This window comes from Budorcas taxicolor, chromosome 5, assembly GCF_023091745.1.
Source record: "Budorcas taxicolor isolate Tak-1 chromosome 5, Takin1.1, whole genome shotgun sequence".
NCBI lineage: Eukaryota > Metazoa > Chordata > Mammalia > Artiodactyla > Bovidae > Budorcas > Budorcas taxicolor.
Window position 1 is genome coordinate 153,753,418 of NC_068914.1, and position 282,976 is coordinate 154,036,393.

The following is a 282,976-nucleotide window of genomic DNA, read 5'->3' on the forward strand; positions in this document are numbered from 1 at the left end:
AGCCCTGGGATTTCTTTGGAGGGAATGATGCTGAACCTGAAACTCCAGTACTTTGGCCACCTCATGCGAAGAGTTGACTCATTGGAAAAGACTGATGCTGGGAGGGATTAGGGGCAGGAGGAGAAGGGGACAACCGAGGATGAGATGGCTGGATGGCATCACTGACTCGATGGACCTGAGTCTGAGTAAACTCCGGGAGTTGGTGCTGGACAGGGAGGCCTGGTGTGCTGCAATTCATGGGGTCGCAAAGAGTCGGACATGACTGTGCGACTGAACTGAACATATTACTTAACTGCTTTCCACAGATGAACATATCCACGTCATACAGAGATAGCATGAGATAGGAACTATTGTTATCTCTATTTACAGATGATGGAACTGAGGTATCACAAGGTTAAGTAACGTGCCCAAGGCTTACCATCTGGCTCCTGTGTTCAGGCTCTCAGCCAATATGCTAAATGAGTATATGGCCGACTTGTATTTTGATATATGTGATTCTATTTTCCATTTAGAGAAGTATGATATAAGCACAGATAGGCATGGCAACTAAGCCCAAATTATAGTCCAGTCCAATCATCTACAAGTTATCTGGTATTGGGGAAAATTTATTTAAACATCTTTGTGCTTTATTTTCCTCATCTGAAAACCAAAAATAGTATTAGTCTTGAGTTGGTATGAGAATTAGTGGGTTAATATATTGAAGTACTTGGGCTGCTATGTGGAAAATGGAGTTAGGAGAGAGGGCAAAGAGAATACTTCAGAGAATACTGTAAAAGTCCAAGCCAGGGGTAATGGTGGTTTCAACCAAGAAAGTCCTGTTTGAAATTGGGGAAATTTTTACTTCATTCACATTTACTTCATGAGAGAAGGCAAAATAACCTGTAAAAATACATTTAAAAGTACAAGTCCCCAGCAATGCCTTTACTGTTTTTAAGTAAAATGTTACAGCCCCATCACTCAGCTTCAACAATTTTCAACATATGACCAGTCTTGTTTCACTTATACTTCCATCCACTTCCTCCCTTTCATATGGTTTTTAAGGAAATTCTATATGTCATATAATTTCATCTGAAAATTAAAAGCATATCCATAACACCATTATCACACCACCAAAATAATAATTTTTAATATCAAATATCCAGACAGCATTCAAATAACCAATTGTCAAAACAGAGACACAGATGTAGAGAATGGACGTTTGGATACCAGGAGGGGAAGGGGATGGGTGGGATGAACTGGGAGATTGGGATTGGCATATATACACTACTATGTATAAAAGAGATAACTAATGAGAACCTAACTAATGGGAAAAAATGGAAACACTGGCAGATTTTATTTTCTTGGACTTCAAAATCACTATGGACAGTGACTGCAACCATGAAATTAAAAAGATGCTTGCCCCTTGGAAGAAAAGGTATGACAAACCTAGCGTGCATGCATGAGAAGTCACTTCAGTCGTGTCTGACTCTTTGCGATCCCATGGACTGTAGCCCGCCAGGCTCCTCTGTCCATGGGATTCTCCAGGCAAGAATACTGGAGTGGGTTGTCATGCTCTTCCCCAGGGGATCTTCCTGACCCAGGAATCGAACCTATGTCTCTTATGTTTCCTGCATTGGCAAGCGGGTTCTTTACCACTAGCACCACCTGGAAATCCCTAACAAACCTAGACAGCATATTAAAAGCAGAGACATCACTTTGCTGACAAAGATCGGTATAGTCAAAGCTATGGTTTTTCCAGTAGTCATGTATCGATGTGAGAGTTGGACTACAATGAAGGCAGAGTGCCAAAGAATTGATGCTTTCAAACTGTGGTGCTGGAGAAGACTCTTGAGAGTTCCTTGGACAGCAAAGATTCAAACCAGTCAATCCTAAAGGAAATTAACCCTGAAATTCGTTGGAAGGACTGATGCTGAAGCTGACATTCCAATACTTTGGCCACCTGATGTGCAGAACTGACTCATTGGAAAAGCCCCTGATGCTGGAAAAGATTGAAGGCAGGAGAAGGGGACGACAGAGGATGAGATGGTTGGATGGCATCACCGACTCGGTGGACATGAGTCTGAGCAATCTCCGGGAGTTGGTGATGGACAAGGAGCCTTGGCGTGCTGCAGTCCTTGGGGTCGCAAAGAGTCTGACAGGACAGAGCGACTGAACTGAAACTGACAGTTCACATGGGAATGGCATGATACATACTGATTTGTTTCCTTTATTTGCTAGTTTTCAAAATAACAAATTGGTCCCCTAGCATCTTTCAATGGTGACCAATTAATTTTTTTTAAGTAATGATATGAATATGTGGGTGAAAACATGTTTGACATGCTTCAGTCCATGACTATTACTATTATACTTAGATTGTCCCATCTTTAGCCAATGGGATTCTAAGTTGGCTATCGAGGCTTTCTAACAGGACTCTCATCTTTGGTAGCTTCCTTGCTATCTAGTATGGCGATGTTCTAAGTTCATTTCATGATTTTCCTGCCCTAGACCTGGAACCAGACAATTCTTCAAGGATCCCTGTATCCTTTTAGTGCAAATAGTATTTCAAAACCACAGTCTAGTTCATTACTACTGGGTTAGTTTTCATTTCCAAGTCATTTCAATGGACAGAGTTAGTTTTGGTTTTTTTTTTTTTTTACGCTTTAAGGAGATATAAATGATATACAAGAAACTGAACATATTTAAAGTCTGTGAATCCCTCAGCACAATGAAGACAGTGAACATAACCACCATCCCCAAAAGTTGTCTTGGGCCCCTTTGTAATTTCTTCCTCCTCTACCCTCTTTAGCCACTTCTACACTCATTCCTTAGGCAACTATTCATTCGTTTTTAAAGACAGGGCTTCCCTGGTGATTCAGGTGGTAAAGAATTTGCCTACAATGCAGGATACCCAGGTTCCATCCCTGGATCAGGAAGATTCCCTGAAGAAGGGGATGGCTACCCACTCCCAATATTCTTGCCTGGAGAATCCCATGGACAGAGGGATCTGGTAGGTTACAGTCCATCAGGTCACAGAGTTGGGCTGAGCAACTAACAGTAACTAAAGATAAAATATATTCTCAATTCATAATCAATTCAAACTCAAGACCATATGGGGGTATTACACAATTACTCATTTGCTTTATTCCATATTATAGCTAGTGCTTCTTAAATGTTCCCTTTGGCACTTTATCCCCTCCCCCCTTTATAAAGGGTGTGAAGAATTCTTCACCACAATTTTCCCTTCTAATATTTACAAAGAGTAGAGACAGATCTTTTCATCTTGAACTGCCAAGAGGCCTATGGTTATGAGTCCTCGGTAACTTCTGGAAGGGGTCCAAGCAGGCATGATCTGGGAACCAAGCTGTGCAAAGGATTATCCTGAAAGACATGTCCTGGCTTCCATGTTCAACATGTCTTGGTTTCAGGAGAAGAGCATACCTTTTAACAGTAATGATAATAACAAACAACAATAGCTGGTAGCAATTATCAAGTGAAATATGCTAAGCCAGGAACTTTGCATAAATTATCTCATTTAACCAACCCAACACTACCTTCCTAGGCAGACACTCCCTTTCTGCATTCAAGAAAACAAATTTTAAAAAGTCAAATCTCAAAAGCCACTAGGCCTAAGGTCATAAATCTACTATGACGCAGAACAGGGATCCAAAGTTCTGAATTTTCTGGGTCCAAAGCTTGAGCTCTTCCCTTTTACCCTTCTTCCATTCCTTTACCTGGGTAATATTCTCCAAGGGGGTCACCTAGAATCACACTCAAGTTCAAGTGAAGATGTTATCTAAGGGAGACACCATCTGTTCCAAGAATGTACTTAATTGCTTCTTGGTTCAGGCAGTCATTTGCTTGATTTTTTCCCCCTCTTGGCTGGGTTGGGCAGACTGTTCTAACACAGACCAGGTTATTTCCTTGTGCCCTGAGACCCATATGATACAGGTCGAACCCCTCAGCCCCAACTGCAGGTCCTTCTACACATTGGCCCCTGTACTTCTGAGCTACGGTGAAGTCTCTCTGGGCTTGGTTTTTCTTGGATTCCACACAGATCTCTAGCACAACTTTAATGCATTTATTGGTTTATACATCTTCCCCCTTCTTGTAGGTCAGGTACTATGTCTTTATTCATCTCTGTATTAACAGGACCCGGTGTGTGCAAACATGGCATAAGATAGACACCTAGTGAACGCTTCCTCAACATCTTTTCAAGCCCCAGTGTCCTCCTCAGAGAAATGGAGGTACCAACACCCACCTAGGGGCAAAGAGGGGAAAGGGGTTAAATCTGAGATAATGTCTGAAAAGGACTTACTCAGGACTTAGTAAGTACTTAAGAAATGATGTCTCTATGATTACTATTATATGATACATGTAATACATACCTATATATACTCCATAGTGTTGTTATTAATAAACAAGTGAATGAGAGAATTAGTAAGCAAATACATGAATGAATGAGGTCACTTTATGCCAATTTAAATTCTAACTTTGGTTCAGGTAGGAGTGGACTTTAATATTCTTTGTCCTATGGAGAGGAATGACTAAATTTATTATTGTATTATTTTTTGTTTTCTTCTATTTTAGAGTAAATCCAACAGCACGTGAAAACTTCATCCAAAAAGTTCTTTTGATTCTTAGACAAGGATTCATGCAGGTGAGATGGAAGGTGATAAGATAAAGACTATTTCATTTTTCTGCATTGGATTTGACTTCTTGATCACCTTTCTGTGGGTGAACCATAAAGACAGAAAGAGAAGTAGGTTAAAAAACCAATGTGATCAAGAGAATGAAGAAAGGAATTCCCAACAGTATCTAAACAGCCTGGAAATGAACCACCTAGAGTGAAGTAGATCAGAAGGCTGGGAAATGGAGGTGAAACTGATAGATTATGTAAAGTGACTGAATGCACTGGGAGAATTTGGAGATAGACTGTGATAAGTATATTAAAAAAGGAAAAAAAGAAAACAAGTAGATTGAAAAAGAGACTTAGTTCCAGTGACAGCAAAGAGTTTTGCAAGAAACAAAAACAGTGAAAGTATATTCTGTAGTTCATGGTAATGGTGTTGATGGTATAATACTACTGATTAAGGAACCAGCCAAAATCACAACAGAAACACACCGGCAGGATGGGAGAGGGGAAGTGTGTGCATGTGTGAGTCTAGTCCTCACCTTTTTGTGAGAATTCAATAGATAATGCCAAACACTGGAAAATCAAGAGCACCAGGGAATTAAACATATGGAGGAAAACAAATAACAAAACAGTTAAGAAAGTGGAAAGTGTTGCTGTGAATAGGCAAGGGGGTCTGGAAGAGTGCAATTTTTGTAACAAGCTGTTAGCTGAGTTCTCATAAATGTTTTATTAAGAGAGATATAAGATCAAGAAAGCTTGGAGCTGCTGCTGCTGCTAAGTTGCTTCAGTCGTGTCCGACTCTGTGCAACCCCATAGACAGCAGCCCACCAGGCTCCCCCGTCCCTGGGATTCTCCAGGCAAGAGTACTGGAGTGGGTTGCCACTGCCTTCTCCAAAAGCTTGGAGACTACTGATTAAACAGATAGCCAGGATTTCACGTAGAGACAGATGTTTGTGGAAGACTTTGCAAATCCCCTGAAGTACATACATAATTCCATCATGTAGCCCACCATCTGCCACCACGACTTAAAAAGTCCAAATATGGCCATGTGGTTCCCTGTTTAATATGGTTCATGGATTCCCACCACTTAGATACTAAAGTGGTTTTGCTTAGAAAATTCCTTCATGGTTTGTCCAGGAATCTTCTCCAGGTTCATCTCTCCTAGAGCCCCTCACATACTTCCTTGACCTCCTGCCATGTTACTTGCTGCGTCTGAGTCTTTGCCTCTGCTGCTCCCGACCGGGTCGGGAAGATCCCCTGGAGAAGGGAATGGCAACCCCCTCCAGTATCTTGCCTGGAAAATCCTATGGACAGCAGAGCCTGGAGGACTGCAGTTCATGGGGTCACAAAGAATTAGGACATGACTTAGCAACTGAACACGCACGTACATGTTTGTATTGTGTTGAGCTTAATGCTTGGCACAGAGTAAACACTAAATTGGTAGCCATTATTATTATAAAGAAAGTGAAAGTGTTAGTCGCTCAGTTGTCTCTGCGACCCCATGAACTGTAGCCCTCGAGGCTCCTCTGTCCATGGAATTCTCTGGGCAAGAATACCAGAGTGGTTTGCCATTCCTTTCTCCAAGGGATCTTCCTGACCCAGGGATAGAACCCAGGTCTCCCGCATTGCAGGTGGATTCTTTACCGTCTGAGCCACCACTTAACATTGTTAGCTATATAAGTAAAATAATGGGTAAAAGAGTAAATGCATGAGTAAATGTAGTGACCTAAGGAAAAATCTCCCCACTCCTGCTTTTCACTCAACCTAGGAAAAACTATAGTGGAACCTTTCCCCTATCCTGGGAATATTTATTTCTATTTCTCAGTCTTTGGCCACAAGTTTCTTTTTCTCCTGTTTTTGTTCCCCTACCAGCAGGAACGTCAGAAATGTTGTAGGAGCTTCCAAGTTCCTACAGGGAAAAGACTTCATCAGTGCTTGATGGTGAGAAGGAAGAGTCAGTCGAATTCTGTTTCCATTCTCCATCCCTCTCTTCCTTTTCCTTCCTGTGGGGGAAACAAAAAAGACATTTACAAAAATTGGCTCAAAACTTCACTGTGATCTCTTCAAAGGTTTCCCTAGAATCTCGATAAGTATTGAAAGAAAAAGTTTACAAATCAGCCAAAACACTGGCAATAGCAAATAACTGAAGCAGAGTGCTGAACACATGGCAATGACTCCCTCATTCATCTTCTAAGTACTGACTGAGGATCTGTTGGGTGCTAAGCCCTGGAGGGAAAAAAATGGTCATCTAGGGCAGTATTCCTGACCTCAAGGACAAATCTCAATTTATGGACAAGCAAATCTGTGACTAGAATATGCTATGTTCTGTGGTATGTGATCAGGAAAGCACAGGACAATACCCTGAGTGGGTAAATCAGGGAAGACTTCCTGGAGGTGATGTCTGAGCTGGGTTTTAAGGGTTACTGAGGGGTTAGCTAGATTAAGAAGTAGGGTGAAAAGCTGTAAACTGAAAGGGTGGGGGAGGGATAGAATAGGAATTTGGGATTAGCAGATATAAACTATTCTACATAAAATGAATAAATGACAAAGTCTTACTGTACAGCACAGGGGACTATATTCAATATCCTGAGACAAACTGTAGTGGAAAGAATATTAAAAAGAATTTATTTTTATGTATAACTGAATCACTTTTCTGTACAGCAGAAATTAACACAACATTGTAAATCAACTATACTTCAATAAAAAAAAGAAGTAATTGAAAGATAGTCATGTCTGAGGGAATAATAATAATATTGGTGAATTAGATTAGTTGGCTTTTTGTATTTCTGAGAATCTAATCTGGATATCAGAAAGACTGCTAATGAGTCACCATTGAATTTACAGGATTCTGTGGCTCAAACAGGTGGGCCTCAAGCTAAACTATTATTTTTAAAATGTGAAGGAAGGAAGGAAAATTTCCTTCCCAGTTTGAAGTAAAATTTCACCTAGAAGGTTGAAAGTTTTCCTTCATTAAATTTCTCAAATCATTATGCTTTGGTTTCTTTACCTCTGAAATGGAGAGTATAACACCATCTATCTGTGGTAGAGATGGTTATTTAACAACTCATCCACTCTTACATTAAGATGGTAATGTACCCAGATTTAAAAAACAAACAACTAATTTCCCAGTCTCCTTTGAAGCTAACATCACCGTGTGACTAATAACTGGCCCTTGAAATAAATTGGTAATGTAATATGATATTTCCAAGGAGGTTATTAAAAAGGGAGAAGTTAAAAGAAATTGACTACACATGGGCATGAGGGATCTTTCTAGGGTGATGAAAAAGTTCTAAAGCTAAATTGCAGTAATTGTTGCAAATCTCTGTAAATTTACTAAAATCACTGAATTGCACTGGCAAAGTGGGCAAATGTTACGGTAAGTTGTACCTCATTAATATTATAAAATCATAATCATTTTTAACAAAAGAACACTTTAAATATTTTAAAACAATATTTATTAAAAAGAAAGAAATTGCTGTAGCCATGCATTCACGTTCTAGCAATGAGATGTAAGTGGAAATGTTGTTTGGGACTTCTGGAAATGCTCCTTAAAAGAGAATGTGGCTATAGATTAAAAGTAAATGAATGAAGAAAAATACACCATGCTAATACTGATCAAAAGAGAGCAAGGGTAACTATACTAATTTCAGACAGAGCAGATTCAAAAGCAAAAAAAGTTATCAGGGATAAAGAAGGACATTATATAATGATAAAGTGGTCAGTTCTCCAAGAAGACATAACAATTCTTACTGTATATGCTCCTAACAAAGCAGCATCAAGCTACACAAGGGAAAAACTGCTTGAAAACAAGGACAAATAGGTGACTCCACTATCATAGTCAGAAACTTCCACACTCCTCTAATGGGAAGTGGACAGATCCAGCAGGCAGGTAATTGGTAAGGAAATACTTGAGCTCAACAATACCATAATCAACTGGATGTAATTGACATCTGTAGACTGCATCACCCCAAACAGCAGATTACACAGTCTCTGAAAGCTAACACGTAACATTCACCAAGACAGACCAAATTCTGGGCCAAAAAAATATACCTAAACAAATCTGAAAAAAGATAGGCAATCACATTATGCCTACTCTCAGACCAAGATGGAATCAAACTGGAAATCAATAGCAGAGAGAGAGAGCTGGAAAATCCCCAAATACTTGGAGATTAAACAACATACTTCTAAACAACACATAAGTCAAAGAAAACTCAAGAGAAATTGCTATAAAACTCATCAAATCCTCCTGGGTTTGGACACACAGTTTCGAGGGCAGGCACCTACTGTGTCCCCACTTCACCTGGCAAACGATAAGTCTCTTCTTTTCTACTTCATCCAAAACTCTGTCTCTGGGGTTCGATTTGGCACTGGTGTTCAGAAGCTGAGCTTTCGGCATCACGATCAGAGACTTTTATGAGGCTTAGTTTATGGAGGCTGGGAAAGGGTGTCTCTCTTTCTTTCAGGTCATACACTATAAGGACATAGGCTTGGGGCTGTTCTTGATGCTCTTTCTTTCAAGGGCAGTTCAGTTCAGTTGCTCAGTTGTGTCTGACTCTTTGTGACCCCATGAACCGCAGCATGCTAGGCCTCCCTGTCCATCACCAACTCCCAGAGTTTACCCAAACTCATGTCCACTGAGTCGGTGATGCCATCCAACCATCTCATCCTCTGTCGTCCCCTTCTCCTCCTGCCCTCAATCTTTCCCAACATCAGGGTCTTTTCTTTCAAGGGCAGAAGTAGCTTGAAAAGCAAGCCAGCACACAGGAACAGAGGGTCATAAAAGAAAGGGAGACGACTTCCCTGGTGATCCAGTGGACAAGAATCTGCCTGCCAATATACGTGACTCCTGTTGGATCTCTGGTCCAGGAAGATCTCACATGCCTCAGGGCAACTAAGCCCGAGAGCCAAGAGCCACAACTATCACAAGTACTGAGCCGCCCCCTACCCCTGCGTTCTAGAGCCTGCAAGCACCTCAACTAATGAATCCCATGTGCCCTAGAGCCCAGGCTCTGCAACAAAAGAAGCCACCACAGTGAGAAGCCCTTGCCCTGCAATGAAGAGTAGCCCCTACTCACTGCAACTAGAGAAAGCCCATGTGCAGCAACAAAGACCCAGTAAAGCCTACCTAAATAAATTAAAATTTTTTTTAAAGAAACAAAGAAAAGGAAAGAATCTGTAAAAATCTTTGAGCCCTCAGGTCTATCATACCTGCAGCCAGTCTGTCTGTGGCCTTTCCAGTTACAAAAACCATGAGATTTTCCTTCCACTCAAGCTGGTTTGAGTTGGTTTTGTGGCACTTTCAAGCTAAGACCTCTGACTCAAACAGTTCATAAAGTACAAGTATTTGGCATAGAGGAAGTACAAGGTCATTGGTAGCCCTTACAGTTACCATTAATAATAATAAAAATAAAGTAAGAATTGAGTGATTAACACATAAAAGTGAGTGGACTTTTATAATATAAAAATATTATATATATATATATATATATATATATATATATATATCTTTCCATGTATTAAGAATTCCTTCAATGTTCACATTTCTACTTTTCCTATGGCCTTTGTTCAAACAAACCTCAAAATAAACTCAGTCTCCCTCTGATAAATTCTTCTGGATTTCTTTTCAGGAGTATCCTCAAAGAGGGTTGAAGCCTGGATGAATGTGTGGTTTGCCTTTTTTTTGTCTTTTGCTCTTTGATCAATATTCTTCACCTCCCTGTGGGAAAATCACAAAGATACATGGAAGAAGACTAAAGAGTCAGCATTATCTTTTTACTCTTTACTCTGTCTTCACATTAAAAAGTAACAGATATTTACAAATTTACTCATTACATCTGTCAAGAGCAACTGACTGAAGCAGAAAGTTGGCCACACAGCAGCAACTCAATCACCAAGCTCCTGCTCTGTGCTGGGAGTCATACAGCCCTGCGGGGTACAAAGAAATAAGACATTGTCCCTGCCTCAGCAGAATGTACTCAAATTAAGAAGACAGGTGAGGAAAACCAACCATCTGAGAGAAAGCTGAAGCATGAACTTGAGGCGAGCGGAATTCAGTTTGGGGTTCTGCCATTTGCTGTGTGTCCTTGAGCAAGTTATTTAACCTCTCCTTGCTAGTGTACTCATCTCAACATGGTAATAATAGAACCGAGTATAATGTTGAGGGTAAATTGAGTTACGTAGGTCAAGCGATTAGCACAGGGCCTGGTAGTAATACACAAGAAGTGCTCAGTAAATGTCAGTTTCTGCTGCTGCTATTATGATAGCAGAAGGTTTTCAGTGGAATTGGGAAGTATACCAGCTGACCTTTGAAAAGTGAGTAGACCTCTATTCAATGAAGAAACAAGTTATGGACATTCAAGGTAGTCAAAATAGCAATAAAAATATATTCAAGTGAATTAAGATGGTGTCATATACTTCTCTGCTGCTATGGAATAGATGTAAAAAGACTGATCGTAGGAAACTACTGTTGACCTTGGCCTGAACCGGTGGTTATTCCAACATCTTACCCCAAGTCAAAAGAAAAAAATCATGTTGACACAACATTCTCACTTTTGGCATCCTTTTTTCCTAACCTTCTGAAGCCACCTTCTGCTTGCAGTGGAGAGGGAAACAAGCAGCAAACCGCACTTGTCTTCGTTGTGATGACATTTTCTAACAGGAAAGCTTGGACATAAATCCTTGATAGTATTTTCTACCGGAGAAAGGAAAGGGCAACCCACTCCACTATTCTTGCCTGGAAGATTCCATGGACAGAGGAGCCTGGCGGGCTACAGTCCATGGGGTCACAAAGAATCACACATGACTGAACAACTGAGCAGTATTTCCTATATTGTCATTTCTTGGGATTTTGAAGCCTATACATCTCTGGTTGTTGAGTTGCTAAGTCATGTCCAACAATTTTGCGATCCCACGGACTGTAGCATGTCAGACTCCTCTGTCCATGGGATTTCCCAAGCAAGAATACTGGAGAGGGTTGCCATTTTCTTCTCCAATACCTGTCTTAGGCACCTATTTTCCACTAGTAAGAGCATCTTTAGCTTGTATGACAGGGTCATATGTCGAAACATTTCATAAAATTCTGCAAAGGGTGTTTTGAATTGCGGGTGCTTGGCCCCCATACAAGTTTAAAGGTCACGGCTCTGACTCACAAGGAAACGAAGTTCTGCAGCAGCGACTGATCCTGCTCTTTCATTGCAGCTCCAACTGCATGTGCTAACTAGGTTCCTCCTCCACCTAGAGCAGAGATCCCTGCAAGATAGCTCCTGGATTGCCTTTTCTTTCTTTGTATATTTATTTACTTTATTTTTATTTATTTGTTTGGCTGTCTTGGGTCCTAGCTGTCGCACGTGTGCTCAGTAGTTGCAGCACACAGGCTTAGTAGCTCTGAGGCATGTGGGATCTTAGTTCCCCGACCAGGGGTCAAATCTGCATCCCCTGCACAGCAAGGCAGATTTTAAACCACTGGACACCAGGGGAGTCCCTGGATTGCCTTTTCTAAGGAACACTGCTCTAGGCCTCCCCAGTAGCAAACTTTCCAACTCCAAGACCTGGTGCTGCTTTGGATCCTGCAGTTTTCGGGGAATGAGGTCACATGTATTACCTCTGCTGCTGCTGCTGCTGCTAAGTCACTTCAGTCATGTCCGACTCTGTGTGACCCCATAGACGGCAGCCCACCAGGCTCCCCTGTCCCTGGGATTCTCCAGGCAAGAACACTGGAGTGGGTTTGTATGACCTCTAAGAGCCGTCATTTGCTGAGCACTTCCTGTGAGCCAGGTACCAATCTAGACATCTCCTTTAACCCACACAACTACTCTGTTAGTAGTGACTTGGCTTTACAGAATGGGTATCCAAGACTCACATGAGCTAAATGATGGACCTCATTCATAGAGAGGGTGAGACAGAGCTGCGCCTGCAGCTTCAGCCTGTCCACCTTCAATCCCAGTGCTCCAAATGGATATGCCACATTACAGATGCTGTGCTCAGTCACGCAGTCATGTACGACTCTGCAACCCCGTGGACTGCAGCCCGCCAGGCTCCTCTGTCCTTGGGAATTCTCCAGGCGAGAATACTAGAGTGGGTTGCCACGCCCTCCCTCCAGGGGATCTTCCCAGGCCAGGGATCGAACGCAGGTCTCCCACAGTGCAGGTGGATTCTTTACTGCCTGAGCCACAAGGGAGGCACATTAGGGGAACAAGTGGTAATTGACATCCCCGAAGAGTCCTAGCCCACCTATAACTACTATTCCACACGGACATTTGTCATCTTCCATTATTGTTATGGAATAACAATAAAGACTGTTCAAAAATTTAAACATATATAAAAGTAAAGAAAGTTGTATAATTAACATCATTTACCCATTATCTTGCTTCAAAAGTTATCAATATGAAGTCAATCTTGATTCATCTATTTATCTCCTTTGTTTCCCTGTCCCCATGCCAAGTGGGTTAATTTAAGGCAAATCTTAGACACTGTCATTTCAGCCATAAATGATTCATGATATATCTAAGACACAACTCTTTAAAAAATAACTACAAAGTTATTGTAATATCTTTAAGAAAGGAACACTCTAATAAAAGAAATTTCTTAATATCACTTAAAACCAGGTCAGTGTTCAAATTTCCCCAGTTATCTCATAATTGAGATAATTATCTCAACTAGTTGACTTAAGTCCAGATCCAAACAATGTTTTGATTAATATATCTCTCCAGTGTCTTCTAAACAACAACAGCTCCTCCTCCCTCCTCTTCTATTTTCCTTGCTTTTTATGTGTTGAGGAAGCCGGTTTATCTAGTTTATTTGTCCTATAGAATTTCCTATTCTAGATTCACCAATTGCACCCCTGGAGATACAGATATATGTGCCCAGGAAAAAAGACTGGCTGGATTTATAGAAAAATATTGGCAATGTGAATGTGCACCTGTAGGTGTTTTTCCAGGTTCTTTGTTTTCATTGTGAATAAATGTTTTTGTAGTCAGGAAAAAAAATAACTTGTAAAAAAAAAAGACCTGGCCTCTGTTATTGTGGAATTTACATTCTGAACGCACAGGTTACAGGGCTGGACCCCAGTTACAAATTAGCGTGACATGCTGCAATAGACAAATGCTGAAACCACGCCTCTTTCCCTCAAAGGCCCCTTAAATACCTGAGGAAGTTGTCCTGCAGCTCCTTCAGGTACTCGTCAAAGTAATTCCACTCACTCAAGTGAAGCCAGTTCAGCTGGTGAAAGTTTTCCCTCCGCTTCTTCATGTTGCTCAGTGTCAGGTTGATGACCTCAGCATAGGTCAGGGTGGACTCAGTGGCTTTAATGTCAAGGAAAACCCCACACCGTCACTTGGTATTGACTCAGCTTTGTTGGTGGGATATGTCCAGGGCATGGGTAGGAGGGAGGTGAGATGCCCGAGTGGGGAAACTGACCTGCTTCTAGAAATCTGAGCAGGAAACCCTCCATGGCCTTGATCGTGGCCTGTTTGGGAAAGAAAAAGCCTAACCTCTCCATGGCTCGGCCACTCTCCCATCTTTAATAAAGTCCTTCTCCCCTCCTGCTGACGGAAGGGCTGTGTGCTATGCTCAGTCGGTAAGCTGTGTCTGATCCTTTGCAACCCCATGGACTGTAGCCCGCCAGGCTCCTCTGTCCATGGGATTTCCCAGGCAAGAATACTGGAGCAGGTTGCCATTTCCTTCTCCAGGGGATCTTCCTGACCCAGGGAATGAACCCACATCTCTTGCATCTCATGCATAAGGAGGCAGATTTATTTTTTACCACTGCATCACCTAGGAAGCTCCTGGAAGGCCTAGAGGCGCTTATTCTAGACTCCCATCTAAAATTCTTACTCTATTATCAAAGTGGTGAATAGAAAGGGATTCCAACTTTCCTTTCCTTTCCGGCCCAATTCTGATTCCCTATCTCATGTTTGTATTAATATGGTGAAAAGTTCTCTCTACCTTCCCCTCCCTTCCACCCCTTCTGAACTGGTCAGAATCTCAGTTACACTCATCACGAGCTGTGGGACATCAGACAATGTATGCCACCCTCTGTGCCTCCATTGCCATATCTATAAAATAGGGATAATAATACCTACCTCAGATGCTGTTAATGATAATAATGTGGTTACTACTTTTTTTAGTACCAGCTCTATGCCATTTAATCCTGGTCACAACACTATTGATTTGGTGTGACTATCCTCATTTTAGGAATGAGTTGATAAAGATACTGAGCTTAGAGTTGAAGGTGTGCACATGAGATCTTGAAGCCAGTGGGCTATTGAACTGGGACTCAAATCCAGGGGTGGGTATCCCCAACCTAGGCTCTTTCTACTACACTACACTGTCCTTACAGAGGACAGTGATGAGGTGATATAAGGGAAAGCATTTTACAAATAACAAAGTACTGTGCCGACAGGTAGCATTCACTCAATCACTTGTTACCTGCCAGGCGCTGTACCTATTCTCTACATTACAACCCTATGAGGCAGGTACTGTTATCCCCATTTTATAGGTGAAAAAATGAGGCTCAGAGAGAAGCTGGAACTTGTCTAAGATCACTCAGCTGGTAAGCAGTTGAGTTGGTTCCTGAATCCGGCTCTATTTGATCCCATGTTCTGACCCTCTATGGAAACTGCTAAGACTCAGACGCCAACACATATCACACCTGTTTTCTAAAGATACGGGTTTTGACCACATCTTTAGGATAAATGTCAATGGGGCCAGGAATTTGCTAATGGGTCTTGCGGAGGGGTGTGTGTGTGTGAGGAGGATGCTAAAAGAAACACACACCTAGACACCAAAATTCCTGATCAATATATACGGTGGGGTCAGTGGGCATCCGGGCAGCATTAGTAAATTGCAAAGTATGTTACAGTCCCTAAGTAGCCCATTCCTTATGGTAGATAGGAAGAGATTTTGCACACAGGGAAATCTGACTTGCCCAGGGTCCCACACAGCATGAGGCAGGTTTTGAATTAAAACGAGCAAGATTCTGACCCATAGGCATGTATCAATGGTCACCCTTGATAGGTCCCTATTATGTGTCAGGCGCTGTGCTGAGGGTTAGATGTGTCTTTCTTCACCCTTGCTTCGGGGAAGGGGAAGCAGGGATCTGGAGTGATGTGTGTCTAACCCACGGTGGAAAGGATATGGGATGGTCTTGGTTCTTTCTCTTCTGACCATCAACAGGTCTTGGCCATGCTGCTGCAGGGTGGAGTAGTTCAGGAGGAAGTACACAATCAGAGGGCTCTTCCCATATATGTTGAAGAGGTTTGGAGTCAGCGGAGGGCTTTTGCAGGCAGGGTAAGACTGAGTAAGAAAGAGAGAGGAGTAAAATAAAGGATATTGTCATTTTTACAGTATGTATTAAGAAATGTAAAAGTACCCATATCTTTTATCTAGGAACTCATTTTAGGACGCTACCCTAAGGAAAATTACCCACAAGCAAAAAAGATTTAGGCACTACGATGTTTACTGCAGTGATAATTACTACAGCAGAAGATTGGAATTATCTAAATGTTCAAGGAGATGTTGATATCTCTACCCAAAGGAATAGTATGCCACTACTAAAATGTTTACTAAGAGTTGGCACTAAAATACAGTTTCAGATGCAATAGTGATTTTAAAAATCAAGATACAAAATTAGGTAGATAATATTATATATATTGTATAAAATAAATATAATTAAATGAAATAAATCAACCAAAAAAAGATAGATGAGAGACTAGAAGCCTAGTTCCTAAAATGTCAGCAACTCACTCAGCAAATATATAATGGGTGACTACCATGTATACACACTGATCTAGACACTGGCATATCAGCTGATAATAGGACACATTCCAGCCCTAAAGGGCTTGTATTATAGTTGAGAGAAAAACAATAAACTAAACAACAAGTAAGAGAGTACATGATACTATGGAATAATAAGGGCTTCAGGTAAGAATCAAGCAGATCAAGGGGTGTGGGTGGTGGTATGGGAGACTGGGGAGGAGAGGAATCTTTTCCATGGAGTGGTCAGGGAGGGCTGCCTTGAGGAGGAGTGATCCTGGCAGACCCTGAACAATGGAAGGAAGATCTGTGCGATGTTCCAGGCAAGGGGGACAGCAAGTGCAAGAGAACCCCCAGACAGACAGGAGCTTGCTGTGGCTGAGGGATGGAAAACAGGCCTGCATGGCTCAAAAGAGAACAAATGATGACGCTGAAGAAGGAGTGGGGTCTCTGGGCCACGGAAAGGAGCTAGAATTTCCTAAGTGTGACTGAAGCCATCGGGAAGGTTTTGAGCTGGGTTACAACATGATCTGATTAATTTTTTTCTAAAGCTCCCTGTAACTGACGTGTGGAGAAATGACTGCAGTGGGTGAGCATGGAGACAAGAAGAGCCCTTAGGAGACCTCTACAGTGGTTTGGTTAGTGCTGGGGCTGGGGCTGGGTAGTTGGGAGGGAGGTGAGAAGTGATGGAATTTGTGATTATACTGTAAAAGCAGAATTGGCAGGATTTATTAACGGAATCAAAGTAGGTATGAGAAAGAGGGGAGTCAAGGATGACTCTAAAGGGTTAGGTGCCAGTTGCCCAGCTGGGAAAGTCTGGGGAAGAAAAGGTTGGCAGAGTAGAACAATCCAGAGGTTTGTTTGGGATGTTCTGCATTTGAGATGCTGAATAGATATCAGGAAAGAGAATTGGCAGGGGCTGACAGTGATTTGTTTTCTTCCCTTATATTCCTCTGCCTTTTCTCCAAAATGTCTGTAGTGATCGTGTACTACTTTTGTTATTTTTTTAAACAAGTTTTATTTTGAAGCAGTGGTTATAATTTAACCAGACAAAAATTCTGTCTCATGAATAAACGCTGTAGCAGCACCTAACCACATTATTCTCTAATTCTATTTACTTTGTTTTATTTTACTTTATTTTTTAATTAAAAAAACACATGTATTTATTTACTAAACATTTATTTGGCTGCACCAGGTCTTAGTTACGGCATGTTCTTTTAGTTTAGTTGCAGCATATGGGATCTTTTTTAGCTGTCACATGTGGGATCCTTAGCTGCAGCACGTGGAATCTAGTTCCCCAACCAGGGACCAGACCTGGGCCACCACCCTCCCCACCCCCGGCATTTGGAGGGTGAAGTCTTAGCCACTGGACCACCAGGGAAGTCCCTAATCCTATTCATTTTCATTGCTTAATGAGATTTCCTTTATCTATAACAGGCTCTGGAGAAGGCAATGGCACCGCACTCCAGTACTCTTGCCTGGAAAATCCCATGGACGGAGGAGCCTGGTAGGCTGCAGTCCATGGGGTCGCAAAGAGTCGGACACGACTGAGCGACTTCACTTTCACTTTTCACTTTCATGCATTGGAGAAGGAAATGGCAACCCACTCCAGTATTCTTGCCTGGAGAATCCCAGGGATGGGGGAGCCTGGTGGGCTGCCATCTATGGGGTCACACAGAGTCGGACATGACTGAATCGACTTAGCAGCATAGCAGGCTCTCTCCACCTTGGCACTTAGCCATTTGGGGCCAGATAATCCTTTGCAGTGGGAGACTGTCCCAGGCACTGTAGAAGGCTGAGCGGCATCCTTGGTCTCCACGGAATAGATACTAGTAGTACTTTGCCCCCGCACCCAGCTGTGACAACCAGAAATCCCTCCAGACATGGCCAAATGTCTCCTGGGGGGCAAAACTGCCCCCAGTTGGGAATCACTACTCTTTAGCAAGATCCTACTGGTATCACAGAAACTTGGAGTCAGAAGGGAACTCATAGATCATTTAGTCCCATAATTTCTAAAGCCCCATCTCCCAGTGAGGGCCAGTCTGTGCCATTATGAAATAGCAACCCAGTATTCCAGTAATCTTGCCTGGAGAATTCCATGGACAGAGGAGCCTGGTGGGCTACAGTCCATAGGGTCACAAGCAACTTCACACACATGCACACTTATTTGGCTGTGCTGGGTCTTTGTTTCAGCATGCGCTGACCATCAGTTTCCTCACTAATAAACTAAAGAATAGCAGGAGTAATTGTTTCAAAGGATTGTGACAGTAAAATAAAATACACTCTATGCATAGGTTTAGTATGGTGGTGCTGGTGGCTTAGTTGCTAAGTCATGTCTGACTCCTGCAATGCCACGGACAGTAGCTTGCCAGGCACCGCTGTCCATGAGATTCTGCAAGCAAGAATACTGGAGCGGGCTGCCATTTCCTTCTCCACAGGTTTAGTATAATGCCTGACATATGGTAAGTGCTTACTACATGTTATTTATCATCACTACCTGAGATAAACCTCATCAGACCACCAGGACCTAGTAATTATTGTCCACATTTTATAGAGTAGGAAACGGAGGCCCACGGTTCTCTTTCCATTACACCCAGGCTCCTGATTTTCAAGCAAATAATTTAAATCTGGAGAAATCCAGGCTAAATGCTCACTCAAACTTGTGCCCGCTTCAGTCAGTAATTATCTGCAGGAGATTTTCTTACTCTATTAACCGAGTCTACAATCAGAAACACCCCCGTTTTTACTCTGCCATTTTCACAGACCTAAATTTTCCAGCCAGAACTCCTAGCACCTTTTAAGCCATCTCTACTATGAAACTTGCAATCACGTGCTCACCTGCTTAGGAAGCATACTCTCAAGTTCTCTTGCGGCTGATATCCTCTTGACTTGTTTTGTGGGTCTCCTCAAAACCGGAGTCTGATAGGTATGCTCTGTCAGTACAATATTAGCCAAAAATGATCAATAGAATTGTCAGCTAGGATGAGAAAAGGAAACAAGAATTTAAATGACTGTGGATTTTTTTATCAGACCATTGAGACCAGAGGCTGTGGAACAACATTGGAAAGTACAGAAAGAAAAGAACTGTCAACCCAGAAGTCTATATCCAGAAAAAACATCCTTCAAAAATGAAGGTGAAATAAAGACATTATCAGAAGAAAGAAAACCAAGAGAACTAATTGCCAGCAGGCCTATTTTAAATGGAGGATTTTTTTTGGTGGAGGGAGGGGAGGTAAGAAGGAAAATGATTCCAGTGGGAAACCTGGAACTTCAGAAATGAAGGAAAAGCAACAGAAACTGTAAATACCTCGTTATCTATCGTAAGTACAATACATACAGTAATATAGAATATAAACAATAAATATATCATATATATTGTAAACCTATCTGGTTGTATATAGTAAATATAATACTGTATTTTTCTCCTCTTACACTCTTTAAAATACGTATGATGATCACTTTGGAATGCTGTATGGCAGTTCCTCAAAATGTTAAACATACGACCCAGCAATTCCACCCTTGGTGTACATATATCCAAGAGAAATGAAAACATATATCTACACAAAACATTTGCATATGAATGTTCACAGCAGCATTATTTATAATAGTTACAAAGTACAAATAACTCAAACAGAAAAAAATAAAATCACTATATCTAAAACAGTTGTGGAATGCTTCGTGTTCAGAAGAAACTCTATAACATTTTTCATATTAGAAAAAGGCGTTTCATTTCTACTCAGTTCAAAATATTTTCTAATTTCCTTTAATTCTTCCTCTTTGACACATAAGTCTACATTAATTGAATATATATGTAGATTTGGGGGACTTGCAAAGTCTCCCACAGATATTTACCTCTATTTGGAACCCCCTCTATACCTCTCAATGAGTGGTCCCCAAGTTTGAGGGTTTTTTAAATGGTTTTACTGAAATATAATTTACATACCTCTTTGCACCTCCCTTTCTCCATCAAGAAAAAAGATTGCTTAACTTTTCAAATACTGATGACGTGTGAAATAATCTAGGATGATACTTAAGAGTTATGTTCTAACACAGTTTTCTTAGGTTCTGTATTTGTCTATTTGGCATCCATTAATTACAGGGCCAAACCAATGACCAAAGTCGTCTACATCTCCTGCATGAACCAGAGGCCATATCTGACTCACAGTTCAGTTCAGTTCAGTCGCTCAGTCGTGTCCGACTTTTTGTGACCCCATGCATGCCAGGCTTCCCTGTCCATCACCAACTCCCAGAGCTTACTCAAATTCATGTCTGTCAAGTCAGTGATGCCATCCAACCATCTCATCCTCTGTCGTCCCCTTCTCTTCGTGCTTTCAATCTTACCCAGTATCAGGGTCTTTCCCAATGAGTCAGTTCTTCACTCAGATGGCCAAAGTATTGGAGTTTCAAGTTCAGCATCAATCCTTCCAGTGAATATTCAGGACTGATCTCCTTTAGAATGGACTGGTTGGATCTCCTTGCAGTCCAAGGGACTCTCAAGAGTCTCTTCCAATACCACAGTTTAAAAGTGTCAGTTCTTTGATGCTCAGCTTTCTTTATAGTCCAACTCTCACATCCATACATGACTACTGGAAAATCATAGCTTTGACGAGATGGACCTTTGTTGGCAAAGTAATGTCTCTGCTTTTTAATATGTTGTCTAGGTTGGTCATAGCTTTTCTTCCAAGGAGCAAGAATCTAACTCTCATACCAAGCCAATATTTCTCCTGACTTAAATCATCCCGGTCCAGGTGTCAGACAACTAGAGACAGCCTTTATGCCCTAAAGCCCACCAGAATTATTCAATATAGCCAATCCTATGCTGTTTACACTGTCATATCTGGCCTTTCCTAAGGAAATTCCAGTAAAGGCTGTGGCCTACACCTTCCCCTTACTCCCTTCTGCCTCCTGACAACACTGGAGCTTCCTCCTATAACCCTGATTGGCAAGCTATGCCTCCCATTTCTAGGACTGAGAACATGAAGTTTCTTTTAATGGCACTGACCTATGTAGTCACTTAGTCACCTTTGTGTTGGGCTGGCCAAAAGGTTCATTTAGGTTTTCCTACACTATCTTACAGAAAAACCCAAATGAACTTTTTGGCCCACTCAATAAATTAACACCCAGGCACAAACAGGTTTCTAACTCGATAAATTCTGTTTTCTGATGGGGGAGAGGAGCAGTAATCATCTCTTAGGTTTCTTTTTCCAGTGCTGTCAATCTCTCCTCCCCACAGATATCAACACTGTGCTGAACTCATTATCACAAAAGTGGAACTTAATTAGTGATAACCGAACTGAAAAGACAGTTATGTCTTCTCATAAGACGTTACCTACTTCCAAGACCCAAGGCTAGAACCATAAGTGTAAATGAGGACAGCAGATTAGGTTTTTAAAAAAACAACAAGAAACTAGGGTTTTGAAGATAATAACTAAATCAAAAGCCTACATTTCCCCTTTGGGTGGTTAATGTACCTTTTGGGCCATCCACTGAATTTTTCTGGGCAGAACGGGCTCTCTCATTGGTTGAATTCATATCAGCAGACTCCAGGAGAGAGAAAACACACACAAAAATCACAGAAAAACAAATTTAGTAAAACTGGTAGTGAGAGGAATACAAAAAGTATACATGCAATTTCTTAGGTATCTTTCCTTGTTCTCAGCAAAGGTATGTAAGGGAGACCTTTCAGGCAGAGCTTAACAACTCAGCCCTCCATCCTGGGAGCATGGGGGAAAGAGATGTAGAAAACATATGAGCTGGGGTTTGAGGCAAACTGGGGTTCTAGTCTCTGCCCTGTCACAGTGGCCTGTGATCTTGGGCAAGTCAATGAACGTCTTGATTGCCTGGTTTCCTCACGGGGTTCTTAAGGGGATTAAGTCAGCTAATGAACGCAGAGCGCAGTCGTCGCTCATGCTTGAAGTGCTCTCTGCAGACACTGCATGGTTGTTTATGCAATCACTCACCACACCTCCTTCAGAAGACATTTCATTGAGCAACTACTAATGTGTCTGGCATTGAGCCAAACCTGAAACCTAGTCCCTGCTGAGAGGAGCTATGAGTCTAGCCTTCATTGAGCAACTACTAATGTGTCTGGCATTGAGCCAAACCTGAAACCTAGTCCCTGCTGAGAGGAGCTATGAGTCTAGCCGGGACGATAATAGGAAACCACAGTTATGCTAAGGTAATTGGAAAGTACCACATATTTGTTACAGAAGTAATATAACTCTGGATTAGGTTTGCACATGAGTGACAGAGACTTGAAATGAATAGTGATTCTATTAGTAGCAATGTCTCTCCCATATAACAGTCTGAAGGTAGGCAATTCAGGGTTTATACATTATTTCTCCTGTGATAAATCTTAAGGACTCTGACTTCTTCTAGCTCTGTTCCACTTTTCCTAAGATACGACCTTCATTCTTAGGGTCCAAGATGGCAACTAGAGCTCCAGTCATCACATTCGCATTCCAAGCAGCAGAACAGAGAAAAAGACAAAGAGATGAAGGAATCTTCCTTTTTTTCTAGGAAGACTCCCAGAAGCTGCCACATGGCACATCTGTTTATATCTCATTTACTGGATCTTAGTCACATGGCTACACATGGATGGAAGGAAGGTAAGGAAATGTAACCTTTTCTTTACAGGTTCTCTTTTTTTTTTTTTCAAGTTCTCTCTTTTTAAAAAATTACGTTATGTGTGTTACGTATTTGACTGCACCTGTTCTTAGCTGCAGCATGCGGGATCTTTAGTTCCTGCATGTGGGATCTAGTTTCCTGATCAAGGATTGAAACCTGGCTCCCCTGCATTAGGAATGCAGAGTTTTAGCCACTGGACCACTTGGGAAGTCTCTCTCTTTTCTACAGGGGGAGGAAACAACAAATATTGGGAAATAGCTGATAATCTGTCACAAGCAATACCAGCAGAGTATTCTAGGACGCCCCAGTGGGAATGCTTGATTCTGTTTGGGGCAGAGCTGGAGGGCTTCCAAGGAGAGAAGACATTTTCATTCTGTCTTTAAAGATGAGTAGGAGTTTGGCAGTCTTAAACAGATGGCCCACCAAGTGGCAGACAAACAGCCCTCCAGCCTCAACAATCATCACTTTGCTTTTACATAAATATGATATTTGAATGGGAAGAAGAAAGCTAAAAGGACTTCCCATCCACCATGCAGCTGGTTGTCCAACAGCAGCTGCGTTTTACAGTGTCGAAGTGGTTACTTGGATTTGTTAGAGAAAAGACACTCGCAGAGCTCAGTGAAGCATCACACTCATTGATTACAGGCTTCAGAGAGCTCTGTCATGGAGCGGACAATAGTCACAAGGAGATGGACTTGGTTGAAGTCATTAGACCTTCGCATTTGTTGGAGAGGCAGTAGGATGATGCAGAAAGAGCTCAGATTAATAGCTTTCTATGTCAGCTGAAGTTAGTCATGTGGCCTGGGGCAAGTTTTCACCAGTTTCAGTCTATTTCTCCTTTTGTTAGATAAAGATAATAATGACCTACCATGCAGGGATGCTGTAAACGCTAGGACAGGATACACACAAAGAGAATCTGCACATGGTGGACTCTCCAAATTATCTTCCCACCCACTCTCATGTGTTCTGCTCAGCAACCCCCTCTCTGAGCATGTGAGGCACTGTTGTTGGGATGGGGGCGTAAATTAAGACCCCTCTGGGACCCCTTTCCCACCGCAGTACAGTGGAGATGGGACCGTTCCGCCCTGTCACCCTGCCACTCAGATTCTGCACACTGAAGGCTTAGCTGTGATGGAACAGAGCAGCAGGGAGACCAGCTTTTGAGCCACTGTTGACTCTCAATCCTGGGATGCCCAGAAACGTCTGCGAGAGACGTGGGCTTGGCAGATCTGGTATCAGCAGGTACAGGAATGAGCGTCAGGAATTTGGGTCATTATTGTTAAATGACCCTTATGTACCTCTGCTCTGGAACTTGAGGAAATTTTGGTTAAAATGAGAAAACATTCTGACAGGACATGGCTAGACAACAATTTATGGGATGGCACCTCTCCCTGGATTGAATCTTTAAGAATTAGTACCAATCATGGGCTTCCCCGGTGGTCCAGTGGTTAAGAATCTGCCTGCCAATACAAGGGACATGGGTTCGATTCCTGGTCCAGGAAGAACCCACATGCTGCAGAGCAACTACACCCGTACACCACAACTGTTAAACCTGTGCTCTAGAGCCTGGGATCCGCAGCTACTGAAGCCCTTGAGCCCGGAGCCTGTGCTCCACAACAAGAGGAGTCCCAGTTCGCAGCAATTAGAGAAAGCCTGTTAGCAACAAAAACCCAATGCAGCCAAAAATAAAATTAATTAATTTTAAAAATACCAGCCATGATGCCCATTTCATAAATAAGAACACAAAGGCTCAGATTTGCTCTAGAACTGATAAAGCTATCTACCTGATAGGTGGCCTCACCTAGACAAAAATTTAGCTCTTCTGAACCAAGCCTAGTATGTCTTCCCGCCTGGGCCTAGGGCTGCACAGTGGTCATGCACTCGTAGGTTCCATATTTTGTCACAAATATGTAAAACTTGGGAAGGAATTGTTTTTTTCTGTAACCCTGGCCTCTCCTTCAGTCTAGCCTAGGATGTTTCACTACCCATGTGACATCTCCACTTGCATCTCTCACAGGCGTCTTAAAGTTAACAAGTTCAAAACTGAATTCTTGATAGTCTCCTACCCCAGACCCTACACTTTCCATCTCACAAACTCCACACCCTGTTCAGCTGCATAAGCCACACACTGGAACACATCCTTGACTCCTCCCTTTCCTTCTTATCCACCCCACTCCCAAAGCCATCCATTAGCACGTCCTGAAAGATCAATATCCCCAAAACACACTCTAGGCCTCTCTGCTTCTTGCTTCCTGCTGTCACTGCCTCTTCCTTGAAAGTCGCTCAGTTGTGTCTGACTCTTTGCGACCCCACGGACTAGTCCATGGAATTCTCCAGGCCAGAATACTGGAGTGGGGAGCCTTTCCCATCTTCAGGGGATCTTCCCAATCCAGGGATCGAACCCAGGTCTCCCACATTGCAGGCGGATTCTTTACCACCAGAGCCACAAGGGAAGCCCTTAGACAACTACAAAAGCCTCCTAACTGGTGTCCTGTCTCCTCCCTTCATTATATTCTCCATCTTCAGAAAACAGTGTGATTTTTTAAAAATAGAAATCAGATGTCACTCCCCTATTTAAGCGCATTCCTGTAGCACTGAAATTGTATCCATACACCGTACTGTGGCCGAGCCAACATTGCAGAATATAACCCCTGCTGCTTTTCCAGGATCAATCCCTGCCCCTCTTTCATACTCACACTGGGCTACAGGATCACTGGCCTTCTCCCTGTTCCCTGAAAATATCAACTCCCCACTTTTGCTTCAGGGCCTTTGCACATGCTGTTCTCATTTCCTGGAAGGTTCTTTCATTCACTTTTCTAATGGCTGACTCCTTCTCGTCCTTTGGTTCTCAACTCATATGGCACATCCTGGAGGTGTCATTTGTCACACGTTCTCAATGTACTCCATGAGCTTCCCTGGTGGCTCAGACTGTAAAGAATATGCCTCAATGAGGGAGACCTGGGTTTGATCACTGGGTTGGATGATCTCCTGGAGAAGGGAATGCAACCCATTCCAGTATTCTTGCCTGAGAATTCCATGGACAGAGGAGCCTGGCGGGCTACTGTCCATGGGGTCACAAAGAGTTAACTGGACACAATGGAGTCACTAACACTTTCTTTTTTTTTCTCCATGTACATAAGACCCAGGCCCCAAAGTGACTGAAAGACTTCAGCTACTCTCCCAGCTTCTTCTGAGGCTGAGTGCAGACATTTTACCCAGGCTCTCGCCCTCAGATGCAATGCACCTGCCTGAGAATTTAAGATGGAAATGGGCAAGGTGAGGAAGTGAGGAGCCAAGCAGACTTCAGCTTCTGGAAAGACTGTAACAGGAGCAACTGGCTTTTCAAGGAAAGAAGAGTGGAGTTCTGAGCATTAGTCCCCTCTACTATAGGTCAGTGCACAACACTCTTGGTGGCACGGCCTCTGAAACTAATGCCCTGGCCCATCCTGGGGAACCACATACCACTAATACTCTTTATTATAGCACTAATACTAATTATGGGATTGGGGGTAGGAGGAGAAGGGGATGACAGAGGATGAGATGGCTGGATGGACATGAGTTTGGGTAAACTCCAGGAGTTGGTGATGGACAGGGAGGCCTGGTGTGCTGTGATTCATGGGGTCACAAAGAGTTGGATATGACTGAGCAACTGAACTGAATACTAATTATATTACTATTATTCCACTAATACTAGTACCACCAATACTCTTTATTATAATATATTCTTCCTGTTCAAAGCAGCTGGATTAGCTTCTGCGTTTACAAATAAGAACTATGATGATGACTCCTCCTTATAAAGGTCTTATTTGACTGTTCTCCCATATTTATTAAGTGAACTAGTGACTCAGTCTCTAATAGATAGGAGCCCTTACTTATAGCTGAGCCTCACAGGGGAAGCCAGATACATAGTTAGATGCTTTTTTATTCCCACTCTGCAAATTCGCAACATGAAGCTGGAATAGGGCATACCACAGGGTAAGACTTAAAACCTGCCACTCGTCTGTTCAACTGTGGACTCCCAGACAGATTGCTGCCACTGAAAAGCACATTTTGAACACAGCCAACTATCTCCCTGAGCAGATGGGAAAGCGTGTCTGCTAAAAACAAGAGAGAAGCTCTGTCCCCACTGTGGAATTCGATGACTCCCTCCATTCTGGTTTGCCCAGTAAAACTTCAGCTGCTTTTAAGGTTGGAAAGCTTTTGATTATTTCTATTTCTGGGGCAGAAAATGGACTCTCTTAGCTGGGTTTCTGAAATAACTGTCGGAAGATTTAATGTATTCCAGTACAAAGAAAATACATTTGCTTGACACAGTTGTGACAGGCAGTGCAAAAACACTGAATAATATTTTGTTCTCGGTCTGGGAGTGACAGCTGTCCCTCCACAGTGCCTGTTCTGCCTATACTTCTGGAGGCTGATATTTATACTCTGTGTGCACGCTCAGTTCCACTCTTTGTGACTTTTTGCAACCCCATGGACTGTAGCCTGCCGGGCTGCTCTGTCCATGGACTTTCCCAGGCTGGAATACTGGAGTGGGTTGCCATTTCCTACTCCAGGGGATCTTCCCAACTCAGGGACTGAACCTGAGTCCCCTGTGTCTCCTACATCGGCAGGCAAATTCTTTACCACTGAGCCACCTGGGAAGCCTCCTGACATTTATAGAGCAGTGGGACACCTGGTTTCAACCCCTGGGTTGGGAAGAGTCCCTGGAGGAGGGCATGGCAATCCACTCCAGTATTCTTGCCTGGAGAATCCCCATGGACAGAGAAGTCTAGCGGGCTACAGTCCATGGGGTCGCAAAGAGTCAGACACAACTGAATGACTAAGCACATTATATGCTAAGCAGAGGGTGAAGAGTTGACATGATGACCTCCTCTGTGAAGTCAAGAGACAATTGTTGAGTATCTTTGTGCTCAGCCTATTGCAGGAGCTTGAGATAGAAGAGGGATAAAGGAAAAGAGGTCCTGTTCTCATAGAGTTTATATTCTAATAGGGGGAGACAGATACTGAACAATATATAAATTCTGCAGGAAGAATAGCAGGGGGCTTCCCTGGCAGTCCAGTGGTTAAGACTCTGCATTTCCAATGCAGGAGGTGCGAGTTCGATCCCTACTGGGGAACTAGGAATCACACATGTCATGCAGACAAGAAAAAAAAATAGAATAGCAGGGAGCATGATATGTACTGTATGGGGAATCATAGGCAATATGATAACAGAGAGTGACTGGGGGGCCAGGGACACCGCTAAGTAATGACAGAAAGTTGGAATCTGAAGGGCAAGAAGGAGCCAGCCCTCTCCCTCAGGAACCCTGAGGGAAGCACGTTCCAGGTAAAGGTGACAGCTGATGACCCAACTGGACACAGGGCTGGAGTGTCCCAGAGGCAGAAGGAAGTGCAGCGAGGGAATGGAAGTGAGGAGGCAGGAGAGAGAGGTGGAGGTGGCTGAATTCTGCAGAGCAATTCAGGCTGGGTTCAGGGGACTGGGGGCACCGGAGAACTGGTGAGGTTTAAGCCAGGAACAACCTCAGCCAGTGTGTGTCTGAAAAAGGTCACTCTGTCATTGTGTGGAGAGCAGCTGGGGCTAAGAGTGAAAGAATAGAGCTCACGAAGAGGCTACGGCCATGGGCCAGGAGAGGAGTGTCGCGCGGGTTCGGAGTCAGGGCTCATCTCCCCACGCCCCTGCTTTGCTAAATTGAGGGCCTCCTGGGAAAGCCAACAGGGCAGTTGGACAAACCAGTTGAGTCCTGAGCGTGGCCAGGGTATAGACGGAGATTTGGGCGTTACTGGCATGCAGGAAACCAGCAGACCGTGCTCGCTTCGGCAGCATATACACTAAAGTTGGAACAATACAGAGAAGCTTAGCATGGGCCCTGTGCAAGGAGGACATGCAAATTCATGAAGCATTCCATATTTTTCAGACATAAAGAACAGACTTTTGGACTCAGTGGGAGAAGAAGAGAGTGGGTGGGATGATTTGAGAGAATAGATAGCATTGAAACATATACATCACCATATGTAAAATAGATTGCCAGTGGGAGTTTGATGTATGACGCAGGGCACCCAAAGCTGGTGCTCTGTGACAGCCTGAAGGGATGGGGTGGGGAGGAAGGTGGGAGGAGGGAGTTCGGGATGGAGGGGACACATGAATGCCTATGGCCACTTCATATTGATGTATGGCAAAACCCATCACAATACTGTAAAGTAATCATCGTCCAATTAAAATAAATAAATACATTTTAAAAAAAAAGAAAAGAAAGCCACTAGACCAGACGAAATCACCTGGAAAGGATATCTAGATAGACAGGGAAGGGGCCAGGACAGAACTGACTGATGAGATGGGGAGCTAGCAAGAAAGACAAGAGGAGGGGCAGCCAGCCAGAAAGGAAGACACTCAAAAAGTCTGATAACAAAGAAGCTAAGAGTTAAAAAAGGATTTCAAGGAGATGAGAGCAACCAGCCATATGAAACAGACCAGAAGAGGGAACAGACTGGGGGCCAGGCCAAGCTGGCCAGAGCAGGTGCAGACGAGCGCAGCAGGCAGGAGCCACAGGGCGGCTGAGGAAGAGACGCGGGGGCAGACGAGTCTTCCAGGAAATTCTGGGGGACAGGCAGCAAGAAACGAGGGTGCAGAGGCAAAGTGGGTTTTCTCTGTAAAGGCAACAGATGCTAGAGGACTGTTCAACGATGGGAGTGAACCAACAGACCGCAGCGAGACGGGTGAGGAGCTGAGGGGGGAGCGATGCTGCAAAAAAGACGGTGCCGAGTGCAGGAGTGGAAGCTGAGGGGTGAGGTCCAAGCACAGGGCGAGGGCCCGTCCTCCTAGACGGCAGACTGCGAGGGTACAGACGGGGGCAGGTGGTCTCGGGGCAGGCAGGCGAGGGCCTTCCTACTGACCGCTTCTTCTTCTTCGTCGTCTTCTTTCTTTCTGGTTAGGCCCTGTGGCAGGCATGCAAGATCTCGGTTCCCTGACCAGGGATCGAACCCCTGCCCCTTCTGAGGCCTGGAAGGCTGAGAGAGAGGGCCGTGTTTAGGGTCGATGGGGACAGGATAATGTAATTAGATTTGTGTTTTGAAAAACTTGAAGGGATATGAGAGCCTGAGGCAGACGGGAGCCTCCTGCAGTAGCGAAGGGAGCTCAAAGTGTGGTGTTGGAAGTGGAAGGCAGAGGGGTGGTGGTGCCCGGAGCTACACAGGAGGGAAGACGAACCAGGAGGAGAGGAGCAAGGAGGTGTCGGGAGGATGTCCAGGCTAAGGAATGAGATGAGGCTCACCGGGGAGGAGATGCAAAGATATGTGTGCTGCAGCCGACACTGGAAGATGGCTTCCTTTCCTCTCTCCTCCCAATCCCAGCATTTCCGGCTGCCCTTTAGTGCCCCCACTCATCCCTGAAGACCTGACGACCCAGATCCAGGGACCCTCCCTGAGATGACAGGGCAAGGAGTGCAGAGATGTGCAACCAACCAGAAGTCACTGAAGCTTAGGGGCCTCCAAAGGTCTGGGTGTGGGCCTCACACTTACATGATGGCAGCAGGTCCTCCTGTTTTGAGTGGCTTTCCAGACGGAGTACCTCCTAGCAGTGAGGAAAGACAAGTCTCTTCCTAGGGAAGAGGAAAGAAAGTAGTTCGTCAGTTCTTTCTTGTCTTGAGGGTGACACCAGAGCAGTAACTCTGAGACAGCCCCTCCCAGGAGGCTATGAAAGTGAGACTCAGTCAGGTCCGACTCCTGTGATGTCATGGACTGTAGCCCGCCAGGCTCCTCTGTCCATGGGATTCTCCAGGCAAGAATACTGGAGTGGGTAGCCATTCCCTTCTCCAGGGATCTTCCCCACCCAGGGAGCGAATCCTGGTCTCCCTCATTGCAGGTAGATTCTTTCTGAGCCATCACGGAAGCCCTGGAGGCTACAACAACAGCAAGAGGCCTGGCATCAGGCAACCCAGAGCCTGTCATTCTACCTGCTGAGTGACCGCGGGCAAATCACCTAACATGTTTGATCCCGTGAAAGGGTGTGAATACTAACTACTTCAAAGGGCTGATGAGCCAATTAAAGGAAATAATGTCTGCAGAGGGTAAACCGGGCAAGCACTCAACTCACAAGAAGAAAACAAAAAGCATTGGCTTTAAAAGACAAACAAAAACTCAGAACCTTGGAAAACTGAAATGAGTAAGTCTTGAACTAAACACTTAAAAGAGTAACAACCTATCAAATTCTTACGATGTTAAATTTAATATTCACTGAAATGTCATTAATTGTGAAGACAATTTCCAGGTGAGATTTTTTTTTTTCTTTTTACTTTGAAATTCCTGGGTGTCCACGATGTCTGCTGGAGGCTAGTTTAGGGTACGTGAGAGCTAGCCTTGAGAGAGAACCAGGTCAGAGGATTTCAGTATTAAGGTCCCTCCCTACCCAGACTAGGGGCTTCCCAGGTGGCACTAGTGGTAAAGAACCTGCCTGCCAATGCAGGTTAGACGTAAGAGACAACAGTTTGATCCTTGGGTCAGGAAGATCCCTTGGAGAAGGGAATGGCAATCCGCTCCAGTAGTCTTGCCTGGAGAATCCCATGGACAGAGGAGCCTGGAGGGCCACAGTCCATAGGGTCACCCAGAGCTGGACCCGACTGAAGCGACTCACCACAGCACAGTAACTGCCTGGACTAGGTGGCAGCTGGATGTGGCAGTGGGCACTGGGGATGGTAGTCCCTAGCTGGCACCTTACCCTTCAGCAGTCTTCTTCTCTGCAACATTAATTCTTCTCTCCGGAACCTCTCTGGATCCAGTTTTGAGTAGTCCCAGCTGTTATAGCTGTGTGGGCAAGGATATATACCTGAGAAGGAGTTAAGAGCGGTCATGAAAACTGCTGCAAAAGAGGAAGGGAGGCAGGGAACAGAAGAGCGAGGCCCCTGAGATGCCCCTGCTGGTCCTGGGGGGCCTGGGCTTCCAGCATGAGCTCTCCCCCATGCTGGCCTTGTAGCCTGGCACGAGCCACTTCCTCTCCGTGAGACTGGTTTCTTCATTCGGAGAATGGAGATGTGAGGCCAACCCTGCCCTCCCGACGGCGTGAGGGTCAGATCACACCACAGACGTGTGAACCTGGCATGTGCTATGCAGGTGTGAAGGCACTGTCACTTGCTTTTCCTGTCTATCTCCTCTGCTCTTACTGGAACTCCTTGAAGGCAGGGGCTGGGTCTGGTTCATCTCTGCACCTCCAGGGCTTAGTATTGGATCTGGCACATGATAAACAGGCTCTTAGTAAAGCTTTGTTCAACATATTATTATACTTGGTTAGGTACCAGAAATGGCTTTGCCTGAAATGTCAAATGGTGATGCTTAGGGGGCTGACACCTTTCTTTTAAGGAAACCATGTGTTTCAGAATCTTGATTTCTTGGAGTCTGAATCCTCAGACAGTACAGAAATTCCACTATCTCCTTCACTTCTTTGATGTAGGAAGGAAAAGCCCAAAGACTACTTAAAAAAATTCAAGCCCTTATACTAAGCTCCTGTCTCCACTGGACAAAGTAAGCAGGCAGGAGGCTTATTACTGGGGGTCAACTGGGGTAGGAGGCACAGCCTTGGACAAAAAAGGGAAGAAAGAACAGAAAAGATAGAGTCAGAAGGGGAGGTGAGACGGTGTAGTGGTCAAAGACTTAGCTTCACAGTGGGGGCGCCTGGGTCTCAATGCCTGCTCTCAATGCTGCATGCATTAAAAGGACTGGGAATTATGTGAGGTGAAGGATGTGTTAACTAATCTGCTTGTGGTAAAAACTTCACAATACATACGTGTATCAAATCTTCACAATGTACACCTTAGACTTCCACAATGTCATATGTCAGTTATATCTCAATAAAGCTGGGGGAAATTTTCTTCCCTGACACGAATGACTCAGGGGGCCTAGACTGCTTATAAAACAACGTAGCTGATGCTAACCATCTGCTTCCCTGGAATTTTGGTACATGATAGACAGAGGTGCCTATATGAGCAGCCCCCAGTAAAAACTTTGGGTACTGTTTCTCTAATGGACGTCTGGGCAGAAACCATCACACACGTGTGGCTACATGTTCATTGCATCGGGATGAGGGGCTCTGCATCAATGGGAGGAGGAAGCCTGCACGTGAATTCCTTCAAACTCTGCCTGTCTGTCCCCTTAGGATCTGGTTATGTATCCTCACTCTATTGCAATAATAATTCTTAGCTATAAATACAACTGTATGCTGAGATCTGTGAGTTTGACCACATCTCCTGACGTGGAAGTGATCCTCAACATAGGAGGAAATGTAAAAAGTGCTTACTTAGCGCAGCGCTCAGTCCACAGGGGACTTCTCAGCTTTCAGTGACTTTAGAAGATATCTGGGTTGAGATAGGGCGAGTGAGGAAGGAGACTGAAAAATAGGTGAAAAGCAAACATCAGACTGGAACTGTGGTGTGCTGCTGGGAGAGAGAGACAACCCTGGGTCACGCGGGGTCACAGCGGGGGTGGAAGGTAGGACCACCTGGCCAGCACACGGCAGGGGGTCCTGGGTCCACCTACCTACAGCACATGGTTAACGGGCAGGACTGCTGAAACCTGCTCCCTGCAGATGCAGCCAGGGACAAAGGGGGACGAGGACTGTCTCAGACTGCTTGAGGAAGCAGGCTCACAGGTACTCCTTGGGATCTAACTGCACACTTTACTTTCCTGCTTGTCAAGGAGAGAAAAGGACAACTGCCTCAATGAGGAGGTATGATGGCAACCAGGAACCTACCTGGGCTCTGGTGGAAGACGTGTATCTGGAATGGCTTTCCCAGGAGGAAGCAGCCCCCTCTCACCTGAAATCCACAGGCTCATCGTGTTGCAGATGTCAGACTTGAACTCGTGCGTGTTGAACCAGGACTGAGGGAAACAGCAGCAGAAGCTGGTGTACAGGGCTTTGCTCAGAAGCAATGGCAACCTCTAGGGGGCAAAAGGAGCCCGGGCAACATTCTGGATGTTTCCACACCCAGCAAAGAGCCCCTGACTGCAGAAAGGACCTGTGATAAAACGCTCTACCTGGCACTGGGCTACCGTGCTGATCACATGCTTAGCGTTCGCGCTCAGTCGCTTCAGTCGTGTGACTCTCTGCGACCCCGTGGACTGTATCCTGCCAGGCTCCTCTGTCCATGGGATTCTCCAGGCAAGAATGCTGGAGTGGACTGCCTTCTCCTTCCAGGGGGCTTCCTGCCCCCGGGATCGAATCCACACCTCTTACGTCTTCTGCATTGGAAAGCGGGTTCTTTAACACTAGTGCTACCTGGGAAGTCCACGAGGCGAGCAATTTCCATCTGCAGCTGCCACATATCTAGGTGGACCCCTTATCCTACGTGGAGACCACACCTCAAACATCGTGCTGTGTTGGCCAACAACCTTCCCCTCCTCCAGTCCCTCTGCACATGGATGGTCTGTGGCTCAGCCCTTTCTACCACCTGGTCAAAGAGTAGCTCAAAGATGACAAGTACATTTGACATACTCATCTTGCTCCATCCCAGAGATAATATTAAGTCTTACTGAGTTTTTTTACACAGTGCACAAGTGGTACTGCTGTTTCTTTTCAGCTATGCTTAGGCTCAAATTATACATTTATATCTGGCTTTATTCATTTAACATCATAACATAAATACTTCCCCAGGTTATTATAAACTCTTTGGAATTTTTTTTCAAAAGTGACCTTCATAATATTGTGTGAGTGGCCATTTCAAAATTTACTTAAACATGATAAGATACTGTCATATTTTTAAGACTTTGCATTACAAATTATGCAGAGTAATTACATTTATTTATGAAGTTAGCTCAGTATCTGGAGCATATTAGGCAGTTAAAAATTTGTTGAATGCATGAATGAAAGCAGCTTTTACTATTTATTAGGTTACGACTTGCATTAGATGGTATAATAATAGTAATCATGGCAGCTATTATAGACTGGGGGCCCATCAAGTGCTGGGTGATGTCAGATGTCTTACAAACACAATCTCATTTAATCCTTAGGGCAACTTGGTGAGAGAGGCATTATTAATATTATCCCCATTTTATGGATGATGAAACTGAGACACAGACAGCCTAAGTGACTTGTTAAGCAGACGCTTTATCAGTATAAGTGCCTTTCAGCACATCTGTATCAATTCACTTTCCACTCAGAATCTCCAAGGGAAATCCCTATATCCTTCATAATCCTGGGAGTGACACTTTTTAATCTATGCAATCTAGCAGGTAAAAAGGAGAATTGAATGATTATTGCTTTAATTTATATTTTTGATTGTTGTCAAAGATGAACTTTTTCCCCATTTGTATTTCTTCCCTAGTGAATTTCTGGCTTATGTACTTTGTCCATTGGTCCATTTTCCCTAATGATTTGTAAGACTTCTTTATGTTGTGCGGCATATATGCTAACAGTATTTTTGCATAATGTCTCATTTGCCTCTTTGCAGTAATTTAAACAATTTATATATTAATAATTAAATCAGTCTTTTACGGTTATTCCCTTGGGGTCATATTTAGAAAGTCCTTCCCCATCCTCAAATCCTCAAGTCATACAAATGTTCACTCATATTTTCTTCTAGCAACCCTTTTAGGGTATATAAATAGACATACACACATATATATACATGCTGTTGTTCAGTCACTAAGTCGTGTTCAACTCTTTGTGGCCCCATGGACTGTAGTCTACCAGGCTCCTCGGTTGATGGGATTACCCAGGCAAGAATACTGGGGTGACTTGCCATTTCCTTCTCCAGGGGATCTTGCCGACCCAGGAGCTGAACCCGTGTCTTCTGCTTGGCAGGTGGATTCTTTAACACTGAGCCACCTGGAAAGCCCACATATATACATACACACATACATAAAAAGTATACATGTATATTCCTAATTTTGAAATCACATATTTAAACACTATAGAAATAAATAAAATAGAGAAGGAAGTTTCTTATAATCTCATTCCCTGAGTTTTCCTGGATCAGGACGATCCCCTGGAGAAGGGAATGGCAACCCACTCCAGTAGTCTTGCCTGGAGAATCCCATGGACTGAGGAGCCTGGTGGGCGACAGTCCAAGGGGTCAGAAACAGTCAGATAGGACTGAGCAACTAACACTTTCACTTTCATTCCCTAGAGATGAGCATTGCTATGAGTTCGGCAAATATTTTTCCAGACTTTTTTTCCCACTCATAGGCACACATACATATATATATATATATATGTATATGTACTTTTATAATATGGAGTTGTAGAAGTTGCTTTGTTTTTCACTTAAAATATATCACTATATCTTCCCAATCAATATATATAGAGCTACCTTATTTTTTGTAACTGCTGCATTCAGTTCAGTTCAGTCGCTGTCATGTCCGACTCTTTGCGACTCCATGAGCTGCAGCATGCCAGGCCTCCCTGTCCATCACCAACTCCCAGAGCCAACCCAAACTCATGTCCATTGAGTCAGTGATGCCATCCCACCATCTAATCCTCTGTCGTCCCCTTCTCCTGCCCTCAATCTTTCCCAGCATCAGGGTCTTTTCAAATGAGTCAGCTCTTCCCATCAGGTGGCCAAAGTATGGAGTTTCAGCTTCAACATCAGCCCTTCCAATGAACACCCAGGACTGATCTCCTTTAGGATGGACTGGTTTGATCTCCTCGCAGTCCAAGGGACTCTCAAGAGTCTTCTCCGACACACAGTTCAAAAGCATCAATTCTTCTGCACTCAGCTTTCTTTAAGGAGAAGGCAATGGCACCCACTCCAGTACTCTTGCCTGAAAAATCCCATGGACGGAGGAGCCTTGTAGGCTGCATTCCATGGGGTCGCTAAGAGTTGGACATGACTGAGCGACTTCACTTTCACTTTTCACTTTCATACATTGGAGAAGGAAATGGCAACCCACTCCAGTGTTCTTGCCTGGAGAATCCCAGGGACGGTGGAGCCTGGTGGGCTGCCGCCTATGGGGTCGCACAGAGTCAGACACGACTGAAGCAACTTAGCAGCAGCAGCAGCAGCTTTCTTTATAGTCCAACTCTCACATCCATACATGACTACTGGAAAAACCATAGCCTTCACTAGACTGACCTTTGTTGGCAAAGTAATGTCTCTGCTTTTGAATATGCTACCTAGGTTGGTCATAGCTTTCCTTCCAAGGAGTAAGCGTCTTTTAATTTCCTGGCTGCGATCACCATCTGCAGTAATTTTGGAGCCCAAGAAAATAAAATCTCTCACTGCTGCATTACAAGTCAGTATATGAAACTATCAGGCTTCCCAGGTGGCTCAGTGGGTAAAGAATCTGCCTGCAATGCAGGAGACGCAGGAGACGTGGGTTTAATCCCTGGGATGGGAAGATTCCCCTAGAGGAGGGCATGTCAATCCACTCCAGTATTCTTGCCTGGAGAATCCCAAGGACAGAGGAGCCTAGCAGACTACAGTCCATGGAGTTACAAAAAGCCAGACTCAACTGAAGCAACTTAGCATGCAGCATGCATGCATATGAAGGAAGATACCACAACTTACTACTAATTACTTTCTTATGGAAAGAATGTTAAGGGCATTAACATTAACTTGGAACGAGCAGTGAATAGCTGTCTAATATGATTTGTTTTTCCTCAATAGTGGTTGATGCTCACTTTTAAGAGAGCCTCTTCGTAATGGGTCCTGGATTCACAAAACAAAAGCAAAGCATAGTTCTGGGCTATCCGGTCGAACAGCTTGCTCTGGACCTCCTTCTTTGGCTACCAGGAATACAAATAGAGAAGGGATTACAAGAATTACTTGTTGAAACAGTCAAGGGCTGAGAACCTTAACTAAGTGTTTCTCTCATTTTTAGGAATCTTATTCGCAAGGTATTTAATCTTATATTATTTATGAAATGCTATACTAATTTGCTTTAGGACCTATAGAACATGTACAGAGAGGCAAGGTGTTGAGAAAAGCACCAGAAACTCTGAGCCAGGAGGTCCTGACTTTGCTCTCTGCCCTGCCCTTGACCAGCAACGTGACAGGGGCCAGTTCCTAAAGCTCAGGGGTGCTGCAGGCGTGGTGCGATGCTTCCAGCCCAAGGTGTCTGGAGAAGGCATGGGTGGCAAAGGATGAGGGCGCAGATGAGGTGCGGTCCATGGGTGGTCTGTGGAATCAGAGGGGCTGAGAACCCATGTTAAAGAAGCCGGGGTTTAAAAACAAAAAAAGAGGCTGGGGTTTGTCCCACAGAAAAATAAGCAAGGAAGAGAAGCAACCCGGTTTGCATTTACCTGGTACCTTTCATGAAAGATCCACCAGAAGCTATCCAGCCATATAGCTCTTACAGAAGGGGAAGAGAGAAACTTCTCTAATTCTCGACCTGAACAGAAAGACTGGAAGAGAAACACAATTCATGTTATTATTGCTTATTTATTTATTTATTCTATGAAATTTACCTGGAGCTACAGCCAGATTCATAATCATCTCCACTCAAACCCTTCCTTTCCACCCACATTCTATGGCTTGTTATTGTTATTAATCACACCACCTCCCAGCCAATCATCTTTGGAGTCAACATACTTTGGGGTCAACTTAGGAAAAAAAAAACAAACCTAGAGCCTGTTATACAGAGTGAAGTAAGTCAGAAAGAGAAAAACAAATATCATATATTAATGCGTATATATGGAATCTAGAAAAATGATCTTGATGAACCTATTTGCAGGGCAGGAACAGAGACACAGACGTAGAGCACAGACTTGTGACACAGAGGGGCAGGGAGAAGAGGGAACGCACTGAGAGAGCAGCACTGACGTATATACACTCCCACATGTAAAATAGGCAGTGGGGGGCTGCCCGGTAACACAGGGAGCTCAGGTCGGTGCTCTGTGACTGCCTGGAGGGGCGGGATGTGGGGAGGGGGGGAGGCTCAGGAAGGAGGGAACAGCTGCCATGTATCTCGCACTATTCACTCCTTATCTCACTGTTTCACCATCTGTCTCTGTGGTTGCTGGTGAAGGATGAAACTGTTATCCCCAATGTATGGAAGAGGGAAGTGAGGACTGAAAGGTTAGAATTCTTGCCTAAGCTTATACAGACGGGGAGCCTCCAAAGCAGGCAGCCTAGGACTTCCCTGGTGCTTCCAATACAGGGGGCGCGGGTTCAATCCCTGGTTGGGGAACTAAGAATCCCACACGCCACATATCGCGGCCAAAAAGAAAGCAAAAAGCAGGCAGTCTGGCCCCAGAGATGCTGCACGGGCTGCCTCTCCTGTCACCATGTGGAGGAGCAGAGCGTGTCCCGGACGCAAGGGGAAGGACTTCTCGGCAGTCCCTTCAAGCCCACAGAAGCTGCGGGCAGAGTGCATAGCAAGCCACCTTTGGTAGCAAAGAGCGCTCTGAGCCCTGCTCCCGGTTTAGTCCTCTCTGCCATTCCTCATGTCTCCTTGGAGAGGCAGGACAGTCAGAGGGGTGGAGGGCGCAGACTGACTCCGCGCTGCCTGGATTCTCGTCCAGCTCTTGCACTAATTGGCTGCAGGGCCCTGACCAATGTTACTGAATCTGTCTGCGCTCATCTGGGAAATGGAGATGGTGACGACAGTCCTGACCTCCAGAACGGCTGTGAGGGTTCAACGAGTGAACTCACGGTCTAGGGGTGGCCCCCAGGTTCTCTGAGCCAGAGGCAAAGCTGACTGCTGAGGGCGCTGAGGGAATAGGGAGGGGATGGAGGAGAAGATTTGAGGAGGCAAATAAATTTGGCATGGCCCCCAAGCAGGATGGAAGAGGGTCCTTTTAAAGGCAGGGCACAAATCTGTCTTGGGTTTCCTGGAAGCCAAAGAAAAGCAGGAGCCAGCGTCAGATGTAAGACTAAAAGCATTTCAGGAAATGAAGTTTTTCTTGGGATTAAGGTCTAAGGAAAACATTTCCCAGGGGACCTGAGAAACGGGACATTAGTTAGCACAGCAGTCACCATCCTGGGGGCACCCACACAGCACGTGGAACGAGAGCTCAGGTTCCAGAGAGGGTCAGTGGGCCTGTCAAGGGTACAGGATGGGGAGGAGGTGGCATAGAAACAGTGGATCCATGAAACACACCATCCATTTTCCATGTTTTTCTTCCTCTTTTAAATTTTAGAAAAAGGAAGAAGAAAAAACTACACTCTTGTATACCTGAAACTAACACAACATTGTAAATCAACTATATTGCAATAAAGAAAGAAAAAAACTATCATCTTATCACTCAGAGAATGCTGGTGATATCTCTGAATGGTTTCACCCCAGATATTCCTGTGTGCTGACGTAACAACATTGTACCGAGAGTTTCACATACTGATGTTTTTCATTTAACGTCATTTAATGTCATAGCACAGTATGTTAAAATACACTCTTTATAAATACTCATTAGAGTGGCAAAGTAGTCCATGATATATAAACCAAAAATGACTGTACTGATGTTCTATCATTAAACTTTTCCAGTAACATTGATAATAAAAATGATCATTTTTTGAGAAGTTATGCCTAAGTGCTGTGTTGTGTGCTTATGTACATTATTTAATTTTACAATAATACTTCAAGGTAGAGGCTACTGTATTGCTATTTACAGAAGAATAAATGAGAGCACAGACAGCTACTTAATCTCCAAGATGTACTGCCTTCCAGGTCCTTGTTATCACAAAAACCATGTAGTGAACATCTTTTTTACGATGCTTTGAGTGCCCGCTGCTCCTTCACCTCTCTGCTAAAGAAGGCAGGGGGTCCAGGACCTGATCCCAGGGTGCCCACTGCCTGCCCTGGGCACCAGCACCCGGTGAAAGGCAGCCATCCTCTTAGTGACCACAGTCCATGCTGGAGCCTGGCGCTGGAAACCCAGCAGACACCACTGTCATACTAGGCAGTGACTGGCCTAAACAGATCATTGCTCTTAGGAAGTCAGCTTGCAAGATGGAAGAGAGGTAGAGACACAGCCTGAAAGAGGGCAGCAGGGAGAAAATCATGAAGAGGAGGAGAAGGCAGAGAAAGGATAGGAGGAGAGGGGGGCGGGACAGAGCGAGATGCGGGTGTGGTTTGAAGCAGTGAGAAGTACAGACGGAAGAGACTGAAAAGCTGGGTGCCAGGAATGCGGGGGGAGCTAGTTAGGAGCTTGAGGGGTCAATGGTCGCAGCTGTTTTGGGGACCCTGGGGCTGTGCAGTTGTGAGGGGCATTGAGGCACAGCTGGAAGATGGCTGAGACAACTTTCTGGGCCTCCTCCCCTCTCAATCCCTGCTCACAACTATTTCCCAGCTCCTGAGGGGCCAGCATTGTCTAACATACACACAAGCTCTTCTGGGCCTTAGAATACTCCCTTTCCTCCTTCCCTGTGGCTCAGCTGAGAAAGAATCTGCCTGCAATGCAGGAGACCTGGGTTCAATCCCTGGGTTGGGAAGATCCCCTGGAGAAGGGAATGGCTACCCACTCCGGTATTCTGGCCTGGAGAATTCCATGGACTTTAGAGTCCGTGGGGTTGCAGAGTTGGACACGACTGAGTGACTTTCACTTTTACTTTTCTCCTTTCTAAGGAACCCAGCTCTCCAAGCTGGTGACTCACCCCAAGGGGTAACCGTGGGGCAAGTAAATATTCTAACTACTGTCTAATTAAGAAAAAAATTAAGGTTACACATATACAACCTAGTGACTGACAACAGGACGAACACATGCATCATTAACACGTATCACAAGGGCGCGACCTCAAAACGCTACACTAACAGGTCAAGCGATCAGCACGGTTAGGAGCCCAGAGCACTGGGAAAAAGGACGCCGGTTTCGCCAGCGGTCTAATCTCAGCTCAGTCACTTGCAAACTGTGTGGCCCTCAGCCAACTTCCCTGCCTGACTCAATTCCCTGGGGTGTAAGACTGGGACAGCGGTGTGTCCTGTGCAGGCGGGCGCTCCAGAGGGCTCTCTCTTCTTACCTTGCCGCTAAGGGGGTTTTTCTCAGCCAGGATCACGTTGCCCACCAAGTCACAGAAGTCCACCCCATTTGGAAGATTGTTTGGCTTAGAGTCGTCAAAGGATGGGTACTGGTACAGCTCTGCCAGGAGATTTTTATCTGCTGTTTTCTAAAGACAAAAACAGAATATGAAATGGGGTCCCTCATTTTGACAGTTTAAAACAACACAATATCTTCTCCTTTTTATCATGGAGATAATATTAACAATCTTTGAGAATGTTGAAGAGAATGAGAGTACGTGCATGATGCCAGCAGTTCTTATCCAACAGATGTTTACATTATTTCTATTTTCCTTTCAGGCTTTGAGCACATGTATACAAATACGTATGTGTTACTTCAATCATTTAACGATACATATATGCATACACACTTTTATGTCTTGCTTTATCCCCTTAGATTTTTCACATTGTCTCACTGACTTCAAATTTATCATATATAGTATATCTTGTCAAGATGTGCTACAATTTAATTAACTACTCACAGATGAGTTCAAATTAGTATTATTACTAACTGGGACCACATGGTTCACCTCTTTGACATTGTTTACTTGGCATCAATTTCTCAAAATGGGCATGAATTTCTCAAAATGGCACTATTAGGGTCAAAGGATATGACCACCCCAGCTCTACGGTTCTTAACATATATCATTAAATGGATTTTAGGATAAAAATATGACTACAAAAATGTAAAAATACAGAAAAGTAGGAAGAGGAGATCAATAACCATGACCCAAAGGCTCCTCCTGGAAACGTCCTGAGGGACTGAGTTCCTCTGTAAATGGGCGATGGCCTTGGCAATGGAGAACTGAGTGACCAACTGCACTGACTCCGCGTCAGATGTCAGCTCCCCCAGGTACTGGCTGTGCCGCTCTGGACAGGACATTTAGACCTGCTCGGCCACCATCACGGGTCGTATGACAGTTTCGATGTAGACCCACAACCATCGGACTCTATGCTGTGTGGGAATTTTCCACGCTATAAGGTGAAAAAGGGTAACATATTCTCTAGCATTTAAAGGCTTGAATACACATGAGCTGGGTAGTTTAAAGAGGGAGCTTAGGAGGATCTTGCCTCCCAGAGGGCGCTAGTGGTAGAGAACCGGCCTGCCAGTGCAGGAGTCAAGAGACAGGTTTGATCCTTGGGTCTGGAAGATCCCCTGAAGGAGGAAAAGACAACTGATTACAGTGTTCTTGCCTGGGAAATCCCAAGGACGGAGGAGCCTGGCAGGCTACAGGCTCACTGGGGTCGCAGAGAGTTGGACACAACTGAAGCAACAGCACTTAGGAGGATCTTAACTGGCGCAGCTATGAGATGCGGCCAGAGTGGTACTGGAGAGGCTGCTGAGAGGGCAAGACCCTCTCTGAGTGAGAGGCAGGGGGGCTCTGTCACCAGCAAGCTGCATGGCGCTGGACGGGTCCTCTGACTGCTCCTGACTGTCAGCTCCCTGGGGTGTCTGCAGTGACCCACAAAACCCCTGGGAGCTCTGCGGCATGGTGGCTCTGTGTGAACTGAGGCTGAACTCATTGTTTCTAAGGATAAACAGCTTCTAAGTTCTAAAAATAAACGGACAACTGACTTCTGGAATCCTCTTGATTCTACCTTTTTGAGGTGTTATGAGAAATTCTAAAGGTATTAAAATACATTGGTGTTGTTCAATCACCAAGTTGTATGTGACTCTCTGTGTGATCCCATGGACTGCAGCATGCCAGGCCTCCCTGTCCCTCACCATCTCCTAGAGTTTGCCCAAGTTCATGTCCATTGAATCGGACGTTAAAATTGGTTAAGATTTTCTAAAACAGGTACTCTGCCATTTTCCTACATAATTACCATCCAGGTGCCAAGGGGCCTTTCCCTGGGAATAAAATGTAGTTCAGGCCCAGCAGAAACCGATCCAGCAAGAGATCCCTTACCCTTTTGATAATGAAAGATTTGACATTCCTGAATTCTGAGCCCTTGCAAATATACTGTGATTTTCCTTCGCTCTTTTCTGCAGGAAAATGAAAGAAGAGAAATAGGATGTGAGTAACCACGGGGTCTGCCCACAGCTGTGTGGTAATCATACCTGTGATTTTTCATTCATCCTGAGCAGCCAGATGGCATATGCACTATTAGTTTGCCTGGGTTGCTGACTTGCTAAGATTCCTCTCCTTATTTGATCAGACTGCTTTTGAGCTCAGAGAAGCAGTCAGGATGAGCAGATAAAACATGGGTTTCGAAGTCAGTCTGGGGCGAATCTAAGACCTGCAGTGGACAAGCCTTATGGTTCTCGGAAAGTGGTTCCCTTGCCTTCTCTCAAGTATAAAACACGTTCGAAGGCAGCTGCCTCACAGGTAGGGGGTCTTAGGAAGCTTTAACAAGGGGATCCGTATGAAAACACCTGGTGCAAGGTGTCCGCCAGCAGGTCATCTTGAAATAGCATTGTCCCTCCTTCCTTGCCTGATGCCAAGAAGTGAGATTAAAGGCTCTCTCAGAAGAGGCCAGAGATACTCTCACCTGAAACTCTGGATTCCTACTCAATTACATTTCAGACACTAAAAAAAATCCAAACCCCACAAAAACACCATCAAGTCTACAGGAAAGGAGTTTTGCCTCTGTCTGCCAAGCCGCCGCGACTTCGCTCTCTTTTTAAAGCCTTCTTCTCCATCTCATATTTCTCAATTGCCTTCAAAAACCAAAAAAGAAAAGGGGTTTTAGTGCAAATCTGAGGGGAGGGCAGGGGTCAGGAACTAGGCCATTTCTCCTGCCGGTGCACAAAAGGCCTGGAGCAAAGTTTGTGGCAGAGCCTTGCTGTCTCCCTGCTAGGTGGTAGGGCCTTGGTGCCCACGTGTGTCACAGACCTCATCCCCCTGAGGGTCACCACCACTATGTCCCCCACCCCACCTTCTCCCACGCTGCCCTCCTCCTGACCACACTCCCGAGGAACACAGGATCTGGAGCAGGCTTCCAGTCATGGCTCCACGGGCGACAAGCTGCTGTTTAACCTCTGTACAGGGGGATAATAACACCTACCTCCCAGTGCTCTTATAAGGCTGAGATACTACTAACTATAAAGAATCTGATGCGTTTTAAAACACTAGCACTCTGTAGGCTTTCTGATAGGAGCTGCTTAATAAAGAGTAACTATTATTATTATTATTAATCATCACCATACCCTGACCTCTCAAGAGATTTCTCTTGATCTCTGATTCCTCCTCCCCACTCCCCCAGCCCTGATAAAAGGGAGGAAACAAAAACGAACGTCAGTGAGCCAGCAAAGTGCACTGACTGTCAACCAGCCCAGCACTAAGCTGGGATAAAGAAGTTAACTAAGTATGATTCTGTGTCTTTGTCCTCAAGGAATTTTCAGTCTATTCAGAGAACCAAATCAACATACAGGGGACAATTAAGACTTAAACATTTAGGATTCAAATGAGTGGGATCGGTATGGGCTGGAGCAGAGAGGACTGGCCAGAAAAGGTCGGTAGAGTGTTAGGGATAAGGGAGGAGGCAGCTTTCCTTAGCTTGATAAACCGTGAAATGCTCCTCCAGCCTCCCGCTACCTTCCTCCTGAACTGGCAGCTCTGGCCTGCGAGATGAGCTAAAGGTACTGGAACGTGTGCAGGTGTGTGGGCCTGCCGGGGAAGGGTCACACTGATAAGTCTTTGCACCAACACTGTTGCCCCAATCACGTGCATCAGAGAAGGCACGATGGATGAATGAATCGGATGGGTGAGTGTCAACGTGACAATACAGCCATGCCTCTGCCACCCACCAGGATGTCACCGTAGCTGACACTGGCAGGGCCCAGAAGGATGCACAAGATTTCCACAGAGAAAGAACAGAAAGGAACTTCGAATCCTGGAGGAAAAGTAAGTTTTAGGGCAAAAAATGATGAGACCTGAGTTTGCATTTGAGATGACAGAAGGACCTACAGGTAGGGCTGTTCCCTAGGAAGCAGCTCCCAAACCTGCCTGGTGACCAGCCTTGCTAGGGAATTATTCAGATATACGGATTTATTAGAGATGTTTATTCAGTCCTGAAAATTCACCGGAAGGACTGATGCTGAAGATGAAGCTCCAATACTATGGCCACCTGATGAGAACTGACTCATTAGAAAAGACCGTGATGCTGGGAAAGATTGAAGGCAGGAGAAGGGGACGACAGAGGATGAGATGGTTGGATGGCATCACTGACTCGATGGACATGAGTTTGAGCAGGCTCCGGGAGTTGGTGATGTACCGGGAAGCCTGGCGTGCTGCAGTCCATGGGGTCGTAAAGAGCTGGACACAACTAAGCGACCGAACCGAACTGATTCCTTATTAGAATAAATATCATTCCTTATTGGGTTTTGAACTGTTTATTTATTGTGGCTCTGACTTGTTCTCTATTTAAATTTTTAAAACCATAAATATTTTACATGGTACAAAATCAAACACAGTAAGAAGTCTCCTTTCTACTGCTCACTCAAGATTCCTAGTTTCTTGCATAGCTGTCTAGAGGTTTTCTAGAGGTATTCTGTACTGATTCAGATGAGAGATACACGGCACACAGGTCTGCACCTGGCTCTTTTCACTTTTAGTTTTTCAAAAAGCTCCCAGGGGAGTCTGATGATCAGTTAGGTTTAGGTATCACTGCTCTAGGTAACTAGGAATCTGAGACTGAAATACAGGTGAGAAGCTCAAATTTGCAAACATATCCTTCATTCCACAAATATTTCCTGAGCATCTACTAAAAGTCAGACACTGGGCCAGTGTTGAAGATGCATCAAAGCCCCTCTCTGTCCTCTGAGGGCTCAGAGACTAGCGGGGAGAAGCCAGTGACTGTGAGGTGACCAAGGTAATCAGTGCTATTGAGGGTGGGGGACAGGTGTCAGGAGTGCACCCTGAAGGGGCACCTACACTGGTCTCGGGGTGGAGGGTACAAGGAAGGCCTTTTCAGAGGCTGTGGCCTATAGGCAGAGGAAGGTATGCCCTACTCCCTACTGCGGGAGTGAATGGTGAAGCTGCAATGGTGCGTGTACAAGCTCCCGAGGGAAGGGGACTGGAAAGCAGAGCTAGGCAAGTTCACGGCCAGAGACTGGAGGAGAAACCCACACTCGGGGCGTGGGAGAAGGAACAGAAACAGGACATGGCTCGGGGTAAAGCAGGCAGGGGCGTCTGATCTCAGAAGGAGATGGCTCACCTACTACACATCTACTGAACACTTTTATGTGTCTGGTGCTGTGCCAGATGCCCTCTGGTTGGGCAGCGTGGAGCCAAGAGACACCAGTCTGGCTCAGATGCTGACGTGGGAGGAGCAGTCCCGTGGTCAAGGCTGATGTATAAAGGTCAGGGCACACTGCGGTCAACAGAGGTTGGGCAGGGTCGCCAGGGGAGGACTCTGGGGGCAGCAGGCAGTCAGCACCTGCCAGGTCTGATAGGCTGCCTGGACAGAGGAGCAGGAAGGACAAAGCCCCCCTTCCTCCAGGTCACATGAGGACCCACAGTTGCTCCTGCCAGCCCTGTCCTGGCTCTGACTGGCAGTAAAGAACGCTGAGAAGCTGTGCTGATGATGGACAGCCTTGAAAAGTCACCAGATCCTGCTACTGGAAGGATAATATTCATTTTCCTGGCTCTAAAATTATCAAAACAATCCCACAGAACTGACATATAAATATAGTCTTGTTGTAAAATACCCAAACATTACAGACAATACTTGGAGTAATAACTTTACTCATCTTCCATCACATTCCCTTTCCAGAACTGACTCCATTTGGCATGTATCCTTCCAGACTCTTTCCCTACACATTCACATATATAATGTCCTTCCTGAGAACCAGGCATCATCTAAGGGTTTTTGAGAGTCTTAACTCATCTATTAAGATGAGTCGGACCATAAAGAAAGCTGAGCGCCGAAGAATTGATGCTTTTGAACTCTGGTGTTGAAGAAGACTGACTCTTGTGAGTCCCTTGGACTGCAAGGAGATCCAGCCAGTCCATGCTAAAGGAGATCAGTCCTGAATATTCATTGGAAGGACTGATATTGAAGCTGAAACTCCAATACTTTGGCCACCTGATGCATTGGAAAAGACTCTGATGCTGGAGAAGATTGAAGGCAGGAGAAGGGGATGACAGAGGATGAGATGGTTGGATGGCATCACCAACACGATGGACATGAGTTTGAGTAAACTCTGGGAATTGGTGATGGACAGGGAAGCCAGGCGTGCTGCAGTCCATCGGGTCACAAAGAGCCACACACGACTGAGCAACTGAACTTACTCACTTAACTCATCTAACTCTTGCATATATAATAATACATCTATGAAGTTGATATAGTATCAATGTTATCATCATTTTACAAGACACTGAGACTCATAGAGGCTCAATAGTTTACCGAATGTCAGAATGTGAGAGAACAGTACAGCAGCAGGAATTCAAACTCTGACAGTCTTATTCTAAGCCTCTGGAGCTACATACAACCCTCATGCACATGTACAGAGCATACATACAGAGACAGAGTGCCTTTGAACTTAAACACAATTGTTCCAAATAGTGTGTGTATTTTGCTTTTATTCACAATTGAGTTCTAGGCTCTGCTCGACAGGGGGTAAGGGAGAACTAAAGCTCGTGGTCTCCTTCCAGCTTCAGTAAACAGTGGCTTAACCTCTGTGAAAGGCAACTTGACTGTATCCATCAAAATTTTAAATTTCACTTCCAGGGCTCTATCTGGCAGAAATACTTACAAATAAGTCCCAAGATACACGTACAAAAATATTCACATGTTTACTGTGATGAAAATGCCACTGAAATAAGGAATAGGGAAGAGTCAAATTGATTTTGCTGTAGCCAAATCCTATATTAAAAAAATAGGACTTTTATATAGACAAAAATAAAAGTTTATGAATTTAAAGAAACATGTCTTTAAGACTTCTTTGTGCAAATGTGCTTTCAAGTTAATAAAGGGGTCCCTAGAGTCCTTTCTTCCTGGAAGCCTTACCTTCGCACTCAAAACTCACCAGGCTGTGCACCAGCGGGTTGGGACTCAGATCTGCGTCAGCAATCATCTGGTTCACCTGCTGAATGGAGCCAACCAGGCACACTGGGAGGTGGGCCTGTTAAGGAAACTTTCTGGGTGATGATTACACACTGACACAATAGGCTGAGGGAGCCCGGCCGGGACAGCAGCTCACTGCCTTCCTGTGCCTTTTCCCCACTCCATTGTTTTCTCTGCAAACATTCACACTTCTTTTATCTTGCCTTAAATGAGCTGCTTTAAAAATTGTAAACAAAAATTAACCATATTCTAGACACCTTGAAAAGCAGAAAAAGAATCATCCATTATGCTACCAACCTAACAACTTACTAGGATCTGGGGAGACTTCCTTCTAGCACTATTACATACATACCTTTTTACATAATTATAATATCAGTGTGTGCCTGTGTTAGTTACTACTCTGACTTCTCTCCCACTCATTATTACGATCATTTTCCTAATCTTTGTAATATTTTAAATGGCAGTACACAAATTCATTTAGAGAATGCATCTTAATAGACTTAACTGTCCCTTGGGTATTGAATATTTAAGCTGTTTATATTTTTTGCAACTATAAATCACGCTGTGATGCACACAATCACACTGAGAGCTGTTTCCTTATTTGGGATTATTCCTTTAAGAGAGACTTTCAGGTGAAGGATGCCTGGGTCCAAGGGCATCTCGATCTTGTTTATCACTGTTGAAATCTCTGCTCAGTTTGACGGCCCCTCTTATTACCTTCTCTACGTCTGCATTTCTTTCTGTCATAGTCTCAAGTGGTCTAGGATACATCCTTTGTAAAAGCCCCATAATCCGTCACTCCTCACAGCCTTCACGTAAAGCCAGGCTCACTGTTACTTCCATTACCCTCAAGTGTTCTTACAAGTTGGAGGACACTTGACAAGTGAAGATGCCAAGGAGAGACATGACAAATCACAGGGAGTGAAATGGATTGCTTAGGTTGCGATGAGTGTGGGATTAAGAAGAGAGAGGGCACATTAGAAAAAGGCCCAGGAAAGTGAGACCTTGAAGCAGATCCTCATGGGATCATTTGTGCTCATCTTGAGAAGGGTTCCGGAGAGGCCCGAAAAGTGAGGTGATGCAGAGAGATACACGCAGCTTGGCTGGCAGGAGCATGACTCGAAAGCAAGTGAGCTCTATAGAAAACGGACAGACTTATTTATAACCTAAGACGGTCTCTATTTGCTGCATAAGTTTTATGGCCCCCCAGAGAGGGGATTCTGTGAGTCCCTGAGACACAAGGTTCAGGGTCAGAAGTGAGATCCGGATCAATGAGGCCAGAGTCAGAGAAGGAAGATTCTGGTAGCGTCTGGATGATGCCAGAAGGGGCAAAGTCTGGCCCAGGTAGAGGTGCTGGCAGGTTAGAAAGGTCAAATGGAGTTATTTTTTTTTAATTCTTTATTGAATGTGCTGCAATATCGCGTCTGTGTTCTGTTTTGGATTTTGGCCCTGAGGCATGTGGGATTTTAGCTCCTCGACCAGGGATCGAACCACACCCCCTGCACTGAAAGGTGAAGTCCCAACCACTAGACCACCAGGGAAGTCCCCCAAATGGAGTTTTAAAAAGAAAGAAAGGGGGAGAAAGAAAGAAAGGGGATTCCCTAGCAGTCCAATGGTTAGGACTTGGCCCATTCTCACTGCCGTGTGTGCCTGCTTTCAATCCCTAGCCAGGGAACTAAGATCCTGCAAGTCACATGGCACAGCCAAAAACAGACAAACAAATAACTTTTTTTAAAAAAGAAAAAAAAAAAGTTGAGTACTCAGCTAACTCTTCTGAGGCTTGGACTATACCTTAGTTTCTATCTCTAAGTTTAATTCTTTGGAAGGTAGAAGGGAAAGGAGACAGTGGGGGGAACAGAGCATTTTTTCCCCTCTGCTTCCCCATCTTTTCAACAAATATTTCCAGCATGTCTTCCTTTGGTGCTCTTTCTGCCCTATCTTAGTAAAACCAACTCAAGTCAAACACTCCTTTGCAGCCTCAAATTCTTTCAGAGGATAGGTGGGGCTTAAATCATTGAAGAAAATCAACAAACACATAAGAAACAAGTTAGTAAGTGGCGTATGATAGAGCCCACGTCACACCTCTGTGCAGGCACGTTGTCTCCATTGCAGACGGCACCACAGAAGGATACAGGGCACATTGTCCTTCAGATTCTTCCTCGCGGCATCCTTTAGTGCGTTCTGCGCAATCAGGGAAACACCCAGGTGCTCATCCAGTGGCACCACTGGCAAAGCAGTGAAGTTGATGACATGCAACCTCCTGAAGTGAGCCATTGTCCGCTTCCTTGTACACTGACCAACAGTTAAGTTTCCACTTTTAAGAGCCTCTCATTCCTCCCCTATGGTCTTGTTCTCTGTTCAGCCAGCCTCCTGGAAATCAGAAATAAGCACAGAACCAACTTAGAAACCTCAACCATGTTCATCTCACAAGCAGGGCTGATGGCGAGGCACATGCCGCATACAACATGGGGAATAAAGACTTGTTAGAGAAACCCATTCTTTTTTTTCCCTTTGCTTCTTTTGTTTTTATTGGAATAGAGTTGATTTACAATGTTGTGTTAGTTTCTGCCGTACGGCAAAGTGAATCGGTTTTATATCTGTTCTTTTTTAGATTCTTTTCTCATATAGGTCGTTACAGAGTATTAAGCAGAGTTCCCTGTGCTGCACAGTAGATCCCTATTATTAGTTCTCTATTTTACATACGCATATGTGCATGCTTCTCAAGAGATACACATAACCTTTGAGTTGCGCAGGAACTGAGGTGCCCACAACAGGTGCAGCATTGTAACCTCAGGCTGAACACAAGATGCCTGGAGTGTGCGTGCTAAGTCGCTTCAGTCACGTTTGACTCTTTGTGACCGCATGGACTAAGGCCTGCCAGGCTCCTCTGCCCATGGGATTTTCCAGGCAAGAATATTGGAGTGGGTTACCATTTCCTTTTCCAGGGGATCTTCCTGACCCAGGGATCGAACCTGAGTCTCCTGCATTTCCTGCCTTAGCGGGTAGATTCTCTACCACTGCGCCACCATATTTTTTATCTTAGGGGTGTCGTATATTCCACTGTATATATGTACCACGTTTCTAACTGAAAACTTCAAGGGATATACACTTTTGCTTTCTACCTGCCGATCCCCACCATCACCCTCTGATGAAAATTATCCTAATTTTAAAATAAAGGGACTAGGAAATTCCCTGGTGGTCCAGGGGTTAGGTCTCAATGCTCTCACTACCAGGGGCCCAAGTTCAACCCCTGGTTGGGGAACTAAGATCCTGAAAGCAACACAGCAAGGCCAAATAAATAAACAAAAGGAGACTGTTGTTGTTTAGTCACTAAGTCATGCCAGACTCTTTTGTGACCCCATGAATTGGAGCCTGCCAAGATCCTCTGTCCATGGGATTTCCCAGGCAAGAATACTGAAGTAGGTTGCCATTTTCTTCTCTAGGGGATCTTCCCAACCCAGGGGTCGAACCCTCGTCTCCTGGATTGGCAGGTGAATTCTTTACCACTGAGCTACCTGGGAAGCCCAAAGGAGACCAGAGTGCTGAAAAGACTGGGGCTCTAGACCATCCAGCAAGCCAGATTTCAAACTAGAAATGCAGTCAAATCTCTTTGCCTCTCTAAGCCTCGCCTATAAAGTCAGAGACGTGGATTAGGTTGCTAGGACCCTCTTCAGCTCTCAGATCCTGGGTTTCTATGACGCTGCAGTGGGTGGTCCATCCCCTCAGCATGAGGCTCCTGATAGACCTGAAGCTTTCTGCTCCCTCTCCAGTGGCCCCGTCACTGCTTCTCCTCCTGGATTTGGAATATGCTGGCCAGACTGCTCTCCGAGGTCCTTGCTTACTGGCCAGGAGGAATTTATCACTACCATCTGCGGGTCCTCCCTGTCCAGAGCCTGGGGTATAGGCCTGGTTATAATGAAGTAAAAGATTCAGATCTGCCCTCAAGAAGCTTACACATAATGGAAAGAGAGAGAAAAGGTATAGTTTGATGAAAAAAAATTAACCAGGTGCCCTTTCACCAGTCTCCTTGCCTCTCCTTTGGTTCCTGCCTTCTGCTCTGCTCTGTCCCCCAAGCCAGCCATCCTACACGCCTGCTGCACTCAGCTTCTTCCTGGTCCCTGCTATGCTGCGTGCTCTATGCCTTTGTACATGCTGTTGCCCCCATTCAATCAGCCCAGGTGATATATCCTTTAGAAAACTTTCTTGAATTACCCCAGGCCATTAGTACCACACCTTCTCCATGAAGGCCAGGATTCTGCTTGCAACTATTACAGCACTTACAATCCTGAACCAGAAGAATTTGCTTCCGCATCTTTCTTCATTAGGCAAATTACCCTCTAGGAAGTAGATTCAGTCAATATTTGATTCCTTTTTTTTTTTTTTTTACATTTACTTAGGTACACTGGGTCTTAGTTGTAGCATGCGGGAGGTTTTGGTCGTGACATGCAAACTCTTAGCTGCAGCATGTGGGATCTAGTTCTCCAACCAGAGATCGAACCCAGGCTCCCTCCATTGGGAGATCAGAGTTTTAGCCACTGGACCACCAGGGAAGTTCCCTTTCTAACTCATCACATTTCTTTTTGGGCCAATGAGGTTATCCATTTGGGTTGCCCCAAGTCAGCTGGATTGTAGGAAAAGTTGGCCCAGGCCAATACTCTGCTCCCAGCCTTTAGCCATACAGCGCTTCTGAGTTTTCTTCCACGCCCCTGCCTCAACATGAAGTGGAAAATTAAACACATTCTCTGAAAAGCCAGGCTTAGGGGGGCTCTGTTAAGAAGCCTCTTGCTTTTGTTTAACATTTCATTGGAAGGACTGATGTTGAAGCTGAAACTCTAATACTTTGGCCACCTGATGCGAAGAGCTGACTCATTTGAAAAGACCCTGATGCTGGGAAGGATTGAGGGCAGGAGGAGAAGGGAACGACAGAGGATGAGATGGTTGCATGGCATCACTGACTCAATGGACATGAGTTTGGGTAGTCTCAGGGAGTTGGTGATGGACAGGGAGGCTGACGTGCTGCGGTTCATGGGGTCACAGAGTCGGACACGACTGAGCAACTGAACTGACTGACTCATGTCTAATGGGAGAACTGAATATTATGCTTCTTAAGAGAAACATTTAAAAGTCTCTGTTCCTTTCTGAATCTTTCAGCATACTATTTTAGGATAAGTATTCTCTGAAGCATGATAAGTTTTTACTGTCACTACTTGGGGATAAAAAGAGGATGGGGAGAACACTAAGTTCACTGAATATCTACCCTGTGTCCAGGACTGTGCTGTACATTAGGGGCAGATGAGTGGAAGAATAAAAAACATTCTGCCCTCATAGAGCCCATATTCTTGCACATGAGATTTGAAAGTCCTTTCTTTAAAGATAAACGTTTTAACTTAAACATGTTAAGTTAAAACAATGCTGAGGTTGTAGTCAGGCAGACTTTTCTTCAGTTTAAACTTTTGTCATTAAATGACTACCTACTGACTGCCCAACAGAACCAGCAATTCATTCTTACTGGGGAACAGGATGGTGAACTAAACCAGACTTGATCCCTGCCCTAATGGAGCTTATGTCAACTAGAGGCGACAAGTGCTAATTAATTATGTGCTAGTGCTAAGCTGCTTTCAGTCGTGTCTGACTCTTTGTGACCCCATGGACTGTAGCCCACCAGGCTCCTCCGTCCATGGGATTCTCCAGGCAGGAATTCTGGAGTGCGTTGCCATTTCCTTCTCCAGGAGATCTTCCCGACCCAGGGATTGAACCCGCGTCTCTTTGGTCTCCTGCATTGGCAGGTGGGTTCTTTACCACTAGTGCCACCTGGGAAGCATGAATTATAACTGCTTCAAATGGCAACCCACTCCAGTATTCTTACCTGGAAAATCCCATGGGCACAGGGACCTGGTGGGCTATAGCCCATGGGGTCACAAAGGAGTCAGACACGACTTAGCGACTGAGCACAGGCGCGGTTTCAAAGGGAGGGACCCAGAGCTGTGAGAGACGACGTAATAGTGGAGACACCTAGTCAAGGTGTCACAACTTGAAGGAAGAGCAGGAGCTACTTAGATAAATGAGGAAGGGAAATACCATCCAAGCAGAGGGGCACAGAGTACAAGCACAGGAAAAGTCTAGACCTGTGCATCACAGTAGCCACTAGCCACCTGTAACAATTGAGCCCTTGGAATTTGGTTAGTGTGACCAAACTACTAAAATCTTTTAAAAATTTATTTTATCTGGCTGTGCCGGGTTTTAGTTGCAGCCCACGGGATCTTTGATCTTCCTTGTGGCATGTGGGACCTTTTAGCTGCACCATGAGAACTCTTTGCTTCAGCACATGGGATCTAATTCCCTGAACAGGGATCAAACCTGGGACCCCTGGATTGGGAGCGTGGAGTCTTAGCCACTAGACCACCAGGAAAGTCCTAACATCTTAATTTTAGTTAATTAAAATTTAAAACCTAAAGCAGAATAAATTAAAAATTATTGATTGTATGTTGAAATGATCATATTTGGGACATATGAGTGAAAATAAACATTATTCATAGTAATAGCACCTGATTTTCAAAAGAATTTTTTTTTAAATATGGCTCTGAGAAAATTCTAAATTATGTATGTGGCCCACATTATGTTTCCATTGGATGGTGCTGGGTCAGACCACGCAGTTTGGTTCCAGGATATGGAAATTTCCCCTTTTCAATGAAGTAAGGTATAGTTGGAAGAAAATTGCACTTGGACCCAGAGACCCATGGGTCCTGTCCCTCACTGGTTAGATGACCTGGTGCATTCACTAGGTACCCAGTAAATATCCCTTGAATGAGCCCGAGTTTCTTCGTTTATCAAATGGAATGTTTATCAAACACACACTATAAGGATTTTAGGAGATCTGGAGTCTTTTCTCGAGTAGTTCTCTGCACCCTGCTCACGGTGCGAGAAGCTGCCCCTGGCCTCAGTCTCCCCTACCCGTCAAAGCCGACGAGAGATGGGGCGTGGGAAGGCAGGGTCATGGTGTGTCTGTTCATCTTACCTGAAGACTGCTGGCGGAATCCGCGGAACTCGGCGGTGCCGATTCCGCCACGGGGCCCTCAGGGGACCCTGTGAAGTTCTGGATGGGACACCCGAGACCTGTTGGCCCCCACATCCACCAGGAAGGGGTACCCTTTGTTTTGTGATCTGGGAAGAGGAAGAGGAGGAGGGACGTCTGGGAGAGGCCCATTTTGCTGCTGTAAGTCCTGACGTTCTCCCGGCAACGCGGGCCACAGCCGGCACCTGCACCTCTTCTCACAACAATGCGGGGCATCGCGAGCACGCCGTTACCATGGCGACGGTCCCCGTAGGCGGGGGAGAGACCAGACCAAGGGGTGTGCGAGGAGAGTGAGTGTGGTTTCTCGACCTTGCCTATAGCCCAAGTGACTCCAGAAGACACTGCCTCTGTGGAGTCTATTAAGTATGTCAAGAGCCGTCCTCATGAGTTTCTGGCGCTTCGCATAGGGTCGCGGTGGGGACCGCCCGGCGCCGGGTACCCCCAAATCTCTCGGTGGTAGAATCCGGCGGGGCTGAGCCCGCGCATGCGCGCGGCGGCCGGGCGACACCCGCTCTTGATCTGGCCGCGGTTGACTCGGCTTCTGGTGGGTACCAGGCGGGAGGTCGGGGGTTTGCTTGGAACCCCCGACTTTAGGGCACGTCAGGTACGTCTCTGAGCCCGGCATCGCCCGAGGGTCCGAGAAAGGGTGGGACACCGGCGTTCCTCAGGGCCTCCCGGCAGCTGGAGCGACCGGAGGGCGCGGAGCAGGGGGCGGGGGCCGGGTTCTCCGCAGGCGGTGCACCGCAGTTGTCGTAGTGTGTTTCCTGGTTTGTAAATTGGGGTGGTAATTCCCCTCGTAGGTCAGCGATGAAGGTACTTAACGAGAGCGCGCGAATGGACGCTCTCTGCGGCTAGTTAACAGCCCTGCGAGGCGGCCATGTACCTGCGTGGCACGTCCTTGCTTGACTGAAGTCTTTGAGATTCCGGTGAAAGCTAGAGACTTCTTTCTCACTTTCTTGTTAGATTAAAAGAAAATACTGTATTTTATGGCCCATTGCAAACGATAAAGCATTGCATAGTGAAGAAGTGATTACTATCATCAGCGCAGAGGCGTAGACCTTATTTAAAGCCCAGTTTCACCGCCTTCCCACGGCGTGACTGGAGGCACATTACTTAACTTCTCTAAGCCTCAGTTTCCTGATCTGTAGATGGGAAGAAACAACTTGATCTTCTTCCGCCAGGCCGGAATACTGGAGTGGGTAGCCTATCCCTTCTCCAGTGGATCTTACAAACCCAGGAATCCAACCGGGGTCTCCTGCTTTGCAGGCAGATTCTTTACCAACTGAGCTAGCAGGGAAGCCCTGATTGTAAATAAAGAAGCCTGGAGCCCAGAGAAGTAAGTGCAGGGGCCCAGTGGGGGTGAACAGCAGAGCGACGGATTGAACCCAGATGCTCTCCATTCGCTTCCGTTGTGCTGAGCCCTCCCTCTCTGCAGGGAATTTCACTGGAAAGAGGGCTGCCTGGGGCCCGGGGGTAGAGCTGGTACCTCTTCTTTCACACTCATGTTCCAGAATCTCCGGGTCTCAGCCAGAGTTGTTTGTGGATGGGTGGATCTGACTTAAAAGTTAGTCCAGACCCTTCCTTTTCCTTGTTTGTAATATATTGATGATGGGCGTTGGGCTTAAGTGTTATGAGAATTATTGAGATCATGGGTGAAGTGCCCTTGTGAAGACCTTATTTACCAGAGAGGTTTTGTTTCTTGAATGTTATTGACCAGAGATGTATTCACTTACATAATAAATTGCCGGGCATTGGCATTAGATCCTGCAAAAGTCCACCCAGTCAGCAAAAAGTTAAAACCTGGAAGACTAAAGTAGCTCGGCCTAGGTTTAGCCGGCAACTGAGAGGCAGAACTGGGCCTAGAACTTGGCCTGTTGTGTCCAGGTACTATGCTCAGTCTTAGTGTTCTTAGCACCAGTGGGGGCTTTGCACAAACAACTTGGCTTATTTTTCCTTCTTCAGATGTCTCTAGGTGCTTGGAGGGGCAGGGACTGCTTCTTATCTGGTTTTTTGTACATTAGTTTGGTTTGTTTTCATAAGTTACATGTGACTATATTATCACTGTAATAATTCATTAAATCCACAAACATATTTCTTTACTATAACTTTATATTATAACATGAAATTGCCACTATTTGGCCATTTGGGGTGTTTTTTTAACCTTTAGAATGGCAAATTCAGGAATTAGGATGGCAGAACAGGGGTTAGGATTCCATGCTCTCACTGCCAGGGGCCCAGGTACCATCCCTGGTTGGGAAAGTAAGATCCTGACACAGCTAAAAAAAATTAAAATTAAAAAAATCTGTTTAAAAATGGCAAATTCAGTTAAGTCAGCCATCCTACTTCCTTTCCCAGATTTAACTGCTGTGTGCAGTTTAGTGTTTATCCTTCCAAATCTTTTTTATTTAGAGACCTATATTCTTGCTTTATTTTTCTTTTTGTCTTCTCATGTGGGATTATAATATATACATTGTTCTGTTGCTTGCTTGTTTTTTTGTGGTCATACCGTTGGCATATAGAATCTTTGTTCCCCGATCAGGGATCGAACTCATGCCCCCTGAATTGGAAGTGTGTAGTCTTAACCACTAGACCACCAGGGAAGTCCCTATCACTTGCTTTCTCTTTCTTTTTTTTTATAATTCTTTTTTTTTTTTTTTTTACTTTATTTTACTTTACAATACTGTATTAGTTTTGCCATACATTGACATGAATCCACCACGGGTGTACTTGCGTTCCCAAACATAAACCCCCCTCCCACCTCCCTCCCCATAACATCTCTCTGGGTCATCCCCGTGCACCAGCCCCAAGCATCCTGTATCCTGCATCGGACATAGACTGGCATCACTTGCTTTCTTAATGAGAGAGTGTGTTGGATGTCTTTTCAAGTAAGGACAGGGATGACTGTCTCTTTGTTTTTACTTACGATCTAGTGTTCCCTTATAATAATGTGCCATAATGTATTTGGCTGTACCAACCGTCGGCAGACCTTTTGCAGTGTTTCTTATTTTTGACTGCTACCAACAACGGAGAATATTTGTGTGAATATGTCCAGTTCTTTCTGGAGGATAAATTTTTACAAGTAGATTTGCTGGCCAAAAACTATGCACCTGAAAAACTTTACTAGGTTTTGCCTAATGGAAAAGATGATAGCATCTTATATTTCCACCAAGAGTATCTTTGTCTCCATACCTTCACCAACATGGTATTATTGATCTCTTAAATGTTGCCAACATGATGGTTGAAAATGCTTCTTTTCATGATGTACCCCACCAGTTGTGAATATAAGGATAATTTGGTATACGTGTTTAGCCAACTGACGATGGCTATGAACCTTGGGAAAACTGGATAACTTCTTCGAGCCCTAGTTTTCTCATTTCTGATGTGGACAGGAAAATTACCTTATGGGATTCCTGCAAGGAATAAAAGAAATATATGAACTGTCCCTAGCATTGGGTCCAACCTCTCATGGATACTCAAGAAGTGATATTAGTTAGTTAGTTTTTGTTATGACCTTTTCTTTTTGGGGTTAAAACCGTTCTCCCTGGATATTCCTATTTCATTCCTGTTCTGCCCTCTGTGGACATAAGAGAAACTGTCTTCCCTCTTCCATGCTTTTTCTTTCCTCTGCAGAAACAATGCCAGGGCCTTCCACGGTGTTCTGGATGACATAGTAGCACAGCTTCAAAGACCTTCAGCATCTCGGTCCCCACTGCTGTCCCACTCACCATCAAGATGGAAGCATTCTGGTTTGTCCAAGTCCTAAAGTGTTATGCCCCAGCCCAAATGCCATCTCTCAGGCTGTGGGTCTACCGCTGTTTTTTGGAGGACTATTGCTTTACAATGTTGTGTTGGTTTCTGCACAACACTGTGAATCAGCCATAAGTATACACATGTTCCCCTCTCTCTTGAACCTCCCTCCCACCCCCCACCCCATCTCAACCCTCTAGGTTGTCACAGAGCACTGGGTTGAGCTGTGTTATATAGCAACTTCCCACTAGTTATCTTTTTTATATATGGTGATGCGTATGTTTCATGCTACTCTCTCAGTTTGTCTCATCTCTTTCCTGCACTGTGTCCACAAGTCTGTTTTTCTGTCTGTGATTTTAATCACAAACACACACCAGTAAAACTCATGAGCACACACCCCTAAATGTCTTATGTATTTTATTTGTAAGTCATATGCACATATACTTCTATACATATATGTATATCTATATTGTAAAGCTTCTAAAGAAGCTTCTAAACTTAACAGGCTTCTCCGTCCATGGGATTTTCCAGGCAAGAATACTGGAGTGGGTTGCCGTTTCCTTCTCCGGGATATTGTAAAGCTTCTAAAGAAGCTTCTAAACTTTTGTCATTAATTTTACTGCTATTAATTTCTACATCACTGAAAACAGTACGAAGTTTTTTGTTTGTGTTCTTATTGAATATGTGTCTTGCTAATGGTGATGAAAACCTACTATGAGTTATTTTTTTAATAATAGTAGGTCTAAAGCCTCATTTCAAGTAGTCTTGAGAAGTTCCCTCTCTTTTTGGCCAGTTTCTTGCCAGATAGGATAAACTCATTACCGGTTTTATCTCATAATGTGGTGAAGGAAGAGTTTATCCCTGGGAGTAGGAAAGGTGAGAGCTCTGCTGCTTTCTTTTTGCTCATTTGTGCCTTTATTATTGTTATCGTCATTCTACGGTTTCTTAGAGGGAATCTTGAGCTATCTGTGTATTATACATTAAAATTGGGCTTCTCTGGTAACCCTTATGGTAAAGAGTCTGCCTGCAGTGCAGGAGACCAGGGTTCGATCCCTGGGTTGGGAAGATGCCCTGGAGAAGAGAATGGCAACCCACTCCAGTATTCTTGCCTGGAGAATTCCATGGGCAGAGGAGCCTGGTGGCATATAGTCTCTGGGGTTGCAAAGAGTCGGCCACCACTGAGCAAATCACACACACAGAATACAGGGAGAGAAGTGAAGCGTGGCCCTGCGTCTCACCACATACAAAAGTTAATTGCAGATGAGTAGCTGTCCTAAATGTGAAAGCTGAAAGAAGAAAACTTCCAAAAGTTAATGTGGGGAAATATCATGACCTTAGGGTAGGCAAAAATTTCTGAAATAAAAACCACTAATCATTAACAAAAATTTAATGAGTCAGATCCCATTAAAATTAAGAACTTCTTTAATCAAAAAGAAACCAATAAGAAAGCAAAAAGACAAGTTCTCAGTAAAAGGCTTTTATTTCCTTATAATGGAGTATGTGTAGACACTGCTGCCCCAGTTGTGAGTCTTACCAGTGTCCAGGAGTAAGGATCTCACGCCTTTTGTTGTTGTTCGGTCGCTCAGTTGTGTCCAACTCTTTGCGACCCCATGAACTATAGCACACCAGGCTTCTCTGTCCTTCACTGCCTCCCAGAGTCTGCTCAAACTCATGTCCATTGAGTTGATGATGCCATCCAACCATCTTATCCTCTGTCACCCGTTCTCTTCCTGCCCTCAATCTTTCCCAGCATCAGGGTCTTTTTCCAATGAGTCGACTCTTTGCATCAGGCGGCCAAAGTGTTGGAGTTTCATCGTCAGTCCTTCCAAGGAATATTTAGGGTTGATATCCTTTAGGATTGACTGGTTTGATCTCCTTGCTGTCCAAAGGACTCTCTTGAGAGTCCTTCTAGTGCCTTGGTCTAGACTATAAATCTAGTGATGCCAGTTTTTAACGAAACTTAAGACCAGCCAGTTAGGCACTTGCCTGTGGTTGACATAGACTAGTCACACAGACCTGTGTTCAAATATCAGTTCCCACTTAGGCCCTTAGTCGTTCTAAACCTCATCTGGCAGATAGGTATACTCAGAGGAGCTGAACCAAGGGCAATTGTAAGGACTGAGATGTTGCCAAGGTCTGGGCATGCTGCCTAGCACATCGTGAGCGCTCAGCACAGGGGAGCTGTCACCAGGATAGTTAGTGGTCACATGACAGAATGTGTGTTTTACATGATTGCAGGACAGGGGCACAAGGGCACTGATGCAACTCTTTGTACCCCTTGACTTTTTCTGACCCTGGGAGAAGGGAGCATTGACCTTTCCTTCATCAGGCTGAAGATGCCTCTCTTTGGAAGTACGTTTAGTCCAAAGAAGACGCCCCCTCGGAAGTCGGCCTCTCTCTCCAACCTGCATAATGTGAGTATCAACAGTGGTGTGCAGTGTGAACAGAGCCTCAAGCCTGACCTCTTATGGGAAGTGTGGTCCTCCAGAGGCATCCTCGTGGGAGGGTATCCTTTTAATTCGTATGATTGCTATTGCTGAAAACATGTCTTAACTCCTGTTTGAAAATTATTATCAGAGTTGTTCAGGAACCTTAAAAGACAGTCGTTCTCATTATGATTTTGGGGACCAAACGATCTTATCCAGTTTGACTTCAGTTGATTCCCAAGACTTGGCCAGGAATCAGTTTTTTAGTCATGTCTGAGAACAAATTCATTCTCAAAGGATGATGTTTTGCCAACATTAAAAACGTTCAAAAGGATTTGCCACAGCTCCAAAGGCAGTTTCTGAGCTCCTCCAGGGTAGAGGGTTTAAATTCATTTCTGTATATCCAGTACCAGCCCTGGCCCATGGTGGGCGCTCAGTGAGCTATAGAAACATCGAGAAACACATTAAAGAACAGCTGCTACCACTAATTGGGACTTAGCATTTTATGCCTTTTCCAGGACATATGTAGCTCCATAGGAACAAGTGATGGCTCAGGCTTACATTTAAAAAGGATTTTTCACTTGACGAAAAATTTATAGTGAGACTTCTTAAACTGCCAAGTGCCCTGTAGATATGAAATAATTCAGTTTGCAAATTTCAGCATATATAGATTTTCTGGAAAACACCTATTATATAAAGCAGTACTTTTCTTTTATAGTTTAAAAGTTTTTTGGTACCTTATTTAATTTTCTGACTTTATTTGAAAAAAAAATTATTAAACGTGCCGAGTTATGATTAGAGAAAAAGAAATGAGTTGTTTGGGGGTCACATAGTCGGGGATTCCCACGTGGCACAGGGGTAAAGAACCCACCTGCCAATTCAGGAGACCCAGGTTCTATCCCTGGGTCAGGAAGATCTCTGGAGGAAGAAATGGCAACCCACTCCAATATTTGCCAGGAAAATGCCAAGGACAGAGGAGCCTGGCAGGCTACAGTTGGTGGGGTTGCAAAGAGTCTGATGCAACTCAGCGCATGCAGGGGGTCTCACAGCTAGCAGAAGAGGCTCTGGGGCACGAGCCCGTGTACCCTGGCTGCCTGATGCCGGCATGAATGTCTCACCCACAGTTGGACCGGTCCACGCGGGAGGTGGAACTGGGCCTTGACTACGGAACCCCCACCATGAACCTGGCCGGGCAGAGCCTGAAGTTTGAAAATGGCCAGTGGATAGCAGGTGGGCTGCATTTCCTGCCATTTTGCCCCAGCAACATGGTGGAGGGCAGCCTGCACTTGGTGACCGCTGGTTGTGCCCTTCTGCCAGAGACGGGGATTAGTGGAGGTGTGGACCGGAGGGAGGCCCAGCGCCTGCGGAGACGGAACCAGCAGCTGGAAGAAGAGAACAACCTCTTGCGGCTGAAGGTGGACATCCTGCTGGACATGGTGAGGAGGGCAGCCAGGGGGCGATGCCTTGGCTTTCCCTGGGCAGCTTCATGACGAGTCATTTCAGCCAGCCCACACTCTCGAGTGCCAGCTTGCCCAGGCACATTGCTCTGAATCCAAAGATACGAAACCAAGGCAGACAAAGTCCCCACCTTCCAGGGCTCAGGGTCTAACTGAGAGAAGGACAGTAAACACGGTGACAGTCCTCAGGGTAAGGACAGAGATTAGAGTCTTGTCCAGGCCTGGCATCCGCAAAGGAGAGAGAGCTTCATTCTGTCCAGTCAGGAGCCCATCAAGGGAAGGGATATTTAAGGAAAGGTAAAGGGAGGAATGGCGGTTGGAAGGCACTCAGGAGTGAAGGACAGTCTGCTCCTGGCCAGGCAGGGACCTGCAGCAAGCAGCCATTAGCCAGAGCCTGACGAAGACCTGCGGAGAGCCACGCTGCCTCTTGGCATCGGTTTCTTGTGGCTTTTAAATCAGCCTGTTGAACCTAGAGGTGTATGTGAAGGTTCGCCGAGAGGCAGGAGAGCACCCTGTTGCGGTTAAGAGCATGTGTCTGTAGCTAAACTGCCCGGGTCCCTGACCCAGCTTCGCCCCTGGCTGTGTGACTTCAAACAAGTTACTTAACTACTCTGTGTGAAGAAGCTAAGTGTCTTTAGCAGTAAAATGGGCCAGAAAAGAGGATCCACCTCATTACTGAGTTAATACAAGTAAAGCTCTGAAAGTAGCATCTGGCTCGGGAAGTACAGCTCTTCGGTTTCACAGTCAGCTGACCTCTGGAGTCTAGGTCTCTCCATCCCTGTCTGCAGCGTCTTCCACCCTCTCCTCCAGAGACAATTGAGGGATCCTGATGAGGGGAGTGGCATTCTTTTTCAGCCATTTTTATGTGAGCCATGACTCAGAGGCAGCTTAGTCCTTTAGCCTTGAAATCACCAATATCTGCTCTTTTCATCCCCTGAAACCTGGTGTCCTTAACACAGTGAGTGCCACACAATCCTAGGTGATCAAAAGTGATGAGAGAATGGATGGTGAATGTTCCGCAAGCTCTTGAGGCCCTGGGTCATCAGGAGATTACTCTCTGCCCAGTTACAAAGGGGTTCCCGTCGTGGAGGCGCTGGCAACGTTAGAGAAATGCCAGGGGGCCTTGCCCAGCACACAGGGCTGACCTTGCCACCCTGAGTCATGGCCGTGAAACGTCCGTGTCACTTAACGCTTTGCTGCTCTTGTTCCAGCTCTCGGAGACCACTGCTGAATCCCACTTAATGGAGAAAGAGCTGGATGAACTGAAGAGCGTCAGCAGGCGGAGAAAATGAAGACCCCCAAAGACATCTGTTCAGAGAACAGGGGAAACCCATTCATCAGAAGAGGGGAATGTGGTTGAGGGTATTTTTAGCCAAACGGAGGGATCAGGTCCCGGTAGAGAGCATCATATAATGGGGCCAGAAGGCACCGCCCCCCTTGGGTTGGGGGTAGGCAGGTGACTGCAGTGGATTCCAGGCCAGTCCTGTGCTTTACGGCAGGGGAGACGTCCCCGGGGAGGTCTGGTTGTGACGGAAGCCTTTGGGTTTTCTCCAGTCACTTAACACCCAAATGCCCATGGCCCAGGCTCATCCTCCTGGGACGGAGATCATCCCATCATCCCCTCACGTCAGTGTTTGAGGTATGGCGCCCTCTTGTTGGGGGGGTCTCAGATGAGGGGCGGTCCTGTTTCTCTTCCCTCCAGCCCATCCTCTTGCTCCTTCAAAGAACACTAATTTCCCCCAGATCCACAACCTCCTCTGGCTTCAGCATCTCGGCAGCCAGCGCCAGCCTTTTATGGCAACACTATATTTTTGTGCTACTTTCCTCTCTACCCTACTTTTTAAAATTAAATGATGTTATCTAATCTGTGGCCAAAATGACTGAAAAAAAGAAGCCTCAGTTTTCGAGGAAGTGAGTTATGGAGGTTGGGTTCTAATCCTGGGGTGCGCCATCCGCTAGGTGTGGGGGGATGTCCCCATCTCAGGAGAAGCATTCCAGCTTCCTGGGCATCAGCAGAGGCTGAGCTAGAGCAGAAACGGTCATTCTGCCCAGATCCCCTGCCTCCTTTCCGGGTACTGGGACTCGCCTGGACCTGGCAGGGACTGAGTGGTTGGGATAGAGGGCTGGCTTCCCCAAGTGGGAGTTTGTACTCTTAGAGGGAGCCGGGCTTCTCTGGCTGGTGGAGGGAGCCAGCCAAAGTCGCAAGAGGGAGTCCAGCTTCCAAAGTCCAGGGCGAAGACCGTGGGGGCAGGACACGGAGCTCCAGGCTTTAGACGGGATGGCTGCTGAGATCAGCTGTTTCTGGACGCCCATTACCCGCCTGGGACAGGGCCCTGGATCTTGCTTAGACTCTCTTGCTCCTCAGCTCAGCCCTGCAGAGCAGGCCATATCAGTCTGCATGCCTGTTGGCAGATAAGGGACCAAACTCAAAAGCTGGTCTGGGATCAGAGCGGAAGTGTGGGAGCCTGTGATCCACAGCCCACAGTGAAAGAGGGGAGCCGGTGAGTGGCTGCCTCCTGTAGTCCATCCTCAGGGCCAGCTCCCTGTGGGGTAGATAGAGAAGCCCCAGCCCATAATCTTCCTTCCTGGTGCAGGAGAGACTAACTTAGAAGACACTGAGAAAGGATACTGGATGAAACTGCACGTTTTCACGTGCAAATATAGGCTCAGTGGAGAGTTTGCCTATTCCTCAACCACTGTCTTTAGCAACCATTTACTGTGCACCCTGGATGCTAGACACCTGTAGACAGTGGGTCAGTGGTCTTAGGATGGTTCAGCCTACAGTGTTTTGACTTTAGAATGGTGCAAAAGTCATACACATTTAGTATAAACTATATTTTGACTTATGATAGTTTTCCAGGCTAGCAAGATGGATATTCATTGGAAGAACTGAAAGTGAAGCTCCAATACTTTGGCTACCTAATGTGAAGAGCCAACTGAATGGAAAAGACCCTGATAACCAGGAAAGACTGAAAGCAAAAGGAGAAGGAAGTGGCAGAGGATGAGAAGGATGAGATAGGGTTATTGGGACATAAACCAAAGAAGGGTTATGTTTCTAATTCTCATGAAAAAATTTCAAGTTTGTTATCATCGTCCCCTGCTTTTAGATGAAGAAACAAGCCCAGCAAGATGACCCAGCTAGAAGGGAAGGATCCGGGACTGAAGGCTTTGGAATCAGGAGGGGCGTGTTTCATGGTCCCAATGATGTGGGTCCTGGTTTCCTCTGCACCACCACTGGCACCTGAGGGGGATTCAGCTGTGTGGGACAGCTCTGCAGTGAGGAAGCGCTTGTATTTAGGGTGAGGAGGGAAGTAAACCATTGGTGAGTTTCACCAGAGGAACGCCAGTTGACTTTAATTTGACCAAAAAAAAAAAAAAAAATCCCTCTGGCTTCCCTGTGTGTGACAACAGATGGGAGGGGGCAAGGCTGGGACCAGAGAGGTAGCAGTTTAGAAGAAGTGGTCAGACTCTAGGCTGGAATTGAAGGTGGAGCCACCAGTGTTTGCTGATGGATGTGTTGTGTGAGCTGAGTCTAAGGAGAAGTCAAGAAGATGAGGATTTAGCTCTTAGCCACTACCTTTTTCCATCTCCAGTTTTCCAGTATTGTAATGACTTCACTTTCACTTTTCACTGTCATGCATTGGAGAAGGAAATGGCAACCCACTCCAGTGTTCTTGCCTGGAGAATCCCAGGGATGGGGAGCCTGGTGGGCTGCCATCTATCGGGTCGCACAGAGTCGGACACGACTGAAGCGACTTAGCAGCAGCAACAGCAATGTCACACTTTGATTAAGCAGTATTCATTGTTCACATGATACATTCCTTAATACTGTTATAGATGAGATTTGGACTGTACTGTTTATTATCTTTGGGCACAAAGGATAAGTCAAGGATAATGAAAATCTGTAAGAAATGGGAAAAATAATCAGCATATCTCACTACCATAAATCTTTTTGCCCCCCCCCCCCCCGCCCCCACACACACACTGAAATGCTGTGGTTAGGGAGTTCCCTGGTGGTTCCATGGTTAGCACTCTGCATTCACTGCTGAGGGCCTGGGTTCAATCCCTGGTCAAGGAACTAAGATCTTCAAGCCATGCAGTGTGGCCAAAAAAAAAGAAAAAAAATGCTATATACCTTTAAGATCTTACTTTTTTGTCAGATACATCTATCAGATGCTGGCTAAAATGCTTCCTCCTCCAAGCTTTATTGACCAAATCTACTACTTGGGGAGGGGGGGCACCCAAGTAAATAGTGCTGTCTACTTAATGTTTGCTATCATTTGTAATCACTGCAACCATCTTGTAAATTTGTGAGTTGAGTGTCATTAGGGAAGAACTGTTATTGAAGAGCTGAGATAGAAAGTTCTGTGGGTGTGAGGGAGGGAGAGCAAAAAACCAGAGAAGGGGTTTCCCTGGTGGTCCAGTGGTTAAGAATCCACCTGCCATTGCCGGGGACACAGGTTTCATCCCTGCTCTGGGAGGATCCCATGTGTCTCATGGCAACTAAGCCAGCCTAGAGCCTGTGGTTCACACAAGAGAAGCTACCATGACGGGAAGCCCGCGCACCTCAACAGAGAGTAGCCCACTCACTACAACTAGAAAAAGCCTCCAAGCAGCAATGAAGACCCGGCACAGTCAAAAATAAAGAGATGCTTGAAAAAAAAAAAAAAAAATTTACAGCTTGAGGCCTAATAAGGGGATCCATATGCATAACTGTACAGATATAGGCTGATGTGTACGGTTTCCTGGGAGAGGGTACTTAGAACTTTTGTAAAATTCTCAAAGGGATCTATGTCCCACACTGACTGAACCAAACCAAATTAGGCACTACCGTATTGCCAGTTTCACATTCGGAAAGAGAGAGGAAAGGTGGGAGCTATCGGGATAAGAGGAGCTGGGGGCAGGGTTCTAGAACACCTCAGCTCCATCCACATGGCAGAGTCACCCTTGTACCCAGCATGGGGCATCACCCCTCACTTGATGGCACCCGCAACTTGTCCCTCAACAGAGGCTCTGGGCTGCCATCAGTCCTCGTGTGTCTCCTTTGCTGCCACGGAGCCATTTCTCCTTAAGATAATCAATGACGCTTTCCCTCCTTCCTCCCCAGCAGCTCCTCCTCGAATTCACTCTTGGGTTGGGGTAAGAAGATGCCCTTCCCTACCCCCGACACTTTTAGGGGGATTTTTGGAGGATAGTTCTGATTTTGTTTTGTTCTGACATTTCGGCTTTTAATTAAAAAGTTTTTATAGGTGGCAAAACACATAAAAATTACCATCTTTTTTAAAGCATACAGTTAAGTCATATTAATACATTCACCGTATTGTACAACCATCACCACCATCAGGGATTGAACCTGCGCCCTGCCCCCTCGCAGTGGAAGCACAGTCTTAACCACTGGACCACCTGGGAAGTCCCCTGTTACTGGGTTTTGTGGGGGTTTTTTGTTTATAGATTTTATTTTTATATATTTATTTATTTTGGCTGCATTGGGTCTTCATTGTGGTACTCCAACTCAGTATTTGCGGTATGTGAGGTCTTAGTTCTCAGACCAGGGATCAAACTTTGGCTTCCTGTATTGGGAACACAGAGTTGTATCCACTGGACCACTAAGGAAGTCCCATAAGGCCCAATTAGGGACAGTTTACACAATCCAGATCAATGGGTCATCATGGCATTTTACAAGATTAAGAAGGAAGGTTATCTAGACTTCCCTGGGGGTCCAGTGGTTAAGTCTTTGCTCTTCCACTGCAGAGGGTACAGGTTCGATCCCTGGTCTGGGAACTTAAGATCCCGCGTGGCTCAAGTCCAAAAATAAAACAATAGAAATTTTGTTAGAAAAGGAAGGCTATCTCCTAAAGAGTTGTGACCCTTGATGAGATTAAGAAGGAATATCTAGGAGGTCCCCAGGCAACCTATCTCCCAAGGAGGTCTCCCAAACCAGTCAGTCCTAAAGGAAATCAACTCTGAATATTCATTGCAAGGATTGATGCTGAAGCTGAAGCTCCAATATTTGGCCACCTGACTCGAAGAGCCAACTCTTTGGGAAAGACCCTGATGCTGGGAAAGATTGAGGGCAGGAGAAGAAGGGGACAACAGAGGATGACATGGTTGGATGGCATCACCGACTCAATTGACATGAATTTGAGCAAACTCTAGGAGGGTGGAGGACAGAGAAGCCTAGTGTGCTGCAGACCATGGGGTCGGACACACAGAGTCAGACAGGACTTAGCAACTAAGCAACAACAGCAACAAGGAGGTCTAGTTAAAACAGAGTCATAGTTCAGTCGCTCAGTCGTGTCCGACTCTTTGCGACCCCATGAATCGCAGCACCCCAGGCCTCCCTGTCCATCACCAACTCGTGGAGTTCATTCAGACTCACGTCCATCGAGTCCATGATGCCATCCAGCCATCTCATCCTCTGTCGTCCCCTTCTCCTCCTGCCCCCAATCCCTCCCAGCATCAAAGTCTTTTCCAATGAGTCAACTCTTCGCATGAGGTGGCCAAAGTACTGGAGTTTCAGCTTTAGCATCATTCCTTCCAAAGAACACCCAGGGCTGATCTCCTTCAGAATGGACTGGTTGGATCTCCTTGCAGTCCAAGGGACTCTCAAGAGTCTTCTCCAACACCACAGTTCAAAAGCATCAATTCTTCGGTGCTCAGCCTTCTTCACAGTCCAACTCTCACATCCATACATGACTACTGGAAAAACCATAGCCTTGACTAGGCGGACCTTAGTCGGCAAAGTAATGTCTCTTCTTTTGAATATGCTATCTAGGTTGGTCATAACTTTTCTTCCAAGGAGTAAGCGTCTTTTAATTTCATGGCTGCAATCACCATCTGCAGTGATTTTGGAGCCCAAAAAAGTAAAGTCTGACACTGTTTCCACTGTTTCCCCATCTATTTCCCATGAAGTGATGGGACCGGATGCCATGATCTTCGTCTTCTGAATGTTGAGCTTTAAGCCAACTTTTTCACTCTCCTCTTTCACTTTCATCAGGAGGCTTTTTAGTTCCTCTTCACTTTCTGTCATAAGGGTGGTGTCATCTGCATATCTGAGGTTATTGATATTTCTCTCGGCAATCTTGATTCCAGCTTGTGTTTCTTCTAGTCCAGCATTTCTCATGATGTACTCTGCATATAAGTTAAAAAAGTGAGGTGAAGTCACTCAGTCGTGTCCGACTCTATGCGACCCCGTGGACTGTAGCCCACCAGGCTCCTCCGTCCATGGGATTCTCCAGGCAAGAATACTGGAGTGGGTTGCCATTTCCTTCTCCAGGGGATCTTCCTGACCCAGGGACCGAACCCAGGTCTCCTGCATTGCAGGCAGATGCTTTAACCTCTAAGCCACCAGGGAAGCCAGGAAGTTAAATAAGCAGGGTGACAATATACAGCCTTGACATACTCCTTTTCGTATTTGGAACCAGTCTGTTGTTCCATGTCCAGTTCTAACTGTTGCTTCCTGACCTGCATACAGATTTCTCAAGAGGCAGGTCAGGTGGTCTGGTATTCCCATCTCTTTCAGAATTTTCCAGTTTATTGTGATCCACACAGTCAAAGGCTTTGGCATAGTCAATAAAGCAGAAATAGATGTTTTTCTGGAACTCTCTTGCTTTTTCCATGATCCAGCGGATGTTGGCAATTTGATCTCTGGTTCCTCTGCCTTTTCTAAAACCAGCTTGAACATCTGGTAGTTCACGGTTCACGTATTGCTGAAGCCTGGCTTGGAGAATTTTGAGCATTACTTTACTAGCCTGTGAGATGAGTGCAACTGTGCGGTAGTTTGACATTCTTTGGCATTGCCTTTCTTTGGGATTGGAATGAAAACTGACCTTTTCCAGTCCTGTGGCCACTGCTGACTTTTCCAAATTTGCTGGCATATTGACTGCAGCACTGTCACACCATCCTCTTTCAGGATTTGAAATAGCTCAACTGGAATTCCATCACCTCCACTAGCTTTGTTTGTAGTGATGCTTTCTAAGGCCCGCTTGACTTCACATTCCAGGATGTCTGGCTCTAGATGAATGATCACATCATCGTGATTATCCGGGTCGTGAAGATCTTTTTTGTACAGTTCTTCTGTGTATTCTTGCCACCTGTTAATATCTTCTGCTTCTGTTAGGTCCATACCATTTCTGTCCTTTATCAAGTCCATCTTTGCATGAAATGTTCCCTTGATATCTCTAATTTTCTTGAACAGGTCTCTAGTTTTTCCCATTCTGTTCTTTTCCTCTGTTTCTTTGCACTGATCGCTGAAGAAGGCTTTCTTATCTCTTCTTGCTATTCTTTGGAACTCTGCATTCAAATGCTTATATCTTTCCTTTTCTCCTTTGCTTTTCGCCTCTCTTCTTTTCACAGCTATTTGTAAGGCCTCCCCAGACAGCCATTTTGCTTTCTAGTGTTGGCCTAAGTGTGATATACCGACTCAATGGACATGAGTTTGAGTGAACTCCGGGAGTTGGTGATGGACAGGGAGGTCTGGCGAGCTGCAATTCATGGGGTTGCAAAGAGTCGGACACGACTGAGCGACTGAACTAAAGTGTGATATTTGGGAGGCTTGTTATTAATAAAATGCAGATTTCCGGGCTCACCCTAAGCCCACTGAACAGAATTACCGCGGGCACAGCCGACTCTCTGCCTTAACAAGTTTTCCAGTTGTGTCACGTTTCCGTCCGCCTTTTCAAGGCCGGTGAAGTCAATCCGCCAGATGGCGGCGCTCTTCCCCAGTCCGCCAAGCTCCGGCTCCCGGAAGAGCTGCTCTATCCGCCTTCGCCGCTGCACTCGCCTCTTCTCTTCCGTTTCCGGCGTCCCCCCACAGCCATGGCTGCCGCCGCCGCCGGGCCTGGGGCGCCTCTGTCCCCAGACGAATTGCTTCCGAAAGGCGATGCCGAGAAGCCTGAGGAGGAGCTGGAGGAGGAAGACGACGAGGAGGTACTGAGCGCCGCAGGGCAGAGAGGGGCTGGGAGGTGTGGGCAGGGAGTGGGGGTGTGGGATCCGCGTGCTGCGGAATCTGGACGAAGGCGCCTCGCGGAGCCCGGAGAGGTCCCAGCGGAGGCGTCTCCGGGAGGCGGGGTGAGGCCCTGCTGGGACCGGGTTGTCCCGGCGTCGGGGGGTGGTTGCCGCAGCTTCGGCCCATATCCACGCCTCTTCCACCACAGCTAGATGAAACCCTATCGGAGAGACTGTGGGGTCTGACGGAGATGTTCCCGGAGAGGGTCCGGTCCGCGGCTGGAGCCACTTTTGATCTCTCCCTCTTCGTGGCTCAAAAAATGTACAGGTAAGGGACAAGGGCCAAGACACTGGGATGTGCCTGGCGCGATCGAGGTGCCCTGAATGAAGACGGGCTTTGGAAGCAGCACAGCTGGGTCGGAGGCCACCTAGACCACTGAGTGACCTTGGCTTGGTGCCACCTTAACCTTCCTTGGTCTTGATTTTCTCTTCTGTAAAGTGAGGCTTCTTATCGGGTGGGGGTCATTGTGAGGATCAGATTATGTGAGATAATATGTAATAAAAACAGCATTGTGAGAACTCAGTTCAGACTCTTACTAAACGTACAGCCCCCAGAACTGCTCCTCCTGTTTGTGGCAGGAGTACGGTGCAGGGGTTGCGTAGAACACGTTTATCAAAAACGTAGGTGTATGCAGGGTGAGAGGTTTGGTTACTAGTTCGTGCCTGGGGAAGCTGTCTGTCTTTGTCTCGCCGTCACGCTCATGCTCCCTGTGCAGGTTTTCCAGGGCAGCCTTGTGGATTGGAACCACTTCCTTCATGATCCTGGTTCTTCCGGTCGTCTTTGAAACTGAGAAGTTGCAGATGGAGCAACAGCAGCAGCTGCAGCAACGGCAGGTGAGCCCAGACCCTGGGCTTTTTGCCAGTAGTGGCGACACAAGTTTGTTTATTCCTCCAGCACCTGGGTAGGGCAGTTAATGTGCCATGCAGGATTGGGATCTGGCCCAAGCCCTTTGGGTACCTGAGCATTGTTTTAGCAACATTGTTTTCATAGACTTTGTCTGCCCATACAGGTATGATGAAAATGAGACCCTTGGGTCTGTACAATGCCTTATACCCCTCCTTTTCTTTTCCAGATACTTCTAGGGCCTAATACAGGGCTGTCAGGAGGAATGCCCGGGGCTCTACCTTCACTTCCTGGAAAAATCTAGATTGCTACTGCTATATTTGACCTGTCTTGGTGGGAAGAAGTTTGAAAATTCAATAGTGTTCGAACTGCTGATTATTGGATTTTTTTTTTTTTTTAAACTTTGGCACATTGCTCTATAAACCTGGTGGCGGGAATTATCCCCACATTGGCTCGTGGAGACTCCTCACTTGCAGCTGTGCCCTCCACTGTCCTGACTTATTTCTCTCCTCAATGCTGATACCAGAGTGCAGCAACGCAGACGGTTACTCCAGCTCTGGCCACCCATCCCCCTCACTAAATTACTCCTGGTGGAAGATCTCACTATTCCGTTGCTGGGGTGGGAACTGATTGCTGTGGAGAAGGATGTGCTCCTGACCGTTAATGGAATGGAGATGTTGGGGAGGGATGTGCACACAAGATAAAATACAAAATGCATTAATTACAGCTCTGCTGCAAAGCAGCCACTGTGAATTTCTGTGTATGTTGGAAAGGATGGAGGGAGGGCTGGCAGCTTCAGCCACAAGATGGGGACTGGAGGACAGAGCAGGAGCTCATTTCCTCCAATATTTTGGCTGTTAGACTTGTGCGTATATGTGTCTAAAAAGGAAAAAAAAGTCAGTGCTCACATTTTGTATTTAAATATTAAAAAAAAAATGATTCCAACAAAAAAATGTCTTCCAAGTGCTTGTGATACATACCTGGAAGTTACTGGGACCATTTTAGCAGGACAAAGAAGCTGCCCCTCATGTTTTCTCTCACCTAAGCCAGCAGCACCATTTAATACTGACCCCGTAAGGCCAAAAAGGTAAAGAATTCCTCTTTGTCCAAGAACCTCTCTGAGTTCCAGCAATCACTTTCGGGTCTGCCAACAGAGGATAGGGTTCATGTACTTGCAGTCTACAATGACGTCATTTCAGTCACTACGTCGTGTTTGACTCTTTGCGACCCCATGAACTGTAGCCTGCCAGGCTCCTCTATCCATGGGATTTCCCAGGCAAGAATACTGGAGTGGGTTGCCAGGATCTTCCTGACCCAGGGATCGTAACTGCACTGACAGGCACATTCTTGACCACTGAGCCATCTGGCGAATTCTCTAGTGGTTCACCAGTTACGACTCTGCACCTGCACTGCAGGTTTGATCCCTGGTCAGGAAACCAAGATTCCACATGGCCATGCAGCAAGTCCAGAAAAAGAAATAGTTATAAAGGACTTGTAAAGAATGACATATTGATTTCTAGTCTGGGAATAGGAAGGTAGCAAGTACAGCTTGGGTTTGTTCTTTTTTAAAAAATACAACTGACCCTTGAAAAATAAAGGGTTGGGGGGACTAACCCTCCATGCAATCAAGTCTGCGCATTTCTTTTTTCAATGGCCCTGTGTGTGTCTGCAGTTCAACCACAGGTTGTGGTACTGTGGTAGTCATTGAAAAAATTTCATGTATAGAGTCGACCCACATAGTTCAAACCTGTGCTGTTTGAGGACCAACTGTAATTGTTGATGAGCTCTTAATAGTGAATCCAGCTGTAGCCCTGTCTTTGAAATCTGTAGCTTTTTCACTTAACATACATTTTTATTGGCATTGTGCTAGTAACAATACTAAGCCTTTCATGTGGGTTGCTGGAACCATATTATACAATTTAGGAGGTGGTAGTATTCTCATTTTGCAGAAGACAGTCCCAGAAAGGTTAAATGATCTGCTCCAGGCTGAAGAGAAAATGCCTGATCTGAATTCAAATCTAGACAGCCCCACTTAGAATCCTGCAATGTACTTGATGCTGGGGCCTCCCAGGCCCTCTTGAAATACATGATCTACTTGTTAATCAGGGAAAAATATATGACTTGTCAGTAAAGAAAACTTGTACTTAGATGAAGGTTAGGGTTCTTCATATTGTGGAGCCTAGTTTTTTAAGTTAAATTGAGAAATGTCTTAGATTTCTTTTGAATCAAGTCGTACTTGGTGAATCTTCTGTCTGGATTTTTGAAGTGAAAGGTTTGACCAAAGCACAGTATGTCTCTGAAAGAGGACTTAGAGCAGTTGTGAATGCCTTTTAAAACTAAAGTTCACGTTTTAAAATGTACATGGTTACAGGATTCAGACATATGAAATTTATGTATGGAGTTTTCCATTTTTAATATTTGGTTAAACAAAATACATCTTTTGTAAACAAACCCAGCACAAGGCCAACAAAAAGGAATAAAAGCAAGAAAAAACAAAAAGCCTAGGGTTGCCCCTTACTGGGCATCAGGGTCAGGCCTGCCCACTTCCTTAAAGGAAGTGGGGCTTTCTGCCCTTGGGCATCAGCATAGGTCCCTGTTCCTAAGCACCAGAATTGGATATGAACAGAGGAACCAGCCCTGAAATGGTTAAGCGTCTTTGCATATCCCATTGGCTTATGGTCTCCAAGTACACGAGGACTCCTTTGAAGTGCCGTCTGCAGGGGCCCAAGCAGACTGGTGGCGAGTTCTCTCCTCCTCCCAGGAAATGGCTTACATCACTGACAGTGCCCATGGACCCAAGTTCCTGCTTGTGACAGCAAGGTTGGCTGTAACTTCTGGCTGGTGGTGGTTGGAATGTCATTGTGCAGGGGTGACGAGCTCCCTGTGGTGCCAAGCAGGTCTGGTGTAGAAAATGGGGCAGAAGACACTGCGGCCACTTGCTGAGAGGGTGAAACGCTGTAGCTGCTTGGTGGCCTCTGTTACTCAGTGTTAAAAAACTGGCCTTGTGGGATTGAAGATACATGTGCAGAAAAAGTGCTGGTGTAAACATGCACTCCAGTCAGTGGGGAGAAAGCCTCAGCTTCGTCCCATTAAGCTTGCTCAGGCTGGACATGCAAGCCCCAGGCTGGCTCTGCTGCTGGAGAGGAGTCTGGCCAGTGGGGCAGCTCTCACCTGCCAAGACCACTGATCTGTGAAGGGCTGAACAGGCCACCTCTGCCTACCCCCTGCCTTGAGACCACCACGGCCCCTTTGGTGACAGGCGGTGTAGTCTAACACTTTTCCTTCTGTTTTCCAAAGTTACCAGGAGAAAAGTGGCCTATAGCTATTTAAAGAGGTTGGGGGTGGGGGGGGGAGGGTCAATTCTCAGTTGATCTGTAAAGGAACCTCCAGAGATGACAAACCCAGGTCCTAAGCAGAATGCACATATCTACCCAACGTGAGGGCTCTGCTTCTGGTCACCAGAGTGACTCCAAGCCTAAGACTTCTACTAATTTGAGCTGCTCCAAATCTCTGAGGGCTTAGCTTCACAATACTTCCCTTGCCCAACGCTGTCTCAAACTAGTAGAATTTGATGGTGAAGGCAGTCTTATTTGTTTCTGATTTTGCCGGGGCAGGTCAGCTGGGAAAACCGCCCTTTGGCCTGTCTTGTGTCCCCAAACCTAACCAGTGCAGTGAAGTGGCAGGGACGAAGCTGGAGTGAGGCAGACAGGCTGTCCATGCCTGTCCCCAGCCTGGCTTTGGCCACATCCTCTTAGGTATCTAGCTCACCCTGTCATGTTAGAATATTGCAGGATTCAACCACCCGGCATGGAATATTAGAGAACTTTTTCATTATCAGACTTCAAGGATGGCCATAAACCACTCTTAAAAACGGGGTCAGGGTGGCATTGAGGGCTGGAGATAGCATGCTGTGCGGCTGCTGCAGCTCTGGAGATGGTTTCCTGAGAGGCCTTTCTGCTCTGAGGCCTTCAAGCCAGTCCCATGGGCTTTGTCTGGACTGTGTTCAGACTCACCGGCTACCAGGGAAGGGGACGGGGAGGCAGCGTCCCCCGGGGGTCAGAGCAGCAGTGAACTCCAGCAGAGCCTCTGCCAAGCCCTCACGGAAACCGGGAGAGGCAGCTGAGACCCACCTTCCTTTCTCCTCTCTAAAATAAAACCAAGGTCTCCACAGCTCACCCTAAGCACACAGAGCTCCTGCTTTCCTTTTCCAGGAGCAAGTGACGCTGGTTGGTCCTTCTAACAGTCCACATGTCTGTCCTATTGCACTGTCAAATCAGAGGGGGAAAAAAACCCGATGAGATGTTTGGGGAAGTGGCAAGGGCAGACCCACGGTAGAGGCCGCAGCACAGCACGGAGGATTTCAGGAGGCTGAGGTGGCGGGAGGCTGGCTGGGGCTGCATCACACGTCAGCCCTCCAACTCTGATGGGCCTCCACCTCTTCTGGTACCACCAGCAGGAGTTCACAGTTCTTTCCTCGCAAATGATGTTTTAGAAATTTCCTACAGGAAAAAAAGGGTACATCAAAGAGAAAATGAAATGCTAGTAAAATTGCAAATGCCAGTCTTGGGGCCACATGTTCACTGTCAGGCAGTAACCTTGCTGTTTATACCCTGGCAGTCCTGAACACAGTCTAGTCCTCTTGTTCTTGGAGCACTCCACGTTTGGTTTCCTCTCAATCTTTCCAGTTAAATTTCCAATCTGAACTTTTGCTCATCCTCATATATTACTGCTAACAGTAGCCAGTTCTGTGAGGAAGAGAGCCCCAAGTATTCTTAAGAACTTCTAATTGTAAAAAAAAAGAAAAAAAAAGAAAAGGTTCCTTCTTTGGTCCTAGGAAAATTTAGCCCTCTGTGGCCCAAATGTCTGTCTTCCTTTCTCTGAATTGGCAGCTACACTGTCACAACTGTCTCAGTTGGAGAATGTTACAAGGGCAGTCCCACCAAACCGGAAAGCCAGCATCCAAGGTAATGGCACTTCTCTACCAGGGGACTTAACATCCTCTGGGGCCATGGAAGATTCAGGTCTTTTAAATCTAAGACCCTATGATTCTAAGTAACAACAGGGAGAGGATCCACAGAGCTAGGAATTTCACACTTGCCTTGTCAAATACCCAAAGGTTAAGTTCAACCTGCCACTACACCAGCCACACAGGTACCTGAGCTCACTCTTGCCTCCAATCCATTCGGGCATCTTCAGTTTGGAGTCGAGGTTGTAGTAGGCACCTCCCACCTCTCTAACACAGATCCAGTGCTGCCTTTTGAGTGGCAGCTTCAGGGGACCCCAGCACAGGCTGGAGGGCAGGTTCATAATGAAGCCCATAACGTTTGTGAGAGCAATGGCGCCAACATCCCTGCAGAACAGAAACAGAGTCAGGCTCCACGGTGTCAGCCAGCTCCCCAGGATTCCCTGGCTGTAACCCCACCACTGGCTTCCTTTCCAGCTGAGTGTCAGATCCCTTCAAGTCAAGCCTGGTTCGATTACCTGCGCTTGTCCCACCAAACAGCTTCATAGCCTTTGGTCTGAAGTGCTGCCATAATGACGTTCACATCGTAGTTCCCATTTCCCAGCATGCTCTTCTTGTGGGGGGTCACCATGGTGTTTGGCGATAGCCTGCAAATGCGACAGGAGGGAAGCTGAGATCGGCTGGCCAGCCCAAGCCCTCCTGGCCCCACACTGGCAGGAACAGAAGACACTTTACACCACTGCCCCTGGAAGCCTGTTGCCGTCCGCTCAAGTTAGTGTAACCAGTTTTTTACTAAAGTATTTTGTAGTCTGGGCTCCTGCTGTCTAGGGATTTATCTTTCTTTTGACGCAAAACAGTAATTCAGCAGTGGTGGCGCCTATCTGCCTGCCATTTAGAAAGTGCGTCTATAGTGAATTCAATGGATATAAAGAAAAATCTCTCATTTATGAAATCCCCAGACTTCCCTTTTCTGAAATCTTCTTTGCTGATCTCCCTGCTTTGATACAGCCTTTTTTTAACATTAGAAAATAGGATTTGATATTTTGATTTGCATGGGTAGTATCTGTCATTAGTTTTATTTTTTACAATTTAAATGCTTTCTATTTAAGGCCTGCATACTTGGTAATTATTAATTATTAAATACTCAAAGGCCTACACACAGGTAACATCAATGTATGAACTGGGGCCACAGGGAAAGCGATTAAAAACAGTATTAAACTGAAATGCATGAACCACCTAAAGGTATTCCAAATATACACGTGTGTGAAATACTGGAATTTGAAAGAAAATACACCAACTGAAAAATACTTTTGCCACCAGACAAGCAAAACTCAACTGCAGTCTGGTTCGCCTGCTGGCTTTAAGCCATCTTTGAGTCAGCCCTCTTTAGCCACTCCTCCATCTTCAGATAAGGTCAGTTCTGGAGGCATTTCCGACCTTATTAATTTGCTTTCGCCGGCTGCGCAGGCCAGGACGTGCAGAAAGGTGGGGCAGCACACATCTCACCCCAAGGAGACGTCGTGAGTCCCTCAGGAATACAGGTGGAGAATGGCTATCTAGGAGGCTGCTAACTGCCACCTCCAAAAGAGAATCAGATCTTGCAGTCAACTCTAAAAATTTAAGAGATCTTAGACTCTACACACAGCAACCATACTGGTATTTTTCCAACATACTCTTGCCGCTGCTTAAACCCTCCAAGGCTCCCAAAGCACTTAAATACGATCTAAATGACGTTGGCAGGTCTGTAAGACCCTTAGGATTCTGCTGACCTCATCACTACCTGCCAGCACAAAGACCTTCTGTCTACTACCTGGACACACAAGCTCTCTCTTTTGGGCCTCTGCACTCACTGTCTCCGATGTCTGGAATGCTCTTCCCCTACATCTCCACTCGGCCTGCTCCTCATCATGTGGGTCTCAAGTGTTACTGCCCTAGAGACCTTTTCTCACCGGCCAACCTTAACTTTCTCCCAGTCATTTCCTCTTACATCCACCTGCTCCAATTTAATTACAGCCTAGGTTACTACCGGACATGTTTTCTGACTTGCCTGTGGGCTAGTAAGAGGAAAGGCCAGCCAAGTCCCTTGGCTTGGGTCTAAAATGTAGCTTGATAGGATAAAGGCTCTCAGTGCATTCTTGGGCACTTAGATTAAATAAGAAAGCCTATGGAAGAAAGCCTATCTCAAGATATATCAAGCTGCTTTCTTTCACCAACTTTTCAACAGCATCTCGACCCCTTCAGTGAAGTCTCCAGCCAGCAGATGCATGAAGGTTCCAGTGGAGAAACTGCCAAGTCTTCCACCTCTTTTGCCACCTAACTCGCTACCAGGCTTGACCCTTAGTGCTGTCCCCTCAGTGTGTTCCCAAGGACCACAGAAGGTGCTCAGTACAGTAGCTGAATGAATCATGGAAACAGGTTACCCCTAAAATGCCAATATTTACCTTGAGTCTCCAGGAGACAGCGGTTGGGGGTGGGGATTGGGGAGGCGGGTTAGTAAAAGGTTTCAGTTTCCAAACATCCTTGACTGCAGTTTTTTGAAGTGCATCTTTGAGGACTAGAGTTTCCAAGGGCATCTTCCCCTTGTCCTACATCTTCTATCTCAGATTCAAACCCTTGCCTGTCTATTCCTACTCTCTCCCCCTAACTGGAGGCCCCTTATCTCACACCTGGATATTTTGAAACAGGTTCCTAAATTGACCTCCGTGCTTCCAAACACTCCTTCCACCTACTCAGCCTGTATGTTCCTGCCACATTCACCAAAGTGTCATTTCAGTTACTTACATAAGAGCTGCTGATGGAGCCAACTGCCTCGTTGGCCAACTCCGGCCCTCGCAGCCTACTTGATGTGCTGTCTCCCTTTCACTGGGCTTAGTGTACTTCAGGTACCATGACCGTGTGGCCTCTTTTCTTTAGCCTAGTCCTTGTTCCAAGCTAAATCCTAAAGCTTTTTCAAGTTCCACCTAACACCCAGCCTCTTCCATGAAACCCTTCTTGACTCCAATGTAGTAGGAAAAAAGAGAGCGATCTAAGGACCACACATATTTGAGTTCACATCCAAGCAGCATCAGTATCAATTTTGAGATTTAATCTCCACGCCTGTTAGCTTACCTGTAAACATGGGAACTATTCCTATCTTATAGGACCATTGAAGAATTCAGTTATTTCACACTTGTCCAATGAAACAGCAGATGGAGGAGTGGCTAAACAAATAAATGCCCAAAGTGAAGAGGTGACTGTACCTCTCATAGCTGGGCACTAGCAACTGAATAACCATGTGTTTGCCAAACCAATCAATATAGGAAAGGCCAAGAATGGTTTCCATCTCAATCCTAGAGGAGAGGTCATTTGACTAAGTGGAATCCAGGGACTTCCCTGGTGGTCCAGTGGTTCAGACTCTGTGCTTCCTGTGCAGGAGCATGGGTTCAACCCCTGGCTGGGAAACTAAGCTGCCACAGGCTGGGTGCAACCAACAAGAACAAAAAGATAAATTTTTTGAAGAAGTGGGCTCTATCCATTGTGCCCATTAAACCAGCACTTGTTTTTACTTTAACAATAATCAGGTGCACACTGTGTTAGCTACTTTTAAGAGATTTATCACGTAATCCTTCCAACAATCTTGAGATTAACCCCGCAGTGTAAACAAGGAAGCTGAGGTACAGAGGTCAGGGTGGCTTGAACAGTCATATACAGCTAGTAAGTAGCAGAGCTAGGAATTCACCTCTAAACCTAAAGCTACACTCAACAGTCTCCTGGATACCTCAATACAGCTCCCGCTGAATCCCACGGGAATCCTACTGTCTCAGTGGAATGTTTTCTTGAGATTCCGCAGCGATCTCCTGTTAAAGACTGTCTTAATAATTTCCATAGAGATTCTGCACTATACACTAGCCTCTCATTTTTGTCACCAAGGCAGACGTAAGAGCCCTGAGACGTGAAGTCATCCTCAAGTGAGAAGACAGGTTCCAGTTTTCCCCTGATGTCTGCATCCTCAGTTAAGGCTCTGGTTCTCTCCTGTGGTTACCACTGTGTTTGTCTAAGGTGATGTTTCAGGTTTCAATGAAAAGGAGATGTGGAAACATTTCATCAAGATTCCTTTTCTCTCAATTTTTTCCTTTTTATCAGTTCTGAACAGGTGTGACCTTAGAAAATACGGCTTGGGACCTCCTAACGTGTTTTTAAATTTTTAAATACATAAAAGCACAGATTACAGGGCCAGGCACACCGAAGGATTCTGTAGGTGGTGGCGATGAGGAGGAGTCTGCCTGGCCCTTGGATAAGAAAATTTAAATCTCTAGAGGTTAACACTCAACAACACGTTTTCTCAGTTTACAACCACCATACCTTTAATGTGGCTCCTCCCTTTAAATGTGTGCTCAGGGACTTTTTAATGGGGGGTAGAAGGGCTTCTCTGTGGTAGAGGATGTTCACCAGTATCTATAATCCCTTATAGTTTGATCTTTTCTCCAATTTCAGTTGTTCATCCTTTCCAACCTCTCTGCTATTACTACAGTCGTGACCACTACCTTCAAATCCTGGACTGAGCCTGTCACACCAGACTGTCTCTGCCCTGTTCCTGTGTTGCTGTCATTAGCTCAGTCCTTTCCAAATCCCTATTCATTTCCATTTCTACCATGAGTCATCTCATACCCACAACTGCACTGAAACTCCACCCTGCTTTTGTATTTCTTCTACCTGGCTAGAATTCAACTACAAGGATGAACTTCCTCTCAACAAATGGCATTAATCAAAAACTTTTCCCCATTTCTACCATTTATCAACATCTTCAAAACAGCACAGAACTTAGAATCTGGGAATTTAAAATTATCTAGTTAACATTACTGTCAACATTACTCTTTTCTGTTAAGATCCAAACAGATTATCTTTTTCCCTTTAAACTGCTCTAAATTCCAAAGTTCTAATTCACTTAAATCTATTCTCAAGCTGGGTCAATGTACAGTTCTGAGCTGTATTACTTCTCTGTGGCTAAGTCTTCTTCAGCTTGCTTTCTTTACAGCACTGAGTGGTGCCTGGCACACTGCAGGCAGCTAGTAAATGTTTGCTTAAAAAATTCCATCCTCTCTCCCTCACCTCTTCTCCCCCCTTTTTTTCCCCTCTGATTCCTTTCACACTTCTTTGTTTCTCTGTATTCACACAGAATCTTCCCATATTAAATACTCTGTACAGAATGCCACCTCTCGAGTGGTAGGGTACAAATATTCTCATATTTACATGGACATTTACATCATGCTGACAGGTAACTGGACAATGCAGTACAACTTGCTAAAGCTTCAAAAGCCAGGAACAGAACTTTGGTTCTATGTGAGTTTAGTAAATATTTAGCATTCTTTCAATAGGGGAAAACACAGCTGAAAGAGTCCTGATATTATCCATGAACAGCTTATAATCACAGTCCACATCTTCAGACCCAGGCCCAACTTCCTAGAAGGGTGAGCAGCTACTGACGATATAATTCCTCTGACACCCCTTCCCAATATTCAGGAAGGAGCAGGGCAGTTAGGAAAGCAGGTCCTCCATTCACAAAGCTTGGGTCCAAATCCTGCGATTAATAGGTCTCTGTTCCCTAATCTGAAAAAATCAGAAGTAACAGGATCTACCTTGTAAGATGGGTGTCAGGAGCGAGTTAACACAAGGAAAGCACTCAGAACAGTGCTCTGCACGGAGTGAGTGCTCATCTGCATTAGTGATTATCATCATGTTGACCTGGGCCAAATTTATCCAAGTGAAAAACTTCTGAATGGACACACAGAATCTTGTACTCGATTTTTGCTAGTTGAGTGAAACTGGATAAATTGCTTAAGGTGAATTCTGGTTTCCTAGGATCACTCCTAATCAGGTTGTAAGATTGTCAGAGTTCCAAGTACTAAGCACATCCGAGCACTCAGGGTCTTTTCCTTCTCCCTAGTCTTCAATTAGGAAATAATTTGCAAATATTCAGTCAGGAGTAAAGATGTATTAATGGCTGGCCAAATGGAAGCAGTCTAAAGGACTGGCCTCCAACAATCTGAGACAAATCATCTCATCTCCCAGGGCCCTATTTCCTGAAGAGAGTTCATTCTACTTGCCAGGTAATGGCTATGATGCAAAGGACACAATGCCTGCTAAGGCATTACTATGGTTATTATTGACCTTGGAAAATAATTACCCTCATTATAACTTTGTCAGCACAACAAGATTAACATTCTTTTAAAAGAGGGCCTATGGTTCTTTTAGGGTAAAAGGTCCATACCTATGCTTCAAAAATCACCCCAGATAGGTTGCTCTCAACTGTAATTCAGGCCCTCCTGGGACCATAATTTCATCTCTGAATGGAGTCAGAGAAGGATCTTCTGTAACTGCCAACATGCACCACTTGAAGAATTCCTGAGCTTTCTCTGCATTTGAGAACTGAGCAGGATAACTCTTTAGAAGCTGGAGTAGTCAGACAGGCTCACTGCCAAAGTTGCTATGGACTGCAGACATGCTGCTCATCCAGACACTGCCGAACCATTTCTCAAACTCTTTGAGAGAAAAATTTTAAAACATCAAAGCTGAGAGAAAAAAGCTGAACTTCTATCAACCTGTCTGGTAGCACTTTGCAAAGTAGATAAGCAAGGCCATCTGGAATGAAGTAGAAAGGGGAGGGGACCTACAGTCAGCTTCAAATTATAGCTTTGCTACTTCAAAGCTGTTTGGACATTACCTGACCTTTCCTTCTCTTTCTTTATCAGTAAAATAGAGACAGTAAATAGACTAAGAGAGCTAAACAAAACACCATATAAAAAGCACCAAGGCCAGCACATGGCTTCACAGAGAAGCTGAGTATTGTGCAAGAACTTTCTTATGGAACCCACAACATTTCAACTCTGATGACAGGTGATTGAGTGTGTACCTATCTGGTTCCCCTTCTAGGCTCTTAAAACTCCTGAGGGCAGGACTGGAGCAGCACTAATATCACAGTGGTCAACAGCACAGCAACAAACCTGGATTTAACCTTGGCTTGCTTCATTTCTTGTTATGTTACCTTGGGCAAACTACTGAACTTCTCTGAGCCCTGTCTTTATCCACAAAATGGAAATAATTACACATTCCAATGGACTGTAGAGGGGATCCCTTGAGATAACACCACTGAGGCTCTTGGCACTGACCCTAGCCCACTGGAGGTGCTCAGTAAATGGTCCTGATTCTCTTTCCCATTCCTGTGTCCCTTACACCTGCTAACAGCATCTAGCTAATAAGACCTGTTAGTTTGAAGGTTTATGCAGCAGAGAAGTTGCCCCATGCACAGTAATTCAGAAAGAGCAAAAACTATATATATAAAGACCCCAACGAGAAGGGGAGTTTCCTACCTCTGGAAAATCTCTTGCAGTGTTTCCCGGGTGAAGGCATTGCTGTCCTGGAAGACGTTATTGAGGGCGTGCAGAGCACAGAGCTCCCTGCGCTGTTTCTCATGGTAGATTTGTGGGGGTGCTGCCTGGGGCAGCTCCAATGATTCAGATTTGACCTTGTCTCCTTTCCATGGCACGCAACTCATGTTTTTCCTTTTAGGTTCCAGAGAGGGCTAAAAACACCCCACCCTTCCCTCCCGAGGAGGAATGTAAGCTTCTCAGTCTTTTGAGAATTCCTGAGGTCCACCTTACTTTCTGGTGTCCATGATTTATGCTTTGTCACGGGGAGAAGAAAAGGTTGGACTCAAAAGGAAAAATAATCCCCCTGTTCTCAACAAAAAGATAACTTTTGGATTAGCGTATTTCACCGCCACTGTCAAAGTGCAGAAGTTTTAAAAAACCAGGTAAAATCAAAGACCTTGTTTTCCTTCTTCCACCCCCTCCAAAAAAACCTAACGATTTTCTTGTTGTATTTTCTCTCCGCAAATGCCAACCAGGCCTCAAGGCAAGACGACCGAATGGAATCGGTCACATCGCTCCTTTTCTTCCATTTCTTGGGAACCACGAAGCCACTGGCTCGGGAGACAAGGCCTAAGCGGCGGATAAAACGCAAATTTCGAGCAACTAACGAGGGCTGGCTGGCGTGGGTTCGCGGGCCCTGCTGCGGCCTCGGGGGAGGCTCTCCATCCTCTCGGGTGCGGCGGGACCTCGAGAGGCCGAGGCGGACGCAGCTCCTTCGGAAAGCGCGAACTCTCACCCTCTAGACGCGGCCCTACGGAGAAGACAACTCCTGTCAGCTCCGGCGGTGGTGCGGGCCACCGCGGAGGACCGGGCTGCCCCGGGAAGCGGCGCGGCGGGTCCGGCCCCAGCCCCAGCTCCAGCGCCAAGGAAGGTCCTTCGCGGCGACGCGCAGGCCAGTCAGGGGTGGGGCCGGACAGCTCGCCTCGCTCTCGGGGGCCTGCGCCCACCCAGCTCGCAGCCCCCACCCCAACCTCCCCGCCCGTCACGTGAGTGCAAAAACCGAGCCGCCCTCCCGCCGCTCCCCTAACCCCGGTCCCCGCGCCGCCCGGACAGCCTGCCGCCGCGCTGCCGCTCGCCCTCTCACCGCTGCGGGCAGCCACCTGGAGCTGCGGGCCGCCACCTGGGCCGCGCTCCGGGCGGGCGGGCAGGCGAGCGCACGCACCTGAGGCCGACGTCAGCGGTCCCCGCCCGGCGCGTGCTCCGGAAACGCCCTCCTGCGCCGTTTCCCCGCTCCCGCCCGGCCGCGGCGTCACGTCTGACGTCAGCGTGACGTCAGCGGCGCCGGCTTCGGGGCGCGGCGGCCGTTCCGTTAACAGGGTGCGGGCTGCTTTGGGTCTCCTAGGGGAGCGGGTTTAGGAGTTCGGGGGCCGCGGCAGCAGCGGCGGCGGCGCCGCTAGCTCGCCGTAGGAAGAGCTAAGTACCGGATTCCTCAGCTCTGTTCCTTCCGGGGCTGAGCTGGCTGGGCTGGCCAGGCGGCCCGGCGAGTCCCACCCCGGTGCCTGTTCCGCCCTTCGCTTCCCCATCTCTCCCCTGGGCGTCGGCTCCGTTCCAGGGCGGCGACCCGGCCCGCGGCTGCACTTTAGCGGCTCTTCCCACCCGTCCGCTTTGTCTGACCGGACTTTTGGGACTGAGTGTTTGCGCGAACCCGGACTAGTCTTCCCTGCGCCGACCGTTTTATGTTTATCTAGCACGCCGTTTACCAGGTTATTTCATAGCACTTTACTGACGCGGTCGGGCGCAGATTTTCTTGGTTAATGGGCCCGACCGCCGTCCCTTTTCAGGAGCTCCTGCGTGCTAAGTTCCTTGCTGCGAGCCGAGTTTGAAATGGTGTACAGCCCTGTTTCAGTTGCTTGGTGCCGAATTTCGGCTTGCTACTCACAGACCACCGTCCTTTTGCCTTCAGGTTCCCGTCTGGTCCATGGTGGCGGCCATAGAGTTTTCCTCTGAATTTTCTCTAGGTCTATCTTGAGAGCAGTGTGTGTGTGTCAGGAAGATGAATTCAGTCTCACGTGAATCTCCGCCCCCCGCTTTTTTCTTTTCCTTTTGAATTTTTGTTCAGAGAGTTCGAAAAACAATAAAAAATAACGATTCGGTCATTTCTTTATCTGCTTCAACAGAACTCACTGTTAAAACACAAAGTTCAATTGAGTAAATTTGAAAATCTAATTGAGTTATTAAATAACTCGTGTATCTGGCAGCACCCCAGCTAATAAATAGAAAGGTGCTCCTGGAAGTTGTGCAAAATGGAAGGTTTTTAATAGAAGAAAGTGGATTGTATCGCTGGAAGGGCAAATCCCCTTATAGGAAGGCAAGGGTTTTATCAGGCAGATTAGCTCAGTAGTGATTAGTTAAAGATACTACTCCTGATAGAGGCTGAAACTGCAATTTAGTTAGGTGTTAAATCTTGGCTGGGCTTAACACAAGTAGTATCTTCCCAGATGGTTTGGTGGTAAAAAGTCTGCCTCCAGATTTTGGAGGCACTCCAAATTCGCACTCCAGAGCAAGAGAGGCAAGAGGTCTGGGTGTTGAGCTCTGGGCGGGGAAGATTCCCTGGAGTAAGAAATGGCAACCCACTCCAGTATTCTTGCCTGGAAATTTTCGTGGACAGGAGCCTGGTGGGCTACAGTTCATAGGGTCGCAAAGAGATGTGACTGAGCATGCACCAACAGGTGACTGTACAGACTAGCACTTAGCAGGTTGTGTGCCTGCCTATGTGGTTGGGAGTCCTCTGCCCTGACACAACTTTTGAATTTTTTATAATTTGTAAGCCACCTAAGGATTAAAGTTATAGTTGCAAAAGATTCGTTACTGAGGCTTGCATGCATTGTTCTAAGTGCTTTACTTACATTAGCTGATTTACTGTGAACTATCCTGTTAAGTTCATACTTCTTGTGCTGACAGCTGAAGCACAGATTAATTTGCTTGAGGTCACATAGCTAGTAAGTAGTGGACCTAGGATTTGAACCTAGGTTCTAACCTGTCTTCAGAAAAAGGATGTAAAAATGATAAGGAATTCCTTCTCTAAAATGTGATTTCAGATTCTTAAAGAAGTACCTTCTCGGACTTCCTTGGTGATCCAATGGTTAAGAATTTGGCTTGCAATGCAGGGGACACCAGTTCGATCCCTGGTCTGCAGATAAGTCCGTGAGTTGCAACTACTGCAGCTGGTGCTCCACATCAAGAGAAGCCAAGGCAATGGGAGGCCTGAGCACTGCAACTAGAGAAAGCCCGAGAGCAGCAATGAAGACACAGCACAGCCACAAATAAATCAACAAACAAAAAAAGATCAAAAAAAATTTTTAAGATTTCTTAAAAAAAAAAAAACAACAAGAAGTACCTTCTCTGATAATATATATATTTTTTCTGGGTAAAGCCCTGTAGTGAGAAGGGCATTTTTTTTAACACATACCATCAGGTGTAAGCACATTCTGAACTTGAACTCCTTCTGGAAGAGCCAGTTGGTAAGAGTCTAAATATCAATATTATTCTAGAATATAATGCCATAATTGGCTCTTCTGACAAACTGGGATTTTAATATTTTTATCTAATGGAGATATATGTAGGATAATGGTGAGCAATTTCTCCAGAAGAAAAAAACTGAACTATTATCAAAACCTTTGGAGTTGGATGACTTTTTGTTCCAGATTTCCAGCTGTATTTGTACAAATTTGGCTGCAAACAGGAACAAGAAGTTGTCGCTTAACTCAAGTAGATCCTTGGAACTGAAGGCTCTTTGGAACTCTGCCTCTTGCTCACTAAACTTTGTTTTCAGACCCCTAAACCTGGCTATGTTATCTTCTCAACTCAAATGGCTACTCTTGCTTGCTTGCTGCCTGGGACGAGTGGCCGCGGCCAGCATTGTTAGAGTTTGACTAATCCCTAACTTCAAGCTCTTCAGTCTTTTGGAAGAATTCAAGACAGTAGAACTGGTGTTGATAGTGTTTTGGGTTGGGGTTTTCCACAGCTGATGACACTGGAAGAATCTCCCATAGGAAGCTACCTTAGCAGAGACTAGAGTTTCGCCTTTCAGTTTACAAACGTGGTGAGGTACTTTTGGCTTCTGTTTGAGCTGGTTGCCTCATTTTGGTCGTGTAATTGCTTTCTCCGCAGAGACAATGAATGGAGAATTCTCCCTAAGGTCAGCGTTTAATTAATTGCCGCGCTCTGGCTGCTATAGTACTCCAGGCATCGATCCTATTAAAATTGCCTGGAGATTGCCAGCAACTGAAAATCCGTCTTCTGTGACAGCCAGGAGTCATTGAGTTGAGTGGGAGGTGCCTTGCGCAGTTTACAATCTCCGTGGGCGGTGGCCCGAGGCGCGGGACGTATCCGAAGACTGGATTGGGCCTTTCCCCTGTCTATCATCGGAAGGCTCCCCGCCCCCGACAATCTTGCTGCAGGATTTGGAAGCTGAGCACCGCCTCTGAAAACTAGGGGAGTGATGGGCGGTAAGGGTAAACTCGGTGTGTATTTCTCTTCTTATTGGTTGGCTGATGTGTCAGTCGTACTCCGCTCTGCTCCCATTGGCGGGAAGGCTCCAGGCCGGTAGCGTGGACACTGTACTGCCCACTTGAAAGCTACGATCGAGGCGCGTGACGTCCCAGACTTTTGTTGTTGGGCTTTGGGCCTCATTAATTATTCATTAGGTACTTGAACGAGCTGTAGCGATTGGTGGCCGAGAGGGCCGGTGGATTGTTTCTTAGCTAGAGATACATGTCACTCTCTACGCGGCGGGAGAAGTTTCGCATAAATTATTCTGATAAGGCTTGGGGGCGTGACCGCGCATAGATTAGGCAAATAAGCTGAGGAGGGAGGGGAGGCCGGCTACGAATTAGCCTAAGTTATTAAAGATGGCGGCGGAGCGGAGTCGCTCCCCGATGGAGTCGCCGGTCCCGGCCTCTATGTTCGCCCCCGAGCCCAGCTCTCCGGGGGCGGCCAGAGCTGCGGCGGCTGCCGCCCGGCTCCACGGCGGCTTCGACTCGGACTGCAGCGAGGACGGCGAGGCGCTCAACGGCGAACCGGAGCTGGACCTCACCAGCAAGGTAGGCCCCGGGCGCCGGCGGCTGAGGGGACCGGGCACTGAGGGGGAACCGGGCGGTGGGCCGAGCCGTCTCTGGGGCGACGGCCGGGGCGGGAGGGGCCGAGCCCGCCCACCTGTAAGTGCGGGACGCGCGGCGGGCTCGCGTTCGAGGGGCGGCTCCGGCTGCCCGCGGGCACCGCCGTCCTTCTCTGGTGGCGCCCACCCGGCCTCCCCGCCGTCGGGCTCCCGCCGAGATCACAACCCCTCGGCTCCGCCACGTGGAACGCGGGCGCCCGACGCCGGCAGCTGCCCGCGCAGTGGCGGTCCCCACGCGGTGCCGCCTCCCCGGGAGATCGAGAGGGACTCTCTCCGTGGACTGTCCACGGCAGCCGAGGGTCGAAGGTGGCTCTGGCAGGGCGAGCGCGGGAGGATCTGGTAGTCCGAGGGGGAGTCGGGAGGCAGCTGCGGCTCTTCCTGGTGTCGAGAAAGGCAATATTAAGTAGTCAGTCAATCTAGAATGTCTCCTTTAGAAATCCACCCAAAACAAAAGTGAAAGATGGGCATGACCCATAGTTTCGTCTTCTGGGAAAGAAACCTTATCTTGTATGACTGGAATAATGAAGGACGTTTTAGATCGTGTTTTCTTAGCGTTTGCAAAGGTGGGCAGGATTTTAAGGGCTCAACCTTCTGCCTGGCGTTGGTGGGGGCGGGGATAAATAATTAAGTATAATTTGGGACTGGCGTTTTGAAGGTTCCTAACGTTGCTAAAGGAAAGAATGCCAGCTTGGGAGTCGGACTGGGCTGGGTACCCTTTCCTGCCCTGCCAGTTAAAAAGGCTCTGTGACCTTGGGAAAATGTCTTAACCTCTCAGTGCTCCAGCTTCATCATCTTATTTAGTACAAATACGTAGTAAAAATGAGAAACGTATGTAAGAAATCTACTACGCTGTCGGTTACTTACTACTCAGTAAATGTCTGAAGGGGATTGAAGGAACTGATGATTCTCTGTGCAGATTAAAGAGCAGCTGATGCAAGACAGCACACCCATCCCACCTCCTACCTGTTGTTGGATACTTAAAATAGAGATGTTTAATTAGTTTTGAAAACATTTGTGATTTTTTTAGTCTGTGGTGACAAAACTGCACGAAACTTAATCTAAACTGGAGAGAACTTTCTTGAAACCAACAGCTCTCTCCCTCTAGTCTCCACTGAGCACTCCACCTTAGCACAGGGTCCTCTCTGGTGCCTCTAATGCCATAATGAGGCTGGCCAGGTTCAAAGAGAGGATGATCAGGGGAAGTGTATGAGGCAGTGGGACACAATGCAGAAGACCCAGCACCTAGGTTCAAAGTATAGGCTCTGATGAGTCAACTCAGGAAATTGTTAAGAGATGCACTTGACTCGGAAGCAGATGAACGAGATGTCAGTTCATGGCCAAGGTGCTGAAGAAGCCTAAAAACAGTGGGAAATGGCCAAGCAGAGTTGCAAACAGAATTATTTCCTGACCAACTTATTTATTGTCCCAGGGTAGGGAGGTGTGTCTTCGTCATGAAGCTGAGGAAGTCCTTCTCATTATTTTAAAGACGCTATATGTAAATTAATATTGATGATATTGAAAAAAACTGATGTGATGAGAGAGAAGAGATGGGTTAAATAGGCTGATTCCTGAGGGAAAGGTTAGAAGCTGTAAGTGTATATACTTGCTATAGTTAAATGTGGGGGTGGACATAAGACTCTGAGAGCTTCCAAAGAGAGAGAGAATTAGTGAATTGCGGTATCTAGTTTCATTTAGGAATGACTGGGTGGGGAAAACTGTAATTGCCACTTATTGAGCTGTGGAGTGGATGCTTTACATGTTATCTTATTTGGTCTTTACAGTGGCCTTAGGAGGTAGGTAATAGTATCTGCATTTTGTAGACTAAAAAAAAAGAGACTCAGAGGTTAAGTTCTTTGTCCAAGGTCACATATGACAGTTAGAGAATGGGATTTGACATGCCTGTTGGTAAACAGCCTCCCCAAATAAGTGGTTGATATTTTAATATTATTGGAAGAAATTCGCAAAATGACAGTGTTGATACCCATCTTAGAGGTAAGGGTGTTTTGTTGATAAAGATAAATCTTGCAGCAGTTTTTACTGCCGATTCCTAAATAATCAAGATAGCCAAGGCAAGATGGAACAGAATTCTTATGCTGTTTTGGGAACCATTGGCCTTGGATGGAGAGCATGGCAGTATATGAGATCCCTGTCCTATGAGTGGCAAGCTGCAGGTAGAAGACCTTGGCATGTAGGTGTAAAGCACTGCTCATTAATTTCTACCTACAATGCCACATTGTCAGTCCCTGTGGGTCCTGCCCCTCCCGTTAAGCAGCAGGAGGCAGGCTGCTCACACCCTCTTTCTGTGGGTTGGGGTTCGAACATACTCATAAGGCCTTGAGCCCAAAGGCTATTTGAGGAGAGGCAAAGAGGCCATGAGAGGGCAGTCAAGCTAGTTTAGGTCAGGGCGCAGTGGGGTTCAGTCAGGGTCTTTGGCTATTGATCTGCTTTGGCTGTGGTGCTCTTCTAGTTAAGTGTGGTCCTAAGGCTGTTGGTTTCTCTTCTAGCTGGTTCTAGTGAGCCCTACATCAGAGCAGTATGACAGCCTACTTCGGCAAATGTGGGAGAGGATGGACGAGGGATGCGGAGAGACCATATATGTCATTGGGCAGGGATCAGGTGAGCATAGTTTTCCTTTCACTTTATTTTTAAAAACATTATTTAGAGCACATTTTCCCTCTTTTATCAACTTTTCTTGTTCGTGTGTCTCAGTTGCAGTGATTCTTTAGTGTCTGCAGAACTGTTTGGGAGAATGTGAAAGTACAACGTGATAATGTTAATTCCCACCTTAGTGGTCCTAATGTGCTTAACTTTAAAGATTCACTTTCCAAGAGAATTTACAGAAGCTTCGTTTCTGCTTCCAGTACCCTGCATTTGCATAAGGTGTGATGAAGCACAGAGCAAGGAAACTTCTTGTCTGAGATAATAGAGTAAGTCACAATTAGGTCTAGAATTACGTCTTCCCTAGGTAGTTCTAGGTCTTCCCCTCCAAGTCTGATTTACCAATCCCGTTGCTACTTGTTGCGTGCTTAGCAGAGAACCTCTGTGATACTTCTTGTTATCAGCAAGAAAAGGACATCCAGAATTCTCTCTTCAGCAAGGCTGCCTTGCCCTGGTCCACACCGACCATTCAATGGGAATAGCTGTGAGATCCTATCACATATGTAGGCTTGTTGCCATTCTGGAAGGGACTTGTTATTGCCCTCCAACCCTCTTATTCCACTTTAGGGGCCCATTGTTTTAGAGTTGCATCCCCCTGACAGAATCCCAGATTATATCCTGGGCTTCCCACCCCCGGTCATTCCTAGTTTATACTCTCAATGCAAAGCCTGCTTACTCTTATCTTCATTTAGACATTATCTTTGCTAAAATGGCAGCTGGGCTTGTTTAACAGTTATCAATTTAGCCTGTACTAGATCTTGTCTGTCGTCTTTGCAAGTTTAAGTAGGCCTCCATGCATCATTAAAGGACTAGTTCTGTTTACTGAATGTAGCTTTTTATAAAAACAGGTAATAATTCTTTTACAGTGTGAGTCTAAGATGGTAGAAATCTCAAAATCAGTTTTGAACTGTTTGACAAATATCTATTAAGTATCCTTCTAAGGTCTTGATACTGTTGCAAAACACTGGATACTTAAAATCTGTCCTCTGTCCTGAGAAGGAAAGATGGTATATACATAATGAACTTCAGTAGAAAACAGCATTTAGAAATGCTGCAAAATTGACACAAGGAAGAAGGGTTTGATCTCCCAATACTGCTCTGCCTTCCTTTGAAATGTTTCTCTTGTTTATCCTTTCCTTTCTGTCTTTGCTGCCACCTCCCCAGTTTCAGGTGTTATCACTCTAAAGAAGGCATGGTGAGAGAGATAGGCAAAGCAGGAGGTTCATGTCGAGAGAGAGAGATGGTCAGCGTTGTCAAGTGTTACAGAGACAGCAGGGAGAGTTAGGTTCAGAAAAAGCCATTCCATTTGGTGACTAGGGGTTCATTGGTAGCCTTTTGAAAAGCCTTTGTGTCACATCTGGCCTGCTGTAATAGGATGAACCATTCAAAGTTCACTTCAAACTTATAAAATTGAAGAAAACCACATCTAGGTCAACTCTGACAAGTCTTCGGACTGTTTGTTGAAGATGCAGATTCTTAAAGCTCAGTTGAGTTCGACTCTGTGACCCATGGACGCTAGCCAGCCAGGCGCCTCTGTCCATCAAATTCTCCAGGCTAGAATACTGGAGTGGGTGGCCATTCCCTACTCCAGAGGATCTTCCCAACCCAGGGATTGAACCTGGGTCTCCTTCATTGCAGGCGGATTCTTTACAGTTGGAGCCACAGGGAAGCCCCGTAAAGCCCCCACTGCTCCCTTATTCTTTGATATGAACTCTTAGTGAACTTTACCAAACCTTGATGGCTCACAGTTAATTAACCCTCCCATGGCAAAGCATAAGAACAAACATTCAGTAACATGTATCTTACACACCCAAGCATTATCTTGGCATCTACCAATTGGATACTATTAGATTCATAGTGACTCCTTCGTGCTGGAATTCTTTAGAGGTAGAAAAAGATTGCAACTAGTTAAACAAGTTCAACTTCAAATGGAAGACTGAACTAGATGCAAAGCCCCCAGGGGTCAACTTCATCCTTGACTTCGTATGTATTTGGTGCTTCCCCTCTGTTCACTGCTTCCTTCATCTGTAAAATGGGGCTAATGGTATCACCACCCCCACCGCCACCCACCCCGCCGCCAGAGAAATTTGTATAGATAAATTAGGTTTTTAAAAAATTCTAAGCAGGGCAGAGGATTGTGCTCTTTAAATATACATTCTTAAGACTGATATTAAAAGGAGGCACTGTGATTAGTTAGTTCAAGTTCTGTAGTTAGGCCAGGTTCTAGAACCTGGCAGGTCTGAGTTTGCCTTATGGGTTCTTTCCCTTGCCTTAAAATGGAGATAATAATAGAATCTAGCCCCTGGTATCATGATGAGGATTAACACTTGGCATATAGTAAGCACTATATAAATGCTTAGCTAGTATTAGTAGTCATTTTTTAAAGGTTCCAGGTTATAATGGATTTACCATGAGATCTCTTTCAAACAGAACCTTGTTCATTCCTCAAATATTAAATCATGACTTTCTAAGAACTAGGTACTACATTAAAAGTTCAGGAAATGTGGGAGGAGTATTATAACTTTGTGGCAGGGTCAGAGAAGGCTTAAAGTCTTTCTAAAGGAGGAGCTGCCCGATGAGTGAATTCTAAAGGATGAGTAGGAGTTTCCTAGATGAGTGGAGGCAGTAGTTAGTGAGCCGAGAAAGCCACAAGCACAGAGGCATGGAGGCATTGTGATTGTGGAGTATTTGGTGGATCAGACATGATTCAGTAAAGTGGGAAGGAGGGTGAGATTGGGAGTGTCAGGAAGGGAGACTGGACAGGTAGTCAGGGCCCAGCTCTGAGAATCTTTGAATGCCATACCAAAGGGTTTAGACTTGTATCCTAAAGGTTTGGGGACCCCCTGCTGCATGTTGAGCAGGAGGGTGAGTCAGGAGGCAGGACTGAAATCTGACTAGCTTCCCACGTGGCTTAATATGTGGCCCTTAGTGACTGGACCTCTGACTTTTCTTCTTGGCTTTTTTTCCACTCCTACCAAGTGAGGACATGCTGGAGAAGGCTGATGTGACTGGGGGTATTTTCAGTCACAGAATACTGGGAGCCCTGGATGGATAGGTGACACTGTTGATTGCCCCCTGGTGTGAGATAGAACCTGAAAGCATTGCTTTTCAATGTAACAGAAGCAGAAAAGGCTGGATAGAGTTTGGGGATCTGGCCAGAATGGCAAGGCAGCCTCAGGAACAGTTCCAAGCCCTTCTCTAATCCAGAAGATTTCCAGAGCTCAGTTGGCCACGCATTTAGAAGCTCCTTGACCCAACTGCTCCCTCTTTGTTCATTTGTTTTAGCATTTTGCAGACATTTGCAGACTCAGTATAAGAAAGGCACCCCTCATGGAGTGTCCAGGGACATTTGAGATACGGTCCTTACCCTCGAGATGCTTGCATATAGTGGGTGAAGACACATCCCAAACACTATCCGTGGTAAATTTCACAAGGGAGCAGAGTGGGTAGGCTTTTGGCAAGTGGAGATGTGCCGATTGGCTTTCCAGGGTAGGAAATACATGAGCAAAGGTGTAGAGCTGGCAGAGTGCAGAGAACAGGGGGATGGTGACTGGGCCATCTGCACTGGAACAGAATTTAGGAGGGGAGGATGGGGGAGGGGTGGAGTAAATGGTGGACACCTCTAAGGAATTAGAACTGGATGCTGCTGGGCCTGGGGAGCCCTTCCAAGGTTTTGACTCGAAAGTGACAATGTCAGAGCTGTGCGTTGTTTAGGAACTCAAGCTTGTGCATCTATGCAGGATGGGCCGGAGGAAACAGATGGGATTTGTTAAGACCAGTTAGGGATCTTGTGATTCAGGTAAATAAGGGCCTGAATCAGGCTGGTGACATTGGACTGGCAGAGAAAGGAGGGTAGGAACAAGGAAAGCTAGACTTGGCAGGACCAGAGTGATGCGTATTAATCCTGGGTGACTGGAAGGATAGTGGTGTCATCAGAAACAGGCAAGGCAGGAGGAGGAACTGGTCTGGCATTAAGGGGAGCCGTTGCCAAAGGAAAGGGCTCTAGGTGTGGAATCAGAAGACCCGTGGCCCCTCTGCTCCCTCCCAGCTCTGAGACCTCTGGGTTCTGTGTACCCCAGTACTAAATGGGAGCAGTAGTATCTAACTCATAGGGCTACAGGGAGGACTGAAATGCTTTGTTAATGCTGTTAGTTTTTGTGCTGTTGTTTAAAAAGGGAGTGGACAGAGCTCTGGGAAGAGGGCTAGTTACGAATGTTTTCTGTAGTTTTCAAATGACAGTGGAAGCCATAGAATATTCAGATAGTTCAGGGGAATGTTCAAGGATAGAGAAGAGGGCCACTGACCAACTACTGAAAAAGGCTGGCATCTAGGGGCAGGAGCAGGAAGAACCAGGAGAGGAGACAGAAGGAGGAACCAGATGGGGGGAGGTGAAGCAGAAGAATCTGGGGGACTTCCCTGGTGATCTAGTGGTCAAGGCTTCGAGCTCCCAGTGCAGGGGGCACTGGTTCGATCCCTGGTTGGGAAACTAATCCCACATGTGGCAAGGCATGGCCAAAGGTAAATAAATAAAAAGAAAAACAGAGTTCAGGTTATAGGCAAGCAGAGTGGGAGTGAGATGCTTCAGTCAGCAGAGGGACGGTGGCCAGTGGCGTTGACTCTGCAGGGCTTGAGAAAAGGACTTTGGATGAGGGGGTAGAAGGCCTCTGATGACTTGAAAGCCAGTTTTTTTCCAGAGGCATCAGATCAGTGAGTAGGTGGTGAGGAAGTACAGTCACCAAGTGTCCTCTGGCGGAGATGGTAGCACAGTACATTTGCTGGGGCACAGGAAGAGAGGTTGGGTCTCCTTTAGTTTAGGAATGACTTGAACTTGTTTGTAAGGGGAGAAGTGGAAGCGGATGAGAGGAGCTGCAGGGTCTTGGGAGGCAGAAAAGAAAAGAGGTGGGGCACATGCTGGGGGTGAGCCCAGGGAAGGAGCAGGGGTGCTCTCGGGGAGACAGGCTGGAGGAAAGCGGAGGCAACTACTGTGGGAATTAAATGACTCCGTGCAGGAAGCACCTGACTAGGCTGTCAGACAGTAGGCACTCCATAAATTACTGGTTGATTGGTCCTTCCTCCCTCATCCTAAGCTCAGACTCAGTTTTTCCAGCTCCTTGCTGGACATTTCACCTGAGCCACCTCCGTGAAAAATCTGTCCCTAAAGCCATTCGTAAATTCTCTCCCCATTTTCCTTTGTCTCCTGTCCTTGTTATCTCTTGACTGTATTATTAGAATTCCTTCCTAAACTTGGCTCCCCGTTCCTGATCTCTCGCTTGCCAGCACACGCTTTATTTACACTGCTGCTCAAGAGGATCTTTCTGTCCCGCGGCGATCTGATCACGTTACTCCCCCGTGTAACCACTGAAGCTTCCCTCCGTGGTATATGTGTGTGTTCACCTGCCTAACCATTTCCACCTGTCACGTGGTCTCCCGCCACTTGACATCCTGCTCCCCAGCACACCAAGCTGCTTCTCGGTCCCTGAATGTGCCGTGATCTGCCAGGCTCCATGCTTTGCTCTGCTGCCTATCATGTCTTCCCTCCTTTCTCTGTAGGTCTGTTTTTCATGTTCAGAGTCCCAGCTTGGAGTCAGCACCCTGCAAAGCTGTGTTCAGCTTCCCTAGGCAATGCTAGTTGCTCATGCTTGACATTCTCTTTGTACCGTTCTGTAGTACAGTACTCAAGCTGTATGGCAATTAATTAATTTCCTGTCTCTCCCACTGGGCTGTGAACCCGCCAAGGGCACCTGTATTCCCAGTACCCAGCATGAGACTTGGCATGAAACCTGGGAGAGTCTCCGTGATTACCATTGAAGGGATTAATGACTGCCCTGCTTAATGGGGAAGCCCTGTTACTTAAGAACTCCACACGTGCCCGAGTGTTGGAAGTGTCAGGTAGAGAGAGAGCCATGTTCTGCAGTGCCCAGGGTGGAGCCCTGGTGAGGGGTGGTTAACTGGCTGACTTGGTGGCAGGCTGACGTGTGGACTCTTGTCACCAGATGGGACTGAGTACGGGCTGAGTGAAGCTGACATGGAGGCCTCCTACGCCACCGTGAAGAGCATGGCAGAGCAGATAGAGGCTGACGTCATCCTCCTGCGGGAGCGGCAAGAGGCCGGGGGCCGTGTGCGCGACTACCTGGTCCGAAAACGAGTAGGAGACAATGACTTCCTGGAAGTCAGGTGAGGGGACCCCTGAACGGCACCAGGTCCCCTGCAACATGGCCTTGGGGCCCCGGGCACCACAGAGAGTGGTGGTTGAGCCTTTGACACCGGGCACACCCACTTTGTCCTTCTGCTTCCCGAGGCCTGAAAAGAGGGTCCAGTGACATCAATGGCTCATTCTCTGTCTCCATACTTTGTCATCTTTAAAGCCTCCCATTTGGAAAGATGGGAGCGAGACCAACCCTGCCTCCTGGGGCCACTTTGTGGGGGCACTTGCTCTCCCCTCAGCCTGGGCGGCTAGAAACCAGGGTCCTGGAGGAGAGCGTCGTGGTCCCCTCTTGGCTTCAGGGCTCCTGTTGGGGAGCTCAGTTCCCCCTGAGTACTGTTCTAGTCTCTGGGTACAGCTCCAAGAGCACTCCCAGCATGCTCACCCATGACTCCAAGGAGCAGAGAGCTGGAGAGGCTTGGGGGTGAGCCCGTCCCTACAGGTCCAGTTGCTGGAGTTCACTCAACTACCGACTCTCACTCACCCACCAACTCTCACACAAATGTATGGGTTTGTGTACACGCAGGGTAGCGGTCGTGGGCAACGTGGATGCTGGCAAAAGCACGCTTCTGGGGGTCCTGACACACGGGGAGCTGGACAACGGGCGAGGTTTTGCCCGCCAGAAACTCTTCCGCCACAAACATGAGATTGAGTCGGGCCGCACCAGCAGCGTGGGCAACGACATTCTGGGCTTTGACAGTGAAGGAAACGTGGTAAACAAGCCAGACAGCCACGGCGGCAGCCTGGAGTGGACAAAGATCTGTGAGAAGTCCACTAAGGTGATCACCTTCATCGACTTGGCCGGCCATGAGAAGTACCTGAAGACCACTGTGTTTGGCATGACCGGCCACTTGCCTGACTTCTGCATGCTCATGGTAAGTGAGGTGCTGCTGAGAAGGACGGGGGGCTTTGGCTCAGCTCCTGGGATGTGGCAGTGTGCAAGTGTTTACGATTGTTCTGAGGCTTTGTTTGGTTTAGGGCTTTGAAACCGGATAAGGATGACAAGTGTTGCAAGGGTGCCTGGTCTTCTCAAGGGTGTACCTCGATCTTTCTCTTAGCTGAGGCCAGGAGGAGATCCTCGAAGAGAAACCAAGGTGCCATTTGCAGAGCGCTCTCGTTTTTCAGAGAGCTGTAGAGGAGGGTTCTCCTGGGGTGTTGCTTACTACCTCCTGAAAGGAAACACCTCTGAAAGGTGTTTCCTCCTGGGGTCGGTCTATTTTGAGGTGCTAATGGGCAGCACCCTCAGAGATGGGGCAGCCTGGGGACGAAGTGGAGGTGAGAGCATGGACAGCCACTGAGGGGCTAGGAGGTGGTCTCTTCTGAAGCCTGGGACTGGTGTCCGCCTCTCACAGCTACTTGTTGAGAGGCTTCTGTGTGCCTGGCACTGTGCCAGGCCTGAAAATAGAGCCGTGAACAGGCTGTCCTGCGCGCCCATGGTGCTCACAGTCTGGTGGGAATAGACTTTTCAGCACCTCACCACATGGATAAACTGAAGAGGGAAGGGAGCAGAGGCTTCTGGGCTGGATCACGTTGTGAATCCCACAGTTGGGTCTCTTGGATCTTCCTGGCCAGAGGGTAGGAGTCTGTGAGGCCCACAGCCTTGGTCATGACTTAACAGCTTTCACGGAGTGCAAACAAGCTGGTTTTCCTTTGGCAAATCCTTCTCAAAGCCCTTCCCCATTTCCCAGTCCCTCCAGCTGCCTGTATTAATAAGTGTAGTAAATGAAAGCATCTGTTCAGCACAAACTTGATCAAGTTGCCCAACGAACAGGTTCTCGTCCAAATTCTCTCCAGACTGGAGAGCAAAGAGGGGCAGAGCATATGTGTGAACACTCGCCAGCTCTCTGCCCAAGGATCTTAGGGTCTCAGTGTGGTTTCATCTCCTGTATCTTTGGACGTTGCAAAGGACCCTTACCAGCCTTCACTGGCCGAGGAAAGCTGCTCTTCCCGAAGGGGTTTTAGAGGAAGAGCGTAGAGTGTATTTGTGGCAGTTGTTGGATTAAAATTAAGAAGGGTATAGAAATCAGTTTAAAATGAGCGTTTTTCTAACTGAGGGGCAGTTAGTGTCAGTCACTTTGCGACCCTATGGGTTATAGCCCTCCAGGCTCCTCTGTCCGTGGGATTTTCTGGACAGGAATACTGGAGTGGGTTGCCATTTCCTTCTCCAGGAGATCTCCCCAACCCAGGAATCAAACCTGGTCTCCCACATGGCTACAGTGATTAATGGATGTGTTTTCACCCCAGATGAGATGTTATATATTATTTGACTTTTAGGTCAGGAGCTAAATACTAAAAATCTCTGTAGAAAACAATGAAATACTTGATTATTGTTTCATGGCAATCAATTTCAAAAAAAAAAAACCTTGAAAATATAGGGACAACAGAGAGAGAGCATTCTCTTATCCCTCTTGGAAGAAGAGAAGCAGGTCTGGGTAGGTTAGGAAAGGTGGTGGGAGGGATGGGAAAATTTAGGAGGAAGATGGTAGAGGGGTCGTGGTGCAGGCAGAGGGAACATGTGTGGGACTTCTGTGTTGGTGGGGTGATCGCTCCCCTGGGAACCGTGATGACCAGTGGGAGCATCACTTGAGAACACTCTGGAATGTATGAAGCCCTGTATAAGTACGTCATGGCAATTTTAACCTTATTTTGTTTTAGTCAGTAATACATGCATATCGTACAAAAATTAAAAGGTACCTAAGGACTTTAGAGACTTTCCACTTCAGAGTGAGAAGTCTCTCTCCTGCCTCTGTTCCGTTTTCTCCGGAGGCAACCAGTACTGCCAGTTTCTTATACATCCTCTAGAGATATTTTGTAATCATACCAGCAAGCGTGTGTATATTGAAAGTAGATTATATTATAGACATTGTGACTCTTCACCCGAAATGCCTCTCACAGGTCCTAAAATACTTCAGCGCACAGTCTGCTACTGTTTTTGCACCCGAGAAGATGAACAAGAGTTCACTAATATCATACAGTATCTAGTCTAAAAGTATTTACATTATCTCAGATGTTCCCCTGGATGTCTGACAGCTGCTTTTTTTCAAACAGTGATCTAATCGCCACTCTTCATGGTAGCATGCTGTATACCACCTGGCTTTTCTCCCCTTCAAACATATCTTAGAGAGCACCCCATATCAGTGGAGAAGAAGTTCCTCTTTCTTTTGCAGGCACACTTGTGCATGTGCATAAATTCATGTAACTGGCCTTTATGAGATTTGAAAATGTTTACTGTTACAGGAAGGAATGATAACAGTAGTAACAGCGGCTCTTGCTTGAAGACCTAATTCCTGCTGGTTCTGTGTGGACCTTTGACACATGCTTGGTTATTTAAACCTCAAGTGAACCCTTTAAAGTGAATATTATTATCCTCCCATTTTATAGATAGGGTAACTGGGGGCCAGGGATGTTAAACTGAATCCACTTTGAAGACTCTGGACAGTTCTTTTCCCAGACTGAGTTTGCCTTTTTTTTATTGCCTCCGAGTCTCCTCAAATTTTGATAGGCCGTCTTGTTGTACGGGAGGTTAAAGCTGTCTGTGCCCGGCCCAGCCCAGCTTTCAGCTACAGCTGTTTGGTTTCGTGCCCCCTGTGTTCTGTTCCTACAGCGGCCCCAAAGATGAGAATGCTCTCTTCACTCCGCCTTCTTTGAGCCCCTGTGCCCACCCAGCAGCACTGTCTGTGCCCCTTGTCCTGATGGTCCTTTCTGTGTTGAGGCAGGTGGGCAGCAATGCTGGCATCGTAGGGATGACCAAGGAGCACCTGGGCTTGGCGTTGGCCCTCAACGTGCCTGTGTTTGTGGTGGTCACCAAGATTGACATGTGTCCTGCCAACATCCTACAAGGTAAGTGCGGGCGGCAGCAGTCTGTGGCACAGTCACCCACGGTGGCTCCTTGGTGATCTGCCGCCAGGGCGGTAGCCTGGGGCCTTCTGCTTCCTTGGACTGTGCGTAAACCTTGGCCTGAGACTTCTGCTGCCTCCCTGTTTGGCTGTTGGTCTGAGTACAGCCTAGAGTTACCTCCTGCTCATTGTTCCTTCTGGTTACAAATGCAGGATCCGTGAAGGCCCTAATCTGGCATTTCTTTTCAGATGGTTCTAGGCAGAAGGGGTTGGGTTTTACCATCTAAGCTGGGCATATATGGAGACATTTGGGCAGAGAGTCTGGCCTTTTGCAACCAAAGGCTTCAGAACAGAGTTGTAAGACTAGGCTAGAGATGGTGGGAGAGAATTAGAGAAGGATCCTTCTGGAGGGCCTCCTAAGGGCTTCTGTAGGTGTCTAAACATCCTAGAGATCCTCTTGTCAGATGAATTTTTTCCCAGGAAACAGCATTCTGGGAACAACACTGTCCTTCTCATGGACCCCCAAGTCACTTGCATATAGAATGTGAGTCTTCTAGAGACTCTGGAGAAACCTGACAGGTCTCAGGCCTGTGGCCTGAGCATACCGCCCCCCATCAGTCCCCTCCTGCTCTGGCAAGCATTCGCCCAGTGTCGGCCCTCCTGCTGTTCTCCAGGCATTATGGCCTTTAGCACTGGGCGTCTCTCTGTCTCCTGCTGCGTCAGTAACAAGTGGACCTGTCTTGCCTTGGAAGCCTGGCCAAAGAGAATGCTGTGTGTCCCCCTAATTTTGTTCCATTTCACCCTTTAAGAAACCCTGAAGCTGTTGCAGCGCCTGCTGAAGTCACCAGGCTGCCGGAAGATCCCTGTGCTGGTACAGAGCAAAGATGATGTGATTGTTACAGCCTCCAACTTCAGCTCGGAGAGGTAATGGGTAGGGAGCAGTCACTTGGGCGCAGGCACAGAGATTGGTTGAAATAGATGATTCTGCTCTCAGCGATGTTGCTCAGGGGCTGTATGAGGTGACCCGGATTGTGAGGTGCTGGCCTCACTGAAGCTGGAGCTCAGTGTCCTTATCTGTGAAATGGGTATTATCGTCTTCACAGGGCTCTCGTACGTGTTGGCAATGATCTATGTAAAGCGCTTAGCACTATGCGTGGCTGCTGTTTGATAGATACACAGCCATTTTTATAACTGTTTCTATTGACTTGTAAAATGAATATATTTTATTTATTTGGCTGCACTGGGTCTTAGTTGCAGCATTCCGGATATAGTTCCCTGACCAGAGATCAAACCCAGGCCCCCTGTATTGGGAATGCAGAGTCTTAGCCACTGGACCACCAGGGAAGTCCCTAATTTTTTTTATACTGTTGTTTCTCCAAAGCTCTTTAATCACAGATGAGTTTTGGCATTTACTCATTAGCATGTCCTTTGATTCTATAAATATATATATATTTTTGGCCGTGCTGGATGACTTTTGGGCTCTTAGTTCCCTGACCACAATTGAACCCAGGCCAGGAGTGAAAGTGGTTGACTGCCAGGGAATTCCTTGATTCCATAAATATTCATTGGATGTTTGTTTTGTGCTGGGCTTTTCATCTAGGCATTGAGAACTCAGAGTTGACTTGGGCACAGTCCTCGTCTTCAGGGTGGTCGGCTCCTTGGTCAAAGATAATCTCTTGGTAGTAATGAATTTTGTTGACTCCCCTGCTTCTCCCGTAGTCTTGGGGCTGTTTGCTACAGGACCCGGAGCAGCCCGACTTTTGTCCTTTCTCTCTGCCCTAGCACTGTCTTTAGTACTACCAGTTGGCCAGCAGAGGGGGTATGTTTCAGTTGGCCCCATTTCAGTTCATTCATTTTGTTGAATGCCTGTTCTATACATTCCTTATTCAAGATGTAGCAAATGTGTAATTCCTGATCCTGAGAAGTTTGATTAACCATGGAGAGCAGATAGGCAGGAAACTATTATATATAGAATTGATAAATAGCAAGGTTCTACTGTGTAGCATATTCAGTATCCTATGACAAATCATAATGGAAAAGAATATATATATTGAATATATACGTATGTGTATAACTGAGTCACTTTACAGAAGAATTTAGCACTGTAAATAAACTGCTATACTTAAGTGTTTTTTAAAAGAAGTTTTCTGAAAACTCGGAGTCAAGGGTACCCATCTGGGAAGGATTCTCTGGAAGGAGGCGGCATTAGAGATGGGCTATTCATACTGAATACAGTTCCCTGATGAGAGGATTTAGTAGTTGGATAAGAGGGAAGGAGTCCAGGCAGGCAGATTAGAGTAAATAAGTTCATGGGAATGAAAAACGCTTTGAGGAGAAGGGAGGATTCACCAGTCCAGCTGGAATACAGGACTCTGGAAGAAATAAACTGGTAGGGGTGTCGGGAGGAGGGATTCCGGCTGGTATTTCGTCAGTGGAGAGTTGGTTAAGGGTTTAAGGATGTATACACTGTAAGAAGAAGGGGTACTCACAAGCGCCCGGAATAGGGCAGTGGCGCCAAGATAAGAGAGGAGGGGGCAGATTTCAGGGACCAAAGGGTGTAAGGAGAGGAGGCCTTAGGTATGGGATGGTGGGCTAGGCGGGGGCCTGGGAGGCCAGTGACGGGGTGGCGGGGGCACCCTCAGTCACAGCAGCCGTGCCGGAGGCCTCCTGCTGCTCCTCCCTGCTCAGGCAGGTGCTCACCACGGGCGCGCCTTTCTTCCTCTGTCTCCACACTGCCCCCCACCAGGATGTGCCCGATATTCCAAATCTCCAACGTCACAGGCGAGAACCTCGACCTGCTCAAGATGTTCCTCAACCTGCTCTCCCCTCGCACCAGCTACCGGGAGGAGGAGCCTGCCGAGTTTCAGATTGATGACACCTACTCCGTCCCGGTGCGTGCGTTTCAGTGGGCTGAACCAGGGTTGGGGCACTGAGTGGTGCTTCCTCCCGGGATGTTGGGGCCAGCCTGTGCTGCGGATGGACTCACTGGGCCGGGGTCTTCTCTGCAGGGTGTGGGGACCGTGGTGTCTGGGACAACACTGAGGGGCCTGATCAAGCTAAACGACACACTGCTGCTGGGCCCAGATCCCTTGGGTAACTTCCTGTCGATTGCTGTCAAATCCATCCATCGCAAGCGCATGCCTGTCAAGGAGGTGCGCGGGGGCCAGACTGCCTCCTTCGCCCTGAAGAAGGTGAGTGTGAGGAAAGCTACAAGCTCCCTCGGGCTCTGCGTCACGCTGGGCTCTGACTCATCTCCAGCTCTCAACAGTTGCTCTGCAAGGCAGGGAGTGCTGACCTCACTTTTACAGATGAGGAAACTGAAGCTCAGAGAGCCTGAGTGACTTGTCAGGCTCTTGGGGAGCATACCGGGACTTGAACCCAGGCCTGCGGCCTCCTGAGCTCCTCCTGAGCTCCTCTGTTCCTCCACACAGTGTCTGGCCATGGTACCCTGCACCCGGGGTGAGGTCAGCTGGGGGCCTGCCTGCTCTGCAGAGGGTCTTTCTACCCGGGGCTGTTGAGGTCTCTTGCAGATTCTCTTGCCATTCAGCTTTCAGTTCCTGGGGCAGGAGACTGGGGTGACTGCTGAGTCCTGCGTCACCCACTTTTCCCACCAAACAAATTAGCCAGCAACACCAAACTTTCTACTTTCCATCAGTTGTAGTGTGCTTACCCTATTTTTCCCACTTGAGTACTTGCCTGCCTTTGCCCTTTCGCCACTCACTTAATTCTAGCCTATCCACAAGGTCTGGCTGAAATGACACTTCTGACTGAAGTCTTTCCTGACCCCCCAGTAACTACCCCCTGACGGAGCCCTAAAGTCTGCCTGGGACAGTCTGCCCTAGAAAGCTGGTGGTGCAGCGCAATGAGAGGTCAAGGCCCCGTTGGTCCCGGTTCCCAGAGGGACTCCTGCCCCGCTACACCAGGGCATGAAGCCAGACGGCATTACTGTCCCTGAGGTCTGGGGTTCCGTCTTGTTTTCAGATTAAGCGCTCGTCCATCCGGAAGGGCATGGTAATGGTTTCTCCACGCCTGAATCCCCAAGCTTCCTGGGAGTTTGAGGCCGAGATCCTGGTCCTTCACCACCCCACCACAATCAGCCCGCGGTACCAGGCCATGGGTAGGTGTCAAAGGGCACTGCCAGCCGGAAGTGCCCGGCTCCAGCAGCCCTCACCCCAAAGTTTCAGCTGCAGCCAAGAGTCGGGTCTCTGTCCTGTTTAGTGACGCTATCCCCTCTGTTCCACCTACAACCTTCAGCCTGTGGTCTGTTCATTCTTGTAAACACTAACCGAGCACTGGCTCTGCGCCGGGCACTGGAAACTCAGACTTGCCCTCAGGGACCTCACTCTCAGTCCTTCAGCAGACGTCTGCCAAGCACTGCTGTGTGCCAGGCAGTGATGCTAAGGTGCTGGGGGACAAAGACAAGATGGGTGAGGGCACTGCCCTCAAGAAGCCCAAAGTCCAGAGAAGGCACGCATTCCACCAGAGTGCCTGTGTTCAAGAATTAGGACAGTGGGTCCAGGGACCAGCGGGGTCTGTAAACTGGAGGACAAAGTGGGAGAGTGTGAGGCAGGATCAATCTGAGAGCAGGCCTCCAGCTCATATACCCACACTCGGCCCCTCCAGGTTTAGCCTGCCACATAGCTCAAGCACGGTTCATGCTTTCACTCACTGCCTCCCCTGCCCTGAGGCCCCTGGGCGGTTCAGGCCTCTGCTGACCTCCTGGCTCCCTTGGCAGTGCACTGTGGGAGCATCAGGCAGACGGCCACCATCCTGAGCATGGATAAGGACTGTCTGCGCACTGGGGACAAGGCCACCGTTCATTTCCGCTTCATCAAGACCCCTGAGTACCTGCACATAGACCAGCGGCTAGTGTTCCGGGAAGGCCGCACCAAGGCCGTGGGCACCATCACTAAGGTATGGCCAGGCAGACCACCTTGCCTGCCTGCAGGAAGTACCAGGGGCTTCCAGTTCTAGCCTGTGAGCACAGCACGCTCTTCTTGAGAAGCCCTGTGAAATCTTACCAAGTGCCATCTGCTCTGCTGCCCTGAGAGGCATCCCTAGACCTCCCATCCTTCTGGGCTTTGGTGGAGACCACAGTGGAGAGAAGGTGGGGGTTGAGGCATGGCAGTCATTGGTAGGAGAGAATGGTGGGAGAATTTCCTGGCCTAGGCGGGGTCAGCTTCTGAGAAGCTGGGCACAGGCTCCAGTGGCCTGGCTGGGGCAGTGCCCTCACAGTAGTAGGTCCAGCTGGAGCGAGTGCTGGCCAGTAGTGGGCACAGGCTCGACGAGCTCTTTGTGTCCTGGAGCCTGCCTCACGCCCTCTGCAGACTTCATCCGTGACCTCGAGTAGGGGCCCTTGAGAGAGTGGTCTGACCCCTGCTCCATACATCCTGTCTGAGATCTTGGAATAAGGCTCAGGCTTGCTTTCTCTCCAGAATGGCCTTAGGCCCATCCGCGTGACCCTGGGCCTGCAGTGTGTGTGGAGGAGAGGGGAGGATCATGTCCGTGAAGGCCCCCTTGCTTCAGACTGGCTGAGGGTTTGGCTGAAGCTACTAGCACGTGCTCTAGTAGCCTTGGGGATGCAGCCGGGCCTGTTCCCTGCTTTGAGATTGAACTGGGATCATCAGGGAAGGCTCTGAGTCAGTCCTTCCTGGGTGGTAGCTCTTAAAAATTCTGATGGCAGCACTCCAAAGGCTTCCAGCTCCTGGGAGACTCACTTGGTCTCTTTGGGAAGCCTGAAATGAAAACTTGCCCCAGGCTCTTGTTCCATGGGCAGCAGGAGGTACGGTTGATGCTCGGGGCAGGCTGGACCCCCAGCCCGGGAGCTGAGCTGAGTAGCAGATGCTGGGGTTCACAGATTGTGGGAAGAGCAGCCGGGGTGGGGAACAGCCTGGAACCCTTCTGGGCTGGGCGGAGACCGGTGAGACACTGGCCCCGACCACGGCAGCCCGCGTGCACTGAGTGGAGAGGGCATCTCGCCACCCTCCGGTCCCCGCCTGCCTCGCCCAGGCCCAGCCAGGCCAGGGGTGGGAGGTCCCTGAGACCTCGGGCTGGGGCGGGGGCAGCTGAGCCCATGTCATGGCCGGCAACTCCAGTCTCATGCCCACCTCTTGGTTCTGGCAGCTCCTGCAGACCACCAACAACTCCCCAATGAACTCCAAGCCCCAGCAGATTAAAATGCAATCGACGAAAAAGGGTCCCCCGCCCAAAAGAGAAGAGGGGGCCCCCTCTGGAGGGCCCACAGTCGGGGCTCCCCCACCAGGAGATGAAGCTTGCTCCCTAGGGGCCACCCAGCTGGCTGCATCCAGCAGTCTCCAGCCACAGGTGAGTGCTTCCCCGGCCAGCTCAGGCGGGCGGGGGCGAGAGTGGGGGGAGGAGGTGACTCACAGAAGAGCCCAGGCAGACTTTGCCAGCCTGCTGTGTCCTTGCGTTCTTCGGTGGGTGTCTCCCACACTCCAGGCCTGTAAGTGTTCTCCAAGTGGGAGCTTTTGGTCTCTTAAAGCAGTGGTTTTCAAGCTTGAGATGTGGCGATGTGGCCTACGTAAAGTCAACCTAATGAGTCAGACCAGCATTTAGTTTTAATGAACTAGAATAAAAAAATGTCAGAGTTTCCCTGTCACAATAAGAGTGAGTGGTGTATGTGTAAGAATACAAGTGATGTGTGATGTGTGCACACTGCAGCCCCAGGTGTCCGAAAGATGCTGCCTTCAAGGGTCCTTCTGGGCCCCTTCCCCGATGTGATGTGAGGGGTGGGTGGCCTCGGGCCCCGGTCAGTGTGGCTTTCACTCAGAACCTCCGGGCAGCTTCGGGCCCTGGAGTCCTCTCCTGGCGCCCCCACAGTGCTCCTTTCCAGAGTCTTCCCTGACTCCTCTCTGGAGAGAGAGCTTCTGCCTAGACCCCTCCTGCTCTCCCCCCGCCCTCCCGTCGAGTCTCCCTCTGCCGCCTCTGCACGCCTTCCCTTTGCACCTGTCAGCAGTGGCACCTGTTCGCTCCCACCCCCTGTGTGCCCCCTGAACTGCTCCTCACACCCTGATCACTGGGACCCACTGCCTGCGAGGAAGGCAGGGTGGGCGCTGGCTCCATCCCAGACAGCCGCTCACTCATGGGCGGCCCCCGCTTCCCAAGGCCCCTCTGTGCCCTGTGCTGCCCCGGGCCCAGCAGGCCACTGCTTCTCAAGCTCTTCCTTCTCTCTTTCAGCCCAAGCCCAGCAGTGGGGGCCGGCGACGGGGGGGCCAGCGTCACAAGGTGAAGTCGCAGGGGGCCTGCATGACTCCTGCCAGCGGCTGCTGAGTCTCCCCAGCCCACCTCCGCCACCCGAGGGATCCTAGTGCTCTGGCCCCGGCTCTGCCAGAGGGACCAGAGCAGCCCTGGCGCCATTCGCCATCCCCCCGGCTGAACCCGGAGCCTCATCATTCCCCCCACCCCCATTTTCCAGGGGGGCTGTAATTTATAAGCTGAGGAAGGTGGCCAGACTTTCAGAGAGGACTGACCATCTCCCACCCTCCTCCCTGCCTTCTTCCTCACTCACACCTTTTTTGTACATCCGGGCCCTTAGTTTTTATTCTTTTTATTATATATCTATCTCTCTATCTAGTGTGTGTGTGGTTGTGTGTGGGGCTGTGTGTCTGAGGTGCAGGAGTGCGGCCAATCAGGGCTCTGGGCGTCTTTCTCCTTTTTCCTCTGTGGCTGGCCACCGGCCTCCAGGAGCTAGCTGGCTGCCTGTCTGTGCGTCCGTCTGTGTGTGTCTGTGCGAACCTTCTGGGGCTGTCGGACTGACACGACCCCCCCCAACCCCGTGTCCATTCTCTGCACCTGGAGCCGCCGGCTGCGGGCGTCCAGGTGGGAGTGTCTGCTGGTACTGGGGTCCTCCTTCCGGCACTTGGGGATCTTAGCAGAGCCGAGAGTGGTGGCTCCCTAGTCTCTTTGTCCCTCTTGTTCCCCTTGAACCCCCAAACAGTTAATGCCAAAAGCTCTTAAGCTGTAACCTGTAGATGTGTGGAGGGTATTGGCGATTGGATTGTAGGATCCTCCTTCCCCCATCTCTGACCCTCACCCTTGACCTAGAGACAGCTGATGGCTTTTCTTGCCCCTCTGAGACAATCTTCTGTTTGCCTAGCTGACTGGGGTGACCCCTCCTCGGCCAATTCTGTCACTGTGGAGGCTCTCGCCTCGCCCTTCCCAGGGCTGCCTCCTGCTTGGACTTGGATTCTAAGTCTTGTTGGGCCTCGGGTCACTGAGGACCAGGACTGGGGGGTGCCCGCTCAGGCTCACGCTCAGCAGCCCATCTTTTTGGTGGGGGTGCCGGCTGTTCCTCTGAGCGAGGCAGGGACAGAACCCCTCCTTGCCTACATCTCCCCAGCATGGCTGCTACAGGAGCACAAGAGTGAAGGGCCAGAGCCCTGATTGGGAAGCTCTAATTGGAGTACAGGGAGGGCAGGTGGGAGGTATTAACAAGATTCTTCCAGACCCATCTCAAAAGTATTAAGCCCTTAGGAAGAATCATTGCCTGGGTTGGGGGTGGTGTTGCCCAGGCCAGAGAGGGCAACATGGGCCCCAAACCAGCCTGGCCTGAGCTGTGGACTAAGCCCTCACTTCAGGGTGGACTGGTGGGCAGAGCTGTGTTCTTTCTCTAGCCTGGGACACCCACCTGCCTGGCTGGGTCCTTCCTCAGCCTCACCTCCCCTCTGTCCCCAACCCTTCACCACTCCTCCTGCGTCCAGACCCCTGGTCCCCTCGCCTCCCCTCCTTCTAACTATTTCTAGTTACCACTTACCTGTGGCCATGGACTGACCAGACCAGCACACAAAATAAAAGTTTGTTCCAAGTTGATGGTGTCGTGTTCCCTGCCCAGCCCCTCCAGGCGGAGGTGCTGCCACGGGGACCTCCATTGCTCTGCCCGCCCTGGAGCCCTGGCCGCAGGCGGGGCCCACAGAAGCCCAGCCTCTCCTGCCAGGCAGGCGTGGCTTCAAGAACCCAGGCTTCTCGGCCAGCGGTGACCCAGGGACCAGCTGGCATCTTCTGAACCTCAGCTTCCTCATCCACAGCAAGAGAGGTGAATGCCTGCATCAGGTTGTGAGGATTCAGCGAGAGGAGCATGAGGTCCTGATGTGCCCAGCATGTGGGGGGTACCCGCTGAGTGGTCACCACGTGGCTTCTCACCCACGGTGACTCCCAAGTCCACAGCAGAGGCCACAAGCTGGGGCACAGGCTCCAAAGGAGAAATGTGGCATGGACTCGGCTCTGCTGTGCAGCTGGGACTGTGCCAGGCATTTCCCTCGCTTCATGTTCTTCGACACTCGCAGCTACCATCTGTGAGGGAGGTGGCATCAGTGATGTCTTTCCAGTTAAGGAGCAGTGCCCCAGCCCCCAGCTGTTCCGGTCACTCGCTCCAGCACACCCTCCAGCCGGCCCTGCTTCCTTTGTCTGCTGGCTGTTTCCCCTTTGCTTTTTTGACTCTGGTTCTGCTTAGAGGGGCCGCTGCCCAGTGGTGCCTTCATAGTGGGAGTTCCGGGTGGAGTAGCAGCTCCTGCTCTCAGTTTCCATGGCAGGTGCTGTGGAATTTCATGTGGGACCTTGAAACAGGCAGAACCACATTTGGTTGGCAGTCTCTTGCCTCTGTGAACATAACCACTTCCTTACATTTAGAAGCTATGGCTTCCACCCTGGCCTCTGCCTTCAAACACTCAGGTCAGTCTTACTTCTGGTCACCAGGCCCCCCCTGCTAGCCAGGGGACTGACGGCAGCATTTTACTGTCATTGGCTGGGACTGCAAAGGTCCTGTATGAGTCTCAGCCTTACCCACTGTCTATTTGGAACAAACCACCAGCCCTTTCATAGTTGATGAAGAAAAGCTGTTAATCCAGTCATCTTAAATGGCAAACCCTGACCTGTAATGTCGTTAGCATGTATGGCCTTTTCGAATTCATCCAGGCCCGCTGTTCGGGCCTCCTGACTTCCCCAGCACCAGAATAAGGTAACAGGAACATGACGTGGTGCAGGGAAGAGCAGGTTTAACTGGGGTCATGAGACGGACCATGGAGAAGATGGCCAGGTGCCTTGGTCAGGATGAGGCCTATGTTGAGTCCAGATGGGGAACCACCCCTGGCAGGTTGTACCCTGAAGGACTCATCAGATTTGAATATGTACAGACAGGCCCCAGAGGGCATGAGCAGAGGCCCTGAGCTCTGATTGTATGTGGTCGGTTCCAGAGACCATTTACTGGTGCTGCTTAGGGATGTGGCCTTTGTTGAAAAATGGTGGTAAATACAGTGCCGGTGTTAAGTGAGATGGGAGGCAATGAAGCAAGCAGCTGCTGAGCAGTGTGCCCTGGGACTGGCTCTGTCCTGGTGTGGAGAGCTGAGGGCTTGAGCAACTGGCCCAAAGCCTTGGGCCTGGCTGTGGATCCCACCCAGCATCCTCTCCTATAGCATTTCCCAACCCCCCCTCCCCCAGCTCCTCCCTGCTGACTTGTTCCTGCCTTTATTTTCTCAGCTGTGATGGGGCTCAGCCCTGGGCCGGGTGCCATGGTCAGAATGAGGCGTATGTTGAGTCCAGATGGGGAATCACCCGTCACCTGGAGCTGCTCACTGGAGGCACTGAATCTGGGGAGATACATGCAGGGAAGGGCCAGGACCTGCTCCCTGGAGCTGGCAAGAGTTTGACTTTTCAGGGGACCCACCTCGTCCCATCCCAACACAGGGACAAGGGACAAGGGTCTAACTCCTGTGGAGGGGGATTGCAACACTGACGTAGACAAGCTGAGAGTCAGGTGGGTCACTCCTATTTCCTGCTCCACTGAGAGATGCAGGACAAGCCTCCTGCTTCCCAGTGGACATCAGTGGTGGCTAATAAAGCCACCTCCCTTTCTCCTGCCACTGTCAAACCCAGGAGTCACCAGAACAGGGCCAGCCTCAGGTCCCATCTCCCATCACAGCTGAGAAGCCTGGGTTTTTAAAGCTTAGGAGGTAAGCCTGTGTGGCATTGTTTAGGCTAAGAATCCTTTCCCTTTTTCCCAAGAGCAGAGTCCCATGCAATGGTCAGATAAAAACCACACCACACACTCTATTAACCCTGGGCATAATTTATTTTTTGCATAGGCATAAATTAGAATCTGGAGATAAAAAAAAATTAAGAACCAATAGTGCAGCATTTGTGACAGGAGAGCGCAAACAAAACCTGGCTGTCTGGAGGCAGGGGCCGGTGCTGGAACAGCACAGGGTGTCCGTGGGGCCTCACCTTTGTTCCAGCCCCATCTTCTAGGAACTCTTCCAAGGGCACCCACCTATGCAGTAGCCCTTCCTGCCCCCTCCCCACAGGCCACAATGAACCACAGAGTCAGAACCAGTGCCCCAGACCTCTCTTGGCAGCCAGGTTACAAGGAACTGCATTCACCCAAGGCCCCACAGAACGGGGCTAGAAATCAAGCCCTTAGCTTCTCAGTTAAAAAAACAAGACCTTGAAAAATATATACACAATAGAGCAGGGCCTGCCGGGTCCAAAAGCTCCCACCTCAGCCCCCCATCCTTAACCAACCCCCCCACCCCCACCCCTGACTGCTCCCCATAGAAAATGAGTCAGAATAGAAACAAGGAAGCAAGAGCTGAACGCGCCCCCAGGGATGGCTTAGGATCAGGGGCCTGATAGGGTGGGGCAGGACCAACAGTCTACACCCCCCACCCCAGCGACACCCTGAGTGTCCCTCTCATCGTGTCACTGGGCCACCACAAGAGCCCAGGGAGCTCCGCGAACACTGCCGGCTGCCCCCAAAGACAGGTCTGGACACCTGCACCCTGGGGGAACGTGGCAAGCTTGCTCTGGGGACCAGGTGGGCCTGAGCAGGAGAGGGGAGCAGAGCGGGCCCTATTCCCAGCATCAGGAGAGAGAAGACAACTGCTGTTCCCGGCAGAGGGGCTCCTATAGGCTCTCAGGAGCCAGACCCTCCAGGGTACAAGAAGCCCCTGGCCCACCCTGACCCAGGACACACACACTGTACAGAAGCCCTTCAGGAATGCTGTGGGCCTTGGCTGATGGCACTGGTGTCTGGAGGAGCCCAGCCGCCTTCTTCCAGGAGCTTCATGCCTGGGGACCAGTCCCGACCTGCACCCTGAGCACCCCTCTCACTGAGGGAGGGGGCACAGCCCAGCTGCCCCAGGCCCTAGCCTGTCTCCCCAACAGCTTTGGCACCTGCTTCCTCTGCGCAGCTCCCGAGGTGTCAGTCCCTCCACATGGGCCAGGGGCAGGCAGGTCTGGTCCACCTTTGCTGGACCACGGGCATCACCCGCTCTTCCCACCTCAGTCCCCATGACATGCTACATATATACACCCTCCCAGGAGGGAGAAGATGCCCAGTGCTTGGCACGCGGAGAGTAGAGAAGGAAGAGAGAGAATGGAGCCTGTTGACCGCTCGAGCCGCCCGTTGCACAGGAAAAGCCCGCGTGTTCTTTCATCTCCACTGCGCCAGGGCTCCTTTCTTGCTCCTGGAAGTCAGTGCGCTTCAAGCATGTGCGGGGAGTCGGGGGTGCTGCGCACCTAACCCCCAGAGAGGGGGCGTGGCCGGCAGCAGCACAGAGAAGGCCTAGTGGGCGGGCTCCCCGTGCACCCTGAAGCGGTAGATGCAGGTGTACTCGGGGTGGCCCCAGTTAGTCAGGATGCGCAGCTCTACCACCTGGTATGTGGCCATTTTAGGATCCTGCAGAGAGAGAAGGGAGGGCTAAGAATTCACAGATTGGAGAGGAGATGGCCACATCCAGGGCCAGACATCCCCTCTGTCAGGCCTCTGCAGAGAAACCAGACCAAAAATCCTGTCTTCAGGCCCTGGAACAGAGTTTCCAGCTGGTGGGCCAAGAAGCCCCAGAGGCTTCTGAGGTCCTGCAGGGGCCGGGAACGCACCATTAAGGCTGCGTGAGGCACCCACAGCCACAGAAATACGACCTGACAAGTGAACATGAGCACGATGCATCCGGAACTGGGAAAAATTGACAGGAGCTACTTCTGACCATGAGCAGGACTACCTTGTAGGAGAGTCTGATATATGCTGATGTTGAAAAAGAATTCCTTCACCATGAATTAAGCAGAGTTGCTTTTTTTTTTTGTCAAGTTCCCATCAAGCCTTGGTCCTGTATGCTCGTTTTCGGCTGCGAGCTGAAATTCTCTGGCCTGGCAGCCAGGCCTGCCTCTCCTGCCTCGGCCCCCGCCCCACCTCACCCAGTTTCCCACACTTGGACTCCTTTGGGGTGGCTCTCAGGTCACCTGGGCTGGAGACTGGGAAGCTATTTCTGACAAGGGCCTAGGAGACCGATGTCCACTCAGGTGGAGGCAAGAGGCCCCTGTCTGGGGCCCAGCCAGGCTGTGCTGCGTGACACCCTGCCAGGCCACAGCCTCACTCACGACACCTGCCCTCTCAGCTTCCCCAACATCCCCCACCTGGAAGGGCCCTGCCCCACACCGCTTGGACAGTTTTCTCTCTTTCCTATCTCAAGCTGTGGGTGGGCTGGGCTGTGGCTTCTCACTTGGGACTCCCAGTGCCTGGCACAGGATAAGTACTAAGAGAACACCTGGCGAATAGATGGGAAAGTAAGTATACCACCTCTGCAAGCAGACCCGAAGTTCCTTACCTGAAAATAAAACGTCTGAATGGGCTCCCCATCCTGGTCATAGGTGAACTGGCCAAGGAGCGTCCCTTCCTGCTGCAGGTCCTCATCGAAGCCCTGAGGATGGAGGGAGGACCCTGCCCTTAGCCACGGGCCCCCAGGGGGTAAGGCCTTCCCTCCTGGCTTCCCCTGGTCCTCTGCCATCTGGCAGGGCAGGGACTGGCCTCCTTGGGGACTGCAGGGGTCCTGGGCTCTGGACACAGGGTTGCTGTGTGATCTGTGACGAGTCACTTAACGTCTTAGGCCTCCCGTTTTTTTTCCTCTGCAGCCTGAGGCAGCCAACACGGAACTGCCGTTTCCCACCTTGGTACTGTCTTCCACATCTATGCCCTGCCCCCCAGCCAAAGAATGACCTCTGTCCTCGACAGAGACCCCCACCCCCCAGGAGGGATACTCACAAAGATGGCAAAGTCCTTGGGGGCACTGGAGATGGTGCTGTTGGGCGACAAGGATTTGGGCACATGCTCTAAGGTGACAGCAGTTGGGCGGATGCGGGCAGAAAGGCGAACCACAGCAAAGCCCTGGGGCCCCTGGAAGGCCCAGCAGTTGCCTGGGTGCACATCTGGCTGGAGGGGAAAAAGGCGGGTCAGCACATGGCAGGTGGCAAAGACAGCCTGCCCCAAGCGCAGCTCTTTATGACCCAGGGTAGGACAGCCACAGAGGCGACACGGGGCGCTCAGGGCCCCACCTGGAGAATGACTCGGGGAGACTGGGAGTGGTACCACAGGGGGATGCCGAAGAGGCTGAGGAGGGCCGTCTTGGTCTCGTAGGTCTCGGAGCATCGAGTACTGATGACACTGGCCCCTGAGACAGGAAAGAAAAGCAGGGTGGGCGCCTGGGGCTGGACACCAGCAGGGGAGGGAGACCCAGGCAATGGGCTTAGCTGCCAGCCAAGGGAGGCTGAAGAGGGACTGCTGTCCCTCGGGACGGGTCTTTACATCTGACCCAGACCACAGGGCGGAGTAAGCATCAGCCCCGCCTGGTGAAAGATGGCGCTCTATATCCTGCCTTCTCCCACAGTCACTCGCCTTTATGGTGAGTTCTGGGTTGGCTGATTTCTGCTGACCTCAAGCCCTGCTTGCTAAGCACACGGCTGCCCCAGCAGATGCCAGGGGCCCTGCCAGTGTGGGGCAAGGGGGCTCAGCAAAGGGAGGCGAGCTAGACACACCTCCCGACTCCAGAGCGTAGTCCACCATCCCGATGCGGTCCTCGCTGTAGCGCTTCAGAGCCTGGCTTACGATACGGTGCACCTGCTAAAACACAGGCACCAGAGCAGCTGTGATGGGGAAGCCGACTCATCCATCTCTGTGCCCCACTGTCAGGGGCCAGAGACCCGCAGACTGAGCCCCCTGATGCCTGTGCCACCCTGGTGTCCAGACACGTGTGGCACTTCCCCAGGCGCACCCTGCCCCCTCACACCAGCCCCAAAACAAACATCGGAGGCTTCTGCATGTTACTTAGGTCCTGGAACCTGCCAGGGAGCTGGCTGGGTGGGACTTTGCAGCTCTATGACTCCCAGGAGGAGAGCACTGTGTGTGGGGGGGGGGGGCGGGCAGGGGCCGGGGTCCAGGGACAGAGTCCTCACCTCCTCAGTCACCCCAATCACGCCTTCCCTCTGCAGTGTCAGCCCCAGACTGGCCACGGCCTCCCTTGCCGACTTGCCCTGCATCTCGGCCACGTGGGTGAGAATCTTGCTCTCCAGGTCCCGCAGCTGAGCTTCCATCTCCTCTCGCTGAAGGAGCCCAGTGCGGGTTCCCCCACCTCGAAGAAGGAACTGACTGACCCAGGCAGGGAACTGAGACTCCACCTAGGGACCAAAACAAGGTCTCACTCTGGGAGGCTCACCAGGAAGGTGGAAGCTGCCACTGCAGGGCCCTAGCCAGCCTGGAGTGGGGGGTTGGGGGCAGCGCTTGGCTTGCGTCGAGAGGCCAGGCAGTGAGTACAGGCCCCTCTGTAGTCACTCCAGCGAGGGGAGGGCCGGCACGTGCCTGCTCAGGCCATGGAGGGAAAGAGGAACAACCCTCCATATTATCAGTGAGAAAACGGGAAGAACTTCCATCAGAGAAAGCCAGCGTCTGTGCCCAGAGCAGGGGCAGGAGGCACTCTCCCTCGCAGACTCCCAAGACCAGCGCAGAGGAGGGGTATTCCCGGGGAACCCAGAGGGTTCCAACTCACGTCGTCCCGCACGGCCTGGAGCTGCTGGGGCAGCAGCCCCACCTGGTCCTCCACCGAGCTCTGCTTCAGGGTCAGGGCTGCCAGCTCCTGCCGCAGGCCTGCCAGCTGGCCCTCCAGCCGCCCCAGCTCCTTCATGGCGTTCTCCTGGAAGGACTCCTGGGTCATCCTACTCCCAAACAGAAGAGTAAGCTCTGGGTCTCCAGTGAGGGGTAAGGATATGCTGAGGCAAATGAGAGGATCCCCTAGTTGGCACCTGATATACATGAGTGCGAGGCCTGCTCTCAGGGGTTCTAAACTGAGGCTGTAGAACACAGCTCTGGTGCCTACGCTTGGCCTACATATCCCAAGGAGCTAGTTATTATCCTGCTTCCCTCCTAAGCCCAGATCCAGAATTCGCTGCCTCAGCTCTCAGATCCTCCACCAGTATGGGCGTCTGGGACACGGGGAGGCAGCCGGCATGAGGCTGCACAGAAAGGATGGCGCACCTATAAATGAACCCAGGAATCCCGATTATCCGGCAGTGCCCGCGATCCCCTACCCCGACCACCACTGCCCCTCGAGGACAGACTCTGAGCAGACGGTCCTGAGCCAGGTTTCCATCATCTCCTTCTCAGCCTGGGACACAGAACTCTGCTCTGGGTTTCTGCCCCCTAGTCCTGTCTGGAGGTGGGAATGGGGAGGCTGGAGATGAGCAAGCCTAGGACAGACGGCAGTGCCCATTACCTTTGCCACTCTGACTTCAGCTGCTGGAGCCGAGCCTCAGATTCCTATGAGCAGGAAAAAGGCACCAATTCAAGGACTGTCGGGCTCATGGCAATCAGTCTTCCAGAGCAGGATCTGCTCCTTTTGGGGTCTCTCTGCTTAACCACATCCCCTCCCCAGGGCCTCCTGGCTGTTCCAGCAAATGTCAAGCTGGCCTCCCAGTTGATGTCCTGATGCGAGTCTCACTCCATAACTATTGTGCTCAGGCGTTCAGGCGTTCACTCATTCATTCAGCCTGTTATACTCAGGCCACTTGAAAGTAGCCCTTCCTGTCCTCTGGCACACTCCCAGGGCGTCTTTGCAGAGTGTTCTAGCCCAGGGGGATTCAGTTTAAGCAGAAGTCAGGAGACTACACATCCTTCTCCCCATTCTATGTCTAAGCAGACCCTTTGGGGCCAAGGTGTCTCAGCCCAAGAAGTGATGATGAATTGGATCAAGCCCCAAGCTCACTAACCTGTGAGGCCTGGACAATCTTCTTGAAAAGGTCTTCTGAGTCTTGCTGATGCTCTGATCTCAGGGTGACCAGCTCTTCCTATCAGGTATAGGAGAGAGGCTGAGGATTCTATTGAGCCATGCTCAGAGGGCCACTTAAAACCAGTAAGTGGTGTAACTGGAATTCAAACCAGGCCTGTTTGATTGCAAACTTCAGCTCCTAGCCTTTCTGCTACAGTGCCTTTCTGGAAACATGCAAGACTCCTCGGTCTTAACTGCACACCTGCATGGAGTGTGACACCTCCACGGGCACTGTGCCAGATGCACTAAAACCTCTTGTTCTCAAGACCAGGGAAGGGGCAGACAGGAGAGCCTCCGTTGCAAAGAGGAGGAAAAGTAACGCTTAGAGAAGGTAACTGCCAAGTGGCAGAGCCGTCTGACCCTGAAATGACAACACACTGCGGTCTCTCTCATGTCAGGGAGTGTGGGGCCTCGCCCCCTCCACCCCACACACCCAGGGTGTCATCCACACAGAGGGTTGTAAGGCCCCTCAGCTCCTGTCCCCCACCTGGATCCGAGCAGCAGTGTCCCTGCGGAGGTCCTCCTTCAGGGCAGCCTCGTGGCGGCTCACCAGCCCCTCCAGGAGCGCCAGGGTGTCCTCGTGGCTCAGGCCACCGCCTCCACCTCCCTGCCTGCCAGCCCCCTGCTGCAGCTCCAGGCGCTCCAGCCGCATGGCCTCCTTTTGCCAGCTGGACGAGAACTCAGCAGCAAGAGCGTCCAGGCGCCGCTCCAGCGAGTGTACCCGGGACAGAATGCGCTGCTCGGCCTGGCGGGGCGGGGAGGGAAAAGCCACAGAGGTGAGGGACTCATGACAAGAGCTTCCTAAAGAGAAATGGAAGGGAGTCCCAGAAACACACAGCCTGTCGACTCGATTAAAAGGCAGGAGCCTACTGGGAACAGAGGTTGGGCTTTCAACTTTCAAAAATTCCATTTTTAAACTAGGCAGTATTTGCATGACTCAAGAAGCAAGCGGTAAAGTCAAGGTCCTAACCTCTGCCCCATCCACCCAGAGCCCTGACCACCAACCCTTCCTGGGCAACTATTTTTTAATGCAGATGAAAGTAAACACAAAGATAGGTTCATCCTTTACTTCCCCCATTTTATAGAAAAGCTGGTCCTGAAACTGAACTGTCTTTACTAGTGATTAAAAAAAAGTTAAAGATGCCACAACACATTATTTTGTGAAATAATAACATCACAGTCAGCGAAGTACTATCCACCAAAATAAATGGTTAAAAATGTGCTGCCAAGTTAAATTCAGCAGGATGCAAACAAAGTTCACATAACAGTAATTAGAGGACAAAGAGTTTTACATCTTCATCGCAGAGCCCAGAACCTGTACACACACACTGCTGCTGTCTGCACTCATCACCTCTCCCGCCCTGGACCGCAGGCCTCTTGAGGGCATGGCCTGGGCCTGGTCCATCTTTAGTCTCTGACAGGATGCAGAAAATGGCCACTGTCCTGCCCTCCCCGCACCTGCACCCTCTGCAGTACGGCTTCCCAGGTGTTCCCATGAGAGGTGGAGTCTCTTTCTCCCCTCCTTGAATCTGGCCAACAGCACGAGGCAGTAGCGAATGTAGTCCTTGAAGTCTGGCCTGACTCCACCCTCCTGGATCCCTGCCCGGTTGCTGTGAGAGCAAGCCCAGGCTAGCTGGCCAGACATCGAAGGTACAGCCTGGCCAGGCCTAGACCAGCCACCCCTGCAGACCCGCCAGTCCACCACGGATGCTCTAGTCGAGGGGGCCTAGCCAAGATCAGCTGCCCTTGCTCAGACCAGAACAGCTACCTAGAGGACCTGTGCATTCACAAGCTAGTCTAAATGCTGGCCCTTTTCTTTTTTGGCCACACTGTGCCACTTGCAGGCTCTTGATTCCCTGACCAGGGATCAACCCCGTGTCCCCTAAAGTGGAAGCGCAGAGTCTTAACCACTGGACTGCTACAGGTGACCCTCCAGTGCTGGTAATCTTAAGGCACTGATTTTGGTGGTAGTAGGTAACAGACCAGGATATTACCTGACTCCCAGAAGGTACTCAGTAAATATTTGTGATACTGTATTAAAAAGGAAGAAAGCGATTTGTCTGATTTCTTTTCCTTCTGCTTTCTGTGCTTCTTAGGATGGAAACTAACTTTAGGACAGGTCTGAGTCACATTTAAGTGCAGGCAAAACCTACCCCCCAGCCCCTGCACCACGAACAGTAGAGAAAGGAAAGTGTCCTAGGAGACAGGCAGCATCTCATCCACTGGGAGTGTGAGGAGTGAGGGCAAGGAATGTAACGGCAGGCCGACGGCGGTGGGGAGGGGGCGGGTGCTGCGACCCTAAGATGCTCACCTGGAAATGTGGGGATGAGTCTCTGGACTCCCACACCTCACGCTGCCCAATACTCCCCTTCGAGGCCCACCAGGAGACCACAGCGGGGTGGAGCGTCTGCAGCCCGAAGGGATAGAAGTACCAGGCTCCTGCACACAGAGGAGAGGATAGTTACTGGGGCCGGGGCCCAGGAGGCACACGCCAGGGAGCATGGCAGGTTCACAAGCAGCGCTCGTCCCTAGCCTGTCTCACTCATGGGAGCCTCGCTCCTGTCGAAGGCGGTGTGAGGGACAGAGGTTCCCCTACTGAGGCAGCAACCTCTACCCGATGATCACAGAATATAAGCATTCTCACATCCCCTCAGGAATCCTCATCTTTCCATAGATGGTAAGGCTTGCAGGAAATCGCTGGAAGCTGAGGACTGTCCAGGGATGGAACCCAGAGGCCCTGAAGGTGCTTCTCAGTTCAGACTGTACAGCAGAATCACTTAGGGAACTTCTCCAACAGCGTCTGGCCCCACCTGGCAGGGAGTGAGCTTGCTGGCCTGGGCGGATCCCCCTGCAATGAGTTTTAAAAGCTCCCCAGGTGACTCTAATGGTTGGCCATAGTTGAGCCGTCACTGGAACAGAATCTACCCGCTCAGAGAGGCTGCCTGTAGCCCCAGAACAGAGCACAAGGCTGCCACACAAAGACATACTGCTTTAGGGGGCCACCTGTTTTCACTCCTGAGCTACGCGTGTGTGTGTGTGTGTGTACAAGTATGCATGGTCGTGACAGCGCCTGGAGAAGTCATACTGGCTTTGGGGTCTCCAGCCTGGTAAGATGCCACGCTTGCCACACAATTGTTGGCCTCGAGCAGGTGCAACAGGAAGCACGTGACCACAAGGCTTCAAGTCAGACCCTCTGGACAGACCTTTGCTTACTGCCCTCCCTGAGCTGGTCACTCACTCCACCCCTCTGCCTTTCAGACCTCCTATGTGCATCTCCTCATGAGGCCATGATGACCTTGGCTCCGCCAACCCCATGAGGGGATGGCAAAACAAACTGAGATAACACACGGGAATGTGCTTCCTGAACATAATGCTGTATGATCATAAAGTCATTGTTACTGTTTACAGAGTGACACCCAGTTTCCACTGAATAGGAACAAGCTGTTCTTATAACAGCAAGGGAATCAACACTTGGAAAGATGTCCTACTTTGGTATAAATTAAAGAAATATAACTTCAGTAGATGCTAAAAAAACAACTCTAAAAAAAAAATAATAATAAAGCATGGTCTTTAGTTACAAATTGGTAACTTTGAGCCTGGGGGCCACAGGGGACGCTCATAGGAAAGTGTTATGATTATAACTGTAAAAAAAATGTGAAAGTTCAATGATAGCGATCAGGACAACATGGAGCATCTTGCAAACAAAATGTAGTTTAGTATCTTGGCGCAAAAAAGTGCTCTTACTTCTCTTTCCTACTCCATTGTTTTGATCTTAAAGACAGCTGAAGCCTTGATGGAGTAATAACTCACTAACCCACGTTACATCCTGATTTGGAATGGAGGGAAAGTGAGTGCTAATGACAGTGTCAGAGTCCCTGCCTTTTACCCCAGCACTCCTGTAATGGGGCATCTTCTGGCCCCATGGCTTCCAAGGATACTCTTGACATGCCAGGCAGTCCAACAGAGCCACCCAAACCAACGACAAGATCAGCGGGTTGGGGCACTGCCCCTTCCATCCGCTGATCACCAGAGGGCCCAGGAGAGCCAGACAGGATGTTGCCCAGGCTTGATCGGACCCCGCCTTGTCTTTCTGCTTACTGTAGCTTTTCAGTGTCCCTCCAGTTTTCACATTTCTGCTCAGCGCCACCCTCGGCGCATGCTCTGCCTGCCCCTCTGGCTCACCAGCGCTGTTTCCACGTGGAGAGTCCTCCCTTCCCAGTGACAGTGGGCGACTCACCATAGGTCAGGCCGGTCAGAAGCAGCAGCAGCAAGAGGAACCACAGGAAGGTCTTCAGGGATGAGAAGCGTCTGGACCACAGGAGGGGAGAGAGGGCGGGCGGAGGGGTCAAGAGGACTCCAGGGCCTCTGGGTGTCCTCAGGGAGTCCCTAGAGTGCTGAGCTACAGTTGGAGGGGACACCCTCAAGCCTCTCATCTTGCCAGGGCCAGACTGGATGCTGAGAGCTTTACCTGCAGAGCTTGGAGTGATGGGGTAGTTCTGACTCTGAATTGTAGTGATGTTATTAAAAATAAATCCCAGGGTCCTTGAATAACCTAAACCTGTTATACATAGAGGTCTTATAGGCAAGCAAATATAGAATTAAAAAAAAGTTAATTCCTTAAACAGACAATATTTCTTTTAGAAAAACGAGGAGCCTTTCTTGGTGACATGAATTCATCTTTGCTCATCTTTTCCGCATAGTTGGCTGCCCACTCCAACCAGGTTTAGGGCCAGAGGGACCCTAACCTCCTGGTTCAGTGTTCCTTCCTCTGCCCAAGGACCCGCTCCCCAAATCTGGCTCTGCTGGGTCAGGGACTTGGGGAACAGACCCACAGCATCCTCAGGCCGCACCCGTTCGTGGCTTCTGAACACAACACGGGAAACACTGGGGGCCGAGAGTACCACGCACTTGATGCTGGGAAACACCACCAGCCGGCTAGAGCCTAAAGCCTGGCCCGTGGGAGTAAGGCAGAGCTTGTCTGACACTCCGAAGTGGCTGGGCTGGTGTTTAGCAGAAGTACCCAAGAAGAAACAAGAACCCGTGTTCTGGAACACTCCCTGATGAGCTATCAATTCAAGGAGCAAAACCTGAGCCTGTGTCCCACCCTCTACCAGGCAGAGCCAAACTTTGGGCGTCCACTCCATGCTAATACAAGCAGCAAGTACTGGGGAAAAACCTTTCAGAGAAACGATCGCGTACAGGTTTAGATGCTTTACTGGCCATCCCCCTGCCCAGGGCCTTCTGATTCCTTGTCAGTTTCGCTCACCTGGTTAAAACAAAGACGTCAAGGAGGGAGGCGGCTGTGGTCAGGCGGTACCAGGTGGTGCCGATCCACCAGTAGAGGAGCCCGAAGAGCCGGCCTGGAAGAGGGCCCATGGAGCCCAAGTGCCACCCTGAACCGTCGGCTTGCAGGTCTCTCCCCGTGGCCCTCCCTGCCCCGACCCCAACCCTGACAGCCAGTGCACCTCTGTCCTCCCACGCCTCCCAGTTCCCATCATCCCACCCGCCCGCCCGTGCAGCCAACGCCCTCCATCCCGCTCCCAAGCACGGGTGCTCCTGCGGCTCACGGCTCCCAGCGATTATTCTGAAACAAGCTTCTCCCAGTGGCGCTACAGTCTCTGTAACGGAGTTGGATGCCCAACCGCAGAAAGACGGGCAAAAGTAACTGCCGGTGAAAACGGACATGATCACGCACAGAGCGGTCTGCACCCACCTGGAGAGGTGACCACCATCCAGAGCAGGCAGCCTGCCCGGGAGACAGCATTCTGTAGTCGCGATCCTGAACCCCGGTGGTCTGTCTCCGAGTAGCCTGTGGGGTGGCGGGGGAAGAGGGAACAGTTCAGTTGTCTTCATGCTTTCATTTTTTTTTTTTTTTTGGCTGCACCACATGGCATGTGGGATCCTAACTTCCCCGACCAGGGGTGGACCCCACACCCCCTTGCAGTGGAAGCAGAGAGTCCTAACCACTGTCCTGCTTAAGAGCCCTGGAATAGGGAAGACGGTGACTGTCTGCTCCTCTGGCTTGTGAGCTGAGACCGTGTGCCACTCTCCTTCATGTCCCCAGCTGACTCAGGCTGGCAGGCAGCAGGTCAGTAAACGCTGTTGGAGTGACGTGCTCGGCTCCCAACATTCTATTTCCCTCGAACTCCTGGCTACTTCCCTCTGCTTCCCAGCAGTCCCTCAAGCCACTCAGAACTGGACTAAGGAAACAAGCACCTCCTGTGTGTGAAGGCTCATGCTAAACACTTACTGGAAACATCAAAACAAGGGGACTGGCCACAGGCTGCTCAGGGCCTCGTGGAGCCTGGCCACCGCAGCCCAGCATATCCAGGACCACCCCCAGCCTGGCTCAGGTCCAACGGTGGCCCAGTAGCAGCGCCCAGCCAGACACAGGTGCTCTCCCAAGCTGTCAGGGCACCCTCTCCGGCTTCCCATAGGCCCGGGAACCTGGCGGAGCGTCTCCCCGGGCCTGGGGAAGGAGGACGTCGCCTACCTACGTAGTCATCCTCGGAGGAGTAGCCCGAGGAGGACCCGAGGAAGTCCTCGGAGAGCTTGTTCTCCGGGAGCCCATTGACCTTGCTGCTGTCGGTGCCGCCTGTGCCTCTCCTCCTCCTCACCCGCAGGTCCTCACCTGTGGAGGGAAGAACTTGGGGTTCTCCTGGGGCAGGTGCTCCAAGGGGGGAGGTGGTGTTCTTGGGGACACCCTGAGGAGCATCTCTGATGGGCAGATGGAATCTACTCTGAGCCCTTCCTGAGCTCCCTTGAGTCCAAGGAAGGGTGAACCAGGACCCACCCCTCTGGCTCCCAAGTCTGGAGCAGACACGTGGCTTCTTCATCATCTAAAAGGACCTGGGAGTTCAGACGTCTGGCTGCTCTCCCCAGGATTTCCAAAGGTGGGGCGCCCCTCTTCGGGCCCAGCAGTGGCTAGGAAACCCCCTGTGGGAGTGGGGGTGGATTTTGAACCATAAATTTCCAAAGGAAGACAAGGCCCTGGAGGAGGGTTGTGGATACTCACTCCAGTAGGGGTCGTCGAGGAGGGAGTTCCTGGTGAGGGAGGCAGCGATGGAGGCGGCCCGCGGGCTGCCGATGTAGGACTCCCTGACCACAGACTCACTGTAGTAGGAGGTGTGTGTGTCCGAGGAGGGGCCCAGCTGTGGCGCTGGGGAGAGGCGCTTCGAGTTGTTGGATTTCTTCTTCAAGGTCCTGTGGGAGGTCAGCCAGGAGGGGAGAGGCCGGAGCAGGCAGGTGAGCCGACCTGGAATGCTCTGCCCTCCTCCAGTGAGTGGCGTGGGGACGTGGGGGTCGGGTGGGTAGCTGTGTTACTAGGCAACTAACAACCCCCATCTGCTGACTGTCTGCCAAGCAAAGCAGGTACTTTCCATGCTCCCATTATCTCTAAATCTCACAAGCAGTTAGGTAAGATCAGTGAGGGAGTCAGGATTCAAATCCAGGTCTCGAACTTCAAAGCCCCAGCATTCTTTCATGCTTCCTGATGGATTAGTCGTTTCTGCCACCCACTGAAAACCCAGACAAAGCCGACCTGGCCTCCGAGAGGTACTCAAAGCCTCCTCAGGGGGCTGTCATCCGGGCCTTGCGCCTGCCAGGGGGCAGGATGCGAGCGGGGGGACGCCTGCCTTAGCTCACGTCCCAGGTGCCCTTGAACTTGTTCATGTCCTCAGCTGCTTCACTGGCCTTGCTGAGGCCCTACAGACGGATGGATGGGGAGGCAGGCGGCTATGGGTCTGGCACAGCCAGCCACAGCAGAAGGGGTTCCTGTGAGGCAAGCACTCGGTTTTGGGGTTTCCGGCCTAGCTTATGCTTGAAACTGCCTCTCTCCACTTCCTGTTCTCTGAATATGAGAGAGCCCAGCTTAGAGAGAAGAAACAGCGCCAGGCCCTGGCATCCTCGGAGATGTGGCTGTCCCCCTTGGTGTGGCTGACCGGACATGGGCAAGGTCTAGTCTCTGCCCACGGAAGTCACAATGGGAAGAGGCAGCATGGTGAAGGGTCCAAGGTGTCTGCTCGGTGGGTCGGGGGACCCACGCGGGCTGGGGGTGGAGGTGAGCCCCTACCTGAGAGGGCTGTCCTTAAACAGCGTGCTCTGACTCCCCATCACTGAGCTCCCTCCGCTGCTGCTGCTGCCGCCGTCATCGTCACCCTGGGAGGAGTAGCGCGTTAGGCGCTGGCTTCGCCGAGACATGATGAGGTGGGCGGGGGGGACCCTTCCCCTGAAGGGAGTCTGGGGAGAGATAGGCAGCCAGGTGAGGCTCAGGGCTGCTTTCAGCCCCTCCCTGGGGCCGGGGTGGCAAGGGCGGGAAGGAGAGACAAGACACAGCCTCCCAGAGAACACACACCCCTGTGCATTCAACCAAAGAGCTTGACATGTGGGCGAGAACCGGGGTTGATTAAGCATCCCCGCCCCACCCACCTGCAGCCCTCTGCACTCTGCCAGCCTCTTTCAAAGCAGGTTCACAGGATTTCCAAACTTTCAAATTATTGGATGCTGAGCTTCGAGATCCAGAATCGGGCCTTCTGCAACCTCTGACACAAGGCAGAGCCTGTGGCACCTGCTAGGTAGGCTACAGGTGCTAAATAAACGCCGCTCATCACTGCTGCCCTGTACAGACTCTCCAGTCCAGCCGTCTTACTGGGCTGCCCAGTCCCTAAAGCTGTGCCCATTCTTGTTCTAGCTTGTTTCCTTAAGTGGGACGTGCATTCCTTTCTTTGTAGCTGTATCCATTGATTCAGAGCCCCAGTCAAACTCTGACTCCAGAAAACCTTTCCACGGTAACCCCCGCCTACATTCTGCTGGAGCCTGCGTGCCTAGCCCATTAGTGATTACTGGCCTGCAACATCAGTGCCTCTTGATATGATGCTGATGGTGGTGATAAAACACTCGGTTAAATGCCTCCTGGGTACAGGGCTCCTGACATACTCATTTCTGATCCTTATGATCAAGGGAGGTATCACCGCTCCCACTGTACAGGGGGGAACCTGGGGGCACTGAGAGGATCAGTAACCTGCCCAAAGATCAGTAACCCAGGCTGTAAGTGACAGAGGCAGTGTGTGTGCTGTGCTGGGGCCTGGGTCTTTCCACTCCGCCAGGAAGTTTTCAAGTTGTTTCAGAAAGGTGTTGCTGTATCCCCACCGAGAGTCTTATATAGCCTCCATTATGTTCAGAGGGCTTCCCTGATAGCTCAGTTGGTAAAGAATCCGCCTGCAGTGCAGGAGACCCTGGTTCGATTCCTGGGTCAGGAAGATCTGCTGGCGAAGGGATAGGCTACCTACTCCAGTATTCTTGGGCTTCCCTGGTGGCTCAGCTGGTAAAGAATCTGCCTGCAATGCGGGAGACCTGGGTTCGACCCCTGGGTTGGGAAGATCCCCTGGAGAAGGGAAAGGCTACCCACTCCAGTGTTCTGGCCTGGAGAATTCCACGGACTGTATAGTTCATGTGGTTGCAAAGAGTCCGACACGACTGAGCGACTTTTAAAAAAAAATTATGTTCAGAACAGGCCGTGGACAGAGCTGTTACATTACAAATATTGGTTAACAAACTACCAAAACAGGCCGGCGGAGCAGCTGTGTGAGATTACTGTCAGCCTCTACCAGCCAGACCAGTCACACAGTGGGTGGAAACCAAGGCTCTGGGACGGGGCCAAGGTGAAAAGACCTGGCAAAAGGCGGCATTCTACAACACAGGGGGGATTAATAAACCTTTCAGCTCTAGAAACCCAAATTCAGAATCTCTGATAACCAGTGTGAGCACTCTAAACATGGTGCCTTTGTTGGCCTGTGTTACAAAGTCACTGCTACACTTTGGCCCTAGTAGTACTTGTGACTTGTTATCACTTCTAATATTCCTGGTTGATACTTTTTTTTAAGCTGTGCTCCATCTCTGTTGCTGCGCCGCGCGGGCTTCTCGTTGCAGTGGCTTCTCTTGTGGCCCTGGCTGGCTCAGTAATTGTGGCGCATGGGCTTAGCTGCTCTGCGGCATGTGGAATCTTCCTGGATCAGGGAGAGAACCCGTGTCTCCTGCCTTGGCAGGTGGATGCTTCACTCCTGAGCCACCATGGAAGCCCCTACTGGCTGATACTTAAATCACTACTCCTCTGGGTTGTGTAGGGGCCATAGGCTCTAACACTATGGAAACCAGGATCTAGTTGGTCTGGCTAGAGAATTCTACAAAGTTCTCTTCTGGAATATAAGCAGTCTCATGTCTTGGGACTTACTGGTGTCCTCACAGGTAGGATGCTCACCTGGCATCATCCCTGGTTTAAGCCACGGTTGGTAAAGGGACCGACTGGTAGTAGCCACAGCAGGAAGTTGGCCTGGGTACTTTTCTATTTTCAACTCCTTATAAGGTAGTTCCACCCCTACTACTACCCTCCCTACCTGAAGGCTCTGGAAGCCCACACAGGCACAGGCTCCTCCTCTTAACCCTGCCCTGATAAAGTTGATGAAGCTTTTGCCCTGGGGCAGGAACAAAACAAAAGTGTTTATACAGAACTCTGGCTGCTGTTGGCAAGAATATAAAGAAATATACAGATGGAGAGGGGTGTGTGTGTGTGTGTGTGTGTGTGTGTGTGTGTGTCGGGGCTGGGGGAGGGGTTGCTGAAAACCATCAGCAGTACACACCCTCCCAGAGGGGTGCCTTTTCGTCTTTCTCCTCGGGTTCTGCTATCACAAAACAGTTTGTGGTACCTGCTAACACAAAACTGAGCCTGGGTTTCACAAGATGAAAAAGGTCAAGGCTCTGTTCTTCAAAACAAAACAAGAGGTGAGCCTCTAGGAGCTCAAATTTTTTGCATATCAGAATAGACACCACCCCCCAGCAACACACACAGTTAAGATACCCTCAAATAAAACATCTCTCCCCACTTTTGGAGAAGGCAATGGCACCCCACTCCAGTACTTTTGCCTGGAAAATCCCATGGACAGAGGAGCCTGGAAGGTTGCAGTCCATGGGGTCGCTGAGGGTCGGACACGACCGAGCGACTTCACTTTCACTTTCATGCATTGGAGAAGGAAATGGCAACCCACTCCAGTGTTCTTGCCTGGAGAATCCCAGGGACGGGGGAGCCTAGTGGGCTGCCGTCTCTGGGATCGCACAGAGTCGGACACGACTGAAGCGACTTAGCAGCAGCAGCAGCAGCAGCAGCCCCACTTTTGAGCTGACCACATCCTTTTTTCAACTCCACCTTTCCCGCCCTCATCACAAACTTATATGGCAGTATCCAGCCACTCTTCCGACTTAACCTAGATCTTGGCATCTTCCGCCTGACGTTTTCACACCGCATTCCCTCGTGGGACGGGCAAACCGCTCCAGGTGCTAACTCTCTTCTTCCTTCATGCCCTACTGGCTGAACCTGCGGGAGATTTTTCTTTCTTTCTCTCTCTCTCTCTCTTGCTTTTATCAACCACTCGCCTGTCCCTGCCTCTCTGCTCTAAGTAACACTCCCGCCCCCCGTTTGTTTGCCTTTTTTTTTTTTTTTTTTTTAGAACGGAACAAAATGGGCCTCCTCCCTATTCCCAGAGTTCTGACAGGCGGCGGCAGAAGCAGAGAACTGCCAGTCCCTAGAAACTGCCGAACTGGCACGAAAACGCAGGCACCGGCCTGGGCCGGTTTGGACAGCCAGGTCTCCGCTGCCCTCCTCCCGGGGAGGTTCGGCCCGGGGAAGTCCCGCCCGGAGACATCCGCCCTTTGGACAGACCAGTGGGGCGGCCAGTCCCGGAGGCGGGGGCCCGGCGGCGGCGGCGATGAGTCAGGACGGCCTTGGCGCTTGGCCCTTCTCGACTGGCCCAGGGGCGTGCTCCGGGCGGGGCTGGAGCCTGGCCCAGCTTGGCTGGAGAGGAAGAACCAGGCCTGGGCAGCTCGGCTCTGGCCCGTGCGGCCTGACGATGACCCCGGGGTCAGGCCGGCCCGGGACCCGCGGGGAAGGGGGCGAGGCCGGCCCATCACCCTCGCCCGGCGCGTCCGCCCGCCAGAGGCCCGCGGCCGGCTGTTACCTGCCTTCGCCGCTGCTCAGTACAAGGCCGGGGGCTTCCGAGGCCCGCCGCGCCGCCCCTCCTTACCGCGTCGGAATCCGGGGAGCGGCGGTCGGCGCGGGGACCCGGGGTGCGCGGGGAGAGGAGGCAGGCGAGCTGGCAGGCGGACAATGCGGCCCGCGCTGAACTGCGCTGCGCGAGTGGGGCCGGACGGCGCGCGCGTGGCCGAGTGTGTATGTGTGCGCCTGTCAGTCAACGCTGACAGGCCGCAACCCATTGGCCAGACTCCGCCCGCGTCACCGCCCACTGCCACCGCCCATTGGGCGGTTTGAACACAAAGGCCCCCGGCTCGCCCCGCCCGCCGCGTGGGCCCAGCGGGCGGGGCAAGACCAGGCCAGAATCCGCGCGTGGGAGGCGCGGGTGAGGGGGGTGCGATCCCCCCCTGCTGGGGTACTCGGCTGAAGCCAGCCTGACTGCGCACTTGACTCTGGGTCTGGTGGCTGAAAACACCTGAGACCTCTCCTAGCGCGGCCTCACGAGCCTCACGCCACCCGCGATCTTCTGGGTCCCAGTGCTCCGCAAGCTGACTCGCTAGGGCCGGGGTGCCAGGACCTTAAAGGCATTGAGGAGGGCACACTGACGACCCCTGATGGCCTAGGGCCCACCTGGAGGGGTAGCACGTAGTTAGCCCTTAGGGGACCTCCCCCTCCCCTAAAAAAAATGATTGTTGGAGGCTTATGCGTAATTGTTCTCTTAGGTATCACACTTAAAAAAAAAAAAAAAGCACGTCTGGAAACAGGTTCGTAGAGTTTTTAAGTGATTTGCTTAAAGTCCCACAGCTTGAAAAAGGCAAAATTGAGATTAGAAAATTCTCTGAAATTTCACGGCAGAAGCCTTTTTTTTTTTTTTTTTCCATTTTACGGAGGACACTTGCCCCAGTTGGTGCTGAGAAGGCAAGACTGGCTATCTATTCCTATGCCTTACTCAGATCTGCTTGTGGAATAAGTGCTTGATACATACTGAGTGAATAATAAATATACTGCCAGACTCCAAGGGTCCAGGGCCCTGGTTCCCCACAAGACAGCTCTACAGGCACAGAAAGGGCCCCACTTGGGAGAAGCACTTCCTGTGCTAAGAGAAGGTGAAACAGTGTTATTTCACTTTTAAAGCGCCAAGAGGAAGAGACTCAAAGTGACGAAATCTGGACAGGAAGATGCTGGGGGCAGAGGACTGAGGAAATGGGAAGCCCTGTGCTCAGCCGGCTCCAGGCAAAGATGAGCACCCCCCTGCCCCCCCACCCATCCCTGGGTCTTCATTACACCACCTGGAAAAGTGTCACCTGCACTAACAGCCAATTGAAGACCACAGTGCTTACTTCTGGGGTTAAGACTTCGAGCTTCCTGAAGACAAGGGCTGGCTCCGGTCTGAGTATCTGGTGAACATGGGATGAGTTAAATGAGAATTCAAATCAGATTTATAGTCAGCATCCAAGTAGGGGAGGGGGCCCTCTCTTGACACCTTGTCCTCCCCAAGGTGCTTAACCCCTCCATTCTGTCCTAGCCAGTTCCAATGGAGTTTCCATATCCTGCCATCTCCGTTGCACACCCTGCTTCACTTCTCCCCTGGGATCCTGGCAGAAGGACTCCCTTCCCAGGATATGCTGGTTTGTAAAGCGAGAGGCTGTGTGCCTTCCACTGGCCACAAGAGAGGGCCATGCCCACAGGCTGGCTGGAGGCAGCCCTGACTAAATTATGTTGACTCTATGGTGAACCATGGGCGCCAAAGATATTAGGTTCTAATCCTTAGCTCCTGTGAATGTTACCGCACATGGATAGTGTTTGCAGATGCAATTAAATGGAAGGATTTTGAGATGGGGAGATTATCCTGGATTATCAAGGTGAATCCTAAATGCAATCACCAGTGTCCTTTGAAGAGAGAGGCAGAGGAGAAGAGGAGAGGGCGGTGCGGCCACAGAAGCAGAAATTGGAGTGTGTGGCTACAAGACAAGGAATGCTGGCAGATATCAGACGCTGGGAGAAGCCAGGGACGGAATCGCTCCTCGAGCCTCCAAAGGGAACAAGGCCCTACTGATCACGACTTTGGTCCAGTGATTTTTTTTTAATTAATTGATTTGGCTGAGCCAGGCCTTAGTTGCGGCACTCAAGACCTCGACCTTCACTGGGACACACGGATGTTTAGTTTCGGCATGAAAACTGTTGGTTGCGGCATATGCAATCTATTAATATTTCCCTGACCACGGAGCGAACCCAGGCCCCCTGCTTGGGGAACACGAAGTTTTAGCCACTGTGGTCCGGTAATCTTGATTTTGGACTTCTGGTTTTCTCAACTATGAGAGGACAAATCTCTATTGCTTTAAGTCACCGAACTTGTGGTCGTTTGTTACGGCAGGAACAGAAACGTAATAAAGGCCCCTGGAAAACCCCTGGGCTTGTCATTCAAGGCTCTCATGGTTGTGCCAGGCTCCTCCCTCGGTCCTGACCGTCCTCTCTGGTGGGATCTGTTCAGACTTGGGCAGTCACACACAGCCCTGTCTCCCTGTTTCTGCTGCCCCTGCCTCTCTGCTCTCTTCTCCTTCAGCAATGCTCTGCCCTTTCAGACTCCCCTCTCTGTCTGGCTGCCACTCATTTGTCCAGTCTTCTCCCAGCACCCTTCTCTCTTTTTCACGGCTCTCTTCTTGTTCCCCCTTTCTCCATCATCATTTCACAAACAGTGGCAGGGTGGAAGTGGCCGGCTTTGCCCCAGCTGGAACAGGTTCTTGGCGGCTGACAAATGTGGCTGCTACCATGGGGCCACGTGGTGGCTTTCTCCATTGCCAGCCACTTCTGCTTCAGTGGCCCCTTCCTTCATTAAAAAAAATTTTTATTTTACAACCACATGGGTAGAAAGATGACTGTAATCTAGACTTGATGCATTAGTAAGTATTCATTATTATTATACTCAATTTTTCTTCTGGTTTTCAAAGAAATGAAAACATTTCTGTGGGCCCCCGAAGGACCCTGTATCCTGAAGGACCCTGTATCCCGAAGGACCCTGTATCCTGAGCCTGCTCTTCTTCATGGGGAAGTTGGTTCTGTGCTGAGAAATAGCTCAGTGAGAGGGGCCCAGACCCCCCGCCTCTGCCTGACAGCGGATCCCCTTCTCCAGGGGAGCTTCCTGACCCAGGATTGAACCCTGGGCCTCCTGCATTGCAGGCGGATTCTTTACCCTCTGAGCTACCAGGGAAACTGCACTGGACTAGGCTCTGGCCAAAGGCAGCAGGTAGGCACGATCCACAGCCCTGGGTCTAGGCTGGGTGCACCGCTTGCCTGCTCTGTGTCTGCTCTCTGAGCCACTTCACCTCTTGTTCATAAAATGCAAATAACTGTCCTGTCTGGCTGTGTGACCCAGGACAAATCACCAAGGTTCCCTGGCCCCTGTTTCCTCAGGTGTGAGGTCAGGCAAGGAGAGGTGCTGCTTCAGCATAAAGGGCTTTTGCCATGATGGTCTTTGGGAGATGAACGGAGAAGGGTTGGTCCTGGACTCAGAGTCAAATTGGGCTTCCCTGGTGGCTCAGCGGTAAAGAATCCACTGCAATGCAGGAGATGCAGGAGACTCAGGTTTGATCCCTGGGTCAGGAAGATCCCCTGGAGGAAGAAATGGCAACCCACTCCAGTATTCTTGCCTGGAGAATCCCATGGACAGAGGGATGGCGTGGGCTTACAGCCCATAAGGTCGCAAAGAGTCAGACGCAACTGAGCTTGCTTGCTTGCAAAGTCAAATCAGGTAGCTTTCCTGTGCTTCCAGAAGCCTGGCTTCCCCCTTATACCCCCACATGATGGCTGGATGAGCCCTCTCCCTGTCTGCCTCCCACTGGACTCCTGACCCTTGTGCCAGGATGGGTCCTGGTAGGCGCTCATACGCTTGTGTCAGATTCACACACTTCAGCCACCTCCCTGCAGCCAGGGCTCCTCCATACCTTCCTCCCGGCCATCACACCCATCAGCTGCCAAGGTGGTGGCGTCTGTCATTTAAGCATCACAGGCAGAGTAGCCTCAGTAGGGGCGGGGGCCGGGCAGGGGACTTTAATGTCAGGCTTGCTGACTGTAGGAATACGTTTGACAACCATCAAGAGACGGTAACCTCAGAGGATCTTGGTGCCCCCTTAGCACCCCCAGGGGCTGTTTCTCTGCCTCCTGAGGATCTGATGTGGGCTCCCTACTCCGCTCCACCCAGTCTGACGACCGGGCTCTGTATTTACAGGATCTTTTATCCAGGGAGCTCAAAGAGCTCCGTCACCAGGTGGCAGGTGCAGTTAAGCCTGTTTTATGGAAGGAGAAGTCCAGTCAGAGAAGGGAAAGATGATGGATGCAGGTTATTGGAACCAGTGGGGCGCCAGAGACAGACTGTGGGTCCCCCGCTGAGAGGGACTCTCCCAGGCAGGTCTAGCGGGTCATCGCTGCTCCCCTATGCCTATTACAGTACTCTACTCCTCATGAATGCCCAATAAACGTGCACCAAGTACCTGCCTGACCGCACCTCCCCAATCTTCAGACAGCCCATCCCCTGCATGGCCTCCGAAGGCATCAGCTGGAGACCTCCTGTGGCCTGGCTTGCAGTCCGAGCTGAGCCTCCACAGCCTCGCCCCGGGGCCCCTTTGCTCAGGCTGTGCCTGGGCCTGGAATGTCCTTTCTCTGCCCGATGAAATTCTAATCTTTCACGGAGGGGCTCACCGGTCTCTTGTCTCACGAAGGCTTGCTTCTCTGCCTCCAAGTTCCAAGGCAGAAGCAATGGATCCCACCTCCCTCTGAGTACTTCTCAGGCTGGGTTCTGGAACGAGAATAAGAATCCCCTATGGCCCTCAGAGATGCCATGAAGATTGGATGGGCTGGTGCCTGACGTTCAGTGCCTGTGAGCTGCAGTCATCATTTATCGTCCCCCGGTTCCCCTGGCACAGCACCTGGTTATGGGCTGTGCGGTGTGGAGGAAGGTCAGGGCGGCACTGGGGCCTTCGAGAGCACTGGCCCGTGGGTCAGGACTCACAGGCTGACATCAGGGGCTTGCCTGATGTCTATGTGAGGTTGTCCCATCTGGAAACGATACATCCATCAGCTGCTCCGCCTCCCGTGGGGATGTGGCTGGGGCTGTGGTGCAGGCTCGACACTCGGGCTCCCCTGGTGAACAGCTCGGGCCAGTTCTGCAGCCTTTCTCAGCCTCCTCATCTGTAAAATGGGCATGATAGTAATGTGTCTGCCTCACAGGAGCTGAGCACAGTGTCTGGCACAGGGCAGTCAGTGTAAACCACTTTTCTGTTTACAGCTTGTCTTTATTCACCCAGTGCCTACTGCGAGCCTGCTCTGACAGTAAGACGTGACCCTTGCTGGAGGAGGCAATTGAGCGAGCATCCCCACAGTGAGGCCCTGGGAGGCACACAGGCCTCTAAGGGGCCCCCATGACCAGGGCCTCAGTATGACTTTCATGGGCACCTTCTTCCAAGAAAAAAAAAATGGGATAGAAGCCAGGATGGGTTATATCCATTCCTCCCACTTTTTTTTTTTTCTGAGTTCTTTTCCTTCCTTAACATTTTAGTCCCCTCTTCTAACTGATCAAAAGAATCAAAGCATTTCCGTGGCCCTGTAAGTGCAGCAGGCCCTGACATCATGCCTGCTGTGTGTCAGTGTCTGCCTGTGACTCCTCACCCAGATTTGGGGAGTCAGAGAGGCCGCCAGAGACAGTGACCGGAAGGCGGGAGGAGTAGCCGGGAGACAGAGAGGACAGCAGGGAGAGCACCCAGCTCGTGGGGACATCGCAGGATCGATTATGCCCACTGCACCGTCCCTGGATCCTCCACTCTTATGCCCTGGGCTAACCTGAGATGTCCTAAGCACAACCCCAGCCAACCCCCCATCACTTGCCCAGCCCCCTCCTCCGATCCCCAGCCTTAGCTTTCCCACCTGCGCTAAGGGAATGTCTTTGCCACCCTTCCCCACTCTCCAAGGCCTGGGCACAAGGAGCTGCACGAGGATTCACGAGGCGGCCAGGCTTTGCCTCCGTGTTATTGTTGGTGTGGTCGGCCTGCCTCTCCCACACAGGACCGACCTCAGAGGGGCCCTCGTCACTCCGCACCCGGCCATCAGCAATGCAGCCCGCCTGGGGAGGAATGCTCCATCGCACGGTGCTCAGTGTGGTCCCAGAGAGGGTGCGGACGGGTGGGCCTGGGTCATGGCTGAGGGCGTTTAAATCTGGGGGCCCCAGTTCATTCAGTCCTCCTCCTGTGCCCACCACCTCCCACACTGCCTGTTTCCTGAAAGCTCTGCTTTCTGAGAGCTCAAGCCCTCCATGTATGAGGAATCTTGGGTGACCAGCTTTGGTAGCACACAGGTGGGGCGAGACAGGGTTGCAGAGACTAAACGTGGTCGCCTGCCAGGCTCAGGCCTACTGTCTGGCAAGCTCTCCCCCAACACATTTGAAGGCCCCCAACCCATTCCCCTGGGCATCATACCAGCACGGCTGTACCTGCCAGCCCGGGGCCTCCAGATGCTCACAGACTCTCACGTGCCATCCCTCGGGTTGTAGGACCTGGTGGTCAGGAGCCGTGGGCTCAAGAAGATTGACAATCAAGATTGTCTTCTTGATGCTGAAGAATGAGGCGGGGAGGGGAGGACAGGATCAACGAGGGATGGCCTGGGTCTGCCCCTCCACCCCACTGGTCCAAGACCAGACTTGCCTGTAGCAGCTGGGGTGTGTGTGTGCCTATGTGCATGCCTCTGTGTGTGCAAACCATGGATGGTAGGTGTGGGCTACCACTTGGGAGAGAGGTGACCTCGGGCAAGCCTCAGTCTGCCCACCCAGGGGTTGAACGAACTGCCTCTGGGGTCCTTTCCAGAGCCCACCCAGGGCTCAGCCCTCCCACTGACCATGGCTGCCCGTCTTTGCTCTGATCACCCTCCCAGAACCTTCCCAGCCCTTAGGATGTGTGGGAGAGTGAGTTATCTGCCTCCACACTCAGCGCAGTGCCTGCGGCTCAGTCAGGGTATTTATTTATTTTAAATTTTTTGGCCACAAAGGGTCTTAGCTGCAGCACTTGGGAGCTTTGGCGTTGACCTCGGGCTCTGTAGTTGTGGCATGTGGGATCTTTAGTTGGGGCATGCAAGCGCTTACTTGTACCACGTGGGATCTAGTTCCCTGACCAGGGAACGAACCCTGGGAATCTTGCATTGGGAGCGTGGAGTCTTAAGCACTGGACCACCAGGGAAGTCCCCCTGTTCTGTTCTCTGTCTGAAGTGCTCCAAGCACGCATGTCCAGCCCCCTGCTTCTCTGTTACTCCATCTTCCTGTGTTTAATCCTCAACAGCTTCGCCCTAGGACCCAAGGAGGCTCAGGTTGTTTGTAATTCAGGCAATTTCTCAGCCTTCCTCTTCCGACCTGTCCCCAGCTCCCAGCGCAGATGCTCCAGAGCTGGGTCCCTGCCAACCCTGTGCCCTACCCCTAACGGCCAGTCTCCCTGCCAGGACAGGTTCCTTGGAACTTGAGCCACCTTCTGCCCCCCACTCCCCTACAACCCATTCTCACCCCAGCCTCTACAAAGCTTCCAGAAGGATCTTCCCTAAGCTCAGGCTGGGGCCCAGTGACCTGCCTCCAGCTTATCACCTATCAGTGGCTCCATCACCCCCACTATCAAGTCCAGCTTGGCCTCAAAGGCCCTCTGTGACGTGGCCTCCACTGCCCCCCACCCAGCCCCTATCTCCCTCCCCACCTCCACTCTAACCGTGCAGAAAACAAGGAGCACAGCAGGCCTGAGACAAAGGCCTGCTCGCAAGGCTGGACCTGGGCTGGGATCTGGACACTTGGATTTCAGGAAGTTCCCATCACTCCTTGATGAGAGACGCCACTGGGGGTAAACTGCTGGTGAAGCCAGCGTGGTTTATGCTGAACCCCTGCTTTCTTTCTGGGAGTCTGGATTTGGGTACATGCCAGGCAGAGGGTACCTCCATGACCAGCCCCCAGTGAAAACCTTGAGCCTTGGGTCTCTGACAAGCTTCCCCAGTTGACGACTCTTCACATGTGTGGTCATAGCTCGTTGCTGAAGACGTTAAGCACGGGTGACTCCACTGGAGGGGACTCTCCTGAGGCCTGAGCCTGGTGCCTCCAGTATGGCCCTTGTGCCCTTTCCCTTTGCTGATTTTTTTTTTTGGCCATGTGACATATGAGATCTTAGTTCCTGGACTAGGGATCAAACCTGCACCCCCTGCACTGGAAGCACAGTCTTAACCACTGGACCACCAGAGAAGTCCCTCCCTTTGCTGGTTAAGCTCCATATCCTTTTGTGAAATAGTCATGAGTATGACCCTGGGCTGTGCCCTGTGAGTCCTTCTAGCCAATCCTGGGATCTGGGGTGTCCTGGGGGCCCCCAGCTCACTGATCCTTTCTCAAATACTCCATGGGTGTTTGGCCTCCATGCCTTTGCTCCCGCTGCTCCTGCTTCGTAAGCTGATATCTCCATTTCACTGGGTGGGCCCGTGTGCACCTGCCTGTCCAGGACACAGGCGACCTCCTCCCAGGTCCCCCTGCCCTCCACTGTACGTTTGTGACCCGGTGCTCTGGGCACTGCCCGGCCTTGTGCTGGCTGATTCGAGGACCCCTAAGAAGTCAGGGGGTGGTTATTCCTTTCTCTAGAGCTTCTTGGCTTGACCAGGGGAGGTGAGGGAGGATCCCTCCTCTTCTCAAATGTTTTGTCACTAACAAGCCTCTTGCGTGCATTATCAATGAAAGACTGGTCATTTGCACATAGCTTTTGAGGGGACCTGCCAGGCTGTGAAGCGTGGTGAGACTGAGGGTCAGGCTTGTGACAGTTGGCAGGACACCTGACTTGATCCGTGTTTTGATAACAACACTCCTTGCAGGGCAGGGGCTCCGCTGCCCCCTCGCACTGTGGTCTGAAGTGGCTGGCAGAGATGCCTGGCTGGGGACTTCCCTGGCGGTTCCGGGGTTAAGACTCTGCACTTCCACTCACAGGAGGTGCGAGTTCAGTCCCCGGTTGGTTGGTCGGGGAACTAACGTCTTGCATGCTGCATGGTGCAGCCAAAAAAAAAAAAAGACACCCTGGGCAGCAGGGAAAGAGCTCGAGAAGGAGAATCAACCCCAGCTTTGGCTGTTAGAAATGCTCCACCCCCTTAGCTCTTGGGGCTCTGGGGCCCATCCTGAGGCCATCACAGTTGTCCCAACCATGAGGAGAGAGGTCAGGTCACCAAGGGCCACGAGGCTCTCTGAATGGAGCTACTCTGGCCTCAGGCCCAGGAGGGAACCAGGAGGGGACTGTCAACGCAGCATACTCAGCCACGGCCTCAGACGGGGTTGGGGGGCGGGGTGTGCGGGGGCAGGGCCACGATGAACCCACGATGAACCAGGAGCAGCTGTTAGTGGCAGCAGCCAGGAGCAGGGGCTGCGGAACCCTCGAAGCTGCCTCTCTGGGGAAAATGGTGCTTCATGGGGTTGTGGTGAGGGTTACATGAAATGGCCTTTATCTCAAATGAATTTCTTCAAAAAATTGTTTGAAATATTATGACTGAATGAATGAATCTGTGTTACACATTTCAGGATAAAGAGGATATCCTCTGGGTCTCTCCCTGGGCCTGAAACTCAGTGTCTGTGTCTGATCCTCACCTATGGTGGTTCATGGATGTCTTCAGAGCTTGCGTAGCATCACCCCCTCTCTGGGGCAGCCCTCCCTTGCTCTCTTAGCACTTACGAACATAGAGGGAAATTTGTGGTCACTTCCAAACACACACTAACACACACACAGACACACAAATACACAAAAACACATACAGACAACCCAGGAGGCACACACAGGCACACGTACATCAGGGACACAGATACACAGAGACATACTAAGACACACACACACACTCCCAAGGAGCCCCTGCTGGTCCTGCCTAACCTCCAGCTGTCTAGGTGTAGCAGGAAGTTGTCATTGCCGATATTTCGGCATCTCTCCTAACAGCAGTGGGGCAGGTTCCCTCGGGAGGGGGTAAGGCAGGGAGGGGAGAGAGAATCTGGCAAGGGCTCCTTCAGGGGCATTCCCAGGTAAAGGCAGGAGGGTCTGCGGGGTCACTGGGGTAACAGTGAGGGGGTTGCCCACTAAAGACTTACAGCGGGGACCTCCCCGGGGGTCTGGTGGCTAAGACTCTGTGCTCCCAATGCAGGGGTCCCCAGTTCAATCCCCGGTCAGGGAACTAGATCCCACATGCCACAGCTAAAGGTTTCACATGCTGAACTAAGACCTGATGCAGCTAACACCGGAGACACACAGAGGCACACAGAGGCACACAGAGACAGAGAGACACACACATCAGGCACACAGAGACACACAGAGGCACACAGAGGCACACACATCAGGCACACAGAGACACAGAGACACACAGAGGCACACAGAGGCACACACATCAGGCACACAGAGACACAGAGACACACAGAGGCACACAGAGACACACAGAGGCACACAGAGGCGCACACATCAGGCACACAGAGACACAGAGACACACAGAGGCACACAGAGACACACAGAGGCACACAGAGGCACACACATCAGGCACACAGAGACACAGAGACAAGAGGCACACAGAGGCACACACATCAGGCACACAGAGACACACAGAGGCACACAGAGGCACACACATCAGGCACACAGAGACACACAGAGGCACACAGAGGCACACACATCAGGCACACAGAGACACAGAGACACACAGAGGCACACACATCAGAGACACAGAGAGGCACACAGAGACACACAGAGACACACGGAGGCACACAGAGACACACAGAGGCACACAGAGACACACAGAGGCACACAGAGGCACACACATCAGGCACACAGAGACACAGAGACGAGACACACAGAGGCACACACACATCAGGCACACAGAGACACACAGAGGCACACAGAGACACACACACATCAGGCACACAGAGACACAGAGACACACAGAGGCACACAGAGACACGCAGAGGCACACAGAGGCACACACACATCAGGCACACAGAGACACAGAGACACACAGAGGCACACACATCAGAGACACAGAGAGGCACACAGAGGCACACAGAGACACACAGAGGCACACAGAGACACACAGAGGCACACAGAGACACACAGAGGCACACAGAGGCACACACATCAGGCACACAGAGACACAGAGACAAGAGACACACAGAGGCACACACACATCAGGCACACAGAGACACACAGAGACACACAGAGGCACACACATCAGGCACACAGAGACACAGACACACAGAGGCACACACACGCGCACACACACACTCCAAGGAGCGCCTGGGAGCCCCTGGATATATATATCTCAGATACTGACTGTGCGTATATATATATGACTGCAGCTATAAGTCATACATATGACATGTATATGTGACTGTATATGTGTGTATGTATGTATATGACTTACAGCTACTGTCACCCTAGAAATGCTCAGGTCGGGAGGGCCACCTAAAGCCGGTTGAGGGGAGCCAGAGGGGGCCGCAGGGAGGCCACTGGGACCCAGGCGTGGGGAGGCTGCAGACTTCAGGGCCCACCCAGCTCCAGAGGACAGGCCTGGTGGGAGCAGGCCCAAGCAGCCAGACGGACCAGCTGCTCGGAGCTCAGAGCTCTGAGGCCCACTGGCCCATGGTTGTGGGGGATGAGCAGGTGGCCAAGACAGCAGCTCACCCAGTGTTGCCTCAGATCTGAGGGGACTCAGGGGCTCCCGGAAGCCAGGCTTCCCCCATCCCTTCAGCCGGAGCCATTCTGTACTGTCTGTTCTCCACACGGGGGTTCCCTGGGCAAAGTAGTTTGCAAAAAGGATTCTGCTGCCAGAAAACAAACCAAGCAAACGAAAAGGACAACTGGCCTGGCTGACTTCCCAGAGCCCATGTCTCACTCAGGAGGAAGTCCAGGACGGCCAGGGAGCAGGTGGGAGGCCCTTGGACCCGGTATAGGAGTCCAGGTTCCCCTTCTGCCTGAGAGGCCCGGAAATGGGGTGCAGCTTGGCTCAGCAGCACTGGGCAGCCCACGCTGGGTTAAGGGAGGAGGGCAGTGGCCGAGACAGCACAGGGTGTCCTGTGAAGGGCCTGGGGGCTGCTGGCAGACGGGGCCCTAATACCACGTGTGCCCTTAGCTCAGGGAAGGAGCTTGGCTCAGATGCTATTCTGTTCCAGGCCTCGGTTTTCTCTGGTAAACGATGTGACCACTGATGAATTCATCTGACACGTGCCAGGCCTGTGGGTCCTGGTGAGCCAGACCATGATGCCTGTCCTCCAGGGGCCTGATTCCTGGTGGGGAGAAGAGCCAGTGCCTGGACCATGCCCGGGGCTGCACCCACGTGACTCTCAACCCCACCTCAACTTTGGCTCTGTGACTCCCCTGCAAGGAGCCCGTTCCTGCGATGACCGCTTGGCTCATTCTCCATCCTCCCAGTGAGGCCCTGTTCTCAAACCACCCCACTGAGAACTGTGACACCACCTCTTCCCTCCAGTCCCCCTTCCCTGCTTCATCGTCCCACGAGGTCACTGTTGAACACACCCTACATTTTACTTAGCTGTGGTTGTTATTTATTGCTAGTACTTCTCCACTTAAAAGCACTCTAAGGGCAGGGATTTGACCCATTTTGTTCACTGCCATACCCTCGGTCCCTAATCGAACATCAGGCACATAGTAGGTGTTCAGTAAATATTTGTAGAATGAATGAGTAACCATCCCCACTGTTGTCTCCATTTTACAGATAAGAAAACTGAGGCTCAGAGACGTGATTTATGCAAAGTCACACAGCCACTGCTTAACAAAGCCAGGGCCTTCTGATTCCTAAAGCACATTTCTCTTTCCCTTTGACCAGAGACTGCCTTAGACCTCAGAGGAGAAGCCGGGGAATGGTGCTAGGCAATGAGAAGGCCCATGGCCTTGACCAGAGCCGTTCTACAGCAGAGGTTTACCCTGACTCACTTGGCCTTCTTGCTCTTGCTGCGGGAGCATCCGTGGAGGCTGTACCAGCTGCGGCATGTGGCCAGGGTGGCTTTGGGCAGAAAGGGGACTTCAGGGCCCTCCAACACGTGGGGCCATCGCACAGTATGGGCTCCCTACAGCAGGAGGGGGCGTATACGCAGTTAGCTGTGGGAGGTGGGAGGCCGCACGCAGTGCCATATGGGGCACGTCTGGGGTCCCTCACCAGGCTCCTCCAGGCTCAGCCCAGGCAAGGCCCTGGCCCCTCCCCAAGCTGAGGGTGGGATGAGGGGACAGAAGGACCCCTACCCCATTCTGCCAGGAAGAGGTGACTCCCTTGGGCTCTGACTCTGCTTTGGTTGATGTGATCTCTGCTACTTTCCCCAGATCCCAGCAACACCTGTGCCTAGATTCTGACAACTGTGCCCTCTTGTAGCCAGCTTTGGGTAGGAGAGAGAGCGCGGGCCTGGGATCAGCAGGCTGATCCACCAGCCAGAGATGCTCGGCCAGGCACTCCACTTCTCCAAACTCGGTTCCCAGTCTGTTCCTTTCTTTCCTCAAATTCCAATAACAGGGGCTTCCCTGGTGGTCCAGTGGCTAAGACGCCACACTCCTAATGCAGGGAGCCTGGGTTTCATCCTTGGTCGGGAAACTGGATCCCACTTGTTGCAACTAAGACCTGGCGCAGCCAAATTAATATTTTAAAAATTCTAATAACAGCCTTGGCAATGCTTTCCTCACCTGTCAGGCTGTTCCCAGGCTCCACCCCTCTGTTGGTGCTGTGACCTCCACCTGGCAGCCCATCTCACCTTTCCTCTTTCCACTAACTCTCATCTAACTCACACGCACACACTGACACACACACACACACTCATAAATCTTTCAAACCTAGTGACAATAGCCTCTCCTCCAGGAAGTCTCCTTGGACCCCAGGGTGGTCTATGCACCCTTCACAGCACCCTATAAATCCTGTTGCCTTGGTCATTAGCACTGCCTTCCTGCCCCCTGCCAGACACAGGCCAACGTATGAGCTCCATCTCTGCGGCTGGCCAGGAGTGTATAGACTGAGTGGCTGGAGTCCAGAGGACCGCCTTAGCGTCTACGCTGGACGCAGGGTGCCCAGGGAGAATCACTAGGGTGTGGCCGGTGTGGGGAGACAATCTGGGGGCGGGGAAGGCCTCAGTGGGTGTCTTAGCGTGAGGAGGGCTCTCAATTCACTGCCTCCCCGGGCCTGGGACTCTGGAGAAGTGGGCCCTGTCATCGGGGGATGTGAGGAAGGTTTTGCAGGGCTCTCTTATCAGCAGTGACATCTCAGATCTCCTTGACACTATTCACCTTTCAGTTCATGACAGAGAGGACCCTCCTGAAATGCGGGATTCAGCCCCAGAATAAAGGGAAGGGGAGGAACCTGCCTGTACTTCGTGCCTGGTGGTCAGGCTCCCCTGGCTGCTCAGCTGGTAAAGAATCCCCCTGCAATGCAGGAGACCTGGGTTCGATCCCTGGGTCAGGAAGATCCCTTGGAGAAGGGCATGGCAACCCACTCCAATATTCTTGCCTGGAGAATCCCATGGGCAGAGGAACCTGGTGGGCTATAGCCCATGGGATTGCAAAGAGTCAGACATGACTGAGTGACTAACACTTTCTTTCCCTTTCAGTCAGGCCTCTGGCACTTCTTACCTCCTAGTAGTTCACCAAAATCTTTGAAAGGTGGGACGTAGGGTGATGGTCACCTTTACAGGAAGCTGGGCTTGGAGAAATTAGGGGGCTTGTCCAAGGTGAGCATCTGGTGGATGGTGAGGCCAGAGTGTCTGACACACAGTGACGCCCTCTCTCACCCCCAAGTGGCCCCCAGGATTGGGCCAAACATCAAGGGAAGAAATCTGTCCCTGGAGGGGGGAGGTGGGGCAGGGAACCCCAGGGCTGCGAGAAGCTGGAGGAGACCAGAAGACCTGTCTCTGCTCTCAAGGGGCCTAGGGCTACAGGGAACCTGACCAGCGGAGGTGCAAAGAGAAAGGCCGTGAGTTCTGAATTATGTTGCTCAAAGTCGGAAACTGGCAGGGGGCTCCTGGTCTTGGGTCAGCTTGACATTGGATGGAAAGGCCCCCTGACCACTCTCTGCCTGGCCCTCCACCCCTGAGCCCAGAGGTCGGACTCCTCACTGGAGGCCAGAGACCTCCCTGTCTTGGTGGAGGGGATGTCCCAGCTTCCTGCCCACAGTGTCAGGGACCAAGTCCAGCCCCTGTGAGAGAGCTGCGTGACTGTGGGAGTGGCCTTGCATCCCTGGGCCTTGGTTTCTGCATTTTGTCAAAAGTGGAATAGTGGGGCTTCCCTCGTGGTCCAGTGGTTAAGAGTCCGCCTTGCAATGCAGAGGACATGGGTTTGATCCCTGGTCCGGGAAGATCCCACTTGCCACTGGGCAACTAAGACTGTGCTCCACAACTACTGAGGCCGCGCTTGAGAGCTGGGGCTCTGCAACAAGAGAAGCCTCCACTCACAGTAGCCAGAGAAAGCTTGTACACAGCCAGGAAGACCTATCACAGCCAAAAATAAAATTAATTAATTAAGTTAAAAAAAAAAGTGGAATGGCACCATCTGTCTTGAGGGACCACAGTGAGGATGAAATGAGGACTGACATGGAGCCTCTCACTTAACTCACTGGCTCCCTGGCTTCCTTCCCAAACTGGTCCACAGGCAGGCAAGGCAGGTCTATCTGAAGTTGAGCCAGATGGTCCAGGAAAACAGGCCTAGGGTCTCTGAAGAGCCCTGAACTTGCAGTCTTCTCTGGATTCCGCCCTCTGCACAGTTCCTGTGGCTGTGTGGCTCTGGGCAGGGGTACTAAACCTCTCTGTGCTTCAGCGTCCTCACCAGGTAAATCACAGATGTATGAGTGGCTGGGTTTTTTCTTTTGTTTTTCCTTTTATAGGGTGAAATGTGGAGCATGGTAAGAGTCCCTCCCCAGGGTGACTGTAGTCTTGGAATGCGGGGCTCTGCGCCAGAGGTGACACACCCAGCCACAGAATGAAGTGCGAGGGTCTGCCTTCTTGCTTTCTGGGAGGGCTCCCTGGTGGCTGTGAGGGGCTGGCCCAGCCTGTGTTTTCCTCCAGGGCCTGGGGTGACAGCACCAAGGCCCACATGCTCTGGCCTGGCTTAGCCATCAGAGTGGGGAGGGGCTCAGTACCGCCTTGCTTGAAGTGAACCCACTGAACAGAAAATTCCAAGGGGTCCTGAAAGGCACATTTTAGAGTGCTCCCTCACTCTCCAAGAGGATCTTCATTGTTTTGAAAAGTTCCCCAGTCAGATTCCATTAACAGGACCCCTTCACTGGACGGTGAGGGTGGGGGGTAAGTCTTGCAAGGTGGGGACTGTGGAGCTGAGTTACAAGAGGAGTGTGGGGTTCAGAGTGTGAAGTGGAGGCGCTGGGTCCTGGCTGGACCATGACTTCAGTGACAGTGGGGACCCACCTGCTCTTAGGTGGCTGCCTCGGTACACACACCGGCAAGGCACACAGTAGGTGCTCAATAAATGTTTGTGAGTGAAGAGCCAAAGGAATTCAGGTCCAAATGACTCATGACTTTTCCCACTTGGGCTTGATGAACCTGAGGAGGTGGCTGTGGTCCCCCCGCTCCCCAGGCCTGGGAGGAGGGCAGGGTGTGGACAGAGCCGGGCGGGTCCCCCCAGCGCCGTCCTGCGGTCCCGGAGCGGGCAGTCGCCAGGGAGCCTTGTTATGCGCACATGTGGCCACGAGAGGCCGCCCCGCACCGTCAGCCGCCGTGAATCCAGCCTCCCAGAGGACCCCTAGCGGTGCAGAAAGGAACTCACCTTGCAGAAAGCAGGATGCATTGGAGAAAGACCATCTGGAGGGTCAGCTGAGGGACACTGTGAAAGGGACCCTTGGGGCACAGAGGAGGAAATGGGCCCAGAGAGGGATGGATGGTCCCGGGGACACACGGCTAGTCCTCGGTCACCCCCAGAGGACCCCTCCGAGGTCCTCATCACATGGATTTGAAGAGGGCCTCCTGTTGTTGGGGCTGCTTTGTCTGGGCTCCCCCAGACTTCTGGACTGCAAGGTGGAGATGGGGGTCAGGAAGGGCAGGGCTGGTGGGCGGGGAGGATGGGGGTGGGGCCACGGGGTGCACTTGGCTTACCTAAGGCCACCACCTTCTTGGTAGCCATCTCCTCCTGCCGGGAGGGCTCAACCAGTCACGCTGCGGGTACAACTCATCTCCATTGACGTGGAAGCATCACCAAATGAGGCAGGTGCCCCAGGGGCTCTGGCTTGGCCCTCACTAACCCTGGAACCCCATGCCTGAGGGGCAGGCCTGGCCCTGGGCACCCAGGGAGTTGGTCCTCCTGAGAGGCAGAGAGGCCAGGCCATGCTGCGCCTTGCAGGCCAGGTGAGGAGCTGGGTTTGTCCTGGGCCATTAGGGAATCTATCAGGTGGGGATTAAACCGGGGAGCACGTGGGCCTTCTAATTCAGTTCAGTAGCTCAGTCGTGTCCAACTCTTTGGGACCCCGTGGACTGCAGCTTCCATGGAGGCCAGGCTTCGCTGTCCAACACCAATTCCCAGAGCTTGCTCAAACTCATGTCCATTGAGTCGGTAATGCCATCCAAGCATCTCATCCTCTGTTGTCCCCTTCTCCTCCAGCCTTCAATCTTTCCCAGCGTCAGAGTCTTTTCCAACGCATCCAGTGGCCAAAATATTGGAGTTTCAGCTTCAGCATCAATCCTTCCAATGAATATTCAGGACTGATTTCTTTTAGGATGGACTGGTTGGATCTCCCTGAAGTCCAAGGGACTCTCAAGAGTCTTCTCCAACACCACAATTCAAAAGTATCAATTCTTTGGCCCTCAGCTTTGTTTATAGTTCAACTCTCACATCCATACATGACTACTGGAAAATCATAGCTTGGACTAGACGGACCTTTGTTGGCAAAGCAATGTCTCTGCTTTTTAATATGCTGTCTAGGTTGGTTTGGGTTAGGAAGATGTGGGTGGGGAGCTGGGTTAGGAGGCTGTGGTCACCTGCACCTACGACACAGCTCACAGCCCAGCTCACACTGACTTGCAGGGCAGGTGACTGGCCCTCTCTGGCTGTCTCCCTTCAGCCCTCCAAGCTGGGAGAGGAGGCCTTTCTCCTGGCTCTCTGGACACCCTCCCTGGCTCCCCATGGCTGGTCCAGTGGCAGGTGGACACCGCTGCCCACTCCCACCCACAGTGACCTCAGCCGCAGCGCTCTGACTCCCCCTCATCTCCCCGGGACCTGCAGAAATCCCTTCTGGGCCCCGTTCAAATATCACCTCCTCTGAGAGGACCTCCTGGCCAGTTTGGGCATTGAGGCCTCTCCCTGGCACCCCCATCCCTTGGGAGTTCCGCGCTCACCATGCGAGTAAGGTTGTTGGCCTAGGCCCAGGGGGTGGAGCTGCCTGAATGCAGGGACTGGCCCAGTGGCAGGCACATCATCCAGCGAGAGGGATGTGGGGAGAGAGGACAGAGGGGTCCAGGGAGGCTGAGCCCCACTCTTGAGCCCCTGAACTCGAGTTCGACACTCTCACTTGTTGGTCAGCGAACTAGATGTGACACAGAAGAGCTTGTCCTTCTGCCCCGGCGTTGACATGGCTGTGTACATGGGGTGGGCAGAGGACTCGCCCCGTTTGCCCTGGCCCGGCTGCCAGGTTGTGGCCCCAGGCTCTGTTGGGCAGCACCCCCTTCTCCAAGGATCCCTTGCCACCCTTGAAATCCTATGGCTCCTGAAGCCCCCATGGCTTCTGGCCAAGCTGTGGGCAGGGCAGGGATAAGGCATGGGCTGCCCTGGCTGTGACAAGGCCACCTAAAGGGGCCCAAGAGGAGGGGGAAGCCAAGAGTAGCAGCAGGGCCACCAAGAAGAGTCCCAGGAGCTGGAGGGGGCACCGTGGCCACTATTCAAGCAGCTGCAAGGCCAGGGAGCTGGACCGCACAGGCATTTTCTAAGGGGATGCTAATAATTTGAGGATCGTCAGAGGCGGCACCTCCTGGACTCAGCCATAGAGGGAGGGCATCTCCCGGAGGGCTGTCCAGAGATGGAGTCCAGAGAGTGCCCAAGGCCCTGGGGATGCCATAGAGGCAGCCAAGGGAGGGAGCCCTGGCCGGGTGGGGCAGGGTGGGGTTAGGGGCACTGACGAGAGAAGGGGCCGCAGGTCAAGGGGCCAAGGGGCCAAGGGGAAGGCAGGTTTGGGCTCTGGATTCCTCAGGAATGGAATGCTTACCCCACCCCACTCCTGGCCCTTGGCAAACCTCCGAAGATGCGGAGATGCGGGTCCATCATCAAGGTGCCGTTGCCCCTGCCAGCTCCTCAGGGGCTCTGAGCCGGGAGTGGGGGAAGTGCTTGGACCAACCAGCGCAAGAAAGGGCTGAGCGCAGCCGCAGCCCTGAGGCCCTCCACCCAGCCCTGTGTTCCCAGCGCTCAGCGGGCCACTGTGTACTCCCTGGATTCAGCACCCTCCCTCCATCCTGGTGCAGGCCTCGCCCTGAGACCCCAGCCTGCCCCTGCTAGGTGGACACTGTCGCCTCCTTCACTGCCCCCCACCTCATCTTTCTTGCCATGAAGGAGGCCTGCAAAGGCCTGGCCCTGCCCCTCTCTCGGGCCATTTCTTGGCTCGTCTTCCCCACCCCCAGCTCCACCCAATGGCCTTGTTTCTGAAACCTGTGTGCACACCCTGACTTCTGCCTCAACTCCTTCCCCGTGTGTTGAGCTCCACGTCCACTTCCGTCGTGTCCCTCCTCTGGTCTCAGCACCCCTGCTGGGCACATCCACCGCCACGGTCGCACGTTGCACACGGAGCTGTCCCGCTGGCCCCCGTGTCTGCCCAACTGCAAGTTCCTCCGGGGAGGGCCGGCCAGACTTGCCCCGCTGTCCTGTGTCCCTGGGCCCCAGCGCAAGCAGCATGAAGAATGAGCTGAAAGGTTTTGTAGATGAGGATGAGGACATTCACTTGATAAACATTCATTGAGCACCGGGTGTGTACACGGCCTTGCGCTCAGCCCTGTTAAGAGGCTACGTAATGCAAGGCCCTGTGGCTCTCAAAAGAGCTCTAGACTACACGATGTTCAAGGGGGAGACTTTACGCCTGCCCAGGGCAACTGGGGGCTTTGGTGGGGGGCTCTGCCTAGAACACTCCTGAACAACCCGCCGGCTTCCCTGCGCTTGGCCCGCACAGTGTTCTCCAGGAGCCCCTTTAGAGTTCATCTCCCCTAGACCATGCTCCCAAGGGCAGGGACCAGGGTGGGGACCTATTTCCTCTGCACAGGGCCTGGCATCTCCAGAGCTTATTAAATACTTGCGGAGTGATGGCTGGAAAGAGCATCAGGCCAGCAGGCAAAAGGCCAGCCTGGGTCACAGGGTCCTGGCTGATGGCTTGCTAGCCAATGACGATGCTCTGGCAGAGGCTTTAATAGCAGGGGTTCAGCCCTGACCCCTTTCCTGGAGCTGCTCCATTCACTTAATCCTCCCTGTGACCTCTGGGCTAGGAGGGCTCAAGGACTTCACTCCTTTTTAACCCTGAAGAGAACGGGGCTCAGGAGAAGGGACTTACTTAAGGCTACACAGCCAGCAAGTGGTGGAGCTGGTGTTGGAACTCAGGTCTGATGGCAACCCCGATGTTCTTGGTGCTCCTTAGCAAGCTCTTCCCACCTTAGGAATCAACTCACGCTGCTTCTGAGTCTTTGTATTTTCTTATTAATCAGCTCAAAGCGGGATGACTTTCTGAGTCCCAAATAAACTTGAGGTCTCCTTTGAGGGGCCTGGAGATTTGGCTGAGGGCATCAGAAATAAAGGGATGCCCCTGGTGCAGCCATCACTGGTGTGTTTGGCTCATGTGCCCTGTTGCTCTGAGCTTCCTGGAGAATTCTCTGCTAATTTATCACCCATTTATCCATCCATCCATCCATCCATCCATTGTTCATCCATCCAACCATCCCTCATCCATCCATCCATCTTCCATCCATCCATCCATCCAACCATTCTTCATCCATCCATCCAACTATCCATCATCCATCCATTCAACCATCCATAATCCATCCATCCATCCAACCATTCCTCATCCATTCATCCGTCTTCCATCTATCCAACTATTCATCATCCATACATCCAACCATCCATCATCCATCCATTCAACCATCCATAATCCATCCATCCATCTATTCATCCCTCTAACTAGCCTTATTCACTTGCTCACTAGTCACATTGCACCTCTGATACATAGCAGGTCCTATGCTAGAGAGAAAAGACATATCTCTGCCAAGTCAATAAAATGTAGCTGGTGTAGATATGAGGCACAGTGGGGACACAAAGTGACCTGGAGTGTTCAGGGACTGCAGTGGCAGGGAGGAGTCCTAGGGGAGTTGGCAGCACCCTTCCCACGTCCCTGAGGCTACTGGTATGTAGAGGAGAAACCTCTGCCCCAAGCCGGCCCCCATCCCAGCACATCCCAAGTTCTCTATGAGGCCATTTCCTCACTGTTGGGGCAGAGACCGTTATAGAATCTGCCTGGCTCGCTTCACTGGGCCATTCTGAGGCCCAAAGGACAGACGCAGCTTGGAGAGTGCTCGGCAACAGTGGAGTCCTCACAAGTATCTGCTATCAGGACAGTCCTTCCCAGCTCAGGATGGAAGGACAGCGTCTGGTCCCGGCTGTTTGGGATCCTCAGTCACTGGACGTGTGTGTGGTCACCCTGTGTCTCACGCAGTGACCCTGCAGAGCCCAGATGCCAACAGGGCCTTGGAGGCAACTACCTACCTGGCCCGCTGAGCCCAAGCTTCCAGATTCCCACGTCTCCCAGGGCTTGCGAGGGCTCCCCAGACTGGCCCTGACCCCAATTCCTGATCAGCACTTCCCACCTTCAGGCATTTCCACCTTCATGACCACTATCTCTTTGGTGCCCTACCAAGAAGAGGCAGGGCAGGAGCCGGGAGCCCTATTTTGCAGGTGAGAAAACAGATCCGAGAAGCTGAGTGGCTGTCCTGTGGCAGGCAGACCTCTGGAGAGCTGGGCTCTGGTGCCCTGTGGGCCTGCGGTGAATCCTGGTCGTGTGACCTGGAGCTTAACCTCTCTGGGCCTCGATGCCTCATCTGTAAAAGGGGCGCTGACAGTATCTCCTCACGGGGTGGATGTACGAACTACGTGAGACAGTTTGGAAAATGCTTCCCAGGTGGCGCGAGTGGTAAAGAACCTGTTTGCCGGTGCAGGAGACATAAGGGACACAGGTCTGATCCCTGGGTCGGGAAGATCCCCTGGAGGAGGAGTTGACAACGCACTCTGGTATTCTTGCTCAGATAATTCCATGGACAGAGGAGCCTGGCGGGTTACAGTCCATAGGGCTGCAAAGAGTTCGACAGGAGAGAAGCAACTTAGCACGCACACGACAGTGTCTCTTCACAGGGTGGATGTACCAACTAAATGAGACAGTTTAGAAAATGTTTAGGGTGGTGCCCGGCACACTTGGGACCCCCAATAGTTTGGAAATATTACGAGTACTAATTCAGGTCCTCTACCTCCTAAGCTTGCTCCCTTTCTACCCCGCCCCCGCCCCGCCTTCCTAAGGATTGAAGACAGCAGCTGGCAGTGGGAGGCGGTTACTTTAAATATGAGATGAGGAGAACAAAAGGAAAATAGAACAGGGTGGTGGCTTGTGGCTAAAATTGAACAATTCCCCTCCCAGACTTGGGGGAGGATCTGAAGGACATTATCGGTGTTTCCTGCTTCTTCTTCTCAAGGCACTAACAAGCCCTGCTTCACACCTCTGTCAGTCCGGCTGGAGGTGGGCAAGATGCTGGCCAGGGACCCCCACCACCCCAGGGGCCACCACCTGCCTGCCTCAAAGGCTCTGTTCTCGGGAGAAGCAGGAAGTAGGTTAAGCGGGACCCTGGAGCTTCTCCGCATCACTTCCGAGACAGCATTAAATATTCACCAGAAGATTTCTCCACGGGCCACCACCAGCTTCAAAGGCAGCCCTCTCGCCCCCTTGGCAGCGTGCCCACCGTCTTGGTTGCCATGGGGCCCTGCTACCCAGCCCCTGCCCTTCATCTTCTCACAGTGACAGCCTCGGTGCCCCTTGCCCCCTCCCACCCCCAATCCTGGGTAGGCCTGTGCTTCTGGGGTCTGTGCAGGTCCTGGTGGAGGGGACCAGAGTTCAGTTCTCTCATCCGGCCAGCACTCGCTGCTCTTCCAGGCAGAGGGCCGGGGCCCCGGGGGTGGGGGGCCTATGACTTGGCACCCCAACATGTCCAGAAAAGGCTGCCGACTTCCCCTCTGCTGAGCCGGCAGAGGGGACTGAGGTGTCTGGGCGACGGGCCTGTGAATGAACAGGGCTGGTGAGGCTGGCAGGCTGGGGGTCTGGGTCCCAGCTGGAGCCGCTTCCTAGCTGGACCCGGGCAAGATCTCTCACCCACCCAGCCTCATCTGTAAATAGGGACAGTGATGACCACCTTGGAGGTCTGTTGAGGATACAGGACATCACATCATAAGGAAGCGAGCCCAAGTGCCTGCCGAGTGGGGGACACTGAGCGGCTGGGGTCTCCTTGTCCTCAACCTCTTCCTCCTTCCGCCCTCTTGGGAACTCCACTCGCACATCCTCCACCACTCTCAACATCCATCTCGGCGGCTTCCTCAGGCACTGCTGTTCTGCGCATGCTGGCCCCCCTCACCTGAGGCTGCCCTCCCCAAGTATCTCTCCCCTCCCCATCTCATCCCTCCCCTGGGAAAGCCACAGCCTAGTTCAATGCCGCCTCCTCTGTGACACTTTCCCCAGCGCCCTGGGGGCAGTGACAGCGCCTTTTTCCCTGAACCCCACATTCCCCTGAGCCCCACCCTCCCTCTCCCTCTGGCAGATGCCTTATAAGTGCGTCCCGCTTTTCCATTCCTGGGTCTGCCTTCCTCAGTGGCCTACCGCCAAGGCTGGGGTGTCCTGGCGTGCCGCTCAGTGGTCACGACCCTCTCCTTTTCAGTCCCTGTCAGCAACTGCTTGTTGAATCTCTGGCCGTGAGCAGGGAGGGGCCTGGGAGGATGGTTAGGGTGACCACGGCTGGCATGGGTCCCAGCGGGGAGAGAGATGGAGAGCTACCAAGGTCAGCAGCGTTGTGCTGACTTTCTGCCCTGTCTTGCGGCAGCTGGGTGTCAGGCAGGTTCCCATCTCCAAGGTGGGGAGAAGGCAGCACCCCCAAGCACACAGTGTGCATGGTGGGGGCGCTGTCTGCTCCGGGGGCAGGCCTGAGGCTCTCAGCAACCTCAGGAGCTGGTGCATTTTATCCCCATTTTTACAGACAAATCCACTGAGGCTAGCGAGGTTAGGAAGAGCAGGGCTGGGCCTGAGTCGGGTCTGTGGACCTCAGAGCCCACACTCCCTGGCTACCACCCTACCACCTGGGATGCGGGCTGAGCCTGGCTTACTTTGCGGCACCTACATGTGGCAGATTAGAGGTGAGAACAGCTGCCAAGGCGGCAGTTAATAAACTGTAGCTATTCCAGTCCTCAGCGCCCACCTCCTTGTATTCCCATCTGCACGCCTCGCCAACCGCCCCCTGCAGCACCTGGTGTAGCCCAGGGCTCAGGTCAGCGAGGTCCAAGGTCAAGGAGTTGCCCTCCCCTCTGAACCCCCATCCTACAAGTCCCAGAGGGTCAGATGACCAGTTAGGTCTAGATGACCAGCCTCGGGGCAGTGACCCTGACCTCCTCCCCTTTTTCTCAGGACCCCACGCACAGCAGCAACTCAGCGAACACTTGTGAAATTCACCAGTGGTCCACCGCCCTCCCCTCCCTGCTCAGCTGCCTGGGTGTCTGAGAACTTAGAGGAGGGATGGGATGCCATATAGCAGAGCTGTCGACAGACCCCATGACAAGTGGACTCGAAGCCTTAGGAGGCCATGACCGGGCCAGGGCCCAGGGCTGCCAGGCTGGGATGTCCTGGTGAGCTGCCTCAGGAAGGGAAGGTGGGCTGGGGAGCAGGACAGGCTGGCCCAGGTCTGCCCAGACCCACCATTTCTAGGGGTGAGATGCAGATTGGGGGGAAGGGGGCTTCTCGGGCCTGCAGGACGGCCCTTCACGCCACGCATCTACTCCCAGCGTCACTTGGCCCAGAGCACCTCCTCCCTGGGGAAAATCCCTCTCTCCTTTGAGAGCTGGCTTTCAGGGCCCACCCCGCCAGGGGCTCCCCGACACTCCCTAGGCTGGGCATGGAGGCCTTCCATCCACCCCCACCATGCCCTGTCCTCTCTTTTTAAAAAAGTTAATTTACTTTTGGTCACTTCAGCTCTTCCTTGCTGTGCTCAGGCTTTCTCTAGCTGCAGTGACTGGGGTCTGCTCTCCAGCTGTGGAGGTGGCTCCCCTCCTTGCGGACCAACGGGCTCTACAGAGCGCAGGCCCGTAGCTGCGGTGCCCAGGCTTCCTTGCTCCATGGGATATGGGGTCTTCCTAGGCCAGGGATGGAACCCGTGTCCCCTGCACTGGCACGTGGATTCTTAACCGCTGGACCAGCAGGGAAGACCCTTCTTTTATTTCATCACTTTTCACGTCCAGTTGGAACAACTGGGTTCCTGTGCTCCTCCTCCATAGGCTGCGGACTCACTGAGGGCAGGGTCTGTGGCTCCTCCATCTTGGTGTCCCCACTCCCGGGGGACCTGGCCCTCAGCGCTGCTTGAAGAAACATCTCTGAACGGAACAACATGATGTGAGACTGAAAGTGTCTTTGCGGTGGCTCGGTATGGCCACTAGGGTGCTGAGTCAGTGTCCCCAGGGCCCGCACCACGACGGAACAGGGAGGCGCAGGGCCTGGGCGCTGAGACACCAGCAGCCTCACCGTGTTCCTGGGACCCCCGCACAGCCTGACAATACTGAGCCTGGCTCCCCCACCAAACCGTGCCCCCCCTCAAAGAGACTATAAGATCAAGGTCAGTTTTTGGTTACTTTAATTGTAAAAACCAAGACATTTATATATAAATAAGACCGCTGTGTAAAATAGGATTCACCCTTCTACTAAAACCCTTCTCCCCACACTCAAAAAGAATATAGAAAACCCAGCAGAGATAAGAAGTACAAATCGGCATGCGGTCCCTGATGAGAAGTAAGTGGCAGGCCAGGTTTCCCTGCTGAAACAGGCCTCGCGGCGAGGGCGCTCCTGGCCCAGGCGTCTCACCGGAGGTCAGTGACACTTCCAGAAACCGCGCAGGCGCGGTTCCCGCACCCTCGGCCCCTGGTTACCAACTGCACACGTGGAGGCAAGGTGGGGGGCAGGGCCGGGGATGGGGTGGGGGGCAGGCTGCTTGGTCCTCATGCCAAAGCCAGGGGCTTGTGGAGCTGTTGGCCCGACGAGACGCGGTGGCTTGTTCAGCCCGGGGCCAGGCGGGGAAAGGGGCTTCTGGGGGTGGGGTCACCGCTTCTCCAGAAGACGAGGAGAGAGGCCTTAGTGACCCCCTAAGAGGAGAGGCTCCCTCGAGGCCATCTGCACACAGGCCCCGTCAAGACAAACAAGAACGGGCGGACGCCTGCCCAGTGCTGGGTGTGGGAAGGCGTGGGGGCTTGGCAGGTCCCTGTGAGAAAAAAATGCCACCCCCCGCCCCTCCTTTGACCCTGTCACACAACCCCCCCCCCCCCAGCCCTCCCCTGCTGCCCCCTCACACCCGGGGACTCAGCGTGAGATGGCTGCGGATGCACACGCGCGGCGCGGCTCAGGACACGGTACACAGGACAGCGAAAAGACCCCAGCTTTCCTCTGGAAAGTCAGGACCTGCCCATGGCTGCTCCCCCCTCCCAGGGGAACAGCGTGGGGGGGAAAGGCCTGCGGGGGCGGGGCGGGGGCGCGGAAGGGCGGGGGGACAGTGTGTCAGGAGCACTTCCAGACACACACAGCCAGGGTCCCCCCGAAGTACAGGTAGAGGAGGTTCTTCACCTCGTGTGTGATCTCAAAGCCGAAGCCTTCGCCGATCACCACGTGCCAGGAGGAGCCGAACTTCTTGTCCATGGTCTCTTTGATCATCTTGGCAGCGCTCTGCAACGAGAGCAGGCCCGTCAGGGGCGGGCGGGTGGGGGGCAGCTTGCGGGAGAGAGTGGGCGTGAGTCAGCGCCCTCGCGGGGAAAGAAGTCTGGGCAAGAGAGAGGCCGTGACTGCAGTTCCGCTCAGAACCTTCGGACAGGGTTTCCGGCCCCTCCTACCAGGGGCGGCTACACAGCTACCTCAGCGGTCGTAAGACACCGGTGAGGCGGCAGGGCGGGGCCTCGGGCCTGAGACGGGCCCCCGGCTGGAGCTCGGAGGCTGCTCTCAGCCCTCAATGAGCCAGCGCCGCTGAGCGCACACTGCGCATGGAGCGATCGCCATCGTCCCAGCGAGGGCTCAGGGCTACCTTCAGGGAGCACAGAGGCCTTCCCTGGTGCGTCTGGTGGGCTCTGGGAGAGAAGCTGGCCCTGCCTCCCTCAGCTGCGACAGCGGCGCCCCTCGTCCTTCCCAAGCTCGCTCTTTCAAGAAGGCTCGGGAGGGGCGGAAGCAAGGCCTTTGCGGAGTGAAGCCCCCAGGCTCCGGCACTTGCTGTGCACTGGCCGCGCCCTCCGCCACGCCAGGCGCCTCACCCACATCATTTGAGGGCGTCTGTCCTTACGACCACCCAGCGAGGAGGCAGCATCCTCGACCCCTGGCACAGACCGGGAAACTGGGGCCCGGCGATGAGAACTGGCCTGTCCAAGGTTAAAGGGCCAGGAAGGGGCTGGAGACAGATCTGAGCTTGGGCCTGCCTGGCCGGTGCACAGTGGCCAGGACCTCCCTCCCCCACAGGCTGCCACCACGCTGGGTTCCTTCCTGTTCACCAGCAGACTGATGAGTGATTTTTCCTGTGTCCATGCCTACCTGTGGTGTCGCCAGCACCTAGGACCGTGCCTGGCACAGGGATGGTGTTTAACATCTTTGCAGAATGGATGAATGGATACATGAATGAATGCCTGGGCGGGCCTCTGTTCTCCACTGGGATGGAGCCAAGGGGCAAGGTAACCTATTTTGCAGCCCACCTGAGACGGGGCACGTGGACATGGGTGTCACAGAAAGTCCCCCGGCTCTTCTCCCTCTAGCACTGGGTCAGTGCCCGAGATAGCGCCAGCCCCTGCTCTCACTGGCCTTCCCCAGGCTCTGAAAGCTTCCCAGGAAGGGTCTAGCCTGGCCCCAGCGGCACTCTGTGTAGCTGGCTGTGGGGACTGGGGCCACAGGGGTCACCCAAGACACGAGGGGCCGCACTGATGGCAATACCTCGTTGTTGTTGGAGAATTTCTCACAGGCCGTGACACACAGCTCCATGGTCTCCACGCGCATCTCCTCTGGCATGTCCGAGTGCTGGAGGCAGGGCGGGGGACAAACAGAGACAGCCTTAGCCTGTGACCTGGCTTCTGGGCTGGCCTCTCGTCCCAAGCTTAAGGCATGGGCAGAGCCCAGAGAGATGACCCGTCTGCTGATGGAACCAAGCAAGGCCTCGTGGGCTCTTACGCCTGGGGCCCCTGTGCAACCAATGTGACCCAGCGACACACAGGGGAAGGCGGCTGGCCCAGGCAGGAGCACGCTGGCCATGGAGACGCTTTACCAGCAGCCTCAGGGCCCAGCTGACTGGCTCAGATCCTGAAGAGATGGTACAGCCGCTCTGAGGGCCCCCTGCTTTTTTTCCTGGCCCTCTCTGGGTGCCCTCCTCTCCTGGGCTCCATCTCTATCCTCGCCTCTTCAGCTCCTGCTCTCCAGGGATCCCGCCCTGCTCTGTGGATGCAGACATCTTCTAGGCGGGCAGGGTTCCCACATGCTCATCCTTACTTTAACCTCTTTTTGGGGCTCTGGATTCCTATGTCCAACTGCCTACTTGCTAGCCTCAGAAGTCTGAAAGAACGCTTGATGTTCCCCCACAAACCTCCGTCTTCCCCCTCTTGGTAACCGACACTGTTTTCTCTCCCACACTCAGGACAAAACAAACCCTGGCAGTCATCCTTGGCCTGCTTTCCCTCACACCCAGCGTCCAGTGTGCTGCTGAATTCTATTGCTCTCCCTTCAACTTCTGTCTAGAACCCTACCGTCTTGCCATCTCTGCTCCAGGACCTGGACCCAGCCACCCTCTCTCCCTGGGTCTCTGCAGTAGCATCCTGGTTGGTCTCCCCGCTTCCACTCGGGTTCCCTAAAATCCATTCTCCATCCAACAGCTGGAGGGCTCTTTCAGAAACATTAAACAGATCACCAGACTCCTACTCCTCTGCTGAAGGCTCTTCACTGTTTCCCTTTGAAGTCAGGGTGGGATCCCCGTTTCTCACTGTGGCCCCCAGGCCTGGGAGGCTGGCCCGGCTGTCATACTGACACTCACGTTCAGTGCCCCCTCACTTGGCACTCATTCCAGCCACACTGGCCTTCTTCCTGCACCTCCCAGATGCTGAGCTTGCTCAGGCTTTCCATGCCTGCTGCTTCCCCTGCCTAGAGAATGTTCTCCAGACTCTCACACGGCGTGCTCCCTAACTTTATTCAGGTCTCTGATCAGAGAGCCCTTTCCAAAAGCCAATCTTTCCTCTCCAGCTCCTTACTTCCACTTTATTCTTCTTCAGGGCACTTGTGACCTGAAATTATGTTCTTTAAATCTTTTTTTCACGGGGGCCAGGCTTCTGTCTTGTTCACTCCCATATCCACAGTGCCCAGAACAGCGCCCGATATGTAGTAGGCGGCCTAAATAATTGTTGAGTGAATGAATGGATGAATGAAAGAATGAATCACTGTGGGCGCCCCCTCCGTCTCTAGGCTGGCCAGCAGAGCCTGCCATAACCTCCTCCCAATGCTATCCTGCAGGGATAAGCTCCCCCTCGCCTCTCTCTCTCCAAGGCTCTTGGGCCCTGCTGGCCACCTGCCCCCCCCTCCCCCGGGCCTTACCCTGACCAGAGGGAAGGTCTGCAGTCGTTTATAATCAGCCTCATCTTTCTTCCCTTCTGTTTCTCCCATGATACTTCCACTGTGACCAGGAGGAGAGAGGGATGCTTTCACGAGGTGCTGGGGCTGGTAATTAAGACACACCCAGGAGATTCAGGAAGCAGGCCCTGCCAGCTTGGTGGAAGCAGAAAATGTCTTTCCCCAAGGGGTGCTGTAGAAAACAGGAAAAACCAGGAGAAACGAGTTGGCTTAAAAACTATACATCACAAATTAGAAATGTCTCAGTAACAATCTGACACCTCCCCGTCTCAACTCCTCCACATCCTTTTCCAAATGGCCAGCAAGTCTGGAGACGGGAGGATGAGTCAACACGAGATGCTGGGACCCAGTTAAGAACACGCTGGTACGATGCTGCAAGCCCACACTGTCATTATCCAGACAAATACTGACTGCGGGCCAGGCCGAGGGTGGAGCCTTCAGCTTGCAATTAACGAACTTGGCTTCTCTGCTAGGCTACTATGTACATCGTCCGTGCTTCCCGGCAGAGGTGGTCAGGAAGTGAAATGTCAGGTCGTGTTCAACAGTCCTGGGCTTATGGGCAAGCAAATGCCTCCTTCTGCAGGTCCTGGCTCTAGAGGAGAGATGTGATCAGTGGTGCCCTGCACCCTCCTTGGCGTGCCAGGCAGCCCGGCTCTTCTCGTCCACTCCCTCAGGCCACCCTGTCCTGTCCAGCTGGCCCAGGAGTTGGGAGGCTCAGGCCTTAGTTACTGGTCCTTCTGCTCACTAGTTATGTGGTTTTGGGCCTCAGATTCCTCATCAGTAACATAAAGGTGGTCACATCTACCTCATGGGACTGTTACAAGAATCAAATGAGATGGCATACGCCAGGCACATAGTAGGCACTCAGCAAACACCCAGCAAACTATTTTTCCTTCCCTCTGGCTCCCCGGAGATTCACACAAGGATATGATGGAAAAGTTATAAAGCCTAATACACATGCATAGATTTCTTTTTTTCTTTCCAAATCTTACGGAAAAACAGATGGGGCTTTTCCTTAAAAGATGGGCCTGGATCCTAAATGACTGGAAGCAGGGCTTGAAACTCAGTGTTTCTCTCTATCCTACACGTCAGTTTATCCTATAACTCAAAGAACTTTTAATCTCAGAAGTACAACTAATATAAATGAAAACGAGCCACCACATCATTAAGCCCCTTTTAACTGTCCGTATTGGACAAATGGGCGTCCCTGATGGCTCAGCAGTAGAGACTCTGCATGCAGTGCAGGAGCCGCAGGCTTGAGCCCTGACTTGAGATGATCCCCTGGAGGAGGAGATGGCAACCCACCCCAGTGTTCTTACCTGGAGAGTCCCACAGACAAGAGGAGCCTGGCGGGCTATAGTCCACGGGGTTGAAAAGAGCTGGATAGGACTGAGTCGGTATGCAAATGCAGCCAAATAATGTTATAATATTCCAGCATCGCTCACATTTCCAAATAAATTTAATTTTCATTGCACAGCCCCCGAACCCTGAAGATGCCCAGCGTAGTAACGAACAGGTAGGTAATGACGGGTGACATCAGCTGGGTTTCCTGCGGGCTAGACACTTCCAAGTACTCCACGTGCATTTACTTGGCCCTGAGCCACCAACCACCCCATGAGTTAGGTCCTGCATGTAAGGGAGGCATTGCTACCCTGAAGGCCACTCAGCTACTGGGCGGCAGAGCTGGAGCTGACCTGGGATGGTCTCCGACACAGGTGATCCTAACACCGTCCTCACGTCACAGGGCCTGCACACAGCAAGCACACGAGGTGGGCGCCCACACACCTCGCTCCCTGAGGCATGACCACGAGCACGGCTCCCATGGTCCCAGCAGTGAAAGGAACGTTAGAGCGTCCCTTTTGGTGTCTCCCCGTCCAGCGCTAACTTGATCCTTGTTTGGTCAAGCCTTGAGCTTTCTGGGCACATTTTTTCTGGGCAGTGCTCTCAAGTTTACCCCCTCTCTGGTGCTGCAGAAATCCTCAGCGCTACTCCATGTGGTCGGCCCCCTCAAGCGAAGCTGGAAGCCTGGCATCACCCTCTGCCCGGCAGAGGAGGAAGATCCCCCCCTCCCCCCACTGCCCGGGTATGCTCTGGTTTCCCAGCGGACAGACGGCTCCTCTTTTCTCACCATCCTGGGCATTTGTACCACCCAGATATTAGCAGTGTCTGTTTGTCTCTACATATAAGCTGGCAGACGACCAAGTACGATATCATTGTACTTTCCGCTTAAGTTTCTTTATTTCACAAAAGGCAGTGAATCATCTTGTCTTTTCTCGTTCCTATCAAGGCCCCATTCCCCCCGTCCTCCTTGCAGTTATTTGGTAAAGGCCACTTTGTTGCCTCCTCCCTGACATCATCAAGGGGTGACAGAAGGTGGGGGCTACACTGATGTAAAAGGATTACATCCTTTGTATGCTTTGCTGTCTCCCGAGACTTTCAAGTGGGAACAATTTATGATGCTGAAGCAGCTGCTTTAGGCCCCTTCCACCCGAATATTTCAATCCGATTCAATTCGGCCTCTGGGCTAACAAGTGCCAGCGTGGAGGGGAGCTCAGAGGCAACCGTGCGCACGTCTGCCCTCGGGGACCTCAGGGTCCGTGACCACTGCTTGGACTCTGCTTTAGCACGTGGAATCCTGGATGAAACCACACTTCGGAGGTGTTATCAAAGCCCATTCTTCAGGAACAAAGTGGGAAAGCCACTGGGACAGTTTTTTGGGGGGGTGGGGGGTGGGGGGGACATCACCTGATAGAGAAGAGAAGATTCAAAACTATGAGATGGGGCATTGAGGCTAGGGTACCAGCTCTAAAACCGGAAGCAGTTCTGCCCTCTTCCCTGCTTTGCAGCCTGAGGCAAGTAATTTAACCTCCTGAGCCTTGGTGTCGTCCTCCGCGAAATGGGACGGTCCCACCTTGTCCTTCTCAGGGAGCTGTCGTGAGCACCAAGTATCTATGCACGTGAGCGGGTGGAAACCGGAGGGCCCTCTGCACCCAGCACCACGCTGCTCCAACCGCCACCACATTATCAGCCGGGACTTCGGCCACATCATTCGGCCACATTTATTAAAGGTCATGACTGCAAGTGGCTTTTCCTAACCTCTACACACACTTCTGGGGATCCAAAAGGGATGAGACTCAGAATGAAAAGGAACAGTTATAGACAAGGTGTCTCCAAATGTAAAAAGGTAGAATTTTTTATGACACTGTATCATTATAGTACAGCTAGAGTCATTCAGCTCCGATTTTAAAACTCTGCTGAAAGAATGTTACCCAAAATAGCACAACTCAAGTTTTAATAACCTTATCAATCTTCCATGCAAATGAGTGTGTGCCTGACAGGTCCAGGCCAGGAAGCAATTGCGTCAGGTCTAAAAGAGAGCCCTTTAATATTTAAGTGTGCTCCTGGCCAGGGCACGTGAATCTGCAGGGTAGCAGAGCTCGACTCTCCCTGGGGCCCATCCGGGCACACAGAGCCAGCATCAGCCTTGCTCCCTCTCTGCCCTTTATTCTCCTTCTCACCCAAGGCCCCTTCTGGAGCCTTATGCAGCCTCGCCCATGTCTGACGCAAGGCCTCTCCTCGGCAATGAGCTGGGCTCCTCATTTCATCATCTTATCAAACCCTGTGTCCTTTGTTCTTTTGTGGGCACTGACCTCAGTCACTATTTACTCTTTTGCTTCTGAAATGTTTGGAAAGAATCCTTAAGTGGGTTAGGGGATGTGGGGAGGAAGGAAAAATGAACGAATTCTGGGAAATAAGGCCAAAAGGGTCTGCCAGCAGGCACCTCACCACCTGCTCCAGCTACTCAGCACCTGGAATAAGCTTGGTTCGTAGACCACGGCTTGCCGCCTTGACCTCTTTCCAGTATCAGAGAGATGGGAGGACATGTGTGGAGCATAGCTTTATGGTTGTGAGTACAGGCTCCACAGGAAGGTCTGGTTTCACACCTTGGACTGTCTCGGATAAGTGTTTACCTCTCCAGGCTTCAGTTTTCTCATCAGGAAACTGGGTCTAAAAACAGACTCTACTTCACAGTCAATGTCAGCTTTTGTTACTGGCGCGGAAGGAAGTGTCCTTCTTTGAATCCCAGCCAACTAAACAGCGAAACGCTCAGGCAAACAAACCAATACTCATCAAGCTCCCACTCTGTGCGGTTAGTACTAAGGCAGGGAATTCTGCGAACACAGTTGGGCTGGGGGAGCTCTGGTGGAGTGACTGATACATTGCTTTCACACCTGCTGTCTCATTTCATCCCAGAACAACCTGTGGGGGCAACACTTGCTCGCAGTTCTCAGACAAGGCGCCTCAGAGAGGTCTGGGGACTGGCCTGGGGGGACACAGCCAGGATCGGAATCCTTATCTACTCTTCTCTCTCTCCTGTGCTTTTCTCTCAAGCAGGAAGCAAGACAGTAACACAAACAGTGTCCATCCTTGGCAGCCAGCAGTCCAGACTCCTACCCACACAGACCTGCTGGTTCCGGCCGGAGTGAGGCCACACACGCCCTTGGCACCTCGGACATCCTCCTGCCCTCCCCTGACAAGTTTGCCCTCCACCTCCTGGCAAACAAAAGGCGAGGCTCGTAAGGTGAGGGGAAAGGAATCTGAGGACTTGAAGGCATTCACCTAAGATATCAGGGAAGTCAGGAAACAATACGGACCATCTAGGTTTCACCATCAGTTTGAAATGCATCATCTACTATAAAAGAAAATTTCAAGAGTAAGAAAGTGATGACTGCAGGATAAAGAATAATCCTCGAGAAGACAGTTCCCTTTCATGTACACAAAGGGTTTTGGTTTGTTTTTTCACATCCCCCTTATATTTTTTCATTTCACTGACGGCTGGTGAAAACTTCTGATGTGCCTTAAACCAGGGGGAGGGAGGGAAAGAAAGATGGAGAGATGGAGAGACAGAGATCAAGACACTTTCTTTATGTATAAGATGATGTAATAAACCATACTGACTCATATGGTTCTCCCTCATGGACATACCCAAGTTTGGATGCAATCCAAACACTTTAGTCAAGATACAAAGTACAACAAATAGCATTAGCTACCACAGTCATCACAGGGAACAGCTGCTTACTACAGAGAGTGGATTACTAAGTCTCTTACCCGCCCCTTCCCCACCCCCCCTTCACACCTACTCCCCCCTTTCCCACTCAAGAGAACAGATTTGAACGTAAGTGACTAAGAATGATGTTATCACAAAAATAAACTGGAATTAGCACGGAGTTACTTTTTCAAAAAAATCATTCATAATCACTAATTACTGGTGACGGCTCATAGCCAGTCACGACTCAGCAGTGCGTCGTGAGTCCAGACAATCTTCCGGGGATGGACTTGCTCTGCTCTCCTGTAGATGCCCCCAGAGCAGCGTCCAGCGTCTGGCACATGGGAGAAGCCCAACAAATATCTAAACTCTAATTAAACTGTATTTCATTTGCCCCCTGGGTAGGGGGGCCCTATCAAATCCCTTCAGTAATTGAGCACTGACCTTGAGCAAGGCAACAGGATGGGTGTTTTATGTAGAGGATCTCATTTACTCCCCCTAAGAACTCCATCAGACAAGCACTATTATCCCTACTTCCCTGATGATCATTCAGGCTGAGCAAAGCAAAGTGACTTCCCACCCAGCTAATAAATGGATGAGCCAGGATGCACTCAGCCATATATGACTTTCGGTTCAGTTCAGTCGCTCAGTCGTGTCCGACTCTTTGCGACCCCATGAATCGCAGCACGCCAGGCCTCCCTGTCCATCACCGACTCCCGGAGATATGACTTTAGGACTAAGCTTTTTCAACCGCTCTGCTATAAGCAAGAGAGAGTCTCTGCTTTCAAGGAGCATCCAATCTAATACGAGGGAACAACACACATACCCAAGGAAATAACTATGGTTCATGGCAAAGAACAGGAAGTGCCGCCAGCCAGACACAGAACTAGAGGGAAGAGGAGAATTCTGGAGGACAGGGGAGAGAATGGTGAGCGTTTGGTGGCAGGGGCAGCGTTTGAGTCAGACCTTAAAAGGTGAGTGGGAATCCTGCTGGTGGGCAAGGTAAGGAAGACATTCCAGACAGAGTGATAAGCAAACACAGTGATGTGGAAGCAGAAAGCTCAAAGGGCTTTATGGGAAAGTCCAACGGTCCAATTTGGCCAGAGGACAGAATCTGGCAAATGAGAAGAGAGGAGGCATGCCGGGAAAGAGGCTGGGATGGGGTTGTGGATGTGGAGAAGAGCCCTGAGACCCAGGCTTAAGAAGTATGGTTATTTTTAGTGGAGAAAGAGAAGTCCTTTGGAGGTCTCCTGGGGGCTGGTGACATGGCTGTGTTTTGACAATTACTCTGGTGGACTGGGTTAACAGGAGGAGAGACTGGGGGTAGGAACACCAGTTAGGAAGCTATAGCCTGGGTGACAGGCATTAAAAACTTGAATCAGGATGATGGCTTCAGTCATGGACAGACTGAGATCCTTGCAGAGGCAGAAACAAAGACGTGACAATGCCTAAGTGGGATGAGCACGGCAGAGGGGCAGATAATGGCCCAGGAGGATGGTGATCTAACTGAGACAGACAGGAGAATTCAGGTAGAACAGATGGACAGACAGAGACATGGGACGCTTTGATGTTTGAATTACTGAGTTTAATTTGTTGGTGAGATATGCAAATGGAGGTATCTCCTCAGGAGCAGGGGATCACAGAATCATGGATTCCCAGGGGGAGGAGGGGAGCCCTGGTCCCAAGTCCAATCACTACATCAATAAAGCAATCTCTATTCCAACCCCCAGCCCCCAAAGTCTCACTAATAATAGACGCCCAGGAGAAATATCTGAACTGGAGATGTGAATTGGAGGGTGAAACGGAGAAACAGGGTGATTCTCAGAGGGAGGGAAATGCGCAGAAATATGAGACAAAGGAAGGAAGTTCATATTGTTCTCAGAATCCCCCAAGGAGATGTGCTATAGTATCCTAATTCTGTATATACTCAGGCTGGACTCCAGGGAGATTAGAGAACTTGCTAGGGTCCTGTAGCTGGGAATCCAACTTAGGTTTGCCAAGTCCTTTTCTCCAGAACCCTGGTGTGCTGCAGTCCACGGGGTCGCAAAGAGTCGGAGGACACGACAGAGAGCTGAACAACAACAAAGTCCTTTTCACTACACTCCAGACTTCCCATGACGATCACGTCCTCGGGGAAGTCTACAGTTGGGTCCCACATCCTGGGACGTCAGAGTCAAAGAGACCTTAGGGATCATTCAACCTAACTTCTCATTTACAAATAGGGAAACTGAGGCCCAAAGAGGGAAATGACCAGCCTCGATTCCCAGACAGTCAACTGTCCAACTCAAGCGGTCTGGGAGGAGGCGATGGTGACCACCCGCCCAGCCGCGGGAGAAGGGAGTTACTCTGCGAATGACGGAGGTTCAAGGTGCAGGGGAAGTCGGGTAAGAGAGGACGGGGGAACGTGAAGCTGGAGGGGATCTCAGGAGGGCCTGCAGGGTAGCGACGGCGAAACTGTCTCGACAGAGCTCGCAGGTCCCCGAAGTGATGGGGTGGGGGGGAGGATGGGGGTTGGGAGGATCTGGAACTGGGAACCAACAGGCAGGAGGTTGAGGTGGGGCCTCGGCGGTGGGCGAGGCCCCGCCCGCCCCGCAATGCCTCCCAGCCCCGCTTCGGGCCGGCCCTCCCCGCCCGGTTGCCCACCGCACCCCGTGGCCTCACCTGCTCCCGAGGGGGCCGGAGCTAAGGCCTCAGCGAGCGCACCCCCGCCAGGGTTGTCAAGGAGCGAAACAAGAGTGTCTTAGCAACAGCGAGGAAGTCCTGCCCCCTCGCCGGACGTTACGGGACTCTTACTTCTTATTGGTGAACCAAGATGTCAATCAACACCGAAGGGCCCTACAACGTAAATTGTACGGAAAGAGGCGTGGCTTACAGATTGAGGAGGCGGGGCTTCACTTATAGTTGTCTTAAGTGGGCCTGAGGAGTTGGGCATAAACAGAAGTTCCCATTTCAGAGAAATTTGGAAGAGCGGTATTATCTGGAGAGTTTCTTTTAGTCATTTGAAACAGCAAATGCAACTTGTTGGTGTCCTGACACTAATAGGCCACACTTACGGCAGAAAGCGAAGAACTAAAGAGCCTCTTGATGAAAGTGAAAGAGGAGAGTGAAAAAGTTGGCTTAAAACTCAACATTCAGAAAACTAAGATCGTGGCATCCGGTCCCATCACTTCATGGCAAATAGATGGGAAAACAATAGAAACAGTGACAGACTTTATTTTCTTGGGCTCCAAAATCACTGCAGATGGTGACTGCAACCATGAAATTAAAAGACGCTTGCTCCTTGGAAGAAAAGCTATGACCAACCTGCCGCTGCTGCCAGGTCGCTTCAGTCGTGCCGACTCTGTGCGACCCCATAGATGGCAGCCCACCAGGCTCCCCCGTCCCTGGGATCCTCCAGGCAAGAATACTGGACTGAGTTGCCGTTTCCTTCTCCAATGCATAAAAGGGAAAAGGGAAAGTGAAGTCGCTTAGTCGTGTGCAACTCAGCCTAGATAGCATATTAAAAAGCAGAGATATTACTTTGCCAGCAAAGGTCCATCTAGTCAACACTATGTTTTTTCCAGTAGTCATGTGTGGATGTGAGAATTGGACTATAAAGAAAACTGAGCTCCAAAGAATTGATGCTTTTGAACTGTGGTGTTGGAGAAGACTCTTGGGAGTCCCTTGGACTGCAAGGAGATCCACGCAGTCCATCCTAAAGGAAATCAGTCCTGGATATTCATTGGAAGGACTGATGCTGAAGCTGAAACTCCAGTACTTTGGCCACCTGATACGAAGAACTGGCTCATTGGAAAAGAACCTGATGCTGGGAAAGATTGAAGGCAGGAGGAGAAGGGTATGACAGAGTATGAGATGGTTGGATGGCATCACTGACTGGGTGGACATGAGTTTGAGTAAGCTCCAGGAGCTGGTGATGGACAAGGAAGCCTGGTGTGCTGCAGTCCATGGGGTTTCAAAGAATTGGACACGACCGAGTGACTGAACTGAACTGAACAAAAGCCTAATATAAAGTAACATCATGTGGGGCTTATGCATGAGTATTGCACCTGATTCTCTCCACAGTTCTTTTAGGTAATAGTATTCATAACCACATCCATCTGAACTAAGGTTCAGAGAGGTTACATAGTTAGTAAAAGGAAAAAAAATCAAGGTTAAGTTCCTGGAGAAGGAACCCAGGGCTCTTGCACTGCGGCACACCCTCATAGAGCTGCCTCAACCTGGTCCGTAGGAGACTCTGGAGCATCTGACTTAAAGATATAGCTGTCCAGAGCCTGCCTTTTCTTTCCCTTAGGAGAAATTAATCTGAATGTATTAGTACAATTAGGAAAAAAGGAAAGGGGGTAAGGGAGAGAACTCCGCAGATTCAAGGTTTTGATTGGTGGATCAAAGGGTCAGTGAAGCACTTCATATTTTAAACATTTATCCTCTCATGATGGGTACTCTGGGTGGATCTCCACTTCACATTCTTTGGCACTTTCGGGGAACTCAGCCCTCACCAGGTGCTGATGATTCAGAGAGGAATAAGATGGGGACCTTGGTCCCAGAGCAAGCATCGCCCAATGTGGGGAAAGACATGTCAACAAATAGACACAGAGTAATTCATTCTACCTGAATTCTGATGGAGGAGTGGGCAAGGTCCTGGTTCTCTCCAAGGAGGGAGTAACTAACTCAAAGGAAGTGGTGTTTGAGTTGACTGAGTCTACGATGACTAGTTGGCTAATGAAGGTGGGAGAGCAGAGTTCACTGGGGACTTCTGGTGGCTCCAGGAGGCCTGGGTAGAGTATGAGGGGGTAGTGAAGATTGGAGGTGAAGATGCAGGGAAATAGGGTTTTTTTGTTTGTTTGTTTTTGGCTGCTCTGCACGACTTGTGAGATCTTTGTTCCTCGACTGGGGATTGAACTCAGACCACAGCAGCAAAAGTGCTGAGTCCAAACTACTGCACTGCCAGGGAACTCTGGAAAGTAGGGTTTTGAATGCCAGCTCAGGGAGGTGAGGTGAGAGTGGGGAAAGTAGCTGCTGGAGGGTTGTAGGTAGGGCAGAAACATGGGAAGACTTGAGTTATGGATGATTACTTGGATGGAGAAGATGGCAGACTGGATTTGGAATAGGTAGGTGAAGGCAGGCGCAGCAGGTTTAGTTTTGAGACTTGCAAGTGTAAGGTTCCTTAGGCCTTTGGTGACTCCCAGCTTGCCTCCCTGGTGTGTTCTGGGGTCCACGGAACATCTGATTCAGCCTCCAGATTCTCCCAATCCTCTTTGCCAAGTTCCTCCAGGAGATGGAAGGTGGCCTTTGAGGGGGATGAAGCTCTTGCTTCCGCCTCTCATCCAAACTTCTCCCCAAAGGGGTCCACGTTTTCTGTCTTCTCTTTCTCACCTCCCATTCATTCTGCAGCCCACTGCAATCTGGCTTCCACTCCCACGATTCCACCAAAATTCTTTCTTCCATGGTTACCAGTGACCTCCTGAAGAGCAGAATACAATAGACCCTTGTAGTCTTTATCTTACAGGACCCATCCACTCTGCTGGGGTAAAACTGTCGACTAAACTCATCTTCAAAGAAGGCTGCAGAGCCAGCAAACTGACAATGATTCCATTGTCAATGTCCCTGTAGATTCTGATGGCTCCTGTGCTTCTCTCTCCAGATTAGGCTTCTTCTTGGAGTTATAGGGCTAAATATCCAGCTGCCCCTTGACTGTCTCCACCAGAATGTCCCACAAACCCTCTATACTCAGTGTAAACTGAATCCATCATCTTCCTCCAAACTCCTCTCCCGCATCCCCATCTTGATCAATGGCATTAACCCCACTCCCAGTTGCCTCCATCAGGAATCAGGGAATCCGGGACTTCCCTGTTGGTCCAGTTGTCAAGAATTGTCCACCTACAAGTGCAGGGGATGCGGATTCAATCTCTGATGGGGGAACTAAGATCCTACGTGCTTTGTGAGGCAACCAAGCCTGCCAGCCACAATTACTGAACTCACATGCGCTGGAGCCCCTGAGCTGCAACTAAGACCTGACGTGGCCAAAAATAAATAAATATTTTAAAATAATAGAATAAAAAATAAATCAGGGAATCTTGTCCTTCTCCCTTCCCATGAGCATCACCCACCTGAAATCAATCACGAGCCTTCTGATTCTGACTCCTATGTTCTGCTTACAGCCCCTCTGATGGCACTCCTCATAGACACAGGACCACCATCCCACCTGTATTATTGCAACAACCTCCTACTAGGAATGCCTGACTGCAGTCTTGCCCTTCTCTGATCCACCCTCCATACCATACCATAGTCAGCGTGATACTGCTAACACCCAAATTTCAGCACTGCATTTCTCTCTCTCTCTCTCTCTCTCTCTCTTTTTAAATGTATTTCTTTATTTTGGCTGCACTAGGTCTTAGTTGCAGCATGTGGAATCTAGTTCCCTGACCAGGGCTCAAACCCAGGTCCCCTGCATTGGAAACTAGTCTTAGCCACTGGACCACCAGGGAAGTCCCTCCCTTCCTCTCTTTAACAACTGCTTCCCTCCCTCCACAGTTGCCCATTGCCTACCAAATGACATCCAAATGGCCTGGCATTTGAGGCTGGCCCCCACCATGGTGTGGCCTGTGGGCACCTCCATCTCCTCTGTGCTTTATGCCCAAGCCACCCCAGCTCTCGTGGTTCTCCATACACCCCATGCCGTTCCTCACCTCCCTGCATCCTCTCTGCCCACATTCTGCTTCTACCCATCCCTCCTTTTGACTCTAGTAGCCCATACATTTTTGGTCTTCTCTGGCACATGTTTGGATCCTGTCACTTGCAACCAGAAAAGTCCTCTGTACTCCCATCTCATCCAGGGCACGTGCCTGTTACTGCTCCTCTCCACTGTTTTCTACTTGATTTTAATTCTCCATCCTTCCCCGTGAGCTTCCTGAGAGCAAGGACTTTGTCTTGTTCATCTCCACATTGCTGTGTTTCACACAGGACCTAGCAGAGACTAGGTGCTTAGTAAACATTTCACAAATACATGAGGTAGATAGGATCCTACCCTGCTTCTTCAGACTCAGCTCACATCGATCCCTGAGATCCGGCCTATGTTCTGGCTGAACCCTTTCATGCGCTACCCCTGCTGTTTAGGAGGGTTAATGATGGACACCCTGGAATCAGCAATTGCATTGGCTGCAAGTCATAGATAATGGGAAAATCGTGATTTAAGATGACATACGTTTGTTATTCTTACAGTTCTGGAGTCAGAAGTCTGAAATGGGTCTCAGTAGGCTGAAATCAGGAGTCCCCAGAGTTGTGTTCCTTCCTGAGTCTCTGCAGAAGGCTATTTCTTTCCCTTTTCCAGTTTCTAGAGACTTCCTGCCTTCTTCTGACACGGACTCTTCAGCCTCTTTATTTCTGAGGACCCCTATAATTACCTTGCGCCCAACCAGATAATCCTCATTAATCTCTTTACCTCATGGTCATCTGATTAGCAGCATTAATTCTATCCACAAACTTATTTCCCTCTGCCACATGAGAACATAGTCACAGGTCCTGGAGGATCACGATGTGGACATCTTTTGGGGAGGGACACTATTTTACTCCCTATAGTCAGTATGGGTAAAATTTTCACACATAATTGGAAAGAATGTCTATTCTGTAGTTTCTCTGTTAGGTCAAGTCTGTTCACCGTTTTGTTCAGATGTTCTATTAGTTCAGTTCAGTCTCTCAACTGTGTCTGACTCTTTGCGACCCCATGGACTGCAGCATGACAGGCTTCCCTGCCCATCACCAATTCTCGGAGCTTGCTCAGACTCATGTCCATCGAGTCAATGATGCCATCCAGCCATCTCATCCTCTTTCGTCCCCTTCTCCTCCTTTCCCAGCATCAGGGTCTTTTCAATTGAGTCAGTTCTTCACATCAGGTGGCCAAAGTATTGGAGCTTCAGCTTCAGCATCAGGACTGATCTCCTTTAGGATGGACTGGTTTGATCTCCTTGCTGTCCAAGTGACTCTCAGGGGTCTTCTCCAACACCACAGTTCAAAAACACCAATTCTTCAGCGCTCAGCTTTCTTTGTAGTCCATTGGAAGGACTGATGTTGAAGCTGAAACTCCAATACTTTGGCCACCTGATGTGAAGAGCTGACTCATTTGAAAAGACTCTGATGCTGGGAAAGATTGAGGGCATGAGGAGAAGGGGACGACAGAGGATGAGATGGTTGGATGGGATCACCGACTCGATGGACGTGGGTTTAGGTGGACTCTAGGAGTTGGTGATGGACAGGGAGGCCTGGTGTGCTGCAGTTCATGGGGTCGCAAAGAGTTGGACACTACTGAGTGACTGAACTGAATGGAACTGAACTCACATCCATACACGACTATTGGAAAAACCATAGCTTTAACTAGACAGACCTTTGTTGGCAAAGTAATCTCTCTGCTTTTTAATATGCTGTATAGGTTGGTCATAGTGTTTCTTCCAAGGAGCAAGCGTCTTTTAATTTCATGACTGCGGTCACCATCTGCAGTGATTTAGGAGCCCAAGATAATAAAGTCTGTCACTGTTTTCATTGTTTCCCTGTCTATTTGCCATGAAGTGATGGGACCGGATGCCATGATCTTATTTTTCTGAATGTTGAGTTTTAAGCCAACTTTTTCACTCTCCTCTTTCACTTTCATCAAGAGGCTCTTTAGCCCTTCTTTGCTTTCTGCCATAAGGGTGGTGTCATCTGTGTATCTGAGGTTATTGATATTTTTCCTGGCAATCTTGATTCCAGCTTGGGCTTCATACTTATACTGAAATTTTTTTTCTGCTAGCCCTATAAATCACTTAGATAGGTATGTTAAAATATCTCACTACAATTATGGATTTGTCAACTTTTCCTTTTGTTTCTATCAATTTTTACTTTATATAACTATAAAGCTGTGTTGACACACACATGCAAATTTATAATTATCTCTTCCTAAGAGACTGACTCTTTATCATCATGAAATGGGCCTTCTATCTCTAGCTTCTTGGCTTTAAGTCTGCTTTGAGCTAAGTATAGCCACATCAATGTACTTTGTTCATTTACTTGTTTTTGGCTGAGCTCTGTGGCGTGTGGGACTGAAATTCCCTGACAAGGGCTGGAACCCAAACAGCCTGCATTGAAGCCCGGAGTCTTAACTACTGGACCTCCAGGAAAGTCCCTACACCAAATTTTCTTTGAATTAGTGTTTGCATGGTACATATTTTTCTATCCTTTTAATTTCAACCTTTCTATAGACTTATTTTATTTATTTTTATAGACTTATTTTAAAGTCCAGTTTGACAATATTAATATTTTCATTGGAATATTTATCTTTTCACATTTAATATAATTAGCCACTGATGTTAAATTTAGGTTTAAATCAATAACTTCACTATTTTCTACTTATCCCTCCCTGTGTTCCTTTTTCTTTTTTTCCTTTTCTGGCCTTCTTTGGATTTTTATTGTTCTATTTTTTTCTGCTATAGTTAACTTATTAGTTACGTTTTTTTTTTTTTTGCAATCCTTTTACTGATTACCCTAGGAGAATTCAATATTGATACTATGCTTGCTAAAGTCAAACATAAAATTAATAGTTTTATTATTTCCAGGACCGTGCAGACATTAGGATATTTTAGTTGCATTTACCCACTTTTTAATTAATTCTGTTGCTGCCATGAATTTTAAAGCTCACAAGACGTAATTTTTTCCCAATCAATATTAACTTAGATTTATCCACATATTCTCCCCCTCCTTTGTTCTTCATTGGAATTTCCATATTCCCTTTTCCTTTCCATTTTCCCCTTCTCCCTAAAGCAGTCTGTCCTTTAAGAGAAACTCTGTTGATAACAAAAAGCCTTGGTGATAAATATTCTGGTTTTTTTTTTTTTTTGGGCTGAAAACATCTTTTTGTCATCGTCCTTGTGGGATCTTAGTTCCCTGACCAGTGATTGAACCCAAGCCCCAGCAGTGACAGCGTGGAGTCCTAACCAGTGACTGCCGGGGAATTCCCAATGTCATCTTCATTTTTGAAGGGTCTTCAGTGAATGTGGAATTCTAGGGTGGCAATTACTCCCTTTCAGTATTTTATTGTCTTCCTTTTTCCATCCCTTCTCTTTAGAAGTTAGCTGTTGCTCTGGTCATTGCTCCTTGGAAGATCATGTATCTTTTTTCTCTGGGACCTTTTAAGAATTTGTCTTTGATTTACAGCTGTTTCACTATCAAAGTCCCAGTTACGGTCTTCTTTGTGTTTCTCATCCTTGACGTTCCCTGAGCTTCTCTTCGCTTATTTTGGCTTGCTGGGTCTTCACTGCTCTGTGAGGGCTTTCTCTGGCTACGGGAGTGGGAGGCCCTCTCCAGTGGCTGCGCAGGCTTGTCATTGCAGTGGCTTCTCTTGTTGCAGATCACCGGCTCTAGGGCGCGTGGCCTTGAGTAATTGTGGTGCAAAGGCTTAGCTGCCCCATCATGTGGAATGTTCCTGCACTAGGGATGGAAAGTGTGTACCCTTGGAAATTGTCTACTCAAATTTGATTTCTGCCCTATTTGCTCCCTCCCTTTCTAGAGCTCCTCATATTAGAGCTTTTCATTATGTTCCATATGAATCTTGTGCTTTTCCCCCCCTGTACTTTCTGTTCTTTCCCTTCAGTCTTCATTAAGGATTATTTCTTTTGAGATCTCTGATGGAGTGCACAATTCCTTCTTCAGCTGAGTTTGATCTGCTGTTAGACTTATTTATTAAGCTCATAAGTTCAGTTAATGTATCTTTCAGTTTTGGAATTTTCATTTGATTATTTTTTAGTTTACAATTCGCTTTCAAAATTCTATTTGTCATCTGAATTCTTAGATATATTAACCATGATTATTTTCAAAGCCTGGGTCTCATAACTCCACTATATGAATCTCCTATAGAGATTTGTTTAAAATAAGACTTTTAATTTTGAGACAATTATAGATTCACATTAAATTGTAAGAAATAATAAAGACAGCCTATGTTCCCTTTTTAGTTACCATCAGTGGTAACATCTTGCGAAGCTATAATACAGTTTTATTACAAAGATACATTGATACAATATTATTCCAGTTTCCGCGGCTTTCCTTGTACTCATGTGGATGTGTGTGGATGTGTGCATATGTGCCTGTCTTGAATATAGTGTATTTATTTACTTCCATGCAATTTTATCACATGTGTAGGGCTATTAGCTCTTAAAATTTTCTTTTTCACTCTTGATTTTCAGTCATTCAGTTTTGTCTCCAGATATGTCTGATCATTTCTTATGTACTGCCAAACCTCGTGTGGCAAAAATACGTGAGTTTGGATGATGCTATCTTCCTCCAGAGAGAATCTACTAGCTGGAAAGGAAGAAACGCCCCTTGGAGACCTCTGACCATGAATGTAAAATGAGAGTCAGCGCACATCAGAGCCCTGCGCTTTTCCACATCAGCGCTCAGACGTGCAGGTGCTGGCAGGAAGCAGGTGGGCAGCAGGATTTAACCACGGCTGGATGGTGCCAGCTGAGTGGGACAGAGGGAAAGAGGGTGTTGTAAGGAAACCGGTGGAAGAGAGGACCAACAAAGCAAATCTGCCTGCAGCTTCATTTTGCTCAGTGCTAAGTAACGAAAAGCAATGTTTTAAAACAAATCTGGATGCGTTTTGGAGTAGAATGCAGAAAGCACAGGAGTTTTTCAGATTACTCAGTGGACTTCAAACATGGTTTTCCTGTTTGAAGTGCTGCTTCCAGCTATACCCTTTGCTTCATGGGGGTGAATTCCTCTTGTTGGAAGTTTGGAAAACTTTGGAAAAGCCTGAGAAGGCTGTTCTGCTGGTGTGACTTCCTGTAACCCCAGACTGGCCCCCTGGCATTTCCCAGGGACCATCAGAGGACAAGGTTTAACTAGGAGCAGTGACAATATTGATGGGGCAGGAGGGTGGAGACTGTGCCCCTGAGGTGGTCTGCACGGAGAGGGCTGGGGACCAGGTCAAGACCTCTCAGGGATGGGTTGAGCCCTGGAGGGGTGGGCGGGGGTAGCAGACCCTGAGAGTCAGTCTAGTCTCTGACGTGAGTCACAGGGGCCCAGGTAGACCGTGAGGAGGGGACAGGTTGAAATACAACAGGGCTCCTCCCACTCCACCACCCCATCTCCCCAGGACCCCAAGGGATGCTCTGGGGACCCAGGCAAGTAATTCAGGCAGATTGGGTCTCAGGGAACAAGTCAGGAACCTGGGATCCTGTAACTGGGGCACGAGGTGGGGATTAGGTGTTAGGAATGAGGCCAAAGCCCAGTTATCAGAACTGGGACACTTTCCATGTGGGACCCGTGTTCTTTACATCCTTCCTGCAGAAATCCTGGAAACAGGGGTGTGTCTGTCCCTGGGACCTGGCAGAGCCTGTCAGGTTAGGGGGGCACAGGTGGGGTTGGGTGAGATTTTGGTATAGTGAGGTGGCACCCCCTCTGTCTTTACCTACTGCCCTGCTCCAAGTAGTAGCCACTTCACTCCTGCCCAGCACCTCCAGGGTAGCCCCACCTTTGCAAGAAGAGCCTCAGAGTAAACATCACGTTTATTTTGGACATTCAAATTTACAAAAACAAAAAGTAACAAAAACCATGACATAGCATACACGCACACGCGCGCACGCACACACACATACACACACATGTTGCATCTCATGTCACTTTATGTACAAAATCAGGCGGGGCGGGGGAGGTGGGTTGCCAGTAGGATGCACTAATTTCACAGAGTCTGACAGCTCGACATGCTCACTCGCTGCTCAGCCTGGGCCCACGTGAGCCCCTTCCCCACCCAGCAGGGTCAGGGGCCGGGGGAAGGGTTTGGAGTGGCAGGCAGTTGGGACAAAGACGGTCTCATCATTTGGGTGTGGGGGGGGGGCGGTGTCCCTTCCCCAGTTTGCTCAGAGCAAGGATGCTGGGAAACAGAGTAAAGAGGGGACCCGTTTGAGGGGGGCTAGGACCACCGCATCATGGAGCGAACACTGAATGCAGAGTCAGAAAGCTGAGTTCAGGTCTCCCAGTATCCGGGCTGGGTAACCCCAAAGACTGCTCATCCCCCCTGGGCCCTGGCATCTTCATCTGTAAAAAGAGGGCTTCGGAGCCCTTCCTGTCCATGCCTGTAGTCCCAGGTCTTGCACAGATGTGGCAAGGTGATCAGCCTCTTGGGATGTTGGTTAGGGGTGCCATGTGCCACAGGGTGGGAAAGTCTGGCAGATAAGAGCTGTGAAGGGCTGGGCCCAAAGCAGGGGGGCTCAGGGCTGGGCCCAAAGCAGGGGTTTGAGAAGGGTCAGCTCTCTCTCCTTTGCAGCCTGGGACTCTTGGAAGACACCCAACTTTCTCTCCCTTCAGCTCTCCTGGAAACTCCAACCAGTGAGAGAAGGGCTGGGCTGTGAGCACCCCTCACAGGGATGTGCTCCCTGAAGGGGCTGAGAACCCTCCCTTGGCCTCACCCAAGGGGACCCTGGCCCAGGGCCCAGTCCATCCCTCAGCTCTGTGTTCCTCTGGGTCGGGGTGAACAGGCTCAGGAGCAGTAGATAGCCAAATCCCATTCCACAGGCAATGGTAGCGCCTGGCCCCTCAGGCTGAAGGGTGGCCCTGGATGTCACCAGCTTTGAACTCTGGGTTCCATCACTTGTGGGCTGATTGACATGGGCAGGTTACTTAACCTCTCTGGGCTTCCATTTCTCTACTGTGCAATGGGACTAAGGACAGTCCTACTTAGAACTCTTGTAGGGTGAATGAGTTGATCCCTGTGAGGTACCCAGCATGGCAAGGTTACAAAGGTGTAACAGACATGGTTCCAGCCTCATTTTCAGCTGGGAGTAGCTCGAGGACGCAGCTGAGCACCTCTCCCTCCCCATCTTTTTGGCTGTGCCTGGGAGTAGCTGAAGGTCAAAGCTGGAGTCCAAACAACAGGCATTCAGCAAAGAAGGATAATCAGTAGACAGAGGAGTGGGGACTTGGGACATTCATCATTCTGGAGTGTAAATAGGGACTTAGGCCACTCACCGATGGCCCAAACTCAGAGCCTACATGGCAACATCTCTGGTTTTGTTCCTGTTCCCTCTGGAGGGCTGACCAGGATGATTCAGCACAGGTCAGAAGTCTCACGATCACCATGACAGCATAAAGGACTTGGGATGATGTTTCTGGGTGGGCTCGAGTGACCAAACAAGTTCTATCACCCCCTTCCTAAGATTCTTTCTTTCTCCCCAAGGCCTCCACAAAAGCTGCTCCCTCAAAGACAATAACATAAACCCAATAAAGCCCAGTGTTCCTGAAATCTAAGTTCCAAATTTCGCCATCACCCCAGCAACAGCGTATGTCATTATGAGATGCTTGACCCAGCACTGGGGCTGATGTCATTGGCTGTTACCAGGGCAACTAGATCTCGGCAGGTTCTGGCTAAAGCGCGCCATCCTTCCTTCTAGGGGGAGTTGGGCTGAAAGTGCTGAATGGTCTATTTGCCCTCTTGAAACAGAAACGAGGATCTGGGAGCTGGAAGCAACAAGTCTTGGAAAAGCCTCCGTGGCCCTGCACCCCACAGTCTGTAGCTCGGGCATCATGCCTCAGGCTAAGTGGATGCTGGGAGCAGATACAGGGAACCAAAGGAACAAAAAGCCACCAGTGCCCATCTGACTTAAGTAGCCAACAGCTGTCCAGACACCCGGTAGGTGATTGGGGAGGGACCCCCGTGTTATCAGCTCTCCATTCCTGCCAAAGTGCCGGGAGATCACACCTCTCCCACCCTACCTTCCAGGGATTGGGGGTGGGAATGCCAAGATGTCTGTATGTTTCATACAGGAAAGTGGTCCAGTGTTGAAAAGCATTATTGGAATGTCGGAAAGCATTCTGACCCCTCAAATGTCCATCCTCTTAGGTTTAGGCTGGACTCAAAAGCCTCTCACGGGCAAGAAGTATGGAGTGGGGGAAAGAGCACGGGGTTCTAGTCCTGGCTCGGCTCCACTAAGCTGTGTGATCCTGTGCAAGTCACTTGCCCTCTCTGAGCTCCTCCTCATATGAGCAACAAGAGGTCAGACTGGGTGGCTTTTCTCAGCTCTGATATTCTTCCATTGTCTTGGGAGAGCTGGTGGGGACTCAAGGGTAGGGCCCAGGTAAGCCACCAGCCCTTTGAAACACTCAGATGGGCAAGGGTGCCAGGCTGGGGGTGATCCAGAAGAGCTGACCTTAACAATCTGTGTATAAGGTTGGTCTGCTTTGACCCTTGCCCTTGACTCTCTGGAGCCAGCTGCTGACCCTGACCCGTGCCTAGCCAGATCCCATCTGTTGCCCAGTCCCAGGGCCTGCCCCTGCTATGCCCCTTGATACCTAAGTAGGTTCTCAGGCTTGTCCCACCCTATCCACCTGGAATCATAGACCATCCTACCTTTGATCTGGAGAGCTCTCAGAAATGACCTAAACTCACAAATGAGGACGGCCAGCCAGGAGAGAGCAGGGACTGTCAGCAGACTACACAGCAGGCTGGCAGCAGAGAAGACCAGGAACCAGGGGCTCCTTCTTCCCATCCAGAGCTCTGCATACCACTCCATGCCTCTCCCTGCCCTCTCTGCTTCTTTCCTTCCCCAAAGGCTGCAGGGCCATGCAGAGCAGGCCAGGATTGTGGCTCTGCTAGAGCCTGGGTCTTGCAGGGCACATGCCTCTGTCCCACGCTGTCCCCAGCCCAGGCTAAAGTGGTCCAGGGCCTGTTCTGGTCAGAGAAGGGGCAAGGTGACCATGCCAGTGGACGCAGCCATAGGTGGGCCTCCTGAGATCTTGGTCCCCAACTCTCCAAGCTGGAGCTGGGAAGGGAATGTCCTGGAAATTGAAGTGGGGCTGGGCCAGGCATGGAACCAACATTCAAAGCAACCATTCAGCACACAAAGAAACAAGGAAAGAGGAGGGAAGGGTGCAGGTGGGGGCGGGGGTGGGAGGGGGGAGAAGCTTCAACAAGATTCCCCTGCCCATGACTGGTAGCTGGTGGAAAGATGGAAGGGGGTGAGTCTGAGTCTCCAGTGTGGTTCTGTCATTCCCTATCAGCTGGGGGACAGCTCCACAGCCCATGATGGCCCTGAAGAGGAAGGGCGCATGCCTGCCTCACAGAGGAAAGGGGACAGATAGCCATCCCTGCCACTGAGACAGTGGGCCCTTCACCTGTACACAGTCCCAAGGAGGGTGCTGTGAGATCAGTGGGATCAGCTGTGGTTGATGGGTAAGGGGACATGGGGTGAGAGATGGCTCCACTCTAATGCCAGCAGTGGGGCAAGAGCCATGGGTGCTGCGATGTACCCCCTGGCAGGCCCTGGACTCACCCCAGGCTTGACCTCTTGACTCGAGCTGCTTGTGTCCATTCAAGTGGGATCAGGGGGACAGCCATCAAGGGCAGGGTGTTCTGGTGGTGTGGGTACAGGTGGGGGAAATGGGAGGCATGGCCAAAAGTGGGGCAAAAAAGGAGACCAGTGTGTGAGGGTAGGTTAAGGAGGGGATGAGCTCCTGCCCCGGAAGGTTCCCCAATTGGCAGGCAAGGGAGGGGCCCCTGGACAAGGTGGCCCCTCATGCCTTGGCCCTGCCCTTGCAGACATCAAAGGCAGTCTTCGTTGCACCCCCAAAGGCCTCCACTAGCTTGTCCTCCCATGGGAGGATGTTGCCCAGCAGTGGCCCCGTACAGTTGGCAATGCCCAGGACCTGGGCTGGTGTCAGGGCGTGGTCCCAGAGGTTAAACTGGGCAATGTCACCCACGAAGGCCTGGGTGGCATCAAAGCGGCCGCCTAGGGTATCCTGGACCAAAAGAGCAGAAAGAAACAAGAAAGACACGGAGTAAGGGAGCAGAAAAGATAGGCAGGTAGGTGCTCAGTGAGACAGAACTCTGTCTTGGCTGAAGCCCCGCCCCCTCTAGGTTCTAGCCCCGCCCCAAGTCCTAGTCCCGCCCCAAGTCCTAGTCCCGCCCCAAGGTTCTGGTCCCGCCCCAAGGTTCTAGTCCCTTGGGCCAGTCTCGCTCAGTCTGCCCATCTGCAGAATGGCTGGGTCAGACTGAGTGCTCACTTCTGCGCTCTCAGGGACCCTCCGCCTACCCCTCCTCCTGAGGCGCCTGGAGTGAGTGGGATATCTATTTGCATCCCACCCTGACCCTTACCTGCTCCTGGCCCAGGATAAGGATCCCATGAGGCTTGATGGGGTGCCAGGCGGCCAGGTTCTCACCAGAGCCCCGCAGCTCCCCATCCTGGTAGGCAGACCACAGGCCATCCCTTGTGGTCCAGGCGATGCAGATGTGGTGCCAGCCATTGTCCTTCAGGCTCAGGGGCAGCTGGGCCACCTGGAAACAGGTCCCCCAGCCCCGGGTCAGAGGCGCCACAAGCCCCAAGGCTGGAGCAGTGGGATGGGGATGGGGAGACCAGTGTCCCTCCTTCCAGGGGCTGACCCAAGGTCTGACCCTGCCTGTCCTCCCCGCCCAGTGTCTTTCCAGCCACTCTTTCCTCTTTCCCCACAATGTAGCAATATCATCAGGCACTTCACTCAGGTCACAGGGGACTACTCAGTGTTGGTTCTTGGTGGTTTCTAGGTAGGTTATTCACTCTCTGACAGGCCTGTAAGGTGGGAGTTGTATCTCACAAGCCTCCCTTCCCTGAATATCTCACATAGTGCCCGACACACAGCTGGGCTCAAGAAGTGCTGGGAATGACGGAACAAGCCTTGTACTCGGAGGCTGAGCACTGCCAACCACAACGCCCTGTGGGACCCTGGGGAGGTTGCTCTTTCCTCCCTGGGCCTCTGTCTCCTCATCCATAAAGTCAGGGGCTTGGGCAAAGGGTGGCAAATATGCAGCCGCTTCTGCCTCCTACTCTACCCAAGGCAGACATGGCTAATCAATCATGAGCCTAGACTCACCCTCGGAATCTTTCTCATCGCAGTGCTCTTGGAAGGCACTGCTGATTGATTGGAGTTGGCCTGGGAGATGAAAGGTACTTGCTGCTTGTGGATTTGGGGCTCCCAAAGGGCTCTTTCATCTCCTAGGTTCTCTGAGATCACAAATTATTACAATATTCTCTGAGGCCTACTTGATGCCAGGCCTTGTTCTGGACACCGGGGGATATGGATCCGGTCCTAAAATGAGCTGAGTCTGCACAGGAGGGGAGGACTTCAGGGACAATATCACAAAACAGAGTAACATAGGGGCCATGTGGGAGTCACAGAAGCCGTGAAGGCCCAGAGGCAGAGAGGAGTGTGGGAACAGAAGATGTGAAATCTAAACACATCTGGAAGTATAATGAGCTCTAGAAATTCCACTGTAAGGCAAACCAAGGTTGGGGGTGGAAGTCGGTTTGCACAGCAGGGGCAAGGGATTAGAGGCTGGAATAAAATGAGAACTGTGAGTAGTTTGTGAGGCTGGTACTCAAAAGGCACCAGAATGTCAGGAAATTGGGTTGCCTTGTGCCCTGTCCAGGGTGCTGAATTCCTTCTATTATACTAGAACTGACTGCTACCATGGGCAGAGCCAAGGATGGCAGTCAGGGGGGTTATGAAGGGGAACTGGGTGGCACGATCTAGATGTCATCCAGCTACCCTCTGATGGACTTAGAGGGTAAGTGTGTACTGGGCCACAAGGGAAATTCACTATCCCCTGGGCCTATCTCTTTCCTCCTCCTCCAGGACACCATGAAAGGCACCTCCTGCTGAGCAGGGTTTTGCTGGGTGTCAGCCACTCCCAGCAGCTCTGTGTGGCTGTGGGCTGGTCACAAGTGGGTGCAGTATATGTTCTCTGCATTTCCCAGGGCCAGCATGCCATCAAGACCCAAAGCAATATGTCAGGCTGGGGAAGATATCTGCAGGGAATGGCGTGATAAGATGCTCACCTTGCTTCCCCCTTAATCACCATGCCCCTGCTACATCACTCCCCTGTCTCCCCAGCTTGTCCTGCCCTGTCCACTCCTGGGAGAGTGGTGACGGGGTGGGAGTCCTGGGCATGGGGAAGATTGGTGACCCAAGGGCAGAACAGTGGAGCCCAAGACCCCCAAGTCACATCATCACCCCTTCACCAGCTTTGTGGCCAGGGTGCGTTATTTGCCTTCACTGAACCTCAGCTTTTCCATCTGCAAAATGGGGATAATAGGGTGTCTACTTCCTGGGGCTGTTGGGTCAAGGATGACAATATGGGTAAAATACTAGCACGGGACTTGGAATGATAAAAATGGGGCACATTTATCAACGTTTGTTAAATGCCAGGTTCTGCTCAAAGCCATTTACATGTATTTAAGCCATTTCATTCTCACCACAACCATGTACAGTTGAGGTTATTATTATTCCTGCTTTACAGATGAGGAAACTGAGGCACAGGGAGGGTAAGTGACTAGTCGAAGGTCACAGAGTGGGTTAGCGGCAGAACTAGGATTCAAATCCAGCATTCAGGCCAGGGCTTGACTGTGGCACCAGCCTACTCGCCACGTGAGGGGAGGGGCATGGGGCTGACTGCCAGGGGGAGGGGGACATGGAATCCACCAGCTCTTCTGCCCTCGCTCCCCGCCTCCCTCCCCAGAGAGGTCCTAGGACCTCATTTGCTTCTCTCTTTGCTCAGGAGAATGAGCAGGGCCCTGGGGGCCCTGGAGGTGCCCTGCTGTAGGAAGCACTTCCAGTCCTGCTCCCACAGCCGGGTTGCTGGGGAAGTCTCTTAATCTCTGTGATCCTCACATGCTCCTCTGTAAATGGCACACCACCACTGACAGCCTCTCTTGGACAGGAGCTCTTATCCTATCAGCCCCAGGTCTGGCTTATCTTGAATTCCCAGAACCCAGCCTGGCATGAGTTCGTCCATCTTGGAGGCATTTCATGCGTGCTGATTCTGCTGAGCAGGAGAGGCCCCACCCATCTGGGACCAGTGCAGTGCAAATGATCCTGGAAGGGTCCCCCTGCCTCACCCCCATCCCTCCGGCTTGCCCAGCCCCCACTCACCTTGTCATTGATCAGTAGCTCCATGGGGTCGTGGCCCGCCTCCAGCAGCACAATCTCGTTGGCCTGTCCGGGAACTGAGTAGGAGAAGGGGGTGCCCTGGCTAGTGCCGCCGGACCTGGAGCGCAGCCACATGCAGACGGTGAAGGCGTAGAGCTCGGGCAGCGCCTTCCGCACGCGGGCATACATGTAGTTGTTGCGGATGGGAATGCTGATCTTGAAGGCATCTGGGGGGCTGTAGGCTGAGGACCCTGAGGGGGGTGAGCAAGGCGAACACGGTGGGGGTCAGCAGACACGGATGGGGGCGGTAGGCAGGGCACACTCCAGAATGAGGGCTACTAGCCCCCTGGTAACCTCAACTTGTCTATAAGCCTCAAGGGTGGTCCTCACCAAGTTTAAAAGATGAAAGCTCCCTGAGAGTTCATGAGTCCTAAACTCCTATTTTTCAGATGAGGAAAATGAGGCCTGGGGAGAGGAAGTGAACTTTCAAAGTCACGGAGCAAGCTGGCGACAGCTGTGGACCGAGGAGCCAGGTTTCCTCATGCTCACACCTGTACAATGCCCAACATGCCATGATTTCATGACCCTTGTGGTGCCGGGCCCAGGTGTTAAACAAAGGACAAAATTCTGATGGCAAGGCACTTTTGCGGGGGGTGATAAGTGCAGGGACTTTAGAGTCAGACCTGATTGAAGGTCTAGATCCACCAATTACTGGCTGTGTGACCTTGGGCAAGTCACTTGACCTCTCTGAGCCTTATTTTCCTTATTTATTATTTATAAATATTTGTTTATACTCTTTTTAATAAATATAATATTTAATAATTATAATAAATATTATAAATTTTATTTATTTATAGCCTTATTTATTATTAGGGGATAATAAACAGAGCCACCCCTGTATGGTCTGTGAAGATTAAACCAGCTGGCGTATCAAGTACTTAGCCCACTCCCGGAATACAGTGGGTGAAAATGTGCCAGAAAATGCTAAATGGTAATGGTAACAAAACACCCCAATCATTCTCTCTGTCTCACAGCCTCTTCCCCACCAACCTATCTAGCTTTAACCTCTGGGAAACATTTTCTGAGTGAATCTGCCACCCTGAGGACCATCCAAGGACCAAGGATGCCCTCGCCCACCATGCCCTCTGTGGGGCCCAGGACCCACCGTGCTCCAGTTCGGCTACACGGTCCTGCAGGGCGTCCAGCTCCTTCTCCACCTCCTGCCGCTGCTGCTGGTTGCTGTGACCAAGGGCTACACGTTCCTTCTCCAGCGCCAGCACCTTGGCCAGCAACTGCCCCTCCAGCTCATCCATCTTGGAGTGCAGGGCAGTGGGCACCACAGGCGCAGGGGCTGGGGCGGCTGAGAAGTTCACTCGGGCTGGAAGCTCCTGCTGCTCACAGACAGAGAAGGGGACATTCGAAGTCAGTCAGAGGGAGGATGGAAAGAGACAGTCCCAGAGATGTGCACTAGTCCTGCTTGAGTGACCCCTGTTGAGCCTCAGCTTCCCCATACGTATAATGGGATGGCAATGCCTGCTTCAGGCAGTGAGAGTGCACTGCGTGTGCAGCAGCAGGCTATCTCCAGTGCTGGTGTGTGATGCGAGTGGACAGCAGGCTGGCTCCTGTCCTCAGGACGTCTCAGCCTATGGGGGCCAGCAGTGGAGAGCTGCAAAAGTCCCCCAGAGGGTCCGATGTGCAGTTGGGGTTGAAAGCCACTGCCGAGCCCTTCATCACTGGAAGGCCGCACCTTGATGGGTCCTTGAAGACGTGGGCTGTCCTGATCACCACTTACTCACATGCCAAACTTTTCCAAGATGGTTCAAGACTCTGTGTGGGTGCCGGGCAGACCCAGGGGCACAAACCAGGGGGCTTCTGGAATAGGGCTCCAGTGCTGCTGTGATGGGTGGTTAAGATCACAGACTCCAGAGGCAGGCATCCCAGGGCTCAAATCCCGCTCAAGAACCAACCTGCCATGCAGCCTGAGGCAAATGCCTCCATCTCTCTGAACCCTTGCTTCCTCTCAGGCAAAATGGCACAACTAAGTATTTAGAAGGGATGTGGGGATGATTAGGTGGTAAATGCCTGTGAGCAGAGCCTGTTTACTCTGCTGTTTAGAGCAGAGTGTTCGAGGGTGGTCTCAGACACCCCCATCCCACCCAGGATGAGGACAGTGTCTTAGAGTCCTCCTTTGCCCTGCCTTAAGACCGCCGCGGGAAGGAGAATTGGGACAGAAGCCAGGGGGTCTTTCCTTTCCCCTCCCCTGCTGGAGGAAACCCCTTCTGGGGTGGAGGAAGGCAGCCGAGGCCACAAATCCTGACGCTGGGAGGGGACAGTCTCTGGTAGACACGTCATGGGAAGACGAGTAGGAAATGAATAATTCATTGAGCTTCTAGGAGCCAAATGAGACAAGCTTTGTCTGCTCTCCCCTCCTCCATGCTCCCTACTGACAGCCTGATGCTTCCTCACTGTCCAAGGGCCCTGCTGGTTCCCACTTCACCTGCCCTGGGCCCCAACCACAGGCTTGGTCCCAGACCTGAGCTCACTGAATTCTCATGATTCCTTCACCGAGCAGATATTCCCTGAGCACCCTGTGCCTACAGGGACGGCCCCACAGCTCAGGGGCCAGCACAAGAGACCCTGCTCAGCTCCACTGGCCCAGCCCTGACCTTGTCACTCATTTGCTGTGTGACACTGGGCAAGGCCCTTAACCTCGCTGAGCTCTTTTTTTTTTTTCCTACCCCTGTGATGAGAGGATAAATGTGTCCCCTGCTTCAAAGCGCTGGGGGTGGGGAGGGCAGTGCAGACAAAGCGTCACTGCCACACTCAGCACCAGAGAGAAGGGAGCTGCCACCACAGACAGTGACGGGATCACGCACTTGGTTCCGCCACTCCACCCCGAGGGTGGGGGGGCAGGTGGGTTAATCTCTCTGGGGTCATTTTTCCTCCTCTATAAAGAAAGCGGGGACTTGGAATGTTGGACTGGCAGGCCTGTGGTCAGGATTAAAAGATGGTGCATAGTAGGAGCTCCAGCTTGACCCAGTGTGGCCACCTGTATCCCCCACAGTGTCCCACGTGGGAGGGCACAGCCATCCACCTATGCAGACGCCTGCTTGGCCCACCAGGTGGGGAGCCCGGGTGAGGGGGGCAGGGCACAGATGGATGAACTGCTCAGTACACACGGCCCCACTTTACTACACAACTCTTCACTGTCCACTATCTGGAGGGCTCCTTGGCACTCCCCAGGTGCCCACGAATCCTGACTCTGGTGCTGACTAAACACAAAACCTCAGTTTCCCCTTCTGTAAAACAGGAACAACCGGCCCCACTCTGCCCATCAGCAAGACAGATGTAAGGATGAAACAGTGGAAGTAACAGATCCTTGTGGGGTGTAAAAGCAGAATGCATGCAGTCCAGTGGATTAAGACCCCATGCTTCCATTTCAGGGGCCTTGGGTTCGATCCCTGGTCAGGGAATGAAGAGCTTGCATGCTGTGCGGTGTGGCCAAAGAAGACACAATGCAAACTGTGAGGCTTGAATACATCAGCTGACGGGGAGCTTGCTACCTCCAGAATCTTTCCTTGACCACAGACAGCTCATGGAGTGACAGGGCCAGCCACCCACTACATCTGAGGCAGTGGGACTTCTGGGAAACCTTAGGCTGAGGCAATTAGCTCATGAAGTGCCGTCTACATCAGCACTGGAAGGGCCGGGGCCAGGTCTCCTGGAATGGGCCCCCTTCTAGCCTCTCTGTCCCTCCACCCACTGGGCCTACCTGGGCGTGAGGGACACACCTCTGAAGGAGGTCCCCCCTGGGCACTTTCCAGGTATTTATTCATGAATCCTCACAGCCACTCATTTTGGTTGGCACTCTTAGTGTCCCCATTTCACAGATGGGGAAACCGAGGAAGAAGTCCTTTGGAAGGGCTGAGCAAAGCTGACCCCTCTGGAGCCAAAGCCTTCTCTCTCTCCTGCAAAGAGTCCTCCTCCTTCAGAGGGAGAAAGACCTGCCAGGAAGGAACAGGACGTCAAGTGGTATTTACACAGATGCCGTTGCGAGGAGACATGGCACAGGCCGAGGGAGGTGGGCACACAAGCTGTTCTTTTGTCAGAGCCGCCAGCTCTGCCGCCGGCAGGAAGGCCAGGGAGGAGGTGGGCTCACTGGATCCTGTGTGGCCCCCTCCCCACCCTGATGTCTGCATCAGAAGAACATGACTCCCCCCACTTACCCATCTGTTGCAGGCAGAGGCTGTGACGCGTGGGCTCCGGGCCTGATGCCAAGTGGGCCCCCAGCCCAAGATGGTGAGGAGACGACGCCATCACCCCACGCGGGTCCTGGTGGGGGCTCGGAACCCACACTTTTCGTGCTGGGAGTCCGGGGTGGGGTTTGGTGGAAGTACGTGGGGCCTGGAGCCAGAGCCCAGGGTTCCGGTCCAACTCAGCTAACGTGCTGGGCTCATTAGCACTCAGTAACAAGATGCTAACGGAGGCAGCTGTCCTCACTCCCGCGTGCTGCGTGCCAAGTCCTGCACTCCGGAAGCACCGTGCAAACATTCCACAAGCCCTCTCAACTATTTGGGGAATTAAGGAGGGCTGCTTTTCAGATGAGAGAGCAGAGGCTCAGAGAGGTAAAGTCATCTACCTGAGGTCACATACTGCCAAGTCACAGAACCAGGACCTCAGTTCAGTCCCTTCTGACTCCAGAACCTCTTCTCCTTCTTTGGTCCTGCCCTGACAGTCTGGGTCTCAGTTTGTCAGTCTGCCAAATGGGTACAGTGCTGGCTGTCCTGCCTGCCTCAAGGGCCAGCAGAAGAGGTTTCAGTGGCCTTGAGAAGGCTGGGACAATCTGGCAGGTGGTGTCAGACCCTGGTGTGGGGCAGCTTTGCAGAGGGGCTTGGATGGAGGGACCTGCCTAAGTGGGGGAGGTCTGGTGCTGGGAGGGTGTGGGGAAGACCCTGCCACCTTGTCCCCAGGTGGGGTCTGCTCCTTTCCTATGAGGGGCAGAGGGAAGGTGCTGGTTTTCATGGTCAAGGTTCCACCCTCTGCACAGTTCCCATCTGCGCAGACAGCACAGGGCCCAGCTCCAGGGGTAGGAGGGCAGAGAGCAGGCTTGGTGGCTGTGGTGTGGGTCAGGCCACCTATCTCCCATATGGGCTCATTCCCTAAGTCCTGTGTGAGTCTGCCCCAGCTCACACCCAGGCTCCAGCAGCCCACTGACCTTGTTACGGAAAGCCTCCCTGCCTCAGTTTCCTCATCAGCAAAAAGGGTACAAAAATAATAGCTCATAGCACTGCAGTGAGAAATTTTAACAGATATAATGCCCTTAGAGTTAGCAAACGATGGGCTATGTGTCAGCTATTATTATGATTATTACTAACACTTCTTAAACATCTCTTCAAGGAGCCCATCCTCCTCCACCTTCAACCATAGATGTTTTTGTTTAATCATTATATTGAGAAAAAAAGCAAGCTACAGAAGAACAGTTGGATATCATTCATACAAAGGTACAAAGATTCAAAGCCAGCTCATGTGTTTATAAAAGCATAAATAAATGCATGGAGTGATAAACACAAATTCAGGACAGCAGCGACCCTCTCTTGGGGCTGGGACAGGGGAGGCCCTCAGGGGCATCAGCTGGTGGCAACTGTCCGGGTCTCGAGCGTCAGTGGGGACTTGGATGGTAGTCTCTACACTTCAGTGTCTGTCTTGTTTTAAAAAGTTGTTTTGGCTGTGCTGGGTATGGTGTGGTTGTACCTTAATTCCCCGACCAGGGATTGAACCCACACCCCCTGCCTTGGAAGGCAATTCTCAACCACTGGGCTGCCAGAGAAGTCCCCAATAATTTTCTTTTAAAAAATGGGGGGAAAGATCCAAAAGCAGAGTCTTGAGGGTAAAATCTTAACCACAGCCTCACTCGGCTCCCTTTGTCCTCCCCCACAATCCCAGTCCAGGCCACCGTCTCCAGGCTCCTACTCTGGCCTTTCTCCACACAGCAGCCAGAGAGGCAGGCAGCTCAATGCAAATCCAAGCACGCTGCTTACACCCTTCAGTAGCCCTCCTCTCCCACCATCAATACCCTGCCCCTCTACTCTTAGCCCTTACTACACACCCCTAGAGGCTACCCTTCATTCCCACTGAAAGGCCCAGCTGTCCCTAACTCCCTCTCACCCCTGGGCCTCCGCACATGCTGTTCCTTCTGCCAAGAACACTCTTCCCGCCCCCATTCCACCTCCTCTGGCCAGTGCCTCCTCGCCCTCAGCAGATGGCAGCTTCCCTGACGCCTCAGCCAAGATGCTCCAGAGGGAGAGGGAACGAGGCTGTCTCTGGAGGGACTGCAAGGCCTCACTCTGTTCATCCATCCATTCATTCGTCACCATGCACTGTGGCAACACGATGACAGGCACCAGCATGACTCTCAGGCCAGACAAGGCTTGAGTCACTCCCAGGCTCCCCACTTACTAGACATGTGGCCCTGGGCAAGCTCTTCAACTCCTCGGAGCCTCAGTCTCCTCAACTGCAAAATGGGAATAATAATATCTACCTCTTAGGATATATGTAATAACAAAAATGACAAAATAGGTAAAGCCTGGTATATAAAAATGGCTGATAGAGAGTCATAACCATTATTTCTACTTCCTATTATTGAGAGGCAGGAGAGCGTGAAAGTGAAAAAAGCGTTAGTCGTTCAGTCATGTCCGACTCTATGTGATCACATGGACCGAGGCTGGCCGGGCTCCTCTGTCCATGGAATTTTCCAGGCAAGAATACTAAAGTGGATTGCCACTTCCTTCTCCAAGGGATCTTCCCAACCCAGGGATCGAACCCGAGTCTCCCACATTGCAGGCAGATTCTTTACCATCTGAGCCACTAAGAAGAGCATAGTGAGCAGTAACTGAGTGGGATGTGGGCCAGGGAGCCAGACTGCTTAGGACTGAAATCCCAGCTGAGTGACCTGGCCAAGGTTCTTAACCTCTATGAGCCTTGGTTTCCTCATCTGTGAAATGGGGAGAGTAAGAGTCCCCTGGTTCTTGTGGGACTAAATTGTAAGGCTCTCAGAACAGGCTGGCAGAGAGGGTGGGGTGAGTCGAGGGAAGGTCTTTCAAAGGGGGCGTCCTGCTCCCACTTCCTCCCCAGGAGCCCGCCTGGCAGGCTTCTCTGTCTCCCTCTCACCCTGGCAGGGGAGGGGCAGGAGAGCAGGTGGCAGAGGCCAGACCGACCTTTGACCTGGTCCCCACTGCCACTTTGCAGTTGGAATGGAAAACAGATAAATGGACCTCTGTACACCGAGGGTGCCAAGTCACGGCAGTCAGCACACAGCAGGGGAGGTCGGGAGAAGGGGGAGTGGCTCGATAAGGGTCTGTCCATACACCCTCCTGGGCTCTGCAGCCTCAGAGCAAGCGACTAGACACACCAACCCCAGGCCCTTTCGTCTCCCTTCACATACTCTTCATCAAGCTGCCACAAAATCCCTTCCTGGTCCTGCCTGCCCACATAGCTTCTGGGCCCTGGGCCAAAATCGGCAGCAGAGATGAGGACCCCACCCTCCGCCTATTTTCATAGAAAATCCTGGTTGTCATCTTGGCTCAGCATTCAACATGCTGTGTGGCCTTGGGCAAGTCACTTCACCTCTCTGAGCCTCAGCTTCCCCTGGAGTCAAATGTGGGGTGGGCGGGGGCACCTAAGAGCTTCCACTTCAGGTTGGCTGCCTCAATCCCTGTCTCAAGTTCTGTGGGGATCAAGTGTCTGACTGGCCTTGTCACTCAGGGGGTGGGGTGCACCAGCCCCTGACCTTGGTCCACCTCCCACAGGCAAGGACTTCAGAAAATGGCCAATAAGCAGAAGAAAAGGGGCTCAGCATCATGAGTCACCAGAGAAATACAAACTGAAACCACGATGAGTCCACTACACACCCACCAGAAGGGGGAGTGTCTTTAAAATGACCACAGCAAGGTTGACAAGTTTCACACCAGGTGGGCGTGCAAACACTTAGATGCCACTTTGGAAAAGCGTTTGGCAGAGCCTCCTAGCGCTAAATATATGCCTCTCCTGGAACCCAAGCATCCCACTCCTGGGGATACATCCAGGAGAAATGAGGACTTTTAGCCAACCAGGGATATCACAAGGACATTCACGGCAGCTTGATTTGTAATGATCCCAAGCCAGAAACAACCCAAACGTCCTTCCATCAGGGAATGGGTAAGATGTTTCCCTGCACGGAAACACTACACAGCAGTGAAAAGTAAACCACTAACACACACACACCATGACTGAAGGTCAGCGTGCAACGAGGACACCAGACATGAAGGGCTGCAGCTTGCCTGAGTCGATCTGATGGAAGTTCAAACACAGAGAAAACTCATCTACAGCGATGAAAACTGCGATCGCGGTGTCTCTGGGGAAGCCTGGACTTTGGGGTCACGAAGGAGCCTTCTAGGGTACTGGAAATGTCCTGATTCTTATTTCGGTGGTGCTTCCATGGGTGTGCCCATGCATATATTTTCACACAGCTGTGCATTTAAGATCTGCGTCTTCTTCACAGACGTAGAGAACTGACTTGTGGGCACTGTGGGGGAAGGAGAGGGCGGGATGAACTGAGAGTGGCATGGAGATATGTACACTGCCATGTGTGAAATGGATACCCAGTGGGGATTTGCTGTATGATTCAGGGAGCTCAAACTGGTGCTCTGTGACAACCAGGAGGGCTGGGGTGCAGTGCAAGGTGGGAAGTTCAAGAGGGAAGGGACATATGTATACTTATGGCTGATTCATGCTGATGTATGGCAGAGACCAACAGAATATGGTAAAGCAATTATCCTCCAATTAAAAATAAATACATTAAAAAAGATTTGTGTCTTTTTAAAGTATGATATGTGAGTTCTTAAACATCTTGAATGTAAGATACACCTTAAAAAGAAAGGGTCACATGTAAGCTTCTCCCTGTCTTCTGCCCAAGTGGCTCCTGCCAGGCTTGGAACAGGCAGGAGGGGTCTCCTTTCCCAGGGGGAGTCCTGCCAGGGAGGGGAGGCCTCCAGGGCACAGATGACAATTCCTAATCAGGAAACATCTGCCTAAGAATTCAGAATCTGGAGCCCAAAGGGCCTGAACCACACCCAGCCCCTCCTTCTATCCATTTTACAGATGAGAAAACTAAGGCCCAGAGAGAGAAAGTGATTAAAGTCACAAGCAAGAAGAACCCAATGTTATGCCATACCGTCTTCCCATTTCAGAGAATATTAGAGCTGCAAGGTGGTTAGGGAGCATCTACCCACTGTATCATTTTATGGAGGGGAAACAGAAGCTGGGGGTAGGGAGGGCAGGTGGTGATTTAGCTGGCTCTGGTTTCTCCAGAGTCTATGAGCCTCCATTTCTTTATCTGTAAGATGGGAATATGTACAGGCTGCTTCATAGGGCTGAAGACTGAATAAGCCAATACGCACTAAGTGCCTAATACATGTTACTTGTTATTTATTGCTTTCGGCCTCCGGATTATCTTGCCAGCCAGCAGGGCAAACCTTTGAGGACTGGTCCTCATCACTCCTGCTCTAGACGCTCTCATTCAGAAATGGTCCAGGCTACTACACAAGAGGCACTTCCCTCACCTGTCTTCCTCACTCTCTTGAAGGAAGTTGAGGCCTGATCCCTCAGATGGACCTAGAGTTAATGATGAAGAACAAGGACTCTGGAGCCAGACACTGAGAGAGGCAAATCCAGGCTCCAGTGCTGTGTCCCCTCGTGCCAGTTTCGTAACCTCTCTGAACCTTGGTTTCTTCATTTGTTAAAGGGGGATAGAATCGTACCTGCCTCATGGAAATTTTACCAGGATTAAATGAGATAATGCACAGCACCCTGACACATGGTGAGCTCTCAGTGAATGTGAGCTCTAATTGTTACAACAGTCCAGGAACCTCTGTGATTATCATCAGGGTGGTCCTTTTCATCACTTCCACCCCAAGATGAGAAGAGGCCACTAGCTTGCCACATAGGATTAAGAATGTGGCTTATGTCAAAGAATCGCTGCTTAAATCAATTGAGAAATTCCGCTTTACACATAAAGTAGTGCAAAAACATGACACCGCAACATACATACATGGCTGGTTGCCGCATAAATGGTCCTTCTGGAAAGCGGTTTTTGGCCACAGCCATAAAAGTCAATATCATTTGACCCAGTAACACCGCTCCTGGGAATTCAGCCTAAAGAAATAACTCAATTGACTTAAAAAGAAAAAAAAAAACAAAAAACAACTATCTGCATGAAATCGATCCTGCAATGAGCATCCAGAGGAAAAAATTAGAAACAACCTACATCTCCAGCAACAGGACACAGCCGAAGGACTGATGGATGGAGGAGGCTGAGATGGATCCAGGATCTTAAAGCCATCGTTAAAATGGTAATTACCAGCAACCCCAGCAACTCGGGAACAATGTCCACATTCTGATAAAGGACCAAAAGGGGGAGGGCTTCAAAAACGAATAAAATGGTGGAATTAAATGTAATCCCCCCCTCAAATCTTTTGACATTTTTCCAATTAACAACAACAAAGATAAAAACACAAGCAAATGATTTCTCCTAAGCCCTCAAACGTGACTCCAACTTGAGATCTGCAGGGAGAGGGTGGGTCAGAAAGACCTTTCCTCCCTTTCAGCAGTCAGTCCAGTGAGGTGGGGAAGGGGGTGATGCAGAGAGGTGGGGAGGAGCAGGGGTGTCCTGAGATGTGCAGGGGTGGGGACAGGAAAAGGACAGAGTGTAATCAAGCAGGACCTCTGGGAGGAGGTGTCCTCAGAGCAGACTTAAATGATGAGTATAGATAAACTGGGGGTAATCTGGGCAGAAGAAGGAGGAACTGGGAAAAACGTTGGAAATGAAATGGCAGCCTGGGAGCAGGCTGGAGTCTGCTATCACAGGAGAGCCCAATGGTGGGCTTAAGGAAGATCCCTGGGGTGGCCTGGAGGAGGATGGATGGAGGGGTGTGCCTGATCAGGTGGAAGACCAGCAAGGGGGCTGCTGCAGCATCCACAGAGAAATGAGGCTGACAGGGAGGAGGAGGGAGAGAAAGGAGCCAAGCATGGCTTCTCAGGGTACAACTGAAAAGCAGGTTGGCAGAGGACCTGAGTTCAGGCTGGGACATGATGAAGGTAGGGGGCTGGTGGGATGCCCAGGGGGAGGTGCTCAAGAAGCAATTGGATCTATTGATCTGAAGCTTGGAGAGAAACCTGGCCTGGGGATGAAGTTGGTTTGGGGGCACTACGGTGGAATGGTGTTGGAAGCTTCAGAGTGTGGTTGAGTTCTGCCAGGGAAACAGCAAGAGGAGGGCCAGGAGGGGTGCACATGTTAAAGGAGAAGGACCCAAGAGGGGATAGAGAAGCAGGGAGGGAGGAGGGGCAGGTGAGAGGCACCTAGAAGCCCAGGGCATGGAGATTTGTAGAAGGAAATGATCTATGGGGTCAGATGTCAGAGAGGGGACCAGCAAGAAAGGACTGAAATGTTCCTGCTCAATTTACCAACTCAACACCATGAGTATTTCTGGAGAATCAAGGTGGGAGAGAGACTAGTGATGATAAAGTAGACCCTGAAGGGCATCCTTTCGAGGTTTCTGGATGAGAAAGGAAGAGGGAAGCTAGTCAGTGGCTGAAAGGTGCATGAGCTGAGACCAGTAGTCGGATCCCAAGTCCATTGGGCTCCAAGTCCCAGCCACTGTCAAACACCCCAAAGAGACTGGCTCTGGCTGCTGCAGGCTCAGAAGGCAGTCCTGGTGGGCAGGCAGCCCCTCCATGCCCCCTGCACTCAGAAAGGAGGTGTGCATACAGGGAAGCAGGACTTCTTCCATCCAGGAGGCTGACCTGGTGCTGAACCCCAGCCACTAGGATCCCCCCAACCTCAGAGGGCTAACTGGAGGGGAGCCCACCCTGCCAAATGCACAGATGCTGGGGGAACAGGTCCAGGGCAGGCCCAGCCCTGCCAGCCCCAGACGTGGGAGGAACCATGGGAGCCATCTGGGCGTGGGGGCAGGGGCGAGGGCAGGCAAGAGGAAATTGATCGAAGACCAGATTTTTTTTTTTTAACATTAATAAACTCTATTTCCTAAATGGAGGATTTGTTCTCATTTTAAATTGTGGCTACTGGAAAAGATTAGTAATATTAGAACTTAATGATAAAAACAGCAGTCACTCAACTTGAGACCTCTGTGAGAGGTCTGTTAGAGGAGGTCTTCTCCGTGAGGAGGTCTCTGAACTCCAGGTTTGGGGCTGGCTGTGATAGCTGCCTGCCTGTGCTCTGACACCCTGCGGGGTGGGTGCAGACACCACACAGACTTTCTGGAGGGCCACTGGGCCATGGGTAAGGCCAGGCTTCCACACCAGCATCTCCTGTGCTGCTCCGCCGGGGATTTAACTGAGAGAGCCACGGAGAGGGAAGAGTCCCTGCCTGTCCTTTCTTCCAGCCACTGTCCCCCCTTCACCAGCTGCACTTGGTTTAGGGGGAGGTGATAAAGGGGGCAGCCGGTGCTTGGGCCTCATTCTGCCCCCTCCTTCCATGGATCCTGTTCTGCTGTGAACCCCCTTCCCTGCAGTCTGGAAATCATGGATGCTGGGAGTGGTCAGGGTCTCTGAATATCTGTCCTGACTAATTTGTCCAGCTCCCCCTCCAGGTGGCTCCAAATAGGTTTTCAGAGGGAGGCAGAGGTCGGGCAGCTTCAAAGGAGAAATGGCTGGTCCAGGGTCACAGGACAGCCAAGTGTGGACTGCCCCTTTTGGGCCCCTCATGTCTGACTCCAAGTCTGAGACAGGAGCATCTGAAAAAGGTGACTAGAGGGGGAGAAACCCAGATGGGACCTACTCTCCATTCAGCCCCCAGCCCAGAGCGGCCGGCTTCCAGGCATCTTGGCAGGGCTAGAGCCATCTGAGCTTCTGCTGTCCCTGTCCATGGTCCGAGCCCAGCTGGGGGCCTTAGGGGCGCAGAAGGTGAGGAGCATCCGGGTTTGGTTTATGAGACACTGTTCCCTGCGATTCTGCAGGAGAGGACGACCTCGAGTCCCTCAGACAGCCCTCCTATCTCCTGACCACAGTGGACTGAGTGTGTGGCTGGTGCTGCTTTGGGGATGTCTGAAAGAAGGAAATGAAACGGCCATTTAAAGAGGTCCTGGTACGTACCGAGCATTTTCACGTATCTACATTTTAATCAATCCACACTACAAGTGGGCACCGTTATACCCATTTTACAGACTCAGAAACTGAGGCTTACAGAAGCGCCTGGAGGAAAAAGGATCAGCAGCGAGCTTTTCCCGCGTGCTCCCTGAGCCGCAGTCAGTGTGAGTTTCCGGTCTGTGTTCCCTCCCTGACTCCTCCCTTCTCCCCTGGGAGGAAGGTCCAACCATCCCCTTTGCACAGACGGAAACCCAAGACTCAGAGACTCGAGGGCGGCCCCCCACCCCCAGGGTCCCTGAGCCGGCGGTGGCCGCGGGACCCGGGGATGCCCTCGACTCCCGCGAGCCCCTCCCACCCGGCGCCGGGGGCCGGGTCCCCGATGGCGCGCGGCGCGGCGCTCACCTCGATGCGGTCGATGCGGTCCCGGAGGGCGCGCACCGCATCCTCTAGCTCGAGGATGAGCGCGGGCGAGTCCCAGGGCCCGTCGGCCATGGTGTCGCGGCGGGGCCCGGCTTCCTGGAGACCGCGCGGCAGGCCGCTCTCGCAGCGGCCCAGCTTGCCGGTGAGCTCGCGGATGGTGTCCTGGTCGGCGCGGATGCGCGCCTCCTGCTGCAGCGCCGTCTGGCGCAGCTGCTCCGCCGTGCTCTGCAGCAGCAGCAGCTCCTCGCGCTCGCCCGGCGCCGCGTCCCCTGGCTCGGCCCCCGACGGGCAGGCGGCCGCCAGCGGCGTGCACAGGAAGCGGCTGAAGAGGGGTACGGGCGGCAGCGGGTGCGCGCTGGCCGCCGGCGCCCCGGGCAGCGCGGGGGGCCCGGCCGAGCCGCCCGCGCCGTGCAGCGCGCTCAGGCTGCGCTGCGGGCCCGGGGACGCGGCGGCGGCCGAGGCGTTGTCGGCGCCGCCGGGCAGCGCCCGCGCGGGGCTGGCCGCCAGGGGCACGCTGGCGATGATGCAGATGACGGCACCGAGGAACGCCAGCATGCCCGCGGCCAGCAGCACGGCCAGGAACTTCAGCGTGAGGCGGGCGGCGGGGGTGCCCGAGGCCCCCCGGCAGGCGCGGCGGCGGGGTCGGGGCGCGGGGCCCGGGCGCGCAGGGCCGAGCGGGGCCCGGGCGCAGGAGGAGCCGGAGCCGGAGCCGGAGCTGTGGCCGCGGCCGCTGCTGCCGCCGTTCTGAGCCCCGGCGGCGCGAGGAGGAGAAGGCGGCGGGCGGCGGGGAGGGGGAGCGGGGCGCGGCGGCCCCGCCCCGCCGGCTCCCCCGGGCCGGCCCTGGCCCAGCCCCGCACCCGTTCCGTGCCGGGCGCCGAGCTGGGGCGCCGCCCGGGATGCGGCGAGGGGCGGGGGCGGCGCCGGTAGCCTCAGCCCGCCGCCGTCGCCTCGCAGAGGGCGGCGACCTCGTGGCCGGGCGGCGGGACTCCTGGGCGACCCCCGCCCCACCCCACCCCACCACGGCTCTCTGGCCCCCTCCCCGAGCCCACCAGCCCGTCTGCTAGCTTGCGGGGAGCTTTTCTCCACGCCGGGCTCTGTGCTGAGAGAGCCAGGGGCTTGATCACAATTAAGCCTCACCGTGGACACGTTCCCAGTACAAATGAGACCCACAGGGGTCAGGTCGCTGTCCAAGGTCACGCTGCTAGTATGCGCTGGAGCAGCATTTGAGCTCAGGTGCATCTGAGTGGACCCAGACTATGTAATGGAGCTGGGGTGGGCCTAGGGACAGCTAGGAAAGAGGCCAGTGTTAGCGGGGAGGCGACCGAAGATTTTGACCCAACCTCTAGTTATACTGTGGCCACCCAACCGTCCATTCCCACCCCAACCCCTTAAAAGTGCAGAGGTGACTCCACTTCGCCCCATACAAAAAAAAAAAGAAAAAATTTTTTCCCCTGTGATCTCAGAAGGTAGCAGAAGATCCCCCCTCTGAATCTTCAGGAGCACAGAATATCAAGGTTCGCTGAGAAGACCCCTCTCCCACTGCCATCTACACTAGCATGGCAGAAGCCTAGTGGGCAGGTGGACTGGGCACTGAAACAAACAAGCAGGCATGGAAGCGGGCTGTAGTGCCAGGGTGATGCAGGAAACTTACTGTCTCCTGTTGAAAATGTATATACACATTTTGTTGCAAATTAACTCGCAATGAAAAATGTTTTTAAAAATTCTGCCATCCTTGAATCCAGCTCCATCTCCAATTTTCCATGAGGTATTTCTTGGCCGTGTGTTTCCAGGACTTGGAGAGTGTTCAGAAGGCTGGGATAGAGGAGAGGGGCTGTGGTTCATGGGAGGACTGGCCAAGGCCACACCCAGTTCAGTCCTGAGCCAAGGCCGCACCCAGGCCTGTCTCCCTGCCAAGCCTGCATTCTTGACTTGAAGGGAAGGCCCACGGTAGGGTTCTGGACCACCAGGGATGCAGTGTGTTCTCAGCAAAGTGGTAAGGAGAGACCAGAACATTTCTCAGGATCAACAGCCCTGGGAGGCCCTGTGTGGCTGCTGAGATACTGCCCAGGGGTCCCTGGGCACATGTTCCACACACTCCACCCCAACCCCAGCCTCAGGATCATGCCTGCCCTGCTTACCTGATCTCTGGGAGTCGAGGGTTACCTGACTTGTAAAGTAGGAGCAAATCAAATGCCAGCTCCGTACACGATGAACCCCCAGAGCTGTATGTGCATGGATGTGAGTTAATACTCATTGGAGCAGTGACCTGGAAACCTGCCAAGCAGCACAGCTTGGAGGAAGCATCCTCCCGACAGAGAGGTGGGCCAGGCTCTCTGAAGGTGAAGGCAGACAGGCTGTAGGGGGCCTGAAGTCCTGCAGGTACGTGAGGCGTTGGGACTCCAGGTACATCTACGTGTGTTCTGTGAAGACAGAAGCACTCACATTCTATCTTGGAAGGGCAGAGAAGGCCAAGAGAGGGGCCTACTTCCCAGAGCAGCAGGCCTCTGTGGCTTGGGCACCAAATGGTGCCCCTTTTATGTGAGCTGCTCCGTGAGCGATGGAATAGTTGGACACATGGGTCCAGAGGCTGGAGTTGAATTTTGCTCAAAGTGATCTGTTTATCCCCTAGAATGACTTTTCAAACCTATGATATGAACATGTCACTCTCCTGCTTACAAACCTATTAGTGACTCCCCGTTGCCATCCCTCTGGGGCTTCCTTGGTGGCTCAGTGGTAAAAGAATCTGCCTGCAATGCAGGAGGTGCAGGCTAGATCCCTGGGTCGAGAAGATCCCCTGGAGAAGGAAGGAAATGGCAACCCTCTCCAGTATTTTTACCTGGAGAATTCCAGGGACAGGGGAGCCTGGAAGGCTATAGTCTATGGGGTCGTAAAGAGTGGGACACAACTGAAGTGGCTGAGTATGCATGCATCCCCATCCCTTTATGGAAGAAAGTCCAAATTCCTTAAGGCACTAGCACCTAGTGGTTAAGGGCAGGGATTCTGAAGCCAGAAGCCCTGGTTCAAACCTGCCTTTACCTGTTACCAGTTGTGTGACCTAGTTTGCAATGAGGGTAAAGTACCAGGTCTTTGACAGCGCCTGACCCCACCCTCTCTGTGCCTTAGTTCTACAATCTGTAAAATGGGAGAATAGTAGTAGTACATGGAAAGCCTTAATCAATGTTGGGCCTTATTATATTAGCTTTTCTTGGTTTACAAGACTTGGCAGGGCTCACCCTCCCAGCCTCATTTCCCATCTTCACTGCTTGGAGCAGCATTAAATTGTGCCTAACTTCCCCCACACACCAGACTTCTCCCATCTCTCTCTTTGCTCATGCTGTCCCCTGCCTGGAATGCCACCCCTCCTTCTTCCTTGATTCATCTCTATCCTCAGCATCCAGCAGGAGGCCGCACCCAGGGCAGCCTCTTGGTGAATGTTTGCAGTACTAGTTCCCCCAACAGATGGCACTGGCTGCTGCTGGAGGCAGAGGGGAGAAGTTAGGACAGAGAGGACTTGAAACCCATCTCTCTGGAGCTCTGGGGAGAGGCCCTCCTGATCCCAACACAGAATTCCTCGAGATGGCCAGAATAGGATTCTCAGGGGAACTTTCATAAGATGCCACCGTCCTCACATTTTCCTTCTGAAGCTCACATCTCTGAGGTTCTTTATTCCTTCACTTCCTTTTTTCTTTTTTAATTCCTTCACTTTCATTCCATCCTTAGGGAAAGGGAATTCTGCCCTAAATGAACAAATATAGTCATTCATTCAAAACATATGTTTTGAGGCTGACTTTGGATGCCATTAAAGTGCTGCACTCAATATGCCAGCAAATTTGGAAAACTCAGCAGTGGCCACAGGACTGGAAAAGGTCAGTTTTCATTCCAGTCCCAAAGAAAGGCAATGCCAAAGAATGTTCAAACTATCGCACAATTGCACTCATCCCACATACTAGCAAAGTAATGCTCAAAATTCTCCAAGTGAGGCTCCAACAGTTCATGAACTGAGAACTTCCAGATATTCAAGCTGGATTTAGAAAAGGCAGAGGAACAGAGATCAAATTGCCAACATCTGCTGGATCACTGAAAAAACAAGAGAGTTCCAGGAAAACATCTACTTCTGCTTTATTGACTACTTCAAAGCCTTTGACTGTGTGGATCACAACAAACTGGAAAATTCTTCAAAAGATGGAAACACCAGGCCACCTTACTTGCCTCCTGAGAAATCTGTATTCAGGTCAAGAAGCAACAGTTAGAACTGGACATGGAACAAAGGACTGGTTCCATATTGGGGCAGGAGTATGTCAAGGCTGTATATTGTCACCTTGTTTTTTTAACTTATATGCAGAGTACATCATGCGAAATGCCAGGCTAGATGAAGCTCAAGCTGGAATTGAGATTTCCAGGAGAAATGACACCACCCTTATGCTTTTGAACTGTGGTGTTGGAGAAGACTCTTGAGAGTCCCTTGGTCTGCAAGGAGATCCAATAAGTCAATGTTAAAGGAAATCAGTCCTGAATCTTTATTGGAAGGACTGATGCTGAAGTCGAAATTCCAGTACTTTAGTCACCTGATACAAAGAACTGACTCATTTGAAAAGACCTTGGTGCTGGGAAAGACTGAAGACAGGAGGAGAAGGGGACGACAGAGGATAAGATGGTTGGATGGCATCAGCGACTCAATGGACATGAATTTGAGCAATCTCTGGGAGTTGGTGATGAACAGGGAAGCCTGGTGTGCTGCAGTCCATGGGGTCACAAAGAGTTGAATGCTACTGAGAGACTGAACTGAACTGAACTTGGGCCAGGCATAGTGCCAGGCACCAGGGAGAGCTGGAAACAGGACAAAATTACAGTTTTATATTCTAGTGGGGAGGCAAGCAGTAAATAAATGAATAATTAAATGAGCAATACTACTGAGAACTATAAGGAAATTTTTAAAGTAACATGATAGAAAGTTACAGGAGGTGTGTGGGGAGTGTGGGAGGGGTGTTGGGAGATGGGCATTGCTTATAAGGTTGTCAGAAAAGGCCTGCATTTAGCTGAGACTTGAATGGCCTGAGAAACCAGCCATGAAGAAACTTGGGGAAGGACTGAGTGTTCCAGGCAGAGGGAACAGCTAGTGCAAAGGCCCTGGGGCAGAAATGAGTTTGATATATTCCAGGAACAGAAAGGCCAGTGGGGCTGGAGCAGAGTGAACACTTGGGGAGAGAGGAAGCTGGAGGGGAAGGCAGGGCAAGGTCATGTGGGCCTTTACAGGCCAAGGGGAGGGAATGGGTTTGTTGTTAAGCTCTATTGGTCGGCTTTAAGCAAGGAAGTAACACCATGTGGTTCGTGTTTGTAAAAGATCAATGGCAGTTGTGTGGGGGCTGGGTCATTAAGGGACAGGAGAGGAAACACGGAGACCAGGTAGGGGCCATGCAACCATCCAGGTGAGAGGGCTGAGTGGTTTGGAGGTCATGATAATGTTGAAAACTGGATGGATCATGGATTGATTTTAGAGGTAGAGTCTCTTAGTTGGGTCCTTCGGGAAGCAGACACTAAGATAGCATTAGATATGCAAGTGGTTGATAGGAGATTAAGTCCTGTGAAAGATACAGAGGAGAAAGAAGAATTGGGCAGGTTGAACCTCAGACCTCCATGCAGATCTGACAAAGCCTTGGCCATCTTAACAGGGTATTCTGGAGCCAATGGGCTTCCCCAGTGGCTCAACAGTAAAAGAATCCACCTGCCAGTGCAGGAGACAATGGTTCGATCCCTGGGTTGGGATGATCCCCTGGAGGATGAAATGGCAACTCCAGCATTCTTGCCTGGAGAATCCTATGGACAGAGGAGCCTGGCAGGCTACAGTCCGCAGGGTCACAGGAGTCGGACACGACCGAGCACGCATGCACTCTGGGGCCAACAGTGCCCATCAGGGAAGTTTGGCATTGAGCAGAAATGCCCATTCCCCAGTAACTTTTTCATGCCCAGTCATTAATTGAGTACTTCCCCAGAAGAGGGTGGCTTTGGCTCAAAAGCTAGGGTGATGTCCACATAGAAACCTGCCTGGGGACGTTTACAGCAGCTCTGTTCATGATGGCCAAGACTCGGAGGCACCCAAGATGCCCTTCAGTAAGTGAATGAATAACTAAACAGATGTATCCAGACGATGGAATATTATTCAGCAATAAAAAGACAGGAGCTGTCGAATCATGCGAAAACAAGGAGGTACCCTAAATGCATATTACTAAGTGAGAGAGGCAGTCTGACAAGGCAGCACACTGTATGACTCCACCATATGACGTTTTGGAAGAGGCAAAACTATGGAGATGGTGAAAAGATCAGGGGTTGCCAGGGGTTATGGGGGAGGGGAGGATGAATAGGAGGAGCACAGAGGATTTTTAGGGCAGTGAAACTGCTCTCTATGATACGGTACTGGTATCATTTATCGAAACCCACAGAACATACACCACCAAGAGGGAACCCTAATGTAGACTATGGACACTGGGTGTAATGATGTAGAATCAGTCATAAAAATCAGCTCATCGGTCATAAAAAATGTCCCACTCTGGTGTAGGATGTGGATAATGGGGGAGGCTCTGCATACGTAGGGGTGGGAGGGGACATGGGAAACCTCTATACCTTCTGCTCAGCATACTGTGAACTGAAAAAGGCTCTAACCAACCAACCAACAAAAGCTGCACCTACAGGTGCCCTCCAAGGCTGCCACATCCCACCCCTTGCTCCATAAACATTCACTTCTCCATACACAGCCCGGGAGCAGCCCCTCTGAGGTCCCCTGGGCCCCTCTTCCTGAGGGTACGTTTAGAAGTAGGGGTTGGTAGGATGAACCACAGTCCCCACCACAGCTGGTCTCAGGGCCCCAAGAGGAATTCACAGCCTCCTACCGCTGCCACCCAGTCTAAATTCCCTCTGCCTTCTGTTAGCACCTCTTGCTGAGCAAACGGCGGTGAGGAGGGGCTGGAGAAGATGCTTTCCTCCCCCAGCCTAGTAAAGTCCATGCACAACATATCTGCAGGCAGGGAGGGAGGAGGCAGGATTGTGCAAGGAGAACTTCAGACTATAAGAAAGTCATTTCTAAAAGAACAGGGGAGTGGGCGCTAGTCAGGCAACTAGTTTCTGTTACAGGCCTGTGGCAGAACCAGCTTTGAAATCAGGGCTTAAGGTGATCTGACTCACCCAGGTTCAGCACTGCAGGTCCCATGTCCCAGGAAACCTCTCTGTCCTGGGCAGATCCGGCCGGCTGGTCAACTGAACTGTCCCTAAACTACGCTCCCTCAGTGCTGGTACCTAATGGACACCGAATACACACGACTCTTTCTCTTCCAGCCTTCCTCAGGGCTTCCCTTCACTACAGCCTCTCCCCCTTTACCTGTCTATCAAAAGACTGTGAACTCCTCGAAGGCAGGAACCAGCTATGTCATCCTCATCTCGGGGTCTCCAGGGCCAGCCCCTGTGGATACTCAAACTCCCAGTGACTGGAGACAACGTCACCGGGGCTGTGCTCGTGAACCAAAGAATTCCCTTCCCCAGAGGGTGGAGAGGTGGGGACTGGGGTCAAAGAGAGCTGCCTGCACCCATTCCGGACATCCCTATCCCATGGGGCTGGTCTCCACCCACGGATGGGCTGTCCCCTGACCAGAGCTGCCTGTCTCCTCATCTATAAAATGGGGCTGTGGTACCTACCTCATAGGATTATAATGAGAATTAGAAGACCAGATGAAATGTTGCATGTGAAACCTCCCACAAACTCGGAGGTAGGGATCAGTTCTTACCATGCTGCTTTGTATTCCCATGGCACTCAGTATGCCTGGCACTCAGTAGATGCCTGATACCTGCTGCATGCATGCTCAGTTACACCTGACTCTTTGCAACCCCATGGATTGTGGCCCACCAGGTTCCTCTGTCCACGGGATTTCCCAGGCAAGAATACTGGAGTAGGTTGCCATTTCCTTTTCCAGGGGATCTCCCTGAATCAAAGATCGAACCCACATGTCTTGCCTTGGCAGGTGGATTCTTTACCACTGAGTCACCTGGGAAGCCCCTCCAATACATGCTACCCTCTTCCTTATTTATTCCTAGCATATATTAGATGCTCAGTAAATGTTAATTTCCCTTTTCACTTCTTTCCTTGACTCCCCAGGAGCCTACAGTGCCTTCCTCCAAAGTTGCTCTGTCCTTTCTTCATTCCCGTCTCACCCTCTTTCTGAGCAGCGTTGGGGAATCCTTCAGACTGAGGTTCACATATGTGTTCCATCAACACACCCCAGTCTGGGATCTTCCAGGGGGAAACAGGGCTCAGGTAGGGCCTAAAAAGCTTAGGTCTGAGCATCAGATGTTGGGATGAGGAGCCAGACCAGAGAGGAGGGGCAGCAGCCAGGGAAGAGGGAGCTTTCCTCTCTGGGGAAGCCCAGAGATTTCCATCCAGGGTGTTTACTTCCTTGGAAGCGGGAAAAGAAGCCAACCCACCTCTCAGGCTCAAGCAGGAAGCGAGGACATCTGTTCTCAGCTTGGGAGGAGCTGAGAATCAAGGAGGAAACGGGTGTCCTCCTTGTGGGGGGCCTGGGAGTTGGCTGGAGCATGTGAGCTTGAGTCCAGGTCCAGCCAAGAAGGACCAGAAGGAGTAGCTGCCTAATAAGGCTGTGTCCTCTCTCTGAGGACGTAAGGGCCGGGGCTCTCACCATTTCATCAGCATCCCAAATACCCCTGGTTCCTCCTGCCCTGCACTTTTTACTCTGCCTGACCCTCACCGGTGGCAACCTAGGAGCTCCATACTGTAACTGTCCCCATTTAACAATAAGAAAGTTGAAATCAGAGGGATTTGTTCGTTTCCCCAGGTCCCCTAGTCAGTGGGTGTCCATCTGGGAGTTGGACCATGTCGCATGTTGACCATGTCGCATGTTCTCACTGGGCCAATCAACCCCACCCAGTGAGGAAGCAGTATGTCCTGGGAGCTTCCTTCTGCCCTTGGCTTAGTCCCATCCCCTTCTACCCTCTTCTCCAGGCAGTTCCCAGGCAGAGCCCAGGAGCCCACCTAAATCTGCAGCGCCCCTCCTGCCCTCACCAGCGGCCCCAGCACCAGTTTTCATTGCATTTGCCTGTGACTTGCATTCCCCAGTTCAAGAACTTCTTGAGGTCTGGTACCACGTCTGCTTCGTATCTAGGTCACTGGCTCCCTGCCTGTGTTCAGGGTGTACTTCCATCCAAGCATGATGGAACCTCAGGGCTGGTGGCTGTTACTCCAGCTCCTCTAGAAAAGGCTGTTTTCCATTTTTTTTGGTGGCACCGCATGACATGTGGGTGGGATCTTAGTTTCCCCGACCAGGGATCAAACCCTCGCTTTCTGCACTGAAGTGTGGAATCTTAACAACTGGACTGCCAGCGCAGTCCCAAAAGGGCACTTTTCTGATGATCCCTGACTCTGTAGATATAGCACATGGAGGCAGGAAAGCTGAGTTTTAGGGGACATTCTTTCCTTAGTCTGTAAAATGGGTAGCAGCAGTCCTGTGCTGCCTGCAGAGATGGTGAAAGACAAAAGGCCTGCTGCTGAAGGCGGGGCCGGGCCAGGTGGACACTGCAGGGCCAGACAGAGGTGTGTGATGGGGCTCAAGACCAAGGGGGTGTGTACCTGGGACCTCATCTGGATGGCTGTTCAGTTGTATCCAGCAAGGAGCCAAGGGTACCTGGCAGCTACTCCTCAAATGCCATCTGTTTCCTGATCTAGTCCAGGGTACCCAAGGTGATTCCCTAGGGGAAGAGAGGACAGGTTGGGGAGACTCCCAGAGGCTAGAAGAAGGCAGAAGGCTTGAGACCAGGGTAGAGTGGGCAGTCCTGCTTGCTTGACCCTTCCCTGCTCCTGCCTGCCTGCAGAGCCTGCTAGCTCTCTTCCAGCCCACCGTGGGGTGGGTCCAGGCTTGGATCTCTCTCCTCACTGAAGTTTGTCAGCCACCAGCACTAGCTGCAGCCACAAACAAATTGTACCCACACATGGTTTATTTTTCAGAAGCTGAGAAACGGGGAGAAAAGGGACGTTGCCAAGATTGCACAGCAAGGAGGAAGCATTTGAGAATAGTGTTGATCTCTTAACACTGGGATCCTTCTTACAGTGTTCCTAAGGCCTTTATAAATAATCATTAAAAGCCTCATGAAGCCTCGGCGGAACAGGCGTCCAGCTATCACGATCCCCCTGTTGCAGACAGTGATACTGAGCACAGAGAGGTTAGGCAACTTATTTCAGATCACACAGCTGCCAAGTCAAGGAGCTAGGATCCTAACTCAGACATCCAACCTCATGATCACTAGGATAGACTGTCTCCCTGGATGAGCGGGGAAACCCTGGTAGACTGGGATGGGGTCAGGGTATGGTAGGATTGTATTGCATTGTTTAGACGTGAAGTTGTCTGACTCGTTCGCTACCCCATGGACTGTAGTCCACCAGGCGCCTCTATCCATGGAATTTCCCAGGCAAGAATACTGGAGTGGGTGGCCATTTCCTTCTCCAGGGGATCTTCCCAATCCAGGGATTGAACCCACATCTCCTGCATTGGCAGGCATATTCTTTACTGCTGAGCCATCTGGGAAGCCCAGGGTAGGAACAGGAGAAGAAAGTAAAAGGGCCTGTTAGGAGGCTGAGGCAGTGAAGGGACACACAGAATGAGCTGTGCTTGGAGGGAAACAGGCAGAAAGAATTTTACTCTCAGTGGCTGCCCTGTTAACCTGTTTTGTTGACCCAAACTTCCCTACCTCTGGATGAGGTCTTGGGCTTATCTCATAGCCTGTTCAGTTACTCCGGGGCTTTACTCTACTTTTAGATATTGAAACAGTTGGGTCTAATGGCAAAGCTCTAAGCTCTATCCAAAGCTTCTCTTCTCCTCCAGCTCAAGTCTGCCTTAAACTCAAAGACCTATATAATGGGAAAGGAGGCACGGTGGGATTCTGCTCTAAGACCCCAGTTTGGTCTGCTCTCCCCTTGCCCTTTCCCCCACTAGCTGCCTCTGGTTTCTCCAGGGTGGGAGATTGAGGCAGGGAGGACAGAAAGGTAACAAGGTAAGTCTGCCTTGTCTGGTTCAGATGTTCTCAGATCAGTGTTTTCAGGTGGGTCAGATGAGCGCCTGGGAGCTGGTGCTTTTTTATTAGGGTCAGTTTTGTGGGTACTTCATAGATCCCTCCATCACTAGGAATGTCACAACTGCAGTTCCTACCTGGGCACAGCATTCCCTGGCTTGCACAACCCCTCTTCAGCATTTATCATTGAGGTCCACCCAGCCAACATGAAGCCTTCTGATAAGATCATGTATCACTTCCTCATTTCTCCCCATCCCTAATCATCTTGAGGTTAGATCCTCTTCCAATGACCTCAAACCAGCCACCTTCTGCAAAGTTCCAAGCATGGACCCCAAGAGATATGCTTGCATCCTGGCCCCCAAGTGCTGGGGGTGCAGGCCATCCCCAAAGCAGTTCAGTCTCCGCCTGCCTCGCAGAAACAGGGGACTCAACCAGACTCTCACCTTTGTCCCCAGTCACCTACCTCCCAAACCCAGTGGACACCTGCTACTGTGCTCTCCCACTCTCTGAAGCCCCTCACCTGGCTTAAGTTGGTGAGTGATGTCAACTGTCTCTAAAGACACCTCCCTTTCCCAACTGTCTCTAAACCCCACTTCCACGTGGCTTCGTGGCCCCGCAGCCTGGGCGAGCTGAGGGACCAAGAGCGTTTCTGTCCAGCGCTGTTGCAAGTCCACACTCTAGAATGGGCGTTCTTGGTATCCATCATCCTCACCTTTGGGGTCTGGACTGAACTGAGCAGCAGAGCTGAGGAGGAAGGGAGGGATCAGAATGGTTTTTTCCATTCAGGGATCAATTAGTCACGATGCTGAGGACTAGCTGGGAAGGGATGAGTCAAAGAGGAGGTGCAGGGTTCAGGCCCCCATCAAGGAGGCTGGTGAGTCAGGCAGACTGTGGGGGGGCTGCCAATTTGCAGTCTGGAATTTGGTTTTGAACCTGGAATCTGAGGGCCTCATAGGAGGTAGAGCAGGGTAGTTAATAGCACAGACTTTGAAGCTGGGGCTTCGGGATTTGAAGTCCAGCTTTGCAAGTTTGTACCATTTGGAGCAAGTGACTCAACCTCTCTTTCCAGCTGCCTTGGCTACACTGTGCGAGGGTTCAGACTGGACTGAAACCCGAGTGTGCAGCTCAGATCCTGGCCCCTGGAGCCCTCAGCAGAGTTCCCTGCAGTACCAGGCGGAAGGGAGGATTACTCTCACCACCCCCCCCCATTTTATAAATGGGGAGATAGAGGCACAGAAGAGATAAGCAATGTGCCCAGGGTCCCACTCCCGCAGTTCAGCCCCAGTGACTGAGCTCTCGCCAGGCTACGCAGGGAGGATGCTGGCCTGGTGGGTAAGTATGACTGCATGGGTTCACACCCCAGCTCTACCACGTAGGAATTTTTGAGCAAGTTACTTTGCCTTTCTGAGTCCTCAGTTCCGCCCTCCTCTGTGTGTTGTTCGCATTGTGCTCTCTGGAAGCTGAGGACTTCATGAGTCAGTCCTTGAAAAGTCCACTCTGTACTCGTTAGTTACCCTTAGAGTCATTCTGAGTTGGAAAAGATAATGAGAGGAAGTGCTCCCCTCCACTTTACAGAAGAGGTTACAGGGGCTCAGAGAGGGTGAGTGACCAGCCTGAGATCACACAGCTGGCAAAGCTCAGACTCCTCCACTGTTCTTCCACCACTGACAAGCTGTTCCATGGGAGGAAGGCATCAAGAATTGGTGAACGGAAGGCTGAAACGCCGGGATGGGAAGTCAGAGGAGTGGTCAATCCTGGCCAGACAGGTCAGGAAGATCTGTGTCCCTTCTTACCCATGTGGTGCTTGAACAAATGCTTTTCACACTCATTCCATTCAGTCCTCCCAAGGAACCGTGCCAAGCAAGGAGTCCTGGCCTGTTTTACTGCTGAGGAGCATGGAAGCCTCGAGAGGGGAGCGACCTGGCCACCTGAACCTGGACAAGGGTCTCTTTACAGTGCCTGAGTTGTCAAAGGCAGGCAGGCAGATGAGCACAGGAGGGAATCAGGGATGGTGAGAATAGCAAGCCTCCGTTAGGACGCCACTGCGTGGAAACTGAGCTGTGAGCACACGCACGGATGGCCCGGGGAGCCAGTGAGATGACGATCACTGTAATGAGTCCCCGTGGGGGACAGAGGCCATGTGTGCCTCTTCCAAATTATGTCCTATTTCGTTGCTCACAGATGGGAGTATCCAAGCCTTCACAGAGAACCCCTGGGGACCTCCAAATCCACCCCAAAAGAGCATGGGGCTTGTTGGCAGCGGGGCTCATCTTTATGACACAGCACCAAGGACCCCTGCCACCTCTGTCCCATTCCTAGCAGCCCACCCTGGTCTGCAAGAATGTTTCCCAGACCCTCTGGCTCATAAAGGCTGATGGCTGTCTTTTAAATGCAGGCTCCTGTCTTTGTCACCCACTGAGCCCATTTTTTGGAAAAGACAGGGAGGACTTTGGTCTTTGGCTCTAATGATCACATCCAGTCTAGAGATCAGAGGGGAACCTGTTCCCACATCCAGCTTCAACTCAGACTGGCTGAGACCCTCCTGTGTGCCTGCCATCTGACCAACACTTTCACATCCATCCTAGAATCTCACTGTTCTAAAGAGACTTCAGAAGTTTGGGGAGGGAGGAAAACGCACAGGAATGAGAGATCTGGGCTACTGTTTACATACATGAGGTTTTGCCTTTAATTAACAGTTAAGTTTTTGCTATTGATTTTTAAATTAAACATGATCTGTGCATCAATTTCTTGAAATTTACTGGGACTGGCTTCATGTCCTTCTACAGGATATTCACAATCATTTTTGGAAAACTTCGGTGTGTGCTTGAAAATAACACATCAGATGCAGGATTCTATACGTGCTGTTTGTTGTTCTGTGGTTTGTGGCTTGCTTCCTTGTATGTTTTGTAATTTGGAATTGAGAGCTCGTGTTAGCAAGGCTTTTATCTGTGAGTAGCCCACGTGGCCTTTACTGTGGGAATGTCTCTCCAGAGAGGCTTGCCTTTGCTATTGCCACCTGCTCTGTGGGTGTAAACCACCCCGTGTTTGCTTTTTATATTAATTTCCAGACCTAGGAGTTCTGGGACCGTGTGGGTAAGGCAAATTCAAACCTCAAATTTTGTGTGAGGGAACGCCTAGAGTTAGAATTTTTCAAGAGAGACTCGATTTTTATTTTTCCAACAGAGCCAAAAATGAGCCAACTTCTTTGACAACTTCTTCTGCTTTTTTGCAAAAGGATTATTTCTTTTCCGTTTGCTCTTTCACTGAGGATATGGGTCCAGCTTCATTCAGGTGTCTTAGTTCCAAAACTCTCTCGGCAGGGGCCCAAGGCCTTGTCTCCCATCCCAACATAGATGTAAAATCCAAGCTCCTCAGTTGCCAAGATCAGCAAAGGTCAACAACCTTTCCACCCTTGTCCCCAAGCCACCCACAGACCCCCCCTGAAGGACTGGCAGCTGCTTGTCACCCCGATTTTGGCTTCCTCTTTGTTTGCTTTTAGTCCCTGGGGATTTCTTTACTCTCTTGGAAGCTCAGTGGTGTGTTTAAAACAATGTTCTAGTTTCTTTAGTGTCTCCAGTACTGTGCAGCAGTTGGCTTTTAAAAAGCTTCCATCCATCATACCCAAGATCTGGCTTCCATTCTTCTGCTTCTGAGTGACCCTGGGAAGTCCCTTGCTCCACCTCCTCACCTATCTGATGGGGTTCATCATCCCCCAGCCACCTACTTTATAACCTCACTCAGATGAAAGGCATAAAGTTGGCAGGCAGGGGCTGTATATCCCAATGGCTTCAGCAGCTACGCACCTAAGTCCCCAGTGGTCCTTCCAGAATGTCTGGTGATCAGTCATCTCAGAGCTGAGGGGCACCTGGGGGTAAAGGCTCTTCAGCAAAGGGACCGATTTCTCTAGCAGCACCTGGGAGGCAGTTGTGCATGCTCAGTCCCTAAGTTGTGTCCAACTCTTTTCAACATTATGGACTATAGTCCACTGCTCTTGTGTCCATGAGAATTCCCAGGCAAGAATACTAGAGTGAATTGTCGTTTCCTCCTCCAGGAGATCTTCCCCAACCTTCATCACGAATTGAAGCTGCATCTCCTGCATTGCAGGCAGATTTTTAACCTGCTGGAGCCACTGGGAAAGCCTGAGAAGGAACTCACTCCACGTCTCAAACCTCTGGGTGAAAATTCCTCCTGGCTCCTCTGCCTGATTCACATCCAAGGTGTCCCAAACTACACTCACATCCCTCCCAGGCTGACTCCTTCGCCGGCCTCCCAGCCTATGATGACAACACCCACTCCGTGACCTGCACCAGATACCCAGGAGGTATTTCAGAGGGTCCCTCTCACAACACTCGAAAGTGAAGTCGTGTCCGACTCTTTGCGACCCCATGGACTGTTGCCTACCAGGCTCCTCTGTCCATGGGATTTTCCAGACAAGAGTACTGGAGTGGGTTGCTATTTCCTTCTCCAGGGGACCTTCCCAATCCAGGGGTTGAACCCAGGTTGCCCACATAGTAGGCAGATGCTTTACTGTCTGAGCCACCAGGGAAGTCCACACTCAAAGCCAATCACCAACTCCTCAATATTCTAAATCTCTGTGCCCACTTCCTGACACCCCCCTCCCACTGCCTGGGCCACGTCCAGGCCTCATTAGGGCTCACGCAGTGATTTCAAGTCCTGGCCTCTGTCCCTCCTCTGACTCTCAAAGGCTCAGAGCGCATGGATGCCCAGAGGCCGGACGCCCCGCTCACTTCTGCTCCCTTCTGGGCTCTGCCCTATGAGCGAGCTGTCCCTGCTTGGCCTCTCCCAGCGGAGACCTTTTGACGTGTGAGCCCTCAGAGGACAGCAGCCTGAACAAAGAGGGTGCAGACAGGCTTGGGCTCCGGCTTGGGGGGTGCTCGGCATTAGATGCTGCCACTCTGACCCCCCTTCACCTCAGGTACAGCGTAACAAGGACAGAAAAAGCGGCACACTCTCAGCGGCTATGAGACAACAGTGAATCTGCAAAGCTGTCACTCACTGCATCTCAACCCCTCCGCCCTACCTGGCTCCTGAGCTGCACCCCACGGCTGACCTTCACTCCTGGTGACGCCTAGGAATAGGGTGGGGTGAGGGGAGGGGGCTGGTTGGGCACCGCCTGGTGGACGAGGCACCAGCTTGGTGGGATGCCAAGGTGCTGACTCATCTCAGGCAGGGCACGCTGGACTCCCTGAGCCCAGCTGTGCGGTCTTGCCCAAGCTTTGGCACAAACCCTCCCATCCTCCTTAAGAAGCTGCCGAGGTCACACTCATTTATCTGCAGCTAACAGGTGGACTGGGCTGCTGAGAGAAGGCCCCCAGGACTCGTGACAAGGGGCAGTCGGGATGCTAAGCCCTGAACATGATGCTTGCAAAGAGATGCTCGCCCCTCACAAGGGCAGCCCCCATGGTCTCAACCCCAGAAACGGGTGGGGGTGGGGAAGCCCCCTCCACAGCGCCACCTGGGGGCCAAGGAATTTCTTCCATCTTTGGCCCTCCTCTGTGACGCTGGCTCATCACCCTGGGCACTGGGGAGGGTGGGCAGGGTGCGAGAGGGTAAGGGAGAGAGCTCACAGAGCCTGACAGGCAGCTGGTGTGCTGACTACTCAGGTTATTGCTGTTTAAGTACCGAATGGGGGTTTTTGGAGGACAGAACCCTGAACTGGGCGAGATGACAAAGTGGGAGCGGGTCCGGAGGAGGCTAGCCCTGACTCGACCCAGGGTCCCATCTCCTCCCACCTTCCCACCCCACTGCCTGACTTCCATTTCTAGACCATTCTCGGACAGAAACACACTCCTGTTGGACCTCGGCCAGCTGGACGAGTGGGTGGGCCCCATGTCGACTGCTCAGCCACTCTCAAGCCTCGCTGACGGTGCAAACAAGGGAGGAGGACCGAGCTTGGTGACAGTTAGAGGAAAAGGCATCAGGCATGGACTCTGGGGATGAAGACCCAGCCTGCCTTGAGGGACAGGAGGGCCAAGACCTCAGGCCAGGGCAGGGATGGGGGCTCAGGCAGGGCGCACTCCCTGGGTAGAGTGTGTGTGTGTGTGTGGCAGAAGAACACACTTGGACACAACCCTGGGTAGAGTGTGTGTGTCTCGGGGGAACACTTGTGTGTGTTAGGGGGCACGTGTGTGTGTCAGGGGGTACACATGTGTGTGTGTGGCCGGGGGGGTGGGGGACACTTGGGACACAATCCCAAGGGCAGTGGGCTTCCTGAAGACTCTCAGCAGGGCTGTCAGCCCCCTGAGGTGAGGTGCCAGGAGGGCCCAGCAGATCACGGAGGTTTTGTCAGAGGAGCTGGGGTCAGGACAGGTGGGGTGGGGGTTCAGGGTGGGGACACCTTGGAGAGGCCAGCCTTGGGGCTTACACAATAAGGGGGTGGGGGCAGTGGGGAAGGGGAGGGCTGGAAGGCCACACCTGTTTCAGGCCTGACAAATGAGTGGCTATGGATGGACGGAGGTGCTGCTCACAGCAGACCTGTGAGGGCTCCAGTGTCTGCAGGGGGTTGATGCTTTCAGAGCCCTGTGGGCGCCCGACACGGTCCTCAGTCCACTCTTCTCATTACAGAAGGTGCACAAACACCCAGGAAACAGGTTTCTCTGAACTGAAGCCGCTTCTTGTTAACACGGGTTGTTACCGGCAAGGGAAGTACATGAGTGTGGGCAAGCTCTGGGAGATGGTGAAGGACAGGGAAGCCTGGTGTGCTGCAGTCCATGGGGTCACAGACTCGGGTACAACTTAGTGACTGAACCACCACCACCGCTGGCAAGGGTATAGCCCGTGCCCCCCACCCTAGCCTGCTCCCTCCTGGGCACTGGCTAGGGATCCAGCCCCCGGGGGATGCCCTCTCTGCAGGTGCTGCGGACCTGGGGACTGGGCAGTGGTGGGACCCTCCCCCTCCCCACGTGCCCGCAGACCAGGTAGTCTCCAGGTTCCAAGATGTGGCACACACACCGCGTTACCTGTGCAGGGGGGACTCCCTTCAAGTTTAGCTTACTTACAGGGTGGAGGCAGGGCAGGAGAGGGGGAGCTTGGAGATGGGCTGGAGCACTGGCCCACCACTGCTGAGGGCCAGGGCCCCCCCTCCTTGCTGCAATGGGGGAGGCACGGCCTGAGCTTTCTCGATCACAGTCCCAGCCAGAAGAAATGAGACAGACCAGGGGCTAGAGCTTAGCTTCGGAATGTGACAATTTATTTGGGGGGGGCCAAAGAGGCTTTCCGCGCCCCCTTCCTGGCATTGATACGATACTGAAGAGCAGCAGAACGAAACATACAAGACGGAAGTAGCACAGACCCCCTCCCCCGGCCCAGAAACAACCGACTCCAGAACCGAACCGGAACCCACAGCCAGCACAAGGTGCTTCACCCACGGCCCCTGGGAGAGGGGCAGGCGGCCTGGAGGCCCAGCCCCACGCCGGGGTGGTGCCCCCTTCCCTGCGTCTCCCGTCTCCCGCTCACCCTACTAGTTTCCTGTCTTGAACCACTGGAGGCAAAGTTTAGCCAGCTGGGAGCTGGATGGTTGAACCACAGACAAAGGCAACAACACTTCATTTTTAAAATGAGAGAAAAAAGAGATAGCACCCCTCCCCAAATATAGAGCTATATATGTATATTTTATATATATAGATTCATTCGTGCACAATTCATTAAATGAGCTTTTCAAAAATTAAAAAAAAAATTATAAGATACATTTCTTTAGGCTTTTGCATTTTTAAATTAAAACCAACAAGAAGTCTCCATCTCTACTCCACCCAATAGCAAGGGGAGGACCCAGAACCCTTGGTTCCTTCTACTGTGGCCTCTTGCAAGGGGTCCCTCATTAGACCACCAGCCCCCCTTTGCCTAGCTGAAGCTCTGCATACAACAGGCACTCACCCACTGCTGGAGTGGGGTGCTGACTCCTTCAAGGTGGGATGGGGTGACCCCACAGGCCTGGGAGATGGGTACCTCAGTCTCCACCCAGCCTGCCCCCCTGATCTTGGTGTCTTGGCAACTATCAATAAGACAGGGCCAGGATGGGGGACATCCTCCCTCTCTCCTGGAGTGGTAGCCCCTAATTCTGGGCTTTCTCAATCTGAGAGGAGATGCAGACAGAAAAAAAAAAAACACCACCTTTAAACACTTTCCTTTTTTTTTCAAAAGTGATTCCTTAAACCATACAAGCCCCCAAGAGGCTGCCTTGGGCTAGTGCATGGGAGCCTGAAAGCGGAACTGACCAGGCGGGTCCCACTGTCCGGCATGGGCCAAGTGCAAAAAAAAAAAAAAAAAACCAGAAAAGAAAAAAACATCCCAAAACACAAAACCAACAACCACCAACAAAACCCCTAAAGACACAAAAGGCAGTGTGTCCACTTGGGTCCACCCAGAGGCTAGAAAGGCTGGTGGTGGCCCAGCTCCCCGAGGCAACAGCTTCCTCCTTTGGGCTGACCTCTCACCCAGGAGGACTGCCTGGCTCAGGGGAAGCCTCTGGCTTTGTGATAGCTCCAAGGCCCTGGTCCCCACCTTTCAAAGGTTGTCCCCGAAAGGCCAGAGCAGCTGGGCTCTTCATTCCAATGAAGCAGCTTTGCCTCTCAGAGGCCCAGTTTCCTGGCCTTGGAAGTGGGGTGACCCCTCCCACTCTGCCTGCCTCACTGGGCTCTGCTGGAGCCCATTTTGATCCTGACCCCTTTGCAGGGTGAGAATGAAAAGCAGCTGGGGGAGAGTAGTGGCCCCAGCGCCAGCAACCTCCACCACTACCTAATCCTCAGCAGCTGCCTGGACACCAACAGGTGAAAAGGCCATGCTTTAGGAAAAGGCCAGGCTGCTCAATACACCCATTTCACAGACGGGCAAACTGAGTATCTGGGAGGGGAATGAGACAGGGATGGGTTCCAAGTTCCTACCTCAAACCAGACACCTGACCTCATCTGTTTCCTATGACATGGGGGTGACAAGAAGGTGGCATTAAGGGGAGATGACCCCAACCAATATTGAACAAGGAAGAAGACCGGGTCTTAAGGGGTCTCTCACATACAAAAAATAAAGCCAACCAAACTGCAACTTCTGCTTGGTAATTAGGCAAACGGAAAAGCAGCAGCAGGGGAGGGAGGGCCCAAGGGAGGCTGGTCTGTGCAAGTGTGGTAGGGGCTGCTGGGCCCGGCTCAGAGCCACCCTGGGAGAGAGGTAAGGAGGGCTCCACTTGCTCTTGACCTGGTGCCCATTTGGGCCCCCAGGGGAGCTGCCCGCCTGGGAGACAGCCATGCGCATGCGTGCCTCTGCTGGGGCAGGGCTGCACAGCTGGGGGTCAAGGGCAGCGACTTGCCTATGGAAAGAGATGACAGGGTGGGCACACCCTCTCCCTAGGGTTAGCCCCAACCCACCATGATCACCACCGAAGGCTCTCCCAGAGTCCATAGCTCCTGTCTTCCTGACACCCGCAGCAACCCCTACCTGGCCAGGGAAGCTTGGGGTGTCATGGTCATTGGGGCAATGGGGAGGGAGATGCCCCCATGGGGTGGCGGTGGAGGAACCAGATGGACCAACAGGCGGGCAAAGGAATGAAGAGGGGCAAGGAACCCAACTGTACTCACTCACCAGCCTTCCTGGAGAGTCACCAGCGCTGGGTCCCGGCAACAAAGGAACTCTGCTGACATCTACCTCCCCCAATCTCAACTCTACCTGCTTGGCCCCTGCAGCTTCTGGCAAGTTCCTTTGGGAACAGGGGTCATCCTTCCGTCTGAGCTGGGACAAGAGTGGAACCTGGGCCGAGCACAGGAGGGAGGGATTACCTTGCCTCAGGCCAAGGAAGGGGGGCTGTCGCCGTGCCCAGGGTGGGGGCGCCCTCCCAGCTGGGCCCAGGCCTCTGTCCACGTTCCTGACATTGCCGCCTCAGCTGTGCAATCGCTGCGTTACTAGCTTTTCTTTAAATATCTTTCTCCCCACCCTCCCCAACCCCATAGGAATCCCACAATATTTTTTTCTATTTCTTTTCCCCCCTCTTTTTTTTTTTCTTTTTTTCTGTTTTTTGCAAAACTAATTCTTTCACTTTCCTGTCATAAAATCACCTCTGAAAACACAACTTCTTTACAAAAAAGGTCACGAATGACACAGACTCTCAGGAAAACACATTTCTATGGTCTCTGGAAACCCCTGTAACTGGCACCCAGGTGGACACGCACCTGGGGTGGGGGGTCGGTGGGTGGGGGGAATCCCCTCTAAGGACAGAGGAGAAATACCAGCCCTTATTTGGGGCAAAGCCAATTGGCACTTGGACGGCCACGGAGCCAACAGAAGAGCAGGGTGGGGAGGGTCAGGAGCTCCAGACACCCAAACCCTGTGGCCACCCTCGTTCTATCAGTGTTTCGGGGAGGGTCAGGGGACCCTGCCACAATCTCTGGCAGGGAGAGTCGGAAGACAGAGTCCTCCCCATGCTTAGGACCAAGGCGTTTGTTACCCACCCGGAATTCCCTTTCTGCGTCCTCCTTCTGACATCACGGGTTCTAAGCTGACACACCAGGAAGCCACCTCGAGCCACCAGTAAGGACTCCCACTCGTGCCAGACAGCCCAGGCAGTGCCCCAGGGCTGGCCAGAGCGGTTGCGTTTCCTGTGCCCCAGACCCCGGGTCCTGCACACGCCCGCCCTCCTGAAGGACACTGGGCCCCCTCGTCTATCCCCTGCTTTGGCCAGTCTGCCCCCCCACCCAGCACCCGGCCTAAAACCGGGGTTTTGGTCTCTGCCACTGGCATGGACAACTTATGTTCCCAGGCCGCAGCAGCAAACGAAGCTGCCTAGAGCAGTGGAGGCCTCCTGCTGCTTGGAGAAGGCTGGGCTGTGACAAAGCCTGGGCGATCACAAGCAAGCAAGAAGGGGCGGAGAGGGGAGAAGCCGGAGACCCTAAGAACAGTGTCCAGGCTTCCTCCTCCCCGCAAACAGCCAGCTTGGGAGGGGGGTCTGTCTCCCCTCGGCCTCAGTCCCCATCATGCCAGGGCCGACCACCCCAAAGAGAAGGGCGGGGGTCGGGCGCCCCGCCCCTGCACACGCGCACCGGGAAGCTCGGCCTCCGCAGCAAACTCCTCGGACCTGGATCAGGTCCCAGGCCCGGCTGATGGCCAGGGAGGGTCCGGGGCCCCACGCAGATACGGATACACGCGGAAGCGCCTGGGGCGGCAGGCGCATGCGCAGCCGGAAGTCCGCGCCGCAGGTTCTTGTAGCACCTTTGGTTGAAACTGAGGGACCTTTAGATGCCGGGAGGCCATGGCAGGCGAGGTTCGTGCCAGCCCCTCCCACCTTCAAGAGAGAAATTAGTAAAGAGATGGGTGGGTGGGGCCCACAGGGGCCCGCTTGGGTGGTCCAAACATGGGCCCAGCTCCTGCAGCCCTCGCAGGGGAGGGGGGAAGGGGAGGAGCGGGCCATGGCCGCCTTCATCTCCACCTCTGTCCTGGCTTCCCCATCCCTGCCCCTCCTTCCCGGGTTATCTGGAGGAAAGAAAGGGACGGTGCCCATGCTGGGATGGGGGTCCCCTAAGGAGCCCCGCAGCTGCCGGGGGTTAGCACCGAGAAATCAGATGCTGTGCGCGAGAGCTGGAAGCAAGCTAGGGAGAGACAGGGCGGGATGTGGGGAGGGCAGCTGAACCCCAGGTTCTGGAACTCCCCAGGAGCCACCCAGCAGGCCCCACTGTGCGTGGGCAAGGAAGGTGCCAAGAGATAAGAGGGAGGACTTCCCGGTGCCCTCGCCCCCACCCCAGCCCCACCCCGTTCCAGGCCTGTCCCTCCCACTGGGCTTCAGGGGTTCTCCAACTGCCCAGCCCCATCCCGGGGTCAACACCGAGCCTTTTGAAACAAGCAAAGCACAGGCGGGGTTGTCCGAGGGCGGGGAGTGCGGGGGGCGGGAGCAAGAGTAGGACTTGTTGGGCAGGAGGGTGCCCCCCAGCAACCCCTCCTTGGTGGAGCCACCCCTTACTTGCTCGCCCCGCTGCTGCCACCCCCTGCTGCGGCGCCTGCTACTCCAGCAGCCACCTTCTCGAAATCCTCTGGGTTGCAGAATTCCTTGATAGTGACCGTGAGGAGGTTGCTGGTGACGTCGGTGACGACCACGTTGGAGCAGGGTGACATCTCAGGGCGCCAGTCCCCCGCCTCGGGCTCGGAGGCGGCGCCGGCAGGCTCAGGGGCAGCGGGAAGGGCCTGGCTGGCAGCTGCAGGGACCTCGGGAGGCGCCCGCTTGCTGGTGGCCGCCGCCTCGGGCGGGAGGGACAGGTCAAGCACCTCGGGCTCCCGCCAGTCGGGGGCCGACGGGCTCGTGGTCTCCGGGAGCAGCTTGGGGGGCGCGTCCTCCGGCTCGGAGGACTGCGGGGCGGGCGAGGGGCAGCCAGAAGAGCTGGAGCTGCGGGCATCGTAGGGGGCACTGGGGGGCGCCAGGAGCAGCCCCTGACCGGGGGAGGCGGTGATGTCGGTCTTGCCGGCAGGCGGGGGCTGCAGAGGGCCGGGCGGGGGCTTGTTGTACAGCGCGAACGTGCCAAACTTCATGTGGCGGACCTGCGTACGCAGGATGCTCTCGCTGAACTTCTTGCTCTTGCCGATGACGCGGTTCCGGGACGGGACTTTGGGGCGGGCCAGAGCCCCAGTCCCCTGCCCGGCGCCGCCGGCGCCCGGGCCCTTGTCGATCACCTTCAGGTTCAGGATAATGCGGTTCCGCTTTGGCTCCCGCGGCTTGACCTTGCGATTGATGATGCGCACCGTCTCGGAGAAGGGGGAGATGGGGGGGCGAAGGCCGGGGCTGCCCCCCTGGGGGTCTGGGCGGGGCAGGGGGCGGCGGGACATGCGGTGGCAGCGGCGGATGTCCTTCTTGAGCCGGTGCACCGCAGCGCTGGAATGCAGCTTGGGTGAGGAGGCGCTGGCGCTCGGCTTGACTGAGAAATGCACGTCGCTGATGCGGAGGGCCTCGGCCTGGGCCCGCGCCTGCGAGAGAGAGGGCGGCAGGTGGCTGACGGCTCGGGCTGCCCGCTGACCTCTGGACATCCCCTGCCTCAGTCACCCACGAGTACTGGCTCAAGAAACCATCCTGAGCCTGAGCGATAAAAAGAAACAGGTTCAGACAGGTGACGCAAAGTGCAGAAGGCTGGGGAGCAAAGCAGACTCTCATCCAGGCCCAACTTGCAAGGCTTGACTTTCCCAGCTCGGCTGTGGGCCAGAGGAACAGACTAGTCACTGGCTGTCCTTGCTGACACACACAAGTGGAACTGCCAGGATGTTGCATGGAAAGAAGCCCCGGACCACTTCAGCCCTGGGAAGATCCCGGCCCAGCCTGGCACTCCTCCATGGACTAATTCTTGGTGACCGAAAGCAAAGGGTGATCTCTCCCTGCTCCACCCTGCGCCCCAGCCCAATGGATCCATCCGTAGATGCCCTGAGCTCTTTCTCTGCCTCTGAACAAGCTGCACCTCCAGCTCAGTCTCGCCTCCTCAACTCTGGGGGAAGACCTCTGGCCCCTCCTCTTCGCTCCCAGCCCCTGGCACTTCCCCTCCTGGGTCTGATTCATCAGTCTGCCCAGGGTCTGGCTCGGGGCCTGGGTCTGAGCAAACTGGTGCCAATGGATTTCAAAGCCAGCACCTAAAACCTCCTTGGCATCGGTTTGGTGGGGATGGGCTAAGAGGTGGGATGGACCTCGCCACAGTCTGTGCCAAGATGGCCTGGGGGCAGGATGGCTGGGCAGAAGTCTGTTTGGAGCAAGGGATATTTACTGTACCAGGCTCCTGAGCCCAGCTGCACACAGTCCCAGGTGTGAAATGTGTAAAGCCCCAGGACTCTGCAGCAGCTCACCTGCTACCTCAGGGAAGGTGCGGGATGTGTGTGGCAGGGCCCTCAGAGACCCCAGGTCCAGGGCAAGAGACTCACAAGGTTGGGTAAGCCAACCTCTGGGGGCCAATCCTTCCCTCACTAAGAAAGTGCTAATGAGTCACCTGCCAGCTGCTTGGGGCTACATCTGCGACTATACACAGCTTCTACGTCCAGGGGGCAGCACTCCAAGGAAAAGACAGGTAACAGGCAATTAGGGTACAGGGTGATTCAACGCAAGGAAGAAAGTACAGGTTCCAGAGGAGCACAGATTAGGTCCCTTAGAGGATAAGGCATCAGTAGGAAAACAAACAAAAAACACCCTTGACTTTCCTGAGCTATGCCCCAAACATCTGTGGAGGCCCAGATGGCCTGCAGAAGGGGTACTGCTAAGACCAATGGTGGAGGCAGAGAGAGCCCAGGGAACTGAAAGCCATGGCTGGACAGAGGGCAGAGATGGATGACCAGTCTGGGTTCTGTAGAGACACCCTGGCTCCTGGTCGGGGAGATTGTTAGGCAGTGACTGTCTCCAGCCAAGAGAGCTGGGGTGGCTGAGAGGAAGGGCACATTCCCACGGGTCAGTCTCTGGGCTCCTCAAGAGTGCGATCTGTGGTTAGGGGTCTCTCCACCACCCATCCCCATGGTGCTGGATGCTTAACCAGAACCCCAGAGGTAGCCTGGTAGACAAGACTAGAGTGTATTTGACCACAAGCCCCAGAAGAGGTTATTTGGACTTAAATGCTGAGTAAGTGAGGATGTCATTTAGAACGTGGGAGAGGCACATGTCCTCCAAGTTCTGTCTCGTCTCCTGGGGTGGCTTAGTTAACAATCCCTCCAGCCACTAGGTGGCAGCATATGTGGGCCTGACCTCCCTGTGCCAGGGCTGCCAGCTCCTCCAGCTCAGAGCCAGTGGAGCCAGGGACTGGTTCCCTCGTTCCCAGACAAAGGCAGGGGAAAGCCAGCCTTCCTTGGCATGGCGGTAAGGGCTTTTTGCAGCTTCATCCCCAAGGGAGCTTAGGGGATTCCCCACTCTTTCCAATACCCCAGGGGTTAGCCTTTATTCCCCCTGAACGCTGCTGGGGCTCCAGGACCTCTGTACTACGGTTCTGCCGGAGTCCAGCAGGGATGCATGGTCCCTGGGGACTGGTGAAGGGTGTTCAAGGCAAATGTCAAATCCAGGATGAAACCCCGGCTTGATGGGACTCCTGGGACCATGAGATAGTATATGTTACCTGCTCAGCAAAACGTCTGGCACACAGCAATCACTAGAGAAATGCTAGACTTATCTATCCAAGGGGTGGTGCTTTCAAGAGTAACCTTTTTCTAATGTATGGCTTCCAACCTTTCTCCAAAAAATTTTACTTTGTCATTTCTAAATGTTTTTTCAAAGGGGGTTAGTTTACGCTCCTCTTCCTCTCCCCTCCCTAGGTTGAGAATTCTTTGAAGGTGAGACCTGGGTCTGCCTGTGAATTAAAAATGGTAACCACACCCAATGCATTTATTGCACTCTGACTGGGTGACAGGCACAGCTCCCAGGGCTTGGCATGTACTACATCTAGATAACGTGGAAGATAAAGCCCTGGACTCTACCACTCCCTCTCTGTGATCACAAGCAAGTTATTTAACCTCTCTGGTCTCAAGTTTTTCTATGTATAAAATGGGGATTATGCAACCTACCTCATGGGCTCCTGTTCTCTTCAGAGTAGTTCCCCCGCAGAAAGTGAGTGCTACCTGAGTGTGATTTGTTTACTATACACACTGCCTCTGGGGTTCAGACCAAGCTGATCTCCATCACCCCTTGCAAATCTCTCTCTCATGCTGAGTATCTATTTCATCTCATCTCCAAATCAAGGTCTTCTCATCTGCCTCTCTGTCCCCTGCCCCACCAACTCTGCAGCCTTCACAGCTTCCCGTGTGTGTCCATCTTTTCTCCTTAACCTGGTGTATACTCCCTGAGGGACAGGATTAAAAAAAGGAGACATGATAAAGCTAGGAAGCTGGGTGATGGGAGCTCAGGTAAAATCACCTCCCTTCCCTGGGCCTTGATTTTCTCATCTGCAAAAGAGGGATACCATTCCCTACTTCGTAGCGGGGTTTTGAGCAATCGATAGGAGATAATCCATGTGGGGCCTCAACACTATGAGGCCCACAGCCAGAACTACAGCTATTTAAAAAAGAAAAGCATTCTGAATCAATGCTCATGGCCATTACCCGCTTCCCCGCTAGAGGGCACTCCAGCTGCACTGTGAGAGGCTGTCACACAGCCCACGGGCCTCCAGCCGCTCTGCCCCATCCCTCCCGAAAAGAAACATCAAGGGTTAAGATTGCTCCGCGGATCTAAGATGTGTGTAATTCAGAGACAAGGGTCACAGAAGGATGTAATTCTGGAAACCATTATTTCTTTCACTTCTGCTTTAAGTCCGAGGCAAACTTTATACACATGTACAGTCCTTTTGAGGGAAGTGGGGGGCTGGAGAGTCCACCAACTGGGCTTTGAGCCTTTCAGACAGATTGGAGATTCTGAGGCCCTGCCACTCTGCACAGCCTTTTTTTCTGCAGAGTCCGTCTGCCCTGCCCATGCCAACTGCCACAAAGTCACAGGGTGTCAGGGTGGGATGGGGCCTTGAGAAAACCTTAGCACTAGAGGGGAGACAGTGCTTGCCCACGGAGACCGCCTGCAGCCTTGCCTGCCACCTTGGGTCATCTCGACTTCCCTTTCCCAGACTGTTCTTCCTCATTAAAAAATAAATAAATAAATAAACACCAAAAACCTCTAAGATGGCTTCCTCTGGAGCTAGGTCTCCCTCCCTTGCCAAGGCCAACGTGCCATGCTTTTACTCTCTCCCCCTGCATCCTCATTAGAACCTCCAGACACAGCCAGAAGTGGGGATAACTGAAAACCAGTGGCCCAGCCTGGGTGATAAAACTCAAAGTGAAGTGACTTAAGGTCAAATTTAAGTTCGATCCTCCTGTCGGAAGGGAAGGCATGCAGAATAAATCCTGAGAGAGGCAAGCTGGAGACAGAGGGGCAGCCTCCCACCCCAAAAGCCTCTCCCTGTTTCGCACCATGAGGGAGATCACGTTCACTCCTGCTCTGGACATGAATTCCAGGTAGAGCCCCACCAGCTCAAGGCTGGGGGAGAGCAGAGCTCTCAAGTGCAGAGGCCACCTCCCTGCCACCCCCGCAGGTGGACGGCCCCCACCTGCCTCATCCACCCTCTTCCTGCTGGCCTCCCCAGACCCTGGTTTTGTGAGCAAGGATCATCCTCCCTCCTCGTCCCCATTCCCAGGCCCCTCTTGCTGAGAAGCTGGAGCTGGCCAGGGCCGCCTGCCAGGGGCTCGTCGGGGTCTCACAACCACCCCCTGCCCAGCAGGGGCCCCCTCTCGAAAGGCCCGCCCGCAAGGGCGGCCGCGGATCTATCCCTCCCCTGCAGGCCCCGTGTTGCGCCCGGGCTAGGGGCCCGAGAGGGGGCTGTTGGGGCTGGGCCAGGTTACCTTCAGGAGGAAAGTTTTGGGTTTGGGTCCCCTCTTCTTGGGTCCATACAGCTCACGCTCCCGCTCCCTGCGGCCGAGAAACACCCGAGGTTAAAAACGAGCCCCTTCACGGGCCCCACTCCGCGCTGCCTTCCCCGGCCCTCCCGCTTCCCCGCGCGGCGCCCCAGCCGAGCCTCGGCCCCGCCGCCCCTGCCAGCTTCCCAAACTCACTTCTGTTCGAAGGCTGCAATGAGCCGCGAGTCTAGGATGTTCTCTTCGGGCTCCCAAGTGCTGTACCTGCCGAGTTACACATGCACAAAATAAAAAAACCAGAGAGGGAGAGGCACATGCGAGGGAGCAAATGTGCGCACCCCCCAAGGTAAAAAAAAAAAGGCCCCGATGTCCGCTGCCTCCCTTCCCCCTCGCTCCTGGATCCCGTGACACTCACTTGATGGCCCACCCCTTCCATTTCACCAGGTACTCGATGCGTCCCTGAAAAAGAGAAGGAAAAAAAGGGGAGAGTGGGGGTGGGGAAGATGCGGGGACGCGAGGAGGCGACGGCGCGGGGGTGGGCGAGAGAGCCCAGGTTAGCGGGACCGCTTCGCCTAGCTGGCCCACAGACTCGGGCCTCGGCTGCGGGGCGAGGCGTCCCGCCCTGGGAGGCGGCTCACCTTTCGGATCCGCCGTTTGATGATAGATTCGGCCGCGAAGACCCGCTCGCCCACTGCAGACAGCTCCATCTTGCTCAGCGGCACCCACAGCCCATAATACTCCCTGCTCCCGCGGCCGGTGCTGCACCGCTCGCGCACGCGCCGCAGCGCTCAGGCTCGGCGGGCGGGCGCGCGGTAGGGCGCGCGCTCGCGTTCCAGCTGCGGGCCGTCACGTGACCCTCCGGGCTGGTGCGCTGTTGCCAGGACCTCCTCCTCCCCCGGGGCGGTTGCTAGGGAAAGTGAGCGCACGCGGGACCCGGGCGCGCGCTGGCTCTTAAAGGGGCCTAGCCTGGCTCGGGGAGCCGCGGCCCCGAAGCCCGGGAAGGAGATGCTTGGCCTGCGGGAAGGCTGGTTGTGGACAGTGCAATCTTACAAACACTTTCTCATTCTCCCCTCCATCTTCCTGGCCCCCGACCGCTGACTACCTCTCCCTCTTAACCCTCCCTTACAAGTCACTCCTGGGCCCTGGGCGGTGAAGGGGGGTGGAATTTCTACAGCCGCTGCTCAGCTTCCCAGCAGAAGTTTGCAAACAGTTAAATATGATACAGCAGAAATGCATTTGCTGTTGCCTTGCCAGGCCCTGCGGGAATTTCTTTAAAACACTGCTCCCCCCGCCCTTATCCATTATTTATGTATTCGTGGGAGTGTGGTTTTGTAACCAGTTCAGATGAATTAAAACAAAAACGCCACCGCAGGAAAGGGTGGGGGGAGACGGTGAATGGGGCCGAGGAAGGTCGGGGTGATCCCTTGGATTTGTTTTCGGCCGGGGTCTTGGGCGGGCACCTGCCTTCACCAGGAGGGAGGTCGGGTGAAGAAGCAGCGAGCAAGATGTGGCGGTGGTTGGGGGTGGGGGGGGGGCGGTCCAGGGAGGAGAGGCCGCGGGGTGACTACAGGCTTCCTACATACCAGATTGGGCCCGAAGCGGGTCATCCTTGGGTCACTCGGCAAAAGCCGCCCTCGCGATCAGGTCTCTGTTTTCTGATTCCCAGGCCCCCTGCCCGCGTCATCCTTCTGCCGCCTACAGTTCCTCTAATGGTTCCGCCATTGCTAACGGGGAGACCACAGCCCAGCTTCCTATTTGGGGAGGGAAAGGGAGACTTCGGCTGTCCTGGAGAGGGCACAGAGTACCCCTGCCACACAAACCGCGCCATTTCTTTTTATTTTGAATTATTTAAACTTTATTTTTAAAAAAGAACACCAACAGCCTTGTTCTTTGCAATTTTTTTTTAAGTAAGAAAAGAAAAGAAACTGTCTATAATATCCATCCAACCGTTAACCTCTTCACGGATCTTCTTCGAGCCTCCGTCCTATGCCTAATAAACACACGTACCTATGCTCCTTTGTACGTTATATATATATGTAGTAAATGGCAACCCACTCCAGTATTCTTGCCTGGAGAATCCCATGGACAGAGGAGCTTGGTAGGCTACAGTCCACAGGGTCACAAAGACTGAGCGACTTCACTTTCACTTTCATAGATGTGTATTTAAATATTTTCTTTTCAGCAGAATGGGATCGCATTGTTCACACTAGCTGGAATCCACTTTTCTCCCTAAATGATATAAAGTGGACCTTTTTTGGTGTCACTGAGTACAAATTTCCCAGTCGTTTGTCTGTGGTGGAGAGACGGAGGTGAAGAGGGCTGGGGATGTGGTTCCGATCAGGGCTGTCTCTTGCTTTCATTATTGCTTTGTTGGAAAAGAAGATTTTTACATGTCCTGTGGTACATACAACCCCAATTCTTGTGGTTTCAAGTCAACCATGTCAAAATTTCTCTTTCTCATCCCTACCAGCCTGCTAATTTGTCCAGTTATTACCTTGGGTGAGATCCCCCTCCCCTCTTAAAGTCCACGTGCTCTTAAGAAATAGCTATTTTCTGTCCAGCCCAAAGTGGGCTTCTGTGTGAGTATAGCATTGCCCTCCTGGGGGTGGTGGAGGTGGTTGGACAGGTGAGCTATGTGGATATGAGTGTGTGTGTTCTCAGGGTGCAGAACACAGACAGCTGGATGAAGACGGTAAGCATTAACCCATTTGTTGGTTCTTTCAGCAGCTCTTGCGAGTCCTTTTTCAGGCTTTGTGCTCAACTGTTAAAAACTAAGGTGCCCAGGCCTGAGGAGCTCTGAGGTGAGAAAGGCATCTGCTAGGCATGCTGGAATAAAGATGTATTCATTTCTTATGGCTGCGATAACATTACAGCAGTGATGTAACATTACAGGCCAGTGGTTTGAAATAACAAATGTTTCATCTTACAGTTCTGGAGTTCAGAAGGCCCAGATCGGTGTGTTTGGGCTCTAGGGAGAGAATCCATTCCTTGCTTCTTCCAGCTTCTAGAAGCTACTGGCATTCCTTGGCTCACTCTAATATTTACTTTTGCCTTCCCTTGACTGACTGACCACCTGCTTCTAATAAGGACCTTTGTGATGACATTGGGCCCACCCAAATAATTGAAGACAATCTTCCCATCTTGACATATCTTACCTTAATTGTATCTGCTGAGTCCCTTTCACCATAGAGTTACATATTGTGTAAAGAATATAAAGTATCATGTTCATAGGTTCTGGGGACATATTTGGTGGGTGGGGCCTTATTCAATTTACTACAAAAGGTGTGTTTAAGATGCCCTGGGAGTCTAGATATATTAGTCAAGGCTCACCAGAGAAACAGAACCAATAGCATGTATATAGAGATACATAAGAAGACTTCCCTGGTGGCTCAGAAGGTAAAGTGTCTGCCTACATGGGGTCGCAAAGAGTCAGACACGACTGAGAGACTTCACACTCATTCAGAGATACATAAGAGGAGATTTCTTATAGGGATTGGCTTTATGATTATGGAAACCCAAGAAGTCTGCTGTCTGCAAACAGAAGAAACAGGAAAGCCAGTAGTGAAAGGCCTGAGAACCAGGGGGCTGCTGGGATAAGTCCCCAAGTCTGAGGGTCTGAGAATTAGGAACTCTAATGTCTGAGGGCAGGAGAAGATCGATGTCCCAGCTCAAAAGAAAGGGAATTGGCCATTCCTCCATCTTTTGGTTTTATTTGGTTCCTCCATGGATATTGTTATCACTTTGCCAACAAAGGTTCATATAATCAAAGCTGTGGTTTTCCCGGTAGTCACGTACGGATGTGAGAGTTGGACCATAAAACAGGCTGAGCGCTGAAGAATTGATGCTTCTGAACTGTGGTGTTGGAGAAGACTCTTGAGAGTCCCTTGGACTGCAAGGAGATCAAACCAGTCCATCCTAAAGGTAATCAACCCTGAATATTTATTGAAAGGCCCGAACTGAAGCTCCAATACTTTGGCCACCTGATACAAAGAGCTGACTCATTGGAAAAGACCCTGATGCTGGGAAAGATTGAGGGCAGGAGGAGAAGGGGATGACAGAGGATGAGATGGTTGGATGGCATCATGGACTCAATGGGCATGAGTTTGAGCAAACTCTGGGAGATAGTGAAGGACAGGGCAGCCTGGTGTGCTGCAGTTCATGCGTGGGATTGCACAGAGTCAGACACGACTGAGTTACTAAACAAGAACAACAGTGAATACCGTGGTGCCCTGCTACATCGGTAAGAGTGGACTTCTTTACTTGGCATACTGAATCTAATGCAGACAAGTGAATGATAATGTTTACCAGCTATTTGGGCATCCCATAGCCCAGGCAGGCTGACCTATAAAATGAAACATCTTGCTAGATAAGGGAGCATCCCACTGCCTGGAGGAAGGGAGGTTAGGAAGTCTCAGAGGTGGGGACATTTAATGTGGGACCTGAAAGATGAAGAGGCGTTGCCTGCTGGTGAAGAATGAGAAAGGCATCTCAGGTCAGTGGAACAGGAGCTTCTGTGAGAGAAAGTCCTTCCCACCTCTTCCACAGTCTGACACCTTAGTTCAGTTCAGTTGAGTTGCTCAGTCGTGTCCGACTCTTTGTGACCCTATGAACCGCATCACACCAGGCCTCCCTGTCCATCACTGACTCCCGGAGTCCACTCAAGCCCATGTCCATTGAGTTGGTGATGCCATCCAACCATCTCACCCTCTGTCATCCCCTTCTCCTCTTGCCCTCAATCTTTCCCAGCATCAGGGTCTTTTCCAATAAGTCAGCTCTTTGCATGAGGTGGCCAAAGTATAGGAGTTTCAGCTTCAACATCAGTCCTTCCAATGAACACCCAGGACTGATCTCCTTTAGGATGGACTGGTTGGATCTCCTTACAGTCCAAGGGACTCTCAAGAGTCTTCTCCAACACCACAGTTCAAAAGCATCAATTCTTTGGTGCTCAGCTTTCTTGACAGTCCAACTCTCACATCCATACATGACCACTGGAAAAACCATAGCCTTGACTAGGCAGACCTTTGTTGACAAAGTAATGTCTCTGCTTTTTAATATGCTGTCTAGGTTGGTCATAACTTTCCTTCCAAGGAGTAAGCGTCTTTTAATTTCATGGCTGCAGTCACCATCTGCAGTGATTTTGGAGCCCAGAAAAATAAAGACAGCCACTGTTTCCACTGTTTCCGCATCTATTTGCCATGAAGTGATGGGACTGGATGCCATGATCTTAGTTTTCCAAATGTTGAGCTTTAAGCCAACTTTTTCACTCTCCTCTTTCACTTTCATCAAGAGGCCCTTTAGTTCTTCTTCGCTTTCTGCCATAAGGGTGGTGTCATCTGCATATCTGAGGTGATTGATATTTCTCCCAGCAATTTTGATTCCAGCTTGTGCTTCCTCCAGCCCAGTGTTTCTCATGATGTACTCTGCATATAAAGTGTTCAATAAATATTTCTGGGACACATGAGTGGGCCATTAAAGAGATTTTGAAGAGTAAGTTTGACCCTATAACATATGTGTGAATTCAGACCCAGCAAACACTCTCTGTTTGGACCCTTCCCTCCCCATGTTGAACTCAGGGAATGCAAAGATGGAAGAGCTGGGATTTCTAGGAACTAGAAACTAGTTCTAGTTCTCTTCCCTGGTGGCTCAGAGGTTAAAGCATCTGCCTCCAATGCCAGATACCCGGGTTCGATCCCTGGGTCGGGAAGATCCCCTGGAGAAGGAAATGGTAACCCACTCCAGTATTCTTGCCTGGAGAATCCCATGGATGGAGGAGCCTGGTAGTCCACGGGGTCGCGAAGAGTCGGACACGACTGAGGGACTTCACTCACTCAGAAACTAGTTCTAGTTCTAGGAACTAGAACTCCAGGAACTAAGATGCACGGAGGGATGAAGGTGTAAACAGATGTGATCTGTGCCAACTTTTAGTTGTCAACTTCTCTGAGCTTCAGTTTTCTTCATGCCTATCTTGTAGGGCTTCCCAGGTAGCTCAGTGGTAAAGAAGCCACCTACAATGCAGGAGACACAGGAGACATGAGTTTGATCCCTGGGTCAGAAGGATGCCCTGGAGGAAGAAACGGCAACCCACTCTAGTATTCTTGCCTAGAAAATCCCATGGACAGAGGAGCCTGGTGGGCTATAGTCCACGGGGTCACAAAGGGTTGGACACGACTGAGCGACTGAAAACACACACTGATAAGCAAGCACATCCTGTAGTTTTATTATGAGGATAATGAGATAACACAAATATGGCACCTGGAACTCTGTTGGGCACATGATGTATGTGTGACAGTGGAGATTTATATATGTATATGCTTCAGTCTGATTTCGGTGTTGACCATCTGGTGATGTCCAAGACTCTGGTGAAGAGTCTTCTCTTGTGTTGTTGGAAGAGGGTGTTTGCTATGACCAGTGCGTTCTGTTTACCTGTTACCCCAGGTGTTTCTTGACTTCCTACTTTTGCATTCCAGTTCCCTATAATGAAAAGGACATCTTTTTTGGGTGTTAGTTCTAAAAGGTCTTGTAGGCCTTCATAGAACCATTCAACTTCAGCTTCTTCAGGATTACTGGTTGGGGCATAGACTTGGATTACAGTGATATTGAATGGTTTGCCTTGGAAACGAACAGAGATCATTTTGTCCTTTTTGAGATTGCATCCAAGTACTGCATTTCGGACTCTTTTGTTGACCATGATGGCTACTCCATTTCTTCTAAGGGATTCCTGCCCACAGTAGTAGATATAATGGTTATCTGAGTTAATTTCACCCATTCCAGTCCATTTTAGTTTGCTGATTCCCAGAATGTTGACGTTCACTCTTGCTATCTCCTGTTTGACTACTTCCAATTTGCCTGGATTCGTGGACCTAACATTCCAGGTTCCTATGTAATATTGCTCTTTACAGCATCGGACCTTGCTTCTATCACCAGTCACATCCACAACTGGGTATTGTTTTTGCTTTGGCTCCATCCCTTCATTCTTTCTGGAGTTATTTCTCCACTGATCTCCAGTAGCAATTTGGGCACCTACCAACCTGGGGAGTTCCTCTTTCAGTATCCTATCATTTTGCCTTTTCATACTGTTCATGGGGTATTTTTTTGGGCTCCAGAATCACTGCAGATGGTGATCGCAGCCATGAAATTAAAAGACGCTTACTCCTTGGAAGAAAAGTTATGACCAACCTAGATAGCATATTCAAAAGCAGAGACATTACTTTGCCAACAAAGGTCCGTCTAGTCAAGGTTATGGTTTTTCCAGTGGTCATGTATGGATGTGAGAGTTGGACTGTGAAGAAAGCTGAGCGCCGAAGAATTGATGCTTTTGAACTGTGGTGTTGGAGAAGACTCTTGAGAGTCCCTTGGACTGCAAGGAGATCCAACCGGTCCATTGTGAAGGAGATCAGCCCTGGGATTTTTTTGGAAGGAATGATGCTAAGGCTGAAACTCCAGTACTTTGGCCACCTCATGCAAAGACCTGACTCATTGGAAAAGACTCTGATGCTGGGAGGGATTGGGGGCAGGAAGAGAATGGGACGACTGAGGATGAGATGGCTGGATGGCATCACTGACTCGATGGATGTGAGTCTGAGTGAACTCTGGGAGTTGGTGATGGACAGGGAGGCCTGGTGTGCTGCGATTCATGGGGTCGCAAAGAGTCGGACACGACTGAGTGACTGAACTGAACTGACTGACTGATGCTCCAGTCTGGCTCATAACTAGAGAAAGACACACACACACACACACACACACACACACACACACACAATGTGTATACTTACAAGCCTTTCTTCCACTGAAACTCAGTTCTAGAAACTAAAACTGTATTGGTCAGAGGATACCAAACACTTTGTATAGCATTCCTCATGTTTCAAGGACTCTTCCAAGTGCTATACATATGATATTAACTAATTTACTCCTCAGAATAATCCTATGAGGTGGATACCATTATTCTATTTCACTGTTGGGAATACTGGGTCTCTATCCAAACAGGGGAGATGCTGAAGCTGAGATAAACAATGCGTGAAGTTCTACATTCGTTAGATGCCGCTCGTCTCCTCCCAGTACCAGGTGAGATCCATCATGTGATGTAATTTGACTTAACAAAACTCCGGACAAAGAAGCTGAAGATCTGCAGTCAGGTGTCAATACGAGTCGCAAAGAATGGAAGCACGTATATTGCCTTCTGAAGTATTGTGCTGTGAAATTATGTGCCCCCAGAGAAAGGCTAACTATTTTTAGAAGGAGAGCAGTAGAGACTTTTGGAAATATGCCTGAATACAGTCATAATTGGGCAAGGGATACGGGGAACGCCAATTTTGGCAGAGGGATCTTTAGGAAAAGCAGCTCTGACCCAGTCATTCCTCCTTTTAAGACTTTTCAAAACTAGAAGAAGCTAAAATATCAACAGGGAGAAACCCCTCTCAGTGGCTCATCGCTGTCTCTAGAAGTCAGCGAGAGCCCTTTCTCATGGCAAAGGGGCCCCTCCCGAGGGTTTTCACTTCCCTGCCCTCACCCTGCACAACCCCCTCCTTTGGTCTCATCAAACCACCTGCTGTCTTCTGAATGGTCCCTGCTTTTTTACACTTTCGTATCTTCAGTTCATCTGGGAAGCACCTACATATCTTTCAAAACACAGTCCTGATTTATCCTCCTGTATGAAACTGTCTCTGTTCCCCCAGGTAGAACTGGATGGACATCCTTGACCCCATTTGAGTGCCTGCAGAGTTCTCAGAGCATAGAAGAGTTCTGTTTGGTCACTTGCTATCACTTCCCATAAAGCATGACCTCCCTGAGGGCCAAATTGCATACACCCCTCACTTCCCTGACACTGGGCAGCCAACCAACTCACATTACTGAGTGCCACCCATGTACCCAGCACTATTCTAGGTGCTGCAGGTTCGACAGAGAAAAGACAGATAGATCCCCGCCCTCCAGAACATCGTTATGAAGGCAGCTGCAGACACGGAACACGCAAGACAAGAGCACGATTTTCAGGCCTGTGAAGCGCCAGGCTGACTGAAGCCCAAGCAGGAATCCAGACTGCCGGGAGAAACGCTAATAACCTCAGATATGCGCATGACACCACCCTAATGGCCGAAAGCAGAAGAGGAATTACAGAGCCTCTTGATGAAGGTAAAAGAGGAGAGTGAAAAAGTTGTTTTAAAATTCAACATTCAAAACTAAGATCATGGCATCCAGTCCTACCACTTCATGGCAAATAGATGGGGAAACAATGGAAACAGTGACAGACTTTATTTTCTTGGGCTCCAAAATCACTGCAGATGGAAACTGCTGCCATGAAATTAATAGACATTTGCTCCTTGGGAGAAAAGCTCTGAAAAATCTAGACAGCATATTAAAAAGCAGAGATCACTTTGCTGACAAAGGTCTGTAGAGTCAAAGCTATGGTTTTTCCAGTACTCATGTACAGATGTGAGAGCCGGACCATAAAGAAGGTTGAGCATCAAAGAATTGATGCTTTCAAACTGTGGTGCTGGAGAAGATTCTTGATGGTCCATTGGACAGCAAGGATATCAAATCAGTCAATCCTACAGGAAATCAACCCTAAATATTCATCGGAAGGACTGATGCTGAAGCTGCAGCTCCAATACTTTGGCCACCTGATGCAAAGAGCCAAGTCATTTGAAAAGACCCTGATGCTGGGAGATACTGAAGGCAGGAGGAGAAGGGGATGACAGAGGATGAGATGGTTGGATGGCATCACCGACTCGATGGACATGAGTTTGAGCAGGCTCCAGGAGATAATGAAGGACAGGAGGGAAGCCTGGTGTGCTGCAGTCCATGGGGTCGCAAAGTCGGACACAATTGAGTGACTCAACAAGAAGAAGAGCGATGTAGGACTAAGATCGTGTGGTAGGGAAGGACAGGTTAGGTGGATGGGGTGCTCAGCTAGGGTGGTTGGGGCAGGCCTTTTGAGGGGCTGGATCTGAGATGAGCCCTGCACAAGGAAAAGGAGGCAGCTTCATAGACCTGGGAGAAGAGTTTTCCCAGCAGAAGGAACAGCAGGTGCAAAGGCCCTGAGGCAGGGACATGCTTGGTGTATCTAAGGGACTGAAGGAAGTCCGTGAGCCTGAAGTGGAGACTGAGGTCTTCCAGGTAGGCAGAGGCCCCATGTGCAGAGTCTTACAGGCCACAAAGGAGAGCTTGGGCATTGTTTTCATATCTGTAAGGAAACTCCAGGAGAGAGCTCATGGGGAGAAGAGATGGGTCATGGCCCAGCGAGGTCGAGCTGATGTAGAGGCAAAGCCTTGGGCAGTTGGAGAGGTTCCGAGCACTAAGCAGTGACTGCTTCTCCAATCAACCCCAGTCCAGCCTCCTGGATGTAAGTCCAGGAAGGCAGAGCGTGTGTTAGTCGCTCAGTCATGTCCAGCTCTTTGCAATCCCATGGAGCCTGTTAGGCTCCTCTGTCCATGGGATTCTCCAGGCATGAATATTGGAGTGGGGTGCCATTGCCTTCTCCAGGGCATCTTCCCAACCCAGGGATCAAACCCAGTCTCCTGTATTGCAGGCAGATTCTTTACCATCTGAGCCACCAGGGAAGCCCAAAGAGGCAGTAGGCTGTGGTTAAAAAGGGAGGGCTGTGTTAAGACTCTCCAAGCTTGGGCACCCTCTAACAGAGACATGAGCAAGGGTGAGAAGGCTATTACCCTGGCCTGCTGGTTAGTTAAGCTTCTCTGCAAAGACATCCCAAAGTAAAAGGATTTGTTCCTCTCTTCAACAACTGTCTGGCTCGTTGATTGCTGGTGGTCCCCAGCAAGATCAGCAGGACTGAACAGGGGAGAGGTGGTCCAGGCTACGATAGGGTGAAGCTGACTCCTGAGCCATGACAGAATCCACGGACGATCCCGACACTGTGGGCCCCCTGGCCCTGGTGAGCCCTCCTTCTTCTAGCGAATGCAAAACAGATGGGAAGAAATGCAAAGTTCCCAGCAGTTCCCTTTCCTCTCCCAGCAGAATGGAGCCAGCTCTGTGCAAACTTGCCCTCTTCCTGCTCTTCCTGTTTTGCTGGGAAACTTTTTTTCTTTTTTCAAATACTTTTCAGTTGTTTGGGAGGGGATGTTAATTTCTCCAAGTTCTTTTGCACTACAAGGGTGAGGGCAACCTGACAGGTGGTGCTGGGAGGATGCATCTGGGAGAAAGAGAAGCAAGAGGCGAGTGCTTCTTTGGGTTTCATCCTGAGAGTTCTGCCAAGTTGCTTGCCCTTCCCACACCCGCCCACCCCACCCCCCTGCAGTGGGCCAGTGAGAGACCCAGAAGAGGCTGGCTGCCGCTCCTCTGTCCGTGGGATTCTCCAGGCAAGAACACTGGGGTGGGTTGCCATTTCCTTCTCCAGGGGATCTTTCCAACCCAGGGATCAAATCCTGCATTGCAGGCAGATTCTTTAGTCTGAGCCACCAGGGAAGCCCTGGGGTCTCCAGGGTGGGTGCTAATAAAAATTAAAATCAGGGACTTCTCTGGCAGTCCAGTGGTTAAGACTTTACCTTCCAATGCAGGGGATGTGGGTTCGATCCCTGGTTGGGGGACTAAGATCCTACATGTCTCATGGCCCAAAAAACAAAACTTAAAAGAGATGTAATATTGTAACAAATTCAATTAAGACTTTAAAAATTGTCCACACACACACCAATCTTTAAAAGAAAAGACCAAAACCTTACTGTGACACAGCAGTTCTGGGGCCTGTTTTAAAAGATAAACTTCTTGAGGTTAAATTAGAAAGAATTCCTCTGATGGATTCATTGAGCTTTGCCTCTAACTTGCATGCCTGGCAGAGAAAGCTACTGTACCCAGCTCTGCAGCTCAGATAAGGTGGGAGGGAAAGGGGATTTCCAGCACTTGGGGACACACCTGGGCCTCCCAGCCATCGCTGGGAGGGATTTCCCAGGGGCATGATTTCTCAAGTGAGTGGGTAAACCACAGCCAGAGGACAAAAGAATGTGTCGGCCTGATTATGTCGTTTAGAAGCAGTCATGCTGGTGGAGACCCCCGGCTGGGGGAGGCTGTCCCTGGCCTTTGTCACCAGCCAAGTTCATCAGCGTTCCTCCAGGGCTGAGGAAGCATTCTAGTCTTGTGTGCATACCCCGATTTGTACGGTCAGCTCTTCTACCCGGGCAATCCTGCTGCCAGGCACGGGCCCTCACCTGGAGGGGGTGGCCCATAAGGACTTTGCTAAAGAGAATTTGTACCTGATCTTCCTGTTCTGAGCCCTGGAGGGAGCCGGAGGCCTGGAGCACCTCGGATTAGGTCTGCGTGCCACCATTTCTCAGAGGTGGGACATCGCTCTGGGGGACACTGTAAACCTTAACCTTAGTCTCATGGGGGCTGGGAACACTTTTGCCCTCTGGATCCTAGGGGACCCATAACAGGTGATGGGTGTTTGCAGCAGGCAAAGTCAGGACCTGTGTGCAGCTTCTGTGTGAATTGAAGGGGGCCGGTTGGTCAGCTGAGGGGCCTGCTGGGATGGGTCCTATTGTTGGCCCCACAAAGACAGAGAAGGAAGAGGTGATGCGTGCGTGCATGCGTGCTCAGCTGTGTCCAACTCTACGAGCTCATGGACTGTAACCCACCAGACTCCTCTCTGCATAGGATTTTCCAGGCAAGAATACTGAAGTGGATTGCCCTTTCCTCCTCCAGGGGATCTTCCTGACCCAAGGACTGAACACGTGTCTCCTGCATTGGCAGGTGGCTTCTTTATCACTGAGCCACCAGGGACACCCCAAGAGGTGATGAGACTGTCTCACACAACTCAAACCCATACACACATATACACATTAATGTTAGTTTTTGGATACCCCTAAAAGGAGTTTTTGTGTGCCAAAGATTATTTAGGGGTTTGTTTAGCTTTTTAAAATTAAATATTCAATTTATTAAAGTTATACACAAAAGGAAAAACCCTAATTCATCCTTAATCTCTTAATTTTGGCTTACATATTAATAATTTATTATTTTAATTAGAGGTCTAGCAAAGTTTAGCTATCACTTTTAAGAAGGCTTTGTTAAGTTTGGTCTTGTTTACAAAAACTCCTTTAAACATTTCATATTGCATTATCCAGCATACATGTTTGCTTAACTTCCTAAGTAGAATAGGCTGATAAATCTTCTCAAGTAATTAACCAATTATTATAAACTTAACACATTTAGCTTAAAACTATGGCGACTTTGAAGTTCGATGAGCCATCTAGTCCTGTGTATGAAAGAGTAAAATCTCAAGTGCAGATCAAATACTAGATTACATATTTTAAATTGGAATCACAAGGCAATCCATTCTAATAAGCCAAGTTCTCTTTAACAGTGTGAGGATATAAAATAGCAAAACTGCTTTCAAATGAAAATATTAACATTTCAGTTTTTGTTCTTTTTACATTTCTGTACTTAAGTCTCCCTGAGGGTAAAAAGCACTTAAGCAATTTCTGAGGATACCTACTCAACCATTCAAAGTCACATAAAGATCTGAGACGTTTAGCCAAGATTCTCGCCTGTGATCCTCCCGGGCCATTTAAGCATCTATAAGCGTATTTATGTCTCAAGATCTCCCTTGTGGGGTGATCTCAGAGCTCTTGGTCCATTTTCTTGAGCTTGAATCATCCCATTACCTAATTCTTCCCTCTGTTCAAAGAAATTTGTAATTCCGACCTTAGTTTCTACATCACTGATTGGATTTTGTATGATTCTGCCTCTTAAAATGTATAAAAATGTCTAAAGTCCTTCGAATTTGGTGAGATTAGTAGCTAACTATGGAAGGCCAACTTTCCACCAGGAATAGTTCCACGTACTTTTCACTATTAATTCATTCCGTTCAAACAACTCTAGAAGTAGGTGCTATTAACTTCCCCATTTTACAGGTAAAGAAACTGAAACACAGAGAGATTAGGTCATTTGTCCTGGGCTATACGGGCAATTGGGCTTCCCAGGTGGTGCAGTGGCAAAGAATTTGCCTGTCAAGGCAGAAGATGTAAAAGACATGGGGTTTGATCCCTGGCTTGGGAAGATCCCCTAGAGTAGGAAATGGCAACCCACTCCAGTATTCTTGCCTGGAAAATTCCATGGACAGAGGAGCCTGGTGGGCTACAGTCCATGGAATCACAAAGAGTCGGACACGACTGAGCAAACACACGGGCAGTTTAAAGATGATTCAGGATTCAGAGCCTAAAATCCCATCACGACTCCACACTTAGGCACATTCGCTCCCCATGGGTTTGATGTCTGCTATTCAGACATATCTATTCTGTTAGCCTTGATAAACTGGACTTTACGTTTTGCGAAATGGCCCTTGCTTCTCGTTCTGATGAGATGGGAAATGTTTTAGCAAAACATAAAACAATGGAGATGTATCAGTAAGCCTTGGCAATCAAATAAAGCATCCCCAAACTCTGGTTTAAAACAATACTCATTTATTCTTTTTAAAAACAGCTTTCTTGGGGCTTCCTTGTTGATCCAGAGGGTAAGACTTGGCATTTCCAGTGCAGGGGACCTGGGTTTGATCCCTGGTCAGGGAACTAGATCTTATATGCCACAACTAGGACCCAGTGCAGCCAAAATAAATAGATATCTTTAAAAATGAAAGTAGCTTTATTGAGATATGATTAATCTATAATAAACTTACATATTTAAAGTATACAGTCAGTGAGTTTTACATAAACCTGTGAAACCATTGCCCCAGTCAAGAGACCTAAGAGAGAACCTACCCAGCAAGAACAGTCCATTTCTAAAATCCACTGGTAAATCATTCAAAACAGTATTTTCAAGCTCCTATCATATTCCAGACACTCTCCCAGTGCTAGGGACCATAATTTGTTATCATGGCAACTGGAGCTTGTATCGTCATTGGAATAGGTTGATGATGATGTCAGCCTTCCTCTGGCACGATCAATACACTGGCCATCTGGAAAGGCAGGACACTTGGATGCCCTTGGTCCTGGGCAAGGGGGTGCCTCAAGCTTTAGAGAGGCCCAGGTCAGTTATCCCCCAAATATCCTTTATAGCTGGTTTTCTAAATTAGGGCCCAGGGCCCAAGCTGCTTACATCCGTAAATCTTTATAAATTAAGAACGGTTCCTATTTTCCTAGCGTGAATCGAGGGGACCAAGCTATTGTCCTGTGGAATGTTCTGCCTCCTGGGTTTGCTGGATTGGCTTCTTGTCGTGATGCGGATTCAGCTGGGCTTTTTGTCTTCTCTTCTCACTGGTCCTCCTCCCTCTGTGTCTGACATACCTCACTTGCATGGAGCAAGCAGCCCTCCATCCCCCAAAATTGATGAGGATAGAGAAGATGAGAATTATGGAATTACAAGTGTCACTTTTTGGCAATTTCTAGAACATTTCACCAAGTAACTGGTGATGTGACATTCTTTGGAAGCGCACCTGGAACATTTATGCGAGTTGACCATTTAGCTCATCGAAAAGGAATGTTTGGTTAATGGCAAAAAGTTGGATTGAACAAATAACATTTTCTGACCACCACATAATTCAGGATGAAGTTAGTAACAAAAAATACAGAAATTAAAAAAAAACCCTCTTTAAATAATTCATGGATAAAAAGAGAGCATAATAAAATTTTGAATATGCTTAGAAATGAATGATAAGGAAAATTCCACACATTAGAACATGTGGGAGGCCTCTGTGAGATAAAAAGGCTGAAAATCAATAAGCCAAACATTCAACACAAGAAGTTAGCAAGAGAACAGCTGAATAAATTCAAAGGAATTACAAAGAAGGAAAGGTAAAAGATAAGAATAGACATAAATGAAACAGAAAACATCCATAAGGTACATGTGACTGCTGCTGCTTCGAAGTCGCTTCAGTCGTGTCCGACTCTGTGTGACCCCATAGATGGCAGCCCACCAGGCTCCCCTGTCCCTGGGATTCTCCAGGCAAGAACAATGGAGTGGGTTGCCATGTCCTTCTCCAATGCATGAAAGTGAAAAGTGAAAGTGAAGTCGCTCAGTCGTGTCCGACTCTTCGTGACCCCATGGACCGCAGCCCACCAGGCTCCCCCATCCCTGGGATTCTCCAGGCAAGAGTCCTGGCGTGGGGGGCCACATGTGACTAATGACACCAAATTCTGGTTCTTTGAAAAGAGTAAGAAAACAGGCAAACCTCTGGCCAGTCTAACTAGGAAATGGAGAGGTGGCACCCGAAAACTATTGAGAAATAGAAGGGAAACATGGCCCCAGACAGAGAAGACATTTAAACATATCAAGAGACTATCAAGAGCATTTTTTGGCCAATAATTTGGAAAATTTAAATCAAATGAAATTTTGAAAATTTCAATTGAGTGTGCACAGCTTTTATCGAGCCCATCTTTGCATGAAATGTTCACTTGGTATCTCTAATTTTCTTGAAGAGATCTCTAGTCTTTCCCATTCTGTTGTTTTCCTCTATTTCTTTGCATTGATTGCTGAAGAAGGCTTTGTTATCTCTTCTTGCTATTCTTTGGAACTCTGCATTCAGATGCTTATATCTTTCCTTTTCTCCTTTGCTTTTCGCCTCTCTTCTTTTCACAGCTATTTGTAAGGCCTCCCCAGACAGCCATTTTGACTTCTTGCATTTCTTTTCCATGGGGATGGTCTTGATCCCTGTCTCCTGTACAATGTCACGAACCTCCATCCATAGTTCATCAGGCACTCTATCTATCAGATCTGGGCCCTTAAATCTATTTCTCACTTCCACTGTATAATCATAAGGGATTTGATTTAGGTCATACCTGAATGGTCTAGCGGTTTTCCCTACTTTCTTCAGTTTGAGTCTGAATTTGGTAATAAGGAGTTCATGATCTGAGCCACAGTCAGCTCCTGGTCTTGTTTTTGTTGACTGTATAGAGCTTCTCCATCTTTGGCTGCAAAGAATATAATCAATCTGATTTCAGTGTTGACCATGTGGTGATGTCCATGTGTAGAGTCTTCTCTTGTGTTGTTGGAAGTTGGCTTAAAGCTCAACATTCAGAAAATGAAGATCATGGCATCTGGTCCCATCACTTCATGGGAAATAGATGGGGAAACAGTAGAAACAGTGTCAGACTTTATTTTTTTGGGCTCCAAAGTCACTGCAGATGGTGACAGCAGCCATGAAATTAAAAGACGCTTACTCCTTGGAAGTTATGACCAACCTAGATAGTATATTCAAAAACAGAGACATTACTTTACCGACTAAAGTCCATCTAGTCAAGGCTATGGTTTTTCCTGTGGTCATGTATGGATGTGAGAGCTGGACTGTGAAGAAGGCTGAGTGCTGAAGAATTGATGCTTTTGAACTGTGGTGTTGGAGAAGACTCTTGAGAGTCCCTTGGACTGCAAGGAGATCCAACCAGTCCATTCTGAAGGAGATCAACCCTGGGATTTCTTTGGAAGGAATGATGCTAAAGCTGAAACTCCAGTACTTTGGCCACCTCATGCGAAGACCTGACTCATTGGAAAAGACTCTGATGCTGGGAGGGATTGGAGGCAGGAGGAGAAGGGGACGACCGAGGATGAGAAGGCTGGATGGCATCACAGACTCGATGGACATGAGTCTGAGTGAACTCCGGGAGATGGTGATGGACAGGGAGGCCTGGCGTGCTGTGATTCATGGGGTCGCAAAGAGTCGGACACGACTGAGCGACTGAACTGAACTGTGCACAGCTTTTTACCAGTAATACACTTTGGCTCCAGAGAAATTTCAAATGTGAACAATGTTGTAACCATTTAAAAAATTGAACTGGTGGCCAAACATCTTTATATCAAAGAGTAGCAGACAGCTTCCTTCATGGTCCAGTGGCTAAGACTCCTCCTTGCAATGCAAGGGACACCTATTTGATCTTTGGTCTGAGAAGATCCCACATGCTGTGGAGCAACAAAGCTCATGTGCCCCAACTTCTGAAGTCCGGACACCTAGAGCCTGTGATCTGCAACAGGAGAAGCCGATGCCAGGAGAAGCCTGCACACCCCAGCAAAGTGTAGGCCCCACTCTCCACAACTAGAGAAAGTCTGTGCAGCAACAGAGACCCACAACATCCAAAAAATCAAATCAAATGAATGAATGAATAAATCTTGAAAAAAAGAGTGTCAGAACCGAACTTAAAAAAATCAGGAGTTTCACCAAACATTTAAAGACTTAATAATTTCAATCTAACACAAACTCTTCCAGGGAACAGAAAAAAGATCCCCAATACTCCCTAACTCATTTCTTAAGAAGTTGGCTGAATCTTGGTATCCAAACCACAGATGGCTGGAGAAAAGGAAACACAGGCCAATCTTTTTCTTAAACAAAATATCAGCACATCAAATCCAACAATACATAGAAAAGATAATGCATCATGACCAAGCTGGGTTTGTGCCAGGAATGCTTTGGAAAATCAAGCAGTATAATTCATCCCATTAATAGATAAAAGGAGAAAAACCGCATGAGCATCTCCACAAATGTAGGAAAGACGCCTGATAAAATTCAACTTCCATTTATAATTTTCTAAAAATTCTAAGCAAACTAGGGATAGAAAGAAATTATCTTATTTCAAAGATTTTTTTTATAAATGTAATTAAACATGTTAGTAAATGATAAAATGTTAAGATCAGGAATAAGGCAAAGATGCCTGCTTCCACCTTTTTTTGGAGCGAGTTGCCATTTCCTTCTCCACGGAATCTTCCCGATCCAGGGATCAAACCCAGGTCTCCCACATTGTAGACAGACGCTTTACCGTCTGAGCCACCAGGGAAGTCTAAAATACAGTAAACCCAGGAAAAATGAATAAAAAGCATAAAATTGGAATACAAAGACCAAAACTGCTGCTATTTACAGAGGACTTGATCACTCTCTTCTATATTAGGAGTTGCTAAGAATTGTGCCTGGCACATAGTAGTAACTCAACAAATTATTTGTTGATTGAATTAATTCATGATTGATGGACAGAAAATTGTGTAAAAATGACTCACTCTGACAGTGATTTTTCAATTTCTATTTGTGATTTTTTTCATTTTTCTGTTTATATACTTTGAAGCTATGTTGGAAATGAAGGTTAGAATTTTTCTATCTTCCTGATGAAAATGGTGTTACTTGCATCAAAGATAAAGTGACTCACTTTGTCATTAGCTATTTTTGCCCTGAAGTCTCTTTTCCTCTCTGAATATTAAAATTTGTACACCTGCTTTCTTTGGGTATTTTCCCAGTATATATTTTCCATTTGTTTACTTTCCAACTTGGATTTTGTTTTGATATCAAACCTGACTAATCCTTGCCTGTTTTATTGCTGTGAAATTTGCATACATAAAAATTATCATTTATTTACTTTTTCTCACTTGCATCTTTTTTCTTCCAGTTTATTGAGATATAATTGACAATAAAGCAGTGTATGAGTAAAAAGGTATCTTGAAAAAGTGTCTGTTCAGGTCTTCTGTCCATTTTTTAATCAAGTTATTTTAAGTTAACCATTGAAAATGAACAATTCAGTTGCATTGAGTACATTCACTAAGTGTTCAATCCCCACCTCTGTGTGTGTGCTAAGTTGCTTCAGTCATGTCCGGCTCTGTGACCTTATGGACTGTAGCCTGCCAGTCCCCTCTGTCCATGGGATTCTCTAGGCAAGAACACTGGAGTGAGTTGCTATGCCCTCCTCCAGGGGATCTTCTCAACCCAGAGATCAAACCCAAGTCTCATGTCTCCTGCATGGGCAGACGGATTCTTTACCATGAGTGGGACCTGGGAAGCCCAGCCTCTACATCTATCTAGTTCCAAAAAATTTTCATCACCTCAAAGGGAGACCCCATATCCATTAAGCAGTTTATCTCCATTCTTTCTCCACAACCCCTTGTAACCATCAATCTGCTTTCTGCTTCCGTGGATTTACCCATTCTGAATCTTTTACATAAATGTGATCACACAACATGTCACTTTTTATGTATGGCTTGTTTCTCTTAGGAGAGTGTTTTTAGATTCATCCATGTTGTAGCATGTATCAATATTTCATTCCATTTTATGACAGAATATTAACAATACTCCATTGTCTGCATATACTACAATTTGTTTATCCATGGATATTTGAGTTATTTCCATCTTTTGGCTATTGTGAATAGTGCTACTATGAACATGAGTTCATATTTGTTTGACTATATTTGTCAAACATGTATTTGTTTGAACACCTATTTTCAATTCGTTGGGGCATGTACCTTGGAGTAGAATTGCTGGGTCATGTGGTAATTCTATATTTAACTTTTTGAGGAACCAACTGCAAAGCCATCTTCCACGATGCCTGAACCATTTTACATACCCACCAAAAACACACGAGAATTTCAGTTTCTCTGTATGCTTCCTGACACTTGCTACTGTCTGTCCTGGATTATGGACATCTCAGCGGGTGTGAAATAATATCTTCTTGTGATTTGATTTCGTGGCTCCAGGGATAGAATCCGCCTACCAATGCCGGAGATGTGGATCCAGCCCCTGGGGCGGGATGACCCCTTGGAGAAGGAAATGGCAATCCACACCAATATTCTTGTTTGGGAAAGCCCATGAACAGAGGAACCTGGCAGACTACAGTCCGGGGGGCGGGGGAGGGTCACAAAATAGTCAGACATGACTTAGCGACCAAACAACAGCAACAGTGACTAGTGATGTTGGGCATCTTTTCAAGTGCTTATTGACCATTTGGGAAAATGTCTTTGCAACTCCTTTGGTTATTTAAAAAATTGTCTTGTTTGTCTTTCTGTTGTTGAGTTGTAAGAACTCTACATATTCTTGATACTGGACAAAGCAGAGTATAGAATGATGGTTTCAGAGCTGAGAGATAATAGCTTCAGATATATGATTTGCAAATATTTTCTCCTGTTCTGTAGGTTGTCTTTTCACTTTCTTGATGGTGTCCTTTGAAATAAACAAGTTTTAAATTTAGATAAAGCCCAATGTGTCTATTTTTCATTGGTTTGGAATATTAGCAAAAATTAACCATATGTTATGCTATAAAACAAGGCTCAACAAACATCAAAGACTAACATTTTACAGATCACTTTCTATGATTATAGTGGACAAGTTATAAATCAACAAAAAGATAATAGATTATTAATGGTGTTGGAAGTTAAGATGCTCACATCTTATAAATCTTTATATAAAGGATTTATATAATCCTTTAGTCAAAGATGAAGTATAATGTTAAACTGAAAGACAATGTGAAAATTTTACATATAGAAAATTGTGGCATTCAATTAAAATAGTATTTAGAAGGTAATTTAAAGCCTTAATTTCATACAATAGAAAATAGGTACGTGTGTGTGCTTAGTTGTGCCAACTATTTGCAACCTTATGGGCCATCCCCGCCAGGTTCCTCTGTCTGTGGGATTCTCCAGGCAAGAATACTGGAGTGGGTTGCCATTTCCTTCTCCAGGGGACCTTCCCTGTGTCTCCTGCTTTATTTAGCAGGAGGATTCTTTTACCACTGAGCCCCCCACAAGCCCCTTCACTACAAGGCTGTGATCCATGAAGGGGACCCAGGAAGCCCACAACAGAAAATAAGAAAGACTAAAAATGTATCATTTACACATCCATATCAAGAAGTATTTTTTTAATGTAGCAAAACAAATCCCCAAAACAGGGAAAGAAGAAAAATAATAAAGGATAGAAACTGATGAAAGAGAAAATACATAGTAGAGTAGATCAACAGGGAGTATGTTTTAAAAATACTAATGAACTTGTAACCTTCTGCTAAGATTGATCAAGAGAAAGCAGTAAGGTATGAATAATATACCAGAATGAAATAAGGAGGACATAATTCCATACATTGCAGATATCCATAAGATAAGAGTGGGATATTATAAACTTATACCAATATATTTGAAATTTTATAATGGACAAGTACCTAGAAAAATATGACTTACAATATTGACTCAAGAGAATGTAGAAAACATGAATAGTCCTATAGCCATTGAATATATTGAGTGAATAGCATAACATTCAGGATCTACTTAGGAAATTTAAAAAAAAAAACTGGTTATTTGAGCAGAGAGAATTTAATGGAAAGAATTGTTGACTAGGTACAAAGGCATTAACTGGGTAACTACAAGGGTAAAAAGATAATTCTAAGATTTGCCACTGGCAACTTTAGAATGCATTTATCACTCTTAGGATTGGGAAAACAAAGGGACAGTGTTGGATTTATTAAAATTTAGTGACTTTGAGGAGGGGGTCCATAAAAATGAAACTCAGGCCTCTAATGGAAGGGGTAAGGTCAGGCTGATCCAGGTGTCCTTCAGCTTGGGGCCGACACCCCACGGGTTTGGAAACCCAACTTGCGAGGAGGGGCATAAGCTGGCTAGTGTCTCTAGGGTGTGCATGTGGGGTGTGATCAGGCTGGTTCTGCAGGTGTAGGAATGACTTCAAACTGGAATCCGTTGCTGTTGCAGGGTGAATTGCTACGCGATTCTTACGGGAATCAAACAGGAAGCTGATGGAAAACAGGCAGACACAGCTTCCTCCCTTGGATTCCTATTATTCCTCTAGCGTCTCCTGCTGGCAATCTAACACGGCACCAGCTGGCCAGGCTGAAAAGGGGTTTCAACTGGCAGCTACAGCATCACAACTCAGAATATAGAAGGGCATCTGGGCTTCCTGGTAGCTCAGTTGGTAAAGAATCCACCTGCAATGCAGGAGACCCCAGTTGGATTCCTGGGTCCAGGAGATCCCCTGGAGAGGGGAAAGGCTACCCACTCCAGTATTCTGGCCTGGAAAATTCCATGGGGTCACAAAGAGTTGGACTCAACTGAGTGACTTTTACTTTCGAGCTAAGAGGCAATAGATTCAGAAGGGGCAAGTCCACCTCACCGGCTTTTCAGCATTCATGCTGCTCCTGCTAAGTCGCTTCAGTCGTGTCCGACTCTTCACGACTCCATGGACTGCAGCCTACCAGGCTCCTCCATCCATGGGATTTTCCAGGCAAGAGTACTGGAGTGGGGTACCATTGCCTTCTCCGTCAGCATTCATAGTCACCATTATATGTGTATTTTGACTTTCACACAACAAGAAAACAGCTCTCGGTTTCCATTTAACTTGATGCCACAATCCTTCATGCAAATAAAGACATTTCTAGTCTCTCCCCCAAATGAGAAGATGCAAAGTACTAACAGGCATGTATCCCTCTCTGGGCAATGTTAATAGCTCCTAAATCCAGTCACAGTCACACCTGAATATTCTGCTACCTAAATGCAAAATCAGAAAGTTAACTCCCAACAAAACTTATATAAAATAATAATAGGAAAGGGGGAAAGAGAAGAAACACACACACACACACACACACATCCCATAAAGCAATCAAGGAAGAAAATAATCACAATTGACACAGTCTTTTTTCTATAACAGGTCATGAGGCTGTAGCTGACATTTATCATTTCTTCTTCTACTCCTCATTCTGCATATCTGTGCTTTCAACTGGCTAGTGTTCTTTAGCTGATGGGGTGACGCAAGTCTTCATTCTTGAAGTCTCTGAATTCTTAGTGGTCCTGACTTTTTGATTGCTATAGTTTTCCATTAAGTTTTATGATTTGACATGAAGAATTGAGATGGCCAAAAAGTTCGTTCAGATTTTCTTGCATGATAGTGTCAAAAACCCAAATGACCTTTTGGCCAACCCAATACTAAGGGGAATCCCAGAACATCCTCTCAGTTCAGTTCAGTAGCTCAGTCGTGTCTGACTCTTTGGGATCCCATGGACTGCAGCATGCCAGGCTTTCCTATCCATCACCAACTCCCGGAGCCTACTCAAACTCATATCCATCGAGTCGGTGATCCAACTATCTCATCCTCTGTCGTCCCCTTCAATCTTTCCCAGCATCAGGGTCTTTTCCAATGAGTCAGTTCTTCGCATCAGGTGGCCAAAGTATCGGAGCTTCAGCTTCAACATCCTCTAGGTTTCAGATATTGCTCTCCCTGCTTCCACTGTGTAGCAGCAAATCAGTTTCTCTTCATACTCTAAATCAATCATTCCAGGCAGTAATCCCTTTCTTGGCTTAGTGGCAGGGAGACCCAAAATGGCTTGTAGCAACCCCAAATCCACAGTACTCAGAGTTGTGGGAATGGGAAGAAAAAGTTCTGTAAGAAGGTTATTAGGTGTAATAGTGAGCGGTGTGGGTGCATGCCAAGTTGCTATAATCAGTCCATAGTCGACCCTATGGACCGTAGCCTGCCTGGATCCTCTGTCCATGGGATTCTCCAGGCAAGAATACTGGAGTGGGTTGCCTTGCTCTCCTCCAGGGGATCTCCCCAACCCAAAGATGGAGCCCATGTCTCTTACGTCTCCTTCATTGACAGGTGGATTCTTTACCACTAGCGCCACCTGAGAAGCCTCAATAGTGAGAGGACCTTCTCTTATTTCTATCTCTTAATTCCTGGACTCATGTATTCTGGTGATGAGAGAGAAAGCACCATATATCGATTTCTAACCCAAAGAATAAACCGCGTCCAATAAGCTAGAACTCCATCCTTTCAAGCTGTTCTTTCTGCCTGGTAGCCTAGAAGATTTTATCTTCTAAGATCATGCATTTTACCAAAAGGTGCCCTTCTGTGTGACTTTCTCATCAACCCAGATAGAATTCAGTGAGCCTTTAAATCAGTTGGTAGGCGTATTTTCCCCAGTTCAGGAAAAATTTTCTTCTAATGTTTGATTATGACTTCTCCCCCATCTGTTAGCATTTATCTCCATCTGGAACAGCTATTATTTGTCCATTACATCCATTGGTTTTGTTCACCAAGTCTTCCTTCCCTCATAAATTACACTTTGTGGGGGATTATCTTTCTCCATGTTTCTGAGATATTTCCTGTGGTCACCTTCAGGGTTGCTAACTGGATATGAATAATCTTCAATTTACCTGCTGATTTTTAGTTGATTTTTTTTAGTTGAAAACTATGTTTTATGCCCCAAGAAATTTTGTGTGTGTGTAATTGAAAAAAAACGAAATCCACTTGGATTCTATTTCATCAGGTATATTAGTTTCCTATTGTTATGGTAATAAATGGCTACAAGTTCAGTGGATTACAATAACATGAATTTGTTATCTTACTGTTGTTAATTCTGGAGGTCAGAAGTCCAAAATCAGTCTAACTGGGCCAAAATCAAGGTGTCAGCAAGGCTGGCTCCTTCTGGAGACTCTAAGGGGAGAATCTACTTCTTTGCTTTTTTCCAGCTTCTCAGAGGCCACCCTTGGCTCACAGCCACTTCTTCCATATTCAAAGCACACCATTCTACCCTCTGGTGATGTTGCCAAATCGTTTTCTGACTCTGACCTCTTACCTCCTGCTTTAAAGGACCCTTGTTATTTTATTGGGCCCAGTAGGTAATCCAGGGTACTCTCCCATCTTAAAATCCTCAGCTTTATAATGTCTGCCAAGTCCCTTTTTCTATATGAGGTAACATGTTCATAGGTTCTGAGATTACAACATGCACATGTTTCAGAGGCACATCATTCAGCCTACCCCACTAGACCCGAGTTCTAATTGTTCAACTTAATCTTCCTTCCTCTGGTTACAGGAGTGCCTCAGTTACCTTCCTTGAGAACTTTTTGGAATATTCTCAAAGGCAAGAACTTGGCAAGTGATGAACGGCAGAGAAGTTGTACACTGTGCATGCCAGTTCAGTAACATCAGCTTCTGTCAGTAACATCACCTCCCAGAAACCCCAGCGGAAGCTTCTCGGCAGTGTCTCCCAACCTTGAGTCAGAGCAGGCATCTAGGTCTTTGAATCTTCTCCATGTACTTCTTTAAAGCCACTGTCATATTGTTCTATGAGATTACTTAATCAGTCAAGGAGTTTATAAGGACCAACATCACCAAAGCTTAGCAACATTGGTCAAGGAGTTTGGCTCTGAGAGGCATCGCTCTAAAAGGGGAGTCTCGAGGAAGGAAAGATCACCTTCCACAGGGTAACTTCATGTGTTGATTTTGTTGACTTTCTTTTTTAGCTTTAGTTTTCTTTCTAGGCTTTGGGAATTTTGGTTTGCAGACTCTTTTGAGAGGAAACATTTGTTTTTGTTTCTCTTTTCTTCCCCTCCTTTTCTCTTAACCATCCTCCCTGTCAGCATCTGTCAGCTGCTAGATCCTTGAGGCCCCAACCTTGATCCCACTTCACAGCAGTAGCTCAAGTGGTTACCGTTCTGCTATGATATTGGGTGATGACTGGTCCCATTACAGAACAGTGGGAGGTTAGCACAGCCCCTGGCCAGAAAGTTTCTATCTCCCTCCCTCCTTTCCTCTAGATCTTCTTTTCACAAGCAGGGAACAATCCACCCAAGATCCAAGATTTCAAACGGTGAGCCTGGGCCCTGCCCTCCATTTTGTGAGCAGTCCTTGGAGGCAAATCTCATTCATTGGCTGAGTTTCTCTCCATGCATACCCAAACATCATCAGTTTTTTCTTCTCCATCTTTCAGTCTTTCAGATTATTCTCTTTTCTAGGACTACCCTTTTATTCACTTCTTAATTTGGGGTTTATTCCCTTTTTATTCTTTACCATCATCTTGGAAGGATCTCCAAGGGTGAATAGGCTAAATGTGTGTGGTCACCTCCTCAGTTTCAACTGGCAATCTGTAAAATAATTAAAAACCTTCATACAAAGATTTTGGATGAATGGTTGATTTAGAGACTTCTAAAGAAAGGATAAAAGTTTTCGCTATATATATATAACAGAGGAGGAGGGGGAGGAAGAATCAAAGGTGATTCCACATTGCTAGCCTCAGGGATGAGAGTCTAGCATCCAGGATGGTGAAGCAGATTTTGTAGGCAAAGACAGGCAGGTGAGACCTGAGGCTTGAGATACAAGGAAAGGAGGGCAGTGAGAGAGTAAACACACAGTAGATGAAGTAAACAGACTCCATGTTCTCCAAGGCCTTCAGTGACGGGTAGGAGGAGGAAGCAACATCGGTCAAGCAGTTTTGCTATGAGAGGCATCGCTCTAAAAGTGGAGTCTCGAGGAGGGAAAGATCACCTTCCATGTGAAACAGACAAGACCAGCAGAAAAGGTTCAGCCCTCTTTTGGGCTTGGTCCTTGCTGGGACACTCCTCCATGAGCTCTTGTACCTGAAAGTCATTGACTAACTTGAACAGGAGGCTTAAAGCAGGAAAGCACTGTGACTTGGCTTACGAACAGCTCTTAGGCAAATCCACAGATGCCCCACCCTTTTACATCTGCTTACCCTCGAAGCTGACAATTGGAGCTCTCTTTTCTCCATGCATGGGTCCAAATGGAAAGTGTTCCCGGAAATTTTGATTTTCAGAGCCATCTTCCAGCCTCAAGAGGAGGGCTGTCATCCTAATTCACAGCATGAGCGCTTCTGTAGATCCAGTGACTCCAGCAGCAGGAGCCAAACCTATGCGAGGCAGCCATTCGATCATCAGAATGGCTCTTGTATGTCGGGAGGCCCCAGGCTAGGAGGACTCACCTGTCTGGACCAGGAGGAGTCCATCTGGCGCTGTTCATGGTCCTGAACCACAGCTACTGGTCTTTCTTGCACTGTTATTCCACTTTCCACTGGGGCGGTGATCACTCATGTTCAACTCCTCCCAGGGGCTGGGAATCGAGTGAGCAGAATGTAAGAGGTAGAGAGAAGGGAGAAAAACAGACTGAGTCCTTTGGAGAATCCTGCTGCTGAGACACTCCTGGAGAGAATAAACTGGGACTATTTCTTCTGAGTGTCATTTACAAAGTTTTATGGTCACCAAGACCTCTGGGAGGTTGGGAAGTACATGACCCCATGATTTCCCACTGATGGTAAATTTATAGGTGAGGATAGAGATATGGAGATGTGATTTCCTGGAGTTCAGAGTTCATGCTGGATTCTCTTATTGCCTTGTCAATGTATATGGCAGATGTTCAATAAGTGTTGGTGGGATTGATCAGCTTTTGGGTGGAAGAGAAAGAGTGTGGAGTAGATACTTAGGTTTTGCTTCCATCCCTTCCTCAAAGGAGGGCAAAAGGTCTAACATTTGAGACTCAGCTGTTTCAGCCATTTGATATTAGGTTCTTTAGTTTAATCCTCATGAAAGTTTTATCACAAATTTCCTGGTCAAGAGTTAGGCTCATAGAGGCAAGCCTCCTGAATGGGATCCCATTGCTCCTGTGGGGGTCGAGGGCTCAAATCCAGGTCTTACTTACCCCAAAAGCCATGTTTCCCTCATCATCACTGCTACTTCCTTCTTATGCAAGGAGAGAGAGAGATAAAATTCCACAAGGGAAAAAAAGTGGGCTTGTAGTCTGTAAAAGGATCGTGTTTTATTTTTTGTCAAGGAGGCCAAGGTTCCTGGCTTTTATTTTGATTTGTTTGTTTATTTATTTATTTTTGGCTGTGCTGGGTCTTCATCGCTGTGCGGGCATGTCTCTAGTTTCTGCGAGTGGGGGCTACTCTCTAGTTGGGATGCACAAGCTTCTCATTGCCGCGGCGTCTCCCGTTGCGGAGCACAGGCTCTAGATGAACGGACTTCAGTAGTTGCAGCTCCTGGGCTGTAGAGCGCAGGCTCAGGAGTTGCGGCGCACAGGCTTAGTTGCTCCGCAGCATGTGGGATCTTCCCGGATCAGGGATTGAACCCGTGTCTCCTGCATTGACAGGCAGATTCTTTACCACTGAGCCGCAAGGGAAGTCCGGGGATCTTGTTTAATGTCTGGAGATCGTGTTAAAAGGTTAGAGAGCTGGTTTGGGATGGCAACTATTGCCAATAAGGGTTTGGGATCAGGAGCTTACATCCAGAGTAGGGGGTGGAGGGGGAGTTGGGGTTCAAGTCTCAGCAGGGCCCAGGGTTTTTCCTGCCTCAGTGCCTCACGCATGCTCCAGTTTTGCACCGCCAAAGTAACGAGTAACTTCCAATGACAGAAGAAGTCAACAGGAGAGCCCATAAAGACGCAACCGATCTGGCAGGGGAATAAGACACGAGTCAGGTGATGTGATGTGAGGCTTGGTCTAAGCCACAGCCCGGTGGCTTTCTCCAGCTCCTGGATGAATCAGCTTGGCAAGCACCCAGACTTCAATCAGATCCAGGGGTGCAGCCAATTCTGGATCCATGTCAGGCCAGCTCTCCCCTCATGTCAGCAGGAAATGGAGATTTTTCTAGCCTACAGGGAGCTTATCCTGATTCCACTTGGTTCACTGGTGTGCTGCTCTCCACTCACGGGACAGCAAAGTCCGTGCCGTCCTGTGAACTGTCTGCGAAAGGTACACTTAGAGCAGGATGTCAGGATGTCGTCCAAAGGATCTGCAGACACACTCTGAAGTACTTATGGAGCCAGTGTCCCCTTGGCTGTGATCTTCCCTCTTCCCCCACATTGGTGGGATCCGCAGGCTTCTATAGCTGATGGGACCAGATGGGGACACCTGATGCGAGCACGACGTTCTCTCTCTCCTGGAGACTTAGACTTAAGAGGCAGTGGCTCTCCTAGGTGAGTTTCGGCTGCTGGACCCGGAAGGTCAGGGAGCCCTGGGGCTGAGCAGATCATTTTGGGACAGGCAGGACGGTCCTTGTGCAGGAAGAGAGACCAGACTGGTGAGGGATGGAATGTAGGAACTGCAGAAGGAGAAGCAGAAACAGAGAGGACGAGGCGGAGAGAGGCGCTGCCTTGGCGAGGACAACCTGCAGGGGACACTGACATTGTGGAGCTGGTGCCAGGTGGGCAGAGTTGGGAACGATGGCACAGCAGAAAGTCAGCCCTGATGCTTCCAGCTCTCTCCATGCCACTTAGTGACTCCTTTCCCTGTGACAGAAACGGATGAAGGAGACTTATTAGGAGGTGTGAATTTTTAATAGTTGTTTAAGTATTTGCTACTAAGGGAAACGTGGATTTGCAAGGGATGGTCATTAGGTATTAGATCCTTGAAGCATCCTCTTAAAGCACGCTCATGCATGTTCAGTTGCTAAGTGCTATCCGACTCTTTGCGACCCCATGGACTCTAACCCGTCAGGCTCCTCTATGGGATTTCCCAGGCAAGCATACTGGAGTGGGTTGCCATTTCTGTCTCCAAGGGATCTTCCCCAGGATCCGACCCACAGCTCTTGCATCTCCTGCATTGGCAGGCGGGTTCTTTACCACTAAGCATAGTTCTTCAAAGGTTTCACACCACGCATTACCAATCTGTAGCAAAAAAAACCACACAGAGTTTCAACAATGATTTTAAATTACAAGATAAAACAGTGTGTCAAGAATGGAGAATAATTTGTATCTGTAAGATCGCCCTGCCGCTCCATCCCCGGTTCCTTTCTGGCTTTGCCTCTTTATTTAGCCCAAGGGGTGGAGCAATCAGAGGGTTCCACCCCCCAGCCACACTGTGATTGGTTCTGAAATGGACATATGACCTAAACCCATCCAATCAGTGTAAACCTCAGGATTTTTAGGGGATTCGGCTTGCAACCACTCTTTTTGTCTGGAGTGTGTGGGGTTTGGTGCTGCTATAACCGTTTTCTACCACAGGGGAAGCTGAAAAGACGCCAATACAAAGGAGGACAGAGCCAAGGCACCTGCAGGGAAATGGAGCCAGAGCCCTGACATCACAAACGATCTAATTAGTTCCATTTATTGTTTAATCCACTTGGAATTGGGTTTCTGTTGTCCCTAACTAAAAGCATACTGACCTGTATACTACCTGTTCCCCACCCCCCATATGCTGAAAAGATGTGCATTTTAGTACCAGAATTAGATGATAGCTTTGTTTTTAACTTCCTCTAACCCGTAGTCAAGGTCCAGCTGCATTTTGCTGACCATTAACGCTTTTCTGTGAATAAAGCAGCGTGTAAAGGGGCAACCTCTTTTATCCACAGTGCAGAGCTTTGCTTATGGCAGCCATGGCCGCTTCAACTCTGGCACCCATCCTAAAGTACCATTTCCAGCACATGACTCACAAAGTAAATAATCTGTAATTGAGGAGCCTCTTATCATAATTTGGCACGACAAACAAAATGACAAGCCAGGCAACATTTTCCTTCATGTTGGAACCCCATATATGCCAAGGGCTTGCTTCATACCCCCCACGTGAGCAGTTTTGGCTTGCTGAAAAGCAAAACTATCCGATAGCATGTGTACGCACTAATTGCTTTTCTACTTTTGTGTATTCTTAATGTTATGCAATGTCTGGCCGTGTTATCTGATAAAGGAATTTTGTCAATAGTCTCTTTGGCTCTCTCTCCAAGAATAGTCGTTATCATTGTTTTTGCAGCTGGTTTACAGCCTTTTTGGTAGTTGTGTGACTTTTATGTGCATTTGTTAAAGAGGGCAGCAGCTTAAAACGATGCCTAGAGTGATGCTTTGGTCTCCTTTGCACTTTTGGTAACAAGGATATTAATTATGTTTAGAAAGTATTATTTCATGCTTGTTCCGGGAAAACTGGATTGGTTACTTTTTTGAAAGACAATGGAACCTTTTTTTTTTTTTTTTAATAGCTTCAGACTACTATTTATCAAAGTTTTAATTTTAATGGTAACATGTTGAGGACTAGGGGCAATGGATTGCTGGCCCAATAAATAAAATTTTCAAATATTTTTCACTGAACTTATATTCAGAATTTTCATTTATGGCTACATGTGTAAAAATCATTACCCAAGAATTTATCTATGTTAGAATATGCAGTTTCGCATTTCGTAGATACACTGGAGAACTATTTATTCATTATGCCTACTGTGTTCTTCTGATGATTCATGATACCATTTTCATCATTCCTTTACATTTTGAAGAACCTCTTTTGAGCCACTGATTCATTTTTGTGAACTGGGGGGGGGGGGGGGGGAATGCAACATAACAGTAGCCACAGTGATTCAAAAATAGCAAACATAAACAGCAACTTGCAAGCGAAAAGCCCTCTGCCAGGGCTGTCTGATTCTTACTCCTTTCTAGGCAGTGTATCTCTTCTAACTGGCAGCTTTGAAGACTTTATTCCTGATGTTCTGAAGCTTCATAGTGGCATTTTTTGGTGTGTGTGTGAGAGAGAGCGCGACGGAAATGGAGTTGGGGGTGGAAGGAGATGGGTGAAAGCGGGCAAGTCTTTGAACAAATATATCAAAATTGTGAGACCATTAATACTTTGTCTTTAGTCTCTTTCCCGCTGTTCTGACCTTTCTACAGAAGCTTTCTGTTTTTTCAGTGGCCAGGAGTTGGTTGGTAGCTAAGTGTGTAGGGAACACACCAGGCAGGTGCATTCTCTGTACCTAAGCCAACTCATACTTGTGCTGAGCTGGGGCAGTGATGCCAACTTCTGCCAGGCTGTGGCCTCTGTCCTTTTCAGGGGAGCTACAATAGAAAAACAGTGACAAATGTGACCTCTTTCCAATTATCTTCCCTCTTTCCCTTTCTCAGGCTTGTTTATTCCCTCAGACCTTCCCAGAGAAGTTAGATAAACTACTGTGTATGTGTTCTCCGTCACTCAGTCCTGTCCAGCTCTTTGAGACCCCATGGGACCGTAGGCTGCCAGCTCTTCTGTTCATGGAATTTTCCGGGCAAGAATACTGAAGTGGGTTGCCATTTCCTACTCCGGGGGATTTCTTCCTGACCCAGGGATCAAACCAGTGCCTCTTGCATCCTCTGCATTGGCAGGCAGGATCCCTGGGAAGCCCCAGATAAACTGTTAGAGAAATGCAAATCGAAACTACAGTGAGGTGCCACCTCCCACGGGTCAGAGTGGCCACCATCAGAAAGTCTGCAAGTAATAAATGCTGGAGCGGGGTGTGGAGAAAAGGGAACCCTCCTACACTGTTGGTGGGAATATAAATGGGTGCAGCCACTATGGGAAATGGTGTGAAGCTTCCTTAAAAAAACTAGAAATAGAGTTGCCATACGATCCAGCAATCCCACTCCAGGGCATATATCCAGACAAAACTATAATTCAAAAAGACACATGCACCCCTCTGTTCATAGCAGCACTAATTACAACAGTCAAGACATGGAAATAGCCTAAATGTCCATCGACAGATGAACATTTGCAGCAACATGGATGGACCTAGAGATTATTCTACTAAGTGAAGTAAGAAAGAGAAAGACAAATACCATATGATATCAATTATATGTGGAATCTAAAATATGATGCAAATGAACTTATCTTTGGAACTGAAACAGACTTACAGAGAGAACAGACTTGTGGTTGCCAAGGGGGCAGGGAGACGAGGGAGACATGGATTGCGAGTTTGGGATTAGTAGATACAAACTATTAAATATAGAATGGATAAAGAACAACCCACTGTATATATAGAGCACAGGGAACTATATTCAATATTCTGTGATAAACCATAATGGAAAAGAATATGAAAAAGGATGCATATATACATGAATAACTGAATCACTTTGCTGTACCACAAAAATGAACACATCATAAATCATGAAGTACTGAAATACTTCAATAAAATAAATTGGGGAAAAAAAAAGAAGAAGTTGGCTCAGCACAGTAATTGGATGATGTGATGGGCATCAGGACTACTTTAGAGCACTCCCATTATCCTTGTTCCTGCCCCTGCTGAAGTTTTATCTTCCCACACCTTTGGGGTTAGGTGTGAGCATGGGATTTGCTTTGGCCAATGTGAATGGGAGCAAAAGTGACACACCACTTTCTGGCAATAGTTTTAAGAGCTGGAGAGTGATGTACAGTGTCCCTGCCAGGTTGCTGAGTGATCAGGCGGAGCCTCGGTGGCTTCAGCCTGCATCCAGGAGGCTGGCGAGCACTACCGGATAAGAGGGTCCCCTAGCCCCCAAGAAAAAGATTCCACTGATTTAAGCCATTGAGATTTCAAGCACTGATTGTTCCTGCGGCATAACTAGCCTTCTTCTGACCCAGAGGGGTGGGGGCACATAAAAATGAAGAACACGGATCCCTTTGCCAAATTCGCTTTCTGAGAGCTTAACCTTATCTGCGACCCGAAGAATCCCATGAGCGGGCCTGCCCTCCACCCCCGCCTCCCGACTCCCCAAGGTTTTCTTTTCTTTTTTTTTTTCAGAGAAGTACATTCGAATTTTCTCAACCTCTTATTATTCTATTCTTTCATTTTCTGTTTGCCCATCACACACCCCAAATCAGGGCTACTCTCAGTACGTCATTTTATCGGTATGGATTTTCAACAAGCAAAAATAATCCCCAAAGCCTTTTTTTTTTTTTTTTCTTTTTTAAACAAAACCAAAGCTTGATGTTGAGTCGATCGTCTCGCGTACCAAGGAAGGATCTATGCAATATTCAGAGATTTCCGGTGCGCGGCGCTGCTGCGCAGTAGGCCGAGTCCCTGGCATCGCCGCCCCTGACACCGAGCCTTGTTCTACCCTGGCGCGGATGTCGCTGGGCATGGGGAGGGCAGGGTGCGGGACCGGCTGCGACCCTGGCTAGCTGGATGGCAACCGGCGCCCAGCCCGGCCCCAGCACACCCCAGAGACGCGCCTGGCCGCCCTCCGCGCGCGCCACCTGCGCCTCCGACTCGCTATCGCCCCCCGTCGGGCTGCGGCCGGAACAGCAGCGAGCGGCGGACCTGCCCCCGCAGCCATGCCGGAGACCTAGCGGCTGGGAGGGAGGGATCCGGCCGCAGCGAGAACCTGGCCATGCGGTCAGAAGGCAGGTTTACGAAGAGGTTGGCGTCAAAGGAAAATGAGGGAGACGCCTAGGCAGAGGTGATCTGCACCAAGACGCCAAGTTGTTAACCTTTTTGAAGAATACGGTGGCCGCTACAATTCGAGTGCTGTTACTACAGGGGACATCGGGGCCACGGTTTTGAACACGAGATCTTGTGCCATAAATGCGGCGCAGGACACGTGTTTATGTCCTGACTGTCACTGAAATAGTAGACGATTGGAGAAATTCTGTGAATATGGCGAAGAGAATGATTCCACGTGGAAGAGGCAATCACGGTTCTCGAAAATCTGCCAAGCGAGAGCCGAGCTGTTTTCCTGCGATGGAGATGCCACGCCCCTTTCCTGCAGACCACTTGTTTGTGACTGCACGGTCCTGGGGTTCCAGCGAGGGTCAGGGAGGAAGAAGGACCGGACACCGCCAACAGTCGGCTTTATTATCCTTGGCAAACATCTGAAGGACACTTGCAAACTGAATTTGCCACGCAGGGTTTTTGAAACAATTTGCCTGTTTCCCACATGCTTGAAATCCTCTTTTAAAAAATTGTGTAAAATATTGTAAAAGGCCAAAGTCACTTGGATTAAAAAAAAAATTTAGGTGCCTTAACTCTGCCCCCGCCCCCTTGTGTTTTTGGGGGAGGCCATTGGACATCAGTCTGTGGTTTGTTTTCTCGTGGTGGCTTCTCCAAGTCAGAGCCACTTCCTGTGGGTATATTTTCCCATTTTCTTTCTCACAGTAGTTACATTTTCAGCCACTCCTTTGGGGGGAGGGGAGACTGGTGAAAATGCTCCTCTGGCACCTCGAGAAATTTTCCATCCATTCCAAAACTTGCTTGGTAGGATCACCATCTTAATTTACAGATTTCAGGTTTGGACTGGTGTTGTATTGTCCAGCATTTATTCTGACAAATGATGTCACTTGGCTTTTCTCGGGAATTTGTCAACTCATTTGCTTCAGTTTTCACAACGAGTGTTTTGCCACTGGTTACGTCCTATGAGTATTTCCTCTAATAACTTAAGGGTTAATTACTTATGTTAATGATTTTATTTATTTACTTTAATTTTATTTTTGGTTGTGCTGAGTCTTCCTTGCTGAGCATGGGCTTCTCTTTGCAGTGGCTTCTCTTGAAGCTCAGGCTTCAGTCGTTATGGCACACAGCATAGTTGCCCCATGGCACGTGGAATTGTCCCAGGATTGAACCCGTGTCCCTTGTATTGGTAGGTGGATTCTTAACCACTGGACCATCAGGAAAGTCCTGAAGAGTGACTTAATGCAAAGCGTAACTCTGTAGAGCTGGGGACTTCTCGGAAGGTATTAACAAAGGTTCATCAGTTTTCATCAGGAGGCGTATTCACTACTTGCTGTCAGCGCTGTTTGCATGACTAATTGACTAAGGTGACTTTCTTGCTAATCTACTGTTGCAGACGTATCAGACTGCACACAGAGGGACCTTCGATGGCCGATCTTCTCGGGATTCTTGACAGATAACTATTTCTCATAGCTAATTTTGGGGACACTGTAAAACTAAGGATTTTTTGTCTTCTTTCTACCTTTGGGGCTTTCCTGGTGGCTCAGATGGTAAGGAATCCGCCTGCGATGCAGGAGACCTGGGTTGAATCCCTGGGTCAGGAAGATCCCCTGGAGAAGGGAATGGCTACTCACTCTATCCAAAATACACAGGTATTTTGAGTATTATCTGAAATTCCTGCACTTGCACCAACCAAGTTAGAAATGAGGAAGGAGGAAGGAAAATCCTTTGAATGAGATGTGGGATGGGAGCATAAGAAAGACCATCTTGTAGGTAGATTACTCTTTTTGCAAATAGTGTTTAAGTGATAAATAGTGACTAAAAAGGTAGAAAATAAACATGGCTAGAATATTTCTGTCCTACAAGTTGTTAACCTTTTAAAAATATAATTGCTACTAAAAATTGAGTGCTGTTACACTTAAGGAAAATTAGTGTCACTGATTTGGAAAGGAGGTCTTGTGCCATAAATGTAGCTGAACTAAAGATGAACTTTAGCTCACAGATTGATGCTATTTAAGGAATGAGTACAGCAGAAAATAGCTTTTAACCATAGACATGGTTTCATTCTAAATCATTGGTTCCCAGCCTCTTTTTGGCACCAGGGACTGGTTCTGTGGAAGACAATTTTTCCACGGACCAGGGTGGGGTGGGGTGGGGTGGGGTGGTGGTTTCCGAATGATTCAAGTGTGTTACATTTTTTTCCTGCACTGATCTGATAGGAGACAGAGCTCAGGTGATAATGTGAGTAACGGGAGTGGCTGTAAATATGCAGATGAAACCACTCGTTTGCCCAGCCGCTCACCTCCAGCTAGCTGTATTGCCCAGTTCCTAAAAGACCATGTACCGGAACCAGTCTGTGACCCCGGTTGGGGATCCCTGTTTAAATCATGTAGTGTGATCAGATATGGTCATCCAGAAGTCTGCTATTTTTCTTTGTATGGAAAGTGATGTGTTCTGAATTTTTTTTCTTAAGCAAGCATTTAAAACCCCACAAACTGACTTCTTCTATTCATCTTTAATGGACTGAGATTTTTTTTTCTCTCAGTCATCCCTCAAAATTCTTTACAATATAGACCCACACAGCAGAGACACTTGACTGTTTTTGCATAAGACTGTTTCCACCTGAAACACTGGCATAACCACTCGGGTTTATCTTATGCATAATGTCCTTAGGGGTAGTAATCATTGTTTAGTCACTAACTTGTGTCTGTGTCTGACTCTTTGCTACCCCATGGACTGTAGCCTGCCAGGCTCCTCTGTCCGTGGGATTTCCCAGGCAAGAATACTGGAGAAGGTTGTCATTTCCTTCTTCAGGGGATCTTCCTGACCCAAGAATCCTGTGTCTCCTGCTTAGCAGATGGGTTCTTTACCCCCGAGTCACCGGGGAAGCCAGAGGTAGTAACGCATGGCCCTATTTTATATACTCTTGTACGCTTTTTTTAATAATTTTTTTTTATTGGTTTTTGGCTCTGCTGGGTCGTGGCTGCTGTGTGGGCTTTCCTCTAGCTGCAGCCAGTGGGGGCTGCTCTCTAGCTGCAGCGTGCCGGCTTCTCACTGTGGTGGCTCCTCTTGTTTTGGAGCGTGGGCTCCAGGCTTGTGGGCTCAGTAGTTGCAGCTCCTGGGCGAAGTTGCTCTGAGGCATGTGAAACCTTCCCGGATCAGGAATTGAATCTGTGTCTCTTGCGTTGGCAGCGCAGTTCTTTACCACTGAGCCACTGGGAAAGCCCATGAACTCTTAATCTGACATATAAAACACACATAGTATTGATGTCAACCCTTTCCCCAAAATTAAAATTTGGTATAAAATAGTCTTTGGTCATTTGGGCTAAGTAAGTGCCATGTGGGACAGAATTTTTTCAATTCTGTTGAACAAACAGCAGTCTGTAACTTAATAGACATTTCTCTAAAGAAGACATACAGATGACCAATAGGCATGTGAAGAGATGCTCAACGTCACTAATTATCAGAGAAATGTGAATCAAAACTATCTTCATTTACCACCTCACACCAGTCAGAAGGGTCCTCATTTAAAAGTCTGCATATAGAGAGAATAGCGTTGAAACATATACATTACCGTATGTAAAATAGGTGACCAGTGGAAGTTCAATGCATGAAGTAGGGCACCCAAAGCTGGTGCTCTGGGACAACCAAGAGGGAGAGGGTGGGGAGAGAGGTGGGAGAGGGGTTCAGGATAGGGGGAGACATGGGGGATTACCTGAGGCTGATTCATGTTGATGTGTGGCAGAAACCATCACAATATTATAAAGTAACTACCTCCAATTAAATTAATTAAATTTTATTTTATTTATTTACTTTTTAAATTAATTAAATTTTAAAAGTCTACAAATAATAAATGCCAGAGAGGATGTGGAGAAACAGGAACCCTCCTACACTGTTGGTGGGAATGTAAATTGGTACAGTCACTATGGAGAACAGTATGGAGGCTCTTCAAATAACTATAAATAGAATTACCATTTAACCTAACAATTCTACTCCTGGGGATATACCCAGAGGAAACCATAATCCAAAAAGATACATACACCCCAATGTTTATTGCAGCACTACTTACAATAGCCAGGCCGTGGAAGCAACCTAAATGTCCATCAGTGGGGGAATTGATAAAGAAGGTGTGGTACCTATATACAATGGAATATTACTCAGCCATAAAAAGAAGGAAATTGTGCCATTTGCAGAGATGTGAGTGGACCCAGAGACTGTCATACGAAGTAAAGTAAGCCAGAAAGAGAAAAACAAATGTAGTATCACTTGTATGTGGAATCTAGAAAAATGATACAGACGGACTTATTTGCAAAGCTGAAATAGAGATTCCGGCAGAGAGAACAAACACGGATATCAAGGGGGGAAGGAGGTGGGATGAACTGGGAGATTGGAGTTGACGTGTGTACACTACTATGTGTAAAATAGGTAAGTAATGAATAGATACAGAATCTAGAAAAATGGTCCTGAAGAATTTATTTGCATGGCAGCAGTGGAGAAACAGACATAGGGAATAGACTCATGGACAAGGAGAAAGGGGAGGAGAGGGTGAGATGTATGGCGAGAGTAACAAGGAAACTTACATTAACATATGTAAAATAGATAGCCAATGGGAGTTTACTGTATGTCTCGGGAAACTCAAACAGGGGCTCTGTATCAACCTAGAGGGGTGGGATGGGGAGGGAGATGGGAGGGAGGTTCAAAAGGGAGGGGATACATGTATACCTATGGCTGATTCATGTTGAGGTTTGGCAGAAAACAACAGAATTCTGTAAAGCAATTATCCTGCAATTAAAATATAAATAAAGCAAAGAAAAAGGTAAGTAATGAAAACCTATTGCATAGCTTAGGGAACTCTACTCTGTGGTGAGCTACATGGGAAGGAAATCCAGAAAAGAGGGGACATATGTATACGTACAGCTGATTCACTTTGCTATGCAGCAGAAACTAACACAACATCGCAAAGCAACTATACTCCAAACAAAAAAAAACAATTAAAAAAGGATACGTACATCCCTATGTTCATAGCAACACTGTTCACAATAACCAAGGTATGGAAACCACTTGACTGTTCACTGCCAGATGAATGGATAAAGGTGTGGCATATATATGCATGTACACACACGCGTGTACACAATGGAACACTGCTGCCGCTGCCAAGTCCCTTCAGTCGTGTCCGACTCTGTGCGACCCCATAGACGGCAGCCCACCAGGCTCCCCCCATCCCTGGGATTCTCCAGGCAAGAACACTGGAGTGGGTTGCCGTTTCCTTCTCCAGTGCATGAAAGTGAAAAGGGAAAGGGAAGTCGCTCAGTCGTGTCCGACTCTTCGAGACCCCATGGACCGCAGCCCACCAGGCTCCTCCACCCATGGGATTTTCCAGGCAAGAGTACTGGAGTGGGATGCCGTTGCTCACCCATAAAAAGAATGAAATAATGCCATTTGTAGCAACATGGCTGGATCTAGATATTATCATACTATGTGAAGTAAGCTGTAAAGAGAAAGACAAATACCATATGATGTCACTTATATGTGGAATCTAAAATATAACACAAGTGAACTTATGAAACAGAGACAGATTCAAAGACATAGAGAACAAGCTGGTGGTCACCGAGTAGTGGGGAGTTTGGGCTTAGCAGATGCAAACTATTGTGTATAAGACAGATAAACAATAAAGTCCTCTGTGGCACCGAGGACGACATTCAACATCTTGTAATAAACCATTGTGAAAAAGAATATCTGAATATATATATGCATTACTGAGTCACTTTGCTGTATATAAGAAACTAACACAACATTATAAAAAGACACACACACACACACACACAGAAAACAAAACACACAAACAACAACTTTATGCAGTTTGCAAAATTCCGAAGTATTCTGTCTGTAGAAGTAACAGACTGACTTTTAAGTTCTCATACTTTGAATTTGTGTTTCTTGTTTGCTATGCTTTCGGAGCCCAGTCTTGCAAAGTTAGACCTGAAACAGACTGGGTTTTATTAAGAGAATAGGCCAAAAGTTTCGGGTGAAACAATTTATAACTACTCTAGTCAAATAATGGCGATCCTTTCAACATTTGCAGTATTGGGACTGCTGTGTCTGTTTTCTGTGTGGTGGCTGAATGAAACTGGGCAGCTAAGTTTGCAATCCTAAGAGACTTCTAAATAAATTTAAAAAAAATCAGAAATTGTTGTTGTGAATTGACACTGTATTAAAGTGAAACTTTCACATTTTATTAGAGTGAAATAACACTTCATTTACTTACGGGGGATTTTTGCAGAAACTAACGCCTGTGACATTAATGTGTCTCCGGTCAACAATGAGTGAAGACTTGCAGACGTGAAGTAGAAACCGTCCGACACGTTTTGAAAACAGCTGACATTTTTGCCACTGGAAGGGAAAGGGGAATCGAGAGGAATGAGTACAGTTTCAGTTTGGGAAGATGGTAACATTCTAAAACATGGTTGGCAGTGACGGCTGCACAGAAGTGTTTATTTAATGCCGCTGAACCGTCTACTTAAAAATGGTTAAGTTTATGGGAATTCCCTGGTGGTCCAGCGGTGAGGATTTGTCACTTTCACTGCCATGCTCAGGTTCAATCCCTGGTCAGGGAGCTGAGATCCCTGCTACCCACGTGGAGCAGCCAAAAAGCAAACAAACAAAAAAGGTAAAAATAGGTTTTTTTTGCATATATTTCACCACAACTTCAAAAAAGGCCTTCTGTGTCCTGGCTTCACTACCAGCTCAGCCCCTCTTGGCCCTCAGGTCATGTCCCAGTGACATTAGCGTGCTGTACTTCTGACCTCCCCTCAACAGCCCTGCCTCTCCTGGCTTCTACATCTGTGCTCTGCTCTTGTCTGCAGAGCCTTCCTCGTCCTCTTCACCTGGTCCATTCCCCGCCCTTACCCCCTGCCCCCATCATTCTGAATTAGGAAGAAGACAGTTGGGAATCATAGCCTTACAAAAATCAGCTCTGGGGATCCATTCACAATCTAAGTCCTCCCCACTCTGTCCTTTCTATCTGCAGTGAAGTAGCCAGTGAGTCAGAACATACCTGGGCAGGTTCTGGGGCCCCTGGAATCCTTGACATTTACCTTAGCCTGTGTGGCCACAGCAGCCGTGATGCAAACTTCCCCTGGTTCTAAAGCCTCATACCTACCTGGTCACTTCTCTCCCCAGCACTGCCAGTGGAGAAAGGGTGGGGCTCAAGTCTGTGCAGGGTCCTGGGAAGTCCTGGAGGGTGCTATGGACTGAATGTGTTTTCCTAAAATTGAACACCCCCCCCCACCGCCCCCACCCTACCCTGCTGGCCATGAGATGGTATTAGGTGGAGCCTTTCAGTTCGGTTCGGTTCAGTTCAGTCGCTCAGTCGTGTCCGACTCTTTGTGACCCCATGAATTCCAGCACGCCAGGCCTCCCTGTCCATCACCAACTCCCGGAGTTTACTCAGACTCGTGTCCATCGAGTCAGTGATGCCATCCAGCCGTCTCATCCTCGGTCATCCCCTTCTTCTCCTGCCCCCAATCCCTCCCAGCATCAGAGTCTTTTCCAATGAGTCAACTCTTCACATGAGGTGGCCATTCCAAGATTTGGGAGGTAATTAATATTAGTTGAGGTCATGAGGGTTCGTGTCCTTATAAGAGTCCCCGCAGAGCTTGCTTCCTCTCTGCCCTCTGCCACGGGAGGATATGAGGAGTCAGCCATCTGCCGTCTAATGGAGGGTCTCACCAGAACCCAGCCTTGCTGGCACCCTGATCTCAGCCTCCAGAATTGTGAGAAATAAATGTATATTTAAACCATCCAGTCTATGGGACTTTGTTATAGCAGCCCAAACAGATTAAAGCAACAGAAAACCATACCCTCTCAGGACGTGGAGTTTAGAAAATTTAAAATCATGAAACGTGACATTTGGGGCTAAGCAGGCCCATCTCTTGTCCTGGATTCTGGAAAAATTGGACTCTGTTGATCTCTGGTTTTGAAGGGACCGGTATCCAGCAAGGTTGGGCTGTCATTACCCGTCAGTTGCTGTAGCCAGAGGCACAGGCTGGAAACACACTGTCCTTAGGCTTTAAGGTATTAAAGGCATTAGCAAAACTCATCTTGATCAGAAAGATCTGAGGAGGTAGAAAAAAGTAGCGCACTCTTTCTAGGTGAACGTGGCTTCCGTTCTTCAACTTCTGGCTCCTGCAGCCCACACGTGTTCTGTCTCTTCCTGGCCCTTGGGAGGTGCCACCTGGTCCCAGGACAGCACTCTGCGGAGGGTCAGCCCCTGCTCGCCCTGCTGGGTTCTTTGTAGACTGAAACAGTGGCTCCCGTGGTAGGGGCCTTATTAGACTGTGCCTGGGGTGAGATATACCCCTGGAGAAATGATGGCTTCGAGACTTCTTTCTTAATATAACATCTGTAGCTATTATGAACAACATTCACTGTAGAAATTTGAAAAGCAGAGATAAGTTGGGACAGAAAACAATTCATATTACCACCTTAGAGATACTGAGCATTTTAATTTTACTTTTTATTTGTTTAAACTTCTTATTTTAGCATATAAATTGCATATAAAGAACATCCATATACCCTTTACCCAGATTCACCTGTTGTCAATCTTTTCCCCATTTGCTTCAACATTCGAGTGCTCTCTTCCTACAGAACAACCATCTATCATCTATTTTCCATCTACCTGTCTTTGTCTTTATCGTCCATCTATCGTCTCTCTTCCAACTGTCTGTCTACTTATCTACCTGTTTATCTATCTTTGCGGGGTTGGGGCATACCACACTACATGTGGGTCTTAGTTCCTTGACCAGGGATCGAACCCCTGACCCCTGCAGTGAATGCTCAGAGTCCTAACCACTGAACTGCCAGAGAATTCCCTCTATCTATCTGTCTATCATCTCCATCATTTATCTACCTATCTATCTATCGTCTATCTACCTCTCGGTCACTTGCTTTAATCATGAAATTGACATTTTTCTGTCTTCAGGTGGGCCTGCCAGCCCTTAGTACAGAATTAATCACTGTGGTTGTATGAAAGAAGGGGCCTGGCCATCAGGCTACCTCAGACTAGTAGCCGACATGGATCGGCTCAGTTCATCCTGTGGGGTGTGATAGTTGGCAGCTCCGGGCACCATTCCCACAGCCAAGGTAGATTCCGACGGGCCAGCTGGCACAGGCCCAGGTGTCTGCAGAAATGCCAGCTCTGTCTCTACAGCAGGGTGCACACCACAGCCTCACTGTGTTATTGCCTTTGCCCCGTAACCTTGTAAAGTAAGTGCATTGGGCCGTGAAAGTACTGATGCGGATGAGAGGAAACTCAGGAACCGTGCGTGAAATGCAGTGTAGACAGATCTGGGGATCACGAAGCAGGATGGAAGGTGCCGCTCTGGTCTCCCCAGAGGCTGGGAAGGGGTGTTTTCATTGTTGAAGGAAACGAGGTTTTAAAACCTGTATCACATGCTGAAGCCAAATGGCCACCAGTTGTGTCTAAAAGACAAGCTATCCAGGGAAGTTTTGAGAAATATTGGAATGGAATCCTGCAGTTGTGGACATACACAATTCTTCCATTTCTGAAAGGGCTTTTTATTTTAAAGACTGTAAGCTGCTTGGTAACAACCTCGAGGGGTAGGATGGGGAGGGAGGTGGGGGGGATGTTCAGGTGGGAGGGGACAGGAGTAAACCTATGGCTGATTCACGCTGATGTTTGCTAGAAACCAATGCAATACTGTAAAGCAATTATCCTTTGATTAAAAATTAATTAAAAAAAAGAAAAAAGGACTGTAAGGTGCTAACTGGTATTTGTTATTCACTTATTTTTGGCTGCGCTAGGTCTTCATTGCTGTGAGGGCTTTCTCTAGTTGTGGCGAGTGGGGACTACCCTCTATTGTGGTGTTGGGGCTTCTCATAGCAGTGGCTTCTCCTGTTGCGGAGCAAGGGCTCTAGAGCCCTTTGGCTTCAGTAGCTGGGACATGTGGGCTTAACTGCTCCATGGTATGAGGAATCTTCCCAGACTAGGGACTCAACCCGTGTCCCCTGCCTTGGCAGGCAGATTCTTAACCACTGGACCATCAGGGAAGTCCCTCTGCAATGATTTCTTGAGTACAATTTTCTCTTCTTGTTCTTTTTATTTGGCTCTTTTTCTATATTATCAGATATTGAATGTGTCATTTTAAAGTTATAATATTTTAAGCATTGCTCACATAGGCTGCAGTTATAATACAAATAATTGGTAAGCAGGACTTAAGAGTGAACAAGATGCTCTTACAATTGACAGTGTCCACACAGGTACCAGTGTAACCTTGCCTGGCTACCTGGCTTTTAGGTCATAAGACTGGAAACGAGACTATTCTCTCTGCATGTGTTGTGAACTTCTAAATCCACCTTGACATAGTTTCAGCGCCACCTCAGTCGACGCTCTGAGAGGTCCAAGAGTTTCTGCAAAGAAACTGAGCACACGTTTGTCCACTAGTCACGGAGATACCGGAGGCCCCAGAGCCTTTGCAAAGGCAGGAATGACCGGCTTTGGCATCACAGACAGAAAAAAATCCAGACCAGGAGCCTGGAGGGGGTTGGGCTAGAGAAGCCGGTTTGGGGGCCTCAGCAGAGCTGGACCCTAGGGGAAAGAGCCCATTTCTGGGGGGAGGGAGGAGCCCAGGGGAGGACAGGTGGCTGTGGCTGTGTTAGAGAGGATCCAGGGAGAGGCCAGGAGGAGAAGAGGAGTCCTCCGGGGAGGGAGATAGATTCATCACCTGGGAAACCCTCAGGAAGCAGAGAAAAGAAGACGCTGCCAGGAGAGGGTACAGGTTGGGGAGGGGGAGTCCTGGCCTTCGCTGTGGACGCCTCATCCTTGGTCACATCCTTCCACGTAGCTCCTTTCTTTGCAACTTCCTGCTCCCTGCCTCTCCTTCCACAGGGGATCAGCCATGAGGGGAGTGGGGTGGGGAGTGTAGACTTGCTAACGTGGAAACGCTCTCCAGAGCCCAGACTGAAATCTGGGTTTTACTGAAAACCCTTTGCTGGGACGACTAACAAATCCTGACTTGTCATCATTTGGGGTCTAGTTTTCAGGGGCTCGTCTTCAGCTCCTTGTCTCCTTTCATTGTGGTGTGGTGTGTTTTTCATTTTAATTAATTTTTTTAAACTGGAGGACAATTACTTTACAGTATTGTGGTGGATTTTGCCACACATGAATATGAATTGGCCATAGGCATTCATGTGTCCCTTCCATCCTGAACACCCTGCTCCCACCTCCCAACCCACCCCATCCGTCCAGGTGGTCACAGAGCACCGGCTTTGGGTTTCGTGCGTCATGCATCAAACTCCCGCTGGCGATCTATTTGACGCGTGGTAATTACTTCATGGGAAATAGAAGGGGAAACAGTGGAAACAGTGTCAGACTTTATTTTTGGGGGCTCCAAAATCACTGCAAATGGTGATTGCAGCCATGAAATTAAAAGACACTTACTCCTTGGAAGAAAAGTTATGACCAACCTAGACAGCATATTCAAAAGCAGAGATATTATTTTGCCGACTAAGATCCGTCTAGTCAAGGCTATGGTTTTTCCTGTGGTCATGTATGGATGTGAGAGTTGGACTGTGAAGAAGGCTGAGCGCTGAAGAGTTGATGCTTTTGAACTGTGGTGTTGGAGAAGACTCTTGAGAGTCCCTTGGACTGTAGGGAGATCCAACAGTCCATTCTGAAGCAGATCAACCCTGGGATTTCTTTGGAAGGAATGATGCTAAAGCTGAAACTCCAGTACTTTGGCCACCTCGTGCGAAGAGTTGACTCATTGGAAAAGACTCTGATGCTGGGAGGGATTGGGGGCAGGAGGATGCCGGGAGCCAGCGTGAGGAATCCCGCCTGTGGCAAAGTCATGAGGAAGGAAGCCTGACAAAACGCAAAGGCATGATGTGACTTCAGGGGTTGCCCCTGGGTTTTCCTGAACATCTACCCCCCAAAACCAGAGTCTGCCTGCTTTATTGTACTGTGCTTTCCACTCTTTTGACATTCTCTGGAAAAACAGTTAACTCAAGGCTTCAGTCTCCTGCATACGAAAGGAATGTTTCAGCTCAGACCCCTTTGACGGCTCTCTAACTTGCCTGACAATTTCCCCCGGACTTTTACAATTTGTGAATTGTTTACAGCCCCCCAGCTGAGAGGCACAAAGCTTAAAGCATCTTAAAGATACAGAGCCTTTTCTAAAGAGGGAAAAATTACATTGGTGACGGGTTTCACTGTTGACTCAATGACTGCTGCCAGGCCTCCTTATTCTTTATCTTTTAGGCACCTGAAGGATATTAATCAATGTAATCGGGATATAGGAAAAGGAATATAGTAGTTTTGATGTTAGCAACACTAGACTTTTGAGTTAATTACTTTTCTCTTTGTTGTAAATCACTGTACTTCTTTTGTTGTTATAAATTGCTGTTCCTTGCTATGTAAGAATGTAACTTTATTTAGTGCTTTCTGAGAGTGGCACCAGACTTTGGGAAGAACAACACTTTTAAGACAAATAAGTCTTCTGGTTGACAAACCCTTATCAGAAAAGGGCTGTAAAATGTTAATTGGCCTTCTGGCCAGAAGATGATGTAAATCACCTAAGACTTGTGTATACAACTAAGTATGCAGAGAAAAAGCCTGGTCTCGATAAGAGTCAGGGCTGCCGACACTGCATAATTTTGTATCATCCATTGATCTCTATGCACAATAAAAACTATAAAAGGCGTTTTCGGACAATAAAGGATGAACCAGTTTCTCGGACTAGTCTCTCGAACTAGTTCTTGGAAACCTGGCTCACCCCGTGTCGACTCTCTCTCTCTTTCTCCCTCTCCCTCCCTCTCCTTTGCCAGCTGAATTCCCATCTGGAATGCGGAGGCTCCGAGAGTCTACTTACTTGCCCTGGCTTTTAAGATCCACACGAAAGGGAGCCTAAGGCGGGGCACCCTTCAACATTCAAGTGGGCGCAGTGGCCCAATGTAGACAGTGCAAGTTCCCTGTCTGGAACTTTATTGGCTTTCCACATAAACCAAGTTATTCAGCCCTTTTTCTCCACTAAATTTTCCTACTATACTGTTTCTTCTTAATTTCTCTTTATATTTCTAAATAAATAAGTTTTCCTCGCCTACACCGTCTCCCCTTCGAATTCCCTGGATCCACCGGGGCAGGACCCTGGCAGGAGGAGAAGGGGACGACAGAGGATGAGATGGCTGGATGGCATCACCGACTCGATGGACGTGAGTCTGAGTGAACTCCAGGAGTTGGTGATGGACCGGGAGGCCTGGCGTGCTGCGATTCGTGTGGTCGCAAAGAGCCAGACACGACTGAGGGACTGAACTGAACTGAATGTACATGTGATACTGTAACCTGGGTACAGGGCGAGGTTTATTCTATCACCCCTGTGAAGCTCCCCTGTCCTCTTCCCCCGTGGGCACCGAACCAGAATTCCTCCTCCCAGCCATGTAATTACAGGTAGTATTTGATGCTTGGGTGGACTTTGGCCCTGGCAGCCTGAACGTGGCTCTCCCTATCTTTGTCAGCCTGGAAACCTCTTCCTCTGCAGTGACTTTATTAGTGTTTAATGATTCACAAGGTGCTAGATTAATGAAACAAGTCAAGTGATACCAAAATAGCTCAAGGGAAGGTTTAGAGTCTCTCATCACTAACCCTCCTCCTCTCTAATCTCTTTCTTCCACAGAGGAAGAAACGCTTGTATTTCATTTCTGCATCACTTTATTTATTCATTTGTTTTCTTTTTTGTTTGTTCTTTTGACTAATACTGATTGAGCACCTCCTGGTGCTTGGGTAGGCTTGGTCCAAGTTTGTACCCGACCCCGGCTTGTACCTTGGTCGGGCACAAACTTGAGTAAGGTGGAGGGGGCTCCAGACCTCAGGGGATGATGTCATGGTGGAAGGAGACCCAAAGGAAATTTTTAAAAAATGGAAATGGGTAAGATAACTCCAGATCGAGGCAATTGTTGGAAAGGATGAACAGGATGCAGTAATAGAGACTAATGGCTGATGGGAAGCTGTTTAAATAGCTGATGCCTGCTGTACCGAGACAGAAAGGAGGAGAAAAATTAGCCCCGGGAGGACTTTGGGGAAAGGGCTTTCCAGGCAGAGATAAGTCAAGTGCAAAGGCCCTGAGGCAGGAAGAGAAAAGAGAAGTGTGTCTGAGGAGCAAAGTGTTGGGGCAGGGAGGTCGTGGGAGCTGGTCCTAAGCAGAAGTTTAGGTTGTATAGTAAGTACAAGACTGCGGGACTTGGTGGTCCAGCAGTTAAGACTCCACGCTCCCACTGCAGGGGGCATGAGTTCAATCCCTGGTCCAACATCCTGTATGCCATGCCGTGCTGCCCAAAAAAAGACTCTGTGTGTGTGTGTGTTGAGGGGGTAAGGAGCTGAATCAAGGTGCCTTGCCCCCTGTTTAAAGCCTCCCTCCAAAGGCTCTGAGGACGCTGAATAGAGGGAAGAATAGTGGAAGCCAGAAAGTTGTCCAGTCAGCCCAGGGAGAGGTGACATTGGAGGCCGTGGGGGTGGAGATTAACAAGGTGAGTTTAGAGGGAACATGGATTAGCAGGACTTGGTTATGGGTTGGGGTTCCCAGGTGACTCAGTGGGAAAGAATGCAGGGGATGAGGGTTCCATCCCTGGACTAAAAAGATACCCTGGAGAAGGAAATGGCAACCCACTCCAGTATTTTTGCCTGGGCAATCCCATGGACAGAAGAGCTCGGCAGACTACAGTCCATGGGGTCGCAGAGTCACACACGACTGAGAACTGAGCATGCACAGCTACGGGTTAGATGTCAGGAAAAGAGAACTGAAGGTAGGCCTTTGGGTTTAGACACAATCTCACTGCTTGCTGGGTTAAGTGGTGACATCAGCTAGGGAAATCTGAGAAAAGTGAGCTTTAGGGAAAAATACCCCACACAGAGTTCTACTGGGCAGGTTAGGTGTGCAGTGCCCATCAGACATTTAGGGTAGATATCCAGTAAGAGGCTGGTACCTGAGTGTCCAACTCAGGGGAGCAGCAGGACTGGAGGTGTGGGCCGTGTGCCCGAGTGCAGGCTGTGTCTCCCAGAGAGACAGTGGGATGCACGGAGGATGGAGGCAAGGGAACCCAGATCATCCAGAAGAGAGGAGCTGGGAAGTAAGTAGAAAGAGGAACACCATGGAACAGGATTGCACCACAGCAGCCAAGGAGAGAGTCTCAAGAAAGCGGCGTGTTCAGCTGTGTCACTTGCTGCTGGGTGGAGGGGCGAGAAGGGCAGTGAGAAATACCCCCTTTCTTCCTCTTTTTCTCTTTTGGCCGCGCCGTGCGGTATGTGGGATCTTAGTTCCCTGAACAGGGATCAAACCTGCGTCCCCTGCAGTGGAAGCACAGAGTCTTAGCCACTGGGCCATCAAGGAAGTCCCGAAATATCCCTTCCTTCTGGCAACAAGGGGCTCATTCATGGGTGACCTTGTCGGGAGCAGTCTCCCTGGAATGACGGGGGACAGGGACTGTCACTGGAGGGAAGCAGACAGGTGGTGGGCAGCGGGGTGTACGGAACAGCGTGCAGAACGCTCTTTGATAGACGTGTGTTTATTTACAGCTATTTTCCTCCATGAAGCAATGAAGAGAATGCAGGGAGATGTGACTCAAAGGAGACGTTTTGTTTTTCAAAGTGGGAGATATCTGAGCGTGCGGTTTGCTGATGGGAATAACCCAGCAGTTCAGGGCATAATGCCGAAAACCACAGAAGAGAAATCCACTGGGAAAGGGAAGGCGTGAACCCCGGAGCTCAGATGGAAGATTGGACTTTGAACAGGGAGACAGACTGTGGCCGACCACGGAGCCAGGAATCCTGTCTCTTTTCCTCATGAACACCCAGCCCCTAGAATAGCACATGGTGCTGGAAGGTGCTCAATAAAATTGGTGTTGGCTGAACGAATGAGGGTACCAAGGGAGGCAGGTGGGGAAGTGTTGGGGGGGGAGCTTTCTGCTTCTGTTGGCTCAGGGAAGGTTGGAATGGGGAGGATGGGGGTCTGACAGAGTCAAAGCAGAGCAATGGTGTAGAAGAGGGGTCAGTCTCGCGTCACAGTGAAGACGCCATAAGAATTAATTTCTCGTCCAGGTGACAGCGTCAGATGAATGATGCCCACCTTGCCCTCAGTGAATTGCCACTCCACTTCTGTCATCAACTAGGTTCCCAAACATACTCCTTTCTGGTCTTTTCCTGCTCTCCATTTCTGGTCCTGGCCCACATCACACACTTTTGATTACAGAGGCTTTATAGCTTTTCTGGGTTTTTTTTGGATATTATAAAGATTCAGTTGAGTTCAGTTCAGTCGCTCAGTCGTGTCCGACTCTTTGCGACCCCATGAATCGCAGCATGCCAGGCCTCCCCGTCCATCACCAACTCCCGGAGTTCACTCAGACTCACATCCATCGAGTCTGTGATGCCGTCCAGCCATCTCATCCTCTGTCGTCCCCTTCTCCTCCTGCCCCCAATCCCTCCCAGCATCAGAGTCTTCCAATGAATCAATTCTTCACATGAGGTGGCCAAAGTACTGGATTACCTCACACCATTTCCCCATTTCTTCCTCGCTTCTTCATTTTCAAGCACATTTAGTCTGTCTTTTGGAGATAAACAGCGCCCCCCACCCCACCCCCACTTCTTTTCTCGTAAAAAAAAAAAATACCCTAAGAACTATCAGAGTGATTCTGTTTGAATTTGTTTTGTCTTCCTGTCTATCAGTCTATTTGGGATATTATATCTGAGTTTTTTAGTAAAACTTTTTCCTTGTTAAAAATGTAGGCTTTGTGAATTTTTTTCATTTTTTAAAAAGTGGCGTATAACTTCCAGTTAAGTTCTGAAGGAGATCAGCCCTGGGATTTCTTTGGAAGGAATGATGCTAAAGCTGAAGCTCCAATACTTTGGCCACCTCATGCGAAGAGTTGACTCATTGGAAAAGACTCTGATGCTGGGAGGGATTGGGGGCAGGAGGAGAAGGGGACGACCGAGGATGAGATGGCTGGATGGCATCACGGACTCGATGGATGTGAATCTGAGTGAACTCCGGGAGTTGGTGATGGACAGGGAGGCCTGGTGTGCTGCAATTCATGGGGTCACAAAGAGCTGTACACGACTGAGCGACTGAACTGAACTGAAGTGCAAAATCTTAGGTTTCTAGGCAGTGTAACCACCAACCAGACTGAGGTGGGGCTGTTCCCAGAATCCCAAATGGGGAATCCCTCGAGTCCCCTCCCAGCTGAGCCCTGTCCAGAGGGAACCCATATTAGGACTATCTGTGATCATAGATTGACTTTGCCTGGTTTTGAGCTTCATATAGATGGCATCAGTATGAACGCCTTTATACGTGACATCTTTCATTCCTTATTAAATTTGGGGGCTCATCTGATGCTCCCTGAAGGCTGGTGCTGCTGTGAGAAGTGAGGAGACCACCTTCCACAACCTATGCCCCCTCAGGCAGCCGTCCATCCATCCACGAGGACAACAGCCACCAGCTCCGCCTGCCTCTCTCCCACATCAGCCATGGATCCCCGCTGCCCTTCAGTTTGGCCGATTCTCATATGAAGAGGTTTCCACCTCCCCGTTCTGTCAAAGGCCCTACCTGGATGTCACCAGGCTGACCACAGACCAGTGAGGTCTGGGACAGTGTGGTCATCGGGGCAGCAAGGACCAGCCAGGCAGGCAGTGAGGGGACAGGCCAAAGGACAGGGTCTGTATCCTGGAGGACAAGCTTCATGAAAACCCATTGCTGAGCCTCCTGCAGCAGCCAGCACAGGCCATGGCCCGGCCCAAGCTCCCCAGGGCCCACTGGGTTGTGAGGCCTAGGGGATGCACGGTGGGGAGGAGAGAAGCTGGTCCTATAGGCAGGCAGGCAGACCCTGCACACCCAGCACCTCCAGTACTTCTGAGTAGGAGATGGCATCTCTATAAGGACCTGGGTTGCAGAGACCAGGCTGGGTCCCTGAGAACTGCTTATTAGGAACAGCTTCTGGGACCAGGACCTGGGAGGACGGGACCCTGGGAACGAGGACCCTGGGAAGATGCCGACAGGTCTGCCTGGGCCCTGCGCCCTCACAGCCCAGGGCAGGGCCCTTCTCCTGGCGTGAGCCCACCCGTTCTCCATCCGCACAGCCCTCTTTGCCCAGAAGGACTACGCCTGGTAGATTGTTTTGGCCGCTTGCTTCGAGGAACGGAGGAAGGCTGCTGGTAAGAGAAAGGAATTGAAACCAAAGGAGATACAGCGACGAAGTTCCCCACCAAACACGCATGGATGTGTCACAATCCTCTGATTTGGCTCAGAGCTGAGATAGTCTGGGTGTGTCTGGGGAACCACACACACTCCACGTAGGCCCCCCCCACGCCCACCTGAGTCCTCTGAGGAAAGCACCGGAGGCTGTTTCTTTTCCTCAGGCTCAGACAACTTGATGCTGTTCTGGAGAACTGTGGCTGGCCCCTGTCACTGGACTCTGGATCTGGGAGGGTGAGCACCACCTCTGGGGCAGAGACCAAGGGTCCGTGAAATCCTAGATTGATTTTTTGGATCGATACAGCAGGTGCTCAGCATGTGTGCAAATCCAACACCTTGCAAAGGCTTTGAGGGGTGATGCATGGGTCAGGGCTGGAAAGCAGGAGTTGGCGTCCATCCCAGGCTCTGGGAAGGAGACGGTTGTCTGCTGATCGCGACAGCGTGAGTGTACTGCACATTCACTCCATGCCGGGCGAATGTTCTCTCTCAGGCTCTCTTCTTTGTGCCCAGAAATGCTCATTTCATACAGTCAACAATGCTGTTGAGGTTTCCAGGTCTTCCAGCGGTAAAGATTCTGCCTGCCAAAGCAGAAGTCACAGTGATTCAAT

The 282,976-nt window shown here is 49.8% G+C and overlaps 9 protein-coding genes and 1 non-coding gene across 13 annotated transcripts; 4 read left to right on the top strand and 6 right to left on the bottom strand.

Annotated features, from left to right (window-relative positions):
- Positions 1 to 6,521: 6,521 nt before the first annotated feature.
- On the bottom strand, positions 6,522 to 51,190 carry FAM227A (family with sequence similarity 227 member A). The gene is made up of 14 exons (XM_052641166.1): positions 51,049 to 51,190; positions 48,879 to 48,961; positions 41,869 to 42,015; positions 38,217 to 38,318; positions 37,596 to 37,700; positions 33,793 to 33,916; positions 31,704 to 31,811; positions 30,509 to 30,588; positions 21,835 to 21,904; positions 19,202 to 19,296; positions 15,747 to 15,904; positions 13,755 to 13,907; positions 10,188 to 10,328; positions 6,522 to 6,615 (listed from the first exon to the last, which is right to left on the bottom strand). Exons 1-14 carry the CDS (start codon positions 51,188 to 51,190, stop codon positions 6,522 to 6,524), a joined length of 1,602 nt encoding a protein of 533 aa, XP_052497126.1.
- On the top strand, positions 28,799 to 28,905 carry LOC128049087 (U6 spliceosomal RNA). Its single transcript, XR_008199459.1, has one exon. It is a non-coding gene; the product is annotated as a U6 spliceosomal RNA (small nuclear RNA).
- A 5,314-nt stretch (positions 51,191 to 56,504) lies between the features above and the next one.
- CBY1 (chibby family member 1, beta catenin antagonist) lies at positions 56,505 to 65,444 on the top strand. The gene is made up of 6 exons (XM_052640788.1): positions 56,505 to 56,592; positions 59,619 to 59,734; positions 62,065 to 62,149; positions 63,286 to 63,391; positions 63,479 to 63,597; positions 64,830 to 65,444. Exons 2-6 carry the CDS (start codon positions 59,721 to 59,723, stop codon positions 64,908 to 64,910), a joined length of 405 nt encoding a protein of 134 aa, XP_052496748.1. The 5' UTR covers positions 56,505 to 56,592; positions 59,619 to 59,720; the 3' UTR covers positions 64,911 to 65,444.
- A 6,980-nt stretch (positions 65,445 to 72,424) lies between these two features.
- Positions 72,425 to 74,409, top strand: TOMM22 (translocase of outer mitochondrial membrane 22). Its single transcript, XM_052640239.1, has 4 exons — positions 72,425 to 72,546; positions 72,774 to 72,892; positions 73,341 to 73,458; positions 73,698 to 74,409. The coding sequence occupies exons 1-4, from the start codon at positions 72,436 to 72,438 to the stop codon at positions 73,770 to 73,772; spliced, it is 423 nt and encodes a 140-aa protein (XP_052496199.1). The 5' UTR covers positions 72,425 to 72,435; the 3' UTR covers positions 73,773 to 74,409.
- A 1,447-nt stretch (positions 74,410 to 75,856) lies between these two features.
- On the bottom strand, positions 75,857 to 87,026 carry JOSD1 (Josephin domain containing 1). 2 transcript variants are annotated; one of them, XM_052639593.1, is made up of 5 exons: positions 87,000 to 87,026; positions 85,778 to 86,588; positions 78,950 to 79,078; positions 78,624 to 78,818; positions 75,857 to 77,967 (listed from the first exon to the last, which is right to left on the bottom strand). In XM_052639593.1, the coding sequence occupies exons 2-5, from the start codon at positions 85,960 to 85,962 to the stop codon at positions 77,868 to 77,870; spliced, it is 609 nt and encodes a 202-aa protein (XP_052495553.1). In that variant the 5' UTR covers positions 85,963 to 86,588; positions 87,000 to 87,026; the 3' UTR covers positions 75,857 to 77,867. The 2 variants fall into 2 exon arrangements, with proteins under 2 accessions (XP_052495553.1, XP_052495552.1); XM_052639592.1 differs by lacking the exon at positions 87,000 to 87,026 and having other exon boundaries at positions 85,778 to 86,731.
- A 3,638-nt stretch (positions 87,027 to 90,664) lies between these two features.
- Positions 90,665 to 112,447, top strand: GTPBP1 (GTP binding protein 1). Its single transcript, XM_052639579.1, has 12 exons — positions 90,665 to 90,879; positions 93,458 to 93,569; positions 99,605 to 99,785; positions 100,340 to 100,688; positions 103,530 to 103,653; positions 104,459 to 104,573; positions 106,396 to 106,540; positions 106,658 to 106,840; positions 107,631 to 107,766; positions 108,385 to 108,563; positions 109,773 to 109,973; positions 110,847 to 112,447. The coding sequence occupies exons 1-12, from the start codon at positions 90,688 to 90,690 to the stop codon at positions 110,937 to 110,939; spliced, it is 2,010 nt and encodes a 669-aa protein (XP_052495539.1). The 5' UTR covers positions 90,665 to 90,687; the 3' UTR covers positions 110,940 to 112,447.
- A 2,762-nt stretch (positions 112,448 to 115,209) lies between these two features.
- SUN2 (Sad1 and UNC84 domain containing 2) lies at positions 115,210 to 132,970 on the bottom strand. Of its 3 annotated transcripts, none has more exons than XM_052639414.1 (18): positions 132,820 to 132,970; positions 128,820 to 128,986; positions 127,764 to 127,951; positions 127,242 to 127,379; positions 126,462 to 126,557; positions 126,015 to 126,108; positions 124,986 to 125,056; positions 123,060 to 123,187; positions 121,236 to 121,493; positions 120,690 to 120,767; positions 120,197 to 120,240; positions 119,474 to 119,639; positions 118,884 to 119,105; positions 118,467 to 118,548; positions 117,987 to 118,102; positions 117,697 to 117,864; positions 117,263 to 117,355; positions 115,210 to 116,337 (listed from the first exon to the last, which is right to left on the bottom strand). In XM_052639414.1, exons 2-18 carry the CDS (start codon positions 128,945 to 128,947, stop codon positions 116,224 to 116,226), a joined length of 2,184 nt encoding a protein of 727 aa, XP_052495374.1. In that variant the 5' UTR covers positions 128,948 to 128,986; positions 132,820 to 132,970; the 3' UTR covers positions 115,210 to 116,223. The 3 variants fall into 3 exon arrangements, with proteins under 3 accessions (XP_052495374.1, XP_052495373.1, XP_052495375.1); XM_052639413.1 differs by having other exon boundaries at positions 118,467 to 118,551; XM_052639415.1 differs by having other exon boundaries at positions 118,467 to 118,551; positions 128,820 to 128,905; positions 132,758 to 132,970.
- Positions 132,971 to 159,383: 26,413 nt separating this feature from the next.
- Positions 159,384 to 170,436, bottom strand: DNAL4 (dynein axonemal light chain 4). Its single transcript, XM_052641012.1, has 4 exons — positions 170,362 to 170,436; positions 162,618 to 162,825; positions 160,977 to 161,060; positions 159,384 to 159,734 (listed from the first exon to the last, which is right to left on the bottom strand). Exons 2-4 carry the CDS (start codon positions 162,684 to 162,686, stop codon positions 159,570 to 159,572), a joined length of 318 nt encoding a protein of 105 aa, XP_052496972.1. The 5' UTR covers positions 162,687 to 162,825; positions 170,362 to 170,436; the 3' UTR covers positions 159,384 to 159,569.
- Positions 170,437 to 184,227: 13,791 nt separating this feature from the next.
- On the bottom strand, positions 184,228 to 202,410 carry NPTXR (neuronal pentraxin receptor). The gene is made up of 5 exons (XM_052640639.1): positions 201,154 to 202,410; positions 188,780 to 189,005; positions 187,618 to 187,865; positions 184,808 to 184,987; positions 184,228 to 184,452 (listed from the first exon to the last, which is right to left on the bottom strand). Exons 1-5 carry the CDS (start codon positions 202,408 to 202,410, stop codon positions 184,228 to 184,230), a joined length of 2,136 nt encoding a protein of 711 aa, XP_052496599.1.
- Positions 202,411 to 224,184: 21,774 nt separating this feature from the next.
- On the bottom strand, positions 224,185 to 230,302 carry CBX6 (chromobox 6). Its single transcript, XM_052640052.1, has 5 exons — positions 230,205 to 230,302; positions 229,982 to 230,025; positions 229,765 to 229,830; positions 229,555 to 229,621; positions 224,185 to 225,183 (listed from the first exon to the last, which is right to left on the bottom strand). The coding sequence occupies exons 1-5, from the start codon at positions 230,271 to 230,273 to the stop codon at positions 224,185 to 224,187; spliced, it is 1,245 nt and encodes a 414-aa protein (XP_052496012.1). The 5' UTR covers positions 230,274 to 230,302.
- Positions 230,303 to 282,976: the final 52,674 nt, after the last annotated feature.

Bases quoted from the DNA above. Each gene is read 5' to 3' on its own strand.
- NPTXR (XM_052640639.1), bottom strand. From the start codon at position 202,410: ATGCACCTGAGCTCAAATGCTGCTCCAGCGCATACTAGCAGCGTGACC. The intron at 189,006-201,153 runs GTGAGCGCCGCG...GTCTGTGAGCAG, and splicing joins ACCGCATCGACCGCATCGAG to CAGGAGCTTCCAGCCCGAGT. The intron at 184,988-187,617 runs GTGAGTGGGGGC...ACCTGTTTCCAG, and splicing joins AGCTACTGATCAATGACAAG to GTGGCCCAGCTGCCCCTGAG.
- GTPBP1 (XM_052639579.1), top strand. From the start codon at position 90,688: ATGGCGGCGGAGCGGAGTCGCTCCCCGATGGAGTCGCCGGTCCCGGCC. The intron at 93,570-99,604 runs GTGAGCATAGTT...TCTTGTCACCAG, and splicing joins TGTCATTGGGCAGGGATCAG to ATGGGACTGAGTACGGGCTG. The intron at 107,767-108,384 runs GTAGGTGTCAAA...CTCCCTTGGCAG, and splicing joins CCCGCGGTACCAGGCCATGG to TGCACTGTGGGAGCATCAGG.
- CBY1 (XM_052640788.1), top strand. The intron at 62,150-63,285 runs GTGAGTATCAAC...TCTCACCCACAG, and splicing joins CTCTCTCCAACCTGCATAAT to TTGGACCGGTCCACGCGGGA. The intron at 63,598-64,829 runs GTGAGGAGGGCA...CTCTTGTTCCAG, and splicing joins TGGACATCCTGCTGGACATG to CTCTCGGAGACCACTGCTGA.
- DNAL4 (XM_052641012.1), bottom strand. From the start codon at position 162,686: ATGGGAGAAACAGAAGGGAAGAAAGATGAGGCTGATTATAAACGACTG. The intron at 161,061-162,617 runs GTAAGGCCCGGG...CCCTGCCTCCAG, and splicing joins AGACCTTCCCTCTGGTCAGG to CACTCGGACATGCCAGAGGA. The intron at 159,735-160,976 runs GTATTGCCATCA...CTCTCGTTGCAG, and splicing joins AATTCTCCAACAACAACGAG to AGCGCTGCCAAGATGATCAA.
- JOSD1 (XM_052639593.1), bottom strand. From the start codon at position 85,962: ATGAGTTGCGTGCCATGGAAAGGAGACAAGGTCAAATCTGAATCATTG. The intron at 78,819-78,949 runs GTAATCGAACCA...TCTGTTCTGCAG, and splicing joins GTTTGGTGGGACAAGCGCAG to GGATGTTGGCGCCATTGCTC. The intron at 77,968-78,623 runs GTACCTGTGTGG...TTTTTCCTGTAG, and splicing joins GGAGGCAAGAGTGAGCTCAG to GAAATTTCTAAAACATCATT.
- TOMM22 (XM_052640239.1), top strand. From the start codon at position 72,436: ATGGCTGCCGCCGCCGCCGGGCCTGGGGCGCCTCTGTCCCCAGACGAA. The intron at 72,547-72,773 runs GTACTGAGCGCC...CTTCCACCACAG, and splicing joins AGGAGGAAGACGACGAGGAG to CTAGATGAAACCCTATCGGA. The intron at 72,893-73,340 runs GTAAGGGACAAG...CTCCCTGTGCAG, and splicing joins GTGGCTCAAAAAATGTACAG to GTTTTCCAGGGCAGCCTTGT.
- CBX6 (XM_052640052.1), bottom strand. From the start codon at position 230,273: ATGGAGCTGTCTGCAGTGGGCGAGCGGGTCTTCGCGGCCGAATCTATC. The intron at 229,622-229,764 runs GTGAGTTTGGGA...TCTCGGCCGCAG, and splicing joins ATTGCAGCCTTCGAACAGAA to GGAGCGGGAGCGTGAGCTGT. The intron at 225,184-229,554 runs GTAACCTGGCCC...TCTCTCTCGCAG, and splicing joins CCAAAACTTTCCTCCTGAAG to GCGCGGGCCCAGGCCGAGGC.
- FAM227A (XM_052641166.1), bottom strand. From the start codon at position 51,190: ATGGCTCACTTCAGGAGGTTGCATGTCATCAACTTCACTGCTTTGCCA. The intron at 37,701-38,216 runs GTAAATGCAAAC...TATTCCTGGTAG, and splicing joins TCTTTCATGAAAGGTACCAG to CCAAAGAAGGAGGTCCAGAG. The intron at 33,917-37,595 runs GTGAGCATCAAC...TTTGCCCCCTAG, and splicing joins ACGAAGAGGCTCTCTTAAAA to AGGTTGCCATTGCTTCTGAG.
- SUN2 (XM_052639413.1), bottom strand. From the start codon at position 128,947: ATGTCTCGGCGAAGCCAGCGCCTAACGCGCTACTCCTCCCAGGGTGAC. The intron at 126,558-127,241 runs GTAGGCGACGTC...GCCACCCCACAG, and splicing joins CTCCGAGGATGACTACGTAG to GCTACTCGGAGACAGACCAC. The intron at 120,241-120,689 runs GTTAGTGAGCTT...TCCTGCTCATAG, and splicing joins AGATTGTCCAGGCCTCACAG to GAATCTGAGGCTCGGCTCCA.